At 40.8% G+C, this 288,358-nt stretch overlaps 5 protein-coding genes and 1 non-coding gene across 12 annotated transcripts; 3 read left to right on the forward strand and 3 right to left on the reverse strand.

The window, feature by feature from the left end:
• Nucleotides 1–726: 726 nt before the first annotated feature.
• On the reverse strand, nucleotides 727–29,792 carry XPOT (exportin for tRNA). Of its 3 annotated transcripts, none has more exons than XM_032999765.2 (25): nucleotides 29,581–29,792; nucleotides 25,858–25,991; nucleotides 23,988–24,070; nucleotides 22,837–22,893; nucleotides 21,245–21,314; nucleotides 19,823–20,041; nucleotides 19,046–19,230; nucleotides 18,522–18,690; nucleotides 16,964–17,200; nucleotides 16,602–16,640; nucleotides 13,479–13,541; nucleotides 12,359–12,483; nucleotides 11,386–11,530; nucleotides 11,112–11,231; nucleotides 10,847–10,941; nucleotides 9,992–10,061; nucleotides 9,313–9,551; nucleotides 8,524–8,809; nucleotides 6,562–6,751; nucleotides 5,213–5,329; nucleotides 5,012–5,127; nucleotides 4,482–4,529; nucleotides 2,963–3,034; nucleotides 1,751–1,807; nucleotides 727–1,258 (listed from the first exon to the last, which is right to left on the reverse strand). In XM_032999765.2, exons 2-25 carry the CDS (start codon nucleotides 25,915–25,917, stop codon nucleotides 1,232–1,234), a joined length of 2,889 nt encoding a protein of 962 aa, XP_032855656.1. In that variant the 5' UTR covers nucleotides 25,918–25,991; nucleotides 29,581–29,792; the 3' UTR covers nucleotides 727–1,231. The 3 variants fall into 3 exon arrangements, with proteins under 3 accessions (XP_032855656.1, XP_032855658.1, XP_032855657.1); XM_032999767.2 differs by lacking the exon at nucleotides 29,581–29,792 and adding an exon at nucleotides 29,292–29,421; XM_032999766.2 differs by lacking the exon at nucleotides 29,581–29,792 and adding an exon at nucleotides 29,249–29,300.
• Nucleotides 29,793–30,861: 1,069 nt separating this feature from the next.
• On the forward strand, nucleotides 30,862–34,506 carry RPL18A (ribosomal protein L18a). Its single transcript, XM_032999769.2, has 5 exons — nucleotides 30,862–30,968; nucleotides 31,406–31,585; nucleotides 32,184–32,313; nucleotides 33,842–33,951; nucleotides 34,357–34,506. The coding sequence occupies exons 1-5, from the start codon at nucleotides 30,951–30,953 to the stop codon at nucleotides 34,447–34,449; spliced, it is 531 nt and encodes a 176-aa protein (XP_032855660.2). The 5' UTR covers nucleotides 30,862–30,950; the 3' UTR covers nucleotides 34,450–34,506.
• Nucleotides 32,914–33,045, forward strand: LOC116963385. Its single transcript, XR_004408137.1, has one exon. It is a non-coding gene; the product is annotated as a small nucleolar RNA SNORA68 (small nucleolar RNA).
• A 2,343-nt stretch (nucleotides 34,507–36,849) lies between the features above and the next one.
• KICS2 (KICSTOR subunit 2) lies at nucleotides 36,850–46,741 on the forward strand. Of its 2 annotated transcripts, XM_042792854.1 has the most exons (4): nucleotides 36,850–37,130; nucleotides 39,247–39,320; nucleotides 39,399–39,535; nucleotides 44,070–46,741. In XM_042792854.1, the coding sequence occupies exons 1-4, from the start codon at nucleotides 36,896–36,898 to the stop codon at nucleotides 44,884–44,886; spliced, it is 1,263 nt and encodes a 420-aa protein (XP_042648788.1). In that variant the 5' UTR covers nucleotides 36,850–36,895; the 3' UTR covers nucleotides 44,887–46,741. The 2 variants fall into 2 exon arrangements, with proteins under 2 accessions (XP_042648788.1, XP_042648787.1); XM_042792853.1 differs by having other exon boundaries at nucleotides 39,247–39,535.
• Nucleotides 46,742–66,948: 20,207 nt separating this feature from the next.
• SRGAP1 (SLIT-ROBO Rho GTPase activating protein 1) lies at nucleotides 66,949–223,532 on the reverse strand. Of its 2 annotated transcripts, none has more exons than XM_042792414.1 (22): nucleotides 222,820–223,532; nucleotides 138,872–139,067; nucleotides 136,161–136,323; nucleotides 127,552–127,614; nucleotides 117,271–117,453; nucleotides 116,753–116,881; nucleotides 109,248–109,469; nucleotides 108,348–108,449; nucleotides 106,442–106,639; nucleotides 106,238–106,322; nucleotides 101,874–101,901; nucleotides 98,710–98,743; nucleotides 95,520–95,580; nucleotides 95,280–95,357; nucleotides 93,626–93,760; nucleotides 83,185–83,290; nucleotides 80,798–81,022; nucleotides 80,112–80,191; nucleotides 73,089–73,269; nucleotides 72,373–72,507; nucleotides 71,901–72,246; nucleotides 66,949–70,077 (listed from the first exon to the last, which is right to left on the reverse strand). In XM_042792414.1, the coding sequence occupies exons 1-22, from the start codon at nucleotides 222,884–222,886 to the stop codon at nucleotides 69,700–69,702; spliced, it is 3,195 nt and encodes a 1,064-aa protein (XP_042648348.1). In that variant the 5' UTR covers nucleotides 222,887–223,532; the 3' UTR covers nucleotides 66,949–69,699. The 2 variants fall into 2 exon arrangements, with proteins under 2 accessions (XP_042648348.1, XP_042648347.1); XM_042792413.1 differs by lacking the exon at nucleotides 98,710–98,743 and adding an exon at nucleotides 99,254–99,356.
• A 36,990-nt stretch (nucleotides 223,533–260,522) lies between these two features.
• RXYLT1 (ribitol xylosyltransferase 1) lies at nucleotides 260,523–272,511 on the reverse strand. 3 transcript variants are annotated; one of them, XM_042792837.1, is made up of 6 exons: nucleotides 272,224–272,511; nucleotides 271,689–271,859; nucleotides 270,573–270,675; nucleotides 264,450–264,764; nucleotides 263,289–263,459; nucleotides 260,523–262,260 (listed from the first exon to the last, which is right to left on the reverse strand). In XM_042792837.1, the coding sequence occupies exons 1-6, from the start codon at nucleotides 272,366–272,368 to the stop codon at nucleotides 261,843–261,845; spliced, it is 1,323 nt and encodes a 440-aa protein (XP_042648771.1). In that variant the 5' UTR covers nucleotides 272,369–272,511; the 3' UTR covers nucleotides 260,523–261,842. The 3 variants fall into 3 exon arrangements, with proteins under 3 accessions (XP_042648771.1, XP_042648772.1, XP_032855754.2); XM_042792838.1 differs by lacking the exon at nucleotides 272,224–272,511 and adding an exon at nucleotides 267,318–267,515 and having other exon boundaries at nucleotides 270,573–270,658; nucleotides 271,689–271,776; XM_032999863.2 differs by lacking the exons at nucleotides 271,689–271,859; nucleotides 272,224–272,511 and adding an exon at nucleotides 267,318–267,515 and having other exon boundaries at nucleotides 270,573–270,679.
• Nucleotides 272,512–288,358: the final 15,847 nt, after the last annotated feature.

The raw sequence follows: 288,358 nt of genomic DNA on the forward strand, positions 1-288,358 counted from the left end.
CCTGGAACAAAATTCTTATATAAGTGATACTGTCCTATTGAAGAGTAGTAAAGGTAGGAACCCTCTACTTTCTTCCCTCTGGAGGGAAGGGCAGTGAGCATCCTCAAAACCACCATACTCCACTCCTGGCTGCTGTTTCTCATCCACCTCCTCACGGATTTTCCATTTAAATTGGATGAAGAACCACCTAGCATCAAAGAGTCTAGAAAAACGCTCTTCTGATTATGCTGGAGGTAAGTCAGTTTTTTACTATGGACATCAATTCTTGAGCAAAGTATTAAATCCCATGCATGAGAAGACTCCTAGCTTCCCCTTGCCCCTATGAAAATAACTACAAAAACTGTAACGTCATAGAATTAAAAAAAAAAGCAAAGAAACAAATTGACCAACCATTTTGGGACAGAAGTAGCAACACTACTAAAAATCTCTGTATAGACCACTGACCCTACTAAAATATTGGGGCGAATGCAACTCTTTATTTCTGTCAGCATCTTCCACACACCAGACTGCAATACAATTTATTATCCAAGCATCAAAAAAATTGCCAGGTTTACTCAAATGTAGCAGCCAGAAGGTTAAAGAATGCTGTAGCTTCTAAAGATTCAACCCAAATAATTCTAAGAGACTTAACATTTCACTGGATAAAATTTTATTTTATTTTTTATAAAAAAGATAAAACCAGATGCTACTTTTAAATGAAATCATTTATTAAACCAATCTGTTTTATAGGAGGTATATATATATTTTATTAAGACAACTTCAATGAAATGACTATCTACAAGAATGACTTTGATTGTTTTATTTTCATGTCACCATACACGAACAAATGGATTTTATGTCTTATGAAAACATTTTACTCAGTATCAAAAATGTACACATTTTAATAACCATTGCTATGGTCTGAAGGGATTTTTACATTTAATTTCAAAAATAAGTGTCATTTCATTGCTGTATGTGTTACAGCATAAGCGTAAATCATCCTATACATAATAAAAGTTTTTTGTAGGTATACAGATAATTTTTCATGTTGTCACATACTTTATATTTCAGACAGGTGGGAGATTTGCATTTCTCTTTTTTGCGAAAGGCTAAAATATGTACGGATGTGAGCACAAAGCGACATTCCTTAAAAACAAAACCAGTTTGAATGGCACAAGAGTTAGCGTTTTTATAAATTAACAACCCGAGTTCTGGATTATGGAAACAGGTACATGAGATTCCAGTATTTTCTTTAGGGCTTCGCTCTCTGGAAGAATACCTGTTAAAAATTTATTAAAAAACACATTTTTAAGACAAAGGAAATAAGTCATGTAATGGTTGAGATGTAAGCTAATCATTTTGTCAGAGCTCATTTTCTTGTTTAACATACTAGTTAACACACTAGGTTCAAGGATGTGACTTGTGCTATTTGTTTACACTCACACCCTCGGAAAGGAAGCGTTTTGACACATTCTCTACCACCACAGCATCGCTTTTTTGCTATTTCAACTATTAAACATAATCCACAGGAATATCAAGCCACTGAGGAGATGGCAAGCTGCTGAGGATAAGTGACAACTACAGATGTAGGTTTGTTGTTGTTTGCTTCTTCTTTCCAAATAACTGCTTTCAGTACTTGGAAATTCCCTATAGCTAAAAGCTATTAAAGGATTAAATATTTCAATTTTACTTCAGGTCACTACCACAACTAAATTGTGCAACAAAGTTCAAATGGAACTGAAAGCTATGTAAAGAAAAAAAAAATATTTACCTTTAAGTAATTTTTAAAAACTTTAGCATCAGGCTGCTGAAGTGCTTGACAGAATTCCTTATAAGAGAGAATAAAGAAATACTAAATAACTAAACGAAACAACAAGATAAAGAGACTTTAAGAGCATATAGAATACCTTGTATGTAAAGCCACTAATATTCATTTGTATTTTCCCTTACATGCAACCAAAGGACAGCATGTTATGGATAAAAAATTGTAATAGGCTATGACAGGCCAAGTGCATTCTGGAGTCAAAAACCTGTATTTTCAAATACAGGATACCACATTCAGTTTTAGCTGAATAGACAGAAACAGGACCACCTATAAGGACTGCAATCAAGGAAGTTCTAAACCTTTAACTTTACCAGTAACTTTTGGTGCCTTAGAAATGAATACATCAGACAAACATTTATGCTTAAGAAATATTATGTACACACTAAGTGACTCTAGATTACAGCAGAACATGTCTGTCACTTGAAAAAGTTATAATCTTAGATCAAAAAACACTGGGACACCAACAAGAGGTAATACTTGATCCTTACATATATTTAACACCACTTAAAAAGTTCTACAGGTTAAATCTTATAATGAGTGTAATTGTCTCCTAATGCAGCAAATCTGATTACTATAGTATCCAAACTAGTTGCAATTAAAATTAAGTTGTCAGTGTTCATCTAACAATGTCTTCACAGCAATGTTTACCATATGGCTGGCAAAACTTCATGTTGAGACAATGGTCAGGTGTAAAGTTTCACTTTTGTGAACCCTTTTACACCATTCCAAAATAAGCACACAAAACCCCAACACTTAATGTTGTGCATCATTTTTCACAGTTGAAACAGTGCCGTGGCTTAAATTTCTGTAGTGTTGAATACAGCCTTTATCATCACACTTTCTATACATTCAACATTCTTCATTTTACTTTTGAGTTCTTACTCTAAGTATTCTAATACTTTTTCCTCAAGTTAAAATTTGAATTAATGTAGGAAGATCGCTTAAACAGTCACAGGCACTGTACCTTTTTTTTTTTTTTTGCAATATATTCTTGCAGTAACTTTACTCCTTATGCTAAATTAATCCTATTCTGATATGCAACATCAGAATAAGTCTTGCTGAGGGATGGTAGGAGGCTAACTTTGTCAGCATTCACTTTGTCCCCATTTAACATTTATGATTGTTAAGTTTTCCAAATGTTCTTTTGGGAATTCCTACCTGAATTATCTCAGGAGCTACTTGCAAAGAAGGCAAATACTCTTGCTGAAGATACTGAATGCACTCAGGACCCTAAAGAAAAGCAGTATACAATTTGTTCAAGTATGTTTTTGTACAAATGAGAAGTTGTAGCCCTATGCTGTATGGCACAGAAGAGTTTGAAAACAAGTGATCTACATGACTATTTCACAGAAAAGTTATGCATACCAAATGCTCTTGTTAGTCTCAGCTGTTAGCAAATAAAAAGATTTCTCAACATTGGCATTAAGGATTCTACTGCAACTTGGTATCTTTTGTTACATAGCAGAGGAATGCACTGAAAATTGCACTGAAGTAAGAATTACAGTGCAGCCAGTTTGTGACATGTCAATTGAAAGTCACTTAAGGGCCTAATTTCACTATCTGACATAGGAAAGAAAAGAAATAAATAAAAATTTGGCAATTGGTATGTGCCAACTGCTTTATCATACTACTCCCATTGCAAAATTTAGCAGCCAAGTACCCCTGAACATCGGGTTTCTCTTTTTGTAACACTATGTGATTTACAGTGGACTGAACAGTAATAAAATGAAACCTCCAAACCTTCGAGAGAAGCAGACAGGACTGTTTTGGTTAACACATCAGTTTTAGTTTTCTTTATCTGCATTTATCAGATACCTCTCATCACGAGAGGGATTACCATACACTAGCAGTATACAAACACGACCCAATACGTCTAACCAGGAGAAAGTGAATCAAGTTACCCTAGAACTAGAATATAGTATACAGTTCCCATGAGGGGAAGAGATTTCAAATTATTTTCCTGTATTTGTATTGGCAGTGTTAAAAGAAACAATATTTGTAACAAGAAGTTATTTACCAAAACTTGATTTCCTACAGATTTCTCTCTTCATTGCTTTTGGGGAAAAAGGAAAACACTCAGAAGCTCTGCTCAGTTAAAACACAATCTCTTCTCTGCCAGTTTATAACTTCTTACAGTTTTTTATGCAGTTGTGACTTTTACTTGCATTTGACATAAGTTAGCCAGCAAGTTGAAAGGTGTAAACAGTAACACAAACATATAAACTGTTTTGTTTCCTCTTAGAAATGGAAATATGATATAGTGCTTTAGCCATTAGATAATGTAAAATTCATTTTTTTTCCATAATTGTTTTTCAATCTAATTTCCCACACTTTGAAAGACACCTTTAGCTTTCACAGAAGTAATCTATAGTACATCTCCAATCTCTCTTTTATGTCACATTTACTATACTGAAAAGTGAAAGAATGTCAATTGATCAACTAAATACAGTAACAATCAAGTGAGCAGATTCTTCTCGTTCATAAAGAGTCAATATTTCACAGTAATTTATCAAGAGGTAGAACTACTGGATCCTGTATCCCTACACAGCATTATGGTCACCCTATCATTTAACATAAAGAGTAGTAATTCACCCTAGTATCTAATTTTTAGAAATTGATAAAAGCACTAGAAAGAAACCTTGAAGAGCTTTTCCCTGCAAAATGTTATGAAGCTTACCCTTTTGAGATGAATTGTTTTTAACGTCACTGCACATTCTGATAAAGCCTGCAATGGAATACATAACATTAGACTGTTTGATTAGTCTGCTGGTTAAGTATTTAAAGCCAAAGAACCTAATGAGGCCCAAAACAAGGGCTAGATCATGCTATTATTCCCTAATCTTCCCCTCACACAATGCTAACTGAGCCTCAAGCTTCCAATTTTTGTTCCACTTTAACCACAGAAACTTGTCACAGCTGATCCCAAAATGAACTGCAGAACAAGCCACTTGTGTGTGTTCCCTTTCACTGAACATTAGTTAATAAGTAATATAGGTCAACATTAAATACTCAGATCTGCAATTCTCTAGCTTCTGTAGCCCTAGTACCACAACATTCATTAATTAATCATCCAGGTACCTCAATAAAAAAAATAAGAGATTTTATTTGTGAGATGATGATCTTTGATACTACATGGCCACTGTAGGTTTTAGCCTGAATCTGCCCCACAGAATGAAAACAAAAAAAAAAAAAGTCTACAATACACACCAGCACAGTCTGGGCATCTGCTAAGTCAAACGTTTGCTTCAAAGGTGCTAAGAAACATGCAGGAACAATGTGCTTGTAGACAAAGTCTGCAAAACCTACTGGCCCATCTTTACCTCCTGAAAAGAAAAATAACATTCCATGTTCTATTATGGCTTCATGGTTAGTAGCAGCTGCAAAGGAATTATGGAAAGACAGTCTTACCCCAAAGTTCCACCAACTTAGAAAGAATAATAAAACAAGTCTTCTGTGCAATTGGATCTGGGTAATCCACTGCTCCTTGAATAACAGTGAACAACACACGCTCCACATTCTCTGCACCTTGAACACATTAAAGACATTGTCATTTCAACTTGCAGCTTAAAATGTTTCTGTACTCTTGCACTATTTTATATAAATACTGACCTGGAAGATATGCTTCAACTTCAAAATAGCTCTTTTTTGCACAAATCTCAAATATTTTTGGGAAGTTTCCCCTACGATGCAAGACAACTCTTATTTAGATTATAATTGTTTTGTTGTTGTTGCTGTTTTCTTTGTGTTTTAAGTTTGGAGATTTTAATTGCTTTTCTGGCCTTTAACACACAAAGGTGACAGGGATACTTTAACCTGCTTACAAATACAAGTTTTCTCCTCTCTACCCAACCCTGATAGAGTTAATTAAAATTCAGCAGCGCTGAACCTGTTTACTTATCTCCCAATTATATATGAAAAACTATTTTTATCACACTTAAATTTTAAGTGCGGTGTCTATGCTTATTTGTTTGTTTCCTCTAAACATTTCTTGGGCATTCACAACTACCAAGTGCCTCTTTCAAGAAAGCTCTCACTACTTCCCTAATGCCACCCCTTCCTTTCCCAGTGATGGTATAATTATCATTTTAGGATGGGGGAAGGAGTTTTGACCTCCACCTACCAGATGAGTCACTTTAAAGCTTCTCAAGTCCCTAGCCATTTTGATGGAATACAAACTGAGAGAATTACTTAAAGAATCAAGAACTGGACATTTGACTTCAAATTCCTGCTATGAAACACACTAATTTGCATTTGGCCACTAAGAGTGACAAAAACCTGGTAACTACATATATAATAAAAGTTCCATGATGCCTTCTACTATAGATAACAATATCAGGTATTAGTAATAAAAATTACAGAAATTACTGATGTGCCCTTCCAAAAATAAAGGCCACAATGAATACTGGCAGCTGTGAGTGGTCCTGCCCAACAGTTTGAGCACTGCTATATATTGTTATATACTGTATGATCTCAGATTCATCAAATACAATGATGCATGAGGATATATTACACACCATTCCTGTCCTTACAGACACAGTGATCACGTATAAGCTGAAAAGATCAACAGGAAGAGTATAATTATAGCTGGATTTCACAAAGAAATTCTTGCCCAAGAGATAAGCCGAATACTGTATTTACATTAGTCCATGCTACCTTAACATAGTAGTACTTGACAGGAACTAGGCTAATGATTTTAATAGACAAAACTTACATGAGAACAGCCATAGTAGTAACCTTTGAGAAACTGAACTACTTACCTTGATTAGCTATGACTTCACTCATTCCACTGCCGGTTACTGTCTGCAGAAAAGCAAAGTAGCTCCTCCGTAGCATTTGTTTTTCTAAAGCAGCAGACTGGTCATTTTCTTCTGCTGGAATGAGCAACACCTCAAAAATAGCATGAAGTAGCGGCATAAACATCTGTTGCAGAAAAGGTGAAACCTGTGTCTGTGGAGATCGAAAGAGGGCATCAACTCAAGCAATGACTACTTATAACAAAGTCAATAACATCAGGGTCACCATCATGAACATTACTGCATCTTGACTTACACACCACCTATTTCACATCTTTTGCACAAAAAATACCTAATCCTATCTAGTCTCATTCCAAGTAGAAACAGAAGCCTTTTCAGGATTTCTCATCCTTCTGTTCAGACAGATACTATTTTAAATTCCCTGAAATATCAAGGGGGGCTATTGTAAAGTCACTGTGGTTACCGAAAATGCATCTCTAAGACGTTAAAACCGGCAGCAGGCCACCTTTTGTAGCACTCGTCTTTAAAGACTGCTTAAAGAAAAAAGTTTTCCTGAGCTGAAATACTACTGGCATTACAGAATAAATTTGTCATTTATGTCCTACTTGCAGTGAGAAATATAAGTAAGGGCATCAAATTAGCTAAACATTTATGAAGTACTGAAAAATTGAAGGTGTGCGCTATTCAGCCACACCCTCAAGTTCCATGAAGCTGCAACTCAGGTGTTCATTTTTTAATGCTTAAGTAAGGTTTTATCTTTAATCATCTCTTTACTGTACCTTGAAAGTATTCAAGGTGAGACCACTGAAGCTAGGATCTTTATTTTAACATATTGTAATAAGAATGGTACAGTATCATACAAAGTTAAACATTACACCTGACCATGGTATTTATCCAGTCTTGCTCCTATGACCTTTTTATTTTTTTTTTACTTTCCTCACCTTACACAGACTATTTTTAATTATCTACTGTTATCTTGAATTGCTTTTAGCATAACTTGCAAAAAAGACTAGAGTAATAAGAGTCTTCCTCCCTAATCTCTAAAATACTTGATTTTTCAAAGTTCCTTCTCTCTGCTCATGGGATACTCCAGAGGCCCACATGCTCGAGTCACACAGGTATATTATGGCTCTTCTACTGCTCACAGAATGCACTTCACTTTTAGTGATTTGAATTTTCCATTCTGCTTAAAGACTTACTTAAGTCTATTTAAAGGGCTTCTTAACCTTCTCATACAGCAATGAATTTCCCATCCCATTCACAACAGCACAACATTCTTGTGGCAGCTCCAGGGAATGGACCATGAATAACAGGTTAGTGACTTCATATATTCCATTGACTTTGCATTTGAACTGTTTGAAACTGGGAAGGTCTCACCTTTGCTAGATAATTAGTTGACAGTCCTACTCCCACTTAATACATATCTTATGTCTCCATTTCAAAATCTCTGTATATTTCTCAACCTATTTTGAAGAACAATACATTGATCCTCAGCATACATTTTTATGCAACACCATTGCATCGAGATCTTGCAAATCAATATTCCTCCCTATACAAACATCAGTTGTTTCTGTATCTCCTGGAAATCTCTCTAAGAAATGAGAAAATTAATTTCAGAGCTTGCATAGTTCGTAATATTATCTTAGCACTTCAGTGGGGGGCATAAAGTTAATCGCATTAATAAAAAAACAATTCTGTGCTCCACGTAGCATTTTATTTTAAAATACTGAACCCCAAAATTTAGAAACAGCACAGAATTCTGAGGCTAATAGAAGAAAAACATTCATTTAATCACTACAAGTCCAGCAACGCATAACTATGGTTGAAGACCACATTTCCCAGTAGCCGCCTTAGAAGTACTTATTAATTGTGAGATAAGGTTCTGAAACATAGCTATTTTTCTGGAACTAGAAAAAAAGATGTCAGCAACACTTTGACCCTGAAAAAGCTTATGTAATATCATACCTTAAACTTCGCTGTTATTTGATTTATAAGAGGAATGAATTCTTGAAGATCTTTTGCTTCACAATCTTTAAGCATGTGTTCAGATGCAGAAGGAATGAATGGAAGAACTTCTTCCTCCAGGCAGATAATCATGCGATGAAGGAAAGTGCGGACACCACTTCTCAGAACCTCCTTTTGTAACGGACAACTGAGAGCTGGCAAAAATGTTTGTAAGCAGTCCAGATAAACCTCTGAGCAGCCACACTGTTTAACAGTTTGCTTATTGCTGAAAGCCTTGCTGGTTCGGCTGTAAAAGCAACACACCAAGTTTTATATAAGCTCATGTTCCAGTACAATGAAGAAGCAATAACACTGAGAACAACATATGCTTTAAAACCCATGCGCTAAACCAGAATATTACATTTCATGAAATGGGAGCCAAACTCTGGAAGTAATGAACAGAATTATTTGATACAAAGTAGCTACACTTTGGTAGTTTTTGGAGAATTAAATTCTAACAATGTACATACAACATATGATGATTAGGATAGCTCCATACAATTCTTTGAGGAAGGGAATAGATGCTGGTTCATTATAAACTTGCTCAATATTCTCCGTATCTACATCCACAGCACCCTTTTCTAAGGAGACTTAACTTATTTTCTGGGCTACCATCAGAAATTCTACAACCACTGATGATTTCAAGGTCAACAAAGCACAGGCAGAAACTCATCCCCTCCTCCCAGTAAATCCTATAGATTTCCCTTTTACTCAGACCAGAAACACACACAGTCACTGTGCTGTACCTACCTAGCAAACCCAACAGCATGATTGAGGCAGTCAGCCAGTGCCATCTGTCTGTCCTCATCTTGTGCCATCATCAGTTTTTCTAACAATACTTTGAACTTCTCCATCAGTGGAGTCAACAAATTCCTCATTAGAACCTGTTTTCTTTCTGCAGAGTATTCGCTGTTAACTATTAATACTCCAGCTGTTTCATAAATGAAAAGTTGATCATCACTGCTTAACAGAGCCTGGTAACCATTTTCCTAAAATGGAAGACAACAGGCATAATTCACTGAATGTCCTTTATCAAAGTTGTTTTCTCAAACTTTAAAGATACCACTCTTTCTTTAATCATGCTTAAGTAATCTCTATAGTACATTTACAATAGTTCTTCTCTTCTTACTTAAGTAGAAGTGTCAAGTACAAGGAAAAACATAAGTTGGAACAACTATTTTTATACACTTCAGACAGACAGCCTTCTTTATATACCCATCTCTAGCCTATACTTCCAGAAACCCACATAAGCAAAATTATTAAAATTAGGTACAAAAGTAAGTATGTGAGTGATCTCACACCAGAGAAGCAGGACAATTATTTGTGTTTAAATGTTTATGTGCTAAGCTTACAATTCAGTAAGTACTCAGGCAGACCGATGAGTAAGCGCAAGCCTTATTTATTACAAAAATCTGCTGTCAGTACTCACGGGAGGAGAAAGTTCCAGCAGGTCTTGTATTCTATTGAGAACATCTTCAATAAAGGGATTCATTTGCTTACTGAAGTAAAACACAAGTATATAACACTATTTAGAAGTATGTGCATTTTTACAGGTTTCCTGGTATTTTATTTAAGGTGTAAAGCTGGACACTAAACTACCTTCTCAATATAGAACTCCCCTTTAAGTATCAAAGCACTGTTGTAGAAAAGTCTGGGTTATGGATATGGTGCTTGTGGTAGGCCAAATAAGATACATGGCATAGTGGGAAATAAACCTTTTTTTTTTTTTAAACATGCATAAATAGCCTCATCAATCTGAGTGAAATATTTTCATTAACAGTTGAAAAATAGGATCCTTCTGAAATCAGTAACATCTTGCAGCTTCTCCTGCCTCAACATTAAATACATGCCTGTGAAATAAGACCAAGACAGGACTGTTTGAAGGGCTCTAGTACATCGAGTAAACTTTATCAGTATAAATTCTGTAAATATTCAGAATTTGGTCAGGGACAGGGAAGAGTTACTCTTGGGAGACTCCAGATCTACTCACTCTCAGCTCTGCTCACTGAAGAAAAGCAGGACAGACATTTACATTGTTGATCAGTTGTAGCATCTAATCAAAATGAGCTAAACATATATATTCCAGTTTGTTCTGATACAAGTGTTTCCACTGCTACCTTAGTATTACGCAATAGGACAACCCTGCTAGAGTACTGTTTTGCTACATTACTTCACTGCAGTCCATTTGAAGCCCAGCCTGTTTCAAAGACAACTGTGATGTACAGATGGGCCAGATATGGTAAATTCAGTGCAATTTGGTTACATTTGTAACAGCTTTACTCACTTAAGAGACTTGACAAATCTGGAAAAGAGGTAAGCTGTTCGACTCCGTACTTTGGGACTTGTATGGCGAAGACCACGGTGATCCAAAAATGCCATCTGCAATCAAAAAAAGTACCTGGCTTAAAATCTCTAAATAAGAACGGGAAAAGCTAATCATCTAACAATTTGGTAAACCCAACGTCTTTAGTGACCTTCAGAAAATAAGGAAGTTACTTAAGTCTAAAAGTAACTTATCTAGTCAAAAATATAAATGAGATGAAACTTACTAGGACAGTTGGAATGTGCTGAGGTTCAACAGCAAAGAATTTTTCGTATCTAACCACTGTTTCAAAGAATTCCAGGGTCACTGATGTATGCTGATAGGCACTAACACCAGAAGTCACCAGCTACAAATAAAAGCATTAGGAAGTTAGTACTTTAGCTGTTTATAACATGAAACTACCACTTAAGCGACATGCTGGTAATTAACATGAGCCATTTGAACTGGAGTCCTCCAGTATTTATTAGCATTTTTAAATAGCTCCCACAACACACGTTTACCGTTCTCATCATGTCTTGTAAAGCTGTAGCTTTTGTAACATCACCAGAGAAGTGAGCACCATGAGATACAGGAAGAGCCTCAGCCAACATATACAGCAGCCTTATTGCTACTTCTACTTCCATAAATCGTGTAGTCTGCCAGTTCCTAGAAAAAGAATACGAAGGTCATGCTAGTCTGTAGTAGCTTATGAGATAAACACAGTTCTACCTATTTTCTTTTGAGCCTTCTTTAGATGCACAGCATAAAAAGAGCAGATTTAAACTAAGAAAAACACTGTAAGACCTAGGCAGTATTTCAGGGTGCTTCTGGAAGATTTTATCCACAAACACAGCATCTCTCCATCAGAGCACTACCAATTTTCCTTTACCAGTTTCAACTTGAAAGCTACAGATCCCTTGAAGTGCTTATTTAGGTACAAAACCACCTGCTATGATGCATGGACAAGCCATTCAGCTTCTCTTAAAAAGATGGCTCACTAAAGAGCAAGGTACACGCAAGCCACCAATAACACTGGATTCCTATTTGTATATGCACAACCATATTCCCAGTTCAGCAACTAGTAATAATGTTTCTTTATTTACATTCATAGTTTCCTGGGTTGGTTCTGCTTTTTTCGTAAAAAATATCTAATTTTTGTTTCTTTTTCCTATCCAACCTTGGTTTTCTGATAGCAGTAATACATAAAATTATTTGCCACATCTCGAGCACTTCCTTCAGGGAAAAAAACAAACAAACAAACAAAAAACCAAACACATTAGCTGTCATTTAAGGTTACAAAAAGAAAACATTTGATTTCTAAGCAGTTGAGAAAAAGACTACGAAGTCTTATTTATCATGAAGTTGTAACAAGCTCATTCTATCATTTGGCTTTGTCTTGCTATGTGACATTTATGCTCATTACAAACTCTAGCAGTTACAAAAGGCCACAAAAGCTAAGGGCATTGTATAAACAAGTTAAAGACCCCAACTTACTGAAGTGTAGTGTTAAAAACTCTGCGGACAGATGCCAACAGTAACTCTGGTGAGACCTGAGCAAGTCTGTCCAGCAACAGTTTCAACTGTTTTCTGTACTCCACAAACATGGCTTCATCTTCACCCTACAAAACATTCACACATCAGTGAAGTCCATAGTTTTGTGTTCAAATTCACCCACAACTGTTTTAGACAATTGCACCTAAAACAAAAACGTGTACATACAAGAACACTATACCACACTCAGAGAATTCAATAATGCTCACCCTATGCTCTTGCAACATAACAGCAGGCTCCTTTTTTGGCTGGTTGTAATACGTTGAGATCCACTGCATTCAGTCCAGTAACGTATTAAAAAGGCTTTCCAAACTGAAAACTAGCCAAAGTACAAGAAATAATATGGGCTTGGCAAAGCCTTATTGACCCAATTTTTGAAAATTGACTCACTCCTCAAAGATGCTCTTTCTCAGCATCTAGCTCAGTTTTAAAACTAAACTGGCAGAAACATTTATGATGGACTGCACACAGTTCAAGTTAACCTTTTTAAGACTATAGCTCTCCAAACAGCCCGGAGCAAAAGTAAATCTGTCTAACATATTCAATCATTATTGATGGCTGACAGAGATTTAAGTATGGGAGGAAAGTGAAATCAAAGATCTTCCGCCTCCTTCAGCTTATTTTTGCAGAGGTTTGACCATCTGAAGTACGTGAAGCAGCATCTCTTAAAGAGTTTCATTACACAATGTTTCTCAAATATTTTTGCAAGACAGAAGCGATGTGCAAACCCACACAAACTCACACTGAAAAAGCCAGCTCAACAGCTATGTTTAGCTAACAGCACAGCTGTATTTGCCTAGGAATAGTTCTGTACAAATGTAGCCAGAAATATTCTGCTAACTGAATTGGCTTGGATATCCCTTTACTATGTTGTTTTGTCATATACAGACATGCCGAGAGGTTAAAAAAGCTTTTCACATAGGAAAAAAAATTCAGCCTACAGACCTTTGCTTCCTACCTTCAAATCCTTAGTCTATGAAAAATACAGATTTTAAAAGTGTGAGCAACTTTTACTACATGCAATTTAATTTGCATTTATCTGTTTATTCACACAACACAATACCTCATTTTCAAAATTATATTCTTCATCATATGTCAACTTCTTCATAACAGCCAACATGATTGCCTAAGATAAAAAAAGAACTATAAGCATAAACAGTTAAAATCCTACAGTAAAGGAAACATTAAAGCAAGTGTTAAATGTTTACAAATATTTTAAATCCCATTTGAATTATTATTTTCAGAGATTTAGCAGAAGCAACAGTCCAAATTAAAAGAGATGGATTATATCCAAACAGTACACAGATGCCATTCCAGATACACAGTGTTGATGACTTGAAGCTCTCAGTCTCTTGACAGTATTATCTGGCTTTGCTTCCTGCTTGTAATCTGTGCTATTTGGTTCACCCTGCAAACAACAATTAAGACAACTGAACTAGGCAGAGGAAGCTAAACAGATTGTCCAAGATCCTATTTTAAAGGGGCAGGTCAGCTTAGCTATAACATTAACTTCTCTAATAGCTCAACATTCTTGAAAGGTTTTTTTGGGGACAGGTTAACAAGCTGAATTGGTTCAGCAAAGAATCCAAGAGTAAGAGCCAGGAGCAGCAAACGAGTGAGAAAAGCAAAACCTTCCCTTTTCAGCAGCAGCAAGTTATTAGATCAGTTAAAACACTGATGTGCAATTTTATCTTAGTAGGGACCATTCATAAGTCCTAGAACAGCAATAAAGACTTGATCTTGTTTCTGAAGTCTCAAACTCTAAATGTATCACTTCGATCTTACAAAACATTTACTAGCTCAGGTTTTTAGAACTCTGATTTAATGTTTAAAATACATGGAGTATCCAATTCCATTCATGCTTTCCAGAATGGACAGAAATTGGACTGACACGAACAGTTAACTAAAACAAGTGTTTAAAAATCTATTGTATTTTAATTTTCACTTCAGTTTAAGTTTGCTCTGGAGAACCTACAAAAACGTGTATTAAATCTAAAATATTCCAAATGGACAGAAAGCTATTCTGAATAATTAAAACTGAATCAGAGGCAGACCATTTTTATATCTATGACAAGTGTTAGAAGTCCAAGAGAATATTAGGTAGCAACAAGTAATTGGGCAGAACATATCCACATATTTAGTACAAGGAACAGGTTCACTGAATATTGAAGAAGACTCAGTTGAATTATAACAGGTATTTGATCAGCATTACAGAGCACCTCATCCCTATACCTATTGCCAGGTGAAAAAACAAATTTGGGGCTTTTTCACCCCCCATTGGTTAAATTCAGTAGCCAACAGGTTTTATTTTAACTATAGCAAATGAAAATGCTCATCATATCAGCAATAACTTGATTAGCATTTTGCAATTCTCTTCCAGTAATTGAGTTTCTAAAGGCAGATAGCCATAGATTTCAGACAAGGGAACAAGGTAAATTAAAACAAACAAAAAAAACCACTCTCAACTTTTCACAAATTAATCACAGTTATGTATTTTTCATTTTAAGTGCAAAATCTGAAGGTTTTTTAACACTAAAAATGGACCAATTAATTAAACTTAGGTTACCAAGGTGAAATTCTTGGTGATCTTGAATAAAAACACCTGTAATACTTTTAAGGAAGAACATGGTCAAATAGCAAGAACGTGATCAGGCTTTCTATTGACACCAAATGTCAGCATCACCTGTGAGAAGTCTAGTATCACTTCTTACAGAGAATCAGAAAGAATTAAAACAACTGCAAAACATTACTGTGATATGCTTGTAGCCAGAAATGCTTAGAAATACCTGTCATTTTAAGAATTTGAAATGTGATCCTGCTGATGAGAAAAAAAACTTTAGGACTTCAAAGGCACAATAAACAAGATCCCCTTTTTTTCTTGTTCAAATAATGAACATGTTGAAAGTGAGAACTGCTTAGGTGCAAAACTTTAAAAGGAATGCTGCTAATCACACAATTTAAAGCTTAAGACAGACAACAGTAAGATTCAGACTATTTCCAAATACTTTCTTACTACGAGTTGGATGAAAGAAGAAAGATTGGTATGATTGCTTCTCAGTTTAACACAAATCCTCAAGAAGTGCTCGGTAAAACTGAGAAATAATTAAAACATGGAATTCTTCATTAAGAAAGCAAGTTTAACAAAACAACAGATTTCGGGACAGTAACACATTCAAATGTGAAGTGTACTGCAGTAGAAATTTGGTTTGATCCAGTTTTAAGAAAAAGAGAGACACAGTAACAAAAATAAAGATTCAGTGATGTTTTCAAACTTCTCTTACTGTGTTACTTCATCCAGTTTAAACAGACATTAGACAAAAACAGATCAAGACAACTTAAGACCACAGTTATCCAAATTCAACTTTTCATGTTAGAACAGGTACAGAATTCAATTTTCTTTGTAAAGGAAAAGAAATCACAGCTGTCAGCTGTATGAACTTACAAAATATCTGCACCAATTTAACCAGTTCAATAGCTAGATTAGTACATCCACATTGGTTCAGAAGTCATAGGGAAAACAAATTTAAAAAGGACTGTTCTGAAAAAAAATAAAAGTTTACTACCTCCAAAACTGGACATATACCCTATTTATTAAACCTAATGCTTTATATACATAAGCTTAAGTTTTTATAAACTCAAGCATATAAGCTTGAGCTTAATGCATAGCTTAATGTAATGCTTAACATATAACTGATCATTATAAATACAACTGTTACATTTGAACTGCAGCTTCTTTCAGAAGTTTAACTTGTGATATTATCAAGGGTTGAATTTTACAACAACCCTTCCCATACTTCTTCCAATCCTTTGGAATTAGGACAGTTTTTAATAAAAATACAAAGCTTTGGGGAAAAAACCCCCTCTTCTATCTTGATTTAAAAATATTCTATCAACAGTACAGATTGTATAGGAGTTAACCAACATATGACTAAGGGTTGGTTAGGAAGACCAGCTCTAAGATAGCTTTCATCTTCATACACAATTCAATATAGATTCACTATTTAAGTGAACAGCTGTAGTTACTTAGCAGAAAATGGAACATACCGTCCTTATGTCTTCCTTTTTATTTATTGCCACATATATATTAAGGCATATAAATAAAAGATGATTCGTTTCAGCAAAATGAAAGATTCTGACCCAATGTGTTCTTGAAAAGAAGAATCTCTAATAAAAAGAAAATACATACCTCTACATTAGCTTTCTGTTGGTCTGAAAGTGCAGAAAGCTGTAAAATAAAATTTCAAGTGTTATTTTTTTTGTATAGTATTTCTTTTATTACTAATAGGAAAAGACAAGTTTTCTTTTAACAGTCATACTATCTGCAAGCCTCCTTTCTACTTAACACAAGATTTAACCCAATTCCTTCAGATTTCTAAACAACACTAAAGAAATAGCATGACCACATCCATTAAAGACACTGAATACTAACTAGTGAAAAAAATTTTCTTGCAAGTCAGTTTGCACATAGTATGAGATTCGTATTTCCACAAAAAACGAACTAAATAATATGTCAAAAAGTGATGTTAAATTGAAGCCAGACATATTTACTTGTTTCAGGATGTGAAGGTAGTCATAACAAAAGCCAATGATATTAGATGAGATGTCATCATCTTCGTGAATTAGCAGTTGCAACATTAGGGCCACTTTTGCTTCAATAGCTTGCAGAGTGTCTTGAGCACTCTTCATATCACCATTTTTTATGAGCTTAGTCCAACTAGCTATTAATGCTTGCCCCATCCCATTGACCAGCTTAGAAAATCTGGCCAGAAAATCCACATCATCTTCCTGCAAGAAAAGACATCTGATTAGAAATACTAGCAGAACTCATGTTTAAATGACATGCGCTTACAGACTGTACTACCCATGTCCAGTATATAGAAGTAGTAAAACCAACATTTGTCTCCTACATGGAAAGTCCAATTGCCTGGTTCTTTTCCTCTGGGGAATGTGGAGAGAAAAATTAGAGCAATGCCAGATCTGGCTGTCCTTTGTGATACAATGGTAGCTTGCTTCATCCCTTCAGATTAGTTTACTGTTTCTCTTTTTACTCTACAGCAAGAAGCAGGTTCAAAGTAAAAGCAGAAGCCCACACCTACCATAAATTTTAGGCTGTATAAGAGGAAAATCTTTTTATAGGAAAACTTCAAAGAATTAACACCTGTAGCTCACTTCAGAAATACTGACAGTGAGTAACTTTCAGTACTGTCTGTAAAAGTGAGTTAATATTAAATATTTATGGCTTGCTTTTCCTGAAATACATTGATCAGAATTGAGAAATACCCCTAGACCAGTCACCCCAAACAGATATTTTGCTCCCTGCCATAACTGTACAAAAGCAGAAGTATAGAAAGCCTTCCTCAGGAAGGCTAAGGTAAGATTTTCAGAGGAACACCTCCTAAATTGATGAATGCACATTTTTGGCATTTTAGTATGAATACAAATTTGACAAAGGCTTCAAAATTAAGAGATAACTGCCTTGCAGTCTAAGGACTATAGCCTCATAAGGGCTGGTTCCTCTTTCTCTATGGCAGGTAGCAAACAGCTGTTCCTTAAACACTGTGACGTCCAGGGTACGTGTGTTTGTTTAGCAGGTATTTTTTTCCAGCTTATAGTTAAGAAATTCAAGCCTCACATCTGATTATGCAGACATGCAGAACAGCATATGTGCCCTTAAGAAAGCTCTTTCCTCTACTTCACTATGCACAGCTGATCTAATGTCTCACCCCAAAAGACCTCTACCTTGGCTACAATACCTATTACGGAATCATTTGGAAGAGAAGATTCAAGGCAACAAAACAGAAGCACCATTAACAGTAATCAGAACATGCTTTATGAGAGAAACAGGAGTTACATAATACCTTCTAAAACGAAAAACTCATGCTGAAGACAAATGAAATGCAGTGTGTTTTAAATGAATAAGGAATATTAATAACAAGCTGTTAATTTAAGTATAAGAAAACGAAAAGAAGTACTTAGCTTTGATGCAGAAGCACAACTAATTCTCCCTCATCTGTGGGCTTAGTTTTATAGTTTTCTGCTAATTTGCTTATCTAAGAACTGTCAGAAACCTATGACTCATTCCTGTTGTAAAAATCAATATACAAACCTGATCAATACTGAAGAGGCCAGCAGACTGCAATACTTGACATAAAGATTCAACCAATTTTGTTTTATCAATTGGGTCCATTCCCTTATTTACAATTTCAAACAAACAATCACAAGCTTCTTCCCGAAGAACTTCCACAGACATGTGACCTAGCAGCATATTTATAAACCTTCAGAGAAAAAAAGTTTATTTTTATATCTACACAGTAGCATCCTATAGAAGCTCTATATTATTTGTGTGCATATATACAATGGTTTCTTTTTACAAGACAGTTTTAAAGTCTATTGCACTGACTAAACCCAGCATTTCATACATTTTAAGGAGAACCCAGTAAACTGTGTAGTGTCTATTTTGTCCATGATATCAGCTTGTCTTGCAAAGTCAATCAATCTACTAAAACCCCCAAACTCCAAAGATTTATACATAATCGAAGTTCCTTTTTAAAGATGAGTTTTAATTCTGAAATACAGTCAGCATGCTATCAAGATTATTTTTGTGAATATATTCCACCAAAACCCCCTTACCTTTCATTGGCTATCAGGCTCAAATCTATCCAGGACACATAAGCTCCAACTACTTCAAGGCACTGGCATGTCAATTCTGAGTTATTATATTGATAGTTTTGTAAGATTTGGTACCATGATTCCACCAAACTTGGAATGCACTGTTCCCTCATAGTATCTTTTAATAAGGTGTTCCTACGAGCCTCCTATCAATACAGAAAAAGGATAAAGCAATCTTCTCATACATTACCATCTTGTCAAATTAGAAGCATTTTTGTATCTACTATCAGATACCACTTGTCCTAGCAAGGTAAATAACTCAAATCAGAAACCCAAAGAGAGCACCTTTTTTTCCTGCAAGAAATAAAACCAAAATACCCTAGTTTCCACTTTTTTTTTTTTTTATTATTATTTATTTTTAACCACAATGCCCAAACAGCGAAGAAAGGCAAGCAAAGGGGAAAATTCATCTATATCATTAAAGCAATTTTTGATGTTAGGAGTTCTTAAAACACTAGAAGAAATTAACATTTTAAAATGAGTCAGTCTAAAATTAAATTGGCTCAGTCCATTAGTTTTTGTTTGCTAGCTCTTCAAGCAAAAAAATATATTAACTGAAGATTATGAAATCATAAAAACATTAAATAACATAAGGCTTTTAGATCTAAACCATCTAATGTCTCTAAAACAGAGTTGCCACAGGAAAAAAACAACATCTCTACAAGTCTTCTGCTCTAATGAGAGTACGAGAACTTTTTGGAAATTTAAAACAAATGTTAATGCAAAATAATAACTTGCCTCTGATGTATGAACAACATCCCGGTCTACCAGCTCAGCATCAACAGCCATCAGGATTCTGAGGTACATATCCACGCCTCGTGGATTAAGGTCAACTACTGATAGAATATCAAAAAAAAACTTGGGCCATTTTGTGAGATATTCAGTAACAAAAAGCAGTGCAAAGACTTGTGCTGCTTTGTTGCGAATAAAAGTCTTCTCAGGCTGGGGATTCAGCATCTGGCAGAAACAAGATATTTCATTTGTACATGCTTACTAAATTGGAGAAGAATCATACATGCTTGTTGATCCCTGTACAGTCATTAATATACTACCTCTCTTCCTGGCTGAGATCAATAAAAAGCCTTACTCTTCTAAGTATTTTAAAGAAAATTTAGCTAAATTGTAACGAAACAGGGAAAACATTCTCTCTGGGTGATACAGTCCTAAGCCCTTTATTCCATACAAAGACATTAAGTGTACTATTTGAAGACTGAAAGCTAAATTGTCAGTTTGGTGAATGAAGCAAACAAGAACTTCCAGAAAACAAGTTACAGTCCTCTTGTAGCTAGCTTGTGTCTACATTAGATGTTAGCTTTAAGATTAGTAAAGGAAGTTTGTAAATCCAAGCTCATTCGGGGTGGGAAATTTAGAACAGTCTGTCACTACCAATCTCCCCCTCTCTCTTTCCTCCTCCTTTCCTATAAACTCCTCCTAAATGGAACAGCTTGCCACAAAGAAAAAATAAAAGCAATTTAATCCATTTCACAAGGATCTATTATTTTTCAAGCTGTGTTATAGTCTATTTCCTACTGTTAAGTTTTCTACAAACAAAGCAACTAAATTAGTTTCCAGTGTCGAAGAGGAGTAACAACTACATAATGGCAGGTATAGGCAAAAGCTTTTACCAGCCCACTTGACTGTTCTGCTGACTGCAAACTCCTGAGTCTAACTGATACTACATGTTCAGCTACAGTAACTAATTCCACAAGAAAGAGTAGCCAGTACTCTGCCATAGTATTAACAGAGGAGTGATGCTGTTCATTCATAAACATCTCCAGGTATTGTAAGTAGACGAGTTAGACAAGGAGGTTCTTAAAAACAGAATGACTGCTGCTCCTCCTCCACTCAAACATCAGGAATCTGGATTATATCTCTCTAAAGGGAAACTTTTAATACTCCTTATTTCACACACAACTTTTTAAACCACAATCATTATCTGGTAAGAGTTTTATATTTAGTAGTAAGTCCAAGCACAGACTTCTTTACAATATCTGATTTAAAGAATTTTTAATGAAGATTAGGACGTTAGAAGCTCTTAAACATCAGATACTGTATCTCTTCAGGAAGATATATTTAAACTCAAATGACAGATTAAACATTTAGGTTGTACTCAGTGGCTTCTGTTAGCCTACTACGTAAGACTGCTGTGAAGGGACATACCTGTGCTTGCAGCCATGTTACGAGCGTTTCCCTAATTAGCTGCTGCTGGACTTCAGTAAGTTCAGAGTACCTGAAACAAAGCATAATGTAATCAAAATACAACTGCTTCATGGCAAGCGTGATATTCAGTAAGGCAAAAACTCTTAATATTGCACGTATTACTGCACATTGATGAAGATGAAAGGTTCCTAGAAAAGGAATTTACACAGCTAATTGCACATTAAATTTTTGAATCAAAGACATAAAACCAAGGAAAAATATTTTTCCTGTATTAATGGACTACATCTTGAGGCACTACTGCCTCCTACATTGGAGCAGGAGCTTGAAATTTTGCAGGAAGGCTGCTCTATCAGGGACAGAACTTATGACCTTGATAAAAATACACATTTGACCATATGCCATGGGGAGAATGACAAGACATCTCTATTATGCTCAAACTTGTTTACTACATGTTGAAGAATGTCAATAGCACAAGGAAGTCCTTCAATGATCTGACCTATAGTACATTTATTATCAAGACATATGTCAAAATAAAAAAGCAAACAAGTAATTCTGCTTTATGTCATACATATAGTCTTGGCAAAATTTGAGATTTTACCCAGCCCACCTCAAAAACTATCCACACATGTTCCTTTCCAGGAATAGCTAAGCTGAGAAAACTCTCCTTGCAATAGATTTGGTGCAGTCCTTAACAGGAATGACTGCTGAATGTGACTCCAGTGTTCCTGTCACAAGTAACTGCTCATTAAGGAAAAGGAAAAAAGCAACCTCACTGAAAATGCTCAGAGAAAGTAAGCAGCAGGAAAACAAGAGAAAACATACTGTAGGAAGCAGGTGACAGGAGTGGAACAAGCAGAAGAAAATGGACAATGAGGTAAAATCAGGTAAATTAAAACACAGAAAGTTAAGTCTTTCATTTTTTGCTCTGATACATAACTGTGAAAATCAGTCACAAAATACATCTTATTCCTATCTAAAGCCTGACCCACATGTTCAGTATATTGTAACCAGTCACAATGATATTGCAAGAGGCAGACACCTCTGCCATGATGTTCAAGTCCAGACCAAAGGAGCCCAAAGAGTGAAAAAAATACAGTTGCAAGCAATGAAGCTTACACGATTTCAAAGTATTTTTTTCCTAAAATTATGATTCTATGAAAACACCACTTAGTAAAAAGACTACTTTCTCTTAACGTCTCTGCCATGGTTACTGAATGAATAGGGCTTTGTCTGAAGTCCAGGACTCTGTACTGAGCAAGGGTGCCGCTTGCAGGACTCTTTTCTGGAAAAATCAGTGAGAGTACAGACTAAGGCTTGACTCTCCATAAAGGAATGGCTAAGTAAATTTCAAGCAAGCCTTGGTAATTGTGTCTGTGTTGGGCCATACGCAGGTGTTAGACTAGCTATGTAGAGCATGCTGCTCAAAACCCAACTACTCCTCTCCCAGGAAAAAGTGAAGAAATACAAGAAAGTCCTCTGGACCAGATTAAAGTCACCTCATCAACCACACTGAGATAACAGATACCATTTTAATTTCTTTGCAAGCAGAGTAAAAAGGGTGTACATGGCTGGTATCAAGAAAGATTACTCACTTGAATTTAATTTGATGTTCCAGAACTTGGAAGCAAAAGAACTTGATGTGATCATCACTAGAAAATAAAAGAAAATTCTGTTACTGGTGGCAATATGGTATGCTTCTCCAGGAAGAAAAAATTCCTCAAATATTACAACCAGGTCATCGCTTTAGCAAATGAAGAATTACTGTGTGCCAGAGAAAAATGCTACTGCTATTACTTCAAAGCAAAAATGACAAATACTCAAACAGTTCATCTAGTAAAAATGAACAACTGTTAAGCTAATATTTATGTTTGATATGATAATCTTTTTTTCCATAGCCACCAATTTGTTACGCTTTGATTTCAGTACTGAACATACAAAACTACAGTAACTATTGTATCTTGCCTTTGTAAAAATCTTTCAGGCTTCAATAGTATGTTTGGGGTCCATTAGTACACATTGTGTCTTAAAGAGCAAAGCTAAAGACAAACTGAGGTATAGATTAGGAAGGGTCATTCCACATGAAATATAGTCTACACAAGTTTTTCATCTTACTATCTAAAAATTGTAACAATCAATGTATTTTAGTAAAGATTATAAAATGTTTTCAAATCTTGTGTGGTTTTGTTACTTACTCTATACTCTGTTGGAATCAGAAGATTTGATAACCCATTTACAAAGAAGCATTCATTTAAATCACATGTTATTCAGGAGATATACACCCCTCAGTTTCCTTCCAACCTGAATTGTTCTGTGATACAGCAACAACCTATTATTTTAGATCTAAATATACAACTTTGTGCAAAAATAGGGGCGACTACACACTCTTCGCATCTTGAAAAATGGGATGACCTACACCATAGAATACCGCATATAAAGCCTGTAGTCTCACAACAGGAAATTTTCAGCACTCTTCCCCTAAAGACAGCACTAGAACTCATTCTTTTTCCCTGGATTTCATAAAGCAGCAGTCTTTAAGGTACTAAATTAATATGGAGTTTTATTTATACATTGCTCTTCCTTGAAAGGCATTATACAGAAGCCACAGATCATCTATGATACTAAAAACAGTATGAAGACCATATTAACTTTCAGCAATTTACAGTTTGCCTATTATGCTGTAGAGTTAAAACCAGAACCAAACATATTACTTATTCAAAAAAGCAACGATTCTTATCTATATTACCTGTATATACTCTGGGCTAACGCTTCTGCACAGACTTGCCAAGCATCCTGAGATATCTTCAGCTGTTCAAAGTAGGCTAGTGCCTGCAAACATGCGAGTAAGTTTAATTTAAAAAAACCAAACCAACCACACCTCATTCACACTTAGACTCACTTTTAAACAGCTCTTCTTCAAAAGACCAGTATTTGGATACATCCAAGTATTTATACGGCTCCCTAATTACCATAACACAAGCGTGTTTCCTCAAAAGTTAATATCATAGGTATTCATTTCCACTTTACATTCAATACAAAGATTTTTGTTACCTGAATATAAAACTCATAGAATCAGAAATTTGGGGGTTAGAAGGGACCTCTGGACACAAGGTCAACTACAGGAGGTTGCTCAGGGTCTTTCAATCTAGGTGGAAGTTCACATCCAAGTTAAAATTCCTTCCACAAATTCTAAAGAGAAAATGACTTAGATTTTTTACTGAAAACAGCTCTTTTTGTTGCATCTCTTTGACTGTATTAGACAGCAGACTCATGAAGCATTCAAACATTGATCACCTGACAACTGTCAGTTTATGAATCTATTACAGAGATTAGAAAATTCTTCTACCAAATTTTAGATAATCAAGTTGCTTATCAGAATTTCTAAATAGCTATTGGCAACAGTTAACTTGATCTAATTGCTTTTAGATTTAGTGTGGCCTGTTACACAGAATGGAAAGGTAACTTTTGAAACAGAGATTAGATTAACAACATTATTTCAAAACTCTGAATGCATGTATTTCAAGGGGTTTTTTTATCTGTTGCTTTTTTGTTTTGTGCATTAGTTCATAATTGTTTCCATTCATCAAAGTAATTATTCGGCAAGTTAAAGTTCTTAAAACAGAAATTTACTTCCTGCAGATAGTACTGGAAATTTTCTTATATTGAACAGTTTTACTAGAAATTATTTCATACTTCCTATACATGTTACACCTTACATGATTAGTGAAAAGGTAAGTCACTTTTTTTATAAAATTAGGCCGACTGCATAGTTAAAAGGTCAATAAATTTATAAGCTTCAAATTTTATAGTGATACTCTTAACAGAACACTAAAGATTAGCTATATCCATCCTTTCAAAAAGGACAAATACCCAGAACCAACATATTTAACAGGCTGCTTAGCAATACCAGGCTGCATCAAACTACATTTTTAGCTTTCTTATACATTCCAGGATTTGTTTTATGAACACAAACCCAAGGTATTAACATCCTCATTTCTGAAAGATTTTAATCCAAGTTATCTTGTACAGAGTTGAATCAACTCGATAATCAATCAGTAAGCAGAAATAGTTACTCATTACATAAACTGTAATGACTTTTCATGGAAGCACCTCTCTTACGAAGTAAGTAACTATTACCCACATACCATGATTACTTTTCTTAACCTGCTCTATGCTAATACAAGCTTCACTACAGTTAAAAACACACATTTCATTAGAAGACACTAAAACCACGTAATCCATGCAAATAAAAACACATCTAAGAATGATAAGGGCCCTTGCAAGCAACTCATTGTTTTCAGTGGCTGCTTTTCATTCTGTGGGAACATATGAAAGGAGCTGAGCAACAAGTACAAAGAATTGAAAGTACTGAAGAAGTCAGAGCTCAGAAAAATAAAGTCTATGCATGTTAAGTGTAGTTTCACAGGACTGATGACACATGACCTTCAGCTTACACGCTTGTGACATGACTTTGTTTTGTATTTGTCACCATGAACCTTATGTATTGGTTAACCAAAAAAACCCAGCACCCCAGTCTCCCACCCAAGAAAATATGAGAATTCTGCACTGAAACAGCACCCCCAATTATTAGAGAGAAAGGCAAGTTAATTACATACTCTTTGTCTGAAGTCCGCATCAGCATTTGGGTTTAGCCCTAAAAGGGCTTGTTCATCCATCTCTATTGCTATACTCTTTGTTTCCTACTCCTAACTGGTTTGCCCACTTCTTCTAGAGGAGAAACTACGAACATCTGCAAATAGAGAAACTTTATTTGCTCAACAGAACAACAAAAATTAAAAGCAGGACAGCAACAACCACAAAATTTGCCCACAAACCTCAAACACATAGTACATACACCACCAATGTATGAAATATGAATGCACATACTTCTGATACAGATATCAGAATTCCAAGCCCTTTAATCAACTTTCTGTTGATTTTCAATTAAAGTTGATCATCTTTTAGTATAATAGTACTAAACTTCTTATTGTATAAGGAAGATTTGAAGTGTCCATCTATTTCAGGTCTCTTGAAAAGAGCTAATATCTTAATTAAGCCCTTCAACTATTCAACTGAAGGGCTTGAATTCAAATTTCAAGCACACAGAGAAGGTTTCAGCAAGATATGACATAAGCATAAATCTGCTACTTAAATACAGACCACTGTATTTTTTTCTCACCACAAACTTCACAACTGCAAAAAAAAACCCCTCTACTCATCTCTAATATCGTTAAGATGCTTCATAAACCCATTTATGAAGTATTCCCCTAAGGGAGGCAAAGCCATTAGGAGGTCTTTCTTCTAAAGCAAGCGCACACAAGAGAAGCGCTTAGAAATTAACCACAAAATACATCATACGGAGTTGTTAACAAAGTTTTGTGTTCCTACTAATGGGTGCTGATTTACTAGTAATGATTTTTATTCAGAAAAGTCAGTGTAGAATTAACAATCAAGCTAGACAAATGTTCTAAAGATGATGTGCCTCTACAGGCTGTTCTGCAATGCTCTGGTAAAACACAGAGAATTTAAAAAAAAAAAAAAATCTTTTCCAAATACTTGGATGCTGTTAAATAGCAAGAGGGGACAAAAATCCATCTATCCTTCAAACCCCTGCCCCCCCACGGTAACGTAGTTAATTAGGCCTCATTACGTAAGTATGTAGGAGGCAGGGGAAAAGAAGACAGACAAGAGGAAGAGAGGAAATACAAAGGAGCTGTGGTTTGAAGCTGCCTACATGCCTATAGGTAGAACTTCTGATTTCTTAGTATTGCGTGTCTTGTGCATGCTCTACTGTTCACCCTCCCCCACTGGAAGAAAGGTGGCACCGTGACAACTGACAGCAAGCATGCCTGATAAGGAGAGCCCAAAATTTAACGTGGTACTAGAGAGACATTTCTATAAAAGTAATTACAAAATACACTATAACAAAATGCATCATGAAAAGCAATTTAGTAAGTAAAATTGAGTTCGTACCAAAAAAAAATTGCAGGTTGCAGCAGTATAGAAACCAGAAAATCTGGAACAAAGCGATGACTCGTGGCAAAACAAGCTTCACATGCTGCCTTGCGACACAGAGCAATCCCGCTCAGGGTCAAAACCCTTAGAGATTAAAGTTGCTCTGCTGAGTCTTCTCCCTCTGCATCCCCAGCTTGTTTTCCCCATAATCAACATCCAAAACAGCCAGATTAAGATAAAGTGCTGCAGATGAAAATTGTGGGGGCTTGGGTTTTTGTGGGTTTTTTTATAGCATCTTTCGATTAGGGTCTGGTCCAGAGCCATACAAGTAAAACTATGTAATATACAGAAGCATATTTTGGCATATTTTCCTGCTGATATCACTACATTATCTGACCAAATGGCAACAACCTTCTACACCTGGGTGATAAATTTTGCTATTAAAAATAACCTGGCTCAAATACATATTCTCTTCACTTGTTTAGCTACTAGCATGCCAACCAGTTCTACTGATTTTGTATATGCTACATGAGTGTATTTAAAATTTCGTCTTCTATCATATAACCTTTTCTAAGTTTCAGCTCGACTAGCCAACTCTAGAAAACACCTAATGAGATAGCCTATTTGAATGAGCTTTTTGAGAAAGACAACAAAATAGCTTCTCATGCTGTATGGTTTTAGTTAAGCAAGTAGGTTTTCCATCACAAATCTCTTACCAGGCAGTTATACTTCAAAAAGCAAAATTGAACTGCAATTTTAACAGTACTTACAGTTTGCAAAATCCATTGCAAGATATACTCAGCTATAACATCATATCATTAAAGCAAGATTTATTAATAAAAAATAATCGATAACATTAATACTTAATACGCAGCTGCATAGAAAGTATTGTGTTATTTATGTAAAGACACTTTTCTTGTTAAGCAGTACACTATGTTCAGTGGCAAATTGATCTTTCTATAATTAGGAGGGTGCAGTTCCTTAACAGTGAAGTCATACAGGTATATGCATCTCCCATCAGGATGGCTTATTTGTTCTCATATATTAAATACTTATAAATGCATTTGACAGTAGAGACCACTTTCGTAGAGGAAAGCAGGAAGAAAATGTAGTCACACTTCAAGTGGGGAAGAACGCTCAGTTTAAAAATACTAACATGGCCAAAGGTGTGCAATTTAGGTCCAGATATGCCCTAATAATGAAAGCATTCAGAGCATTTTAACTACAGATGCTAACCAAGGGAACAACTAACAATTGAAGAATACTTAATTTACAGCTCTCATTTTAGGTATTTACAAGACTGCGATAGCACACTGGGAGCCAGGGGCACGCTTCATTTTAATTCCCTTGAGTTTTCTCTCTAATAAAACCAATACATTAAAAGATCATCTTTCACATTATTTTTTGATCTCCAATTTGCTTGCTGCAAGTCTTGATCATATTTACAGACTCTTAGGCTCTAGAGCCTTTACACTGACCTAATAGGTGGTTAAAGCCAACAGCTGTGAAACCATAGCTACCTCGAGAACTTTTCAACCCAACTAGAAAGTTTTTCTTTCTGGAAGTGACATAGCAGGTCTTCGTTTTTCGGGCCCATTCTTACCGGGCCAGGAATTCCCTGTGAGCAGTAAGGCCTTCTTACCGGGCCCCCCACCCCGCCACCTCGGCCCGGCCTCCTCTGGCCGCAGAGCCCACAGCAGCGGCGCGGCTCACCAGCGCAGCCGAGGAGGGTCGGCGGGCATTCGCACCCCCCCACCGCCCCCGGATCTGCGGCGAGGACACCGAGACTGCAACTTAACCAACCCTCCAGCCCTTTCCCGGGGCCGCCGCGGCGTGACAAAGCGCTCCTCCCCCCGGGGAGCCACCGCACGCCGACAGCGGCGCGACAGGGAGGGGCGGGGGGGAGGTCGTGGACTTCTCCCCCCCCCCCCCCCCTCCCACGTTGCAGTCCAAGAGCTTAGTTACTTCTTCCTTTCCACGCCCCCCCCCCCTCCCCCGGAGCCACAGCTCCCGCAGCACGCGAGTATAACCGCCCCACAAGCTGCGGCGTACGTTAGAAATGAAAAATCCCAATATTTTTCCAGCACGCCCCCACCGGCTCTCACAGAGGACCTTCCCCAGAGCCTCCCAGCTGCGGTAGAGACGGCGCCGGGCTGACTGGGACCGGCCGGCTGACTGGAGGGAGCCCAACGCCGCCAGCTCCGCGGCAACGCCCGCGGGCGCCCACGCCGCCCCTTCCCCGCCGCCGAGGCGCCGCGGGCCCCCCCCCCCCCCCGCTCCGCCAGCAACGACCGGGGAGGCCCAACCCCCAACAACCGCCCCCCTGCTCCGCCACCGCTGGGCTGAGTCACCCCACGCTGCGTGGCGTGTCGTGTCCCCGTTACCTTCCCGGTCACTCCTCCATCACGGCGGCGCTGCCGGCTCCCACCCCACAGCTCCGCGACCGCCACGAGCATAGGGAGCGGGCCAGGGCAGGCCGCGCCGCCTCGGTCGGCGGCGGGAGGAGGAGGAGGAAGGAGGAGAGGACGCCCAGGGGAGGCGCCGCGGCCCTCGCGCGTGCGGAACGGCCTCCGGGAAGGAAAGCTGATGCTGCTGCCACCGCCCCCCGCGCCACGGGACTACAACTCCCAGCGTGCCCCGCGGCGCCCCCGACAGCCCAGCCTGCCGCTCTCACCTCCCCGCTCCGGCCCCGCGGCAGCCTGGGAGCCGTAGTCCCGCCCCCTGCCGCGCGTGGTCGTGGCGCCCTGGTCCCCGTCCCCCCCCCCCGACGGTGCTGCTCCTCGTTATTCCCACCACCCCGCGAAACCACCGAATTAATAAACCGGAGCCGATTTAATAAACCCGTCCCGCCCCTCCAGGATCCGGCAATCGTGCTATGCGGCCAGGCTGGTGCGCGCTCCGCGGGCGACCCGCTTGGTGTCTCGCACGGACACGGGCGGGCCCCAACTCCCACGCTGCGAAAGCATCGGCGTGGGCTTGTCAGTGAGGAGGCGAGTAACGCAGCCGATGCTCTGCGGGTGTGCCGTTGCGAGTTACTCTGCGACGAAGCGATGGGGGTTTTGCGCGATTACATGCGTGCTTGTCTGTACAGACCTAAAAAGACTAAATGCAAATAACTGCAAGAGGAGGACGAAGCTATTTGCAAAGTTGTTACAGCTGTGTTGCTGTTACAGTATCTTTCAGGGCAAAACCCACGCGCGTCTCCTGGCTGTGGCAGTGCAGCTTTAGAAAGCGCGGGGTGCTCAAGCACCCCACTCGCCGTTACTGTAGAGCCGTTATCGAGTCCACGGTGCACAGGAGTGCCAGTACTCAGGGCCAGCCGCGGAAAGAGGATCCCACAAACTGAGTGCGTGTATGCGTGTGTGGGGGGAAATCCACAGGGGCAACCTCACGGTAGCCAGCAACCCCGGTCTCCCACGGGACCACGAGTGAGAAGGGTTCCTCTGGCAGCCCTCCATGCCCGGCTACCGCCCCGAAAGCCGCTCTGCAACGTCCTCCGCGGCCACGGCGACCAAGAGAGGGTCCCGCCGCTCTGCTGGCTTCGGGGCCGGGCTGCCCACGCCACACCACCGCCCCGGAACCCAGCGCCGACCGCCGCGGGAGGAGATTGACGGCTGCCTCTCCCAATCGCGCTCTACCGCCCAGCCAATGAGCGGAGAGGACGGGCGGGGGCGGGGCGGCCGGCGAGCGGGTGACGCGAGGCGGCGGCGCGCGCGGCCTTTCCTTTCCTGTGGGCCGCCGCGGAGGCAGCGCCATGAAGGCGTCGGGCACAGTGAGCGAAGGCCGGGGCGCGGGGGGCGAGGCCGGGACCCGGCACCGGGAACGGGACTGGGACTGAAGCTGAGGCGGCCGTTGGGAGGGCGGCGGCACGGGCTTTGCGGCGCTGGAGAGCGCCCCAGCGGCCCTGCCTGGCCCTCGAGGGAGGCGAGCGGCCAACATGGCGGCAGCGCCGCTCCCGCATGACGCGTGAGGAGGCCGCGCCGCCCCGGGGAGGGGGGCCGGGATCGGCAGGCGGCACAGCTGGGCCATCCGCCTCGGCCGGTGGTCTCTCTCTTTACCCCTTCCCCTGGGTTAGCCTGCTGTCGTCGCGGTGTTCACGCATGGAGGCGGCCCGTGGCGGGGTGGGGCGAGGCTGGCGCGGCGGCGGCTGGGCCGGCGGTGCGCTGAGGGGCTCACGCTGCGGGCGGCCCGTCTTTCGTTTCCCTCCAGCTGCGGGAGTACAAGGTGGTTGGGCGATGCTTGCCCACGCCGAAATGCACGACCCCTCCTCTCTACCGCATGCGGATCTTCGCTCCCAACCACGTTGTCGCCAAGTCCCGGTTCTGGTACTTCGTTTCTCAGCTGAAGAAGATGAAGAAGTCTTCTGGAGAGATTGTGTACTGTGGCCAGGTGCGGGATTAAAAACCTAAAAAAGCGGGAAATTTGTAAGGAATTCCAGGTAGTAAGTGAAGATATTTATATGAAGCACTATTATTGGGGGTGATAAATTGATTTATCTTGCAGTTGCTGTGAAGCCGAGTGACAAATTCGTTTCTTCAAAATGACAGTATATGTCCAGTAAACTAAAAGGAAATTTATCTCCCAGCACTGCAGAGTTATAAACTGTGCCACTAGTTAGCGCTGTTGACTGGTTCTGCTTGCTTCATCGTGGAATAGACTTTTTAATACTCATCTGGACATTAGTAATCCTTGGAAAGTAGATATTTGTATGCTTACAGTCCTCTATCTTGATGCTTAAAGGAAATTCTTCAGAGCTGAAATCCTGTGTATATTTTTCTTTCCACACTGAATTACTGAACTCTTTATTCTGAATTGCCAGCACTTGAATTGTAGCTGTGTTGGTGTGGGGAAAGCGCAAATAGTTGTTTTTGACAGTAAAACTTAGCGCAGTGGCTTCATTAGAGCGCTAAAATATTAATTCATAACATTTGTAAAACAGTGTTGGTGTCCTGTCTCTAACTACATTTGTGTTTTTGTGTAATTCCAGGTGTATGAGAAGTCCCCTCTGCGGGTAAAAAATTTTGGTATTTGGTTGCGCTATGATTCTCGTAGTGGAACCCACAACATGTACAGGGAGTACAGGGATTTGACCACGGCTGGTGCTGTCACTCAGTGCTGTAAGTACATGTAACTCTTTGAAGTATAAAAGCATAGGACTAGTATATAAGCACAAGATTAAATTTTAAAGCAGGCATAAAGTCTGCTGACTTGACACATGGTAACTGAAACACTGGAAAAATGAAGTGGGGAATTCCTGAAGAAGTCCATGGATGTATGTGTATGATGTATGTAGTATCTTATTCGTTACCACTCTTCATACAGTTTCTCTAGATGAAAATATTCCCACTTCATCTTAGTGTTAGTTTGTACAATTCTAGTTATGAGTTTTGCTATACAGACTGAGAGTTTCATGACCTTTTAGGTGCTGTATATCTTGCACTTTGTTGTTTTAATGTATATCATCCCAAGTCTTGTGGAGAGAATGTCAGATACATGTGGAATGTCATAGCTTCTGTCCTTTGGAGAGCAGATGAAAAGAAAAAAATCACAGGGGGAAAAAAAATAATCTGTGTTGCTCTAAGATCCCAGTGCCTTGGCTCAGGGTGAATTAAAGGTTGTTCCGATTTCAGTCTGTTATGTGAAGTACTCGAGGGAGAGACAACTTGTATAGCTGATACTGTTGATATTTCAATCCAGAACTGTTCTAAACAGTACAGAATGCACATAAAAACCCAAAGAATATTGTTCTTAATAATGATATTCTTGTCATGTGTGCAGATATTAAATGTATCTTGTCGCCTTTCAAAAGCTGAAGTGCTGTTGGAAGTGAAATTTAAGGTTCTACATTAATTTACAATAATTCCTGTTAATTAATGTACTGAAGGACTGCTTAAGAGACCTGAGAACTTAATTTGTCATGATACAATGACTTTGATACCTTTATGTTCAAGAATACTTTTGCCAGGTAAGTTTCTAATAGGTATGTTAGATCGTCATGGGAAGCATTGTAAGCACAATAGTATTTCAACAGGCATAGCTCATGGAACTGCCTATAGGCATCATGATTTGAAGGCAGTGATTTTCACTACCACAGGGAGGAATTTTCAGGTAGTCCATGTACAGATGGCTTCTTCCTGTTCTGAAAGCTTAATTATGTGGGCTAAATATCAGTTTGTGTTTCTATGACTCACCAATTTTAAGAAAAGTAAAGATAACCTCAGATCCTATCTTTACTTGCACCTTCCTTTTGGGAGATTTTTTTGAAGGTCACACGTATTTCCTGTAATTGTATTTCAGTGTTGATTCAGAATCACAGCTGTCTTGTGCAAAAAATGAAATGGTTCCATGTAGATTACTTCTGTACGTGCGTACCTTCTTGAAATCAGGCAAGGAGAATAAGATGACACTTTCTTGGAGGAGTATGGTTAGGTTATGAGTTCCAGGAAGAATTTGCTGCTGCCGGTTGGTTCTGTGGTATTTCTGACATCGCTTTAGGTACTAAAACTGGTGTGATTAAGTAGAGTTGATCAGAAATTTTAGAAGCTGTAGATGGTACTATTAACATTTTCTGAGAAGATGGTAGTAAAATTTTTGAACTGAGGTTGTCTTAAGATTTTTTTTTTTTAATGAGTTCTCTTGTTACAGACCGTGATATGGGAGCCCGTCATCGTGCCCGTGCTCACTCTATTCAGATCATGAAAGTTGAGGAAATTGCTGCTAGCAAGTGCCGTAGACCAGCAGTCAAGCAGTTCCATGTAAGTGAAGTAACACTGCAGTGGCCAGTGGGTCCCAGTCTAACACTGGAGCAGAAGCAGGGAGCTCTCTTGTCTGTGACAGGTTTGCTTTGCACACAAAAACAGGGAGGGAACCAAACTTGCATGCGTAGGTTTACAATTATGTTATATTATGATCAAGACTTCTAATGCTAGAACTGTTTGAAAGAAATTGAAACAAATCCATATGATGTTGCAGCAAACTTGTCTTTAGTGGGCATTTCTTTCAAAAAGAGATGCAAAACTAAGGCATCTGTTAACTCCTATGAAGTATATCTAATCTGTGGATACATTACTTTTCAATACGTAAGTTAGTTAAATATAGCTATTGCAAACTATTTCCTTTTCATCTAATATCTCAATTAACGTAGAAACTTTTTTTTTCAGGATTCTAAAATCAAGTTCCCTCTGCCACACAGAGTTCTGCGTCGCCAGCACAAACCACGTTTCACCACCAAGAGACCAAATACTTTCTTTTGAATAGGAAAATGTGCTGTCAACTCTGTGTTGTAATAAACATCTTATTTGAACCTTTGACCCCTTGTTGTCTTATGGAAACAGTGTCTTGGATACCTAGGAGTCTCGGCAGCCTACTATTTTCAGCTGTGATTGCCTTGAAACAGGTAAATGTTTCAGGTGCTGACTTAAATTACCAAAATAACCCATCAGTAAACCAAAATGTTAACTGGATTTCCAGGTCAGAGTAAGTCTGTTGTTGAGCAGCTATAAAATCCTACATTCATTTTGTCCCTTAAGCATGCTAAGTAAATACAGTTGAATTCAGGAACAAGGCATCTTTCTGTGCATGCAGAACTTAAACTTGCCAGCTGTAGGAATGAAGACCTTATAACTTAAGTTAAGCTACTTCAAGCTTTAAGCATTTAAAGCTAAAACCTTAGTTCTAACTTGAATCCTTCCAAGGATGTTCCACATCATTCTGAATTAATTCATGTACACATATAGAGGTACCGGCACCTAGAAATGAAAACTTACCTTTGATATTACACCAAGTGTTCTGATGAAAATAAACTTTTATATCCAAACCCAAATACATTTTTTATATCCCAAACCCTACTCTGTTTACAATATAATGCCACAGTAAAAAAAAAATATGTTGCTGATACTGTATAGTTAAGGCTTACTAAGGCTGCTTCACACCTGAAGCCATTTTTTGCATTGGGTGCCTGTTACGGAGTTTTAAGTGTTTCCTGGATGAGGTAGCAGCTAGCTAGTATGGGTCTTGCCCGGAGTGAGAGCTGGTGCTGTGTTCTGTCTGGGTGTCAGCTTAAAAACTAATGCAGGCGCAAGTAGAGCGCAGGGAAAAAGTGTCCAGAGAGAAAACGGGGAGTGTTTTTGTTTCAGAGTAGCTGGAGAGCTGTTGATTCCAAGTGAGGGAGAGCCTTGCTCACAGTAAGGGGGGGGTGGCCGTTCCAGCAAATGCTGCCACTGCAGCCCCTTTCTGTGGCCCTGTGGCTCAGCTTTGCACTCCTCTGTGTTGCCTCAGTTCAGGGAGCTCACCCATCCAACATGCAATCTGAAAAAAGGGGATTAATTTGGGTAATTTGTGATATCCCAGCCATGAGGGAGGGTGTACTATAAACACAGAATGTTCAGACAAGCTGGAGGGTCCTGTAGGAGTCCCACCAGCGAAAGGGTGGGAATAAGGCCACCTTCAAGACCTTGTATTTACACACTTTTAGTTTGGAAGAACAATTCAGCATGAAAATGGGCTTTATTTTTACTTTCATAAAAACCAATGTGGTGGGGTGGAGGAGAGCTCGTTACAGGAACCAGGGCTGGTGGCCAGCTGTCAATTCCCACTCAGACAAGGGAGAAAGATGACTTAGATTTGTAAATCCCCAATGGAGTGGACAATGGTGAGACAAGTCTTGAAGTCCATGCACAAACATTTATTAATATTCTGCAATGTACTAATTGGATATACAATAATTGGCTAAATATATAACGAATTATAGCAAGTGATACAGTATGCCTTGCGTTAGTGGGAAAAGGGGGAAAAGAAGGGAGATAGAGAATAGGGAAATACACATCACCGGTCCGGGGTTCTGCATTGGTCCTGTCAGAGTTCATCAGGAATTCCTTCATCTTCTTCACTTTCTGTTGCTTGCTTGCTTTTCCCCTGCCTGCCTCGCTCCCCCTTAATTTACACACACTTCCTTTGGGTCCGACCCCCAGGCCGACCCGCAGACCTACCTATTACACCTATGGGGATGAGTAAGCTGCTTAAACCAAGGGTGCCGACTTCAGTGTTCATTTTGTGGATGATGAAGCAAAGGCCGTTCACTGGACAGACGGCCCCGAAAACTGCACAAGGTGCACCAGAGCAGAGCCGTCCTGCCTGCCCAGGACCCCCCGGACCCGGCTGCACCCTGGGCTGCCCAGGTGGCCTCCTCACCTCCAGCCTCCACGTCACCCACCCCGTGACCACAGTTCTGTTACTGGCGGGTGTCTGAGGCATGCCACGGCTCGGAGCAACTCCACTCCCCACCATCTCTTATCTCTCTCTTTTTTTTCTTTTTTCCCACTCCGGCTGTTTTTCTCAGACCCTGCTTGACGGTCGTTGCGGGGCTGCCCGACCCACGGGCAGGCCATCGAATACCGGCCTCGGACTCACCCACCTCCCCGGCTGTGGGGCCTCGGAGCTTCCCGCTCCGAGCCGGCCGCTGGACCATCCCACGCCTCGGGGGGGCTGCTCGGCTGAAACCCCCGCGTGGCGTGGGCCGAGCCGCTCCCTCCCACAGCACCCGCCCCGCCGTTACACCCCGCCCCACCCACGTGACCCGGAACAAACTCCTCCCCCTCTCCCCCCGCCTCGCTCGTCACGTGGCAAGGGCGGGCTCGCGCAGAGGGGCGGTGACAGCTCCTTCCCCCGCGCCGGACCCGGAAGTGGCGGCGGGCGGGCGGGATGGGGGAGTCGATCCCGCTGGGCGCGCCGGTGCCGGTGGAGCAGGCCGTGCTGGAGACTTTCTTCTCCCACCTGGGCATCTTCTCCTACGACAAGGCCAAGGACAATGTGGAGAAGGAGCGGGAGGCCAACAAGAGCGCGGGGGCCAGCTGGCTGGCCCTGCTGGCCGGGCTGGCTCACCTGGCCGCCGCCGAGAAGGCCTACCACAGCATGACCTTCCTGGGCCAGAAGCTAGGTACCGCCGCGCCGCCCTCCGCGCCCCTCTCCACTCCCCGGGGACCCCTGGCTGCGCCCGGGCTGCCCCTCGCTCACCACGCCTCGGGTGGCTGCTGGGGGTGGGGGGGGGCGCGCCCGTGGCCGTGGGCCCGCTCACGGCCTGCCCCGGGGTGAGCTCCGCGGATGGGGAACGGGCAGCTGTGAGGAAAACTTGGCGGCCGGTAGTCGCACAGCGCCTGCAGGTCCCGGCCTCGGCGAGGTGCAGGTCTGAAACACGAGTGCGGGGTCCACGAGTGTCCGTGGGCCTAGTGTGAAATCGGCTGTGCCGTTTTGGGCTTCCCCTGAAGAATAAGGGAGAGGACAGGTGGCACAGGGGCTGGGCGAATCGGCACGTCCCTCTGTGGGCTGGTAGGCTGCCTACCTGCGGTTCCCAAGGTTTAACCAGAGGTGTTTCTGTGCTGGGATGCTCTGGCTGAGCTTCTGGCAAAGGTGAGCTCAGTGGGGTGACCAAAGGGTTAAAGCTGCTTCGTGTCACAGTTCCAGGGCCTCATACTAGAGCTGCATACCTGTAACTACTTGGGGCTGGAGATAGCCTCCCAAAAATTGTTATTCGTGTAGATTCTGCAGGATCTCAGGAAGTTTTGGCCGCAGTCTTGGCTGCTTCTCGTTCTCTCAGTATGAGAATAGAAAAATCCCAAGCTGGCCCAGGACGAGCTGTCATCATGCTGCCCTCTGGGCAAAGCTGCTTATTTTCTCTTTGAACTGCGGACTGGCATGGAAAATGGATCAAGGGGTATGAGTCTGATGTGTAATGCTGTAAAGCATCAAGAAAACTCTGCTTTGATGTTTAAGTGGTGACTTGGAACTATTTTATAAGAAGTTCTCTACAGACAAAATTCTGTCTATAAGGCTGACTTTTTAAGAAGTGAATTTGGTGCTTATAGAAAGGATAAAATTGACAACAGAAGGGAGAGAGTTTTGTTTCTTTATATAATTCATGAACAACAGCAATAGATGATTCTTCATCCTGCCCATGACCAGAGGGCAGCTTTTGGTTTAGGAAGGTAGCTCTTTCATCATGATAACCAGTTCTCTGCCTTTCTGCTTCAAATTGCTAAGGTCGCTCTTGAACATTATCGGTGTAAAATGGATGTGAAAAGGACTATCCTCCACCATTACAAAATCTATAAGCAGTTTCAAAGTGGAACCTAAATTTGGAATATCTTTAAAAGTTCCACAGATTCAGTCCCTATGATCCTTGCTCTGCTGCAGCTGTTGAGTACCACAGTGGCACGTAGGTCATGTGTAAATAGAAAATATGAAATAAGGTTAGTACTTTTGTACAGTCTTTTGGTAGCATCAAAATTAAGTATCTTTTACTTTGAGTATTTTTGTCTTTTTTCCTTTTTTAAATTCTTCACAGTACTGAGCAGGTAGAGGGAAGCAGAGACTTCTTTTGGATTTTTTTTTCCTCTCAGTTTTAGTTATGGATTAACCAGCACTGTGGTATCATTGAGATAAACTGATTGTTTTCCCCTTTGGATTCTGGCTTATATTAAGATTGTGTAGGGACTGGAAACATTCGGTTTGTACATGCAGATGTCCCATGGTTCCCATTTAAAGGTTGCTTTTCAAATTTGAGTATTTCACGATTGAAGAGGTATTGTTAGGGGAATTCTCTTTAAAAGATCTAGAGTTATTAGTAGAAGTGGAGTCTATTAAAATTTCTTGATGTCTTGATTCTTCTGACTTCTGGAAATACTGTTACCCATGGGTCATGTATCATAGCAAATTTAACTGAACCCTTGTTTTCTGAAAGGTTGTGCCATAACCGATGCAGATGTGAGGGAGTTGAAAGTTTTGCAGGAGTCATTGGCTGCTGAGATATGAACTGGGACAAGTGTAATTTGCATGAAATTACATAGAGTGCTTCTGAGTATATGCTAGGTGTAATTTAGTTACTTGGAAAATAATACACTGAAATGTGTTTCTTGATTACAAAAAAATTTCTGTGATCAAACAACACTTAGGAGCACCTAGGGAAAGACAAGTGTGGCTATAAACAATTTTCCAGTATTGCTGTCTATCTTTGCTGTCCCTGGATTTTGGTAATACCTCCATATTTATCTGAACAGGTGGTCAGTCATTCTTCAGCCGAAAGGACTCCATCCGAACCATCTACACATCTCTGCATAATGAGCTGAAGAAGGTGGTGGCGACGGGTCGCAATGCACTAGGAGGAACAGCTCCTCACTTGGAAGAGCTGCTTTCTCACCTGTCTGAACAGCTCTGTTTTTTTGTTCAGGCTCGGATGGAAATTGCTGACTTCTATGAAAAAATGTACACGCTCAGCACCCAAAAGTTCATTAACTCTGAGGAACTGGTAAACATTTTGGAATCCATCTTAAAGAAATACAGCTCAAGGTCAGTGCTTATTTGCTGGCAGTAAGTACTCAGACATATGATCTGTAATAAATGATGCTGAGGTTCAAAGCAAGCCTAAAGACTTTGCTGTCCTTTGACTTCTGAGCAGCATAGCCCCTAGCATAGATTCATGCATGAAGTGAATGCTGGTCAGCAGCATCAGATGTGTGATGTCTCAAAATATGACTCCTCCTCTGAAGAAGAAAAATAAAAAAGGGAGAGTGTTTCTACTCATCATGTTCTAGGAGCCATCTTTCCTATTCCTTAATTAATAGTCTGCATGTTCATATCCAGCAGAGAAGAGTAATTTTCCTTGTAAAAGATGTAAGAGTTCTTGTGGCTATTCATTGCGAGTGGAGGGGAAACAAGGCTTAATTCCATTTCGACTTCAGTAAAATTGATATGTAAATAAAACAGATTTGTGCAACAATTTTACTTTTAGACTGGATTATATGTCTGCTTAATTCTAAAAGCTACACTGTTGCTATTTGGCCTACCCAGTAGGGTTTTATAGTGTTCTGTTACCATGTTCTGTGAGAGGTACTGGAGACAGTAGAAGGAGCACCTTTGGGTCTTTGCTCCGTGCCATTATTGTTTCTTGAGTTTAAGATCTAATAGAATTACAAGAATCCTAGGATGTTTCTAAACTACTCTGGTGTGGTTATTTCCCATCTAACACATGTAAGCCTTGAAAGTGATGGCAGTTTAAAAAAAGAGAGAATTTTTGAATGCTTGTCAACAAGCTCAAATTCTAGCTCTTTATTTTAAAGCAAAACAATACAGCCATTGTAGGAAATTTGCTTTCAAATGTAGCTGCATTTTTAAAAACCTTTGTTCCTGAAATAGTGTCCAAGACATTTGGGGAGAATATTCTGAGGTCTTATTTTTTTCAGTTACAATTTTTAAAGTGTACACCTAGGAAAAATCAAAATAATTCAGTGCTGCTTTCTGACATTCCCAATGAAAGCACTACAGCCAACTCCCTTATTTTTTTAGGAATAACAGGCAAATTGCTACACAGGTTTGCTCTTTGACAATCAAAACTAGTCTATGTGATCTAACTAGTGATTTTTTTGCAATTCTTGGTTTGTGAACCCTTTCAATATCAGGGCTGTTAGTCCAGTAAAAAAATGATACTTACATATTTTTTCCTTGGTGCGATAAAAATTAAAGAGTAAAGGGAGTTAAATTTTTTTTTTGAATAGTTGATTTATGTTGTACACCAACCATCGCCATCTGTTCTGAACATGTGCTGAGTCAACAGCACTGTTAAAAATCTCAAAACCAAAACTGATACTTTGACGGAGTGACTGGAGATGTGTTATATATGAAGTGTTTTACTACGCTATTTAAATAAATTTCAGTGACACGTCTGAACTTTGAATTTGTTTATTATAAACTCTTTAAATCAGTAAGTATCTCCCTGAGAAAAACACCGATCTTGCTGTTATGTTGATGTGTGCTGGCTGGAAGGTATTTCTGTTTTACAGTCTGTTGACCCTCTCAGGTGAAAGGTCAAATAAACTTGTCCTTACCCAGTCTCTTCCTTCTGACAATACATTCCTCACTTGTGGGTGAGGATGTGTGCCACTATTTCAGCCAACTGTGCTAAGGCCAGACAAGGCATCTGTTCTGTAGATAGCTTCTGGCCTTGCTTTCTTCTCTTTAGATTTAAAAATAGCTGTTCAGATAACGTAGAGCAAATAACTTCTTGCTGGTAAAGGTACAACAGAATTAATTGACTGTCAACAATCAAGTCATATTGTCTGTATCTGAAAAATCATTAACTCTTGAGCAGGTTAAAGCTGTTCTGTTACTTCTTATTGCTGACTTGTACACAGCTGATACTAGACATTTTCCTCTCATGTTTTTCTGTAGAACACAGCTGAAGAAGTAACTTTTCCTGAATTTTTAAAATACTGGTTTGGGTCGGATCTTAACTGAAATAATTAAAACAGCATCAGAAGCAGGATCCTTTAAAAGCCTAGTATAAAATGAAAAAGTAACTAGTAAGCCATTTTGATGTAGTTATTTTTAAGTGTTAAATGTTTTTTATCTAGTCAGCATTTTGTAAATACATGCATGCATATGTGATCAATGGAAGGAAATAAAAAGTTGTAGAAAAATGAAGCTTACTCATAGTCTGCAAAACAAAACTAGCATCCCTTTGCTTTTGAGAATGATTAAAGGGGGAAGAAATAAAATCAATTTTCCAGTGTGTTTTTGAGTTCTTAACACTTTGACTATTGAAATATTGTAAAAACCTGTCTGTTTTAAGTGATGCTGAGTTCAGTCAGATGCTTCTGTGTTATGAAACTTAATTACTGCAGATATACTGAGTACACAACCTGTTAGTTTACTCTGCAACCATATCAAGCTACTCAGCTGTGGCTGAGGTGTGTGTTTTTGGATTAAAGCAGTTTAGCAAATCCTGCTGTGTAGTGAAACATGAAAATAGCTATGAGCCATGAAGCAAAGTAGAAGTGGGACGCTGTATGTAATAATGTTAATCCAGGAGACTTGGCAGTGTAGCATTAGTACGAATTTTTTAATTGCTTTTAAGACAGAAGAATAAACTTCTTCGTCTGACGGCAAGTGTGTGGAAAACACTGTGCTAAGTGTATGTTTGATAGGACTATCTGGAACAAATAATGTTTTATAATGCTTTTTTCCCCCATTCTAATGCATGGCTACAAAACTTTTTGGCTGAATACCAAGACCATTGGAAATATGTAATGTTGACTGTTAGCAAAATATTATTTTTAATTGACTCTTGTTTGTTCAAAGAAATGTAAATATGTTTTGGACTTCCAGACCCACCGAAGTAGCTAGTAATCACTGTATCTCTGCTATGGCAGGTAGATATGATGGTTGATGTACTGTCTACAGAAGGTGGCTGGTCACCCAACCTAGCCTGTTTGCAGAACATGTTGCATCAACTGATTTATGACACTGATAATTTCATTTTCTTCAAACAATTTTGGACTTACATCTTAATAGCAAATCCTTTCAAGACATGTTTTGTGGCTGTCAAAAGAAGAGACACTTAAAAATAGTGATAAAATTGTCAGACAATTTTCAAGAGCCTAGGAATTGATGTTTTGGCAAGAGCTTGATGGAAAGTCAGGAGAGAAGAAAAAAAAAAAAAAAAAAGGGAGAGCGGATGAAACCCCCAAAATCCTCATTCTCTCTTCTGGTCCACAACAAAACTAAGTGTTGTAGTTTTGAACCAAGTTATTTCCAAAATGGATTATACGTATTGTGTCCTGGAAGCTGAGGGGAGTGATGGAGTCACTTTGACTTAAAAGATGAGCTGTTAAAGGTTGGAAGAATTCAATACAAACTTCTTTGTTTTAAAGCGGTAACAAGACCCAGGATATTTTTCGGAAGTGAGGGGTTAAATCTATCTTTACTTAAATGGAAATCTCATCAAGTCTTGTCTTTGAACTGGTGGTTGTTCTGTGTCGGAGACTTCTTTGAGTCCTAAATGCCTGTTAGGGAACACATTTACTAAAAAGGCCACTTTGATGGAGACTTATTCTTTCTAAACTATTTAGCTTCTGTAACTGGAACAGTTTTGCACAGTTTGGATTAAATATGTATTTATTAATGATGTTATAAATGTACAAGTAATTTGAGTATCAAGGGAAGAGAGGTAGTCTGGATCTGTCTGTTTTTCCTTGATGTTCAGAAAAAATGAAGTGAGAAGAGAAAGCTATAGAATGGATCTATAAAATTCCATTTAATTGATATTTGTTCTAACAGTAGGATCGCTCTTGTGAATAAGATGTGCGATGGCACTTCTACCTGGTAGATGTGGTGTTAGGTTTTTGTTTTGATTTGGTTTTAAACATCTGTTAAATTGAGAGCTGATCTTGACCAGAATTTTTAGTGAGAGAAATTGGTTGTTACAGCATCTTCACTGTGATACAATGAAATCCTGCCAAATGTTTTTCCCCTTCATTGCTTCTAGTACCTCAAGGTTTGAAGTTAGAGGCCTGGTTCAATGGTAAATACAGTTACACGTGGTTCTGTTGACTAATTTTCCATCACAATTTTAGTGTGAATCAAAAAAAAAGTCAACTTTGCTTCCTTATAGCTTCCCTGTACAAACACAAGTTTAGAACATAATTCCTTTGATTTAACTTAATGTCTTCTTGCTATTCCAGAACTATCAAGATGAAGGCATTTTAAATTTGTACAAAACCACCCGAATTTAAAGAGAAACGGTGTTATAGTAGTTCATGAATCAAAATAAATAGTGATGGTTCTTGAATTGATCTAATATAACTCCCTTGCTTTGATAGAGAAATGTCTGACAGGTGTTTTGGTCAAATGCAGAGTGCTATATGTTCACTAAAATATTTGCCCTAGTTATGTTAAAAGAACTGTTCTTTAAATTAACAGGATTGTTTTTTGGTTTATACTTTGCTTTGATGTTTGGTCTTCTGTCTGTGAACTGGCAAATACTATCTAGTTATTTCACTGTTGTGTACAGCAGTTCTCATGTCTTGACTAACATTATGTTTTCTAGATTTCATCATCCAATCCTCAGTCCTCTTGAAAGCAGTTTCCAGCTGGAAGTAGATGTGCTTGCACATCTCTTAAAGGCTCAGGCTCAGATCTCAGAGTGGAAGTTCCTTCCATCCCTGGTCAACTTGCACAGTGCTCACACGAAACTACAGACTTGGGGCCAAATTTTTGAGAAACAGCGAGAGACCAAGAAACATCTGTTTGGAGGGCAGTCTCAGAAGGCTGTACAACCTCCACACCTCTTCCTCTGGCTGATGAAGCTCAAAAACATTCTCCTTGCCAAGTTTAGCTTTTACTTTCACGAGGCCCTTAGTCGACAAACAACAGCATCTGAAATGAAAACTTTGACTGCTAAAACAAATCCTGATTACTTTGGGAAAATTTGCAGTTTCATCCGGAAGTATGATGCTGTCAATGTTTCCTTAATTTTTGACAATCGTGGATCAGAGAGTTTTCAGGGACATGGTTATCATCATCCCCATTCTTACAGGGAAGCCCCCAAAGGAGTGGATCAGTACCCTGCAGTTGTGTCTCTGCCCAGTGACAGGCCCGTTATGCACTGGCCCAATGTAATCATGATTATGACTGATAGAACCTCTGACCTCAACACTTTGGAGAAGGTTGTTCACTTCTACGATGACAAAGTCCAAAGCACATACTTTCTGACTCGTCCCGAACCTCACTTTACCATTGTAGTTATTTTTGAGTCCAAGAAGTCAGAGAGGGACTATCATTTTATTTCTTTTCTCAATGAAATTTCACATTCCCTTAAGAACTCCAAAGCTTTTGCGAGCTTGAAGCCTGGATCCAAAGGGTAAAATACAGACTACGTTTACGTTGAAGTTGTCAAGGCAGTATGCCAGCCTTGAGGGAACTGGAGCTTTCAAGGTTTACATACATTCATGATTCTCAGAGTCTAATTAAAAAGGAACCATTATTTTTAATGTTATAAGTTCCTTTTTTTTTTTTTTTTTTTTTTTTTTTTTTAAGCTAACAGACACTGGAAGAAAAGTATTTTTGGGGCAGTACTCAGTGGGACAACTTAATTGTGGGGTGCTAAACAGTAGGATATTATTTTTTTTGTGGTTTTCAGTTTTCAGTATGATTTATTTTTTCAGTCCACCACTTTGTTGCCTGTATCAGAAAGGAATATATGCACTTTATCTTAGTCTGATCATTGACTGTCTTCTACAGAGTTTATTGAAAATGTGGTGAGGATGGAAGATGCTATCTTTTCAGAAAACTGCATTGCCTGACCGGAATGACTTCTGAGAACTAAACAGTGATACAAGGGAATACTAAAAAAGGCGAACTTTCAAAGATACGTTTTAAATAAAAATACAAGAATCACAAAAGGCACTATTGTTAATTGTAACTTAGTTTTCAAAGGGTTTTAAATTATATTTGAGGTCTCTGATGCTCTCTGTTATGCACCAGTCTCTCTTCTGAACACCCTGTGTCACAAAGCTTTGTCATTGCTCCAGAACACAGGCTGGGGCAGGAAAAGCTGTATCATTGGCTGGAAGTCCAGTATTCACTGGAGTGTTGTAACATTGTGTGTCCAGTACCAGGCTTGGCTCAGATTAACTGAAGGAAATACACTGAGGTTGAGCAGGTATTCTAGAAGCAGCAGCTCCATGGAAAAAGCAGCAAAGCTCTCTTCAAATTGTGATTTTGTCTGGCTGACAACAACAACAAAAATAATTTTACAATTAAGCCAAATCACTTTTGGATTTAAATATATAGCCTATGCAGTATGTTTACCTCATTCTAAAATGTCTCTTTCACCACTTCTAGGCTGCAGGTTTGGAAAAAGTATGTTTTCTGTTGTTACCCTGTAAGTGCTTTATTTTGGAAATCAGTATTTCCAAATACAATAAAAGGGTCAGTTTGGCTGTACCTGTAGCCTTATATTGCATGATTCTTCTGACTGTTAGCTATGCAGTTGTGCAAGCACTTTCATGGGAACTCAGGAGGACTGATCTGGATCTGCTGTATGATACATGTAAGTGTGGTAAAGGTCCTTAGTTGACACTGTGTAAGGCATAACATAATCAGGTTTGTTTTAAAATGGAGTTGAAGTCAGAAAGTTGCTTTCTGTTAATACTGAAATATAAAAGATACTATTGCAGACATGGCTTTTACCAATTCTCTTTTTCCCACAGAAGGGTATATGGTAACTTGTCTTGCTTTTTGCTGCAAGTACTGATTTCTTTACAATCACATAAGCATGTTCTGTTCTCAAAATGTAAACTCTGACTTTCCACTTTGTGCCAAATAGAACTTCCCGTGCTTTGCTATGATTGTATGTTAGTCTGTCGTGAATACCTCTGCTACTGCCTTTCACCTAAAGTCTTAGTCTGACTGTAGTATCACTCTCGAAAGTTTAGGAGTCTGCTCTTTGCCATTGGAAAATAACAGGAGTTGCAAATGTACCTGCAACTGGAGGGCATCTGGTTGTAACAGCGTTACACTTTGCAGCTTGAATTGCCGTTTTAGTAGGACAAAGTTGCAAATGACAGTATTGAGAGAGCTTGTGTGCTTCCCTGGTGGGACAGTGACCTTGTAATAACATTGTATTATTCACTTCCTCAGCCTGAGTAACATAAAAGAGACTGTTGCCAGAACTGATTCTCAGTCTTCAGCAGTGTAATAAAGTGTTGTACAAATTTTGTCTGTCTCTACAGTATTTCCCTGTCATACTAGCTACCTGTGGGAAAGGGGAGAGGAGATGGGGGAACAAGACTGCCTGTGGTACAGACTCCTCCCTGCTCATTTCTGAGTTGCAGGGGATATGTTGGAAGAGGTGAAAGAAATCTGCTGCCCTTGGGAGCAAACCAGCAACTTTTACCAGTTGCTGAAATGGCTGGAGGCTGCTCCCAGTGGTTTTTATGAGGAGAGGAAAAGGAGGCGACTGTTCAGCAGACCTGGTGGTTTGCTTCATGCTCCTGCTGTTTTTTGGTGAGTGGTGTCTTTGGGAACAGGGAAGGGATGCTAGGTGGTGTTTCTGTGCAGGATGAGATGAGACTTGCTTTGACTCTTATCAGTGCTGGGGTGGTTTGCTGCAGTTTTCTTTGGAGGATCTTGGGAAAGTGGCCAGAGGAGCCATCCGGTTCTTGGGGAAGACTATCTGAATATTTAAGATGATGAAGAACCAAAGGGAGGCAGAACCATTGCTCTCACCATGGGAGAGGTGTGCAGACAAACTGGGAGAGAATTGGGTGCTGGAGAGAGACACTTTTGTGGAGCTGTCTCTGGGTTTTGGAGTCCTATCGCTGAAGCTCTCCTTGTAAGATCTTGGCCTTAGTACAAGGTGGGGAGCAGAAAATCCAGGCCATAGGAAGTGGCTTGGATGAAAAGGGGTGAAGCTGAGGGGAGGTTACACTAGAATCAGTATAAAATAGTTTTGCAAGGTGTGCTGTGACCAAAAACTAAATGTGTCTGGGGTGTGAGTATGTGTGATGAATGAATATTTATAGATCTGTTAGCCCCATGCAGACTTAGGGCACAGTTTCTCACTGGTTGCTTTGACAAATTTATGTTTTAAATGATGAATGAGGTAACAGGGAGACTGAGTTATCTACAATGTAAAATTGGCTAAGCCAGTAATGAAAACCTGCATATTTAAGGGGGAGGAACATATATGTGGAATAAGTAAAGGGTACCAGAAACTCAGTAATTGGAAAAAAATATATTTATTACTAACTTCAGTAACAGAAAGATTGATCAGTCTCTTTACAGAATGAGAGAACAAATGCACTTTTGCTGAGCTGGGTGATATCCCGTCTGCCAGCTCTCCACCAAGTTAGCTAAGCAAGATTGAATGTACTAATATACTTTAAAAGTCTTGTATAAATGACTGCTTTAAATGCAAGATGTAAATATGTTTATGATAACATAATGAAAGCCAATGCTTCCAGACATATTTAAAAGTTTTTAAAACAGGTACCAAGATTTTATATTCTCGATGCCACTCAGATTGCTTAGCATAGCAATGCGGAAGCTTATCTTGTAGCAAATTTCATATACCTTGTCACTCACTTGAGTCCATGAGGATTTAGACAGAACATTTAATTTAGTTTCCTTTGCCTGGAATGTGAATTTAACAGCAAATGTATTCTCAGATCTGTTACATATTTTATATTTACGTCTTGTAAGCTATTTTTTACATGTGGTGTTCGGGCTTTTTTCTGAATAAAACGTCTTTCCTTTTCTCCTCCCTTTTGCATGAAAACGATGCAGGGAATGGAAACTATAAATACGTTTTGTATTGTGCTGCAAAGGACTGCAATATATGTGTAATGCACATAATATTCAGGTTTTAATGATTGTAAAGTAACATAAATTCCTGGTATCTGTTTGAATACTAACACTCAGTGTTTATCTAATTCACTTAAAAAAAGGTCTCTGTTATAAGTGGAAATAATCTTATGGCACTCTCCCAGTTAATTATTGCTCTGGTCCACTCTTCTTCACCTAGGAGCCTTTTGAGACACTTGTGATCATTCTGGTGGTTGCTCTTTGTTTTATATCAGCTATCTGAGGCTTCCTTGCATATGTGTCTGTGACGCCTGCTACTGCAGGTCAGCCTGCAGCCTTTTACTTCACTGGGTCCCAATCTTCTCCTAACCAAGTTTTGCTTAAGAAAATAAAAAATGTGCTATATTTCATCCCTCAAGTCCTGTTTTTTTGTCCCAATAACTGTAACCCCTCAGCTCGCAGTAAGAAGTGTCTCGCACAGCACGGCTGGTCCTGGTCTTGTGGTTAGCTCTGTGATTGCTTCCAGAAGTGCTGGCACCAAGCTAACTAGCTTGGCTGAAACTTCAGTGTTTCTGCCCTGTTTTCTCCAGAAGTCCCCTTTTCAGAGTTCCAGAGATGTCAGTCAGCCCTGCCCGGGTGGCTGCAGCCGAGGCCAAGCACTGCTTATTTGCTCGAGCTCTGCCTGAGCCTCGAGCAGTAGGGCAGCGTCCTGGTCCTGCCCGTTGGGGACTACTGCTTAGCAGGGATGGCCCTTAGGCTGCAACTGTGCAAAGACAGGAACTGTTTATGGGAAAAGCAGGAGAGGCTCTGGAAACAAGTGCTGACAAAGGACAGCAATAGCGTAATGCTTCGCCGAGTGGGCACACAAAATAAAGAAGTCAAATGCAAGATGGGACTTTGACTTCCTTTACCTGGTAGTGAAGGACTGATTTAAAGATAAAGTCTCCTTTGGAGAGGGTAAAGGTAACAGATCATTTTCCTCCAGGAACTGCCTCTTTTCTTTGCGTGCTTTCAACACACTGCCTGACTTATTTTTGTAATTGCTATGGAGCTTTTCTAGGAGAATTTGCTCCCAGGAGAGTTTGAGTTCAGTTCCCTCCTAACTTTCAACCTGGTGTTGCAGCTACTTGGTTTGTGATAGAATAACAGAGCTCTCTGGGACCTGACCGTGCCCTGTCTGTACATGGCAGCAGTAAGAATAGCAAAGTGCAGAAGGCACATTTCTGCAAGATGGGCTGGGGCAGATGACAGCTCTGGGAAGGACACGCAGGGGGAGAACGGGCGCAGAAGGACTGTGATGCAGATAGACTGTGAGCAGAAGGTTTTTGCTGGCCCCTCTGTGTTGCTGGCCTAATTTTGGAGGAATCTAAATTTTGTATCTTGCAAAAGCTGTGCTAGACCCCACCTCTAGTTGCAGCTACTGGGTTTATGTGGCTACTGTAAAATAACTACACTATTTCCAGGATGACAGCATTCAGTCTTTAGGTACTAACAATGTTGGCAAAGCAGCTGGTTTTGGACAGATGATTAAGACAGGCTTCGCTGTATCCCATGATTAACTGGGGTATGCTACCATGATGTTACAGGCTAACATCTGAAGCTTTAGAGCAGTGCAACACTGTGCTTTATTTGTGCAGCTTATTGATCAGAAAAAATAGTTAGTGGCACCAAATTTTGGTTCTGTGGTGTATACATAATTTACTACAAAAGAACTGAGAAGTTTTTTAGTGTGTGCACATCAAATTCATCAGGTTAGAGCCATAAAAGAGCCAGCATCGCCATGCTGAGTTGATACAATCCTGGACTGGGGTCAACAACCTTGAGCCAAGACCCTTAAGTTTCTGTGGGGAGAATGATGTCCTCATTCATACCGGTCAGAGGCAGAATAAGGAGGGCCAGTGGGAGATGCTAAAGGAGACGAGGGGCACCTGTGTCAAACTGAATTCCCAGTCTTTGATTTTGTCTTGGAATTAGTCCTCTCTGGCAACACAGGCAGGGGAAACATTGTCACCCACCGTGTGCAGTAGCCTGATGGTCTTTTAAGCATTTTCTTAGTGAGATGTCAGACGCAGGTTCAATGTCGTCTCTGACCAGGGGAATCAAAGTCAACGTTTCTCTTCTCCCTTCTCTGCATGTTTGTGCAGATGTTTGGCAGACCCTCCAGGTATTTCCCTGCTCTCTCAGGTGAGAGCCAGGTTTCCTCTCCCTGGGTCTGGGCCTGGGCCTTCAAAGTTTTGCTGGAGGGTGCCACAGCCTCAGCTGCCTGTCAAGGGTTTACATTAAACACCAGGATATTTATAAGGCCATTCTGTTGTCAAACAGGAGATTAAACAGCCTGAAGAGGAGAAACTCACCTGTTTTCTGGGTGGGTGCAGCCGTCACTGGGCTGCTGTGACTGCGTGGACAGTGGACCATAGTGAAAGGGCCGTGGCCTTCCACAGGATCCGTGGTGGCTGCTGCAGCCTGGGGTTACGTGTCCCGCTGCTGCACTCGCCGGGTCTGGTTCTTTGGGGGCTGGGAGTGATGCTTCTCCACGGACTGCCTGGGACTGTGGGAGACTCCGGGTCACCTGAAGGTAAGGCTCTAGGAACGTATGTGACTTGGAGTGAAAACTTAGGTTATGAGACCATGCTTTTCGTCTGTGGGCTCAACGTTACGCTTGTAGTGGGAGAGCTGAGGCTGCTTTTGTCCCCAGCAGTACAGTTGGCCTGTGTCCCCACCCTGAGAGATGCCGGCACTTGTCAGAGGGATGTGGTGAGGGGTTGGGAGCACTAACAGGTTTAGCCTTCTGCTTTTAATCTGGTGCTGAAAATCTGTCCAAACTATTTTTAGAAGTTGGCCGATTAAGTTTCATTCTAGGTGTGGAAGCCTTTTTGTAGAGCTTACCTCTGAGTAAAGTGCCTGGAGCTCTGCTGAAGGCAAGATGTGTAAGCTGAGTAAAAGCTATCTCCCCCTTCTCTTCATGCATCCTTGTCCAGAGAGAGCAAGAGTAAACTACTTTCAGTGATCGCTGGGTAATAGGTTTTGGGGAAAAGCCTGTTTCTCATTTTTTGTTACGGAAGCGGGGAATTAGTGTGATGAATCAAGTCCTGACCCCAACCTCCTAAGTGATTTACCTACACCGTTTTTGATGGCAAATTCAATACGCTTACATGTAGTTGATCAGCCATTTTCATGCTGAAATTATACTCTGCATGCAGACTAGCTTTGCTTGGAGAACTCAAATTTCATTCACTGAATTTTCTCAACACAGCAGTTGCCTCAAGCTGGCTGAACTGCTTAACTGTACCTGGCAGTGAGAAAAGTGGGAGGTAAATTTCTGAAGTTGCATGTTACTTGCTCTCTATTAGGTATAAAAATAGATGGGTCTGAATCTGGGATCAGCCTAGTGGGATTTGTGGCACTATCTGATTTTTATTGCTATCCCTGTAGTCTGATATGATATGCCAGATCCACTCATCCCTGAACACGTAAGGCTCTTATATCCAAATATGTCATGGATGCCTCAGGCACATCTCTGCTTGAGAATGATTTCTTAAAAAGATGGCTGCTAGATTAGGAAGGGCTCATTCTAGATGTTTCTTACTGAAATTGTAAGAGAACAGTAAAAAAATCCCACCACCACCTAATTGATGAGTTTGTAGTATGTCCAAGGAGTAGGTGCAAGTCCAGAGACTGAACAAGTTTTTGCCATGTCTATCTTTAAAGCTGTCAACAAAAATGTCTTAAGAGGGCTGATAAGATAATAATATATTAAAAGCATAAGGCTCATGCTTCAGAGTGTAATTTGCTCACCAAGCACTGAGGAACTTATCCATCTGGAAGGTTATTCTGCAACTGTGCATTATAGGGACTTTATTTTTTTATGCTTTTCATGGTAGCATTTTCTTGGGCACTTATTTTTATATATTAAGTTTGAAATGAGCCAGATACGTTTTTTTCCAAAGCTGCAGGGACTCAGAGACTGTGGAGTGTGGGCATTAAAGTCAGTGCAGGTAAGAAAATTGCTGTTTGCAATTTTTGTACCATTTCTTAATGCTTAAGATCAACATGTTAAACTACATTTTTGCTTCAGTAAAGCAGAAAAACTGCCACTAGAGGGTAGTGTTAATACAAAAAGAAAAAAGTAATTTTAGACTCACTGTCTTTCCAGGATAAAATAATTTATACTATCGCACACATTTTATAAACACGGCATGCATTTTACTGCTCTAGCCAGATTTGTTTGAGTCTTGTTGGCTTTTTTCCCTGTCAAGTGATTTTATGTAGTTCTATTTCAGCTGTAAACAGCAATAGCAAGTATCTGGTTTCATACCTTAATGTATATATGAATACTCAGATGATGTTGTTTCATCTTCTTTGCAAGGGACTTTTTTATTGAATTGCAAAAAAAAAAAACTGTAAAAAAAGCTTTTATGAGTTTTCTGTTGAAAATTACCCATTCACTTAAAATTGCATTCCACTTTAGAAAAGTTGGTGGATTGTTTTCGTTTTTTTTTTTTTTTTTTTTTTTTTTTTTTTTTTTTTCCTTCCTCCCTTCCTAAACAGTAGGAGAACTAAATTATTTTTTACCAAGGTAGTGCAGTATGATCAAATGACTGTTCAAGTCCATTTATGTAATGTCAGGCTAGGGTTTAAGCCTAATGCAAAGTAAGAGGGCTTTGATAGTCTAATGTGGGCAGAGCTACTGTGATATATAAATATATATGGTATAAACATATATATGGTATATATATATATGGTATAACCATATGTTATATTGGTTTTTATATGTATATGTATGTTATATATATGTGTTTTATAGATATGTATGGATTTTATATATATGTTTTATATATATTTATACCATACCAACCCTGAGGAGCGGAGGCCGAGGTGCAGGGATGGGTCGGTGCAGGGCCTGGGTGGCTCAGGTGCTGGGGCCGATGTTTCTGTGCTGTTTTGGACCATCTCGAGCCCCACAAGATGCTGCTGGGGTCCTCGGGCTGCGGGTGGGCGCCGGCGCACCCCCACCGCTGCCTTTCGGTGTCGAGATTGGGGAGTTTTGCCAGTGTTGCAGCCTGCGTCAACCCCGAGGAGAAGCTGCAGGAGGCAGAGGAGGGGGTGTGAGAAATGGAGGGAAAGTGGAGGGGACAAAAGGGATGAAGCAGTGGCAGGGACCTCGCTCTCTCCCACGCGTTCTCCAAGAGGAGAACAAGATAATTTCATGGCACGTTTAGCATGATTGATACGGGCAGGGCGGACCTGCGGCGCTTAGCAGGGCGGTGGGCTTGCTGTGCCCAGGAGCTGGGTGGGGACGGTGCCCCTGGGCTGGGGGGGGGGGGGGGGGGGAGGCAGACCCCACCAAAAACTGCTCCAAACCTGCTACAGCCTTCTCTGCTGACTGCCAAGCTCACACGTCACCCATGCTTCACACTCTAACCCCAGGATGGGTCGAAACACAGTAATAATTGTTTATTTTTCCTTCTTCCGTGTTAGAAGATAGCTCGATGAAAGACATTATCTAGCCGTGAACTTTTGGGCTTTGATGTGATCTGAAAAACATTAGTGTGTGTTTCCCCTGCTGCTGTTTTACATCACCGTACACGATGACAACTCTGCCAGGGAGGCAGCGACCCGGCCTGAGCTGGCGTGTTAAAATGATGATCGCATGGGTTTTGGTGGTGCGCAATAAACACATTCTTTCGCCATGACGATGTTGAAATCGCGGCTCTTCGGGGGACAGGATGGTGCCTTTGAACTGATATTGTGACTGCGTGCGTGGGATGCAAATGCAGCATGTAAAGACACCCCATGGTGCGCTGGTTTAATAGAGCAGATTTTCAGTGACTCATTGGAAAAATGAAAATTTTCTACTTGCATTTAATCTCATCCTGGTAAATCACTCGGGGGGGGGGGGGGGGGAAGCAACAATAAAATGCATTAAATTAGTGCTCCGGTGATGAGATGGACTTGGGTTTGGAGAGCCAGCAGTGGTGTGGAGCTTGGCTGGTGGCGTGGGGCTGGGAAACGTGGAAGGAGCTTGAATTAAACCGCAAATATGGGTTGGGGTGGGACCAGCTGCGGGGCAGAGCTGAGTGCCTGGCCACGGTGGTGGCTCCTCCTCGTTGACATGTTGGCCACCGTACGTGTGGTTAAAATCTAACGCTGTTCTTCTGGTTACTATGGAAATGATTTAGCACGAGTTGTCATGGCGATGGAGCAGAATTTTTCCTCACGTTCCTGCAGGAGGGTGATGGATGCCATTTTGGGGGACTCTGACCCTGACCGTTTGCCTCGTATTTTTTTCCTTGGTAGAAATGTTTGCACCCACTGCACTCAGTGAACCTACCTGTCCTTCCAGTACCATTACCATTACCTGGTTTTCCATGTTCCAATGCTAAATTTTTCCTTCACATTTAGAAAGTTAAGAACAGCTCTGGTAAGCCATAAGTTGCTAAGCCTAACCTGATGATGTGCACTATTTTACAAGGTATGTTAATAAAACAGCTAGTGAGGCTGTTTCCAGACCCTTCCTTAAACTTGTGCATGCTCTTCACCTCTGTATCTGCCCATAATACAATTAAATAGGATGTGGGCTGCCCATTTGAAAAAATAATTTTCAGCTAATCTGAAGTAAATTTGATTCAAATTCTCGTTTTTAGCACAGAATAATGTCTGTTCTGCCTTGGAAATGAATCTTTTGTTGCAGTTTTATTTAAACTGCCTTTGCTTTCTCTTCTCTTTCTTTAAGAGCAATGCACAGGTTTTTTCCCTTACTCATGAGCTATGCATCAGTTTCTACTTGTCAAGGGTTTTTTCATATAGGTTATCAACAGGACAAGTGCACTGTATGTAAATTATATTGCTTTCAGTGGTTCTTTTCTTCAGACAGCTGATGTAATGCCTGTATTACCCCTATAGAAACCAAGAATGTACCTATCAGCTATGTTTTTCCAGTTGTGCAAGAAAGTAAACCCCTAGAGTGTAGAGCGTATTAAACAATTTGGTTTTGTAAGCATAAGAACCTCATATTTGTCTTGACTCAAGTTGATGGCTGTTTTTAAAAAAGAAAACATTCTGTTAATAATCTACTTTTTAAAATCCCTAAACCCTTCATTACGTGTAAGTTTCTGTGCTAAACCATACACCTCAAAATGAGGCCTGAAATATAGCATTAGCGGTGTTTCACAACAGATTGTACATGATGCTTTTATAAACTGTCATTTGAAGGCACCAGAAAGTCTGGGAAGTGGAAAACCTGGATTTGGGGTGTACGGTTTAATAGCACTGATGTTTCATAAGTGTCTTCAATATTTTCTTTTGTCCTGTGCTTTTTAGCAGGTAAGTCTTGGGTGTGTCAGCAGAACTGTATTTATTGCCAGGGAGCACAGGAACAATATTGGCTAAGAAATGTATTGGGATTTGGACCTGTACAGTGCTGGGTTGGAATCTGGGTTATGCTTGAGGCTGTGTGGCTTTGGACTTAGGAAAGTAATGGCAGTGATATGTTTTAAGTTCTTTATGCTTTAAGAGCCTCTGATTGTGGTGTGCTTCACCATATGACTAATGTGAGGAGCTCCTGATGGCCACATGCACTGGAGGGCTTGTTCTGGTTCCTCTAAACAAAGTCTAGCTTTTACAGCATTGCTGAGACATCTACAAAAGATAGTTTCATTTGTTTTTTTCCTTGTTCACAGCTTTATAATTACTTCCACATATGGTGTAAAACTCATTGACTTAAGAAACAAAGGTTTCAGAAACTCACTGGGCTATGTGATTCTCATGTATTAGTTTAAGCACAAAAATGCAGCCTCTGGATGAGATAAACTCTCAGCTGCATGTTGCTGCCCCTGTTTTTCCAAACTTCCCTGGATGTATCTAGGGGTCCCTGTTAGAGATGAGGTATGGAACTACATGGACCTGTAGGCAAATCCAATGCAAGCCTTTCTTGATTGGCTTCTTAACATCGGCATCTCAGAGCCATTAGTTGCTCCATCTCATTAAAGGTCTTGCAGATGTAACACCTCTGCTGCATCATCTTGTCCTCCCACCATTTGTTGCTTTTCTTACAAAATACTCTGTGCTCTTATTTAATTGAATTTTTCAAGTGCTGGACTCAAATACAGAGCCTCATTGGGTTGTCCCATCGACATAAAAAATTATCACAAGGTGGGAGGCCTGTGCAGTGCCCATCTTGTCCTTCATGTGTTGCCTCAGACCTGGAAGCCATTCAAAACCTCCCCAGATAGTCCCTGCTCTCCGTTAAATTCTGCTCAATTTACTTTTGTTTGGGTTAATACAAGCTTGCGGTCATGAGGCATTTACAAATAAATGAAGTATGAAAGACTTCGTAGGATCTTTATTTGGATATTTATTCAGGCATAAACTGTGATGAGAATCCAGCTGGGTCCCAGATCAGGTGATGCCAGTGAATGAAGATTTGTAAACTGCATTATTGTTCTGCAGGTATATTATTGTGACTGATTTTTGTCAAGTGACCTCAACAAGTTTCATAGCACAGTGGTTTTTTTCCTACCTTATCGGTCTTTCTGATGATAAAAGGAAAGTGGCCTTTGAAATCATGAATAACTCTGGTGTTACATTGGTATAGATTAGAAGATTTATGCCCAGACTCCCTTTTCCCTCCTAAATGAAAGACAATAGCTGTCACCGTATCTTGAGAGGGGGATTTAACAGCGGTCAGCTGCTGAGAAATTTTAAAGCTCACTGAGATGAAGGATACTGTTTGAAGTCACGCTGGCAACTTCTTACAGCAGAGGCTGCTCACAGGATTAGAGGAGATGCAAGCCTGCTAATGAGTAAATTTAAGGTTTATGAGCACTGAGGGAACTTTTCAATTACGTTTGACTCTACTAGATAAAACCCTCATCTTTTGGGAAAGTGTTTATTGGCAGGGACAGCATTGGTTCAGAAACTTTTTCTCTTGCTAGAAGGAGGGTTTATAAAATTGATGCAAATATTTTAATAGGAAGCTCTGATGAGTGAATGTTTGTCCTAGATTTTTCTAAGATGTTCAACAAACTGTTACAGTTAGTAGATGAGTGGAGACAATTTTAAACAGCAGTAAAACTCCTCTGATATGTACATCACCTCTTCTTTACGTGTCAAGGAGTGTTAATGAGATGCTGCAGTATGCTGCAAAAAAGTACCAAAAGAAATTGCTGTTGTGGCCCAATCTTTTTCCTTCTGTGAACAAAGTCAAGCAACACACGACGTCCTCTTGAGGCTCTGCTGTGAATGTACTGCAGAATGCTGCTTGCTAAAATGCAAAGGAAGTCCAGGAGGGAGGAGAAGTTGGCATCCACGTGAAGGTAACTGGGATGCTCATTAACTAGTTTCAATGGTGGGAAACACATGTGCTGCATCAAAGAGGATTTCAACTTGTGACATGGCCAGCTTTAGCCTTCCTAAATATGTAAAAAAAATGTATATCCATAAAACACCTGAGGAATGGTATCCCTATTTGATGGGTCTTTTGGCTGAGGAAAGACACTAGGGAACTTTGCCAACACATTGGGAGTAGGAAACCTCCTGTCCTGTAGGTTTGGGGTAAGTGTGTGAAACCAGTTTGTGCGTGTGTGTTCATGTGCTTGTGTAATGGAGACGTGAATGAGAAAGCAAGAGCCATTGATCATATCCTTGCAGGGATCCAAAAGTAATTGGTTGCACAATAAGAGGAGAAGTGAAAAATGATGTTGTAGAAGTTTAATCAAGTGGCTGCTAAAAAAAAATAAATATGGGGATTATTTCTCTATAAAACACTCTAAGAGCTCACCAAAGGACACTTGATATTAACAGATAGATTTAAAAGAAAGTAGTGACAAAAAAAGTAATGTTTGTGGAAAGTCAGTGGCTGCAGGACGTTTATAAACCATGAATGATTAACAGCTGGAGTTTAAAAGACCATGAGTTTCCATCCCTTCGCAACCTGAAGGAAATGGGTAGGAAGGAGCTTTAGGTAGGTAAGAGCTGAGACTCTTGAGTTTGGGGTAAGACTTGCCGCTAATAAGAGTGTTATGAAAACTTCAATTTATATGACTTATATGACTTACATTTAACTTCTCCTTGGGGTCCTGCTGAGCAGAGGCGGTGTGTGCTGCTGGAGGAAGGGAGCGCAGTCGTATTTCAATGTCCTCAGACCGCAGAGCTGAACTCCCTAAATGAAACACGTGGCTGCTAAAGTTTTCATAAGTCTCCACAAAATAAAAGTTCTTAGTCTGACAGCTTTTCCTTTGCATTCTTCATTACTACTATTTTAATAGAAATATTTTCTCACCCACAGCCTGGCTTGGAATTTGGCATTTTCCCATGTGCTCGGGGGGGGTTCTGTGTACAAGGGGGCTGAGACATCCCAAGGGTGTTTGCCAAAACTGACCAGTAATTTTCCTGTAAGTCGTTGTCCCATCGGGAAATGCTGCTTTGTGAAACCCAGGATATTTACTGAAGACATACTTTGTAACAATATTTCATTCTAGAAAGAGCAGAAAGTAGTATTTTGCTTATGTTAAAGCAGAATTGTTTTATATTAGATGTTGCAATGAAATACATTTATCCTACAAAGATGAGAAAAATGGCAGCATTGAGGGACAAATTATAGAGATTTTGTCCATTTTTATTACAGAAAGTTCCCACTCAGCACTTGTCAGGCCACGCCTGGAATGCTGTGTTCAGTTTTGGTCCTGGCTATATGAAAAAGATGTGGACAGGCTGGAGAAGGTCCAGAGGAGGGCACAAAGGTGATCGAGGGACTGGGAAGCCTGTTGTATGAGAAAAGGCTGAGAGAAATGGATTTGTTCAGTCTTGAGAAGAGAAGGCTTAGTGGAGACCTTATCATCATGTGCCAGCATTTAAAGGGTGGCTACAATGACGATGGAGACTCCCTTTTTACAAGGGGTCACATGGAAAAGGCGAGGGGTAATGGGTACAAGTTACTCCTGGGGAGATTCTGATTGGACGCAAGAGGGAAATTCTTCACAGTGAGAAAAATCAGCCACGGGAATAATCTCCCCAGGGAAGTGGTGGATTCCCCAACTCTGGACACTTTTAAGATTCAGCTGGACAGGGTGCTGGGCCATTTTGTCTGGACCGTGCTTTTGCCAAGAAAGGTTGGACCAGATGATCCTTGAGGGCCCTTCCAACCTGGTACTCTATGAATCTGTGAAAACGTATTTAAGCTTGTAGCGTTTGCCATGAAAGGGAAAGTCCTGTTACAAGCCAGCTTTGTTTTCTCTCTCTGCACTGCTTCATTTTGGTTTATGTCTTATATTAACAAGGTGTTCACCTGTGCAAGAAATAACATTTTCTCAGTTTCTTGTTGACCTTGTGATTGCTTAAACATATTCACTGTATGATGCCTTTACAGTCCGGCCTTCTATAAATTATAACTTAGGTATGCAATACTTCATAAGGATTTAATGTAGAGTTAATATCTAATATACAGAATGAGAGATACAGCTGGCTCTAATTCTTGAGTCTCTTAAAGGACCGTGGAACTCACTGGCTTTGTATTTGAGTCTGGAAGAGAGGGTGTCACTTGTGAAATAATTAGTCAAATTTAAACAGAAGCTACTCAGGGGCTGTTGGACAGTTGGGTTTAGGCATTTTGGAGGGTTTTTCCTTTCTAAAAATCCAAATAGTGTATTTTGGAGCACAAGCCAATAAAGTAAGTCTTATGGTTTTATATAGGTTAACTTGCTGGTGGCCGGGCTCTTGCTTGAGGGTGCGCAACGTGCCATGGGCCAAATGCCAGCTTCTGCCACGAAATGTGCATTCAGCTCTCCTTAAAAGGTAAACTGTACAGAAAATCCATACAAATTGTGAGCAACTGTTATGAATTGAGCCATACATTTTTAATGTTCAGATACCCTGAGGTACAAACTAGAGCTTAAAAAAAATTGCTTTTTATTTCATACTCTGAGTAGTGCATGTAATGATACATGAAGGGAACTGAAGTTTCTGAAGGACTCTCTGCTTTGGGTTAAACAGAGCAGTTTTATAAATAAACATCCCAGAGACAGGTTTGTACCAGACCTGTGCGTGGGGAAATAATCTGGCAGTGCCTTTCATTGCCTGTCTATGTCTGGTGTCTCACCTCCTTCTTGGTCAAGGCTTCTTGCATGGCCTTGGTGGCCCACTGCAGCATGATCTGTCACTCCTGCCTTCAACAACAAGGTAACAGACACAAAAGAACTTTATTGCAGTGATTTCTTTTTTTTTTCCCTTCCTGATCTGCTAAGTGTTGAAACGTCAGAGAAAACAGGGCTTGAAGTGTCTTGCAACTTCCCCCAGGCTGTGGTGCTTCCTTCCCCCTGTCCTGGCAGGGAGGAGACCCTGCTGCAAAATACCTCCTGGCATGTTGGGTACACAAGAGTAAGTTGGACATGGTTCATTGCCTCTTTGGCTAAATCTTTTACTAAAAAAATTGAAAATTTCTAAATGAGTCTATTACCACAGACAAACTCAAGAGCTTTCATCAAAGATTTTGTTTCACCTTTTACAGAAACTGGAATAATTTCCTTGGAAGGAAATGCTGAGAGATCAGCAGGAAACCAGAAATGTGGACAGGAAAATTTATTTTTGCTGTCAGGGCCCCTGCAGCATCAGATGCCACAGCAGAAACAGGGAGTGGGAGTCTGGGACTCACACAAGAGCTGTCTTATGGAAATGTTTGCTGCCACTGAAAGCTGAACTGGGCATCGCTCAGCGTTGCAGCATTTGGGGGGTTTTGCCTTTCATTTTACCCCCATCAGGTAACAGGCGGACATGTGTGGGACACGGAGGAGGGTGAGGGTGGAAGTGGGCAGGAGGGGAGGGCAGGGATGGGCATCCAGCCAGGAGGCTGCCCAGGTGCCAGTCAACATGCAGTGGCTTTCCCATATTGCCGTCCCAAATGCTGTGTCTCAGGGAAAGTGAACAATTTTGAAGGCAAGATTATTGTTTTGGGCTACCATGTTAGAAAGCAGCTTCTCCCCCTCTCTCTGTCCTTTGTTTTTTCCTGAGAGGAAGCATGGAGATGAAAGGGTAAAATCCTAAATCTCGGTGGAATAAACCAGTATATAGAAAGAGATGGTTTTCATTAACATTTCCTAGAGATCAGGGCTGAATTACAAATGCCTGGGAAGAGAAGAACACCTATCTCACTTCTGCGCTATCTTGACAGAAGTTACGAACAAACCAGATTATCCCTGACTGCTACTCAGGGTACTGCAAGCAACACTGAAAAATATTCCTGCACATAAGCATAACAGCAAAGTGATTTATATTTCCTTTTACAGAATTGCAGTGCCTTGATCTGGGAGGATTTCTGCCACATCCAAATGTGTTTTTCCTGCCTGATGCATTTTTGGTTGATACTAGGATCCTTCCTTTAATCAACTGAGACACAAGACTGTTCCCAGTGCTTTGAAGTAGCGGGTGCCCCGGATGCAGGGAGGGAACCTGAGCCACACCAGGTGCTGGGGATGCTCGTGTTGGCTTTAGCAAAGAAGGCAGAAAGCCTCAGGGGTGGTCTGACACTCAGTAGCTTTGAAGGGATGGCACATTGTATTAGGGGAGATGTATAGATTTGATGGCTCGTCTGCATATTCTCATTCAGGTTAACAGAGTGGGAGAATGTCCTACTGACCTTGCTATGGCCAGAGCTGTTGGTGGGGTGAGCGCCGGAGGTCGCGGTGCGGGGACCGGGGTAGTGCTGCCACCCAGCACAGGCACCCTTGAAAAGGGCTCCTTGCTCAGCTGATGTCTGGGGTGGCCAGCAACTGCTGGAAAATTTGTAAGGCTTGAGCAGAACTCTATTTTTTCAGAAGAAAAAATATATTGGGAAAAAGTTAAATTATCTGTGGGAATTGCCTTCTCATCAATTTTATTTAACTAAAAATTAGACCCACATTAAGCATAACTGAATTGTTCTATGACTAGCATTGCTAATACATCTCTGGAAAAACTGAGTTTACTTCAGAGTAATAATAAATGTACCTGATATTTGAGGTGGAACTGTAGTGAATACAAAAATTGCATTTAAATATTTGAGCCAGCTGGTACGCCTCTAAAGTAGGAAAAAGTAAAACCAGTGAAACAGCAAACAGCAAAACTGATGACTCGTAAATAGAAAATCATGTTATTTATATAGAGGTCAAACCAGGGAGCCAGTATTACAATGGAGGTACAGAAGAAACTTAGGTTTCTACAGAAAAGCTTGTAAATCAGCTGCTGCCTCACTGAACATATAGATTTTCATGTGCATACCTCACGGATGTACACAGATACGAATGACATTTAAGCCTACAGCACGCAAGAAATTATGTTATTCCTAAACTTCTAGTATTTGGCAAAGTAAGCTCATTTTTAATACTGGGAGCATTTCGAAGGACTGAGGTGTAATGACAACATCGGGGCAAACATTGCTCTGGGTCTGGCTGGGGCACGCTGGGCAGGCCCGCAGTGCTGCCAGGCTGGGGGGGCAGGAGAGGGGTGGTCCTGTGGGCACGTGAAAATGGGGGTCCCTCCAACAGGGGCACGTCGTGTCCCCTGTGGTGCGGCCCATCACTGTGCTCCCCTCTCACTTGCTGTCGGGGCTGTGTGGGGAGGGAGGGCTTCCTCCCCCAAAAGACCGCATTACTGTATTTTCTTAACCAGTAATAAAACACACAGCGGGATTTTTTTTTTTTTTTTGCAATGTGCCTGGCTCTATGTTTTTGAGAAATTGTTTGTGCTTTTTTTTTTTTTTTTTTATAATTTGTAATTTTGGAAGGGGAAAGGACGAGAGTTCAGAATTAACTATGTGATTTGGAAGCCCCAGACTAGTCATTTTTTAATCCCCAACTGTAACCTTGTATGTGAACAGACTAACTTTAATTAAGCCATAAAATAAGCCTCGTGATGTGTGTGACAAATTAAAAAAAGGTCTTGACACTAGGTCTGAAATTAAGTTTTGACACGGTCTTGAAGTGGAGTTCAGGAAAAACCGTTTAAAGAGCTGAGAAAACTGTCCAAGTGAAATTCAGCTTAAACCTCTGAGTATTGGTGGATAACCCTGTTGTGTTCACTGTGGTGCTGGTTACCAGGGGTGCGGGTGTACTACTGTAATGGCTAGCTCTGAAAACATTGTACATAGGAAAAAACAATTAAAATACGTGTTGCACTGAGTCATTTTACAGTACTTAGCAGTCATTGGTCAAAATAATGAAGGATTTTAGGTATTTTGCACCTTTAGCACGCTTAACTCCACTGTTCATTACTCTAGTAAGGATCTCCATGTTAATGCTATCCCATTGCAGTCAAGAAGTCACTGTCAGAAAAAATAGCAGTTTCAGTGACTGTCTTATTCCCCTCCAGAGTGGCTGTCCTAGTGATTTGTCCCTCCCAGAGGGTAATGAATTCAAATAAATGTAAACCACCATTTTATGTTGTTTGGTCAGTGTTTATAGACATCAGTGTATGCTATTGAAAATGTATGTGGCGGATATTGAGGGAGGGATTGATCTGCTCTATGGAAATAAGACCAGGCAGGGTTTGGGTTTGGTTTACCCATGCTGCTGTACTGAGTGCAGCTAATATTGATTTCAATCCCACAATGTCTGACCTCCTTTGTACAGCACAACTTCCTACCTTATAGCTGAATTTTTTTTGCCTTGTACTTCGCACTCTTTTTCCATTACTATGCTACTTGAGGGGGGAAAAAAAAAAAAAATCAATGCAGTTTGTTAATTAAAAAAGGGAAAAAGCCTCAACATCCAGCCCTGGACCAGAGAGCCACTCTCGGGTGTCAGCGGTGACCAGTGTGGCCTGGCCCTGCTGGGAGGTGGCAGCAGCACAACGGGGGGTGCCCCGTCCTTGTGTGGCCGTGGGGCACAGGCTCAGCTGATTGCAGAGTTAGGCATAAAAACTGTATTCCTGCATTTTTCACTTTGCATGTATGTATTGAGAAAGGTGAGACAAAACCTGCTGACTTTTCTATTTCAGCCAGACCTAGTTTATATTATTTAACGCTATTTAATCCCTTAGTCAGAATCAAATTCTGCGTGTTGCCTTCCAGCTCGTTGGCCTGCCGGCTCTCACCGTATCAGTCATGTGAGTGAGAAGGTTAAGGGAATACATTGCTCTTTTCTCCCTTCAATCCAGTTTAGCACCATCACACAGGTTTCGTTCTCCATCTGGCTGGGACAGTGCATCAGATGACCTGGTCTTTGACCTGCCATTTTCTGTTTTCCTTTCCACCAGTTTTGGCTTTGTTGACGGGTAGGATGTCTGGATGAGACGCTGAAATACTGTGCCAGGGTTACAGTCCTGCTGGGGCCGGGGAGGGGAGGGGTGGCCAGGGGGAGGTGGGGTACCCAGCGGGGCTGTGTGCTGGGGGGAGGGTTTGGGGGGCACGGCGTGAGCCAGGCTGAGGCTGAGGCCGCTGCGGTCCGGGTGGGCTGCGGCACGGTGGCGGGGAGAACGAGGGGCACCTCCGAGTCATAAGGATCCCGGCATCGAGGGCCCCCCGGCAGGTAAAACCGGCTCACGCTGGGTCTGCCAGAGCTGTAGTGCCAGCAGAGACCGGTGCCGGCAGCCGCCTGAGCCACGAACACCCTCACCCTCGAGGAAGGCAGTAAGGCAGAAAGCAAGGGAGAAGCTGCAATTACAGCAGCATGTCTAAACTAGTGGTTGGTTTTGGTTTTTGTTTTTGTTTTTGTTTTTTTAAGGTAATTGAACTGTTTTAGCTAACTGCATTTTAAGATGTTAAATAGTTGATCTATTTGGGCTTTCATATATTAAGGTGTTATTTTTTTTTTTTTTCCCCAACAGCCAAGTTAATGAAAAAAACAATATTCCTACCTACAAGAGTAGCACTTTCATCCTGTACCATCACTCATTATTACTTAGGCTAGTTTCATTTGTTCCCAGTGTACCTGTAGCATCCAGACTAGCGTCAAAATATTTCCCAGGGAGTAGCAGTGACTGAACAGAGAGACTGTGGAACCTTCTGGGCAGGGTAAGTCCCTGTGAGCTGCGGAGTAAGCAGCAAACCATGTGTCTTTTCCAAGGAGAACTTAGAACCTGGGCTGAGCCGCTGTGGTTTCCTTACGCTGGCTGACGAGGTGTTTGTGCAGGCTGGGGCAGTGCCGCGTCCTGGAGCTGCACAGGGCTTGAAACAGCAATTTTCAGCCGTGGCCTGAGAGCTGAACACCCCGCTGCCACTGCTGCTCATTGTCTGCTGAGTTAATACACTTTTCAAAGCAAAACAACTCATCACCCTTTTGTTTTTCGGCGTGCTAGTAATGTCAGGGGTTCCCTAGTCACCTGCCAAAACCTTTGGCTGTCTGCGTGAGAGCTGGGCTTTTTTCCACTACAAAACCTGGAAGCAAGCTAAGTCAGCACTCTGCAACACCAAAACTTCACATTACACAGCAGGAGGAGACCCCTCCTCTTGTGTTTTCTTATTTATTTTAAAACAGCTTAAAAGCCACCACAGGAATCTCTCTTCTCACCAGCATATGGGCTGACTGTGCAAATTGGGTTACATGTCCTGTGGGCTGTGCAGGACCTTGACTGAGGAGTGACATTTGCTGTTCCCTCCTGAATTTCTTAGTTGGCTTTTATGCAGTAGGGGACAAGAAGAAACACCCAAAGTAGGTCACTGGACACTGTGGTACAAAGGCTGCCTCCACGGGCTGATCGATGAGCCCACTGGTGCACAGTTGTGTTACGGCAGCTTTCCCAGTGTGAAGAACAAAAGCCCTGCTCCGAGCTGGGGTGGCTGGCGTGCCTGTCCCCCCATACTGCCCCACACCGCCTGACATCCATCCCCCTTCTTCCCCTCTGGGCAGGTGGTGGTCCTCAACCACAACCAGAGATGACTTTAAAACCCTTCAGCTGTAGTGGCTTTCTGCTCCTAAATTACTATTTTTTTTTTTTTTTAAGCAAAGATTATAAATGAGTTTCCAAGTAGCTCTTCTCCCCCTAAACACATATAAGTTGGGCAGCATGGCAGGCCTGTCCAGGCAGCCACAGCCCAAGCCCAGGAATTGTTCTCAACAGCATCTGATCCGTGTTTGACAGTCCCTCACACAGCCATCAGCCCGACACAGCCAGCCCCCTGCTCCTGGAGCTGTGGGTACTGCCACCGATACTCAGACACGAGGTCACCGAAGACAACCTTTACCTGTGGCATGCTGCCTCCCCACCACCTTCTGCTGTAAGAAAGGTAGACTTATTTTTCCTCTGGAACAATGTTTTCAAAATGTCTTGTTTTGTTTGTTTATTTATTTATTTATTTTTATTTTTTCCACCTCTTTTTTCCTGCGGGGAGCAGGAGGGTTGTGGCAGGGTGGTGGGTGGCAGGGGGGTTGGCCGCCCTCGATGGGTGCTCAGGCAGAACTGCGTAAGGCTGGTGGCTCTTTGTGTGTGGGGGGTCTTCAGGGACTCGGGTGAGCTTACAGGGATGCTGCTCTTTCGTTGAGGTAGGAGCTTGTTTTGGAACAAGCACGTCTTCAAGACGTTGATGGGACCTGACGCAGGATGGGGTGTGGGTGGCCGGGGGATGCTGATTGTTTCCCCTTTATGTGGAAGGTAAAGGTAGATTGGCAATCCGTGTTAGAAGATACGGCGGTTTACCCAGGAAAACTACACACAGAGACAGAACTATTTTCTTTATTATAAAGATACACTATGAGGAACAAACCTGAATGTAGACTGAAGCTTGTAATGGTACATGCCAAAAATGTACAGTACTATACATAAAAGTGCATTGTCACAACAGATTAACAGTACATTTCTCTTCCAGAACTGTGAAATTTCCATGTTTTTATTTGTTCTTCAAGAGTGGAAGGAATGCAATGGGAATGCAGCCATACACGAACAGGGAAGGATGCAATGGAAATGCAACAGTACAAGAGCAAGGCTAAAGCTCCTCTAAAATTTAAAGGCACTTTCACATGTACATACTACAGATGTACATTGACACAATTAGGTAACAGTCAACAAGCAGGAAGCTACCAGTACTGCAATTTATCAAACTTGACAGTAAAGGACAATACTGATTGGATTAGGTGTGCAGGAGTTACCCTTTAGTACGTCTGTAGTTGTAGCGGTCTTTCCTGTTACATATCCACTTACTATACTTTTAAGTATCTATAATAACCATCAAACTACACATTTAACTGTGTGAATGCACTAAGTGGATGCATTCACTAAAGCACTGTTTCTAATATTTTCTTTTGCTAAACAATTTCTAATATAAGCATTATGGAGTCCAGTACAGTTATTTAAACATACAAAATTCCCTATGCAATTTAAAGATACAAGTATCCATCTCAGTTATGCCAGGTGGGTTAATTTAAAAATGCTAGACTAAAACTGCATGTAAATGAAAGCTGAAATTCCAGTTTGTTCCACTGATTCTAGTAAAGTGGGGAACTACTTGAAAATATCTTCTGGTCCTGACCAAGCGAACAGACCCTACCGACCGGCGCTGGGCTGCCGCCGGGGCCGGCCTGGCTTTGGCTCTCACCCTGGCGCCAGGCCTAGGCCGTACAGCCGACAGGGCTGGAGGTTCACTGGCCCATGCCCCACAGTCTGCTGCCGAGGATTAAGACTTTGCCTCTAACCTAGGCGTCCCGTGAAGGCTGGGGCTGGGTTGAGAAGTGTTTGCAAATACCGGGAGCAGTTTAGAGGCAGTTCGTGGGGTACTTCACACCTGGGGCTTTGCATTACTTATCTACAGGGTGTAAACCCCGGCAGGAATAAGTCGCTCCTAAGTGACAACAGGAACTTGCTCCCGTCACCTCAGCAATTATGCCTATCAAACTTCGTCACTACTCTTCTCCTCCCAAACTTAATTGTTTATGTATAGCGAGTGGTAAACTTCAAGCTTTCCAACCGTGAGATCTTAAAGAATATGTGGAAAGACAGATCTTACTTAAAGCCAGTTGTACTCCTGTACCACAACAGATTTCCGCCCCCCCCCCCCCCCCCGCCGTCTCCTTCACTGAAACTTATTTTATGGATTGGATGTTGGAAAATGTATTCACAGAAATAATATTATGGCTTACTGTTGCAATGTGCAAAACAGCTGGACATTTAGTTCACGCCTAACAAAGTTTAACACCACGCTAAGCAAAGCTGACAGTTGTCACTCACACAGACATACGAAAGGTACTGATTTCCGTCATTAAAAAAAAAAAAAAGGAAACGGGGGGAGGGGGGGGGAAGTGGTTATGAAAACTTTAGTCAGCTTGAATCTAGGTGGTAGAAACTCAGCTGCCTGTCCTGCGAGTGACCCTGCACGGCTGGCGGGAGGCAGCCCCTCTTCAGAGTCCCCGTCTCGCTGCCGTCGGCACAACCGAGGACGTGCGCCGTGTCTGCGCTGTGCGGGGCAGCCAGCCGAGAGAGGTCAGCTCCAAACTCCCGCTTTTACAACTCAAATCATGCCTTTAATTGGACACTGAGCAATAAAGTCAATGGGATACTTTGCTGAATTACCGTGTAGTTGATCCTTTTAGTCGCCTATCAGCCTGCCTAATGGACCAATAGGTTCATGTGCTCCCCAGAGCCTGGCTCGCTCAACTATGAACTTTAAATGAGTTTAGCTTTTGTGAAAACTGTGGTATCGGGGAACGAAGGGCTAGCTTCATGGGAAAAGGTACACTATTACAAAGGGCAGCAAAAGGAGTTTCTAGATACTATCCTGGAGATGTGCTTTAGCTGTGACTTGGAATGCTGCTTTTTATCAGTGAGAGCAATGTGATCTCCAGATCCATCCAGCACTTGTCTCTAGTGAGACTGCCAACAAGAAAGCTAAAACTTGGTGACAATTATGAGTGTTGTGAGGGTTTGGTGTTTCTTTTTTTTTTTTTTTCCTGGTGTGTCTTAAATAAGAAATGTGGACTGAGATGACTTAGACATTCCACACGGACACTTAATCCTCACATGCTAGATTTCATCTCTTACTAACCTGCTTGAGATTTGGTTTGGTGACCCAGAAATGAGAGGTCCCACCTCCCCTGACCCACCCACCCCTTAGTTTTGTGCAGGATCTGTTATTATATAGCTACAGTAAGACTGTGATGTATGGTACAACATGGCAAGCTGTGATCTGTGTTGTTTTTATTACAAATGGTGCAGCATTAAGTTTTCAAGTAAGCCTGTATTTGTTTTTTTTTAAAACGATGCACAACTGTCCAGTTTTTCTTTTAATTGAAACCATACAAAATACAAATGCCCATGTTAATGTAGCTAGTTTCAGACAATACATTCAAAAACACTGAAAACCAAAACCTCTCCAGTTACAAACATGAACAAACGATGTTATGGAGCCCTGACTTCTATCGTTAATCCATCCCTTTCCCTAGCATACCCCAGCCGGGCACTGTGGGTGGCTGAGCTGTCTACATTGTGCAAGATTTGTCGGCCGGACCCTGGGAAGAAGGGGAAGGCCCTATGCTAGGATTTGTTTTTGGAAGAACAATAGGTTTTGGCCGAAGAGCAGGAGGTTTCAGCTGCACTCCCATTCTAGGGGCCACCATGGGCTTGAAAGTACTCATGGTGTCACTGGAAGAACTAGTGCTACGGCGGATCTGAGGCTCCGAGCTCCTTAAAACGACGCTGTGGAGAGGGCTGAGCGACTCCGTGGAGGTGGCAGGGGTGGGGGTGTTTTTCATTTGTTCCAAGGTGTCCAACACGACATCGGGGGCGTGCTTCGCCGAGCTCTGCCGCTCCAGCTCACGGAGCTCGTTCAGCGCTGTGTTCATCGTCTCCTCGATGTCCTGGGTCAGAGCACAGAGAGCGGCACGTCATTCGAATTGCTGCTGAATGCAAAGCGCCGCAGCAGCAAGGAGCAAGGGGAGGGGGTGAGAAACGCATGAATTAATTTGCCAGCCGTCCTCTCTTTAATGAATATTATAGTGCCAAAACCAATTTCCACCAGATTTATTTGAAAGACACTACGATTGACGAGATAGCAGCTTTGGCTGGACATTACAAATATTTAACCTGTTTACATGAGAGAATAAATAAAAAAAAAAATCAGTTAAACCAAAACCTGCAAGCCATTTTATTAAATGACTGTCAGGACAATGTGTGTTTGCTTAGCAGTGTTTTTAACTGTGAAGATTTCTGTCATCTCTTGGGTACTGACAGCTATAAAGATTTTAGTCCATTTGCTAACTGTTAGCTAGCTGGTCCCCGCATCTACTGCCTCAGGTGTTCAGGATCTGTATCCCCTCACATGGATTATAAAACCTGGTTTTGTAAGGAAACAAAGCTTGTGTGCCTGTCAGCTCTTCTCTCCTCTTGTTTCTCTGAGTTAAATCTTAAGCAGAAAAAACTGCAAGATATTGTTTAGTGAGCTTACCTAAGAAATTGTCATTTTCATCAGGATTTCTTGCACAAATGCTAAAAGAATGCACCAAGATACTAGTTCACTACTTTTCGGTGGCACCGAAATATAACTAGGGTTAAAATATCTGGTGTTCCCTGCTTGCTCACAGTGACTTTCACGTAGTTTAAACAAAGTTTGGGTTCTCTCACTGCTGAATGATTGCTAGTCTAGCCATTAAAAAAAAAAAAAAAAATAGCTTAAGCCAAACATCACTGTATGTGGTTCCAGGAAAGTAAATAAATAACAGAGAGTGAAATAAAACAGTAACAACATTTATACTTTCTAACTGTAATACACGGTTCAGCTTTCTGACCCAAGCATGACGGTTCCTTCTATCCCTCCTTGGAAGCAGAGTTTGAAAGCAAGCACTACCAGTACATTACATTTTAAAACACGAGTGCCAGTGTTATTGTAAAATACTTTTGCAATCATACTGTACCCTCAGGGTGCCCCTAGTAATCATGTTATCCTACCTAGACAAAATGTGACTTTTGAAGACAGTGGCATCTATTTGCTCAAGAGCTGTTACCAGCTCTGTACAACAGACCAATTTGATGATCGGGCTGCTCCCTATTTCATCCTTCTCACCTCTCCACTGCCAGGAATGAGACTGGTGAGTGTTCACACAGGGATAAGATGGGCCATGATTTATGCAGGTGCAACGTCTTGCACATCGTGTTCTCAGGCACAACTACAAACATCAAATCAACATGCGGTATGAACTATATATGAACTAACATGAAAACCACATAAAATTCACAAGACCCTGGAATGTAAATATGTGCTTTGAATGGCAATGGTCGCTACTAGCCAGTCAGAGCACTTTTCTGCATACCATAATACGGAGAAAGAATTGAACACTAATTACATGCAAGCTAGAATAGGCCAGCCTTCATCAGAGCACAGTGATTTACGTAGCTGTTGTAATCATAACCTATCCTAGTGTTCCGTGTGGCAGAAGCAATTTCATTACAGTATAATGGGAAATAACTTATTTTTATTGCTTCTGCAATGTCTATTTCCCCTTGTGCTTCTTCTATCCAGGATCCCTTAATGCACCTTCTTTCACACACACTCTGTTTAGAAAGCTAAGTAGGATATTCTCCTGCACACACGCTCCTACCAGCATATGAGCTCTGTGCTGTGCTTCTCACTGAGGCTTGTTCCTCTGAAAATCAGAGTGTGACATAAAATAAAAAAGACACAAACCTGAGCTATTGACTCTGGGTCCAGTGGTTTATGGTCATTGAAACCTGTGTACTGACCAGATGACGTAGATCTTCTAATCGGAGGGCTATCAATCTTCTTTAGAGAATCATGCCTACTGATGTTAGTGAGACTGCCATGTCCAGGTCTGCGCCGCCTTTCAGGGCTGTCAGCATTGAGGTTGCGATTTTGAAGGAGGGCTCTGGGACTGCAGTGAGTTGCCAGGTTGGGGGAACCTAGCTCCATGGACGAGTTGGAGAGAGGGTGAGGTGGGTGTACTGGGCAGTGACCGTCACTGCTCCTGCCGGGGCGTCGTAGAGGAGGTGGAGGTTCTGATCTCTTTCTTTGCCTGCACCAGTGAAGAAGTGGTTATGGGACAAGTTATAGTGACCCACCACAAACACGTGGAGAAGTAATTGCTGTGTTACCCGAGCTGTGAGCAGTACTACTGAAAACATGTTATGCTTGAGCTTACCTTCCTAAATACACGTCAGAGTGACGGTCAGTGGGAGAGTTCATGTCCTTTGACGATGACTTGTCCTCAGTTACGGGTCCGCTGCTGGCCTCACTGTCTGCTTTTTGGCTCAGTGTATCTGAGAAAGTATCATCCCTGAACAGAACACACATGGTGAGATGAGAAGTCAGCCAGTTAAGTGTGACAGAGAGCATCTTGGCACTCCTAGATTTTAATCCCCTTAAGAAAAGCAGGCATGTTGTAATGCACTGCAGCCCCTCCATGTCTCCAAAAATTACTTATAATCCTTCTGTTTACCGAGCTCTTTACATTTCGAGTGTAACCTTTCTGTAAAGAAGAACTCTTGTCATCCTTGGCAAAGCATGCTTAATGCTGTAAAACAGGAGTTCAGGGCTGCATTTCTCCAGCCATTGCTGTTCTGAAGTTGAATGTCAGCAATTGCTACAAAGAGATAGTCAAATTAAAATAGGTGCAGCAGCATATGTCTCTTAATGTACTGGGAACGTAGCCATAAACAAAGTAGCTTAGCCTGGTAGTAGCTTTTGATCAGGAGCTGTCAGTTCAGGGCAACAAAGAGAGAGGCATCCTGCAGAGAAGGCAAAGGTTTAATCTATCTGAGCCTTCAACTCACTGTCCCATTTGGAAATAACTTTCTTAATTGCTTCGGCACGTTCTTACATCCCACCAAGAACCTAGTCACACCAGACACTGCTTACATATCCTGCACCACTATGTACTGGTGAGGGACAAGGCCATCAATTCCGTTGTGCCTTCCTTCCCACCAGTCTTCAGACGCTCGGTGATAAAGCAGAAGGGAAGCTCCTTTCTTGAAAGACAGTTCTCGTGTAGATCTTCCAGTGTAGTCAAACTTGGCTATAGCTTCTATGGGCTCACACTCTGGATAGGGAGGGAAGAAGAACAGGTATCAGATCTACCCTGGCTTATCTGCTCATTTTGGTTTCATAAAACCCATTTACTGTATTTTCTCACTGCTCATTCTTATTGAGCAGAGCTGACAGAGATCCGCTGAGCTAAGGCAGACTTCAGGTAGTAGTTATAATATGTCCCTTACAAAGAAACATAATTAATCTGTGCCCCAAGTGTGAAACATCTGGGTTGCTTCGCAAGCTGCAGAAAACCTAACAGCATATTCAAATGTTACAACAGCAGCTGCTGGGAGAGAGGCCTCTGCCTCCCGCTGCAAGGGCTCCTTCACGGCTGGGGAGCTGAAAATAAGATGAACAAAGTCAGATGAATAATCAGAGGCCCGAGGAACCAGTGTGATAAAGGAAAAGTAAATGGGAGTGCCTTTAACATCTGCAGTGGCAAAGGAAGGCAGGCAGGATTTCCCTATGCAGGAGCAGGCCTACTCTGCCTAACTGCACTAAGAGGTTTCTGTCTTTTACGTGGTGAGCGTGCAGATCTAGTGAAAACCTAGTGTTTTATACAACACGGAAGCCTAGTGCTTTAATCTGCTCCCTTAACACCCTCTCTGAGTGAGGCAGGCGGGCAGGCCCTCTGCGGCCTGAGGCTGCCCAAGGCAGCTCTGCCTGCTCCAGCGCCCCGAGCTCCTCTGGTTTCTGCAGGGGAGGCCGGTTGTTTCCTGAAGTCAAACACTCCTTACAGCAGCCCTGGCTTATCTTCTGTCAGTGTGCTGGTAAACTCAGCCTTACACTGGTGACAGACTCCATCCTGCAACCTGCGCTTGGGTCGGAAACCTACGGACGTCGGTGAAGGGCCCCTGCTGAATGTCTGCCTGCAGGCATCTTCAGAGCTGTGCCCGGACATCAGTGAAACAGCTGTGATTTTAACAACCTCCAGTTTCCTCTGCACAAAACCAAAAGCATCTGAGCTCAAACAGATTAACATTTGTCATCACAGTCACAAAACGTAAAGAAAAACCTGCAAAATGCAGGTTTAGAAATCACACACGTTGTTGATTCCAATAACGCAGAGTCCCCCAAATGACAAATTTCTTCACATAATTAGAGCAATATTTAGATGGAAATTAACATCTGGGCTAATGACTAGCATAGCAACTTTCTGTCTGGTGCAAATTAAAATCGCTGAGGTTGTAATTCCCCAAAGAACCAGGCTGGTAATGAAAACCACTATCCCTTTACAACAACACTTTGCACAGGAATGTCTTTAAAATTAACTTCATCCTGCAGCATGAAAACAGAATGATAGCACCTTTATTGAGGTTATAGTTTGCAGCTCATTTTTATAATAATTTGCCCAGGCTGCAGAAGGCTGCCTTGTAGTTTGCTGCTTCTGCAGAAATGCTAAGAACTCCTGTCAGCGAGGATCTGCAGGGTGTTCAGGAGGTACAAACTCAGAAGCTTTCCAAAGATGGCACACACTGGTATGGGGAATTCACTGTCACAAATGCAAAAGTAATGTACACTGGCAGAAATTACTTTGATTATATAAATACAAAAAAGAATCTAGCATTAATTTCAGTATTAATTAATTTCAGTATAAATCCCTGAAAATGCATCCTGACTGGACGGCTCACTGGCAGGTATTCCCTGGTGGGCGGGCGGGGGCAATAGGTTTCTTGGTTTTATGTTTTTAAATGAAGAAAATGTAAAGATGACAAAGAAAAAATGTTCTGGAAAACTGGGAAACCTTTAATGCTGCTGTGCATATTCTAATATACAATCTTGTTTTCTTTTCTAGGTACTCTGTCTAGAGCCCTTCTAACAGGAAGTACAGATGTGACAAAGTGACCACAGGCATGGAAAGACACTACTGCCAAATGAAAAGAAATAAAACTACACATGACTGTTTACCTTGCATCATGTTTAAGAGGGCAATATTAAATCGAATGGTGGTAACGTTAACACTGACAGAAGAACGCTGTTCTTACACATATCATACACAGTGCTTGTGGAATTTGTTATAAGGTATTACTGGGATCAGGTAGGATTGAAAAGAAGATGTTTGTATGAACACACTGTTCTCAGATTACAGATAAATTATGGATTATGGAAGACTGGGTCAAAAATTCAGTGGCAAAAGCTCCCAAGTTTCAGAGAGCCAGTCACTCACTAATGGGTAATACTTTAAAATGCAAAAAACCTCAACCAACCAAAAAAAAACCTTCACAGCAAGTACAAAAATCCCAAATTTCCTGTACATATTTTCCTTTGTCATTCTGTGAATGTAAGTGATAATGGTCACGGGTACTGGGTTAATTTATAAACTCCTACACTGAATAGCTACAGGATTTCCCATTTCCCTGCTAATTTCAACAGACCATGCGGTATCCCACATTTGAGTATACAGGTCTTTTTATTGACAAATTAATGGACTAAACTAGAAATAGTTTTATCTCCCTCAGTGGAATTACACTCATCCAAGTGTGGTGCATGATAGGAATCTGTTTTTTGTATCCTTCCATTGCCTGCAAGACTCACACACTTTCTCAGAGGTCTGAACGAAGCCGCCCCACTGGAACCAGCTGTATGAATTGGTAACGTACCCGTAATGGATGTGACTTCTGAGACATGTCCGTTAGATTGCCTGGGTAACAAATCCCAGCTCCTCAGGGAGGAGTGCCCACTAGATCTCACACAGCTTTCTTAATAGAACCAAAAATAAGTTTAGACAGGTTTTACTATTTTAAAAGGGGCATTCTCTTTGCCTGAATGTTGCTTTTACATGGAAAGAACTTTCCTATAGCAAACACTACTGAGACTGTACTTAAACAGTAATTCACCTTGTTACAGGTCAAGCCTGAATAGTTAAAAGCGAAGTACCATGACAGTTACTCCTAGAAATAAATGCATTTTGAAAAGTTAAACCATTTAATATCAAGGGTACTGAGTGACAGACAAGCATTTCCAAAAAAGCAGAGGTGATGAAAGCCGTATTTGGGATCTGTAACTCAAATTCTGTGTGGTACTGAATGTCTAACAGTAAAATTGACAGCTCAGAGGAAAACGTAATTGCATTGCTCTGTCCATACCTGGGGACATCTGCCTACAATAGCAAGAAGTATTTGATGACACATAGGAACTCACCAGCTATCATCTCTAGTGACTCAGGCAATGCTATGGAAGTGAAAAATTAGGACAAACTGAAGAACTGTGGGAAAAGCTTCCACTGCCTGGAAGAGCAGAAAGGGCAGAAGAAACGTAAGTGCTAATTTAAATTTTGGGGTTGGAGTACCAGATGTGGCACTAACTTCCCTACAGAGGCGATAGCACTGAAGTGCCATTGTGCTGCCCTCTACACCTCAGGGCACAAGGAGCTAAGGAAATGAGGGGAGACCATCCACTGCACCTTTTTTTGGGGGGTGGGGGTTACTGTTGCTTTGCTCTGCTCTTCCTCAGTTCTCCCAGATACACCCTGGCTGTCGGGAATAGAGTATGTCCTTGAACTCCCTGGGAAGACGTCATCTCCCAATGTCTTTGTCCTCTTCTGCACCCCATCAGAGAACAGCAGCTTTGCAGTTCCAAAGTCCTATCCTCAGGACAGCAGTTCTCTGACTGGGGAACAGCAAAAGCAAAGAAACATTGCAAGGTGTTGACAGAACTTGGCAAAATGTTGATCACAGCATGCACTACTGAAAAGCAGGATAATTACTATGTGTTGGGGACAGAACAATAACTTAGTCTTACATGTCCCTGTAATTTTTGTTTCCTGCAGAAACACCATCTCAGTTTCTACCCTACGTTTATGAGATATCTATGAACAGTATGATATTAATTGTATGTATGTTTTCCCAGGAGAAACCCATCTGTTTAACTTCCTCAGGAAATTCTCACTTCCTTGGAAAACAAACCTTGTCACTCTTTTCTATATGCCTCCAACAAGAATAAAAAAAAATCTCTGGCAAATTGAAGGTAAAGGAAATATGCTAAAAACTGCTTCAGCAAAACATGAACAATATCCTTTGAATCTTTACTGCAGAGGCATTTTTGAGTAAAGGTTCTTCTGCAGCAAAATTACAGACAGATTTTTTTAGTATCTCAGCTTGAGTACAAATGTTCTGAACTTCACAAATGAAATTTAATTTCCAGACTTAGGAGAAAGAAGAAACTTATGTGTTTCACTTAATAGGGATATTTTTTGCACATTTAAAAAAGATTGAAAACACTACAGTAAAATGCATCTCCTTCTCCTTCCCTCTTCTCTTTCCAGTGATCAACAGAAATATATGAATACCAGTAACATTAGGAAAAAAAAAAAAGAGGCAATTTATATGCTTACAATTTAACAGTTATGAAGTATTTGTATGTTGTCCTGGTTTCAGCTGGGATAGTACCACATGTCTGATCAGTACAGCAGCAACGCTGTGCCTCCCTTTTTCTCTCTCCACAAACAGTGAGCAGTGATGCATCCAGCTAACAATCAATGAATCAATCACATTAAACACCCAAAAGACTCCAGACCCTTTAGTAGAAGCTTTTTTTTTTGTCCACCACAGGTCAATCAGTGACTCTTACGAAGTTCAATATGCAAACTGAAAAATTCTCACCTATTCTCATATCTGGTGTTGAGAACATTTTTTTAAAAGAAATTGTTCAGAGGACAAATGCATGAATGTATGTGCAAAGAGACGGTAAATGCATTTAAATTTAAGCCTTAGAAAAATGTGCTATTATAATGGAAAGCCATATCCATGGAAAAAATGGGTTAGAGCTTGCAGGTTGGCAACCAAAGACCAACACCATTTTGTATGTGATCCAGGCTTGCTAATCTTTATCTCTGCAGCAATATTTCCCTAGATTACAAATATTGTTGTGCAAACATTTATTTTGCTGTAAACACAAATGTCTGCTTCCTTTCGGGACTGAATTAATTAAGAAGGTGGAATGGGGCAACCAGAATTAAATTGCTGGCCAATCTGGCAAATAAAAAAACATATCTTGAGCAGTTAAATCTTTTAACAGAACTTTGACCTGTTGACAGCTATCCTCTTCAGGGTTTTATCTTCACCAGTGACACAGTCGTAACACAGGTAGCACCACAACAGGAATGTAAACCTGTTATAGTAACAGCACAGTCGTGGGGTAGAGCCCATGATTATTGAGGCACAGGTGATGCACTGTGCGATGCCATGGTCCAGCTCCTCTGGATCCTGCTGATGTTTTAAACTTTCCTAGGCACGGTTTTGAAGTAATCGCTTTTGATTGCTGCTGAAAAGTTGCACTTCTTTTCCCATGACCACTCGGGCCTTTGTCTCTCAGTCTGGTCATGGGACCCCGAAGTTGGCCCTAACATATTGAACTGGTGTGTCACCAGCTTTTCACTACTTGTGCTCTAAATGAGAGATAGATAGACTTGAACTTCAGCTTCCATTCTTGCTTCATAACTCCAGTGGAAGAAGGAGGTCTTATAAAGTATAGCTATACTGTCTTGGAAAAATAAAGTGCAATTATGAGTTCCCACCATTTAGCGGAGCTGTGTTGTAGAAAGCTGGTAGATTTAGCTCTACAGAGCAGGTCAAGAGGAACCCACACACAGGCTGTTTTGTAAAACTGTCAGTATTCCCTACTGCTGGTGCAGTCATGGGTGTACACCCCAGGTAGGTTAGCACTGACTCCTCTCCTCTCCTCAGTTTTCCCCCTTTGATGCCTGCTCACCGAACTGTCCCTCCTCTCCAAACAGCTGCATGGATAGATCCTGCTCGTCCCTCCTCACCATGGCAAAGGGCAAGAGACAGGCAATCTGTCACTGACAGCTTGTCTATAGGACAAAGCAGGCCGGTACGGCTAGAGTGGAACTATTGTTTACATTGTTCTGTGTGCAATGAGACCAGTGTAGCCAAGTTTCCTATAGATATACCTTCCTGTTCCCCTTCCCTGTGGCAACTGTCCCAGATCCTAACCAGTATCCCTTATGACATCTTTTTTAAAAAAAAACAAACAAACCAGAAAATCATTCTCTGTCTTCTGGTTGCTCTATCTGGGCTGCCTGCTGGCCAGATATATAGTGAACTCACACTGCAGGTCTTCTCTAAAGCGAGTGTTATTCTGAATCCTTCACCTCTAAGTGGCTACCAATTGACAGGAAACTGGTAGTTATTTAACAGTTTTGAACACCTCTTTCCATCTGTTACATTTGCTTGAAACTGAGCAGAAGTTACTGGGAGGGACATCTGAAGGATAGTCCAATTGAAAAATTTCACAGTCAAATCCACCTTTACGAAACCTGGCTAAAAAAAAATTGATATAATAGAGATGCATCCAATTTTTCATGGATATTTATCATACCCAGAAGTGTCAGAGTAAATGTGATTAATATTTATAGCAAATTACTATTGTTCAGAAGTTTCACGGTGGGGGGTACACGCATGTTTTTCAGCCATTATAAAACCTTCAGATGGAACAGCTTTTAAATTCATATCCAATAGAGCCCACTGAACGACAAATATCCCTTAGCTGAAGTATTTAAAGACACACTTTTGATAAGTTTAGTTTTTGCAGACAAAAGATAAAGAGTCACTAAAAATGTAACATTATATCAGAAAATAATATGTGCTGACTGAAATAGTTTCTCTCTTGCCCTTCCTGTGACTGGGCAAATCAGGAGAGAACAAGGAAACAGCTGGTCAAACACAGATGAATCAGAGTGAAAAAGCACACAAACAGAGATTTGCTATGGAACACCAGGACTGAAATCCCCTTCTTTCAAATATAACACAATCAGGAAAAGAAGGTGGTCTCCTGCATGAAACACCTGTAAAACTTACTCCCATCAAAGGTACAGTAATGTAACATACATACCATCCTCACTGGTATGGGGCTCTGTACTAGCATCCTGGTCCACTTCCTCTAATGTACCATGTTCGCTGTATGGGCTGTCACTGAAAGGAAACAAAAGGTCAAGCAGAGACAGAAACCACACATATCAAAAATATATCACCCCATGTGATTATTTAAAATTATTCTTATAATGTTATAAAGTTATGTGCAACATAATTCTCATGACATGCTACAAATACACAATTATTGAAGAAGCCTACACACCTCTCCTTCAGACAACACCTTCGGTTATTAAGAAGTTCCCAGAGCCTTTGAATCCTTTCATTTATAAGAAGTGTGTGTGTGTTACTAAGAGAGGAAAGGAGCAAGGGGGGAGGCGTCATAAGCTAAAACTTGTTAAGGTGGTTCACAGCCAGAGAGCCGGTTTCCTACCTGACTATGTGCTCTGCACAGTGCACCTGGAATTCTGGCTGTGTTTGGCTGAACACAAGGGTAGCCTCCTCCACAAAATGTTGTAGGGAACCTCATCCTAATTGCCTTTGCTTCACGTTTTTTTTATAGCTAACACTTTACTATGTGAACCTAAATGCTCTTCGCATTTATCTTCATACTTCTACTGTGTGTGAAAGTAATTCTGTATCACAGGAGTTATCCAGACAATCACACTAATGATTTTAAGGAGATACAAGGGTAATATTCTGACTTACCAGTAGTCATCTCCAGCCATGCACTTTTCATACACTGGGCCATCAAGTTCTTTAGCATCTGGAAAAATAGCCTCATGATGGATGATGATAGTTTTGATTATCTCATTCACATGTGCCTGACAAGACACCTGGTCTTGTATGTCTGGAACAGGCATCAGGGTTGGCCCAAAACAAATGGCCAGGTTGTACGGATCCATCATGTTTTCATCGCTGTACTGTGAAAGGCTGTTATAACAAAAAATCAAGAAAAATTTACTTTTCCACTGTGAGTAACATTATTCTGAAAACTTGAGGAACTTTATTTTCCATCACAACTTAGAGATTTCCTGCTCTCCTTGACACTTAATCCCACATAAAGTAACAAAACAAAAAAGGGGATTTGCTCAATAGGCTATATACCTTATGAAGCGAGTTTATAGCACATATATGTATGTATATATATTGTGTTCCCTCGCTGTTGTGTTTAGTGTACACTGACCTAATGGGCTAATGTAAAATGCATCAACTGCTGCTGCTTCTATCTCATCAGTGCTTATCCTTGGAGGCCCAAGTAGACTGGAGGCAAAGTGGGTATACATGCCTAACATTTCTCATCAGACCTTGATGCATTTCTCCCAGCAACTGGCTATATAACTTGGGAAGACTGAATTGTTTTCTGGAGGCAACTAAGTTCCTGGATCTTGAAGAGGCTCTTGTGACTTCTGGTTTCTGTTTTTACCATGCAACCTAAAATCCCTGAGCACCTTCCTTTCTGTCCACAAATTTCCACAGGAAAGGGATGCGAGGCAACAGACACAAGTCACAACAAAGGATATTCCAACTGGAAGCAGGAAAAAAAATCTTCACTATAAGTGGGACCAAGCACTGGGTCTGAATGCCCAGAGAGGCTGTGGATTTTCTGCCCTTTGACGTTCTTGAGTGGACAAAGCCTTGATCTAACTTGATCTAACTTTAGAAGCCTTGAGCAGGAGGCTAGGCCAGATGAGGTCTGCCATAAGGTCTGATGACTTCATGTGGCCATGCAGGCATAACTGCATATGCAAAAAGCATAACGGGATTGCAGAAAGTCAAATTATGGGGATGTTTTTCCTGTGGGTGCACCAGGAGCAATTTGGAGGCAGTAAGGGATTTAACCTGCTTTCTAAATTGTATTCCTGTGGAGAGCACAGATGTAGCTAACACGACCATGTAACAAGTACAACCTCGTATAACTCTGGTCAATCGGTATGTCTAAGTAGAGGAGAAGCTGTGATATAAGATTTTGAGACATTTGTAGTGTCACTTTTGCAGGACGACTTCATGTTTCAAATGAATGGTTATTTTCATAAAACTTTAGATTTCTGCCCCTCTTAAATATTGCTTGAAAGTGATTCAGAAATTACTAGAAGAAAGAAAATTGGAACGACTGTGAATACAACAATGCGCACATAACCCGTCTGCAAAGACCCTGTTTCTATAGGAACAGGATGGATGAAATGGGGAAGGTCACAAAGACTGAATGAATCAGCAGAGGGCAAATTTAGCAAAAAAGGAGGAAAAAGACAATATGAAAACAGATATAACAGGAAACAGACAATATGGCAGCAGAAAGAGAAAACCTAGAACAAGGGCAAAGTGCACAAGAAGCAAAATTTGCAGTGAAAATACTGAGGTCAGCAAAACCAGAGAGTGCTGTGAAGGACTGGAAGAAGAAATGCAGTGCAATTGCCCAACCTGTCTTTTATTTTCTATCTGAGAATGAAGAAGCTTTTCTGGGATGATGAAGACACAAACACCACTTTCCCTTTCTCACAGAACCCACCTTCCAGCAACTGCCTGTGTTTTGCAATGTAAGAACCAAGCTACTTTATACCAAGGCATACATGAGGGATGTATGTTCTCTATACTGGTAGGTCTATTACCAGAAAAGAGAAGCAACACCACAAAGTCTCACCCTGGCAGCACCAAGCAACAAATAGTGCCTGTGCTGCTTGAATATACTGTTTATTTTTACCATCAGGAGACTAAAATCAGCTTGAGATAAGGAAAAAATAATTTTACTTTAAATTACTTAAACTATTTTTAATGTAGTTACAGTTTGTACTTGTTATTTTTCTTATCAGCTTATTTTGTTATTAGCTTTAATACTGTAGCCTGCACTCCCTGTTTCAGACATTTTAATCTGTTTTATTACAACTTTGCTGAGTTTTGGACAAATGGAATTTTAATTTGAATGAAAACTGTTGTTTTCTTTCTATTTTCATTAGAAAATCAGAAGATCATCTTTTGTGTTAAATGGACCTTAAATGTAAATTCTACACAGACTATGAATAAACCCAAAGAACTTCAATACCATCAGAGCAAGGCAGATTAAGATACAGTACCTCAGGGAATTATAAAGCACTTACTGGTTGAGGAAGGCGAAGAGGTATCTCATCACTATAAGGACCGACCTGGGCAAAGTAAGGAGCAGTTTGCGGATGTGAAGAGCCCTCTCATAGAGATTGTCTATTCCTGCAAACAGAAGGAAGTATTTTAAGTTGCCTTTCATATGATGGTCTAAAATAGCATTCAGTCAGTTTACTCAATTTACTTTGACTCTTTACCATCACATGTCCCCAGCCACTATCTTCTCATTTCGGTCTATTAGAAACATAAGATCTAAAAGTCCTTCTTCTTCTCATTAAAACCACACAGTTTAAAAGTAACATCTTTAAATATAAGAAGTCACAAGCCTGCCTAAGTCAAACCCTGGCCACTTGCTAAGGTAGACAGCTCACAAACCAGCAGTATCAGTACACAAATAACCTGAGGGAAACAAGGAGAGATGTTTATCATCAGCTTCAAATACAGATTCATTTGCATGTTCATATCAGATATAATATTCCAATCACTGAGCTTCTCTAATGAGTTTTCTTAATCAAATGTCCAGCTATAACTCTCTCAATGGCAAAGTAGGAGAAAGGCCTTATGTTTTATGGTGTGTAAGCAACAAACACAAAGGTCACATATATTTTCCCAAATGATTTTACAGCAGTCCACCAAAATTTTTCTGAAGTGGGCAAAACAAGGTCAGCTTAATAAAAGCATCAGTTCCTAATGTCTTATAACAAGGATGCATTATCTTCTAGGTTGGTCAGAAAGATTATGTGGCTGCAAGAGGGGTAGTGATAGGATAAAAGCATAAATTATTTTCCAAAATAAGTAGTATCTTATTTTTTACTCAATGTGCTTTCTGTGTAAATGACACTGTTAGAAACAACCTAACATTTCAGTAATGTTTTTTATGTCAGGCAACAAAGAATGCTGCTATCAACACCATCTAGGGGAAATCTTAGCAGACTACATGAGAAATACTGTCCAGTGGTACTGAAACGAATATTCAAAAATTCAGAAATGAGAAACAGGAGCTGATTTGAATGGCTAAAAAAGCCATTTGTACCACAAAACGTGACATTTAAGAGTACAAATTTAAAATAATTACATAAAAACGTGCTAACTGTAAACAGAGTTCCCGGTCTTTATTTGTGCTCTCTGGCATGGCTGTTTCTACCAATCAGCATTTATTTGTCGATGCAAAATGTGTGTTGACTTATGTTTCTTAGATAAACAACTGGTGTCTAGTAATTAGTATTTTGGTACCAAGAACTAAACATAAAGAGAGCATATGGGCAGCGAGACTTCTGTTTACCACACGGAAGTGCTACAGTTCATTAGGAAATGCCAGTGCAGTAAACTGGGGGGAAAACCTCTTCCTACGTCTGCATTTACAGGAGATTCTGCTGACTCAGCACCACTAGTGTGCTGGGGAACAGAAGATTCTGGGATAGGATGAAACTCAGCTTCTTGAGAGCTTCTGCAGGAGAACAGCCCACCACCTCTTGTGTGAAGGAAGTCCATCTGGATTGTGGTGTCTACTGTGGGAGCAGCAAAGCGAATCCCATGCAGGAGGTGAAAACCTATTCCCTACCAGGGTGGCTGAAGGCTGGGACGGTGTTCCTGGTGACCTGCCACAGAGCTGGTGGGGAAAAGGACTGCTGAAAAGTTGTATGATTTAAAACCTAATGAGTCACACTGAACCTGAACTCTAGCTGAAAATCAGTTCAAGTCATTACACTTTCTCAAGTGGAGTATGGGACCTGAAATTTATTTTTACATTTCTGTTAAATGTGGACTGTATGAATCAAGAAGTATTTCTGGTTACTAGTTAAGAACCAGAGTCTGTGACAGGGATGTGCTAAGCCTGGGAGCTGTTTGCACAGCGAGGATCTGCAGAGCAGCCACGATTCTCCTCTCCCTTTTCCAGTGCACATTACATCCTGGAGATGCCAATGCTACATATCCTTACCTCTGCACTGTAGTGCCACACTGCTGCTCTGCACAGCCCACAGACACCAGTTTTTAGTGCAAGGGCTTTCTCCACCTGCCTAAACTAAGGCGTTCTCAGTGGAAGGAGCCTGTTGTATCTTCAGTTCCTATTCTTCTAACAAAAGCAGCTGCTGTTACAGCTAGGGTGCCTTGTGAGTCTCCAGCTCAGTCGACCTTCCCCCTGGCAAGCCTGTCTGTGAGTCTTTGCACACAGAGCTGTAGGTCTGGGTGGTTTTGAAGCTTGTCTGCGTGTGCGCAGGTGGATTTCCTATGGAGTGGGGCTGAGGAAGGAAGGTCCAAAGGCGCTTTGGTTACATCTTTCATCATCCCTGACTCAGCAGCACTGCTGTGGCACAGCTCCTCTCCAGCCTTTCTGCCCTGCGGGCTGGATGTGGGAAGCTGGAGGGAAGTTGTGACACAGCACCTTCTGCATTACAGCCTTTCCTGGCTACTGCCTTGTGCTGCAGACCTGCCTCTTCCAGCCAGTTCTGGAGACTGGCCCTGGACCAGGTTCAGTCGTCGCTGAACTCAAATCAGACCTGAGAAATGCACTGGCCAGGCTCCCAGGTGGGTCCATTGGCCCCTTCCAGCAGTGTGCCGCCTATCCGGACGCAATAGCTCTGTCTAGTGAGCTAAACCAGGATGGGGCACAGTCTTGAACACCAGCAGGCAGCTACCACACAGTAGTTATCACACTCTCCAATGTGCTTATGGTCTGTGCCAACTGCAACTCTTCCAAGCAGTTCCTAGACACGGTTCACAGGATGCATGAGACAGGAACCGGTCCCAGTAGGCAACATGGACACAGCAGAGTAGGCACAGAGAGTTTGGCTGTATGGCCATATGTTGCACTGTCCCAGCTGCCCTACTAGGAGCATGATCAGTACTAAGTACTAGCAGGTCACCTCTATACTGAAGCAGTTGGAATGAACATGCTGGAATGAGGTGTGTGTATTTTCAATACCTTCCTGGTAACCCAGTCCCAGTTTCCATGAAAGCCCCTTTATTGCAAACCCAAACTACTTCCAAGTGGTAGATTCGTGTGCTTTCCACGTTGTTTCAAAAGGCTTGTTTTTCCTTCTCAGCTCGGATTCAGTTTAAAGGAGATAGGTAATAATGTTATGTATTTGAGTGCTGCTTTTAAATGAGGAGCCAAATTTCATAGTTGCTTGCGTGTATGCAGTGCATGAGTGTTTGGGTATGTAGGAAAGAAGGAATGAATAGAGAGTGATCTTTCTGCATCCAGGCAGAAAGAATTTGAAGTTCTGCTGCTACCCATGCAGAGGGAAGAGAAAACATTGCTTTGCCTCCACCAGCTTTGCTGAAGAGAGCCTTGGGGCAGAATGGCCATCCAAACTACAGGCTGGTTGCTGCAAGGAACCACTGGCAATCCCAACGCTGTAGAAAGCTGTCAACTGTCTCCTGTCTCATAGCACTTCTGTTGAAGGCCCTCTTTTCATTACACTGATTTTCAAGAACTGTGATTATCCCTATCTCAGCACCCGATGAGGTATTACCCATTTCTCAGCGAAGAAAACTGAAGTGGTGATATTACATGACTTGCCCTAATAATGCAATTAGCTGCCAAGAAAAACAGAAATCAGGGGATTTGAAAACTGGTTCATTGCTCTAATGATACGATGAGACTCACATTCCCAAACGCAAGCAACAGGACAGACCTCTGGCAAGGAAAAGCACACTGAGAACTGATGTGTGTTTTCTGACTGTGGATTGAGGGAAGGAGGAAAGATCTGTGTAAAGGACACATGAATGTCAACCACAAATCAAGACAACCAGCAGGCAAATATCATAAATAGAAATGGTTAATATTTCCTAGTTCCCAGTTCTCAGAGCAGAGCAAACCATGTGGAGCTCTGGTCTGACCCCAGACCCATCTCAGCCACAGGGGTCAAGCCCCCAAGAAGGAGAGTTTCCTGCAAGCCAGGCGAGAAGGTGTTTGGCATGGGAACGCTGTGCTCCTGTCAAAGTGGAGCTATAGGACAGCTCAGAGTACAGGAGAAATTTATGGGGTGAAACAAGAGAAGAGGAAGAGGACAGCTTCTGGGGCTTCATGACTATAGCACTCTGTGGAAGAGCTGGGCACCTGTGCCCAGAACTATTAATGTATTTTTATCAGACAATAATGGAGCGAAGCACCCTAATAATATAAGGAGCTTAGTTTTCTGTGTATCCGTAAAACTATCTAGGCATCTAAGCATCAGAGGTGTTTGGGATCTAAGGAACCTCCACCAGCTACTACAAAAAATGACAGACAGAGAGCTGAGAGGACTCTTCAGAGGTCATGTAAGCCTACAATCTCACCCTTTGACTTCGCCTTAATCATCTCTGAGAGATGTCTGTCCAACCTGTTCATAAGATCCTTCAAAGCGGCAGATCACAGCCTCCACAAGAAAATCTGTTCAGGTGTAATCTTGTTTTGCTCTTGGAAAAGATTTATTTATTGATCTCCCATGGACTTCCTCTGCAAACATTCCTGGATTAATGAATCCAAATGAAACTGATGTCATTGCATAAATTAAAGTTTATCATTAAACTTAACAGCTAGCTGCTTTTTTGTCAGCCATGGGCTAAGGATCAGTGCTCAACAGTATGAGATAGCCATAAATTCTAGCTACTCAGGCCTTAAAAGGTGTGATCTTCAGCCTCCAAGAACACTGGAATCTGTTCTGGAAAGGTGGTGTCACCTTTTTTTTTCTGCAGAGACACACAGAATCTATGAATGTCCACTTTTCTATTCCATGAGAAATAACACATTAACCACCTGGTGACTCATGATGAGGCTTTTGCAAAGGCAGACTCTAAACTGAAACAGATCAAAAGTGAACAATCTGCCAAAGAGGAGGAGAGGAAACATTAAAGCGGAGAAAACACAATTACTAACATAAGCCCCCAAATACAAATAAAGTAAAACTAAATTATAAATTAAGACAGGGATACATTAATCCTAAATAGCATTAAGAAAATGTAAATTGAAGTTTAATTAAGCAACAATACTGAAGCAGTGGAGCATGTAAAAGGCAATAAATATTCAAATATATAAACGCAACACTTTGGTGATGAAGAACAAAAGACTTTTCCAAGAGAGCAATTGCTGGTGCTTCTGTAATATTTTGGGCCAACTGGACAGTTACATGCCTTTATCACTCTGATTTAGTTAAAAATCCTACAAAACCACTGTGCTTTTCCTGGTTCTGGTTCTACACACGGCCTCTCCTGCACTGGTGGTGAGATATGGTTATCCAATGAGGAGAATATTCAACCTGGGAGCAGTCAGAGCTCAGAAACATGAGTTCTGAGTTGTGTGTGTTCTACCACCCTCTGTTACCAGACAGCCTCCATGGGCCAATCTCAGTAGTAACAAAAGAACTGCAAACATTTGGAAAAGAGAAGATGTTATTGATCAGAACATGTGGTAAGAGAAACCTGGTGTCAGCAATAAATGAACTGTGCTATGCTAACAGCCAGGGCTGTGCAAGCTAAGTGTATTTTACAGGCAAGGGTAGCACAAAGGGGGGAGAAGAAAGCAAACAACGGTAATGTAAGGTATCTGCCTCCTTTAGGACCACTGTTTTGAAGGATAAAATCCAATGTGGTATCTCTATGTGGGGGTCACTCACTGCTTCCACTTGGTGTGGCACATACTAGTAACAGAGTGAATGCCTAATGCATATTTTACACACCCACTGAACATCAAATGGGACTGAGTTACACTTGAAGATGTAATTTTTATGGTCAATTTGCAGCTGACAAGTAATCTACATGAATATGTATTAGTGCTGAAGTTAACAATTTGTGCTTCTTTCTACTTTGGTAGATGAGTGCAATCCAACTCAAAGATATGTATGTATTAACTCACCAGTGCCACTTACTGCTCTTTCAGATCTATTTAAGAAGCCATTACAGGAGGACAAACACAATGGCCTCCACTGTCACTTAGGGAAGGAAATAGTTGTCATTTTGTTGAAACTTTTTCAGGAAGACTTGAGAATTCAGAACATAGTTTTTTACTGTTTAAGTAATGGGCAATAGTCTGGAAAAGCGATAGAATAATTTCCTTTCATAACATTTATGCCGTTAGGTAAATGGGCACTGCTGGCAGGAATGGAGTGAAATGATGAAAATCAGAAGGAAAAAAGATGTAAGTTTTCATCCATCCTGGCATCTTGGTATATCAAATTTAAGGCAAGGGAGATGAAACCATCAAGAATTACAATGACCTGAGCAGAAGCTAAGCAGCCTGGGTGGCTGAGATGTGTCTGCTGCTGCATTGCACAGCTATGTGTGTAAAAGTGAACTGTGATTCATGTGTATGAGAACTCACACTGGGAGAGGAACTGCAGTCCCCCAGCAGTGAAGGTAAATTATGGCCAGCCCTAAGCACAGTTTTAGTGCCTCCATTTAACTCCTGTTACAAATATTTTGCTTGTGTTTGGCCTAGCCTTTTTTCTACAAAGGGGCAAAAAAGAAGCGCACTGCAACTCTCCTTCCTTTCCCCCACCCCCCTTATTTTACCCTCTGCATTGCAGAGTGTGGCTGGGAGCAATAGTAGACACTCCTTTTGCTGAGAATGCAGAATTATGGCCCATAATCAGACGGATTCTTTACATTCTGTCCTACCTTTCATGCCTGCTCTGGAGAAGTAATAATTTGCCACAAATTTTATCTAAACCAGTTCATAAACGCAAACAGAATAACATTGTTCTCATGAGTCTAATTAATACAAATTGTAATAAAAGTCAGTCATTTTGCACTGCTTCCACTGCATTTGCAAAAGGGAAAGCATTAAATCACAATGCTCTATTTCATTTGGAAATATATGCATAAATGCAAAGGAATTCCTCAGTGGCTGTACTGAGGAAAGGTTCATTTTGCAGCTGTAGCCTCAATTATGCTTGACATCCATAACTAAGTACTTCAGTTTCAAGGGGTTTTTCACTGGCAACATTACATTTCCATATAAAATGTGTGACATTCTGCCCTTTTACAGTTTTATGTGAACATTAACTTTATGAATTTGTTTTCTCCCTCCTCTCTTCTATAACAATTTCTGCAAATTATTAAAAAAAACACACTGACATTTATCCCGAAAAACTATTTGGAAACAACTTAATGCTTATTCTTTTCCTCACTGTTTATCAGACAGTGAATGCAATATGAATTAAGAGTATTTAAACCCTCTCAACTGAAAATGTGAAAGCTTTCTGGACTTGACATATCAATCGTGTTCTAAAGAAGTTACAGTAACGTGTGTTCTCACAGAGGAAGGAAAGTCAGGCCCTGCTGCCATTAACATGAAGACCAGCATACTTAATATGTGAGGCCACTGGAGCACAGAAAAATAAACTAACGGAACTATGACAGGTTCAAAGTCTGAATTGGAAGAAAAATCTTGCCTAGACTGACTTGCTTTTTGCAAGATACACAAAGCACTAAGGTTAACAGACAGCAATGGAAAGGGTCTTTGAGACTGCCAGTTTTTGACAAATATGTGCCACATAGGTGCTATTTAAACTAAACTGTGACAGGCATTATATTCTGATATGCTTGTTGTTTTTTATTTGTTTGTTTGTTTTTAAAAAAAGCATCTCATTCCCTGGAAGTGGTGGGCCACTTAACAAAGTACACAGACTAGGTACACAGCTGTAAAAACACTCCACCTCAGGCTTCTCAGATAATCAGAAGATGCAAACACACAGCCCACTGTTCCCAGTGTGTGGTTTTGGGGCTGGCTGTGGTTGCAAGGCACAAGAGCTGTTTCCTTCTCTCCTCACACCACATTCCCCACTGTGACAACACAAAGTAAACTCACCCCAATGTGCTCAAAGAGAAAACCCCTTTTGTTCTGCCATGTTGCAAACTCACCTCTCCTCCTTCTGCTGAAGGAACGCACTGACATGCCATTTCAGAGTGCCCCTAACAATAACTTTGTGGAAACCAAACCAAACAACAAAATCATCCTCTCCTGGCTTCCTCCAAAACCTGCCAGAAACAGATCTGGGACTCTTACAACACCTTATCAGGAAGAAAATCCTATGCTTTCTTCTGTAACAGCAACAGCAGAACTGCTCAGTCATTACACCTCGTTTTCACAAGCGGTTGTGGAGATGATAATCCAGGTTTTTGACAGCTTCAGAGAACAGCCAGTCTAAACCAGGATCAGATAGCAACATCCCCTTTTCAATAACTGTCCCATTTTAAAATGTGGCTGCTAAAAGCAGTGACTTTGTTTCAGGCTATTAGTTGTTACTGATTTCAGCTCTGCCAGATGATACTATTATATAAAAAAATGGTTGTCGACTCTTGCGCAAAAAAAAAAAAAATCTCATGCCTACCTTGAACATCCTCTAAGGAAACTAAGGCCTAATGCTAGGGATCTAGGATTCACTACTATTTTTCTTGAGGTTCTTAACAACAGGAGACCATTTTGCGATAACTGAACTGGATCCCTCTCAGACAGTGATGCTCTGAGAGGTTAGTGAATCTCTCCTGCATGCGCAGGTGCCATGCACACATGCTCAGTCCACCGAACTTCTAACCCTCCTTCCAAATATCCCATCCTGTCTTCAGAAGATTCAATGGAAAATGGAAACTCTTTGCAATCTTTCAGCTTCCTTTTCTTGGAACACATTTGAAAGGTTGTTTCGGGCAAATATTTTTGCATCTCCTAAGCACTCACTTGTATAATCTCTGTAAGCTGAATACTCATTCTTGGTATTTTACAATTCTATTTAAAACTCTTCAACACAGTGGAGTGCAATACCACCTCCACATATAAGTAACACCATTTATATTTTTCTTAATGATTAGTCAAAATAATAAAGTCATAAAGAGATCCAATGGGCAGAGTCTGACAGCAGAAATTTTGAAAAGGAAATCTGGTACAAATGTTTAACGATGAAAGTGATTAATCATTTGAACAGCTTATCCAAGAATGTGGTAGATTTTATGTCAACTGAATCCATTAAATCAATAAATTTTTCCAGTAGACATGCTTTAATTCATCCAGACATTATGGAAATCAGCGCAGGATTATTAGGCAAAATTCCATCATCCCTGTCATGCAGAAAGTTACTCAGTCAAAACGCTCTCTTTTTAGATTTCAGTTTCTATGACTAGCAGGTATTTTCTGGACTGTGGCACCACACTTAGCTAAAGCTGAACTCAGGCAGAACCAAGATTATGCTTCCTAAAGAGACAGTGTACCCCTCAGCATCAGGGATCAGACTGTTAAAACTGCAGTTCTGAGGTCCTTCAGGACTCCCCAGTACCACTGAGTCTGTAAGTAGCAACAGCTGCAGAAAACCCCGCAAAAACCAAAACACAAAATACTGCACACAGACCTGGTCACAGCGATCCAGGCATTTGTAACCTCCAGGCTGAATTCCTGCAATCCTCCCTATGTGAGAAGAAAACCCCACACGTTGGGTTCCCTCAGCAGGGAGCAGAGAAGCCCATCGATGGCTGGCCCGGGACACTGCACACATCGCTCTGCGGTCCTGCCTGCTGGACTGAGACCCCTTTTGCCAAAATAACAGACTTTAGAGAGAGCCTGACCTAATTAATATCCCAAAGGACTGGCCCTTATTACCTGTGAAACTGCCTCTTTCTCCATTCGGCTGAAGCAGGCAAGTTATAAAGGAAGGGTTGAAAGGAGGAAATTCTTCCACAAAGCTAGCACCTCTGACCACTTCTAATGGGCCCACAGGGAACAGCAAGCCTACTGATGGTTGGCTTGGCCTCACCCCTCCTCAACATCTGCAAGGATCTGTGAACTGGAAGTTGTTTTGTGCATGCCAGAGCAATTCACTCACCCACTGAGAACTTACTAAATTACTAAAACCTCTCTGTGTCTGGCTACGAACACCAGCAGTGCACAGACCCATGCAACGCTCCGCCAAGGCATCTCGCTACAACCTGTGTGTTGGAAGGCAGACTGGGCTCTTCCACAGACAACACTCAGCTGCTCCCCTCTGTTCCTGCACTGAAGGGTTTCCCCACTGGCTGGATCGGGGGTTTTAAGCTGAGCACAATAAAGGTCCAGAAACACACAATGTCAAGCAGTTAGTTACTTATTCACCAGTGCTGACTGCAAGCTGCGGGGCATGAAAACCTTCGTGTAAAGTAACATACTCTGTTTGCACAGTCATGACTTCATCCCCTTCTGTCTGCCCCAGTGCACAGAGGAAAATAATAATGTGTTTAAATTCAACTATCTCTTGTATACCAAAAGATATTCTCCCTGCCCTATTAAACAAAGAGTTGTACTGTACACTAATCTCACTGGAAAAAGGGAACCACCACAGCTGCGAGTATGACTAATAACTGACCCAGACTGTTACAGATGGCAAACAAATTGTATCAGAAAAATCTGTGAAGTTAGCTCTTTTTTCTTTTTTCAGGCTGCTACTGTACATATGAAAGTAAAATTCTATTGAGAAAGTAACAGAGATTTTTACTTACTGATACAAGAAATAAGATCATTAAATCTTTCCTTAGGAAAGACAGGATTTTCCAGCCCTCGGAAATAGAGCTTCAGTACTCCAGCAACTGAGTTAATGTCATGGTTACTTTGGTCATCTGCCAAAGGATTTTCACCTTAAAAAGTAAATAGAGTGAATGAAACATACATGCAGAAGCATTCTTGCATGCAACATTTTTACAGGTGAGTGACATTTTTGGGGTTTTTTGTTTTCAGTGTGTGGGAGGTGGCAATGCAAGCAATCAATTAAGATAATAAACAGTGATTTAGAAATCCCAGGCTATGATTAAAGTAAAACTGGCAGCCCAAATAAAGCTTCCTTTAAATTACATAACATAGTGATATCCTAGTTCCTGAATTTCCAACTAGGTATTTATGGACATGTTGTGATTTACAGTTAGTAAAATAATTAAAAAAAAAATGTTCTTAATCGAATAGGGTTCCTCAGACTATTCTTTGAGAGGTTGCATAAAGCAAACTGAGTTAGATAACTCTTTGAATTGAAAATATGTCTTAATTCTGAAAAATTAAACCATTCAGGAATATGTGCAACCATTTTGTGAAAACACTGTATAGGAACTGAGACCCTAACTGAAACCTCAGCCATGACTGAACTACATGTGATTTTAAAGACTTAATCTTCATTTTGAAACACTTTAAAACATATGCATCTTCCAGAATAACACTACCTAGGAGACAAAGTTAACAATGAGGGAGATTTGAAAGCTGGAGAATAGGAGGATGTGGCTTCACTTAGCATATAAAACCAGCTGGTTCACGTATCTTGTCAAAGACGAGATCAGGTTTAATAAGACATGTAACTAATCCTGGGGAGAAAAATCCTGTGCATATTTTTTCATGCTTTTAGTGACAAGACATTGTTTCAAGGGTTTTCTCGTTAGCAGATGATCTGTAAAAGGTTTTTCTGGAAATTAAAAGAAAAACCAGCTTCCAAGACCCAAGAAAAGAGAATGCATCATAACTAGTATTGTTTTAACACAATTAGGGGATTGCTGGATCCTGGGTCCCCTAGCAGAGCAATCCTAGGCTGGCTGTTTGTAAGCCACTTGTTTAAAAAGCTGTTTTCACTTCATGGCATCCTTCTCTGGGGCTGAAGTTTCCTTTGGGAATGAAAACAGTGGTTGAAAATGGAACAACCCCTTCACAGCCCGTATTCTCATTGATCATGATGCCATTTTGGCAGAGAGGCCAGAAAGTTGAGCACTTGTATTCCAGAAGATCAAGTAACAGGGCTCTCAAATTGCGTTAAGTAGTCTCTCGAATCTAATTAAAAACTATAATCTTTCCTTTCTGGGGATCTTTAAAACAAAATCTAGACACACTATTATTTGTGGTTTATCATTAACAAAAGACTAAATTTTACAGTTGATTCAAGAGTCCTATGCCTCATCTAAGCAAAATGAAAAACAATCTCAACCTCCTAGGACATAACCAGGGAAAAAACATGTACGTGTAATCACTATACTTCATCTTTAAGCATATGATGGTGCAATGTTTTAGATGTCGTACACAAAGTGCACACAAACTGCTTAAACACCCAAGAAGGTAATTAGAATTTAAAATATTTTAAAATGTCAGATATTAAGGTGCTTGAATAAATGAAAATGCAATTACCTCTCTCAAATGAATTTTTAATATCATTGACTTCCACCTGGGAACCAGACACTCTAAAAATTCCCTGATGCTGAAGACCTGCAGCAAAGATGGGAGACGGTGGTGAGAAATGAATCTAGTTTTTAAAATACTTTTAATCTCTATTTTAAAAACAAAGCTATGGTGGTAAATGCATTATACAGAAGACACACAAAAAAGTCAGGGCAATAATGAAATGACATAATATGTTTCAGAGCTTACCGTATAAATTGATAAATCTGATACAGCTTTCCACAATGAGAGGAATGACTTGTCCTGAATCCTGGAAAAACAAGAGTAGAAAGAGTGAACTGCAGATTGGAAAGAGGAACCCTCCCTACTCTGGCCTGAATGTGAAAATGCATTTTCTTGGTCAATCCAGATGGACATACAGTGCTGGCAAAAAAAACATGTAAGAAAAAATATCATTCCTAACAGAGTTCTCTACCAATTTAGGGAGGGAGGGAAAGGAACAGGTGAAGAGAAAGGATTATGGTTCTTCATTAAAATCACTGAATTGGGAAATTCAGAGACTTCATTCTCTACCTCTGCCACTGTATCTGGCTAACACTGTATGTGACATCTAAGTTCATGCATGTGTTTTAGATTTTTGAAGCAATATGAGTTAAAGCAGTGAATTTGCCTTTTAAAAAGTTTATTATTAAGAACAATAATTCATGATGAAGATGATCCTGCTGCATCCATTTAACTTACCTTTCTTTTTCTGGTGGAGAAAATCCTACATGGACCTAATTACATAGGACCTAACTCCTCGAGGTGTTTTTTTTCTGGTGAAAAATGCTGATCACAAAGAGTTGACAAGGCCTTTTGTGGACTGGCTGGACTATCAGAAATGTTCTTGGAGAAGAGCCACCTAATGACATTGCATGGGGTACCAGGTGTCTCCTCCTGACCTGGGAGCACTCCTACATGCTCTGCTGATTTCATGTGTCCTGAGGTAGGGCAGATGATGCCCTGACACGTTGTTTCAGGCTGCTCTAACTACCTGGTAACATACTGGGCGGTGAACTGCAGCCGCTTGGAGCTGTGCATGTGGTTCAGCTGCCTCTTCTGTAGGCACAAAAGGATTGGGAAAGGGAGGTCACAGCCTGCACCTCCCCGCCTGCAACTGGCAGAGCTCAGGAATCAAAGCCCCTGGTCTCAGCCATGATACAGCAGCAGGTCTACAGCTACATCTTCAGTTAAGTAGAGGTGTTTTAATAAAGGAGAAAAAAATGCTCGTGATGGGAGGGGGAGAAGATGACTATACACTAATTTTCAGTGAGTTGTCTTTTTCTTTTAAACAGCTGATTTTCTGAAAGAACATCACAGTTCTTTGTGTGTTTTGGCACTTTAAAAAATGGATGTTTAACCCCAAGCACATTAATGACTACAAGTCATCGAATATCTATTAAAGACACAAATCATATGATTAAAAATTATTTAGAAAAGTTGGTGCTTGTGCTGGAAAAATTACTGTTTCACAAATAATAGGTACCTTTGAAATTCTTGTCTTGGAAGCTATAATTTTTCTTTCGAAATGAATTTCAAATATGTAAGAGCTCACAGAATTGACTAATTCATTTGAAAGTTTTATATAAAACTAGTCTGTATTATAAAACCATGAATTCAAAAGCACCCTGTAACTCAGAATACACATTTCCTCTTACAAACTAGTCCTTCATTTTCATGCTAAATTACACTAATGGGAAGTTTGTGAATTAAGCCCAAGTAGGAGAAAAGTCAACTATTAAAAAAAATTTGAAAAATAACACACAGTGAAGCAATGAAACAACGGATTTCCTGAGATAACCTAACCCCTGATCTTCTGTGTACTCCGTGTTGTTTTAGTGGGGCTTACAAAAGACTGTACTGCTAATTATGCTATTTAAATTGTGATTTGTTTGTCTTTTAATTTAAAGCCTATCAAAGACTGGCTAGACAAGAACCAGTGTCTGGATGAGCATTTTCTGTTTGAGTTGTGTCATGATTCAGAAACAGCTGAATGAAACAACCTGGAACAAGTCAGTTGATAAACCCAGGAATACTGTCATCTTCACCAACACTGAGCAGCCTGGCTCTCCAAAAAAGCATAGTATTAGAAAACATGCACAACATGCACCCGTCTCTCCTGTTAGTACACTGGTTCATGCAAAGAATGTAAAGCCTCAGAAAAGATAGTGTTTGCAGTAAGAAATTACAAAAAAATAAATTACTTTCATACCTGGTTTAGGAGAATCTGTTCAGAACCATGCACAACTTTGTAGTTAAGTAATTCCCTGAAATAATCTAAACTAACAGCTTTGGATTTTCTATCTAATGACAGGAAAATAATTTGAAGTAATGATCTGTGTTGACGAAATGTCAGGAACAGTGACCCTACCGCTGCTGTGAATTTAATCTGATGTGTGTAGTCAGTGAATGTGTGTTTGGGACTAATTACTATTTCTTATGATGCAAAAATGTAACAAAGAGCAATTTGGTGTGATACTGTATTTCACCAGCTGTAATCCTTTTGTGCCTGCCAAAACGATTCATCCCTTTCAGGAATGATACAGTCTTTGGGCACGGATGCTTTCCTAGGTTAGCTCCCACACTGGTAAATGTCATGAGGCTACCAGCTTTCTTTCCCCTTTTTGTTTTGAAAGCCTAACTATGCAGGACTCGCCACTTGCAAAAGTAAGCCTTGTCACCCACACTGCCATGTAGCATAACCCTCTTCTCTGAGGGAAAAGGATGGGGTACTATTTCTCCTGATTTGTTCTGTGCTTCTCTAATCCAGGGGCTTTTATTTGTGGCAGTTCTTGCTTCTTTGCTTACTTTTGTCCTTAAGCAAGAAACTGTTCATGATATTCACCTCTTGCATTGTGTGACAATTTCCTGAAAGGCTTTGCACCTCACAGCCTGCATAATAATACTTTTCCCTATAGTTGTACTGAGGCTGGCTGAAAGTTTGATTCAAAGACAGGTAAGCTGGTATGGTGCCACTGAGCACAGAATTTGTTCTGCAAAATATTTGCCTCTAGCTATGTTGCACAGGAAGAAAAAAATAAAGTGCCTGTAACATTCAGACCCAGTTCACAGAGCTTGCAGTTAGGAATGCAGTTTACTGAATTTATAAAGATAATGTTACATATTTTCTGAAGACTTCTTTCCCTTAGCTCTGTCAGCTAGTGTTCAGAGGTACTAATTGACTGTGATGGGCAGGTGCTTGTTAATGAATAAGGAAACATCCATCATTCAAGACCACAATCACTCCAGAATTGTGCTCTGGTTTTGCTTGCTGTACTGGTACACTCATTTCTTAATGCAAACTTCTCCCTCCAGGTCTTTGAAAGAACTAATTTTGAGCCAGGCGTGAACGCAACCCGAGAGCGAGGCGGAGATGGTTCTCTTGTCACCAGAACGATACCTGATGTCTTGTGTGAGAGTTCCTTCGGCCTCGGCTAGAAGCATTATTAGAAATAAAAGTATGAGAAAGAAGAAGATAGTAAATACAGCAAAGATACAAGATCCAGAATAGCGTTGATCACAAATTCACACAATATAATAAATTCCTAAAGTCACAGGAAATCAAAGGCTGGATATCAAACCCAGGGTAATACTGCTTCTCCACAGACTTTGAATACTGAATGTAATGAAAACGGCAAGCAGGAAATAGTGCTAAGTCGTGGGATGCACCACTACATCCTATCCTCTACACAATGGTAAGTTTCCTAATAAAACCAGGCTGCCAATACTACGCCTATTTGATTAACGAAATCGTAGGGAGGTTAATGTGAGAAATTAATCCCCCTCTTTCCCTCTGACTTCAGGAAGTATTATATTGATCAACCGGGAAAGAAAAGAGCCCCAGGACAGACTTAAACATAATGATCTGCCTCAGCTCACGTGAGGTGGTGACCATTATAGTAAGAAGTGTTGAGATCAGCCACTCGGGTGGCTGGTGCCAGTACCTTGATGAATGACTCCAAATCACCATTAAACAACTTAGCACTATACTGGGATCGGGGTCTGAGCTTCCTGTGTTTCTGGGGCTTAGGGGGAAGATTTGGAGGCCTAAGGGAAGGGAATATGATTACTGAGCAAGGTATAATTAAGTCACACGAAATGTCTGTAAGCTCATGGTAAAACAACAGAACACTGTAAAGGAAGAAATAAACACAGTACTTATCAAATAAAGACTTTCCATCAAATTTAACAGTGATTAACAAGTAGAGAGCTCCCCCATTAAAAATGCATTATTTATGGGTAAATATTGACATTCTTTACGAATCCCTGCTTTGCAGTTTTATCATATACATTTATTCCAAACACTGCACAATTGGAATGGCGTTTTTTGTTGTGGTCATGCATGAAATGTGCAGCAAACACTGGAATTCATCCTGCCAGCTGCGGCAGAACACAGGCCACTCAAAGCACCTCTTATCAAGCAGAAAAGTTGCTTTGTGCTGAAGAAGCTTCAAATGCAAATTAAAGCTGCTCAACACACTCCTAAGATGCTTCAAAACCAAGCTGTCTGCATTTTCAACTAGAGCCAGGAAGGTTAAACAGCTTTAGTCTTCCACATCCAACCACCAACATCTTCACACAAGAAAATAAACACCTTGCAAATTAGCTAAAGGAAATAAAAGAATATCATCAACCTGAAACAAATAAACAAAAGCAACAAAATGCAAAAAAAAAAAAAAAATGGAAAAACACAGAAAACTTTGGTCTGCAAAATGTTTACCTAGTGTGTTACACATGTGGTGACTACAACTGAAAGAGATTACAGGAAATAAATATTGTTCTCTAGGTCACAATTTATTTTGTGAATGTCAGGGCATGCTACATGCCAACAGCTTCCCTAGTTCCTCTGCATCAGCAGTCGAATGTTTCTGTAGGTTTTTCAGGAATTAGAAAGAAATCCGATATTTTGGGGGAAACAGTAAGAAACAATAATGCATACAAAGTTAAGTGGTGAGACTTTGCTCTGTTTGGGTACTACCTGCTATTTTAAACTCATCTTTAAAGATATCTTCTTCCCTTCTACAATTTAACTCTGACCTTGAAGAACATTTCCATTTGCATGTCTTACAGCCTGGAAACTTAACTGAACCTTGGGGAAATAGGCAGGTCCCAGATGAAGTGGGGGAACTGGTGCTGAGGAACAGACAGTAGACTCCACTCCCTCACAGTTTATTTCTCTAAGTGACCAGCTGTGAGAAGATAGGAGATAAGATGGCTTCAAGTCGCTCCCCTACTTTACTAAGCTAAAATCATTGCCTAAATCCATCATCTTCTTTCAGCTGCTTACACAGGAGGGAATTTAGGATGATGTGAGCCTGATGAGTCACCTGCTTTGGAGTCAGGAAAGAACATTTTTGTCATTAGACATAAGCTTGCTGACTTCCATGCATTCCTGATAGCAACTGGGGGCAGAATTAAAGTTAAAGGCACAGGTCACAGAATTAATCTCAGCAGTTGTGAAGAATGCTCTGATTTGTTACCACTTTTCAACTGAGGTTGTGTAAGGAAAGAAGATGAATAAATCCAACTTTACAGAGGTAAAATGGACCATGGAGTGGTGGGAGAAAGGCTGGTCTGAAGTCTGTAGAGATGTCCTTCAGGAATATGGGGGCCGGGCAGAAGAATTTATACAAAACCAAGGGGTCCAGCAAAGGCAGAGCCAGAGCTGGATCCAAACTTCTTTGCTGGGAGGGTAAAACTCTTTTTTTTTTTTTTTTTTTTAAATTCAAAGATATGGAGTGGTGGCAAAGCCATTACTGTCCAGGAAGCAAAACAGAGAAAGAGAAGACATTGAGCAAGGATGTATTGCATGGAAAGGGAAGAGACCCGGAAAGCTGGGCTGGATGTTCCTGCTGTCACCAGGGTCGGAAGGGTGGTGCCTGTAGCAGTGGTACACACAAGTGGCAGCTGTAAACCCAAACAGCTGCCCTTGCTACCCACTGTCTGATACCCTGGGGGCTGCAGCGCTCCTCTGTGTTTATGTCTGGAGGCAGCAACATAGGTGTGGCATTACACAACTGGAAAAGTATGTGCTGCACAAGGCAAGGAGTTCTCACAGTGCATCCCTTCTCTTCTGTGAATATACAAACCCATTTACGTATCAAACACACGGATGCTGGGGGAGGCAGATATTACTGTCCAGAGCTAGGTTATCAGAGATGCAGCCTATCCCCTAAATTCATCTCTGTATCAGGTTCTTCTGAGCCATGAGAGGCAAGATATCTCTAGCAACTGAAAAATATTTATTTTCTAACACCAAAAAGCCCCCTGCGACTTCCAAATTTGATATGTGAATCACAAATATTTTTAAGGATCTCCCAGCTTGTTCCATCCTTGATACTGGCCCAAGCAGCTCACAAGAATGAGGAAGATCAACACTCTGGTCCTTTACCCATCAGAATGCAGAAACAGAAATGCTGAATGTTAAAACACACAGAGCCTGTACACAATTTATGTAACAACAGCAACAACAACGTTACATAATCTTATAAACTTGTTCTAAAATTTGTAATTTCTAAGATTTTATAGCATTTGTAACTCTAAAGTCAAATAAAAATATCTTACCTTGTTGTCATGTATTCAGCCCTGTGACCTAGAAAAGTTCAATAAACAGGAAACAATCATTTGTAGGTTGCAGGTAGATTTTTTTTTTTTTTAATCTAAATTATGCTTGGCAGATTATTTTTAACTCTTAATTTTATGTTGCCAGACGAAGTTATACAATTATACAACAAACAGGGCAGTGTAGTTATCTACCATCTCCACCAGTTACACTTAAAATACAAACACAACTAATATTATGGAACAACTTTTAAGAAGGCTGCTCATAGATTAAAGAGTCACTTGATACTGTAAATAATTTGAAGTAAAACTCTAAACAATGTCTATTGTTTGTGCTCATGTGTTTTAGTGGCTAAATCAGTACGGAAACAGAGCTGTGCCTAAACCTGTTCAGTGCTGAAAATACAGAGCTCTAGACACATATGACTTGCTATTGAAAGATTCTTTTCTCTCTTTTGTCTGTGTGTTGCAAGAAAAAAAATACAGTGCTACCACTGGGAAACACCACAGAGAACTGCGGTGAGTTGCAAAGAAGCAAATACTGTATTGCAGAAAGGTTCCTGGGTAACCTTTGCAGAACAACAGACCAATAAGTCAGGCACGTGCACCGTGTCAACTCATGATAATGAAAAGCAAAATAATGGAACAGTATGAAGGTCATGGTATGATAAGTTCCAACCAGCCCAGTTTTCCCAAAGGGAGATTGTGCCCTATTAATTTATTAGAATTCTTTGAACATGTCGGTAAATACTGGATAAAGGAGAATCAGTTGAATTAATTTACTTAGACTTTCAAAGGCCCCTGATAAGTTTCTTCATAAGAGGTGACTAAAGCAACAAAACAGCCATAGATTTAGTGGCAAAATGTTCTCATTGATCAAAAACTAGTGAAGGAAAGGGAAACTGAGTGGAATTAAATGGTCTTTTTTCATCATGACAGAAGTGTAACAGTCATTTACTCAAGCCTTCTCATTAGCAACATTTACATAATACATAATACATTTATTAATGTCTTGGGGAGATCACAGCAGCTAGGGAGGTGGAATATTGTGCAAATGAATGAAATACTTCTGTATAAAGTCCTGACAAAACTGTGAAGCCCTTCAGTGGGGTTTAACCATGTTAAGGAAGAAGACACACAGTGGCAAATGAAATCCAGTATTAATAGGCTCTAGTAAGATATTAGGGAAGAAAGAATTAAACACCTATGCAGCTAAGAGAACTGCAGATAATTATACTGACTCTGAAAATCACTGAGCATCACTTGGGCTAGGCCTAAGTACACTGTTCAATTCAGAAGTGACACCAAAAAAGCTTGTCAGACTGCAGAAAGAATGAAAAACAGTGATATGCAAAACATGGTATTATGTGGCAATGTCCAGCTGCATCTGAAATACGGCACAGTACTGAAAACCCCAATCTGAAAATAGACTTTGCAATACCAGAAGAGTGGGGATCCACAGAAGGTGGCACAAAGAATAAGCTGTGGGAAAAATCTCTGGCATTAAGAAGACATGTAAAGATTGTTGGTATCTGCTTTAAAGAGGTGAAAAAGAGGGATGAAAGAAAAGCATGTAAAATAACCTACGACAGAAAAAGGGTAAGCCAGGGCCTTCTCCCTACTCATGTAACAAAGTGAAGCTCATTGAGACCAAGAACCCCAACAATAAATCCTACTGAACCAAAAGATGTTACAAATCCTGAGACTGGGGGATTTTAAACACATGACTGATATTTAACAGATATGGGCAAAAACTATCTGGGACACAGGGACAATTTCTTTTGCAACTGCTTATTCTCTTTCTTGCATTTCCCTTTGCTTTGTTCATTTGTTCATTCAATAGATCAGCCTTGGGTCAGAATTAATATGCGTATCAGTGAGCTTCCTAAGTTTAATACCAATGTCATTTGAATATTTCTCATTTACTTTTCCAAATTTGTAGACGCAGACCCAGCACAGAGCACTTCACCTATCTCCCTTGTGCAGATCATGGATACGTATCTGCTGTGTCCATAATCAGCAACAGACTGCTGTAGTAGGCAGATGATGAACTGGAACAGAAGCCAAACGCTGTCAACATTGTGGACACCAGACTGGAATCTGGATTTATTCAGCCTACATCCTTACACTGTACAGGTCTGAATAAAAGCAAGAAAGGGTGCCAAAGGAAAACTTGCAGTTGAGACAATCCTCTCCCTCTTTCCCCATTCTCCTCTGCATCACTTAATACAGCACCCTGTAGTATTTGTCTGATGTGTTGCTGACATTAAAGCTGCCAGAAAAGGCAGCTTGAGTGGAGCAGGGGAGCAGTTCACTTCCTATTAATTCAAATTCCTACTAATTTCTATACTAGCTACAGCACTAAAATTCTTAATTCCACTGTAATTCTACCCTTTCAACCATCTCCATCCAAGAAATGTACAGAATCCGGGTCCTCCTTCCCATGCCTGTGCACTGTAATGCAGGACATGCCTCAACATAAGGGGGTACGTGAACTTTTACATCCTGTAAGAATGATGGCTTTTTCTCCCAAATATCAGCTTTGAATGTGGATGCATACGTTTGGGGTACTATTTGTATGTGCTATGATATGATGAAGCAACAGCTATGTGCAAAAATACAGTGGGCAACACAGATTAACTACTTGGGGTTACAGCTGCTGGGTCGAAGGGAACTTTTCAAACAGAATGGTCCAAGCATGCCTGGCCATGGCAGAACGGCCCAGAGCCTGACAGCAATTTATCACTTGGGTTACCCTGCTGAGAAGTTTTTCTTTGGTTTTCCTTTCATATCGTTCTTTCTTTATTTCCTTCCAACATGCATTAAGCAATAGACTGTTGCTTTTTATCTTTTTACCTTCAGTACATAACCATGCATTTTACTGGGCTTCCAAATAGCACCCATTTACTTTATTTTTTCAAATATATTTACTGGGAAAGTTTGGAGGAAAATTTTCCTCTTTTTTGACTAACATCAGCTGCATGTTGTTTGCACACATTCAAAAAAAAATCCTATTAAATGAGAACTTCCATGAGAAGGAACATAATGTAGTTAGTTGTCTAAAAACATCCACCATCTTCTGCAGCCCAGGCTTGCAAGAAAATGCTGTTTATTTCCTACTCACAACCTCAGCCCCTCCCTGGACAGGGGCTTTGTTTGAGTCATAGCCACTGAACTGTTAATATCTCTTTAGGCACCTCCACAACTGGATTTGTGGATCTGGGCTTTTGTACTAAAAGCAAGAAGAGATCTGATTAACAACAGATATTTGGCAGTAAGAAGAAAATAAATTGCCGCAATCTTTAGAGACACTCTTTAGAGAACAAGTTTCCTTTCTTGAGTCTGAACTTTGAATCATAGTCTTTAACCTTCAGGAGAGGATTTTTACTCATTGTGGTGTAATTCACTTCCTCTCAAGTCTGTAATACTCTGTGTAGCTAGTCCTCAGGGCTTTCAGCATGATTCTTCTTTTCCCTTTGGTCCACGAAGAAGTGCCTGTTCGGGGGGCTGTTAAGAGGCAGGCTGGAGCTATGCATAGTGCCTGATTCATTACTGCCCTAATTCAGCTTTACTTCATTTGATCATCAACATCTGCTGACTCGGTTTATAGTTTAAATTGTATTTTTTAAAATTGTGGAGAGTGTTCCGGATAATGGATAATTCTCTGCAATCTTAATTTGTAATCCAGCAATTTTATATGCAATAACAATAAGCAACAGGTATAGAGCTATTCATTAAGTTTTCATTCATTCCAGTTCACAATACACAAATACTTTGTAGAAACCCAACTAAGTCTATAAGAATCTCACTACTGACATCAGTGAGGTCAGGATTTCACCTTTTACCTTTCATGAATGCCCCACTGAGAAGTGAGGCTGCAAGAAGAACATTCATGTCCATGTATCAGAATTGGCACACTAGCAAGTCTATTGTAAGGGATGCATCCTGGATAATTTTGCGTGCTTGAAAAATATCACTCTCCCCCAGCTCTTAAAAAAACCTCAAGTCAACAGAAATCATTAGGAAGTAGAAACAGTCCATTTGTCACAGCTCTTAAATCACTCTGCACTGACTGTGTCAGCTCTCCTTTCAGACACGAGATTTTTCATTCAACAGTTCCATTTCCAAATATAGTCACTTGTCTAAATGTCTGCTCAGTGGAAATAAATATCTGTAGAAGAAATAAAATCAATTTATAGTGCATACTCCTACGACTCCACCAAAACTATGACTGGTAAAAATAAAATCTATGCTTACTGGACAACTAAGCTTTAAGTTTTGTAATTTTTTTCCTGCATACTTTTGGCATTTCAGTGAGTTCACTGTATAGTCTGGAATCACTTTTTAGTTTATTGTGTGATATTTACCTTCTCCAAGTGTCCTCTGCAGCAAGTCATGTTTTGCTTGAAGTTTTGTAATAAGATTACTACCTTCCAGATATTCTCTGAATTTCTGTAGAAATATAGATCAATCTGTTACTATGTATGGCACATAAATTCCAGGAACTTCTGCATAATGTTTACTTCAGGTGTTTGGTCTATATCATATGAATGAGGAAGCAACCAACATACCATGAAATAGAATTGCTCCGTTTCCTGCTGGTTAGCTCTTCTTTTTGCAATGCTAGGCTTACTCAGGTATGTCTCAGAGACTGTTGACTTCACAGATTCCGTTGAGCGACTGTGCTGGAAACACTCTGACACATCATAGTCTTCAATGGTGACCATATCTTGTATTGTCTGCAGGGTAGCCTCGGTTGTTTTCTTAACCTGGTGTTTAAAAGCACGATTTGCCAAATGCAAGATAAATATATATCAGAACAGCTTAGAGGGGAAGCTCATTACTCAAAATAATTTTCTGTCACACTCCCCCAAACAAACTGGTGTGTGAATGTGAAAAATTAGGTGTACTATAACAGATATCTATGTAACAGAAGGATGACATGATTAGGTTTCCTGTCTAGTTCTCTGCTTTACCATGGTCCAATCCACAAACATGGATGCACTTATTTGTTGACTGTATACCACTCTCAAGCATTTGTTTCCTGAAATTAGAATTGAAATGTGACATGTTTTGATTATGGTCCCTAATCTGGGAGGCAACAGAGATGATGATACGCTGCTCTGAAGGGTTAACTCTCCTAAGTGGGTCAATGTATTAGATTGAGTATGTCCATCCAAGGATCTGGCTGCCAGAACAATGTGTTCTTCCAAGATGAAAATCTGTGACACTGTTCTACACAGAGCTATGGTAAGGAGTACAGTGATGTTCAAATTGCAAAAGTGGAATACACAGCTGGAGGAGGGGGCTGGAGGAAGAATGATTTACACCAGCCTCACAGCACTTCCTATGAGCTATGGAGCACCGTTGCTCATAGTGGAAACCAGGGCACGAAGGGGCTGTGGAACAGGGGATGCAGTGTTTCCACAGTGCAATAGAGTAACTGGCAAGATTTGCAAGGATGTGATTTACCTCCCAGTTCTGTTTCAGAAGAGTCTCTAGTAGAGTCAACTTAACCAAATCATGAACACTCCTACACACATCTCCAGTGTAGGCAAATATCCTTTCTGTGCCTGCCAACATGATTTCTCCCCCCATGCCTTTGTGCTTCACTTTACTGAAAGAAATAATCTTTCTCCTTCCTTTTTTGTCTTTGTTACCTTGAGAAACTTCCTGAATTTAAGTGCTTTTTTTTCAAGACGACTGTACATGTCTCATGGACATTAATACTTCATCCTGGGCATTCAGCACATAACATAGAATAAGAAAAACTGGAATTGTGAAAACTTATCAGTAAAGTACACCAAGAAATTAAATTATCCCTAAGTTTTAATTTAGGAAAAGATTCTCACTTAAACTGAGGGCTTTGAACACTGCCTGAAATGGGATAAAAGTGCAATTTGTACCCCCTGGGAGGCCTCTCTCTGCTGCCAGAGCAGGGGAAAGAGAACAGCATAGCTTTTCTGTATTTTACAAAAAAATGCACTTTAGTTTACTAGGTAAGCTATTCCCATCACAGGCATTCAGTACTCACATTTATAAATAGGTGTAGCTGAAAGCATAAGAGATTTTGATTCTGCTACCAGAAAAGACAGTCCAGGTTCCTTTGTACTACAGAAGTAGCAATCTGGGGACTGGACAGAGGGTGGTTGCAGAAGACAGTAACCGTGCTCAGTGGCTTTCTGCCGCAAAACTTTAAAAATATGTGCTCTAACAACTTTACACTGAAAAACCTACAAAACACAGAACTCAGTAACGTGAACGTATGGACAAGTAAAAAATGAAGTTTCCAAACCTCTATAAATCAGACAAGGATCTACCTTATCTTATTTGCCAGTATTTGATTTTTAGAATTAAAACAGCTTATACAGATTGAAGCCATTTCAGGGTCATTTACATGCTTCTGACAAGGTAGAAAACATAGTACTTTCCTGAAAATGGTGTTCAATGCACAGCCTTTGCAGACACAGATCTTACCTCCTCATTTTCAATTTTCAGTGTGGCCAATCGTGACTGTAGTTGCTGATACCTAAGCATAAGCTCAGCTTGCACAGGTTGCTGGGCAGTGACCTGACAAACCTAATAAAGAATCAAAAAGAGCTGTAAGATGCAAGGAATTAAAAAAACAGACAATAGTCTTTGGTTGCTCTCCTTAAAACTAGGTGAATTCCTACCAAAGCTATTAAATTTTAATAAAGCGGACAATAAAATGTTCCTGTCTAAATTGAAAGTATTTATGTGTTACAAGGTGTGGCACTACATACTGCAGCTTATGACTACAGAGCACAGCCTTGTATGGCTGCTTTGCGTTGCTTCTTTATCACAGAAACACAAACCCTGGAGTTACCTTCAGATAAAAGTTGTACATGGGTGATTCTGCATTCTGCTTTGCTAGTGGACTTTGGTGTAGCAGAACAGGGCACAGCTGGGGGTATCCTGCACGCTTGAAATCTCCAGATGATAAAATGGGGGAGGAAGAAGGGGAAAAGGCTGCATTTCAGAACGTACAATTTGGTGCAGTTCTGCAGCTGCTCTCAAATAGCACCCACAAGCTCTGTTATGGATGGGGCAGGTAGTGAAGACATAAAGGCACTACTTAAACTGGTGCTGGACTGAGCACAGGTTGGCCAGAAAATTCGCAGCAATGTCATTATGAGTAATATAGAATATAATAACACACAGTGGTTTTTACTTGAGAACTCTGGAGGTACTCAGAACAGCGCTGCCAGTTTTGCAAAATGTTATTGCTGATCCACTTGCTTTTGGGTAGCAGTTAGCAGCTTTTACCAAACTCTTTGTGAAAGGGGATAAATTCTCTGTCTTGGTATATATAAGAACAGAAACAGTCACCGTGGGGATACTTGTCAGTACACCAACCTCATCACCCATATGAGACTGGAACTCAAATTTCATTGGTGGACAAAAAGCAGTGGGGTACATCTCCATGAATCTCTGCTTGTCGCTTCGTGGCTCCAAGCTGTCAACTGCATTTTCGATGATGTCTAAGCCCTCGTGCCTGGAAGTTTCAAGGTTATACTCTGCAGAAAGGTATGTTCTTAGGGCTCTGTTCAGACTAGCATGGTATCCAAGATCGCAACACTAAAAGCACAATAAAGGGAAAAGAAAATAAATTAAAAAGGAGGAACACCATTCCAATATCCCAAGCCACAAACTGTCACTAAAATTTGCCATCCTAAAATTCTTCTGTCTTTGAAGTATTTTATGAATTATCTTCAAAATTAAAATACAATACTAGGGTCAAGTTATTAAGTATTTAGTATTCTCATTCCGTTGCAAATATGAAAGGACAGTTTTAGAAAAGTGATTAGACGTACATGTATGGCAATATGTTTGCATTTGTTTATCAGATACAGATATGCAGTCACTGTATTTACACAGAAAAGGTCTGGGACTCCACACAAGTGGGCTTTACAGTATTATTGTCATATGTAAGCCTTAGATCATCTATTTAAACCCACTCTTACATACTCAACCATCTAAGTCAACGCCAGCACCAAACCAAAAATAAAGCAATTTCTGCTCAAAATTTCTGTCTGTGCCCAAACAGAAACCCCCACAACTGTCTCTAGCATTAGCAGCCCATTCAAGACACTTTTTGATGCAGTAAGAATGGTTTAATATCCTTTCCCCTGATGGTGAAAACGTATTTACTGTAAACACCTTATTTCCCATGCTCAGACAGAACCAGCAATGTGCATCACAATACTAAATGCAGAAAGTCATAATTTATGTCTTTTTTTTTCTAGGGGTGAGAATAACACTGGAATGTAATTGAAACCTAATTGGTAGAACATAAAGTTGCATTTGTTCTTGAATTTTAAACAACTTTGGTTTGCATTATTCATGATTGGTTAATATTTTAGAGGAACAGTGGAATATATTTTTTAAATGTCACAGCAGTAACGTATCAAGCAATTGTTTCCTTATTTTTTTCCTCACATTACACAGTAAATAATATCCTCAGCTTCTGCTCAGTGAGCTTCCAGGTAATGGCAGATGTATCGCAGACCTCTCTGTCACCCCAACAGCAGCACATCAGTCTGCTAACGGTTGCGGTTGCGGACAAAGCAATGTTCTTTATGCAAACAGGACAGATTTGTCCCAGTGAGAGGCCAATGCCTGGCTAGGGCCATCAGGGAGGTGCCCACTCGCAGTTTAAAACCATCCTTCCCTGCAGGACTCGCAAGTTAAGAGATGCAGTTGGGTAAAGGAGCAATTTGAATTCAGTTCATTGTGTACTATGCTTATATGCATACCTCCCTCACAGCTATTGCAAACCCTCGGGACTCATGGAATCATGTCCCCTTCCCCTTCCTCTTACTTATTTGAAAAGGGAGAGAAAGAGAGAGTGAGACAGACAGACAGATGCACGCACTGCACAAGAAAGAGTTTTCAATCTATTTACCATACGTAAACCTGTGTGTAGAAGAGAAAGAAATCCCTCACATCTTGCTTGCCTCAAGTGCACTAATGACTAGTGATCAAACTGCTCTCTGAAATCTGACAACAGAGAGCTGCTTTATTCACAACAAAACTTCCAGCAAGACTAAGTTTTCAGTCCTAGTAAGTTAACACCACATAGTTATTGCAGATGGGACGGTGACTCTCCAAAAACCAGTTGCTGAGCCATTTAAAGAAAAAGGGAAAAAAGATGTCATGTTCAGTCAAACAAACATAGGTTAGCCTCTCTCTTTTGCATTGATAGAATAGAAATTTGTTACACTTACTAAAACAGCCACTCAACTTCTATACGAAAGCACATCCATATTTCAGAGATCTCCAGCCTAAAATATTGTTTCTAAAAGGAAAAGTCTCTTGGTGTTTTTCTCTTGTTCTGTGTCAAATCAGATCTCATATTTAATTCACTATCTTGGATGGAAAAGACAGACTGGAAGTGCTGATAAGAAAGTGGATCAGGACAGCTGTTTTATTTCATGTGCATTAGTCTCAGAGAGACCTCATGGAAGATTAAACAGAGAGGAAATGAGAAATAGAGGGCAATGCCAGGTTTAGCATGGCCAACTATCCATGTGTTATAAAACTACAGGCATCTAGAGCCTGAATTTTGGCTCTAGAGGATTAATCTGAGTATTAATAGAAAGCTTATTGATTTCCAATTAGAGTTGTGTGGGTTTCTGATGCAGCTTTTTTTCAAGTTGGAACAGCCTGTATGCTGTGACAGTACCAAGGTCTTCACTTGTTTAACCCTTAATCTACTCAGTAACTATCACCATGGTTACCTCTGGCAGGTGATGGCAGCTGAACAGGGTAACAAATACAGCATCTTAGCCAAGAAGGATTCTTCAAGTGAAGCAGAATATCCTGCCAGACTAAGGCATGTACTTGCAATGCCAACGCCAGCAGAGCAAACAGGAACTAACTCCAGAACCTGAACTAATGCTTTATCACCAATGGCTCTTTGAATGGAGTTTAAAATGCCTGAATTTGGAATTTTGCTTTGCCAATTTAAGTGAAAATAGAATTTGTATAAGTAAAGTTATTATTTTAAAAGCAAAAATAACCACTCAGTAGATATCACAACATTCAATTCTGCCAGACTGTAGTTCACTTTCTCCAAAATTTGGAGACAAACATGATTTTAATTGGGGAATGGCTCTGTCACAATATCAACTCATGGCTACTCAAAAAGAAGAGTACCTTTTAAATCTGCTAGTAGCAGTGATGGTTCAGAGAGCTGTTTATAATGGAGATGGCACTTTGGGTATTTGTTCATTACTAAGACAAAAAATTTAAGGTACTGCCACTAAATTGTTGCCCCCACCACATCCTGTCTGACTAGGCTTAGAAAAAAAAAAATCACCAACCCTTCTGGTGTTGCAAAAAAGTACATATGTATGTACCTACACACACACACGCATGCATGTACACAGAATTTTCAGGAAAAACCTGTAGATTTGTAAAAAGATTTGTAAAGTTCAAACAAGCAACCACACTGTTAGCCAAAACAAATATGAATCTTTGAGGTGCACTTATCAGCACACTAAGACTATAGCCTAGATGCTATCAATCTATGGGCTGGAGAGATGAGATGACATTTGGTGCAGTAAGACATGAAGATGAGAAATGAGGGAATGAAGTCATAGACTATGAGTTTTATTGCATTTCTGCATTCATGAAGACTTTTGGTTGGGCAAACTGGAGTGGAAATGAGTGATGCATTTGGGATATGTGTGAAAAATTAATTTTGTAATTTGCATTTTATTCTTATTTGGAATTAAATCAGAAGCAGTCTCAAGAGCATTTACTGTCTTTATTGCACCCCAGAGTATATTTAGGCTTGAACAAAACAAACTGCAGTGCTTAGCATAGAGCTTCAACCAAACAACCAAGCTGCTCTTCATTTAATTTCAGGAAGAATAATAATAAAATTCTACTGACAGTGGAGAAAGAAATTAATAAAAAATGCCTTAACCTCTGAATAAGTCACCTTCTAATCATCCTGGTACACAGACATCAACATTCAAATCAAAGGGATCTGGCTGTACATATGATATTTATGAGAACTTATGTAATAAAGATTGTGAGCTGCACACACTCTACCCTAGTTTTAAGCGTGGTTCTATGAATGATTAACGAAGAATCTCTACAGAATAAATTAAGTTCATAACAGCTAAATGTTCCCTAACTTCTTAACCATCCAAATCATGCAGACTGCAATTAGAGATTCAGAAACACCACTCTAAGAAAGACCAACACATGAATATTTTATTTATTCCAGTGGCAGAACTACAGTCAAATTGTTTTGATCACTATTTCCTAGCATTTATCTTCAGATCGTATGAGTTCATGGTAAATCTGAAAAAAGGTCCCTACCTTCCTCTTATATCCAGATAAATCTAATAAACTCAATCACATGGAAATCTTCAAGAAAATGAGTAGTAAACTCAAGTAGTATGTGCCATATGGACAAACGTTGGTACTAACAGTCAGATTAGCAGGGGTGTGTACTCTGTTGCTCCTCTGAAACTCACAGTCTTAAAAAAAAAAATCTACATACTGGGTAAAGCTTATTTAATTTAGCTAAAAAGTAATCTTTACTACTTTTTACATGTTACAAATAAAGAAAAAACCTAATCCTGTCCTCCACTTGAACTAGATCCTACTATATAGTCAGCAGAGAAGAATTATTCAACAGAAAATTCAAATTCCTCTAGTACAAGATGCAGAGGACAGAAATATATTGTGTATATCAAATCCTGTTTATCTTCCTACTTCTTTGCAAATGTTGGTCCCAAGCCTCAGCTCACTAAATGCATTAAAACATCCAGCTAAAGAGTGCAGCAATATTTTTATCTTGCTTTTATCACAAGGGCTTAAGATGAACAGCAGCTCATCATTTTAAGTCAGAAGCCCTGATCTTTGTTAATGAAATGAAAGAGTTGAATAGTTCAGACTGAGTTCAGCTGAGGAATTGCAATTTAGGAGTTTCCATATGAGCCTCATAAATGGAAGATGCAGTGGAATGCAAATGAAAAAACAATTTTTTTTTTGTTGTTAAAGAAAAAAAAGTCCCACAACACTACCCAATCTTGTTACTAAAAATTTATTGAACAGTTCACTGCATTCCTTCATATATTTATCCCATTTTTATCAGACATATTTTTCAGTAATGTAGGAAAACATTCAGTTTCACTTATGGGTAACACCAACAGGGAGACCTAAACCCCTCCCATGTAAACTGGAATTCAGACGCAGAGGAGAGGTAATGCCCTGATGTACACGCAAAGAGAGAGAGTTCAGGGAAGCATGGAAAGTCATGCAGGCAGATGGGGACAAAGTACAGAGGGCAAAGAATGAAATTGCCACCACTGCTCTGAAAACTCTGAATCGTACCATGACAGTAATAGATTTACAGAATGAGATAGTCTGGACTGTTGCAACATATGGCCAGTGGGAAGCATGTCTCACATTCCAATGATATAACCCCCAAATCTTGCCAACACTCTTGCACTTACGAAAAGCATTTCCTTTGTCAAGTAGCAAACACTCTGTCTAGATACCAATGCTTTCACAGCATATTCTGATTAAATACAAATGTCTGAAAGACACTTCATTTAATCAAGCTCACAATTGGATTAAATTGGCTCTGAAGCAAATTCTGGTTGCACATGTTTACAGCCTACCCTTACAAAACACTGATGCAAAGGGCAGCTAGACTTTCCATTTAAATTCCTTAGGGAAGAGTAATTTCTAAAGCCATTTTGCCAAAAGAATGCTATTGTCTACACTGGTCCACAGCTTGGAAAAAGCCAAGCAAAGTAGGTATCATTTTCCTGTGTTATTAAATATTGTAGAATATATGTTTCTGTTAAAAACCAGCAGTTAGAAAGCTCTAGTCTACATGGTTGCGTAAATATCTTTACATACACTAACTACAAAGAGTGTTGTCTTTGTATATGTATGCACAGAGAGCTTCACTTCCCCTCCTCTCAAAATTCTTTGTGATGCTCTAGGCCTGTGGTTCCTCCCCTCAGCTTTCACTGTTACAGCAACCTCTGTGGACATCAATGAAATGGGTAAGAATCAGGTGCATTTCCCAACCTGAGAAAGTTTTGACCGAGTAGAAGCATGCACTGGAGACATTCACTGGTAAATACAAGCTCCAAGAGAGAAGGCAGGAGAGACAAAATCAGCATCTTTCCAAAGTCTGAAGGAGTGAGGGTGCTGGGAACAGAGGGAAAGGGACCTTTCCTTCCTGCCAGCAGCCAGGAAGAACTCATAAAGTTCACATCTATCAGACATGGACCAACTAGAAGCTAAAAATACATCATACTTTAAGCAGTACCAGGAAAATCATGCATTAGGTAGGGACAACTTCTCACTTGGGTGGTACCCTAGCAGGTATGCTGCTTGTCCTTAGTTTTCCTCCCTGATCATCTTATCTATCGGGATCCTGATAAGTGTTTTAATTGCCTGGGCAGGCCAGGTGGGTGGAAGAGGATGTGCAGGTACATGGGTGTACATTAGACAGGGACAATATAAAGCAGAATAAACCAGAAGAAAGAAGACATGCAACCGTGAGTAGGAAAGAGGAAGAAAAGAGATATTGAGATAGAGACAGCAAGAAATACTGAAAACACAAAAAAAGATACATCACCATCTCTTATAAGAAAGAATCAAGAAAAAAATAAAGCAAAGCCATTTGGAGAGAAAAAATTTGAAAGGAAAAGGAAATAGTTGTAACAAAATCAGGCAATATTTTATAAATTACAGGAAAACAGAAATGTCAAAGAAAACTGATTCTCAGTATTTAGAAAACATACAGTAAAACACACAAAGTGAAGATATTTCAGTCCATTCATCTCAAGAAGGCATTTTTCCCCTTCTCTATCACGCTTTGCCTCTCCAGACAGTAGAAATGAGAAATCTCTTGTTAAATTCTGCATTAAGTTGTATTACAAACCAGAGCTCAGCTGTCTTATCTTTGTGATGAACAGCCCACCAGAAATGACTGTATGTGAATGTTATATACTATTGTAAATAACAAATGCTATTGTTGCAGTAGAAAGCATATTCAAATACCTAGCATTTCATACGGGCCACAGAGGTGTACTCACTGACTTATTCAACGCTATATTGCTAGCGAATAAATATTCTTGAGCTTGTGTTTGCTGATTCCAAATTTTTTCTATCAAATAAGTGGTCAGCTTATGAAGAGAGTGGGACATGATATGAATGTGGGATCCTCCCTTCATATCATCTAAAAATGTCAGTAGTACAGGTTATGGAGACCAAATGCTAGTACAAGTCAACAGCAGTATATAACCTCATTCTCCTAGGATGCTCTCACAGGAATAACTTAGTGAAAATCAGTTACAATTCTGTTGACAGTACATAATACAGGATTGATTGTGTCTGTTCTGCAAACTACATAAAATAAGAAAAAAGGCAGTGAATATTTGATTCAATGACTAAATGGATGAAAAGAAATTATTTTGAAGACACGGAGGAAATGCCGCCTTCTGACTTAAAATACCATTATTAGATGCTCACTTAAGCAGCTTATCTTGTAAAAAATATTTGTACCTCAGAAATCCTTTTACAGTAAAAAATGGAAATGTCTGCCTTTTTTGTGTTACTCTTGTCATATTTTCTCTTGCCACATGGGGAGAAAACATAATCTAACTTTAAAGGAATGGGTTCAGCATCTTATTGGCACTTTACTTTGTGAAACATAAAGCTGAATGGAAAATCTGTTGATTATACCATACAATATTATAAATGGTAAGCGTATTGCAGGCAACCCATATGACTAATGCATTCCTTTTGAAAATGAAATAAACTGGAAAAGTATTATTCCTGAACAGAATAAACATAAAAACAAATGTGCCAATACTTACGTCAATTAAATCCGAAAGGTCATGAATGTAATACTTGAAAACAGAAGCATTGGTTGCTTCAAGGGTGAGCAGGTATTCATTACGGGCCTTAATAGATTTCAGCTTGTTTTCAGAATATTTTGCTTGACGCTAGAAAAAAGATTGTATATTAATGTATTTGAATTACTTCATTTCGGATATGTAGCAAAAATGGTAACAATTCAAGCACACATTCCTGTTAACAAGAATGAATCTCAGTTGCCAGCCTGTTATGCATATAATAAATGTAATACAAAGTGATAACTCATTATTTTGTTTCAAATGGAACAAACCATATAGTAAGAATTATACTGGGAATAAAGTATTCCCATCTCTGAACTGCAATTAAGTCAAGTTATCTATAACCCACTGCTAGTTTATTATGTTTATCTTGTTTAATTTTATTTCCCAGCTGGACTTCTCTGTCTATTACCACGTCAAAGAATGTCAGAAATGCACTGAATTTACTTCAAATGAAGTTAAATAAAAGGACTATTTACTTTTTCCTTCATTTTTTCAATCTTTTTCACAGAGCTCCGTCTCTGGTGCCTTTCTTCTAGTCGAATATGAAAAACAGGGTCTCCCGACCTCCCAATCTGTTTTTCTTCTTGCTTCTCTGCCTCCTTCAGTTTGCTTTCTGCACTGATGCTCTCTGCATGATACATGTGGTATGTTTTCATGACCTGCAGAAAACAGATTCAAAGGACAGTTAGGACAAAATAAAAATACAAATGTATCTACAGAAAAATCAGAGGGTCTTTGAGTAAAACACTATCTTACAAACATGGAGCTTGGATAAGTTTCTTCGCCAACAGGGACTGAGGATTTCTGGTTGCATTTTTATTTTATTTCAATATATCTAAAATTCTAATGTTCAGAGTGCTTTACCAAGCACTATGAATGAAGAGAAAGGTGATGGAGAACTACGTGTAATGTAAGAGTGTGAGAGCATCTCTTACCCTGCCTCACTTCTCCTTAGAAGGGCCTTGCATCACCGAAACGTTTTGATAGGCAGTGGGGCAGCATGTTATCAAGTATTTCAGTCAAAAGTTGTGTAGAAAATTTTGGGGGGGATTTTTTTTTTCATTGCTCTGATAGGAATGAGCAAAATCCTTATTAAATTTCAGGATTCCTGTCTTTGAATGGAAACATGAAATAACGAGCAATAAAATCAAATCTATGTCAGTGCCATATCTATCTGACTTCTTCAGCGCTAAGTTAACAGCTCGGCTTCTGTTTGAAAGCAGAAGGAGCCCTTCATCGCTGAGGAAAGGGGAAGGAAGCAGAGGCAACAGGAAGCTCCTGTCTGGGAGCACATCCCCAGCCAGCTGGATGTCCGTCCATGGCCTGAAAAGAAGTATCTCCCAACCGTGCAGCCAGCAGATTGGGCGTGACCTAAAAGCAGATGAGAGCTGGAGAAGGAGACACCTGATACATCAGCTGTGAAGATGCTCTCCCCATACCCCCCCAGTTAATACCATTATCTTCACCCTACACACATGCTGGCTCTGCAGCCAAGAGAGCTTGGGCTGCCAGCCTGCAAATACATGCTTGCACAGACGACAAAGAGGGAGAAGGACTGGTTCAGCCCAGTCCTCCCTTTCTTCTTCAAGCAAGAAAAGCCTCAGCTTGAATGCTGTGCAGTGGGCAGCAAGCAACCACAAACCACCCGCCTCTGCTGGGGGGGCTCTCTGCCCACCTCCAGCACAGAAAGCCTCTTTCCACCTTCCTCAGCCTTTTTTTGTTGTTTTATTTTGGGTTTTTGTTGTTGTTGTCTTAAGTTTCAAGCAAGGAACAACGCACAAAGGCATCCATGGGCAGCCAGCGGCCTCCTCTCTTCTTCACAGGGTGTCAGAGCGCTCTCCCCAGCAGATGTTATCTTTGGGCTGAGGCCACATAAGCCATTCACATCTCCTCCCAGGAAAGAATCAAACGGGAATCAGCATAGCTTTGTGTGACCCAAAGAGGAGCCAGAGTAGTTTGGGGAGCTGCCTTGCACTAAAGCTGGGTAGTGCAATTTTGCTGCAGCACAGCTGGGCGTGGATCGACACAACCCAACTACGTGCCATGTCAGGTGGTGGCTGAACTGATGCATATTTAAAGTGTTGCGCAACAGAAAGAAAGAAGGTGTTAGAGAACTGCAATTCTGCATAACCACATATGTTATGCATGTTATGCACCATAAATGTATGCCACTATTTAATACTGATGCCATGCTCTTGATACAACTGAAATAGGACTGATACTAAAAATGAAACAGGCAACTCTTCACTAACTTCCTGTAGGAAGGTAAACCAGTTAGAGACACGCATCAAAAAGAATGGCCTTGTTTTTATTTTTAAAAACATATGTTTACAGCTCTCTGTTGAAAAAAACCCAAACTGCCTGGAGCAGGGCTTAGTGTTATTGCTGCTGCTGCTATTTCACAACACAGTTGTGCTCTGAGGCCCAACCAGAGTGCAGAGCTCCCTGCCCGAGCACTGCCTACACCCACCGGGAACAGCCGCTGCCCCAGCAGCTCACAGTCCACACGGATGAGGCAAAATCCCGAAGATGAAACAAGCCAAGCTGGGAAGAGGAGGCAAGCCTGCACAGCTGAGACCTGCATGGTTCCCAGCTTAAGCAAACGGCACGTTCAGATCCCTAATATCCTGCACTGCTACCAAAGGCATTTCTAAAGTTGTCAATAATCTGTACCCGGGGAGTCTAACTCGTATAGCTACATGGAAAGAATTACTGAAATGAAAAGAAATGCAGTTCTTAAAGAAATGACTTCTAAAACAAACCTGAGAATCACAGAAAGTGATATGACTCTATTAAAAATGATGGGAAGAGGAAATTAAAAACAAGGTTGTGCCCTTCTCTTTTGTCCTTTTTATTCATTTTTTTTAGTGCTTCTTTACAGAAGTCTACAGGTGTTTGCTTCTATTTTTTATCTTTTGTTCTGTGTCAGCTCCAGAGACTTTTTAGTTGGTGGGACAACGCTAACTCATGTGTCTTACCACTTAGGAAAGTTATTTACTTTTCTACTCCCTCAGTTTCTCTGTCTGCAAAGAGGGAAATATTATTATTATTATTATTATTATTATTATTATTATTATTATTATTATTATTATTATTATTATTATTATTATTATTATTCTCAGAGTTTCCTAACATCACATCTCAAAGCATCTGACTGAAGTGGTAGAAACAAGGATTTGTTCTGCTTGACAAAACCACTAAGCACTGAGGTTTTTGAAGCATTTTTTCTCAGTGCCATGTAGCCCAGTGGACTAGGCATAAATGTCCTCCTGCACCAGCTGTGACATTTCAGCTTTCCTTCTTGTTGAGTGAAGGAGTACAAGCGTATCACTACCAGCTCTCACCGAGAGGCTCAGATGCCTCCACGCTGACTCTGCTAACCTCACATCACTGAAGAGTACTTCTTTCTCTCATTGCCTGCTTACAGCACATGCTACCAATTCCAGAGTGTCTCACCATACACCAATTGAAAGTCAAGTTTTGTGTGAGGGTGACATGGAGAACAAAGAAGTCTATTTGAAATCCATGTTTTTGCAATGAACTCTGCACAAGTTCTTGGTCCAAATGATTCCTAAGATAACTAAAATTGAAAAAGAAGCCCTCCCCTTGGCAGTATACTCAGGGCTGGACAACAGTCCTACCTAAGCCATGAAGGTTTAGAAATCAATACAGACTACGTACAGAGCAGTGATCAGCCCATGCATTTCAATCCTGTCCAGTTTGTTATGTTGACAGCGCTGCTTATCTCATGCACTAGTGACATCATTATTTTGCAGGCCTCTGGGGAAAGCTGACAGCTCCAGCCTTTTTCATGATTTGTCAATGTTTTTAAGAGCTGATATTGCAGCAGCTAAAACTTAACTTGAGAAAACATTAGACAGACAAATACGGAAAATAAATGGGAACAAGCTAGGGAGCTGGCTTCCAAGTATTTCAGTGCATACTTTCTCAATAAATTAGCTTAGAATTTGCATGCTAAGTTGCATATATGACTCTCTCCCTTAATGTTATACCCTCTTTTCTCCCTGGAGTTTTTAAGACTGTTAGATACTGTAGAGGACAGTAACAGGCTTGCCTAATTCTTGTAAATAGACTTACTGTATGAAGAGTTCTGAGATCCACATATCTCTGATCTGTGAATACATAACAGATCCATAGATCTGTTATTCAAATGACAAATAATCTGGTGAAATAAGCAATACTGCCTCTGAAATGTCCACCAAACTGTTGAATGATAGACTATCCTGTGAGAGTATCCATCACTGAACTGACTGTAATTAGTCCCCAAAGTGCTTATTGATCAGCCATCAAGTATGCACTGAAAAGAGAGAGCAAGGTCGTAATTCTGCAGATGCTGAACTGTCATCATTACCTATGCTGCACTTCTCTACCGTGGTGAAAAAGCATTGTTAAATGTATCCTAGTCCCCTTCTAAAATTAAATGGTAAGTTTATCTCCTATTAATTTAGCAGGTTTATTCCGCTGATCCAGTGATGTAAAATACAGATTTCTGTCAGATAGGTGAGACTACAAGCAGATGAAAAAGATTATACTACCCAAACTATGTACTCTCCCACTTGTAGGTGACAGACTGTTCACTCAGTGATATAAATGTCTCATTTTGTGTGCCAAATTTTCAGCATCATTCATAAGAGCTCAGCAAGTATGCTTAGGGTAGAAGATAGCACTTATCACGGGGAAGGGCACATTAGAGTAAACCCTTAGATAATTATTTTATTTAAACCCACAACTGTTATCTGGGCAAATCCATCAACAAGACAGTAATTAGTGCTGTACTTCTGTGGGCTAGCAAGATGCTGGCTTTCTTTTTCTATATGCATACTTCTTTTCCAGAAAGCTTAACCCAGCCTACTAAGACTGTATACTACAAAGTTAAAATAGGTTAGAATTACCATGTGTTATCACGTGTTTCATTTTTATAACAACACTACATAATTAAGAGCTTTTTCATTGTGTTTCTCAGGAAATAGGCATTTAATGGAACAGTAGTTCATCCCTGTTGCAATTACCGTGTCTGAATTGTTTCACAATTGTCTCTGCTAAATTGTGAGTTCTTATCAGAGGGTGGAGTTGCAAGGGATTCATTAAATCAGGTTAGCTAGTACTTTCCCCAAGATACAAGTAAAATCTTATGCTAATTTTACTATATCAGTAGCCTCTAGCAGTTAAGTAGGCTCAGTGTTAGCTCTTTTCAGCATCCGGTTCATTTCCAAAGCAACCTCTGATGTGGTTCAAGGAATTGTTACTGATATATTACTACCAATACAGAATTACTGATTTCACATTCTCAGATCTCTGGTGTGCCTACAGTAAATTGGACTTAGCTTTTCTACAGAGAATACAGATTCTGTTTTATTTCAGCAAAGAAAAAAGAAAATCTGGCAGCAACTACCTTGAGAAATTAAACGGCCAAGATTTTTAAAGAGTAAGATAAAGCAATGGAAAATGCAAGCAGCACAGCAGCCCTGTCTTATTTAATATTAAATTGTTTGCTTCAGACTGTCACTACTTTTTCATTTTTCTGAAAGCCTTACATTTGTATTGCTTGTGAAAAGTGTGATGCCAGTGAGTAATTTCGAAAGCCAAGTGGGAGACATGAAGATGTATTTTTAAGATGTGCATCACTTTTCTCCACCATTCATCCTCATCCTTATTACTAGAACAGCTCTGTATTTTTAGCAAACTGGTCACCCCATTGATCCCCCCCGACTCCTTTAGAGGTCATTTATGAATATGTCCTCACCCCTAAATAAATCCAGTGGAGATCTCCCTCCACTGCAAGAAAAGATTCTGCCTACCTTCTGTTTCCTACCATTCCTAATCACTCAGACGTTACTGTCATATTCCAGTATTTGATCTGATAACACAGGATATTTTAACTTTCCAGAGAGATGGAAGAAGGGTTTGACAGGGGAGCTTTCTCTGCTGCAAAGGTGATCCATTGTAAAATCAATAATCTGTTGCCTCTTTAAGTCAACATGTAAGGGGTCTTCTAAATTTCTCAGTTCACAAAAAACATCAACCTAAACCTCCTGCTTTTTTCAGTTTGAACAACTTTTTTTCCTGTAATTGTCAGGAAATAACCTCCATTCTGTGACCCCACATAACTAACTGGGCTCCTCCTTCCCCACTCACGTAAAATGTAGGCCTTGCTCTAGTTTCAAGAGCTTATATCCTTATGTGAAATATGGGACTAATTACTAGTCTACATTGACTGAAAGTGTAATAGGGAGAGGAGTAAGAGAGGAATGAAGCAGCTGGGATGCTGCAGACCTGAAAATACTGACTGGCTGGCACAGCCAGGAAGAAGCCATGCACAATTAAAAGTACTCACCACTCATAATTTACTGAACTTGCAAAGACACAGACTGAAGCATAGCTATTCAATTATTTTTAGCATGTTGTTTTGAGTCATAATTTAAGAACCAGTGCATAAAATACTAAGAATTGAAAATACAGACTATATAAATGCATTTTCACTAGTCATGTGAGTAACATGTAGAAAACACATGAATATGTAATGTAATGTGTAGGAAAACCTTCTCTATGTAAAAGAGACAGAAAATGAAAAAGTAGTTTCCCTTACAAAATCCTGATTATTCCATCAAAATAAGCCTGCTTTGCTCACAGGTTCTTAGAACATCTTCTGAAGCCTCAGTTCACCTGCTTCTGTTCTTATTTTTTCAACAATCCTGTACATGATGTGTAATTTCAATGAGGATGGCACAAGCCAAAGTCAACACAAAGCAAGCTAGTCCCAGGGAGTGAATGAAGACCTATGATACTAATCTCCTATTTCCATGATAATTCCTAGTGATGAAAACAGGAAAAAGAATTAATTACATAAAGTGTAAGCAATGAGAAAGGTCTCTTATTAGCTTGCATGTTTAAAGAACAGTAGGTATTTAATACACCAAACTGTCTGATTTTTTTTTTTTTGGACAATTTATTTCAGTTCTGAGCTTTTCTACATTAAATAATCAGTCAAAATGCTTTCTAGTCTCTCTCTCAAAGGCAGAGGATCAAACTTTCACAAGTTAAAGAATATCTTTGAGCAGAAAGTTTTTTTAATTTAAAATCTTTGTTACACACTCATAGTGGAAGGTTGCATGTCTCTTCAATTCCTCAGTGATTTCTTTTCTTCTCTTAAAACAGTTTCTTCTTTGCAAAACCTATGGCACTGCTTATTGACTTGTTCGATCTAAAAATCGTCAAAACCAACAGACACAACTCCCTAACTGCAGCAGGTTTTAGATCTGGCCCTATGAACAGGTTAAAAATGATATCTCTGAGGCAGAAGTGCAAGACTAGATTTTCAGAGTTGGGTCCCTAAGTAACCTTTTTTTCTGACACCTTCTACAATACAGAAGACTAAGACACCTGATACAGTGTTGTCACCTGAAGAAAAGTCAGTTGTTATTCTGATACTTAGCAGTCTGTGTTGGAACTCATCCATTAAAAATATTTGGACTAAATCAGTAGCAATTCCTTTAAACATTGCATTTATTTTGCATCATTCTAGATAAACTGGGTTCAAGATACGTGATGCTCGAGAAGTCTGAAAGCAGGCGTGATGAAGCCTCAGATCTGGCTGGTGTGCTAGAGATGGGTGGGTAAAGCCTCCCAGCATCTGGGTTTGAAACAAGCATTTAATCCAGCCCCTGACCCCATAGCATTAAAGCAATCCAGGCAAGTAGTCTTAAACCTTGTCAGTGGAGCAAACAACACATTTGATTAAAAGAGTTACAGTGGAGCTGCAGAACTACTGTGTGTGCCTGAACACGTCTGCCTAAGGAACCTACTCCTCATCTGAGAAGTATCAAGGAATATAATTAAATTATAATTTCTTTACATTGACTATGCATCTGTGCCTCAGCACAAACACTTCTTACTATTTTATCTTTTACTGATTTTAATTCTATTCTGTCATTCTCTTCAACATGTTTTTATTCACAACTGCTTTTTTTTATTTCTGGAGGGTGATCTTAATTTACAATGCTTTCTTGTAAGATAAGGAATGAGGATAAGAAGTAAACAGATTATTAAACCTTTCTTCATACACACCTGCATTTCATTAAAAGTTCCAATACCTTCCCCTCACTCAAAGGCTTTAGAAGTATTTAAATTCCAAAAAGGCTTCACATTTTAACAATTATAATTCATGCACATATCATTCCTTTAAAAAAAATCAGAACTGAGAGAGACTTCAATATTAGTATATTATTCACTGATTTGAAATTAATTTGCTTTCTTTTGGACGTAAAGATATATCTCATAATAGTAAGACTGAATTTTATTTTTTTTCTTCCCATAAATCATGGGGCAAAGAGGAAGATGACTTCTCCTTCTTGTAACCAACTGAGAAACATACCTCCTGGATTTTAAAATTGTGGATACTTGTTTTGGTAAGGCCACTGTGATCTTATTGTGTAAACGGTGAATGTCACACAGAATTAAAAACCTATGCATGAGGTTTCCATGTGTTTAGATACCTTTCTACCGTTATGTACACAAGCACATATATTAGACAGATATGCTGAGGCTCATTCTCAAGATGCAATCAGTGGAACTGATGTTATTCTGCACTATATTGTCACTTTACTAAGCATGAGTTGTATCTGGCTAAATATAGGCATTTACAGCTGACCAGTTCCTTTACAAACAATGAAAAACTAGACCATGGAGTTAACAATATAGATCACTTCACCCGAAGCAGACGCTTCTATCTGATCAAAGGGGTCTGATCTCCTCATATTAGGTTTCCAGTGACTATAACTGGAACCCAGATAGCAAGCTAAGATATTTGTACCTACATGGCAGATGCCTCAAAATTAGGTGAAGTAGATTCCATCCCAAGAAACTATCCTGCAGCAGTAACCTAATTAAAATTTTGCACATGCTCTGTATTTTACTAACTTCAAAAAATTTATTATTTTACAGAAATCTTAAATTCTGAGAAAAGAATTAGCATTCACTGGAAGCCATAATATAGAAGTTAATATCTGAATAAATCTGTAGCTATCAGTGTGAAGATATAGCACCATAGTGAAGAAAACCAATGAAAATACCAAAATCCAGTCCTGCAAGTTTTCACTGGTGATTCAGCAAAGTATTTCAGCTCATGCTTCGCTGTTTTCCTACCCAGGGAGCAGTGTCACTAATCCGGTGCCTCACCAGGCACTGGAGTTATGCAACTGTTTAATTGAGACAAGGCCATGTCTTCAGGGCTTACTCACCACTGAAGCCCCACTTGTGCAATGGCTCCTACAGTCGCTGATCCCCTGCAGCTGTGTGAATTGTCTGCGGCTATCACTACTTTGCAGAAGCTGATCTCGGCATACTTCACTGACTACAGGCCTGAGCCAAAGAGGTTTTGCAGTATCACAGCCTACAAAAATCAGTGGTGATTTCAGAGGAAAATAAAATAAAAAAAAAATTTTAAAAAAAAGAAAAAAAAAAAACCACAAAAATGAAAAAAACAAAACAAAAAAACCCAAAACAAACAAACAAAAACCCAAACTGAATAAGAACCCTCAAAAAACCAAAAAGTTTAGGTAGGTTTTAGGAATTCGTGTCCATAACTACAACCCAAAAGAACCCAGGACACTGAGATAGGTCTAAATTTCTTTGGATCTTCTTTTTGCCACCTAAGTTTTTCTTGATTTCAAATGCTCTTCAGTCCATCCACTGATGGGTACATAGTTTTACTTAGGTCAAAAGAAAAACAGACAGTATACACAAAAGTAATGTTTGACTAACTTCTCCTTGAGATGAGTGGGTCTCTGATATCTTCCTAAACTTCCTTAAAATCACAAATTGTTTCTTGATATAGATATTGTGAGGTATTTTCCTGGTCCCCCAAATCCTGAGGCTAGGGAATGGAGCAGTCTACAGGCTGTTATGCACAGTACTGGAGCATAGATGCTTCAGTTCTTCCATATAGAAGGGAGAATTTAGATGTACAACTTCCTCAAGCACCAGGAATCAACAGACTTTTGCAAGAGGTGGATGTCACCAGTACCTCTTCACTGTATAGCTATGTTTAAACAAAAAGTAATTATTGTTTTGTTCTTTCTCAGAATGTATCCCCTCAAAAATATTTTGGAAAATGTTTTTTACGTAGACAAGACATCATCCACTAGTAACAAGTTGGGTAGATGAGTTTCAAAGAGGAAAAGAAGTTTAGACATACCTTCTCTCAAATTTTCTGGTGGGTTAGCAGCAGCTTGCCAGAATGCTTAAAGTTTTTATTTCTTGACCTCTCTGAATGGTATGGAAAGTCTACACAACCCTCTATTTTTCTTCTTATTATTTACTTATCCCAGGAAGGGAGAGGGGAGGGTACATAAGTAACATTTACTGTTTTTACTGAGTGTAGTCCATGAGTCAAACCAAGCAGATGGCAGCATGGACAAAAACAAGACAGAAAAGGAAGCAGCTTTGCTCTGGGTAAGCTCTGAGTAGAAATGCTTCATTAATAATCAACAAACCTTATAATATACTGGCTTAGCATAGTCTAGGGGGAAAAAGGGTTGAAAGTAAAGAGTAATCCTGAAAGCATATGTATTGTAAATAAGTGGGTAGTCTTTCCGAAAGAGATAGTTTAGACTTGTGTAAAAAGACAAAAATAAGCATCTCTACCAGGGGGTAACTTGGGAGATAAAAGGACACTTAAAGCTTACAGAAGTCCAATATGGAATTTGTATAAGCTAAGCTAAGTAAGTAACTGTACTTACTGTGTAAAGCTCGTTAAGTACTTTCATTAAGTCTTCATGAAGCTGAAATGCAATCTCTTTGCTCTGTAATTAAAAAGAAATCATTAGAAAAAGGCACACAAAAAACTGCAGCATACATTTGCTTCTTGATATTTTTGATACTCTTGATACTCATTGTTCATCCTAAATAGTGAATGCAGTGTTGCTCACAAAGCCACTGTTCTGACAGAATTACAGTGCACTAAAAATAATGATTCAGGGATGCAGAGGTAGACAGATAACATCTGGACAGAAGACTTCTAAAAGAAAACCCAGAAGTAATTTGAGAGATTTTCCCATGAAGCATTAGGAAATTTGGTGCCAACAGAAAGAGAGAAGTTCAGGATTAATGTTATAAGTCTTTTTAATAGAACAAACTGTGTACTGTTTTATAATTCCTATGATATATACAGAAACTAAACCACATGGAATGTGATATTCTAGAGGGACATCCCGCCCAATTTTTACATCTAGAACAGTCTTTGTTTCTCAGCACATGGAACTATCTAAATATTTATGTAAGAAATAATTGTGGCTCCTCTTTGAAACAGATACCCAACTGCATAATATTCCACAGAGTGGGCTGCTGAAACAGCTTTGTTTAGCTTTTCTGGACTGTGTCTTTACTTTCATTCTGACCCAGAAAAAAATAAATGCTTTGCAGTAGTTATTAATGAAACCAAGTATGTCAAAATAAGAGTATTTAATTGGAGTCTTATTGAAATATATTCTTTTGTTAGTTGTCTATAGCACTTCCATCAGATGAAAATTGTGGCAACTGTGCAAAAGTTGAAGGCATTTGTACCACAGCCGTTGGAAAACAGCTATAGAATAGAGCTACGGGACTTGGCAAACAGCCTGGCTACATTTCTTCTGCAATGCTCAGCATTGTAGCATCCATGTTGGAAATGTCAGCTATTCTTCCTGTGAATAAATTGGTAATTAGCTCCGCTTCTAAAAACTCCAACTTCATGATAGATAAAGGCCTTAGCTATGAGAAGTACTTTATATTTGTATTGAAGCCAAAGGAAAATCCTCAGGGACAACTCATCTCCAAAGCTGCTGACACATACTTGGCCATCACTAAAACACCTGCAGGAGTAATGGTTTCTGAATGAGAATTTCCAGTGCAACGCCCACATACGAGTAGGAACCACACCACACATCCCACCCACTGTGTCTTCCATGAGGATGAAAGAGACACATACAGTAGCTGGAACAGAAAGTTTTGATTTTTTCCTCCTATTCCTACTGTCATACTCCTTACTCTGGGCAGTATTTTAAGGAACCTGCCATATCACTTAACAGTATTCACCCCAATCCTTATATGTAAGATCATTTTTAACCAACAAGAAGCTAGAAATATAAATTAAAAAACACTTCAGTGAAACACTGTATTCCCAAGGGCATTAGCTGTAGTGGGTAAGGCACAGTAAGACAGATGCTCTGAAGACAAGTTACAGAGAACTATTATGAAACTTTCCTTATTGCATATACTTTTCAAAGTCTGGTATTTTTCATGAGGTATGCTCTACTACTGAAGTACCTAGAACATAAGGCTTACTTTGCAAATAACAGATTATTTTAATCTAATATTAAAGACAAAAATTCATATGCATAACAGTGCACAGAGTGGTTGTAAAGAATTGGAAAAGGGTTGCAGATTTGCAAGCTGCTGTAGGGAAACACAGCAAAAGCTTTAGCAAAAAATTCTGAATTGCTTTTCATTGATTTACACTGGCACCCTGCCTTTAAAAGTCAGCAATGCAGCTCTGACACAGCTTGCACATCTCCTCAAAGCTCCAAGAAATGGAGGCCACCTGTTTTATCTTGCACAGCTGCTTCTATAGTGCTGAATATGACCAGTCTGTTTTTTATATTACTTTAGCAGAAAGAAGGACAAAACATACAAATAAGATGGCTGACATTAAGACTGGAAGATGAAAGGATACATTTGTGGGAAAGAACTGTAGATGAACTCCAGCTTCAAGCAATTTACCCCTTTCAACTGTTGGTCACTACAATCTCAAAGCTGGTGACAACTCAAGCCCTAAACACAGCAACACCGATTCTAAAGCAGCATGCCTTAACTTGGCAGTGCAAAAGTTTGTTTGAGAAGGTGAGACAGAAAACCCCAAACCAATTTTCTCTTTACCCTTTGCAGATTTTATTGTAAGCAAAGCACACAGCATTTTATTGAAAGACGCAGCCTCCTTTTCTGCTCTTCAGTTAAACCTTAATGCAAATAGACACCAGATGAGTTGAGGATTTGGGGAACGATCACTATTTACCAGGACCAATTTCTTCTCTTTGCACCTGTAGAACTTTGTCCAGCACTGAAGCACAAGCGGTGCAGCCCTCAAGATTTACTCGCCACCACGCATACATGATCTTTTCCAAGCAACACACTGATCAATGGTAAAAGTGAATGGAAGAGATCACAGTAGAGGAAAAAGGGAGATGTTTTTAGGAAAGGACGACAGGCTTTAAAATGGAAAGCAAAAAGAGAGGGAGGGAGGTGATCATCAAAAAGAGTAAAAGTTAGGAAGAGACAGCCTAGCAATGCCACATGATCACAGATGAATCATCCTTCCACCAGTTCATCTGGGGACTCCAAGCTGCAGAGGGTGCCTGTAGTGGTAGATAATGTGGCAGTTGCTGCCTCTTTCTGATGAAAGATTTTGTAGGAATTGTCCAATAAAAATCAGGAAATTTGGTTAACCTTAGCAGTATAAAAGGGATTTATTTTCAAGAACAAACACATTTTACATTAGCATTTAAGATCAAGAAATACTGACTCAAGTGGCAAGCAATATGGTTTTTAGTGTGTAATATATAGCACGTTAGAGCACCAGATAAGAAGTGCATTTATTTTCAGTGGTTAATGGCTCTCCTATTTCTCTTTCAGGCTACCTATTCCCTGCAGTAGTTCAGCATGTTTGAACAGTGTGCTCCTCTAGGAGCCTGTCCTCAGGGTAGAAAACAACAGAGTGTAAGATGCAGCACACATTTTCCTGGAGCTGAGTTGATAGCTCTAATCAGGCCATTAAAACCTGACAAGCAATCACTGAGGTGCTTCTTTATTCACTATATCCTAGAGACATGTATTAGCATCTATTAACCAAAAGAACAAAGAACGCAATAAAAATGTTAGAGCACATGTAAACTCTTGATAAAAATATTATATGTGTTACTAGTCTGGTTCAAAGCATTAAGAGACTGTAGTGTGTTTTTTTCCACCTAATAGTAGGATAGATCATGCCCATGCAACAGACAAGTAAATGTACCTAAGTCACCCTTTCACTATGTGCTCAACTTTCAACACATCGGTGGCACTACTGATGTTATCAAAATCTGTATTTATGGATTAATGTCCGAGCAACTTCAAATTTTATTCCACATTAATGCCCTTTCATTGAAGCCTGTAAGAATTTTTCCATCCATTTCAGTTAGCACATAATTGGGCATCCAAATTTTACTCTTCTGTGTTTTTTTTTTCTGAAATTTAAGAGTCAGTTCAGTTCTTCCTGGAACTCTTTAGTGTCTGCATTTAGCACACACAATGCTACTCTCAGTTCCATCGTTTAGGGAAAATACTCTGTTACTGTTGCTTTTAAATGAGTCTGCTGCTGGTCCCTGAGGGGAAGTGATGTGCAAACCTTTCTTTTAAGGAGCTTTCATGAGCTGCAGTGACACTGACATAACCAACTCAGTAAAATTTTGTCCCAGATTTGCCAGTCTATAGCAACAAATAGCTTTGCTATCCTTTTAAACCTTTAAATGTTTAAGAAAATGATGCAAAAAAATCTCTCTATATATGCCAAAATCTTTATAACATCAAATAGATTTGGCAGGTAGTCATATTCCTCGTTAATAGCAAGATTATGGAACTAAAATATTTATTGTGCTTGGCTTCTCCAGCATCTTTTACTGTAAACACTGGAAGATATGTTCATCTTGGCTCGTTTTTGGTTTCTGACCAAAAAAAAAAAATACATGTTTATAAATTATAAATATACAAATCTGCTTAAGATTTTGTGGGTATGTGGTTATACAGTTGATTATTAATGCTGGGGTAACCAGAATCACTGCATGAAATGTTCTGCACAATACTTTTCCCTTCTGCTTGACATTTTTCCTCATTACTTTATTCTTTAATTGTCCCCAAGAGGCCATCTACCCAATCTGCCTGAAGAAACATGCAAGCATGCAAGGTTTGAACTCTGCTACTTTGTGTTTGTAATTTTATGTGCAGCATGAAGGCCAGGCATGAACAGTGATCTGTGCTGCTTTTATATACCAGAAACTAAAAAGAAGAAGAGCTTAAGTGCCTATCTGGAAGAATGAGGCCTGACATAATATCATCAGATAAATGCCACAAAATCTCAACTACATCCTATCTTTGTCCTGCATTTAGTACATTTGAACACATGCTAGTTCCTAGCCCCTGGAAAAAAATAATGACAAAGAGCTCCTGAGAGATCAAAAATAATGAATATCTACATGTTAAATGGGCCAGCCTAGACAGGAAAGCCATGTACAATCAGGTACCTGAATACAATATATCCTGGCCCATTGGAACATGTAAGGTAGAACCAATAGGGATCATTTCACTAAGGCAAACCAAATGTTGAGACAGAAGTGTAGATGCACACAAAATGAAGAACCAGACTGAGGAAGAATAGACAGTGAGATAAGGGTGAAATACAAAGACCAAGGGGCACAGACATCCCTCATCAGTATACTTCATACAGACCAACACTGGGTACTGCATACACCTTTTACAGAAGGACTAGAGAAAAGGGTTGCTACTGACTCATGACTTTGTGCTGTATCCCACATAGGAAGAGGACAAAACAATACTCTATTAATAAGCATGGTCAGGAAATGAGGAAATTGTTTGATCTTTTATTTACTATAATTCGAACTGGAGCCAATCTTAAGATAGCATACGGTATCCCTTCTAGAAAATGCTGGGCTCACTTCATGGAAGAGTTTCACTTGAGGACCTAAGTGCTCACCAGCGAGGTAGAAAAAGACAGTAAGGGCTACCACTGAGAAGCAGAATGGGCATCCTCATCCTCTAGGGAGGAGAGAGGGGGAGAAGAAAGAGGGGCAGAAAGAGCCAAGAAGCTCAGAGTGACTTTGCTGTTGTCCCCCCATATCTTGCTTGTGAGCAATGGGGCAAGCCACTCTGAGACAGTTTCCCTTTCTGCAACAGGCAGATTGGGGGTTCAGAGCAGAACGATGGAGATCTCTGATCACGGACTTGGTGTAGTTACTCTCCAGACTTGGAAGTGGAGCTAAAGCACCTCCCAAAGATGCAGAAGCTGCTGCTGCAAGACCAAGGGAGAACTAAAACAAGATGATAATAGTGATGCATAACGCTATTAGGTTAATAAACTGGAAGATATATAATTAAATGATCTAATTATTGAACATGGAGAAGCTTGATTAGTTGGTATTTGGAAATGACTTAGAAAGACATTAAGTGCTCCTATGTGCAATGCTGTGAGAGCCAATGGAATACAGATACATTACACAGGTGTATTTCCTGCTCTTGACCATGGTCTGCAGTAAGATATTAAGGATGCACTTGTTAGCCTTTATTTTTGAAATCTTCATGTTACTACTGCTCTTATTATTTACATTTATTACTTATATGAGAGACTATGCATATTTCACAGAACAGTATGATCAGATTCCAGTGTAGAAATATCTGCAGGATATGGTTTGTTTCTACTTTAATCTGAAATCTGTGAACAGTGACCAAATCCCACATGCTTTCATAGGGATGACACCCACTGAGACTGATTATACTTTTCTCCAACAGAATTTTATTCCAAATCCAGTCTTTTTCAAAAGTAACCTACAGAAAGTGACAGAAATTGGTTACATATTCTATATGATGTTTAGAGATCTCCAACAAATTCCATGCCATTTTCTTTACGGAGAATACAGTTTTGATGGAGAAGAGTGTTGGATGCCACCTTTCTCATTCTAAGTGCACCTTCTCTTTGTTCCTGTGGCCTCTTTCCTGCAAGAGGGACTGTAAAACAGTACATGTGTGTTTTGCACCTGATCTCTTTCTGTTGCCTGATAGACATCCATTAAGCAGTTCTCAGACAGTCTGTGACATACCTTAAGTTAGATTACTCATTCACATCTGACAGAAATTATCACAGAATCATAGACTGGTTTGCGCTGGGAGGGATCTTTAAAGACCATTATGGTTGAAGCTACCCATTTGGACTAAACCTAGATGTAGACAGTTTATGTTCTTCATCAATAAAGCAAGACAATTTGCTAACAGCTTCACTTCCTGCACAGGTCTTGGTTTTCTCTCTGTCCAATGTTGTTCACTACATTTTATAACTCCCTTGTCTTTTCACAAAAGAGCAACTGGAGTTTCATCATCATTCAAGGTATAATCAGTTCTGCAGCTGGGAACTAATGGTAAATAAGCCACCAGTACTCTGCAGCAAGCACCACAGCAAGAACTGTGCACACTGGGACTCAGTGGAAATACCAACCTTCTCCAACAAGTATTGATTCCTGACAGACTGTCCTAAAAATGTGCACTCAGAATCGATACTGATGAACAACCACTGCCATGTTCAGGCCACGTGCCCATGAAGCTCACTTACACCGTGCTGAGGTGCCACGTGTCTTCCTGCCACCCTTCCCCTCGCACTGCCAGCCTGGCTCAGATCCCTTCACACAGCCTTTGGTGAGCTCACTCTGCCCATGTTCCACCTCTGCTAACAGCTGTTTGTTGTGACACTATTATGCTGAGTGTCAGCTGGCAAACCCTGCTGAAAGGTAGGATAGGACTGTCGAGGATCTGGGCTCCATCGAGGTGAGCTCCAGGTTATGCGCAGCAGGACTTCTTCAATTATCTTTCTCTTCTTTCCCCTGTAGAAGATCCAAGTTAGGAATAAAAAAAGCAAGAGCAGCTGCTTGCTCTCATTCAAGAAGCTATGTTAGAGAGAGAAAATTTGAAATGTTGCATGTTCCTGGGCACAACATAGGGGAAAGAGATGAGTGTTAGGAAGATGGGACAATATGCCTCCTGTTAATGCACTGAAAATGTGCACGTATTTTCCTCCTTCTGAGAGGCAAATGGCAGCAATCTCCATCAATAAGTTATGAGTGAATAAAGAAGGACACACACTTCTCCACTGAAAACTTCATCTAGGTATTTTTGTACAGTCCATCTCGAGAGAAGGGAAGGAAAAGCAAGATTTCCAGTGCTAAAGAACTAAACTATGCTGAAAGCAAAAAGGCTTGTCTAATAACACACACCTAGTGAAGAAGAGATTTCTGAGAAATGACATGAACAACTGAAAAACTATTCCAGCTTCAATAGCGAAAAATTTCTACTGGTCCAAACAAGTCTGATGCATCTCCACATAGACAGTATGGCAGCACACTCAAATTTCTTTTCCCATTATCTTTTCAACTTCTGTAATAATCTTCCATATTAGTAAGCTTGGTGGTTTGTGAACTACAGTTTTACACATCAGACATATTATAAGAACAGACCATTACTGATTGAGAAACTATAAATTTCAAGTCTATTACTGTTACAGGTTTTTAATGCACACCAATACATTTGATTCATGTTTTTACTTTTTTTTTACTTCCAAGTACAACCTCTGTGCTCCCTCAATGATTCTTCTCCCTACCTCATTGCTATCTGTCTTGGATTGTGGTCAGTATATGTGAAATCAGTTTCCTATTTTGGAAACATTAATCTGGTACGCTTGCCATCATTTAGTCACACACTTTACATTCTTTAACCTTTATTCTTTTTGAACTCTTCTTTTGTACGACGCTTGCCTGCCAGCATCCCACTGTGACTGACGGATATGTATTTATAATCTATTTTTATTTCAGAACATTGCAACAACAACGACTGCAAACACATTGCGTAGATCTCAAACTAAGGCTGCCTAGAGTGCTTACTTAGCACAAAAGGGATTCACACATTGTACATGTTATGAAAACACATAACGGGCACGTACAAGGACAAACATGTACAGAGACAATGCTTGAACAAATTGATAGATGTAGTTATGTTATCAAAAGTCTATGTTCATATCTAATATTGGGAAGCAAAGGATATACTTTTGGGAGAATTGCTGCATATGCTACCATCTTTATGCCAAGGCACTACAAGGCACACCCTTACTTTGGCTTGAATCCATTTCTCTCATGACAGTTACAATGAAATACTGTTTTTACAACTAATTCATTAATACAGCATTACTATTTTGGGAGTCCTAAGTGAAAACTGTTTTCTTTCTGCATGGGTAGACAAGCATGCTTTTGGGAGAAGAACAGTCTTTTTTCCCTGCTTTTTGGACATTTGCGATTCAGCTCTTAAGGTCACCAGCATATACAGCAGGTTTCCAGGCACTTTGGCACTAAGGATTTGCTCTGCGAGAACAGTCATGAAGAATTTATACGTGTGCTAAAACAGATTTTATGCTATGTGTGCTGAATCTTGTCCTGCTACCTATTAGGACACTTTTGCCTCCCTCATGCACCCTACAAGCCTGGCTGGAGGACTGCAGGAGAGGCATTACCTTCTTGAACATTCTGGTGGAGTCTTCGCTTATCTGCATGAACCGCATAATCACGTTGTTCAGGTAGATATCACTCAATGTTGCATGGTCTTTGCTTTCTCTTCTCACTTGGTTCAGGAGTAAGTACCAGCAGTTCACTGGCGACAAGAGGTTCTGGTCTTTCCTACGGAGGAGACACATACATGTATTATGTATAGAAATGAAAAAGTTACATTATTAACACAAACATCTCCCTGACATTTACAGTCATAATTTGTTATGTAAAAATGGCTGTTTCTGAACAGTCAATCCATTCTTGGAATAACTTTGGTTAGGCAAGCTTCAGATCACTTTCAAGACACATTCTACAAATCCCATGAGGCACGGATACAAAAATATAGAAAAAGCATAAGGATTCAGAACACTGCAAGCCACCTCAGAGTATAAAAAAATCCTACCACAAAGCTTACAGATGGAGTACATGTAAATAGTCAAAGTCAATAAGGGTCACTGCTGAAAGAGTAACAGTAATTAATTTTTTGACGTTAGAAATAAACATGCACTGCAAGTACATCCTAAATCCTTTATGAGGAAAACTGCAGGTATAGCTGTTTCACTGCAATGGATTTGTATAACTGCTATAAAAGTAGAAGGAAATGTCACAAGCATACATATTCTGTGATCAGCATTCATAAATTCACAGCACTCGTAAATACACTGCTGCTGTCAGTCCCAGATGGTTCAATTACAAGAGAAACAACAGGACTGGACTTTTTCCACAGTGGTCCTGTTCTGAATTTCCTCGACAGACTTTTTGCATTGTAGGCCCACTCCAAGCTTGTAATATTGCAAAAAGTGAAATCACAGATAACTGCTTGTTTCTTTTACACAAAGCAAAATAAAAATACATGTAGTTCAACATCTGTTTACAGGTAACAAAAACCTATTTATAAGATTTGCCTTATGATTTTATTGAAACTTTAATTTCAAGTTTGCTTTGCAACTAAGTGCTCTAGAAACTTGTTGCTCTTTTTTTTTTCCTTTCTCTTGTCTAGAGATTCTCCTGTAGTCAAAAGGATCAACCACGTGCAAATAAAACAACCAGAGGTGGTGATAAACTGAGGGGGAAGTTCCTTCCACTCTTAGTAAATTGTTCTAATAAATAACTATTCTCACTGTTAGAAATATGTCCTTTAATTCCTCATTTGTCTACCTTTAGCTTTCACCCTCAGAATCAAAGCAACAACAAATGATTAACAGACAAAAGCCTTTTCTTAATCATCAGAGCTTTGCTTTGCTGTGAATCGGAAGTGACTTCAGGAAACTTCCCCATTTTGCTTGAGATGAACATCTCAACAGTGTTTCTCACAGCAAGGAGCTTCATGGTTTTGTCAGCCAGGTCAGCCAACACGAGCACCCCTGAAGGGCCATGCTGGTTTACGTGGTTCTCATTGCTGCTGCGTGTTCCAAAGCCAACCTCACAGACCTTCCTGCCTCTTCTGGGGGGAATGGTGGGAAAAGCACAGGGGACCACCAGTTAAAAGTGACTTTTGCTGCAACCTCTTCTCAAAGCAGAGAATTGCAGAACAAAGCCAAAGGCAGGACTCCAGACATAACGCCTGTGCACATCTGCCAGTCTGGATTTAGCATGTTTAAGAACGAGGAAAGACGTTTGCATGCACAAGGTAAAAAGATTTTGCCACAAGCTGAATAAAAGCCAGGGCTCTCTCTGGAGTGGTGACATATGCACACATTGGTTATTTCAGAGAATCACTGAGTCACTTAACTGAATTTTAAGAAATACATATTACTGCTCTTTGAACTCTGCAAGCTGTATTTTGATTAACCTTTCCCTTGCCAGATGTGTTTGGAAAAGACTTTTGTCCTGAAACAAAAGCTCTATCTGTGTATCTCTAGAACACCACTGGCTGGACAGTCTAAAAAGGTACTTATTATTTGGTTTTAGAAACACAAAATAGTGTTTCATACCCCTAAGCATAACACAGCCAGGAAAATGCACTCATTAATCAACTCAAGTCAGGAAAATAACCAAATGAGACTATGACAGCGAGTAATGCATTTGAAACACTTTAGAAACCATGCTGTACACACATTTTTCCAGATACCACCTGCCCACTTTTGTTTTGCACACAAGTTACTGAGCCGCAAAAGGGACACATTAAATTGTAAGCAAGGCATAAAATTCACATCATCTTCATTTCCAGGCATAAGAGGGGTCAAGAGGCAGCACAAGTTCACATGCAACAAGTCAAAATAGTTTTCTTTCTTAATGCCTTTTTGGACAAAATTCTTGTCTCTTTTTTTTTTTGTAATGGTGATTGACCTTTATTTAAACACTTTCAAATCCTATCAACTCCACTGCAACAGATCAGCAAACTGCTTTCAAGCCCTTTTGGGGCTCTGCATCTCTTCTAGATACTGGCTGTATTTTGGGTGGTATAAATTCCATATGGTAGGTTAGGGATAATATCTGTGCAGCTTACATTTTAAGAAACTGAAACCACTTGTCAGAAGCTTACATGAATAACTGCAGAGGGCTAAATCAACAAAACAATGTTTAGGCACCCATCTACCTTCAACTGTAATGATAACTGCTACACTGCTAAACCTGAGCTCAACCTAGCAGTACTCAAAACCAGCAGAGGCAAAGAGCGGTGCAGCACTCCAACAATGGCTAACGTGGGGATGAGGGGGAAGGAAATCTCTCTTACTTGTACTGCTGATGATCCTTTGTACTTCTTGTTTTTGCCATGAACCTCTCTGCCAATTTTTCCAGGTTTCGGGAATACTCCATCTCTATTTCCGACTTCTTGCGGAAGAAATCCTGAAGATCCTGAAGAAGCTGCACTCTCATTTCAGTCTGCTGCTCTAGGCATTTCTGCTGCTCGATGAGTTGAGCTCGGATCTCTAATGAAAGAAACACATATCCGCTCAGGTCAGTGAAAGCAAATAAGAATTGAACGTTACCAACCAAAATGACAAGCACTCCAGCATACTTCAGCCTCACAGCTACAGCAACTGGATCTGGATTTCAGGTCCTGTGGTGGGATGCAGCAGTGGCAGCTCTCACTTCTGCCACCACATGCTTATGCCCCAGCATCCTCCCACACGCTGTCGGTCTCACAAATGGCTATGGCAAGGGCTCAGGACTCTGCTGGGCTCAGGGGAGCAGAAGATCTGCCTCCTCTTTCCTCTCTTATCCTCTTCCTGGTCTCTGGCACTAGCACAACATCTGGCTTGGAGTGATCACCTTGCCGGAGGCGGTGTGCAACCATTTGAGCAGCAACTCCTTCTGCTGCCCTGAAAAATGGCAGGATAAACAAACACCCTTTGGGCCAGGATCATCCTGCTGACTGCCAGGTGGACCATGCTGCTTGGTATCACCATGTACACCATGGAAACAACCTTGTGATAAACTCCAGAGGCATTATTCACTGTAACTGTGCACGGATGAGCCTCCGTATCTGCCCCATCTCTGCCAGGGAGGGAACTGGTGTACTATACATGCAATCATCAATATTTTACAGCAAATATAGAGGAAAAACTGTACCTATACTTAGGGATAGCTGTCTGAAAATTTGCACAAGGTTCCAGAGACCATGGTATATTTATTAACATAAAATCAGTCAATTTAGAAGAGAATACACGCTCATAGTTATCATCTAGAGTAACAGGGGAAAGCCTCCAGATTTCTCTTCCCACTGTTTGTCAAATGCACAATTGCTATGTGGTAGGATTTTTTTTCTTTTTTCTTCCCCCGCCCCCCCCCCCCCCCCCCAGCACTTCTATTTCTTAAATGCTAAGCAGTTATTCACATTTTGGGAACACTTGGTCTAAAAAACGTCCCTTCGGTTCTTTTGAGAGATCGGTTCATTAGAGTTATGTCAGCTGCCCAGGCACACTGAAATCCAGTATTGTGAAGGAAACACAGAAGTAAATGTTTTTTGACCACAATATATGCAATTTTAAAAAACAGTTTAATGGTGTAACAAGGACTTATCAATAGCAAAACAACATGCCAGAAGTGATGTCCATGTAAATGCAAAATTGTTGTGAAATTCTACTTGATTCCTAATGATGTAACCATGTTGTAGGCAAGAAGATGTCGGAAACCTTAGCTGCCTTACTAGTTTGAAATATAAAAGCATTCTAAAAACCACTGCTAATATTACAGGGAATTGCAAACCAGTAAGTAGTAATAACACTGCAAAAAATTATCTGATGCAACTAGAAACTAATGAGTCCTTACTGATCTTAAGCAGGTATGAAAGCAGAGATCCACTCTGCTGGGATTCAGATGTGTATTCTGAAATAAGGTAGTATGAGCACAGAAAACTGTTAAGCCAATATATTTACTGGAGGAGGGAGACATAGCAGTATTTTCTTCCAGATCTCCTCTGAGCTACCAGCTGCTGTGTTAATCATTAATGAGACCATCCATTTTTATAGTCTGGGAGGTGAACCAAAAAATTTATGGTATGGTTTTCATTTCATTTCAAATCAGTTTGTTGGAAAAGGACTATGCCTCCAGCAAGGATGAGCCACTGTAATACAACACTGTATCAATGACATTCATGTACATAGAGGAGAAAATCACATTGGAGCTAGAAGGTTATTAACACAAACAAAAACCCAAGACTGCTTTTTTGGGTGTCCACTACTCTTAATATTGCAATAATGGAAAATTCCTCCGTATAGGAAACCAATTGTACAGATTCACTGATCAGAAGTAGCAGTTTTGCCCATAAGCTGGAGGTTTCATAGAATCCTAGAAACATTAAACTGTTTGGGTTGGAAGAGACCTTAAAGACCATCTAGTTCCAAGCCCCCTGCCCTGGGCAGGGACCCCTTCCCCCAGCCCAGGTTGCTCAAGCCCCGTCCAGCCTGGCCTGGAACCCTCCCAGGGAGGGGGCAGCCTCAGCTGCTCTGGGCAACCTGTGCCAGGGCCTCACCGCCCTCACAGGAAAGAATTTCTGCCTTATATCTAATGTAAATTTGCCCTCCTTCATTTTAAAGCCATGACCCCTTGTCTTATCCCTACATGCTCTTGTAAAAAGTCCCTCTCTGGCTTTCTTGTAGGCCCTGTTTAGGTACTGGAAGGCCGCTATAAGGTCTCCCCAGAGCCTTCTCTTCTCCAGGCTGAACAACCCCAACTCTCTCAGCCTGTCCTCAGAAGGGAGGTGCTCCAGCACCCTGAGCATCATCATCATGGCCTCCTCTGGACCCGCTCTAGCAGGTCCATGCACTTCTTACACTCTGGGGGCCCCAGAGCTGGACACAGTACTCCCAGGGGGGTCTCATGAGAGTGGAATAGAGAGGGAGAATCACCTCCCTCGATCTGCTGGCCACACTTCTCTTAATGTGGCCCAGAATACGCTTGGCTTTCTGGGATTTTCATCCAGCAAGTCCTTCTCTGCAGGGCTGCTCTCAATCCACTCATCACTCAGCCTGTGTTTGTGCTTAGAATTGTCCCAACCCATGTGCAGGACCTTGCACTTGGCCCTGTTGAACTTCATGAGGTTTGCACAGGTCCACCTCTCCAGCCTGTCAAGGTCCCTCTGGATGCATCCCTTCCCTCCAGAGTGTCAGCTGCATCACACAGCTTGACTAAATCCAAATCCATGTACATGGTCCCTGTACTTTGGCCTTTTCCCCTTCCCACTACAGATTTTCTACCAGTTACTTTAAAAGCAGAGCTCTGTATAGAGCAACTATGTTCTGGCTATTTTGTAGGTCAGTGGATCTTGCTGCTATAATTCTTCCCTTTTAGGCAGGCTTTTACCATAGCAACAGGAAAGAGAAAGAATTTAGAAACAGGAATATATGAATAGAGATACAAGAAACAATGAACAAGGGACAACAGATACAGTATGAGACTTTGCATTAGCTTTCTGATGTTGTCTGGATTTGTAATGGACAATAGTGGCTTCCTTCAAACTTGTATATTAGACAACAAAATTGGAACATGATCTCTGAAAGTTGATGGTGGCTGGAGGTGTCCAAGCTCTGAGTAAGGTAGTAAGTTAGGGATACAGGGGGACTGCAGCTTTATGAAGGAAGTTCCACAATTTCTGGCTATTTGAATCTTGGCAAAGAGAAAGAACTTGCTGGCTCCAAAAGGCTGAGCCTCTGGCCTCCTGCTGGAGAAGAAAACGGGAAGATGCATGTCCCACTTGTGCCAGCTGACCAGTGTCTGTCCAGAAGAGACTTCAGCATAGCAGCTCTCCTTCCAGTCTTTCACATCCTTCTTCTCTTGCACTTTTAAATTCTTCTTTTACTAATAACATGTGTAATGCCATACTGGTAGGCTGAGGAGATGGCAATGAAAAAGAAATCAGATCAGCAAATGCTATGATTTTCACTTTCTGATAAGAGAAAGCTGTGCATTAAAAAAAAAAAAAAAAAAAAAACAAAAAACCAAAAACAAGAAAACAAAACAAACAAAAACCCTAACAAAAATCCCCCAATGAACATTGGCATAACAGCCTGTCAGCCTGAGCGGCTGTGCATCACAAAATCACAACTGTCCAAGTACTATTAACTAACATAGACTACCCATTACCTACTGCTATGGAAAAATGCACCAAGACAACATTGTTTTCTTTAACCAATCCACATGTGTGATTTCCCTCAGGCTACAAAGAGTGGCATGGAAAATTGTTGCACTGTATTCAAAGAAATAAATACCCAATACGCTGAGAAGGTGCCAAGTTAAAAACTAGCAGAGCCCTAACTCCATAGATACAGACACAGGTGCAGCAAGCAACAGAAGGGTGCTTGTCTTTACTCTGTTTTGCTGGCACATTAAAATTCAAAGTCGAACTGGTACCAGCTGTAATGGACAATGACATTGTCCTATTCTGCGGTGTATATCAAATGATTGTCAGGCTATTTTGTGCCAGGAACAGGCACGTTTAAACCCTGGACAAATTAACACCTTCTCCTTCTCTGTACAGCAACTTTGAGTCATACTTGCTGGTTTTCTGGCCAAAGGCTGGTTCAGAAGGAATCCCATCCATTTACACTGCAGCTTGAACAGACTGAATTCACATCAAGTGGAAAAAAAACCCCAAACACACCACCCTTTGTCCAAGCCTTGCACACATGACCAAAGAAAGGAAGCCACTTATGTGACCATAATTAAATCAATAACCTCTGAGTGAAGTTTTCATCCTAAAAATTATTTTAATTATGCTGTCATTGACACCATTCTCTAGAATTACTGCATTAAGTATAAAATCGGGTTTTCTTTGTGGCAGTCTTCAAGATATATCTCTAACCTTTCAACAAAACTTTATTTTCTTCAGATGAGAGGTTAAATCAGCGCACTATGAAAAACAAAAGGATACAAGATTATAGCTGTTTTGAGAGCTAAGCACAGAGTGGATGAAGCTGAACTACTGACATCACCGAAATCATAACCAAAAATAAACTCATCAAGGTTACCTCTTTGCGCACAGTACAGCATTACAAATAGTGACTTATCTAGAACTGCAGTAATACACTGTATTACCCTGGAGAAGATAGGTGTCACCAGTTATAGGCCAGTGCACCACCTGAATGCACCCGTGGTGAGATATACTGCAACGTGACACATAGCAGTGGCGCTGACCACATACCATCAAGGAACAAAAGTCATCATCTTTACTTCCACACACACCAAAGCACCAGGCTCAAAAGTCATCATCTTTACTTCCACACACACCAAAGCACCAGGCTCCATCAAACATCCCCCAAAAGCCATGGGAAACACCCTCCTGGCCTCAGAAGCTGGACACTTCATAAATACACAGTATTAACCAAATTAACCCGCTGCCAAACCAACACTTTGCATGCAGACTGACACCACGCCCATGCACACTGCAACGCCCGCGTCCCTGCCCTGCGATGCTGCACCAGGCTGTGTCTAGCCTTGTCAGCCCTTGGAGACCTTCCAGACCACCATGAACTCTGCTTATCCACTCTCGACCAAAGCAACTTGTTGTGGTGCTTCGTGAATGCTTTGTGTTGCTGTTACACACCTCCGAGCTGCTTCCACCTCCGAGCCACTTCAAGAGCTGTTGCAGCCTGCCACCCTTAACTTGCATTTAAGTGGAATTAACTTTTGTGCTCACAGAATGGCTCTGCCACAGTTTTTGGTGTTTGCTGAAAGATCTGGAAGGTGCCACAGAGCCAGACACATCTCCCTGGTCACCTCCTCAGCTGTACTGCAAGCCTCCCACCGGCTGCCTCACCCTGCCTGGCAAGGAGCTATATTTAAGTCATGATGGCAATACACAAACTACACAGACACATTAATCAGGTAGTATTACTGGATAATAATACAAATAGCCTCAGGGCCCCACCCGCAAATGATTACAAAAGCAAGTAGCTCATCAGAACTATTGGAGAGCAGAAACAGGCTCTCACAAGGCATGGTTATATTTGCAGATTTTATCTGACCGGGTGACTTCAGACAAAGCCGAATCACCTCCCGTATTTCTTTAAATACTTCCTTCACAAAAAATTTAAGGTTTTGGATTAGTTGTAAAACATTCAGAAATGTCTCATCAAATGCACAAAGGACTACACATGGTATCTTAGACTTTGTATTTCCAAATCATTACTACTCAGTAATTTTTTTACCCCAGTGAGCTATCAACACACATATTCTTCATTCTCCTAGTTATGATATCCAGACCATACTTCATAGGAAAAGATTCAGACCTTAAATTCAGCCTAAATATCACCTGGTGACCAACATGCACTTGTAATTAAGCAGGTATTGGAGCATTAATCATCTTGCAGTTCCTCCTTGAAGACATTTGAGTCTTACATGACTCTCACTGCACCTCAGTTATTTAGCATAAGAATGGCTCATGCCTGCTGCTAGAAGCTGGGGTGCCACATCAGGGGACTGATCTTTCCAGTTTCATCCCAGCCTTCTGCCTTTGTAAGGACCTGCTTTTGGCTTCTCTGTTGAGATGGGCAGAGTTTTGGCCCAGCTGAATGCAGCTGGCCAACATCTGCAGCTTAGGTTTTGTTTCAGAAAAGCGCTTAGCTCCAGCCCACCGAGGAATCGCTGACAACAGAGAAACCCCAGGAGGAATCGCTGAGAGGGGCCTGGAGGTGCCCCTGTGCACAATTAGTAGATCTTAATGCCATGTCACCCCTAGGATCTGAGCTCCCACACCTCCTAAGGGACATTATCCTGCCTCTCAACGGACAAGAAGATAAAAGATGATGAGAGGTATCAGCCCTGTGGTGGGTGCTCTGGCCCAGCTGCTGATACTCCTCTCCAAGATACACAGACTAGTTACTAGTGCTGGACAAGCTTTTATTTCTGAGAGCCATGGCTAGAAAGCTATTTAAGTACTTCTGTGACAAATGGTGAGGGAAGCTCTGTGGTCAGCAGGGAGTCTGGCTCACACTCTCTTCCAGGTCCTCGCTGCCATTTTCCTGGACCACAAGCAGGAAATTCCACTTCAAAAGCCAGGAAATTCCACCAGCCTGACAGCTGAGGAGAGATGGGGAGAGGATCTTGCAGGCTGCTGCAGAAGTGCCTTTAAATAGATCATGAACCTGTCCCACAACATTAACTTTCTATGACACACTAATGGAAACCACTTCCCTGTGTTCTACATGTAAGGAAGAAGTGGGGCTGCATAGACAGCTTCTCAAGGCAGGACTTTTGTGGACTTTGTTCTACCTCCTCAGCCGATTTAACTTAGGACATTGAGCATACAGCTTTATGCATGTTCCCACTTAAAGTGAAACCTCTGCAGTGCACACCCCAGCTCTAAATTTGCTGTTTGGCTTCATATTTCCCAGAAAATTAATTTCAGACTTTTTGTTTGTTTGGGGGATCGAGATTGCCTTTGACAGAACACATCTCCAGGCTGTAGCAGCCTGTAGAAATGGATGGGGAGTGAGAATCGTGCCTGGTATCTGAAGGACTGTACAAAGGGTCGGGAATCTGAAGCCTCTGTTGACATCTGTCAACCCCTTTAAAAACTGTAAACCTCGTTCATTCAAGCACTTTGGTGTGCTTAAAATAAAAGCAGTCCCTCGTGCAGCCATTAGCAGGAAAGCTGGAGGAAAAGCCATCTGCAGGATGAAGACAATTGTTTACAGGTCGCTTCAGTTGTCCTGCTGAAACAAAGACAGCAGAGAAAGAATGAATTCTCTCCTGCTGCAAACTTTGTTCTACACATTCAAGCAAACACACTCCTACCTACTGCAGCCACAGACTGAGCAACAACATGCCTCCAACCAGAACCGTGTTACTGGGAGATCCCAGTGGACAGGATCCAAAAGGGGTGACTGCATTAGGACACCTTCCACCTTCCAGTTCCCCTTGAAATGGGAAGACATGTCAGGAAGAGCCAAGAAAACCTCTATACATAGCTGAAGAAGCTTTTCTTCTTGTTGTTCTTGGACTAACGCCCTCCTGCTATTCACAGCCACAGCTGCTGGTCACTTGGCTGCCTGGAGTCTGAGCCTGAATGGAGGGCAGCGTGCCAGTTCACAACTTGGCAGGACACTCCTTGCCACAGCACTACTGCCAAGCGACCGTGGATTTAAGCAGGCAGTCTGCCTGCACCACATTTTGAGTGCCAGCACTTTTGTGGCAACTGCTCCTTTGCACCCATAACTAAGTGCTGGCACTACGTCCTACCAAACCTTGAGCACTGCATACTTTGTCCTTCTGGTCACAGGAGCTGGGACTCTGAGGACAAAAACTTCTATCCCTCAGAGGAGAGGGAACTTTGTTTTGCTTGACAGTAAAATCCCAGCTCCTCCCAAAACACCACCATCCAGAAGAGAAGAGGGCAAAGCACAAGATGCTTCCCCTGCCTCAATGGTCTGGTGCAAGGCCTTTCACCAGTATGACCCAGCTCTCATCTCCCGCTGTGGGAGCAGATGCTCTCCTGCAATCCAACTGTCCCACCTCTAGACGAGCAAATCAGCTCTGCAAACCACCAGCACACAAAAGAGCAGCAAAGAATCCACATCAAATAAGCCCCAAAACACAGTTAAGAACAAAACAAAGTAGAAACTACCCCAGCCATGGCATTCATGGCAAAGGTCTGTAGAGGGGAGGGGGGAGAGGGGAGAGGGGAGGAGACAATGAGTCTGTGCACATCTTTGTCTGCCAAGCAGACAGGCGATCATGCAGTAGGTGTCTAAAAACCCATTTAGGCCATCTAAACTGTCAAGATCTACGTGACAACTTACTCTGAAGCTTCTGAAGGGCTTCAACCATCCAGGGCTCTTTTATGCTTGTTAAAGATACCATGAGGTTTTCCTTGCAGACTTAAATTTTGGGCACATGAGAAAACTAAAAGGAAACTCAGCATGCTCAAATCTTTCTCCTCACCAATGAGGTATCTGCCAGCAGTACAGAAAACTGACTCATGGCTCTTCTCTGAATAATTCTTTGCAGTAATGCCTGGAATGCTGGACTGACATGAGCACTCTACAAGAAAAAAAAAAACAACCAAACTATACCCCTTCCTGGCCAGATTTCTATAAGTCTATTATTTAATTTGGTTATTATAGACTGCTATGATTGCTCTAATTGGCAGATGAAATGCATCCTTCCTTATGGTTATTTTCTCTGTGTAGAAAAATCTTTCTTTACAGAACACAGACTGTCTTCTAACTATCTAACAGAATTCACCCAGTACATGCTCTATGCTATATTGTTACATACTTGCTCTCCTGAGTTTAGATTGTAAATTCTACATTTTAACTAGCACCTAAAGAAATGTTATTTCAGCTATGTTGCTTCATAAAATGGAACAAAAGAACCCCTTCATTTCTACAGCAATAAAAGCAGTTTTAATATCAACCAATGGTCAAGCTCACATTTCCCAGAAAATTCATGTCAGCAAAAGATCAAGGCCTGTAAGCTAAATACTGACCTCCCTGAAATATAGATTTGTCACTAATGTTACTCCTGCTGGGATTACTGTATTTATTTAAACTTACAAGAAGCTTACACTCATTCAAGGGACATACTGCTATCAAAGCAGACAGTCTTTTTCCCTCTTGCATCCAGGTTACACAGCTCTCCTGGGTCACCATGTCTCAGTACCGGAACATCTACAGACAGAAGGTCTAACCCACAGAGGGAAAAGTGTCTCCTCTTGGTTACGCTCCATGGGTATTGTCAGAGGAGGGGAAAGAACGTCAGGGCGTAGCTCAGACCACTCATGTCAGTGCCATGACAGATCAGCCTCAGTCTCCTTTGAAACCCTCCCAAAAGCTGTAGCTATAGCCAAGATCATTTCTCAGCAGCAGCTTACACCAGTGACTGAAATACTACGCTCTCACCAGGCTCGGCAGGAACACGCGTGAGCTCCTTGGAGAGGCGGCCGGTTCCGCACTGATGGCAGCGTGCGGGCGCGCGGGGCTGGGGACCCGCACAGCTTGGGACACACGTGCCATCGCCACAGGGCTGGGACCGCGAGAGAAACTCGGCCCTACGAACAGGCTGATCTTTGGGGGATCAGCAGAGAAACCGCTCTGAAATGAACAGACCACCGCTGGTCAGGTGGGGTGGTTTGACTGCTCCTGAAGTGCTCTATCTGTTCTGCAAGTGAAATCAAACTACAAGGGATCGTTTTTCTGGGTGACAGTCAATTCTTTTGCTCTTCACAGACAACCTGCTGGCAGGTTTTATCTTTCCATATGTATAACACTTACCTGTTTTGCTTTTATTTCATGTCACCTGGAACTTAAAAAAAAAAAAAAAATCTTATTTTTGTAGAAATTCTCTACCAGTGAATTCGCTATTTTAATGAAGAACTCACAATGTTTGCTTTTTAAGTATTCTATTTTCTCCTTGGTTTGTGTTTTGTTACTTTCTTTTAAAGCCAGAAGAGACTTGAGGACAATAGTTACAAAGTTTCCTACAGCTCAGAGCACTGTTTACTGAGCTAATTCCACGTGCAATTAAGTAAGCAGTATCACATGAACCATCACCAAGCCTCTGCCCATGGAAAATGACCATGGGAGTGCGAAGTCATCAAGAAATGTATCTTAATAAGCATTCCCCCAAACAGTCTGATTTCAATTAAACTTCCAGGCCCACTTCTGGGGGTATTTCTGGGCCCACAGCCCTGAGCTTCTCAGCTACGAGATGCAGTGGCCAACTGGCCATAGAGTCTCCTTTCGAGGTGGTGTGGACTGCTGCCCTCCTCTGAGACAAGTGATGTACCCATCAGTCTACATCAACAAATGGCAAGAAATGGAGAAGAAAAGGAACAGCAGCAGTAGTCTTAAAGTTGATAGTAAAATCAATGCTGGATGTACACAAGTTTACAGACCCTGAGATCACCATCGTTGACTTCGTACTAAAACGCAGGCAAGCTTGTTAAACAAACAAACCCATTCTTGCCATGGAGGAGTTTGGGATAATCTTCGGTTTCCCACATGCAACTGTATTTAGTCACTGCTATATCAGTTTTCACAATTTCCTCTGTAAGCAGCAGCAAGAAGGAGGAAATTATAAGGCAGACGGAAGATGCTGTAGTCCTTTCCTTTCCCATTTTAATTTGAAGTTTAGAGATAGCATTCTGAGTGTGCAAGAGCTGCTGAAGCACTAGGGAGCCTTGAGCTTATTTATCTCAATATGGCAGATTTAGGTCCACTTTTTTCACTCCTCCCTAACACTCAGAAATGATTGTAATGTTTTTATTAATTCATTACTCCTCTAGTTAAATTTAGATGGTAAAAAATATCTAAAACTGACTTCAGACTTCCATAAGCACTATGATTTCTCAGAATAATATCCAAGTGCCAGCTAGAAAATAAGATCTCTAGTAAAAGCAAGTTCCCAGTTACCGTGGAAATAACTGAAGGCAACTCCACTCCTTCAGCACCCTTACTTTAGATGCTCTTCTGCTCTGGGTTTCCCCAAACTCTGTAAGTTTATTTTCTTGAAAGATGTAACATGACAATTCAAAGAACATTTCACATCATTCTGCCCTAGGCGAGATTAAGTAGAAACAAGAAGTCAACTACTAGGTGCTGCTCCAGTACTTCAGCAAGCAGTGTATATATGTTCTCGCTATAGAGTCTCTGCACTAAGCACAAAATATTTGGTAGCTGCAGCACCTGCTTTCAGAAGGTTCTTCTAAAGTTTCTTCAAAGTGCAGAACACCATATAAAGGCAAGTATGCAGCAGCAAAAAAAAATCAGTTTGTCAGGAGCTGAACAGTAATGAAAACCTAATGAAGTCAATCAGCTTCTTTACTTGTAAGCTGGGTGAAGCCAGGTTAAATCCGTGCCCTGGCTGCTGCATGGCTGAGGACGGGGCTGACTCTGGGCAGTGCAGCAGACACTGCATCACCCATCTGCTGATGCCTCCCTGAAATGACCCCAGGCTTGGTGCTGGCACATATTCTTTACCTCCGGAGAAGCAGAAACCTCCCTACCACAGACGTGAGCACCATTTCATTTTACTAAGCTCTGCCACAATAAAACCCTTCCGTCTTAATATCTCAGGTGGACAGCTGACGAGTGAAAATGTCTGAAGGCTTTTTGTACAAATTAAATGTTGAGAGATGTGTCTTTTCTTGACAAAAAATAAATTATTCTGAACCTTCGGCAGGTGACATAGCTGTTAAAATGAGAGTTATGCTGGTAGCAGTGCAGGGCAGGAACTCCTGAGCAGCAGGACAAGTGGGGAAGCCATGAAATCTGCACATCAATCAGATACAGCCTCTCCTGAATGTTGATGACTATCACTCCGATAAGACTCAGGAATTAATAACTAGAGAAAATTCCCTCCCTACATCCTGTGAAAATGATTCTCCGTTCATAGCACATCTTAAAGAGGTCAGTAAAACATTTTTAGTACGACGCACACTCCACTGCATGCCATAAATAAGAGCACGCATTTGACCCAGCCATGACTTTCAGTCACAGCTTTTTAAGTCCCAAGGTGAAGTCAGAGTCCAGTTAAGAACAAAAAGGAAACTGCAATTTGTGCTTTGTGTGCCAGGATTTTACCCACATCCCTTTTCAGCCCAACCTCCCTAGCATGCAGCAAGATAATTTCACTATTGCTCATTTATCTTTGACACATTTAACTCCTAAAAAATGCAGATCTAACATATTGAGCACTTCTGTGTTTTTCTTCTAAAACAACTTTGTATTTTTTCACTGCGACAGATCCACGATGCTCCTTTTCTTCACCGAGACAAGCAACTATGCCACTGTGCTGACTTCAACTATGACACTGTGCTGACTTTAAAACTTTATGTCCACATCCCATGCTAATTACTCACCTGAGTACATCCCTGTAGCTGCATAAGGTCCTGTCTGCTCTAGTCAATCAAGTGGGGCAAAGACGCTGTCGTGGGCAACAGGCCAGAGCTGCACAGTCTGGTTTAGCTGCTGGCTCACTTCTGGGCACAGCGTGAGCCCCTGCCCGTGAGCACCCTCCTCACCGGCACCGGCTGCGCAGGACTCGGGGGACAGCACAGGCCGGGAACTGTCCCCGTCACCCTGCATCGGGGAGGTGTCCCCGTGGCAGTGGGCGACTGGAGCTCCTCCCTCACCCACTCAGTGCTGAGTGAAGGATGGTATCTACCACCCAATAAATCTTTGAGCTAAATCGTATCACCATGCTTCATACTCTGTGTACAGATTTATCTGTACAAATGCAAGCCTTGCTGAGGATTATGTCTGCCAGACCAGACAGACCTTGATCTCCATCACTTTTCAGAAGAGATGTGGCCTGAGTCTGCAAAAGGAAAGTCTGTGTGTGATTACTGGTCCTCTGAGCATGACTGTATTATCCAAAAATACCTTCCAGTGTCTTGCCTCAATTTCACATAGCAAGTAATACTGAATTTGACTCAACAGATGATTTAAGAAACATTACAACATCGCATTCTGGCAGTGAAAAAAAAAGTTTTGTATGATAAATTTTGAGCAGAAAAAGTTAGTATTTTTAGTAATTAAACAAAACTATAACCACTTTCATGATGGGAGAACTACTTCTGTCTGTGGGAATCTTAAAAAAATGTAAAATAATAACCACCATATTGGTTGACTATAACCATCAAACAAATAGTAGGAACAGACAGGTATTTTTATATGTCACTGAACTAGTAAGGTGATATAAATTCTGCCAAGCTTTAAATACATTTATCTATGTACTGCTCTGATTTGGTAAAAGATATAATTTCTAAGTGAGAAAATACAATGCCTACCTCAAAGGTTTTTTGAAAAGTTTGAACTCAATTTCTCAGAGTCCCAAATTCCACTAACAGCAGCTAGGAAAAAACAAATCCTTCAGTGTCACAGAGCAGATTCTTTCTTCCATCTTCCTGCTATGGGGAAGTATAAATTGGATTGTGGAATACATTTAATTAAATTTATCCTCAGTTGTTACAATAGGAGGAGAAGAAGCTTCCCCTGAGGTTCCTGCTAATGGGAATAGGAAAAAAAAAAATACCCACTGTGACACTTTTTGTAGGTAACCATTGCTCACTCTCTCAACAGATGAAGAATTCTATCTGCTAGTAAGTGAACTTTGGGCTAAAAACATCTGCATATTTCCAGCTCCCCTGGAAACAATCTTCAATCTGTTAGAAGTTTAAAAAAAATGGAAAAAAAAAAATCACTCACTTTTTTTTAATGAGATGAAATATCAGAACAAGCAAAATTTAAAGTTGATTTGTAGAACCCACTATCTGCATCATCTTCCTGCATTAATTCACTGGTTTGTCTATTCTGCAAATGTCTCTCTCTGAGAGACATATGGGTGGTTAGGGTTTCCAGCAGGGCTCTGATGACTGCTTTGTGGAAGACACCAAGAACAGCTGTAGGAAACAGATGTGACACTTAAGGCACTTTCAGTGAAAGGCCAAGGGATGAATCCTTCATGTGCTATTTAGTTCAGGATCCCTTTATCAAAAAAAAAAACCCCAAAAAAAAACCCCACAAAAAAAACCAACACAAGAAACAACAACAAAAAAAAACAACAACCAAAAAAAAAACCCAAACCCAACAAAAAGGCTGTAACAAACTTGGAAGTAGACATTCTTGTAGGAAAAGCCCTGCTGGAGTGAGTAAAGGAAAAGGGTTGCAACGGGCAGTGCAAGAGCAGTAACTTTGAGACCCTTTCTGGTGTTAAACTGAAATTGAACCTGAGCCACTTAATTTTTATATGTATAAGTGCCAGGTCTGAGAAGCACATCAACAGCCACAGCAGCTGGATGGCAAAGTGGTAACCTGAAGAAATAGCTATTCATTATTCTGAAAAAAACCCCATAGTTTGGCAATTCACAGAAAGTGGTCCACAACTTGGTGAAGAAATCCAAGGTATGACACCTATGATGAATAAACCTCCATTTTGTAAGAGGCCCATCCTCCAGACATGAGCAAAACCAGGGGAACTTCTGGAAAGAATAAATGCAGTAAACATGGATACCAACTGGGGGAAAAAGCAAGGGTACTCAGAAGGACAAACCAGACATGCCAGCAAGTGATACAAGTCTCACAGGCTTCTGACAATTTGCCAAAGGAGCTTTTATCCTCAGTAAATTATGACAGGAATACTCTAAATATTTCTGATACTGGTTTTACAACAGTGCTAAATTTCCAAATGCTTACCTTAGTCCTGCTCTCTTTTTTTTTTTTTTTTTTAAAAAAAAAAAAAACAAATATGAGCTAGAATCAGTCAGGAGTACTGGGAAAAGAGATGAAACAAGAGGATTAACTAAGGACCAAAAAGTCAGGAGGTGTGGGCAGTACATACCCACTCAGTGTGGATGAACCCAAGGATGCAGTGGCCAAACTGCTGACAAAAACATGTCCCCCCCTTCCTGAAAGGGGCTGCTGTGACCAAAAGGCTGGAGAGGATCTCCTGGAAAGGGGCGGGGGGAGCAGAAAGGCCAGGCACATGTCCTAGGCAAGCAAATCACTTCTGCATCAAGTAAGTTTCTGAAGCTCTCATCAGAAAGACTTATAAAAAGAAAAGTAAGTAGAGAGATAAGGAGAAACCACAGCAGTTCCTGGAAAAGAAAACTGTACAGTGGCAAGCTACTAGAGTTACCCGAGCCTATCAACAGATAATAGATAACTTAAACCCAGCTGACCTTCAGCTTCAAGTTACCTGAAGCCCTTAGCCTCAAATTATTCTATTCCCGTTCCATTTAAAAATCTATCAACAAACCTTAGAGGGCAACAACAAAAAAAAAAAATAGATAACCCGGATAAAAAGAAGTTAATCTTTTCAGTTTCTGCAAAACCTGCATTTTGGCTGCAGCTTCCTTCTTGCACCTAGTCTGTCATAGTACAGTGAGAGTGTTTACTAAAGGATCAGTCCTGTCCTCTCTACCTGGATATACATTTTCACCTTAGTGTTAATCTATTGCTTTACCACATTGCTGGTAATTTGTCATAATCCAGCCATGTAGAAATCACAAAGAAATAAAGACTACATTTGCATGAAGTTCAAGTCGTCCTAGTCAACGCCATACATGCACCACAGACATCTGCCAAGTCTAAAACTATAGATCCAAACTGGGCATTACCTGGAAGACCTCCTCTGCGGCTTCTCTATCGAAAAACCATCACTTCGCAACTACCTGCACCTTCCTCAGGACAGTCATCTATAACCCAGCTTCTACTTCCAAATTACCGTATGCTCACACAGTGCTGAACAAAGTGCCAAACCCAGATGTGACTGCAGGCAGCAACACAATGCACATCAAACACTAATGGTAAAGCCATGGTGGTCTGTAGTTGACTCACCACTATACACGTGGCATAACCTGTTTGTGAGCATGTGCACAAACACAGTTCAGAAAGGTACAAGACTATTACTGTAAATTTTGTTCCACCTTTGCACAGGGCTAGAAACTGTATGATCATGGTGTTCTACACTGTATTTCTAAAAAACACTCTCATACTACAAATAGCAAGGTCCAAATGTCTAAAGTCCAAAGACAAGTTACAAATTCTAAACCAAGTAGTCTTATCAAAAAGTTTGGAGATATATTTTTACTTGTTTACACATACTTTCAGGTTATGAGGAACAAGAGTAAGATAGCCAGAAGATGCTGAGGAAGGTTTTGAATATAATTTGCTTTTATCTACTTTGAAGGAACAAACTGCCGATAGAAGGAAAAAAATGAACTCTTTATCTAGAATGGAAAGCAAAGACATTAAGTTCCTAGATAGTAATTAAGCGTCCTTCAAGTCAAGTCTTTTGACATGCTGTTGCAGGTAACGGTTCTTTCCTCGTCTGTAAAACCCAGTTTCATCCCAAATTATCATTGGTTTCAACCCATGAGAAAACAAATTAACTTCATGCATGAAGAAAGGGTGGTCACAAAACTCAACAGAACTGTAACACCCAGATCCTGTTGCAGATGAGCGCAGCCAAGCTTACCAGGAATGTCCTCTCCCTACCTCTAAACAACAGTAAATTTGATTGGAGAACAATCACCCTGAAACTGTTTGCAAATATAACTGAAATCTTCTGAGAAGTAACAACTAGACTTTTTTTTTTTTTTCCTCTAGAGCCAGATTTACAAAATTGAGACAGGAGCTGGCAAAAGCCTCTCTTGCTCTAGGAGGTCACAGCTCATGGCACCCAGCCAGGCTGCTGAGCTCAGCCTCCCCCCTCCCACCCAGCTGAGCAAGCTTTTCCCACTTGCCATAGAAAGAGTCCTCTAACCACACAGGTATACGGCACCCTTGAAGGAGAGATTCAGACCAGAAAAGCCAGTAGCTCAAACAGAAAAAGCTGGTTGTAAGCCAGCTCGCTGGGAAAAAGTTTTCCAGCAGACCTACAAGCAGTTCACACTTGAGCCAAGCAAGCTGCTTAAGTTCCTCAGAGTGGGTGGAAAAGCCACCCAGAACTAAGGTAGTCCCTGACTGAGGCAATGTGGGGAGACCTATCTCATGTCCTTTGAGTGAGAAGCACATCTGCAACAGTTTAACTCTTTGGAATATTTCTTTCCTGAATCACCATTACATATAGATGTAAAAACTGCATTTTGTTAGAAACGTACCAGATTTCAGTTCCAGGGTAGGACACATACAACTTTGAAAAAGGATCCTTCCCCTCAGAAAACCTCGCCATTGCCATCCTATCAAGGGTGCTGTTCACCTCGACCTGCCTCCATCTTTCAGGTGTTTTTCTGGGAACGCTGAACCTGACAGCCAGTCTCCTCCCAGGCGCTGACTGCACGGGGCTCACTCCCACCGACAGTACCATTGCCAGTGCTGCAGATCCACAGGGTTTGTGGAAAAAAGGAAAGACACTTTCAAAGCATATCTCAACCCATGAGGATGCAGTGACAATGTAGGCAGAGGTGTTTAAAAAAAAAAAAAAATCTAAACAAATCAAGAAAGCCCTTAAATATTCCTATCCAACAGAGGAGAACAAATATATTCCAGTTCTAAAGCACCTAATGATTTAAATTATAACTTCCCTCCTCTGCAAAATTTCAGTCTTTTGATTTATTAAGAGCTTGCAATTACGATGCAAACAAAAGTTAAAAACATTCAAATTTCCTGAAGGAGGGGAAATTCTGATTATCTTTTTTTTAATTTGTTATTAGTCAGTAAGTTTTAGACAGAAATGTTATAATTTAAGCCTCCAAGTAAAAAGACCTAAACAACTGCTGTCAAATGAAATTTAAAGGAAGAAATAAAAGCTTTCAGTGACATAACAACAGCAGATCCAGGAGAAGCAGCAACTTTGCAGAGGCTGCATCTGGCAGGGGGATACCTGACAAACCTGTCAGCATTCTCACAAGTCCCAGACTTTTTCTAATTTGCACCTTCAGATCTATGCATTTTTCCACTGAAATATAATAAGAAAAAGTGCTGTCCTTGTTCCTTGTGCTGTCACTCAGCATATACTCCATCAGCTCAGTGCTGTGGCGTGTCTCAGATACTCGGTGTTACTAGAAACCTGCACTCGTTCACATCTTAGCTATGCAAGAGAACACACCGTCTGACCGGCCGCTGCGTGTATAACGCTAAATGTATCTGCCTCTGCTGTGGGCTGGATTCACCACCACCTACGTTCTCCCTCTGAACTCCTCTGTGCACGGATGACTTCAGGATGGTGGTCCCAAGCAAATGAATCTAAAACTGCCTTGGTATCAGTTTCAGGTCTCCTTTCAGAAATGGGGTTTTGGATGCCTTCCTTGTATTCCCCTTGCCCTAGACAGACATCCCAACATCTGCTGCCATTGCTCAAGAGCCTCTGTCGATGCTCTCTGAATGGGGAGAGAGGGATAGCAAGAACCTTAAGTGCTTGGGGGTAAAAGGAAATCCTTTCATTATCTTTTACACAGGCACTACACAGATATGTAAAACACACTGATTTGCAGGATGTTCCTCTCATTTTACCACGATGTTTTACTTAGCAAGCATATGCTCCCTCTGTATTCCCCATATGTTTCGTTTTTTTTTAAAAATAAATTTGGAGGAGCAGAATCATTTGCTCCATTGCAGGCTGCTTATATGCGAAACATTTGGAGAGCAGAAGAGGGTAGAGGAATCTGCTTGATGAATACATGAGATTTTTAATATTTTAGTTCAAAAACTCTTCTGCAAAAATACAGAACAAGGTTTTGTGACGTTAAGGACATTCCTTATTAAAGCCTGTAGACATAAACATCTGAATAGGGGCGTACAACTTAACAAAAACTATAGTAAAGGTCAGGTCAACTGACAAAGCTGCACCTTTCCTGCATAAAAAGACATAATATCGCACCCTCTTCAATACGAGACATCTTTTGTTACAATCTGGTCAAGGAAGCCATTTACAGCTCACAGCAGCAGCTGTATTGATCAAATGAATGGATGTGCAGTTGTGCTCGTTCTTGTGCGGTACATAATGGTGACCTTTCTATCAACCATGTCCATCTAAGTCTCAAACCACTGTTTGACAAATGCTGCACATACAGGAAAAATGTGTTTTTCATGCGGCATTAAGTATCCCATGCCAGAACCCATGCAGGCAAGACAGAAGATGCCTGGCTGACTGTGAAGACAGCACAAACATAACACCTGGGAAATAGGGATTTTATTCTCAGCCTTCACTAAATTCTCATGTAATCTAGGGACTAGGTGGTTTACTTTCCTTTCTTCTGTGACTGAATTTGCAGTGGTCATATAACTTATTAATCCTTTTCAAGATTTTTTTTTTGTGCTCTCAATTTTTAAAATTAAAAAAAAAAAAAAGAAAAAAAAAAGAAAAAAAGAAGAAATTGGTTGTTTGGTGTTTTTTAATAAGGGGAAGGGCACTTCAATACGAAGTTGGATTCTTATAAAGAACCTAAACCAGGCAACCATGTACTTTCATGTTGCTGTTTTTTTTTTTTTTAAAAAAAAGCACTTTTAAATGAAGGAGTATTATCTCAAGACGAAGCTGTCTACGAGTGGTCATTGTGAATAAAAGCAAAAAACTTCAGTTTGACGGGACTGTATTTGGCCATGCTTTCTCTACCATGGGCCACTTATCACTGCCTAAAATCCAGCTGACCTCAGACAACAGCCGGGAGGGTAAACTCAAGCTCTGACATTCAGACAAAGCAACGGAGAGGGAGGATGAATCCACCTGTGTTCTGAAAGCAAGACCTAAGCAATTCTTTGAGGAAAAAGGAAATCCAGCAGAACAAAAACCCAGCAGGCATCTTACCTACCACATATACTAACAAAAACAGAATGGTTAGTAACATTCTATCAAATTTGGTGTTATGAGAGACAGGAAACCTTATTGCCTATATTTGCACTCGCTGTCAAACAACAATCTCCATCTGACTCTGCCCTTTGCACGCTGCAGAGGTACAACTTAAGCTGACCTAAACTGGACCTAGAGCAGTGCATCTGCACTAACATGTGTTATGCCTATTCAGGGTGTTGATCTCACTAAAAATTAACAAGGTAAAAGAGATTATCCTTCATATCAGCTCTCACTGCAACCACACCTTTGCCAGTGTGAGAGGAAGAAGGCAATAAATAACACGTCACAGGGGCTGAGGCAGCTACTGAAACCCAGACTGGCCATGGGATCTAAAGTACAGATGGACTGAAGCTTCAATTGATCTCTGTTAGCTGATTAGCTGTGGGCCGCTGAGGAAATATATGGTTCCACCTTTCTGCCTCTCCCTGGTTGTTCACCCCACCTCTTTCCTTCTAGCCCCTTCAGAGACAAGATGCATGTGGCCCCATGATCTGTCAGATCAAGGCCTCAATCCAACCCCAAAAAACAAAGTGCATGAGGGAACTGAGGGTAAGGTTTGTTTTCCATCCACAGTAGTTCCCTTATAATAGGGTTACATTATCACTCTGGCCTAGAAGAGCTCATCTTCCAGCCTGCTTCTATTTCAGCCACCGATTCAGAGCAGTAGCCAAATGCCATGTGCTAGTCTGCTCCCTGCGAGAACTGCTCCTCTCTCCACTGCTGACAGAGGGAACCCAGAGAAGCCAGACACTTTCCAAAAAGACTTGATGACTATAAACCACTAGTCTCCTTATAATCCATTTTTGCATCAGCGAACAGATCTGTAGCATCTGAAATGGCCAGCAGCAGCCCCCCATGCCAGTCAGTCACAGAGAGGCAGAAAGAGCAACTGCACACTGGTGCGGCAGCACACAGACCAAAAAAAAAAAAAAAAAATCACTGAAATTATTCAGATGTGCACATTTCAGAAAAAAAGGCTCGAGAAAAGCCCTGTTTGCCCTGCACAATACATTGTCATCTAATCGCGTGCTCTACCATTTCTCACTGTGCCTGGCACAGGCACTGTCTTATCTGTCAGCTGTGCGTTAGGCACCCCGGTGAAGTACTTGCAAGGATACATTTCCCTAAAAATGATGCTCCAATGCCCTGGCAAGAGTAATGGCACTAATGTCAAGGGCTCACTGTCTTTCAGTCCAAATCCTACAGCATGGGGGCGATTTCTATTACTGTCAGCTATGAAGTACAATAGATATTGTCAAGCACTTGAGTAAAAATGCATGCGTAAAGCATTAACAAGAAGGATGATCTATCTTCCTCCTTGATAAATGACTCTCTTGCCCAAAGCCTGCAGCAGACACAACCACATATTTCACCTCGTTTCCTGTGGAAGCATTTCCTTTTGGTTTTGCGGATCAGACCATGATTTAACGTGTCCACCTCACTACTGGGTTTGCAGTGGTACAGAGCAGCAATACACACGGTGCTGTGCCTCAGGAAGGCAAGCACCCCTGTTAGATATCTAAGATAGATATAGTGGTACCCTGTGTTCGGGAACCTAATTAGCCCTCATTTAGTCAACTATGAAAGTAGTCCTCTTGCAGGGAATTCAGAGCAGGTACAAGGCCCAGAGTAAATACCCCCTCCACCACCTTTGTGCAGGTCATCGGTCCCAAGGGTCCTGGACACCTGTGATGAGGGACAAGTCAACCAGTGATGAGAGTACATGGGAACGTAAAGCAACTGAATCATGGAGGAAACCGAGGAGGAAACGATCTGTCAAATAATTGCTTCTCCATGTGTGCATTAAGCCTGTGGAGTGGAGGTGTCAGGATGTTATTTTCTTGTGAGGAAAAGGAAATACCTTATCCTGTAGGTTTGGTTATTTTTATTGGGGAGGGAGAAAACACCCCCATGACAGGAGCTGGCTCTCTGAAATAGTCAGTCTCAGAGAGGTAGGACAGCAATCTGTGGCATTGCCCAGGAATTCTCCCTTTTGTGAAGGGCTGGATACAACATTAGCCCATGCAACAGTGCATGAAAGGGACAGATTTGCCAAGCAGGAGCTTGGCCAGGTCACCAGCTGGCTAATACACATATGCTAGACAGGGACACATACTGCTCTTTTCTGAAGGAGCAGAAACATGCCTCCTTGCTGTGTGCCACAGCAGACTGTCTTGAGTCAATCTCTCCTGCACCAGGGGATGCCTTTTGTAACTACAGCAGCATTTCCCTTATTGCTACTGGTCTTTCCAACTCATTTTTTTCCTGTTAGGAACATAGGATGAAATATATTTGATGTCCCAAGGCAACTGCTTAAGTAAGAGCTCCACAAAGATGATATCCAGTGCTTATCATGGATCAGAGGCACTTAGTAAGGATCCTTAAGTCCAGGTGTTGGAATGCTAACATGAAAGAAGTTATGAATGCCTACAAACAGTAGTCAGGAAAGACTGTAGTTATGGCAATTAAATAAGAAACAAAACCAAATATCTCTTTGTTCAAAGGGACTTAAAACTATAAAGCAAATAGAAAGGAAATACTATGGCAAAAAAAAAAAAATTACAAGAACAAAACCAGGATTTGTCTCAGGAGGAAGGAATTATAATTGTTATAAATGTCATATCAAATGCAACAGATAACTTACCTTCCACAAACAAATGCATTTGAGAGAATTCTACAAGGAACTGAATCCTATGTTAATGCTTTCCAGGTGTAAGACGATAGCTAGAAAACCACAGTAATGACAAGCCCATAACTATATCAGAATGAGAAGCTCTGATGGGCAATAATCTTCCCAGAATTGCCTCTCTTAATTGCTCAGCTGGCCTAGCTTGATTTCTCTTATAATTTTCAATCTTAAAAGCATACCATCAACTTCAACTCAGCTGATGTCTAAGACATCACAAGGAGTCACCCAGGTTAAGATCTGTGACTTTAAGGTTTTTTTTTTTTTCTGACATGTTAAAAACATCCTCCCCAACAAAAAATTAAAAAGCTCCTGGGGAATCAATGCTGTAGGAGAAAAACCACTCGGTGCAAAATGCACAGGGATCCAATGCCAAAAGAATGAAAAGCATTTCCCCCCTCTAACCTTTTGAGCTAAGTGATTCCCTCAAGGATTCACTGCTGTTGTTTCCACATATCTGCCATGATCTTGCACTGGCTGGTGGTCCTCAGAGCAGAGTGTGTGATGGACCCCCAGCTCAGAGCAGCCCTATTCCACACAGCCAAGTGCCCAGGGGTGCTACACTACTGTTCCCATCTCAGTGTTATTCTTCCTATCCCTCATGTCCTCTTCATTTTGTGCTCCAAAGACATGGTTGTCTATCTTGAAAGCTCATTTTCAGCACCCTACGCCTCATTCCCCTTCAATTTTCCTACTCATCTTCCTTGGGCTAATGGGGATGGAGAGAGTGTGAGAGAAGGCTTATACATGTAATTTCTTTCTGCCTGCCTGCTGCCAGCGAGTAAAGAAAGATGATAGGGCGTCTCTACTCTTGCTGCCATCATATGTTGAGGAGGAGAGTGCTTTTGCTATTCTGTTCACACTGCAGAAGGGGGAGGAAAGGTGTTGAGATGATCACAGAATATCTTCTTTCCTTCTGACCTTAACGAAGTCAGGCACAAGGGACCTAAGATCTACAGAGATTATCATACATCTCATTGTCAGAGCTCACAATCAATTCTCCTTCCTCAGCTGCTCCTCCCCATCATGACTCTATTCAAGTTTCCTGCAGTTAATGTGCCTCCAAGCTACAGGTGCTCATCCGTCATGACTCACAAAGGCAGCCCTTATTAAAACAACATACAATTAATACCACAGTGAACTTCTACATTGTCTTTATCAAAGTACTGTATAAGTGAGACAGCTACTGGTACACTGGTGCAGTGCCTGGGGAACTAAGACAGGCATGGGCAGGAGAACTTGTCTCAGGTGCCACTGGAGGAAACAAGGGCACAGCATTGAAGAAATGGCTGAGTAGCAGGACAAGGAGCTGTGAGTGAGAGCAGATTTCTGACACCAAAACCACCTCCTTCTGCCAGCTATAGGCTTGACCCCATAGCACACCGACAGACACAACGCCTGGTATTGATGGTAAAGGAAATCCAGGAGGAGTGAACAACGCGGGTATAGAGAGAACGCAAGACGCATTTACCCGCATACTAGTACTTTTGAAATAGCTCATTTAAAAGCTCTGCTGAGGGTCTGAATACTAATAACTTCCTCCTGCTTCCTAAGGAAAACGTTTTGTTCTAGGTGTCAAGAAGCCCATTTCTACAATACAAATATGCAGACATCTGTAGAATGAAGAGAGGAAATTGTGTGCAACACTGCCTTCAGCGTGCAAAACAAACATCTGCATAGTCACAAGCAGTTTATTGTTCAAGTTCAAAAGCAGGAGAGCCTTACAGCTGTCTACATCAACTTCCAGCAGCTGGGGCCATAAGAGGAAATAAGTGCTACTGTTGAGGAGAGTGCAAAAGGTTCCATCACAGAAGGCAAAGTCCCTAAAAACAAGAAAGAAAGAAAAATGTATATATTAAAAAAAAAAAAAAATGACACAACTAGACCATAGTAATGTAAAAATATCAGAAGTATGAAAAGCTGCTGTAAATTGTCTAGCAGCATTTCAACCAATCTACATTTACAGTATGATTTGCTTGTAATTTGTAACTTTTCTCATCTTTGAAGGCTACAAAATGAAGCCGTAGCTATTCTGCTGTATTATCTTGGCTGCAAGTCTAAAATTCTAACTCCAGAAATTTAAATGGTGCTTTTGAATAGTAAGAAGTTGCTTTATCATTTTCTGCTTCCTGTCTGAAAAACGCTATCTGATCTGGAAAGTAGTTGATGCATATATTGGTGAGATGAAAAGCAGCAGTTAAAGGCAATTCTGGTTTATAAATAAAATTTATTATTAAACTGCCCCCCTGAAACTTTTCAACTTGTTTGAAGAAACTCAGCACAGTGACTGCATTTTATAGAATGGAAAAAGTATTGTGGAAAATCCCTAAGTTAAAGTTCAAATCCTCAGACTCAAAGAAATCAAGCCTTTTGTGACTCTTGATTAAAAAGTGCCTCTAAAATGCAGGGCAACACTCTCATTGCCTCACAAAAAGGAAAAACATATTTGCTTTAAAAGTAGATGGACATTTTTCTGATTGCAAGCCTACCTGGTGACTTGCACTATAGCGGGCAGCAGACTTGCAAGGTTAAGCTCCTAGGTCATTGTGCCTCTTTACTAAGCGTGTTGTTGGACAAATAAACTTCCTGTTCACTTACTTCCAAATCCATTGCATCTTTACCTCATAAAACTCTTACGTATTTTTTCAGTCATCAGGGTATGTAATAAGAGATATTACTATATAACTTTAGAAACTGTGACTTTTTGTAGAGATCTACAACTTAAGACTAGTCAAGGCTCAGGAGTGTTGGAACAACAGACAAAAAACAAGGTGGTTGAAAAGACATCAGAATACATTTTTTCTTAGAAAATCTTGACCTCACTATACATAACACAGGAGAAGGCTGATTCATTCAGAGCTTTTAAAATTACATTATCAAAATACTCTGTTCTGATTTCTTTCAAATTTTATGTTGAAATTTGACCAGCTGTACAAGGATCTTGTTCAATACAATACAAGGCAGAATTGCCTGATCTTACTGCAGTGTGGATATTTATTTCCACAGATGCTGATATGATGAATAAGAAAGAGAAAACATCCAGGATTCTGGACTACTTTACAGTAAAACTAGGATAAAGCCCTGATCTCGATTTTCACAGTCATCAAGCTGAATAAGTTCAATGTCTCTTAAGAGTTACATCATTTACAGCTGCATATATGACATCCAAATCTATCAGTCTTGCACATCATTATGGAGACAGTTGCCTTAACTTGTACCTGTGCAGAGCAAGGCAGCACCACTCTAAATCTTAGTAATTACAAAAGAAGAGTCATGTTCACTACAACTTCTCTTGAAGGAAGGTGCCCTGGATTTCCAGAATGAGAATCAATCAGATAAGTATCTTTCACCACATAGCCTAGGCACATGGACATGAAGCTTTATCTATGAATTCCCCCTTCCAAAACTAATAATGTTGTTCATCGTTTGACCAAGACACTTCCCACCCTCTTCTCCCTCGACAGAAAAAGTAAAAGCTTTTCCATAGATTTTTTTTGCACATAAGTGTTGTGAAGCATCTGTGAATTCTCTATGGTGAAAGCTATTATATAGTGCTCTGACAGATGCCTTCAGGAAAGGTAAATCCAGAAAGCATTATCAACAGTTCAGAAGCATAGGAGTGTTATGGATTTACAGTGTGTACAAACTAGATGCTTTAATATCTTTAGCCAACATACTTCCACATATCTAATATACAGGGTGTTGAAAGCAACAGTGGCAGAAGTAAAACTGTTAACATGGAGTAAGGATTCTAATTCAGCTCATTATCAGCACACAGCACTTCCTAGGAGGCTGGCTAGGAGAAAGCATGACTGGAAACATATCTAATTAAGAGGCTGAAGAACACCTATTTAACTATCAGTCAGCTGTGAAGAATTAAATGGCTAACCCTATCAGAAAAGAGGAGATAATGGACAGTACAAGTGGTTTTCAGATAGGCTTGAGAGCAGTGGTCTGGTGCTTAAGTTTCTGTCAGGTTCCCAGTGTATGGCAGGTCTGGCTGGAAACCCTAAGGTGCAAAAGAAGCTCATTCTCTTCTATGACTTCTGTCTCTGGTTTTGCAATACTCGAATCATACAGATGAAGTTCCAGAAGCTTTTCACTTCTGAAATGCAAACTGCAACTATCTAAACTTAAAATGCCGCCTCTGGATTTCTTTTTTAACTGTAGCAGAAATTTTGGGACCACCCACACTGACTGCTACAGCTGACCCAAATATCCTGGGCGCTCAGTCACCTGCCCGCATGTGTACAGTTCCAGGGAAGTGCTGTGGGCTAGGCTGCAGTGGAACAAGCCACTTTTAGGTCTTTTTCCAGGAAGTAAATGCTATGGAAGACATCTGACAACCCTCAGAAGCAGAGCCAGGTTTTTAATCAAAAACCTTTGGGTCTTTCACCCCCGAAGAGTCCAAACTCTGCATCATCAGCATTTTACTAATAGCATTTCTGCTGGTGGATGAGTAAATCCTCTTGGTAGAACAATACAACTAACCTGAGTGTGAAAGCATAAAAACTACTTTTCAGATCAAGAAAAGCAGGAATCGGTAAATGCAAACTTGCTGAAAGCCGCCCATCTGGAGTGTGATATTTGCTGGTGTGTAACTTATGTTTTACAATAATACACTTAGAAAAATTGAGATCTATTTTTATGCCGCTACTCTTGCAGTGAGACTGTACCAGCTACATCAGAAACACAGGGTTCGGCACAGAGAACTAGCTTTTCAATGAACTAACATAGCCAAAACTACACCACCACATTTCCTAGCAACCATTCAATATTCATATGCACTGTTAATATACTGCACCTGGAAGCAACAATCTCTGAAGTAAAATTGCATTTTTTCCAGTCAAGTGAAAATAATGTACAGTCACTGCTATGATAACAGGTCTAATCATTTCCTTAGGCTGTCTCCATTCTCCATATGTTGGCTGTGCATAATTCATAGGATGTGCCATATGCTGTCTGAAGCAAGTGTCCCTATAAGTGTTTGTGGTTCTACTCGAAGGCATGTCTTCATAAATTACATTGTGATATATTTGACATTTTAAAAAACAAACAGGGAAAACAACTCAGTGAAACATAATCTGCTTAAAGTTTACCACTTAGCCATTTGTTGAACATTCAAGTGATTAGCTCACCAAAGTACATTGTTTTTTCAGTGCACACAGACTGCTTCTGCTGGCATCAATTTCAAAGGCAAGAAACAATTTAGCTGGCTCTCAAAATAAGGACTTGGTCCGGCAACTCCTTACAGACACAGATAGCCTCTACTGACTTCCCAGAGCCTAAGCACACAAACTAGCATTAGTCACTTGAGCAAAGGGTGGCAGAATTAGACTTTCCACTAGTCACAGCCTTGCAGTAGACAACCTCCCTGTACAACTCAGGTTTCCTGTTTCCTGACAGTCCTTGAAGCTCCAATGACTTTTCTGACTCCCAGCTGGCCTCCCTGCAGCATCTCCAATAATTTTTAGGGAAGCAAAGTTCAAAAGATAAGCAGCTGTGGAGCAAAGACAAGAGTATTGGTCAAAATAACAGGATGACAAACAACAGGATCTCTCAAGAGAGCGTCATTGTTTGGAGAGGGGAAGCAAATGGTGAAAAGTATAGGCAAGGGCAGAGGAAAGGAAAAAATAAAAGTGGAAGTGATGAAACCTGTTTGCTTCTGTCTCCTGATAGTTAATGAAAGATGAGCTAATTAGCACATCCCTCAGTTAGAGCGGGAATAAAACCTCCCTTCTACAGACAGCTATGTATATTGTGAAAGCTTACAGGAGCATCCCGTCTTTCAGACTGCTGACCATCTGATCCATGTGGCTGAGATCTGCCTGCCAGTCCAAAAGGTGCTGGAGAGAGGAGAGCAGGCAGCTGGGCGGACAGACACAGCGAGATATCGTGGTACATGTTTCCCTGGGAAAACAGGCTGAAAATCTGAAGGATAAGGGAACGCAAACAAGCATGTTCCTCTTATACTGAGTTTAAGCAAATTACCTTCTGATGCTTTTAAGAGGGAAATGGGAACTGCCTAGAAAAGAGAGGCAAACTGGAATGTTGATGGGTAGCTTTGTGTATTTAAGAACTCAAAATTTTAAGATACCTTCTCAAAATGCCAGCATAACTGTGTTGGTAAAATCCCAATATATTGAGGAAGTCAGAAAAGCAAGCATGAACTTAAACTCTGAAGTGATGCACATTTTCTAAGCCATAATTTATTTCTGATGCTCACAGCAGTAGTGTCATCAAAACCCACTGGCAGTCACCACAACAAACTTTCATGCATAATATAAAAATTTCTTACATAGCTATGACCCTGTGAAGAGTCATACATTTCCAGCATGAATAACACGAACAGTCATATTGGCACCAGCAGGACTACAGGCACTTACAGTGAAACATAAGCTCACTTTTCAGATAGTCAATGACTCAGAAAAGCCTGACCCCCACAAAAATGAGAAGGGCATGACCCCTAAGTCCAGTGCAAGAAGAGTGTGCTCCAGACCATAAACAGGAATATTTGAGTTTTAACAGAACCATGTGTCAATATGAAGCAATGAGAGTAAAAAGGACCATATGCCCAAGTGCCCCAGGCAGCACTATGTTTACATTTTTATATAAAAAGTCAAGTAAATAAAACAAGAATAATTAAAATAGTAATGGTTTCTTTTGTTGAAAGTTTACCTTTAAGAAGAGGAAACTTTTCCATGCATTTGGATTTAGTTAACCTTAGATAGATCACCTAAGCCTCTCAGTTTTCATGTATGCAGAAACACTTGTAAAATCCAAGACAAGCAAATCAGAGACACAACAGTCTTGCAAAAGGCACTACTGACAGTTCAGTATAAATCCAGTGCATTATTTCTTCAATATTTCAAAGGTAGTTTCAGCTCTTGCTGTGTTTTGATGTTTTTTTTTTTATTTAAGCAGAGCTATGAATTATTATTAGATTAAAATTATTAAATTCAGAAAACAATGAAAACCAAAGCCAAGACAGACCTACAAGAATGGAGAGACCACTGTTCACTTAAGATCCAATTTTGTTTCAACGAAACTAAAGCAAGTTTTACTGCTGACTCTGCTGAAGGAAGCATCAGGTCCTCACTTGTGGTTCTTCACCTTCAAGCCTTGTACAGACACAAGTTTAACTTCATAAAGTCTAGTAACACCCAGAACTAGGTCTTGTCTCTGGCCATCAAGACTACAATTGTCATTACTTTTCTTTTTCCTAGTCAAAAAGTAATAAGAAAGGAGATTCAGGATCATAGATGTGAACACAACAGTTACTATCAACCAACAGTATGCTCTTTGAAACTGTATTTTGTCTTCCTAAAAGACAAAATACACTTACACTTGAACATTTGCTTTCTAATAAAGGCAAGTTGAACTGTTTAAATTTGTCATCTGGCATCAGCAACTGGAAAAAAATTCATATAAACAACAGCCCTGCTCCTGTGGTTACCATCTCAGGTATGAGGAAGCAGCACAGCCACAGTCACCTTAGGGACTGCTGTTGAATACAATCAGAGATATTAAAACTGGAAAAGGAAACAGTCTCAAATAGCTTCTAGAAGTCACTGATTTTTACCAGGTAGGAGCTGATACTGCACAGGAAATGACTAACACACTTCAAAGAGTTCAGCTATAACTGGAGAATCATGAAGCCCATCACAGAAGCTCTAAGTATGGTGTTACGCGTCAGCATAGAAGTTCCTAATTCTACTGTTGTGGTGGGCCATACAGCCTTTAGCAGGATAAAGAGGTGAAACATGGTGGGCTCCATCTTACAGCAAGCTCAGTCATTCATGTGTCTGCAGAACATGTTACCTTAATCCTTGCTGCAGGTCATTCCCTGTGAGTACCGGAGTTAAAAGGCATACTTGACTCTGGCCACAAGTACATGCTTCTGCCATTAAATCCATACCTCCTCCCTGCTCAGGGCCAGAGAGCTCCAGGAGGGAGCTTGGAAATGAACAGCCTGTTGCCATCAGAGTAACCTGTGTAGCTGCCTCCCAGCTGCTGTTTTTCCTGAGTATCCTGCAGTTATTGTCAGTTTTCATGGAAATGTGCTCCTCATCACCTTCTTTCCCGAGGCACCTAGGCTGCCTTTCCCTTTCGTATCATCAGGACACCAGGGGAATTTCAGGCTGGATATTAGGAATAAGTTCTTCACTGAAAGGGTGGTCAAGCACTGTAACAAGCTCCCCAAGAAAGTGGTTATGGTCCCAAGCTTGTCGGTGGTCAAGAAGTGTTTGGACAATGTGCTTAGATATATGGTTTTACTTTTAGGTTGATCTGTGTGGAGTCAGGAGTTAGACTTGGTGATCCTCATGGGTCCCTTCCAACTCAGGATATTCTGTGATTCTATAAATGGCAATGACTCAAAAGGACTGTCTTAATTTCTGTTATGTGACAGAGTCAGGGCTGGGTGCTTTTATCAGAACAGCTAATCCAACCTGCACTATGCTCCTGGCTTGACTCTGAGAAAGTGAGTAGAAAAGAATATACCACAGCAGCCTCATGAAGAAAATATGGGACTTCTGTTGTACTGTACAACAGGCCAGCTTGATATCTCATTTATTAAACTGCAGACAAGAATAATTAAGTTTTCTTGATGCAAATCAGTGAGAGACTTTTCTAGAGGACGCTAATACTTATACAAGAAGCCTGATTTCACTGAAACCCCCTGGAAGATTTCTACTACATTTTGTAATGAGACAGAAGTTTTTGCCTAGTTCTGTCAATTGGAAAAAAATGATAGCTCACCTGAATTGCCAGTGCCCCCTGCGAAGAGCACCTTTGATAGGTGCCCCAATACTGACAGCATCTTGACTTTATTTTTTTTAATGAGATTTGTGAATATCATTCAATAGCCTAACTCTTTTCACTTGAGAGGACTACAAACTCTTTTTCTTTCAAAGTAGGTTTTGAGTGTAAAAGATTTGGTGCGATATTTCTATTCCAGGGTAATGTTCTTCAGTATCAAGTGTATACTTAAATAAGAAAGCTAAGTGTATAAAGTTTATTTCCATAGCACAAAAGAAGCTAGCTGTCATCCTCTTTTTTTTTTTTTTTTGAAGATGTGCATGATTTAATAATTGAAGTAGATAAAATTATTTTATTCCTTAAGCATAAAAGCTCCCAGAAACCCCAGCTGAGAAGGAACCCCACTGTGCTAAACCATGTGCAAATACAGAATAACACACAACATTCCCCTCAAGTATACCATAACCAGGATGACAAAGGAAGTACCATCCCTGCTTTACATTGTTCAAGCCATACATGAAAGCTGAGAAAGCAATACAGATCTGCAGAGATACTTAACCACAACATGGTATCTGCCTTCAGCCAAGGTCAGGATCAAAATGAGGTCTTCCCTCAGTGCTCTAGTAACTCTCACAAAGTATGAGCTCCTTCACACCTTTTCCCCTTGTACTTCCAGCCCACTTTCCCCTCCTCCCCCCCCTTTTTTTTTTTTTTTAATTGTAGCCCGCTAATGAGTTATTTGTCATTTTGGGGTCACCAGCAGTTCAACTCAAAGTGGCCAAGTGCCTCATTAAATTATTCCCTACTTACCACTGACATATCATACATTTCATTGTGATTTTGTCACACTCTGTTCTAGCTGCAAGTGTTTAAATTTTTGTTCTGAGTGGCTTATTTTAATGGTTATTAATGTCCATTTTATTGGAGATGATGGAAGTAGTTTACCTGTAGAGGTACGTCTTAAAAAAATTCCAGTAGGTGCACAGAGACCACTCGTTGCTTTTTCGAAAACAGAAGTATCACATATTTTGCAAAGTAGCTACAAAGAAAACCACATTTTGTTGTCTGAGTTCAGCACACTTATTAGATACGCCATGATAGGACCATATTCTGCCCCTGGAGTAACAAATATATCAATATATCAGCCATGATTCAAAAGACGGATAATACAAGCTGTGAAATAAGTGATACACAATAAAGCTATGAATAGTAAGAAAGCTGCTATTCAGAAAAATAGTAAAGGCGTTGCAGCATAAGCCAGTTGAGACCCCATAACTCAGCATTGTCTAATAGAGCAGTTATTGTATATCTTAACGCTGAAATTCAATAGGGCTGTGGGAAGAGCAAACACGGAAGCAACACAATGGGTTCCCAGATAAGGATACTTAAGTGTACTCCTGAAATACAATGGGCCAAGCTGTTAGCTTCAAGGAATTGATTTCCTCTGTCTCCAACTGGTGCAAATCTTGCTTTGCAAGAGCTACACAACCAGGCCAAAGACTTACCGACAGGATAAACAGCACCTTTGCAGCAAAGGCTGGATGAGTTACCAGGGATTTCCCAGAGTCTCAGCTCTCCCAGAAACAAGGTAGCAAAGAGGGAAGCTCCAAAGAAGGATCTGAGCTCATCCAGGGTTGGCGAAACATTTAGTAAACATGCACCGCATTTAAACCAATTTACTGTTTTCAAAGCTAAAGTTTATTTTGTACAGGTTTTGTTCTAAATCCAGCATGTCCTCGCTCCAAAAAAGAACAAAATTATACAGTTTAGGGAATAAATTAGGCTTGGTAAGGAAACCACAACCTATAATTGGTGGACTGAAACTCGGGGTACCACCTAAGAGTGGGAGAGTTGCAGGCTTCCTCCCTAAAAAGTGAGGGTTTGAGGTCTCCTGCTCAGACAGGACATAACTGCAGATGCCAGGAAGGCACTGGCAGGCTGCTGCCCACCCGGCAATCAAGGCACTAGCTACAGAAAGGTTTTTTGGGATGTGCATTCTGTGGTAGTCACTGCACTGTACAGCATCATCTCGGGCAAGCAAAATGAGCGTATGACCTGAATGATGTCTGCTGTAAATAGGTGCGGAGGTAAACTCACTAGTGAGATTTCAGTGGAAGCCCACGTGGTGAAAAGTGCTTGAGATACATCTTGTAAGTTCAAACAAAAGCAATTTTGCAAAGTCAAAACCTTCCCTGCTGTCATCAGAACAGGGAACATACAAATTATCTATGTAATTAATTCAGTTAAGTAGCTTATAATGTTTATAAATGATCCACTAAGGTGACATGACAGTCCAGTCCTTTTTAAATGCAGAATTACCATGTTTTCCCCATTAAGAATTGAGGCAGTAAAGAATCAAATACTTAAAAGATGAAGTTCACGAACCAACCCAATTCTTTTCATCTTGAGATTCCCTGAATCTTATAACCCTGACAAACAAATTGATGGCTTATGAATGAATTAGTGAAATGAAAGATTTATCTTCCTATGTTCTACGAGAAGACCATCATTTTGCAGAACATACTTCCAACCATCACCATCGGTAAAAATAAAAAAAATGTCTCTTAAGGAACAAGCATTTCCTCCTATTCTTGAGAGCAAACAGCATACTCTTACCCAATTCTGCATTCTTTTCATGAGCATTTTGTTATGAAGCTAAAATATTAAATGGTACATGATGTATTTCTCAGCAAATGCCATGATATTTATTTGCTTGGAATGGGCAGGGATACCATTATTAAATGCATATTATAGGCATTTATAGAAGTCTCATAAAAAGTTATTTCCTACTCTTGTGTTTTGCAATTCTACTATGAATACCCAAGGGGAACCAAACAATCCATCCCTCTTCGTCCAAACCTCAAAGCTCTGTAAATTACATAAAAGGTACTGAAAACTCAGATTATTTTTTTTCTCTTTTATAAATCAAAATTTAAGGTCAAATCAATTTCTTTCATTTGGTACAAAAGTTCAATATTAGAAACATTTTAATTTCCATAACAAAATCGATTCTTTCCTTGAAAACTTTCCAGTCATTCATTAAACTTGATTTAAGGTGGTGCATAAGAGCCTCATTAACTTGTTCTAAGCTGAAACTAAGATCAGCACAAAGCTAGCTAAGGATATCATATAATACAACTAAGATGGTGCTAGCAGAATCTGAAAGCCACAGAATTATGAGTTTTAAGGCAAAACTTAAAATAATAGGGTAGTTTGCTAATTTAAAACTAAGACATCCCTTGTAAACATTGACAGCTTTGAACTATACTGATTTTATTTTATTTTTTTTTAATGTATACCAAATATGAATAATTTAGGAATATAAGCATGAAATCCAGTGGAAAATGCCATAAATCCTTCAGTATTTTTCCTGCAACTGAAGGCATCATCAGGCATAGTTCTTAAAATGGGTACTTCTTTCTCTCTAGTGTTACACATCATCTTGACACGGGGCAAGTGATACAACACTAAGACATTTGATCTAGTGCATACTATAAGAATGCATTCTGCTTTCCTTTGTTGTTTTTCTCCTCTTACAACCTCCATCCCAAAGAAAGCAGATCTATTCCAGCCCTCCAGGAACGCAGCATGGGCAGTCACTTGTTCCTACACAGACCTTCAATCCCTCTACCATCCTCTTGGCAACCTCGTCACTGCTCCTGGATGGGCTGGCCTCACCCAGACAGGTCACCCCTGCACAAAGCACTATGTGCCCACTGGAGCCGTGGGGACACGCGACTGCCATGGGTTCAGCCAGGCTGCAGCCAGCGGGGCCGCTCGGCGATGGCTCCCCAGAACTGCAAAACCCTGTCAGCTCATCGGGGCGTGTAAGCGGGGATCATGGAGGCAGAAGCAGAAGTGCCTCGGCATTCAAATAGCGTGGTGCCACCTCCCACCCTGTTTGCTAACAGCAGCACAGGTCACCTCAAAGACCCTCTTAGTAAAATCTTAAATCTAGCAGCCACCACAGTGAGATCTCATTTATTCGAGAATTTAAAGGATGCCCCCACCACAGAACAAACCCCAATGACTTTTCTACCCATTTGTTTTCCACAGAGTTCATCAGGTCACAGACCAGTAGTGATATCAGTTCCAACACTAACAGCTGCTGCGTCCTTCCATTACTGCTAAATTTCATCAATACGAGCCAGGCCGACCAATCCAGGCTGCAGCCCAAAGAGGCTCATTTGGAAATGTTGCGTAAGAAATGAGCTGCTGGCCCCGCTGCTTCATTTCTGTTTATCCGCACAAATTAAAAAGTGTGGTCATGCATAAGTTAATCAATAGCAGAAAGCAGCTATCCTCACTTCTTACGCCGGTTGGCCTATTTATTGCTCTCAGTTTAAAAAGCAGCAATAAAAAGGTCACAAAACAGAAGATGTGTCTGATGAGTGGAGGACGCGACTGGCTGGAGAGCGAGTCAGGGCGTGACGTCCATTGGTGTGCATTTCCCAGAACCCAAATATAAAATTGGCAAAAGTTACAGATAAACCTCAAGCCAGCAATATACATTAAGACTTATTATAAGGCAATAGAGTGAAGCCCTGGACACAGCAAAATAAACTTGAAAAAAAGGAGGCAACTAGGAGGTATGAAGATGTAGATGTAAAGGTACTCTCTTTCAACAAAGCACTGTAGGAAAATAAAAAACAATGGAAAATCTCTGACAGTGCCACCAAGGATATCATACCCACTATTTAAGTGCTTCTAGAGAAACAGGGCATTTGGATCCAGCAGTCACTCTTTCAAAAATCATGGAAAAATTGTCCCAGGATTTGCCAATTACACGTTTTGGATTTCTAGTATACTTTTTTTACTTAATATTTATAAGAGTATTGTGAAATACTTCCAATTTACAAGCTAAGAATAAAACAAATACAAACAACAGATCCTTCAGCATATCTCCAAGCTTTGCATTTAACATCTCCGTGTCATGGTAGCTAAAACATAAATTTGTCAATGATAGCTAAATAACAGCATCTGCAGGAGGTGGCCATTTATACATTGAAAAAGTAAAGAAGCTGCAAGCTGTCAGACTGTCTAATATGCATTAAGTGTGTCCATCACAACTACTTTTCACAGCCATTTGGTATCCTGACAGCTTACTCTGAGGTTTGAGATCATTACAATGTGAGCCCCATGCTAGCCTTATGTAATACTGTCTCTGTCTGTGTAACTTTTTTCAGCAATGAAGAATTACTTTATTCTAAAGCACGGTGTTCTTCATCCATTTAAAAAACATTGAAATGGGGGGGGGGGGGGGAAGGAATTGCTCTGTCCAAAGTCCAGTTAATCGAGATGGAATGTCTCTTGGTGCTCACATCTGACCTTAGGATTTTTCAGGATTTCACTGGTCTCCCTGGTGATAGTTGCTACGAGCACTTTCAGTGTGTGTCATGAGAAATACTTGAAAAGAAATTTTCAGTGCTTTCACACAGTCATTCTAACCTTAGTTGTATTAACTTTTATCAGTGTTGCTACCCATAAAAAATAAGTGGTAAAATTTTTCTCATTTTTCTTTTAATTCCCTTGGGAATCCAAGCCCAAGTACTGGATGGGGTTTGCCTCTGCTTGCCACAATGACCCATTTTAAAACCTTCAAGATAAAAAGATTTTTTTCAAAACTTGCCCTCCAAGGACTGCGCTTGAGAAGGTGAAGATGTCTTGTCCTTTTAAAAGGCTCAAACCAGGCCAAACACATCAAGGTGTGATGCAAACTAAAGAAAAGCCATGGGGCTGTGTCTATCAGCTTCAAACTTTGGGCCCTAAGAATCTCATTGCATTTTATACATCTCAACAAGTTGAGCTACACTGTTTGAGACGCCACGATAAATCATATTCAATTCTCTTTCCTTCTTACTAAATTGAAAATAACAGCATTTTGTATGTTTTAAATCATATAAGCCTCCAACCAACAAAATGCTTCTCTATAAACTTTAGAAGATAAAATGATCTCATTTAATGTTTGTTCCATAATACCAAGGCAGTAAGGTCCTGTTGCCAGAGTACTGCAGTGTGCCTACTTATGCATGACATGTTTTGAGCAGTTAACCCTGTTTGAATTGATATGTTGGAATGAGACACCACAGTTCAATACAGCAACTTCTCCCACCTTTTTGTTTTGTTTTCTGGAACAAGCTCAAATTTAACATCCAAAAAGCTCACAAAAACTATATTCATTTTATGCTTCTTGGTGTAGTAGTAAAGAAAAATTAGTTAGTTACTGAAAAGAGTCAACAATTCCAACCAAATCAAAATTGGTTAGAACATCAAAAACTGCCACAAATTAGAATACAACAAAGTTGAACTTTCAGAGGGCTTGGAAAACACAATGAAAGCCATCATTTTCAAAAAACACTAGGGTACAATTCCTCTGGCAGCCACAGAAATGCATCCAGATGTATCAGATGTATTAAACATCTGCTTAAAAGCTTTCTGGCAAAATTAAGTCAAAATGAAATTTTACTGAATGGCAAAGCTCAAGTTTTTCTTATAAAAGATTGCTTTACACAAGATTTTGATATTTTGTTGGAAGAGAGCCTGAAAGAACAAACACTTCAAGCTGAAAATATCTGGATTCAAAATGGAATTGTAATTCTCAGAGATGTAATTCAAGTGCTTTATACTTTCCACTACCATCTAATGGACAACTTCAACTGGACTACACTCCCTTAAAAAGGGAGGGAAAAAATTCTTAAAAATAGAAAATTCAGCCTACAGAGGACTTCCATATTATAATTCCCACAGGAAAACAAAATGGCAAGTTGAATGTTTTTCCACTTTTAATGATTGACTGCAATACAAAGGAAGATATTAGTGCTGTTCTCAACTACCTAATGGTAGTAAAGGCATACAGAAGACAGACTGTGCTTTTCTCGGAGGTGTAGACTGACAGGGGGAGACCTAGTAGATACAAACTGCATGACAGGAAATTCTGATATACTGTAAGGAAGAAGTTTTCTCTGGGATGATGGTCAAACAATGGAACAGGTTGCCTAGAGAGGTCAAATATCCATCTTTGGACATACACAAATCTCAAGTGGAAATGGCCCTGGGCGACCTCATCTAAAGGGGCTGCTTGGAGCAGGCTGGGCTAGATGGCCTCCAGACATGCCTCCCAACCTAAATTACACCACAGTTCTATACAGGCACTGAAAAGATAATCTATGTGCTCACCAGCAAAGTGAACATGGATATTCTTCTTCATGTACACCTACTTCTCAATAAATAATTTTGCTACACAATTATGGTTAAAGAAAACTTGACTGAACTCTTCCTTGCATTGTAGACAGTCCCCTAGACAAGCAAGATTTTTCGTTCAAATGAACAAAATCTTATGCTAAACTCATTCAGAAACAAGAAAAATAATTATCAAAATAAAAACACTCGGTATTGTTGTGCACAAAATCTGCCTGGACCAGGAAGAAGACATCTAGACCTCCCTGAGAGAATACAGAGAGTTCCGTAAAGGCAGTTAAGTACGCTTATTTGACATGCACTAGGGTAGATTAAAAGCTCTTTTGAATATTTTTATTGTGACAAGGTCAATATCTTGACAGATGCTGCTATATGCATTATCATTTGGAAGCAGTGTCATCCAAAAATGTATGCAAGACCAGATCAGCCTAACAAAACTCAGGGAAAAAAAATCTTTGCCTCTCTTCATATAACTTAATATCAGTGCAGGAGCATAGCACAGTTTCAGGATACAGGAAGAAAACGTCAATTTATTCATGTTTTAAGTGATATGTATTCTAAGTTTTACTATTCCAGTATGTAATCGACATAATGGAAATACCAGCAAAATTACTTAATGGAGGCCAATTTGAAAAAAAAAAAAAAAAATAAAAAAAATAAAAAGAAAGCCCAACACTCCTTGAAGATCTATCCTAAGAGGTCCAGAACCAGTTCTTCCACATTTCTATTATAAAGCAAGATTTTCAAACAATTTGGTGAAGTGCGAACAACTACCAAAGAAAGTTAATTCTAAGCAACATGTCAAGCAAAGGGCTTTCCCAAAATACAGAAAGACAGAGAAAAACTGATCTCTTAGAAAAAAAATAAAGACATAAATTTAGACTTTGAATTGGTGACATTTCTCATAGTACAAAGCTTTCCAGCATTCCAAATATCTGTTTTCATCCTTGAACAGATTATTCTCTTCTTAGTAAGGAATTAAACACAGCAAGACAGAACTATATCCTATTCATAAGGCATAGAGGCATTTTTTTCAGTTGTCAGTTCAGAAGATATTCCTACCTACTTAACGCTAAATTAAGAGTTTCTTGAGAAAGAAACTTCCATCAGTCAGTCATTTTTACCTGTAAATGGAAATGCTTCATGTCCACAGGCTGCAGGAACCAAGTTTATCTGTATGAAACTCAATGTTATAAATGCTACATAGGAATAGAACAGCCTTAAGAACTCAGTCTGAAAGTCCGTGCAGCCCTGTACATTAATCTCTGACAAAAGCCAGGGTGAGCAGAGAAACAGTAAATACAGAGTGGCTCCTATACGTGATTTCAATCTCTGACCACTGGTGGCTGAAGAACTTGCAAGTTGTCAGTTGCTTCCCAGGTTAGAGATCTGCACCCTTCACACTGGACACTTCTAACAAGGGCTAATAATTGTCTAATTCCTTCCCAATCCTATGCATGCTCTGCACTCACATTCTCCAGTAAGAATGTGTTCCAGAACATCACCACTTCAGTCATTCCTAGTCATCTTCTCCAGGACCTTCAATATTTTGCTGACTTCTGATACAAACAACTTCCCCTTTCCCTCCCCAGCCATTTCTTCACAGGCGATCTGGAACCATCTTCGCACCAAACTGGCTCCATACTTCTGACTGTCTTCTATACTTTTTTAGTTATGCTACCTTCTTTCTGAGATGGAGTGACTACAAGCATATACAGCATTTGAGAATTTCTGGACCATGGATTTATATAGCACTCTTGCTGATACGTAACATACTATTAACTTGGAAAACTTGAGGACAACACTTAATCCATATTTTAATCCACATCCTATTACGTATTTTACCCTTTTAGCTGCTCCTTTTAATATGCCTTTGATTGTTTCCTCATTTTTATCTACTTCCTTTTTCTGAACATTATAGTGGGAAGTGGGGTGTTTTTTTGGAGGCCTTCTAATTTTTAATGAGAAAACTAAATTAAAATAGATTACATTGTCTATTACAACTCTTCAGCACATAAACTGTGAATGAAGCCCCTGGACAAAAATCGGAAATTTTTTTGGTGGGTTCTCCAAGAAAGTCACTTATATTTGACCATTATTTCCACATCATACCTTTTGTGACTTCTCCCTTGTGTATATAAAAGTAACTGAAGCCTCTGGACATTATTGCTTTCCAGCACCACACCAATCCTCATCTCCCTATGTATTCTGCATCATTAACACCTCTCTGTTTTATAACTAGCAATATATTTCCAGGATCATTTCTATAGATTCACTGAATTTCTATTCACATGGACTAAGACACTTGTTGATACATTTGGCTTATTAATGCTATCCAGTTTCACTTTCCTTAAAGCACAAAGCTGTTATCCTAACAAGGTAACCTACTCTAATTCTGACACATAAACCAGTATTACAACTTCTGAGATACTATGAAAGTATCCTAACTGAAATCCAGACACTCCAATTCATCTGTATCAGTTTGTAAGGGTTTAATATTTATCTAGAAGCACTTGTAGACTGAGTCTTGGCTTAATTAACTGGTTATATGTGCTGTGTTTAAATGGGACTGTCAGTTAGAAGGAATCTTTGCAGTATTTTCTTGATACAACCTGATAACACTTGTACCTGTTCTACCCAGAGAATTTTTTATACTTTCTACCACAGAAGAGACATCATGCCAAAGTTCACATCCATTTGCATGCATTTATTTTTCTAACTCTTTAGAGTTTTTTGGGAAAGGACTGGGTAGAGAAGCAAGAGTTACTTGCTCCAACACAGCATCATTCAAATGTAGTTCTACTGCTTCCAGACCCCAGGATGAAGATTTCTGCCTTCCACTGAGATACAGAAGGGACTTCACAGATTATATGTGAGGCTTAGAAATAGCTCCCTGTATTGAGATACATACACTTCAGGCACTCACTTCAAGAGAGGATTCAAACTTCTAACTCTTCCCTGAAAGGCAGACAAAAAAAGATGATATTCAAAAGCCTGTAGGGAAGACTGGTCACCAAATATGACACAGTTTAGGTTAAAGTCCTTCTTCTGTCTTAAATAAATGAGAGCCAGGCTGTCCCAAAAACTGAGATGTGGACTATAATGAGAAGCCTCACTTCACACTGATTGAGTTCAGACATTCATTGTCTCAAGAGATCAGGAGAAAAACTCCATCCATGACCGTAGTCTAGTTGTCACACCTAGTCTTTGACAAACAAAAATAAATAGGTAAGGTCCCTCTTTATCAGTAAGAGGCTTGTAAGAAAATTGTCACTGAAAAGTGAGGGTTTCAAAAAGGAGTTGCTCTTTCTCCCTTTTGCTCAGGCTCTTTAATGATTATGCAGGACTCCATGGAAAGCTAAATGCTGCCAGAGGGAAGGCAAGAGGAGGTTCTCACCTCAAAACAGGCTTTTGTCTGATGATGAGGGCATTCTAGTCAGAGAAGGGAACCATGAGACTGAGTCACTTCAGCTGGAGGCAACAATAACCATGCCCAGCTCTGCTACGTCTTCCATTAGACACTAATTGCACTTCTGAACTAAAACACCCAGAAAACTTGGAGAACTTTCATGAATTCCTGTAATGTGTAGAACGAATAAAATAGTTTACCAAAGACCAGATCCTTCTCAAGTGCCAAGAACATGCATTTATCTTCTATGATTTGATTCACAAAGCAAATCCAGGTTTTTTGAAGAATGTCACCATGGTTTCACAGTCCTCATCAAAAATAGAGAATACACTTTCTGCCCTATCTTTAACACGTTAAAAATAATAGTGTGCAATAGCATTTTAATATCAAGAGTTCAGGTAAAATTCAAAGTTCAGTAGGTCCTCTTCACCTCTCTGATCCATTCAAGTTCCTACCACAAGGTTAGTTCTCTTTTGTTCAGGCTTCCTCCCTCTCTCCTTAATCCTGATTTTGTTTGTCCCAGAGACTGCAATAGGTACCTTTATAATTTTAAAGGTGAGAAACTAAACAAGAGTCTAAAAGCCAGATAAAAAGAATTCAAGGCTAGAAGACATTAAAAGCCTGCTATAAGTCAATATATGAAAAGTAATTCAATGTGATATTGGAATAGTTTCTGTCACTTTTGTTCCTAAAAGTTTCTTAAAATTTGCTGTAGCTGTTTAACTGATGTAGCAACAAATAACAGATAATGAAAGTAAATGAACACTTGTGTAACAATAGCTTGCTTACTTTTTCCAGGATACATCCAACTTTCTGTCTGGAGTAATAGTGCTATAGCTATCACAACACTAGGGAAAATTTTCTAGAGGAACAAGTGTTAAGTTCTATAGCTTGCAGGCATTCCTGTACCCAGATCCGCAGCAGCCATGGCAGGAGGTGCAGCTGGGCATACTACTGGAAGTTGCTTGTAATTACCACATGCCCAAATGCAGGTGCCTTGCACAGCTATCTAGTCCTACAATAAGATGTGTGTCCAGCACACTATGGGAGAACCTTAGCATTTTGGTGGCAGCAGAAGGGAAATGGGTCCCTTGGGACAGAAGGAACCACAGCGTGATATGTGATGACTTACTGTGGTCTGCAGCCTACCCTCCACCCAGCCCAAAAGAGAATGTGGAAGATGCAGGCTGTGGACTCTGGGAATTACTTTGGTAAAATGACTACTCCTGAACCAGGGCATTTCTAGAATAAAGTTTTGCATCTCTTAAATAAGCAATCTACCAGAAGATGCAGTCCTCCCTGAATGACTTTCTCTTCTACAGGGAGGCCACGTGTACTTTGTGGCTCCAGCATGCCAAATCGTTCCGGCACCTGACAGGCAACAGCTCTCTAAAGAGACACAGGAAACACTTCACTCCATGTCATGGCCTCAAAATATCATCATCAGTCTGACCAGACAGCCAAATCTGGTAATGTCTGTGACCAGTTGCACCTGCTGTTTGTGTGTGTGTGTGGAGGACCTTGCAGAATTTACCGGGGCACCCAATAATAAAATTGGTTTAAGGAGATGATCCTGGTCTACTTAAACAAAAACTAGTGACTCTCTAGGCAGATTAGCAATTGTTTTCATTGGCAGTAGCAATAAAGACTTAGTATAAATGCAAAGAAAATACAAAGTCTTAACCCAAAGAAGTCCTGAAATCCTTATCAGGTGCTTCCACATCACAGATGCCCTGTTCAGTAGTATAACTTCCTATTCTGCATGTGCACAACACACACATTATGGTGAATACACGAAAAGATTCCTCTTTCCTCACTTCATCTATTACTCTACAAAATATTCTCCAGTTTTAATGCTGGTAATATGTCCTTACTAATCCCTATACACCAATTCGGGGATATTTTCCTGTCTTCTAATAATCATATGTAAGTACCTGCAACAAAACACAAATGCAGTTGCTAGTAGACTGACATGTTTATTGATGAATCTTTCAGTTTACAGGCAACATGAAACAATTATTGCCACTACAAAGTAAAAGCAATGTTTTTCTATTTTCAAACTGAAAAGGCTGAAAATGAAATTTAAAATATTTACTGTGTATTTCCACTGTGTCTATTCTACTGATAAGCGTTTCTTTCTTTTGCAGATAACTGTGCTAGTGTACATTTCCCAGATGGGCATGAGTGATAAACCTTTCAACAAGCAAGCAGACAAGTCACTGTCAGACTGGCTTCTTGGGCTTACACCAGAATTTCTTTTGTCTTCAACCAAGTGAAAGAAAAATATAAAGAAAGGTGAGTTGGAATAATCTTCAGTATCTGCCCTTCAGCATCTTCACAGCAAGCAGTAAACATTATCACCCAGTAACTGTCTGATAGCCAGAAAGGTCAGCACAGGACCCATCTTCCCCTTCACAGCCTTTGGACATGCAGCCTTCAGCAGGCACCCACCCAAATAGTGTCAGGCAAGTGCTGATGCAGCAGGCTTACAGTATGAGTCTCAAGTACATTAAATTTAAAAAAAACCCCTGGTTTTCTGGGTTACCACCATCATAGTATAGTAAAAGACCACCATACGTTTAATATCATCCTTATACTATATATCTACAAACATAAAAGTATATATATATTTAAATTAGGTATCAAAAGGAAGCGTGGTTAGTGTCTTTGAGCAACCAAAATGCCACACAGGAAGGCCAACACGTTAATATGCAATTCAGTGTTTCATTCATAACCTGCAGATGCAAAGCTGTTCTTCACAACTCATTCATAAAGCAGCACTGAAAGAAAGGCCTACGGCCAGGGTTATAAACACCGATGTCTTTCTTACATAAATTTAGTGGATGTGGCAAGCAATATATAGCAGAGTTTCCCTCTAAGCCAGTGGGACACACACACGCTTGTACACCCCATGTAGTTTCAGATATCACCCTTTTGGTTTTTTTCAACTCTGAGACCTTACCTGACTCTTGCTAACAGAAAATTGTCACTTTAAAACTACTTTTACTTCCTTAAAGGCAGGTGCAGAGCATAATTACCACACTATCTTACTTAGTATATTGCTGCAAAACTACACTAAAGTAAAACTGTAATTCAGATAAGAGTATGCCAAGCAGTGCCTGCCATGGCTTGTGGAATTTCAAAAGAATTGTCAGGCAGAAGCCCAGGAGTCAAAAATTGAAATGTGGGCTGCTTGTATCCTCTTAGCACAACTAATTTTTAGTTAAACATAAAGGTTCAGAAAATACAGCATAAATGTATTAGGTGCTTTCCTCCAGATCAGGTAAAACCTGTTACTGGAATTTAGCTACATTATTATAAGTGACCGGCAAATAAAAGAAATTGTAGGCTGAAATAAGCAGTGCATGGCAGATCCATGAATACTGGATTTTAGTTTTGGTTGTGCTGTGCAAATCCATAAATACTGTTCAGATGAGGAAATTCACCTGAATAATAGAAGTTTGGTTCCTTTGGGGACCAAAGAAACAGGAAGCATGGAAATGGTGCCAAAACTAATAAGACCCTTGGAAGAGTTGAGAAAACTTTATTCTGCTCAATGAAGTACTTCTAGGACTTACCCTGAGTTGCCAAACTATTCCTGTGGGACCAACACATCCTCAGTCTTGCTCAGACTGAACAGTGTATACTACTATCTTCACCCAGAGTACAACATACAGTATGATATGAAAATCAAAGGTGAACAATACTTTCTTTTAGGTAAAAAGATAAAAGACATTATTATTTCAATTGTCAGATGTGCTGCAAGGTATACAGTATTTTAAAGTTGTTGTCACTTTAAAAACCTGCAATACCTTGTGTTCCAAGTAAAATATATTTTTAAAAGCTATGCTACTTTTTCCCTGTGCAACTCAAAATGTTTCATACTGAACTCAAAAAAGAAGATCAAATTCCCTCTTTAACTATCCAGTTCCAGCAATAAGTAGAATGCTTGTTCAAACAATTATCCACAAAGGAGCTGGGGGTTGTGGTAAGAGAGAGAGAGGAAAAACCCCACTGTGTTTTGTTTAGAAGTGCCTTTAAATTCTGCCTTATTTAACAGATCATCCAATTGAGTGGAAACGTTCTGATCTACAAGTTCTATTTGTTTCTGCAAACTGTTTACATACCCATCTGTCTGTAGTGGCTCCAGGGTACTGTTCTGTTCTTTCAAGATAAATACACAACCAAAATATATGTAAAGTGGCACAGAAGGAAGCCCTCATGTAAAACATACACAAAAATTCCTTAATAGCTTGCCTCTTATGATTTTGCTTTGAGATTAAACTACTTAATCAATTAAATGAGACATACAGGATCCAAGTATCCCCTCAGTAACATACAAATGGAAACCCTAATTTAAGTAAAAATTGAACTGCAGAGACACTGTATAGAAACAACTGGTGTGCTAGGTTGGTATGTGCAACATGAAAACATGTTAAGTGGGACTGGGCTAAAAAGCAGGTTGAGTCCATCCATATATGCATTTTGTATGTACCATTCATTGGCACTTATGGCATTGAGGGACTACAGAACCAGTCTATGAATACTTTGGAAGAAAATGAAGAATTACAGAGCCTCTACCAGGCAGAAGTGCTGGAGGTGTGCCATGAGATGACTTTTTACCCCTTTGAAAAAAAGCTCTTTAAGATAGATGTCTCAGAATTGTTACAGAGGACATTAAAGTAACACAAATCAGACCACTTGAGTAAAAGTGAAAACTGTAGATGAATTAATCACTCTCCACTGTGAAAGCTGTAGCTGGAACTTAGACTTACACAGAGTACACACAAGCAACTTCAGTCAGTAAACACACTCTTACCTGTATTCCAGAATAACACTAGACCACAATTTGGACTAAGAAAGAATAAAAGTGTGCTAGCGACTTAAAAGCACTGAACCCAAGTTGAGAAGCACCAAGGAGGCTCTGGGTTCACCATCAAAACAGCATAGTCAGGAGGCAGTCTGGTCAGCTTGGCTCTGGAGCAAAGTGAGCTTGCATGGTCCCACTACACAGTGTGAGCATGTCTAGATGACTTGCCCTTAAGCACAGGTAGGATGTGAGAAAAAGGCATGGGCTGTTAGCTCACTCTCTGAGGATCTACTGCAAACAGGATGATTATTTTTTAAACACGATTAAAAATATATGCACTCTACCCTATCAAGATCAGTTGCGTAACTCCAAACTTCACTGGGGTTATGGCAGGAAGCTCTGATTTTACCAAAGCCAGTGAAACGCTACCAAGAAGATACTGTTGCAAATCAGCAGCAGACAGAAAAAACACTGGGAATTTTATTTAACTGAAGTATTATAAAATGAAGTTTAATTTAAGGAAAAATAAACATTTTTAACCCCCTTCAGCTTCAGCAACATTCTTAGAACCAAAATCCAAGTGCCAATCTGTGTCTTTCGCAAGTTCATCAATAGCTTAATTCATCATGATTAGAGGAAAAAAAAGTGTACTAGCAAAAGACACTGAAGTCTAATGCAACTTATGTATTATTTTTCTCACCTTCGGGGAGATGGAATTTCTAATTTCACAATTCTCCTCCTATGAGAGTTTAAAACTAATCAGGAGCACGTGTAGGCTGTATTGTGTTAAAGGGAAACAATTTTGCCTTGCAGTCCTCTTGGCATCACAATGTATCCATTAGCAATTGCTGATTTCAGCTTTTAACAGAGACTACAGCCATATCAATTCATGATGCTGACCTCTATTTTTCTGAATGAATTAAGAGGAAGAGAAAACGTGGCTTCCACTAAGCTTCCATTCCAGCACAGGAAATCCTGTGTGGTTAGATACAGTATGTGTCGTGCTCAGAGATTTCATTCTACTCCCCTTTAAAAGCCAACACGAGCAGCATGTCACAGGAAATTCTTCCTTATTTTCAGTAGTTCATAGGACAAGGCTTCTTTGGAAACAAGGTCAGCATGAATAGAGCATTGCTTCCTTATCACTGCTAAGCAGCTGTGTCAAGGATGCAAGACACAACACTGCACCCTGTCCCTGAATACCTCTTTTCATAAACTTTAAGCATATGCAGCTCAAGCAGTTAGAAGCTCCTTTGTACTTTCTTATTTTGAGATTTTTATATCACACGCTTTCCAAAAATATTTCTTTAAAAATATTCTAAGTAGCTTTAAGGTTAACCTCTGTCTAAAAAAAATAATTAAAAAATCAGACTTCAGCTACTTTCAAACAGACAACACCACACAGCAAGGTGGAGAAAGAAATTAGCTCTTTCTTGAATCAAGGTGACAAGAGATGAACTTAAAGCACAGAGGTTTGGTCACTCTTTGGGAAGTACGGGGCTCAATTCCAGCCCCATTGCAAGTACTGCTCTCAAGATATTACTGGAAGTCTCTTATTCTCTGCCATTCCTCAGTTTTATGTAAAGCTCCAGCTGCAATTAGTCTTTAACTTAATAAGCAACTTATGAAGGAATTATATGTTTAAAGAATGAAAGCAAATTCCAGTTCTTCCTGATATAAACCACTCATAAATCATGCAAATGGTTTTCGCCATGCTTTGTACCAGAATACAAAGTAACCAAATGACAACAGCAACCCAACACAGTGAGACTACTGTCAAGTACGCTGATTAATAAGGTGTTGCTAATTTCCCTCAGGAGAATGCCTTGAAAGGTTTTCATTTAAAATAATAGCAGTACCTGAAATATTTGCTGCTTTTTTTTTTTTTTTTTAATGTTTTTGAAAGGAAATCAAGGGGTGGAGGGAAAAGGAGCTTTAAAAGTAGCAGCATGTCATGCTGAACTATCTGACTGGTAACCAACAGCAAAAAACCTAAAATCATAGGAAGACCTTTAAAATTAAGACACTTAACTCCTCTACAGCCAGACAGACACAGAGTGGGCAAGGTCCAGCCACCATAGAAAGACAAACACATCAGTTCTGTGCTCTTGGCAGGCAAGACCCACAAGAGCAAGGGTGCTGCCTTCGCCACAGACTGATAAAGAATTTAGGTGGAAGAGCTCAGAGGTGAGACTCTGTCAGCATTCCTGAGGTGAAAGGGTAGCAACAGCCACCTTTGAGACATGGGATGCAAAAGGAGGAGTGAACACAAAAGAAATGAAGTATCACACAGCAGTGCAAAATGGCTCTAAGCAGTTACAATAAATTCTAGGCTGAGGCATACAGCAATATGTAGCATCCTGGCTGCACTGGATTTTAATCCCATTTGAGTTGAGCAGCTCCACAAGTATTTTTTAGAAGAGGTACATAAACAGCAAATATAAGCCTATTATCAACAGGTTTGTCTTCCTGGTTTTCTGGCTGCAGACCTGCTTAGAAGTAGTTCACACACTCCCAAGTGTTCTCACACTGAAAGCTCTCATGTAGCGACAGCCTCAAGTTGATGAATTCTAGGATCTTGTATCCTCCTGCCAGGCTGGAATGCTAAAATGTCCCCCAGGCTCCTACACAGTCTGAAAATGGTCTGGGTGAATGCAATTACCTGGGGTAGAATCTCTCCTTTTCTTCCGAAGAAAAGCTGTAATGCAGGATAGGTCATTGGAAATAGGTGTCTTGAAGGAAATGATGGTGGTAATAATCAGCATACAGAACACTTGCCAGACATTTTAATTCTGTCACAGAACGTGTTATCTCTCTAAAGGTGATGGAGATGCTTTCAGCTATATTATCAGGTAAGGTGAAAAATCCTGTACTGTTCTGGGTTTTGTGAACATCCAGAAGCCATTTTACAACCTACAAAAAAGTTACAGCAGTCTGCTGTGTGTGGAATTGCAACCTTGATTTTACAAATATCTCTAAAAGAAGTGTCATAGGATAAGAAAGTATTATTTTAAAACACTAGAATAGTAAGGAAATTCATATAGAATTACTTTGGACATTTAAGTAGATAATCAGTAGAATACTCCTACAATGCTGGGAAAATGTAAATGAGGTTAATTTTGCAGTGTGAACAGCAACACACTGGCTTTGCTCTGAAGTGCATAGTAACAACTCGTCACAAAGGAGGAAGGTTTCTCTGGAGGCATCTAGATCTTAAGCCTACACATTTTTTTCAGGATGCTGCTGTTACCTTAAACTTCAAAGCTCAATAAAATTTAAGCTATTAAATAAAATGTGCTGGCTGTGTAAGTCCTGTGGGATAACTAAAAGGCTTGATTTTCCTTTAATTGTAATATAAGGATAAAAAGGAAAAAAAAGAAAAAAAAAAGAGAAAACACACACAAACCACACCTGGCCCCTTAGATATTTTAACAGTGGTTTTGGATTTGCTGTTCCATCCAACTTACAGCCATAGCTGAAACCAGACAAAGAAGGTACAACCAGTCTAAATATACCAGGAACTACTCCCTCAGCAGAGCATTTTGTACTCCAAAGTTTCTCCTTAGAAATTTGACTACATGTGCAAAGCCAGAAAACATCTTAAAATGAAACTCAGCAAATACTTGTGTTGGTACAACTCATGCACATGTTGATAAGATCCTCTGATTCTAGTGCATTTGACAGGGCAAGACCTTGATTTCTTTCTGGACATGAAGTTAAACTGAAGCTGAAAAGGCAGGCTGAAAGGGTATTTTTGTTCAGACAGCAACTATGGAAAATCTGAAGCAGTTATTTTTCAGTATTACTCAAACTAGGAATTAAAACTGACCAGTGCCTGACCAGTTCACTGACGGGTTGTTTATCTGTAGGTGGTAGGATCCCAGAGCAGAGAACCTATGGAGTCAGAAGAGCCTTTCCTCATACCAGGCAAGTGCAGGGGGTGCCAGGACTGCCTGGCACAGAGGCTGCTATGGCTGTTCCCAGTGCTTGCCCAGGCTGGTTCCACCTTGCAGTAGAGAGACCAGGCTCTGGCTCATGTCACCCAAGTGTCACCCCCAGCACTCCCCACTCACAAACCTCAGAGCTCTGCAGTCTAGAGGCCAACTGGTTTTGCACAAGGCTTTGAATTTGTGCAATCTGTACTGCTTGGGCTCAACTACATTTATTGCTTAGTCTACCAGCACCTGTTACATCAGAAACAATAGGGAAAAGCTTCTGCCTGAAACATATACAGCATAAGCTATGCTGACATCATGATAAACGCAGGTGAGCGATGAGAAAGGAAGCCACCAGCCTAGAAACTACCCCCCAAACAGGACGCAGCTTCCAGGAAGTCACTATTGACAAATTCTAATAATTTACATGTTCATTTAGGGAGTATGTGCATGAAGTATACTGTAAGGCAGAAATGGAAAAATAATACCAGAGCTGAGCCCAAGCACGGCAGCAGAAAGCATGACCACAGAAGCAAGGGGACACTGACTTAAGTCATTAAGAAGGACTAGTTCCACAAGTGATGCGGTGTTAGGTCAGTGTCAAATTCCTTTCAGTTCTTTCAGAATCATGAAAATCATCAATATTCATCTTTCCTGGCAAGAAGTCTCATTCTTTAGATTCCCTTGTTAACAGAATAATCCAGGCAGAATAAAGTTGGACTTTTCTTTCTGGAACAGTCAGACCCATCCCTCTGCAAATGATATGCATCTTATGGGAAAAATATTCTTCTTTTTCAGTTCCATCTCTGGCACAGAAGTATTTAATTCTAGTGACTGCAAGCCAAAGTACATTACCAGGTTCATTACCTCTCACATGTAGAAATATACTCTTCTGCAACTTATAACTGCCTGGCTAAGACATTCCATGTAGCAACAGACTCCTAGGCCAGAGGAAGGGACAAAACAAACAAACAAACATTCATGTTCTCGGAGAGCTATGAAATTCCTGGGGCAACAGGCCACTCAGAAATTACTGAGGCCTTGGGGGGATGAAAAATTCTACTATAGTACAAGAGGCTAACCAACAGACAGCTTCAGTGGGATAAGGGTAGCATAAAACCCAAACAAAAACAAAGCACCCCAAAAAACAACCACAAAACTGTACACCCTAATTATTAAAGTACAAATTCTAAACATTATGGGGTAAATCGTTCAACTGATCTCCATAGAGGCTTGGTATTTCCCACCCAGGAACAAGCATCCATTTCATCACTGTGGTCACCTGAATTTTAAGGCTTCCCTTGCCAGCAGTAAACTGATTTGTCAGAGGCCACAAAAGATCCCATACAACAGGAATCAGCTTTATTGTTTTTTATTGTTCTTTTAGGTAAGAACTATTTTAATCTCACCAGAACCTTCATCAGGCTGCTAACAAACAGGCAGGTCATTTGTGTGGGGCTTTCATCCCACCATACTAGGAAAGGAGGAAAACTATAATTAACACTTGGTAAAACCAGTTCTGTTTAAAGACAAAACAAAATGAACATTTACATTGTCAATAAGGAGGTTTTGGAAGATTTACTTATTAGCTCTAAAACCTTACATTTTTATAGCATGAAGAGTAAGATATTTGGTAGTTGGTTAACTAAGTTACATAACTCAGGGAGACAACTGACCAAGCTCCTTCAGCCTATTTAAGGATACTTTAACATTTGAGGATTAAACACAGAAATGTATCAATTAATGCCCCTGATGTTTTTAGCAGTGTACAGCCAAAGAGATTTTCCTCTAATGGAATTACAAAACAGAAGCATGCCTTGTTTAGCATGTTAACAAGCTTGCATTTACTGCTGTCAGCATTAGACCTCCCAGTACAGCCATCATCCACATAATCAATGAAAATAGTTTGCAAAATGCCACTCTGATATTAGTCAGACAGAGTTATTCACCCAAGGAAATATCTCTACGTTTAGGAATAAGAGTAGCATTTTTCAGCATGGAAACTGGTTTGTCAACAGCCATTCTTCTCCTGCACAAAACATCCAACAATGCCAGCGCAGAGCAACAGTAGCCTCATTTATTGTCGGGAAAAAAGGCGTCCCTTTGTACCATCAGTTTTGTGCCTTTTCAATAGCTGCTCTGGTGGTAGACTGGTGTGGACAATCACAGTGACCATCTGTGACTATGAGACAGTTCGATAGCTGCAAGACTAACTTAGGTTCAACATCACCACATCTTGCCCTGCTGAGTCTTTCATATGGCTTTGAAAAACTTAATGAAAATGGATACATTCAAAGATGAATAAAAAGAGGTCTCAACAGGCTTGACCCTAAACCTAAACAATGGAACTGTAATGCCAGCACCATTGTAGCTACACGACAGATGTAGGTCGTGCTAGCTTTCATCTGTAGCTGTGACTGATAGCTTGCAATTTGCTGACAACACATATCAAGTTTCCATTTTCATTTGGTTTGTAGGCATGAATTTCAAGGGTTCAAACTAAGATGGAAGATGCACCTTTTTTTTTTTGTTGTTGTTCATAGAGAAAATTCTTGCAAAGACTATAGTCAGCATGTGTTACTGACCTAGGGTCATTCTTGTCATAAATCCACCCTGCAGAACTTATTCTAGAATTATTCAGTATAAGATTGGTTTTAAAAGTTTACAGAATAATATCACTGCTTAACCAAAAGGTTAATTCACAAAATCTTTAGTATCTGTCCAGATTTTAATAGCTATATACTAGTATTTTCCTGATTGCTTTAATTATATAATCTAAACTGTATTAAATTTAGTTAATTAGCTCCATAAATCCATCCACCATAAGCACATTTGCTGCTGGTACAACTTCACCACTTGTTCCATCTTATTTGGATCAAGGTAAGGAGCTGATTTTAAATTGGAGGTAGGGAAAAATAAACAAACAAAATCTCCTAATCTACACAGGTCACTTGAAAAGCAGTCATGGGGAGTTTTACAAGCAACACATTCTTCTCCATTCTTTCTGGGCAGAGCAGTTTCAGGACTTGCCCAATGGCAGCAGAGCCAGCTCATGTTAGAGCTGCCCTGGTATGACAAAATGTCTCCAGAAGAGCAACACAGAAAGCCACCAAGACATGTCAGCAAATGATTTCTAAATTTCCCTGTATTTGTAAGCCACCCCCTTGTGTGTCTGTGTGGGTAAGCAGGGGGGAAGTTGGCAGACCTTAAACCAGTAGATACAGAAGGACATCAGGAAAGCTTCCTGGGTCTTCCTCTTTCTCCTGCAGGTAGAATAAGTGGTGCCATTTTGCACAGAAACCTCTTCCAGGTTTCAAGACAGCTGTTACGAGACTAAGGCAATCTTTCACTAGTTGGGACTATGGAAACATTTGCATTTCATTTACAAAGAAAATGCTTCTTAGAAACAAAAACTTTCAAGCAAAAACCATCCCATTTTTTTTTCCCACTGCTTGTCCAGAAGGCAAGGGGGTAGAGGAAGTAGAAATCTGAAGAAGATAGATAGGAAAGTTTTAGTAACTAAGGTAAAATAATATACCAGTCATTTTACAGTAGATTCCTTGAATGTGCTCATGCAGTGTATTTCCACTTAATTAAGCACATAATGCCACCATCACATAAGAAACCCTGTATCCCAATCCTACATAAGCTGAGTGACAAAAGGATTTCTGGCCAACCTGGCGAGGAGGGCTTTCGAATTGGAATGACAGGGGAGGAAGAACACAACTGCAATCCAGTAAGGAAGTAGTAAACCAGGATGACAAGCAAAGGGGCCAGCATAATGTGGACAAGAGACCTTATAATCAACAAAACAGGGTTGAACGTGGACCACCTCAAGTATATGCACAGAAGTAAGAAAGTACCTACAAGAACAGTATCATGAGGGAAGCTCACACCTACTCTGTGAAATCAGCATGAATGGGATACCTCTTCAATATGCCTGTACGCTAACTTTTGTATTGTGGAGAACAAACAGGAGGAATTTGAAGTTTGCAGTTGCTGGGCTACAACCTCATCAGGATCACAGATGCAGCAGGATGGCTCACACAACTGGAGTACCACAATGGACAGATAGAGAGGTTCTTTGAGGAAGGACAGGACAGGACAGGGAGGAGAGAGAGTTGCCTTTTATGTAAGAAAGCAGTGGGAATGCATGGAGCTCTGCCTTGGGATGGACAATGAGCCAGCTGGTAGCTAACAGGTCAGTATTAGTGCACAGACCAACATGGGCAGTACTGTGGTAAGCATCCGCTACAGACCACCCTATCAGGAGGAAGTAGAATATGAGGTCTTCTTCAGGCATCTGGAAGAAGCCTCATGCTCGAAGGCTGTAGTCTTCATGGGAGACTTTAACCATCCCAGTAACTGCCGAAAGGGCAGCACAACACAGAACAAGCAATCCAGGAGGTCTTTAGAGCACCCTGATAATAGTTTCCTGACATGGGTGATCACGGAGCCAATGAGGGGAGATGATGGGTTGGATTTCATACTTACAAATAAGGAAGAACTGGCTGGGAATGTGAAGGCTGAAGCTGTCATGGCTGCAGTGACCATGAGATGATGGAGTTCACGATTGCATGAGGAGGGAACAAGACAAATAGTAGGATCACAGCCCTGGACCTCAGGAGAGCAGACTGGTCTGTTCAGGGACCTGTTAGCAGCCCATGGGATACTGTCCTGGATAGAAGAGGGTCTAGAACAGCTGGTCAACTTTCAAGGATCCCCTCCTCCAAGCTCAAGAATGGTCTGCCCTGATGAGTAGAAAGTCATGCAAGAGTGGCAGGAGGCCTGTATGGATGAACAAGGAGCTCTTGATAAAACGCAAACATAAGGAGATGGCATATGAGAGGTGGCAACAAGAACAGGCAACCCAGTATGAATACAGAGACGCTATCCAAGTGTGCAGGGTCAAACTTAAGAAAACCAAAGCCTGCCTGGTGTTACACCTGGCTAAGGACATGAAGGGTGACAAGAAGGGCTTCTGCAAGTGTATCAGCAACAAAAGGAAGACTAGAGAAAAATGTGGGGCCACTGCTGAATGGAGCAGAGAACATGGTGACAAAGGACAGAAGAAAATGCAGAGGTAATTTGATGTCAACTTCACTTTGGACTTTAGTGTCAAGACTTGCCTTCAACAATACCAGGTTTCTGAGACCAGTGGGAAAGTCAGGAGCAAGCAAGACTTACCCTTGGCACAAGAGGATTAGTCTAGGGAACATGTATGTCCGGTTTGCATAAATAATTCCACTGGATTTGATGGAACACACCCATGAATGCTAAGAGAGCTAGATAATGCCATTACAACGCCATTCCTGTGTATCTTCAGAAGGTCACAGCTATTATGAGAGGTTCCTGAGGACTAGAAAAAAGGAAATGCAACTACTATTCTCAAGAAGGAAGATCCAAGAACTACAGCTCAGGCAATTTCACCTTAATCCCAGAGAAGGTGAAAGAACAAGTACTTCTGGAAATAACTTTCCAAACTTATCAAGGACAAGAAGGTGGTTTCAAATAGTATGTATTTATGAAAGAATAAAATCAGGCTTCACTAACCTGATAGCCTTCTACAATGAGAGGATTCGCTTGGCAGCTAAGGAAAGAACAGTGGATATTGTCTATCTTGACTTCAGTAAGGCTCTCAGCACAGTACCCTACAATATAGTCATGGGAAAACTGATAGAGGTATGGGCCAGATGAATGGACACTGAGGTGGACTGAAAACTGGTTGATCTGTTAGTTTCACAGGCTTCTGGTCAGCCCTGTAAAGTCTATCTGGAGGCCAGTCATTAGTGGTGTACCCTTGATGCTGATACTGGGGCCAAGACTGTTTAACATCCTCATTAATGACCTGGATGACTGGTCACAGTGCATCCTTACCAAGCCTATAGATAATACAAAAATTGAGAAGAGCAGTTGATACACCATACAGTTGTGCTGCCATTCAAAGGGACCTCAACAGGCTGGAGAAATGGACAGATAGGAGCCTCATGAGATTTATCAATGGCAAATACAACTCCTGCACCTACAAAGGAATAACCTCAGGCACCAGTACATGGTACTGGCTAGAAAGCAGCTTGGCAAAAAATGTCTTGAGGGACACCAAGTTGAACATGAGTATGCAATGTGTCCTTGTGGCAAAGAATGAAAACAGGCTCCTAGGTTGCACTAGGAAGGCATTGCCAGATGGTTGAGGGAAGTGATTTTTTCTCTCTACTCATCTGTGGTGCTGTGTCCAGTTCTGGGCTCCCCAGTACAGTGAGCATACTAGAGTGAGTCCAGCAAAGAGTCAAAGATGATTAAAGCACTGGAGCATCTGATATACAGGGAGAAGCTGAGAGAGCTAGGATTGCTCATCCTGAAGAAGAGGCTCAAGGAGGATCTCAATAATGCATAAAAATATCTGATGGGGAACAAGGGAGAGGAAGAGAGAAGATGGAGCCAGGCTCATCTCAGTGATGTCCAGGGAAAGGAAAGAGGCACCTAATTAATATTCAGGAAAAAAAAGACCTTTTTGAATTTCCACTCTCAAGTACTAGTATCTCCTCCCATACGTGAGGTTACCATACTGATCCTGTGACAAACAAGAACCAGTCATGATCAAGTCAGGCAACAGGAAGAGTCATTTAGTAGCACATTCTATAAATGCAACACAATGTCCCTGTCTCTCCTTCCTGGTAAAGGATCCCACATGCCAGCTGAGGTTGTTCCAAGGGGTGGGAGGACAATTGCTTTATTCTTCAAATTAATTACTCATATGGGATGCAGCAAAGGGGATGCAAGATGTGGGTCAGGGCAGGAGACTTAAATGAGTTCCAAGTATATTGTTACTGTGAAGTATCCTTTGCACCTCCACAAGTAAGATGCACTGTGTTCTGCACTTAAAATTGAGTTTACTGTTCACCCAATAAAACTGGAATGTTGTATTTCTACAACAGCCCACAAAATAAAATTTTGACCAATGACAATCACATCAGTTATTTAACACAAAGGGCTATGCCCTTCCTCTCCAAAAGTCTGACCAAAAGTTCACTGAAGTCAATAGCAGCCTTCTTCTGAATTTAGTGAGTTTTGATTAGGTCCTTTAAAGACACATTGTGGATTTTGCTCTGGAAAGCACTCTCTTGATAGGATAGAGCAGGAGGCTGTAAAATACCCAACAAGGTAGGTAATAAGGGAAATAGACTATCTTGAGCCATGTTCAAGGGCTCTTCTACCCAAACAAGGAGCAGAATCAATTGTTTCCCAGACAACAGCAGTCTTTTGCCATTGTTGGATATGGTGTTTAAACTGCAGATGACAGGCATAGGACAGATGGCCAAAGCTTCATCACAACCATCTTGTTAAGGTGCTCCTTTAAAAAACTCATTTAAGACAGGAGATTATTCCATTGTCTCATTGCACGTAATAAACCAGTAAACATTAGATAAGCCAGTGCAAAATTAAAAAGCTTCAGATTTGCTAGGCTTCCTCTTACCAGTATCTGTTGGGAAGAGGAGACCATAGTTCGTATTTTTGCCAAAGGTAATTTCAGAGACAAATTAAGAAGCCCTTGAAGCTACTACATATTATTCCTTAAAGGTCCCAGTTTTATAATTTACTGCACACTGGCAATTGCAATTTACTGAGGCTGTGCAGGAGGTTATTGACTTCAAGACCTCAGCACCACGGAGCAATGTACATCCCAGAACAGACCAGAAAAAAATACTTATTATCATTTTTCATGTTTAAAGGAAATACCATATTGTATTTAGATCATACAAATGAAGTGCAAAGATGGGTAAGGGAAGAATGTAATTACAATGCATGTACAGACCTAAAACCAAAATATGATAACAGTATAAACATTGCTATGGGTTTTACATTGCAATCAAGGTACTTCCTGTATGAAAAATTAAAGTGAGAAAGAAAACCCAAAACCAAACCACTGAATAAGCTGAAAAATATTTCATTAAACTATCTTGACTCAGATGCTCAACAATGTGGAAAAAGGGAATCTTATTTTAAGAGCTCCCCATGTAAAAGTTATTGAATTATTGTAAACTCAGCACTTAACTTTGTAAACAGATGTGCTTCTTCCAAAATCCTCCACCTCATCCATTGTTCTATTTATTTATCTGATTTAATGCAAGTTTCTCTTACACAAAGCAAAAAAGAATTCAACTGAAACTCCTGTCCTAATTAAAGGTTTCTTTGTTCTATTATGAACCTAACTCCACTGCTCAACACTATTGCCCAGAAGAACAATACATATTTAAATCTCTAATTCCCAAAAGGGAAGAGAGTACATTTGGAGCTCTGCAGTAACTATAACAAACTGGTTTGGGGACGAAATACTATTAAAAAATATGTATTAATCTAAACTTTCTTCCTGTCCCTAACACTCCACACCCTGTACCCACTGATCTTTACGTTGCTAACATTTTGTACACTGACAGTCATGGGCAGCTGCCTCCTGTACCAGCTCATGAGGTTTGAACTGTGTAGGGTGGAAGTAGAGACCCTTAAAGGACAGAGCTATTCAGAATTAGGTACAGTGTCAAAACACACCAGAGGATTTGCGCTACCACCCATGAGACATGCAAACAAAAGAGACCTCCATAAACAGCTGCGTTTCTCAGAAACTCTAGCCCTGGTAATCAGTGGCAACGCACAGAGAACGGCAGCTTTTAGACAGGCAGATTTTGCACTCAAAGATAAAAACTGACCAACAACCTCATCCCACTCAAAATAAATGCAAAACTTACTTTTCCAGCTCAGTTTTTTGTAGGCAATCTGCAGACACAAGCCTGTAGCTAACTGATCTATTTACGCTGCAGAATGATAAAGAAGCACGATACCAACATCATTCATAAATTCCAAAGGTGGTAGGCACCGAACACAGCAGCCTCAAGCCTCTGAACATCTTGTTAGAAACTTGCAGATGTCTATTGAAACGGTGGTGTTCAGTTGTTTGGGGGCATATTATAATCCAAGAGGCTCCCAAGGAAAATGTCTTACTGCTCCTTATTCATCTCTTGGCCCAGCATATTATCTTCCCACACATTCCAAGTACGATCATGATACAGGCAAGTGTGCATTCCGTAGTGGGACAGCATCTGCAACCAGTCCCCAGCTGTATAATGTGGTGCCCACATACACTAATTATGTGACATGCATTTCAGGTCACAAGACAACAGTATATCTAGTCACAACAGAAGGAGGGTGTGTAGGGTTGTGAGGAAGTGGGGCAGAAAGTAAGATCTTGGCCACAAAAAAAAAAAAAAAATAATAAAAAAAAAATCATTGTAATAACAACTTGGCCCACAACTCGTCCCAAAATCCTACCTGGAACAGCTCTCTGGATGGAGGCAATTCTGATAAACTGGGTCCACAGGTTGGCTATGTTTGATCAAGGCTACAAAGTATCATCATTATGGATTCAGAGACTTGCATTAAAAGTGAAAAAAAAAAATATCACCACCTTCTGGTTAGTGTTCTCTATTTTATACACACACAGACACACACTATGTTCGACAACACTATCCTGTCACCAAAGTACTTTTTCTATGACAGTGTTCAAGGAAATAGCATGCCACATCTGTAAAGCAATACAGCAAACTTTGAAATATGAACTCAAATCTCTATAATATTAACACAACTTTTGCTCATGAGGCAAAAATCATTCTCCTCGCTCAATCTTCCATGGAACCTTCATTCCATCAATACTGCAATTTCACAGCTAAACATATTAATAGGGTCATAAATATTCAGATTATGTAATAAAGACAGTGAAAGCAGACGATAAAATGCTGTTAACATTCATTTACAGCAGCTGGGAAGGCCCTGCCAAATGTTGCTTTACATAACAGGTCATGACGTTCTGACTGCATTAAGCTTTCTGATCACTCTTCCTTTATCTGCTATGATTTTGAACACAATACGAGACAGCGCAGACTAACCAATGGATTTAGAAGCCCTTCCAAGCACATCAACATTTCAAAGGTTTAAAAGATTAAAATATCAAAAAAGGTCTTGTGGTTACTACGTTTGTGCTTTTGCATTTTATAGTGCAGACATGAAAGTGACATTCACATCATTTATCTGCAATAGCTCCACAATTCAGTGCCTTCAATACATTCTAAAAGTGAGTTTATTTTATTGTACCATACTCCAGTTAAGCTGTATGCAAAAAATGAAAACAACATTCAGTAAATTGAAAACATCTCCACTACAATTTTCACAAGGCATGTTGAATACTACTGAAACATTCTGTAATGTGTGCATAATCCTGTCCACAACCTACATTAGTTTTATTTTGAGAGCTGCATCTGAATCAAGTGACAGTTCTTGCTTTACTTCAGTATATTCTGCATTACACTTCCTTTATTTCAGAACAGTCTCTGCCACACTTACAAAGTCAGGATTCCCAAAGCATGGGTCAGATCCTACAAGCTCTCAGGCAAGCATCAGCCGGGCATGTGGACTGTGGGACTAGGTCAGAATGTTTTACTGTTAAAAACAATGACTCAGTTTGATTCATTAGTTTTGCATATTTCCATGCCAAAATTAAGCCAAATCCTGCAGACATTTATGGAGATTAGTAGCCCTAGGAAGGTTAAGAGCGCTGGTGAGGTCAACAAATTCATGTGTGTAAAGTAAACAAGGCTGTGCATAACAGGACACACACGGCACTGCTTGTAAAAGCAATACCACTTCATTCATCCTTCCAGCCCTGCATTCGTTAGCAACTATTCAGAGCACTGAATGAATACATTACAAAGCCTAATGCTTTAACTGACTGAAATTTTACAGCAGTGGGTCTCAAGCTTTTCCTGTATCCAAGGCTCATTAGAGAGCATTGACATGTCTCTACACAAGCAAGGAGTTTCAACAGTGCTCCAGCTTCACCCCATCCATGTGGGGCATTGCTTCAGCAAGGCTGTGATAAATAATAGAAGAATTTTGCTTTCGCTAAAAGTAATTAAACAATTACTTTTATTGAATTAGGCTGAAGCTGTTATTAGTACAATGATACAAATTTTAAGAAAAGTAAAATAATTTACTAGTGGGAAGAGAAGAGAGGGGGGATTGATCAGAGGAAACACCAACCCAACAGCCCCCCCTTTTCCTTTGAAATGCTCACCAGATGGTCCATATCAAAGGATGGTAACTCCTTTGCAATGGAATGGGAAAGAACATGATGGGCCCTCTCTGTTATCTCCTGTTCTTGAGATAAGAGAGGAACTGGAGCCACTGAGCCATAAAGACAAAGGAGCTACAAATTAGCCCAGACTTGAAGGACAAGGTGTACGTGACCACAAGACTGAGTTTGCGCAGAAATCAGGGTCAACGAGCGAACACAGTGAAGAAGACTACGAGCCTTCATCTGAAGACCCCTGCCCACGACCACCAGGGAGCACTGCGCAAGCGCGACGGGAGGAATTTGGGTTGGGGGGATATGTTAATGATTTCTCGGAACTAATTGTAATATTCCCTCCCTATCCTTAGAAGTAGTGATGCATATGTATTAGAGTAGATGAATATGTAACCATTTATACAATAAAAGGGAGCCCCTTTTGGCTCCAGGGCGCGCCATTGCGCCCAGCGCTGTATTCTTTGCTCCACTGACTTTGTCCCCAATAAAACTTTTTTTTTATATATACGTGGGCTTGTTTCTCACAATTGGGGGCTCGTCCGGGATGACAGAAGCCTCACCGCCATGGAGCCAGAGGGCCCTGAACGGAAGGCGCGCCCCGCTGAGTTCAGCGGTCTCTTCGGTTCCCTCCGGCGCCATCGGAGGTTGACGGTGACGATCCCGGCGGGGGACTCGTGGACCAAAGAGGGGGTTAGGGCTCCCTGGAGACCACGGCAGCCATTAAACCTTGTGCACAAGATCCGGGCAACGAAAAGGGGACTGTAAGTAGTGTCCGGATGGCGGGATAGGGGGAGGACTGAAAGGTGTGTGTGTGAGACGCGAGGCGCCAGGTCGCACTTGCGAAGCGATTGTGGAGTCTTTCTAACCGCGGTTCCGTGCTCCCGCGAGGGGGACGGCCGGTGAAGAGACGAAGCGAGTGAAAAGGAGTGAACGGCTCCCCCGGGAGGAAAGGGGAAACAAGATACTTCAGTTAGTCTGGTTGAGTGAACAAGAAACTGGGAGCTAGGCAGTTGAGTTTCCCGGTATTGGGAAACAAAATACTCCAGTTAGTCTGGTTGAGTGAACAAGAAACTGGGAGCTAGATAGTTGAGTTCCCCGGGATTGGGAAACAAGATACTCCAGTTAGTCTGGTTGAGTGAACAAGAAACTAGGAGCTAGGCAGTTGAGTTTCCCCGGGATTGGGAAACAAGATACTCCAGTTAGTCTGGTTGAGTGAACAAGAAACTGGGAGCTAGGCAGTTGAGTTCCCCGGGATTGGGAAACAAGATACTCCAGTTAGTCTGGTTGAGTGAACAAGAAACTAGGAGCTAGATAGTTGAGTTCCCCGGGATTGGGAAACAAGATACTTCAGTTAGTCTAGTTGAGTGAACAAGAAACTAGGAGCTAGGCAGTTGAGTTTCCAGGGTAATAGGGAGCCAAAGATTGCCATTTCCCATACAGTCCATTAGGGAAAGGCTGGGAAAAAAAAAAAAAAAAAAAAAAATATATATATATATTTTTTTATATATATATATATATATATGTGTGTGTGTGTATATATATATAAATTGGGATTATAGCCCATGTACCAGAGGGAAGAGTAAGATCAAGATGGCAAATTATTGTATGTTCGAATGGACTAAAGGACCTATCAGGGAAGATTCGGTGAATTGGCCAAAATATGGATCAGAAGAGGATTGGATTTGTCAAGCTCTTAATATTTATGTTAATTCAAAGGAACCATTTAATCAAGAAGAAAGTGAATATGCCTCATGTTGGAGGGGGTCGCAGAGATTTGGGATTTTTTTAATTGAAGCAGGAGGAGCAGGTTGAAGAAGGTGAAAGGGAAAGGAAGGAAAAGAGATGGGACCCTTTGGATAATTTACCCCCCCCATATAACCTGGCACACCTAGGAAATCAAGGGGTGCAGCAGGAAGATGCGGGTGAGGAGGCCCCTGTTGTTAATATCAGACCTGAAACCGGGCAGCAACGAAGGGGGGGGGGAAATCGTTTAAGGGAGCACGGGTCGGCTAGGGTTAATCCCTTGCGGGGAAGTCCCAGCGGCAGGAATTCAAGGGGGGATGGGATTTGTGGATGTGCCGCTCACTAATGTAGAAGTGAGGGCGTATAAGAATGAATTTAGGAGGTTTTTAGAGGACCCTGTGGGGCTGTCAGAGAAGATTGATCAATTTTTGGGACCCAGTATATATATACATGGGAGGAGATGCAGTCGATTACGGGAATTTTTTTTTCTCTCCTGAGGAAAGACAGATGATCAGAACGGTTGGAATGTGGATATGGGAGAGAGAAAATCAGCAGGGGATACCCGGGGAAAGGAAACTCCCTGTAACCCCTCTGCAGTGGAATCAGAATGAACAAGAGCGGAGGAGAGATATGAGTGACTCTAGGTCATTATAATAAGTGTCTGGAGGAACTCCTGAGAGAAGCACAGAAAGTAGATATTAGGAAGGATGAAGAAAAGGCTAAAACTAAAGCTAAAATTATGATAACTGCACAAGAAGCTGTTAGAAATAAACACAAGAAATCTCAGACGGGAAATCACAATTTGAAACAGGCAAGGGAATGAAAGGGAAGGTGGAACCAAGAGGCACCACTGGCTAGGGAAATCACAAGGGAATGTTTTTATTGTGGGGAGGGGGGGGCATTATAAACAAGAATGCCCCCAGAGAATACGGGACCTGTTGGTGTTTGAAGTAACCCAACAGGATGAGGGTGGTAATCACTAGGGGTGTCAGGGGCTCTACCTCCTGGGGGATATACCAACAGAAGAGCCCTTGATAAATTTGAAATTAAGACCCCAGGAGGAAGATTATGTAAAAGATACAACTTGGGCTGTAGGGGTTAAAGGTGAAGGGGTTTTCGGTCCCAGTTATAACGAATGTGTTAATACAGGGGGAGGATCAATATGCTGTTAATGATCTGTTAATGCCAGGGGTAGGATGTAATTTGCTGGGTAGAGATTTACAAGTGCAATTAGGAATAGGTGTGGTACTGGATGAAGGAAAACTAGTGGTTAAATTACTAGAATTATGGGAGGAGAATCGGGGAGGATATTTAGGAACCAGAGCGTAACTGTTTGGATTTTATAAATTATCAAACGAAAATAAGAAAAGATCTGTTAAAAAAACCTTTGCCCTATAGAGAAAAACTATTTATTGGTGGGTCCTCTCGATGCCTAGAAGGAAAAATATTGGGTTATGTAATTATCGAGAGGCAGAAGATGGAAGTGTTTGAAAAGGGGAAATTACCTGCTGGGTGGTTAGCACAAGTCTGTGAACTCTATGCCCTAAAACAGACATTGGTATATTTGAGAGATAAGGAAGGGACAGTGTACACAGACTCAAAGTATGCATTTGGAGTGGTCCACACATTTGGAAAAATATGGGAAGAAAGAGGGCTTATAAATACAAAAGGGAAGGAGCTAGTACATGAGCGGCTGATCAGAGAAGTTTTAGAAGCCCTGAAGCTCCCCACAGAAATTGCAATTGTGCATGTGAAAGGACATCAGAGGGGAGCATCAATGGAAATAAGGGGGAATAATTTAGCAGATTAAGTAGCCAGAGAAGCAGCTACAGAATCATCATTGGTAGTTTTATTGGTAATAATACCAGGGGATTATGAGAATTTAGCCCCAAATTTCACAGAACAAGAAAAGGATATACTTAAAAAAAAGGGGGGAAAAGATTCAGAAGGAAAATGGACTTTAGCAGATGGAAGGCAGATGTTAAATAAAACGAGATCATGAGAAATTCTGTCATTAATACATCAGAAAATACATTGGGGAACGCAATCACTTTGTGATCATTTCCTTAGACAATATGGGTGTATAGGAATATATATATGGTGGCTAAATAACTAGTTGATCGATGTTTGATTTGTTAAAAAGTGAACAAAAAGGTAATGAGATAAAAAAAAAAAAAAAAAAAAAGGGGTGGCTGGGGAACAGGAGCTAGCCATACAAAGCCTCCAGGTAGACTTAACAGAGCTACCTTAAATACAAAGGTGGAAGTATTTGTTGGTATTAGTGGCTCACTTAACTCATTGGGTGGAAGCAATCCCCCACACCAAGGGCAATGGCAAGCATGGTATCCAAGGTGTTACTGGAAAACATTATCCCCAGATATGGATTAATAGAAAGAATAGACTTGGGCGGAGGAACACATTTCATTTTAAAAACTATATACAACAGCTATCTGAAGCCTTAGGGATCGAATGGGCATGGCACACCCCATGGCATCCTCGGAGTTCTGGAAGAGGAGAAAGAATGAATCAAACTTCAAAACAAACCTTGACTAAGTTAATGATTGAGACTCAGATGTCTTGGATTAAATGCCTGCCATTGGCCTTATTAAGGATCAATACTCAGCCACGAACAGATCTGGGTATTTCTCCCTATGAAATGATGCTTGGATTACCATGTATGAGTAATGACAGGGATATTGTCATCCCTGAAGTAGGAGATCAATATGTAAGAAAGTATGTAATAAGAATTGGTAACACTTTAATGAAATTAAGAAAGAAAGGACTTCTGCCTCAAAAGCACTATTGGCTTTTAATATCCACAATGTAAAACCACGTGATTGGGTATTGATAAAAGTGTGGAAAGATTAATCATTAACTCCCGAGTGGGAAGGTCCATTTCAGGTGCTGCTGACCACCGAGACAGCGATCCGAACAAAAGAAAAGGGGTGGACTCTTGCCTCCTGAGGAAAAGGACCGGTGGAAAAGCCTCAGGAGTGGACTGTGGTACCATCAACTGACCAACTACAAGTCACCCTCAAAGGACTAAGTAAATTCATCAGGAGGGGATTGAATGACTCTTAACCAGTGGTTTGACTGGGTTTTTAACTGGGTTCAGAGGTAACACTGCGAAAATTTACTTATTCATTTGCTTACTTGCTGTATAAGGAAACAAAAACAAAAAACAAACAAACAAACAAAAAAAAAACTGTCAGGGAAAAGCTGGCGTTTACCAAGCATTAACTGACAGACATGTTACAGAGTGGCTTTTGGTAACAGATTATGAGCATTTTGGATTCAATTAGGCATTGCTAGAAAATCAACCTAATAGGGTAATACCTTGTCTCGAGTGTATGTATGGATGTCATGAAGCGTGGGTTTTGTGTGAATGTGAAATGTGTTACCGGATGTGGTATTTCTTGCAGATGGAGAAAATTGTCTTATAACTGTATAGGGAAGGGGCATGAACTGTAACCTTGATTTACGGGGAAAAAGAGGTTAGTCCCCAGAATTTGTGATGTCCCTGAGAGTTGATGGGAGGACACTATCAGGAAGTGCCAAAAATTTTGCTTTGCTTAGAAACAAAGGAAGTGGCTACAAAGGAGCTGCACTTGAATTGACTAACTCTTAACACATGGATTCGTTAAATAGTAGAGGGCAAGACCGGGTTAACCTCTGTGCTCGCCACCAGGAAGACTTGTATCTCAGCTGTGGGCTGCAACCCCATAGGCATGAGAGGTGGGAGCATATGTTATACCGGACCTCTGCTAATCATCCTGGTATGGTTTGCTTTAATAGTGGCAAATTTGTGCAGCAAGTGCTTTACTGTTATGTCCAACATCAGAGTGGCTTTGCTTTCCCAAAGACAGAAGGGTGGATGGAGATATTTTTAGTGGGAAGAAGAGAATCCAAGTAAAAGATGTGACAGAAGTAAAACAGCCAGTACCAAAACCGCCGAAAAGACCTATAACAGAATTTTCGACATGGTTAACCAAAGGAGATGGTGGTTTACATAAGCAGATACAACTACATGGGCACTTGAAAGAGGAACATTTACAAGGGCAAAAGATATGTAGTAAAAAGGCAAACAAAGTGAGGGCTACCAACATCAAGGCTGCACAATAAATTGCTGCCCATGCATAAGCACGCTCCATTGTTTTCGTGGTATCGGAGGTACAAGAGTGAGAGCGCAAGTGGTGAACCTGCCTGGTCTGTAGGGATCAGGAGTCAGGGTCCACATACGCAGCAGGAAAATGGATTTCCACGCCCCCAGTCCAAAGCGCATGTGTTGTTGGAGGGTCTCGAAAGTTCGGCTATACCCGGATGGCAAAAACAACTGCCAGGCCCGCCCAGATCTAGGCAGCACAGGCATTCTGGGTGGAAGAGAAACTTCCGCTCATTGCGCACTTGGACCTTCCTCGGTCAAGCCGCTAGCCTGGGGCTGGACTATCCCACTAATCTTACTGATCCCGCTGGATTGCAATCTTGGGAAGATGGGAGTAGGGGACGATCCCGTGTGCGCCGGCCTGCTGTTGGGATTTTTCATTATATTGGTGGTGACTGTCGTTGCCATCGTGGTATGCGAGGGAATGTCTCGTGGCTGGTGTCGGAGAAGATCACCTCCTCCCCCCAATCCTCCAAGATCACGAAGACAACTAAGACGCCCTCGAAACCTTGATGAGGTGATGGAAACAGACTTATAGTTCAAAGAAGAAAATGTTATTGATCAGAGGAGTTACCACGCGGCGCGTGACAGTTGTTCTTGGACTTTTTCTATCTTTCTATCGCTATCGCCCCCGTGAGTAAGGGTAACAAGACATCGAAGGACAACATCCAAAGGACAGTGCTGATATCTTTGGTTCTTACTTTTTCTCTTTCTGATTGTGTCGCGTGGGACTTTGCTGGATTGTTATACAGTTAATTATTTCAGGTTCTTGTTTGCTAATAAATTGTTGATTATTGTTTACAGAGTGTCTGATAGTACGGTTGACTGTGCAGTTCGGCACACAGCTCGAATTTGCTTAATGCCAAGAGGTGAAACAGTAGTAGCAAATTGCATGTTGGTCACAACATGTTGGATTAACTGAACAAAGCAAGGAATAAATAACACACGGCAAAAACATTAAGGCGACAACTGCACATAGCAGATAGAATAAGAGCTGTCTTACCTATGGTGCTCTGAAAACACCCTCAATGTTAGACTCAGAATGGTGGGATGATCTATTAGTAACTTCCTGGTGGAAAAGATTGAATTTTTCTTCCTTTTGTGCCGTCGCGGGCTTACTATTTTTACCATGTTTAATACCTTGCTTTATACAGCTAATATCTCATGTTATTGAGGGGATGCAAATAACAGCAATGCCAGTAAACCCTGAGATGGCAGCAGTGGCTGGTGCCCACAAAGTTATGATATTAAGAAAAGAATGAGACTAAGTGTTAGTAAGCTCAAGCAAAATATGGTATTAAAAAAAAAAAAAAAAGGGTGGATTGTGATAAATAATAGAAGAATTTTGCTTTCGCTAAAAGTAATTAAACAATTACTTTTATTGAATTAGGCTGAAGCTGTTATTAGTACAATGATACAAATTTTAAGAAAAGTAAAATAATTTACTAGTGGGAAGAGAAGAGAGGGGGGATTGATCAGAGGAAACACCAACCCAACAGCCCCCCCTTTTCCTTTGAAATGCTCACCAGATGGTCCATATCAAAGGATGGTAACTCCTTTGCAATGGAATGGGAAAGAACATGATGGGCCCTCTCTGTTATCTCCTGTTCTTGAGATAAGAGAGGAACTGGAGCCACTGAGCCATAAAGACAAAGGAGCTACAAATTAGCCCAGACTTGAAGGACAAGGTGTACGTGACCACAAGACTGAGTTTGCGCAGAAATCAGGGTCAACGAGCGAACACAGTGAAGAAGACTACGAGCCTTCATCTGAAGACCCCTGCCCACGACCACCAGGGAGCACTGCGCAAGCGCGACGGGAGGAATTTGGGTTGGGGGGATATGTTAATGATTTCTCGGAACTAATTGTAATATTCCCTCCCTATCCTTAGAAGTAGTGATGCATATGTATTAGAGTAGATGAATATGTAACCATTTATACAATAAAAGGGAGCCCCTTTTGGCTCCAGGGCGCGCCATTGCGCCCAGCGCTGTATTCTTTGCTCCACTGACTTTGTCCCCAATAAAACTTTTTTTTTATATATACGTGGGCTTGTTTCTCACAAGGCCCACTTCACTGCTTGGGAAACCACATGCTAAAGTATAGGAGACCTGACTAATTACCAGATGTTGGCAAAAACCTTAGCCATTACAGGAAAAATAAAATTCACAAAGGGAAACACCAGTTTCATCAGTAGTCATTCAGTGTTGTGAAGTCTGCATTAAGTTACAAGAAACTCAGTACTTGATTTTTGATTTGAGTAAAGGCTACCTTCAGTCACTTCTGGAGACTCCTGTCAGTGCATTCAGTCACCTGAAATTAAGATCTCTCTTCAGTTTAAATTAAGTGCTCCTGCCCAAGTTAGAACAGAATCTTGTCCCAGACCTGGAGAAGGAGACCAAAAGTGTTTTTTAACTGTCAGGTCTATTTGCACAAGAACTACAGAAGAGGTATCTCTTCCTAAAATCACAGACCCTTAAGATGAGATTCAAAGGGGTAATGCCAAGGTTATAAACACACTGTAATAGGAATAATTACCCATATGTTCCTAATAACAGCTCTGAATCCCCATTGCACTATACAATGTCCAAGTTGTAACTTAAAAATCTCTTTCAGAGCATCCTGCAAATAGGCCTACAGGAAAGACGGAGGCTTCTCAACTAGAGGTAGTTATCATAGCTAATCCCATGATCTCACATACTACTGATATCTTATGAACTGTGAAAAAAGCGATCACAGAGATTTTATCTAAAAAAATAAGTATTTGCAATTAAATTTACTTTCACACATCCTAACACAAGCAACGCTAAGGAAAAACAAAGCCACATAATGTAAACAGCATGTACTCTGCAAGTCAGATGTTACAACTAAGAAGCCAAGAATTACATATAAATATTTAGTTAGGGAACTGAAATTTCTATTAAGTCTTCACATATATTCTATCTCCTTAGTTACAGTATCTTTAACAAGCTTAAAAGCATCCTCTTATCCAGTATGAACTGCTGCTGATTCAGGATGCATTAGCTATTCATTTAATACAACAGTCAATTACAATCTTTAAAAAAAAAAAAAAGTAATCAAATGAATAGCTAGAGAAATTATCAGGTAACTGAGTGGAGTACAGAACTAAGAACAATTTGTTCTTCCCAACACAAAATATGCCAGTACATGAATTCCAGAACATACTTGAAAGGTCGTCTTAAATCCCCTTTTTAAATTAAGTTGAAAAGAATTTGGACATTTCCATAATCTCCATCTTCTTGCCTGATTCTGAGCTACGATACTTTGCATACAGCTGTTCAAACAACCTGTCTTCACCACATGCAGCTGAAGAAGTACAAGTAAAGAATAAGCATGTTAATACATCCAAATAAAGCCCATTAGCTACAAGTACCTTGGCTTTTTGAAGTATTGTCTGCTGCCTTCCAAAACGGTTCTGCAAAGGAAATAACCTGATCAACTGCCATGATAGAGTTCTTCAGGTTTCTTTCTTCTTACAGCTATATTAATGCACTGTAGGCATTCACCTCTAGTCACTAAACCCCAAAACATTCACTGTTATTTGACTAACAACTGCAGGTTTGCTTCAGTAATATTTGCAGACGCACTCCCCCTCTTTCCTCCTTAAACAGCAGTTGAGGTAATTTTTCCACCTTCAAAAAAAAAAAAAAAAACCCCTCCTCTTCACAGATATGAAATAAGTCAGGAATATTTGCAGAGTAAGTTTCTGGTGGCTGCAGTGAAAGCTGTTTGTGAATCTGCAAACTCAAGCAACTGGGAAGTAGAATTGCCATGGGACAGAGGACTGAAAATACTGTATGAAGGGAGTGCTGCAGGAAGAGTTGTTGGAGCAAAGGCTCATGCAAACGAACATTAATTCACGAACCTTTCAAATAACTGAACAAACATTTTTTTGTAGATTGTCTGCAAAACTAGAGACAATCTGCCAAAAATTGCCTCAAATGCTGGCGGGCGTTAAGATTAAAAATCAATAGAAAGGAAAGGGTTGGTGTTTTTTCTGTGTACTGTATGACCACATGCAATGAATAAATAAGGTATCCTCTGAATACTTCCCCCTCCAGATTAATAAAGTATTCTTATTTTAGAATGGTCACATAAATACCTCAATCTTACAGCCCTCCCCCTTTCCTATTTCTTTAAAAAAAACAAGTTGAGCAGGAACACACACTTGCTGGATGGAATACATAGTGAGACCTGTATCTCTCAAGTGACTGCTCTAACTACCAGGCAATGGATTCATAATCACTCTGTAAATAATTAAATATTAATTAAGTCTGGGAAAAAGCAGGAGAGCTTCAACAAACAAGCAAAGAGGGAGACTGTTCCCTAGTTCTCAGAGCAATCACTTGCAAGGTGGGAGAGCTGGATTCAAGACTCAATTTTCAGTAAGATAAAAGGTAGCAAGGTGTGAAACCAGACTCCTCATGCAAACGCTTGGATGACTAGGAAGGATGCACTGATCAGATTTCTAATGCTGCAATTTCATACGTATTTCCACATGGCTCAGCAAAAGAAGCTAACATTTTTAGGTCTTCTCTGGTGGCAACGCAGATGACATCAGCATGGATGGGGCCAGCACTTATCTCCTGCCCCTGCCAGCTGGAAGCAAGGCAGTTTCTGGTCTATAAATAAGGGAACTATGTTAGTGAGATGCTGTGTTTCAAATTATAACTCCTGCAAACAGTCTGCAGAACAAACATGTAGGCCAGTATATGCAGTCACATAAACATACCCACAGACACCTCTGAAATGAGACAGCAGCCAAAGGGGAACTAAACATGGAATCTGAAAGGCAAACACAGCAGCTAGAGTTCTTTTATGGATTTAATACCGTAGGATATTTTTCACCCTAAGCCTCTTTGAGCCCAAAACTGCTGTTGTAGCCTGAAAGCCTCTTCTCTCAGGTCTGAGCAGAGACCTCCCTCTCCCCTTACACAGAGGCCATCCTGCAATCAACAGGGAAAAGCACAGAGCTACACCAAACTGGCTGGTGGGCCACCAGCAAGGCATATGCTTGGTGTCTTCTTGAACAGTCCCTCTGGCAAGCCATCCCCTCCCACCAGTAACCCACTGCTTTGCTAGTCAGGGTGGTATGTATTGGAGGAATTACACTTTGGCTCTTATTTTCACTGATTTTCCCTTTTGATATGAAAATGAGGGGTTTCTTGCTCAGCATTATCAAACCAGTCATCAGGGACTGTCCAGAAAGGTTTCCCAGAGATGTTCTGAAAGACAGGCAACAGCTGCTAAGCAAATTTTATGCACATTAGCTACGTGGTCTTTGCTGGTCAGTTATCTTTGCTTTTTCACCAGCCTCCCAGTATTCTGTGCCTCATTTCAGTCTAGTGCAACATACATATATTTCACCAGATTTTTTTTTTTTAGACATAAAAGCAGTCTCATAAGGAAAAGGTGCTCCAGTTTTCTGTATGTAGGTACAGTCAGCCAAAGCCACATATAATTCACTATTTACTTCCCCTTGTTCTGCTGTGTTAGCAGGGAGAAGCAGTGCTGGACCCCTGCTCAAATACAGGCTAATTTTCTTGTCCAGTTTTTCCATTAACATTTTCATACTTTTCTTTACTTAAAGTACCAGAGACATCTCCACAAGACCAGATATCATGTCTGCATAAGGTGTCTTTATTCAGAATGCTTATCATCATAATGCATTAAAACCTTGGCAGAAGACATCTGAAGAAGTCTCAAAGGAAGGCTGCAGGAGAAGACCCCTACCTCTCACACCCCAATACCTATCAGAAACCAATACCTTTTCAGAAACCTGAAAAAGTAATATTTTATTCCATGTTCCCAATGTATAGGTTCTGGCTTAAACAAGTTTGTTGACCAAGAGCTGTCCAGACTTCAGTGAAGGTCAGTAACTTCAGTCAGGTACAAGGAACAGATGGTTCAAGATGCTCCTGGCTGCTCGTTTCTCGATAAGGCCGTATGATGAGGTTTGCGAGGGGTAGTGAATTCTACCATCCCACAGATAAAGTTAAAGACAGCAGTGGGAGTACTGCTTCAGAAGCATGGGATTTGACCCACAACTACATTATCATGGCATCAGAAGTGGCTGGCAATTACAGGATTACAATACAGCCAATGATAATCCTATGAGCTCATCAGCAGAGGCACACAGACTGCTCGCAGCAGGCTGCTGGGGAAGAAGCAGTGCCGGGCGTGCTCGACAGCACTCGCTGCCTCCAGGCTCCTCCACGCACCCAGGGAGGAGAGGAGCCCTTGGCAGGTGGGGACCTGTTACCTGCGCTGGGCTCCCTCACCTCTTCTGCACAGGGCACCTTCTCCCACTCCGCACATGGTTGAGACTTCAGTGCAAGGATACCTGAGGAGATTAACGTTTTTGTTCTATTTTCTGCCATGGCATTAAGAATCTCACTCATTTTATGCACTGTTACTTGAAAATTAGGAAGGCACAAATACACGAAGGCAGCCTTAACAAAAGGCACATAATGCACACAACCCTATTACATTGGGTCTTAACCTCAATTAGTCTGTTGGGCAGCAAAGACAGCACAGTTAAGTTCTTAAACTTAAATCAAGTTCTTAAACATACCAGTTATCCCTTTGCAACACAAAACAAACAAACTAGCTTTCCATTACACAGCCAGTTCTTCATGGAGCTGATATTATTTATGCCAAGAATGCAGAGACACCAATTTGCCACATACACAAGGCACCTATAAACAAATGTTTATATACTTTCATTTCTACTAATCATCAAATTAGTGATTTGCAAGAGGATGAGCATGCTGTGCCATCTAAACACTTATAACAACCTTGGTCTGTTAAGTATCCTATAATAAGGGTGAGAACATTTTTTCTTTTTAGTATACCTTTTGAATGCCTGCAGAAATACTGTCAATGGAATAAGAGTAACTTTATGCCTCTCGACTTACTCACAGCGTGTTTTGGTACAAAGGCTTGTATTGCAGTATTCCTAGCAAGCAAGGAGAACAATGACTAGAAGCACTAGACAGCTGTCTGACACAGTGCCCTGAACTATCAGAAATATAAAACTTTAAGGAACAGAATTGTATGGATCATTAAGTCCAGTGTGTTGCTACCACAGTCAACCTTATCTTACAATCTTTCCTAAAAGATTATTTACTAGACAGTTGGCATCTTAAAAAAAGAAAAAGTTAATGATGAAAGGCCAAAGTGGTTTTTTTTTTGGTTTTTTTTTGTTTTTTTTCCAGTAGAAAAAGCAGAATAATAGAAGTTCTTGTTCTATAAAATAAAAAATATAGTGACTTGTAATCCTTTCAATTTCTCTACTACTTTCTAAAACAGTAACTTAATTGTTGAGTTAAAAAGTTTTGGTTCAGATGCCTGTTCCTCTTGGTACTAAATGAACGCTTATTTTATCTTGCCTCTGACCTAACGCTTTAGATTGTTTATCCTCTCTTCTCTTTAAGAGTCAAAGGGGAAAAAGCAGAGAACAGCAAGGCTTGGAAGAAGACAGGTTGTTGAAAGAACAGAGCCATACAAGAGCTATCACTGAATCTTATTAGACTTCTGCTGTACTCTGTACTTTGTAAACATGAGCAGATTCCTCTGATTTTCAGGAAGCAGACACTCTGGAATCAGCTAGAACAGTAGAGACTGGTTTCTTTTACCATATGAAAGAATGTGCACTGGAAAGTGAAAGGGGATCAGCACATCTCCTTATTTAGTTTAGCACACACATAGTGCAAAGCCAAAAGCGTGTACCACTCCACTTCCGTTATCTTCTAAGAAACAAGTCAAAGCAGCATCTTGAAGACTCCCTACCCAAGAGAGCACCAACAAACTGCTAGCAGATCCCACACACGGAGTAACTCAGATGAGTAAGCACTGAGTCAGTTAAGGAGTCTGGACAGTCCATTTCCATGAATTTGCAGTAGTCAGCTACATTTCCCACAACAGCTAATTATGTGAAGGGTTACAATCATTACTTCCTGGAAGTCATCATCCGGTAAGCCAGCTGCATTTGCTTTTTATCCCCAATATAGCTAACAAGAAATACTACATCATAAGTGTTCTAATTATATTTTTTGTAACTTCTATTTCACAATTAAAAAATAATTTTATGTCCAGTGTATTTTGAGAATGTTTTGGTTAATATGCTAATACAGCTCTCTTGCTTGCTGGTCAGCACATTTACATCTGTAATGGGAAGTCTCAGGAGGTTGTAACTGAAACGCAAACAAGTTTTATTGGTCAATAATAGATAATATAAAGTTAATAGGAATATTCCAATTGATGAATCCATGATCAAACTTCTAAGCAAGTTCTAACCAGATCAATAGCACTGCCCTGCACTGGATAGTTAGAAGTTAATGACACAGATCATCCTTAACTCATTTCACAGATATGATTATTACAGAGTCAAATCATAAAGCATACACTTTCTCCATAGCATTTTCTGAGAGCATTTTGTGATTTTGCTGATGTTTGTTTCCCAGAGATTTTTCTGACATAGGAGGCTGGGTCCTTTTATTGCCCAAATGTTTCAAGTGAAAGACTATGAAGAGCACCTTTTCTTCCTATCTGTGGCACCTATTTCATTAACATGCACTTAGAGCTGGGATAGTTCATGGTTGGCACAATAAAACAGAAACAAGCATTTTCTTCTTCCAGGGAACACAAACAGTTCATTATAATGTTTGTACTCACTGACTAGTAGAGTAACACAAAGTCATGGCCATGACCACACACAAGCCAATTCTTGGAAACAGAACATTAGATTTGCTTGGGGTTATTTCAAAAACATTCTTCATTTTCTGTAAAGAGATTGTATCTCAATCTCAGGATTTATCAAATAGTCACCTCCACATAAAATTCAGATTTCCAGTGAGTTGTATAATGCAAGACTGAACACTGCATCTTGAAATTTATACAGGCATATGCGTGAGAAATAGTGACATGAACAGAGGAGAGGGAAGGGGCTAGCGAAGATATATTCCTCATTCAGTTACTAAGTGTAGCTAACAGAAAATGGCTTGAGTGTTTTGCCTGGACAAGACAGATTATCATGCAGAACATAGGTAAAATGTAATGGACACCACCTTAAACCTACAAGGTGGCTATAACCGACTTGTGACACACTTCTGTGTCTACCAGAAGATAAATTCCACCAGCTACAGAAAACAGTAGATTCCTGAGGAAGTGGTGCCTCAGGATTACTGCTCCCATTACAACAGATCAAAGTGAACTGTTTGTCTTAGAGCACTCCCACAGGACCAAGCCACCAAACAAAGTGCCTGAACAGCCTGCAGTAGTTTCAGTCTTGGAAACAAAGGACAAAGAGCAGTGATAACCAACTCTTTTGGTTTTGGTGCCAGATATAGTCTTGGTAATGTAAAACACAGGCAGCAAGCAGTCTTCCTGTGCAGCTCTGCCTCTTACCCAGGAGATGGTCCCATGCTCTCAGCAACGGCCCTCTTCTTCATCCCAAGTATCTGCTACGGCACAGCCCACCAGCCCCATCCCTGTTAGTGGTACACAAGGGACCGCACAAGCAGCAACGCCAGCCATCGCACCTTCGACCACTGCCTCCAGTTTTCAGCTGCTGCTCTTCCTCCGCACGCATGCATACATACATACCCCCACAATCTCTTCAACCTCAGGGTATTTGGCATGGTGCCCACAAGACAAGGCGTGGGGAAGGAGAAGATGTAAAGTAACTTCAGGCAGAACAGGCTACTCATGACTCGCAGCTCCCAGACTGAGCAGCACAGAGCCAGGTCAGCCGGCCTTGCCTCGGAAATGGCCAGCACTTGATCGAATCAGCCCACGTAGCTCAGAGCAGAGAGCACAGGGGGGTCTCGGGAAGGTTGGGTCAGTAACTGGCAAGGTGGAAGAAGCCAGTCAGAGGAAACGCTGCCATGAGACTAAAACCTGCAGGAAGCAGAGCGAGCAGCTCGCAGGGTGCAAGGAGCCCTGGTCAACATTTAGACTCATCACTCACACAAAAACAAACCCCCACACTCCAAAGCCTGTTTTGCTCTGTGAAAGCCGAGCAGTAAGAGTAGATTAGACTCTAACAGGGATTAATACAAGTTAAGGTAGCACTAATTTCCACCAGGGAGACTAGATATGTTAGACGTGGGACAGCATGACAGCTAAGATGTAGCAGGGACCTGAAAAAAAGAGGGAAGAACAAGCACCACAGGAGCTTCCATTGACACCTGCCTGGCTCCATTTGTGCTTTCCCGCACGTCCAGCCCTGTCCAAAACAAAGATTAGATGTGCTGCACTGTCAAGTCATGGTCAGTGATTTCTAGCAGGCTGTGTAATAGTCAGCAGGGGATTTCTTATCCAGTCTCAACAGCACTGACCCACTTTTTTTCCAGTGCTACCATCCATCACCTCTGACTGACAAGGAGACCAATTTTCACAAAAAGCAAAACGTAACCCAAGCAAAGTTTGAGGCAAAAAATGAGATGAAATTCGGATCCCATTCTGTCTAACCGCAGTGATTTCAAAGCTATAAGTTTAATTTTATTAGCAACTAGGACTTCAGTTCATAAAAGAGTGACCAATAAAAGATAATAGCAGGAAATTAAATGAACCTTAGAATGATTTAGAGCATTGCTCTGAAACAGCGAAACTGCACAGAAAGTACACTTGGAAAGGAAAAAAGCCCCAAGAAGTGATCACAAAAGGATTCAAACTGATTCAGAGTCAGAAGCGAGCTAAAGCTTTCTTAGAGACTACCAAAAAAAGCATAGGTATACACAAAACATACACATTAGGTATGCGTTATGATTCCCATATTGCCAGAAAGAAACACTGGTCAGACAATCCATTCACTGCTCACCCTTTCATGTGTGTTATAGCAATTAAGGCTTTATTCACCTTTAAATTCAAGTGAAACAATATACTTTCACTGCAGCGCTAGGAGACACCAGCTGCAGTGTATGGCCAAACCAGGAAAAAAGTCTACTTCCCTGATTATTGGTCGTATTTTCAAAAAGGTATCAAGAAAAGGCATTTTCTTCTTTAATTCTATAGAAAGACTAAGAGGTCAAAACCTCTGAAGTTCCTCAGTCATGACCTTTGGGAAGCAGGCTTTTTGCAGGGCTCCCCCCACTTTGCAAATAATTTGGTGCACAGTACTGAACTAAAACGAGCTCCTTCATTTCCAATCAAAGAAATCTGTGAGAGAGAAAGAAAGATTGTCCAGTTTATGACTGAACTATCTAAACCTGCAGATACTCCTTCCAGATGCATAGCCAACTAAACTCATTAACATTCACCTGGACAACTGAAGTTTGCAGCCTAAAGGGAAGGATCAGATAGCAGGAAGAAACTAGTGGGGGGAAAAAAAGGTAAGGAACTATCCTTCATTAGCCTGTCTCTCGAACAGCATGTAACTCCAATTGAAAAACAGCACCAAGAACAATATCCTTTCTGTATAAGACAGAATTCATTGCGGTCATGTTTTCTCATCAGAAAAATTTCTACTGAACCACACTTGATGAACTTTGGAAACCGGCATCTATTCACTAGAATTTTTTGAAATAAAACTCAAGATTTCTGGCACCATCCAAGGCACCAGATTTTTCATTACGAAGATTTTTTTTTCAAAATAGTTATCAGATAAGTTTACTAAAACATCAACCCAATTTGTGTTTCAGAACTCAGCCTTTCTTCAGAGAGGCTTCTGTTGATGTTGTTTTAATTCTAGATTGTTTGAAGTAAATTGAAATTCTGTTTCACAAATTAGAATTTTAATTTTCCATAAAAATTGATTAGGCAGTGTAATACAGCATGCTAACAAGTTGTTTCTGGTGAAAAATAGGAGTATTTTGTTCTGAGGAAAACCACACACATATTGATCTTCGCGAAGTGTCTCCCTTCACAAAGCTGCTTTTGGGCTTATATTTCCACTCAGTCACTTCCAACTGGAAAATGAAAGTGGAAAAAGGAAGCATCTAAGTAGCTCTTCCTTACATCCTTCTCAGTTGGAGATGCAGTTGAGTAGGAAGGCCAAGAGACTGTTAAACTCCAAAGATCTTCAACAGTTCAACCACACAGAGGTTCTCTGTGAACAGACAGGCCCAGATAATCAGTCAGCACAATGCTTACCTATTCAAAGTACATTTCTCCCCTGACTGGAAGGCCAGTTACAAGTCTTAAGAAGGTAAACGTGTGAGTTTAACACTTGAATGATCTGAAAGCTATTGAGCACCATCCCTGATCCTCTGCTACTACACATTTCTTCTCCAGTGATAAACTTCTGAAGTGAGCCATGTATTCAAGATTTCACTAGCTCACCATTCACCAAAGCTGATACCTACACCGACATCAGAGGATGCCCTAGTATTTCTTTGTTACTGTGGATTTCCCAGTAACTTTATCAACAGACACTACCTGACGTTATCAGCAGTACCAAGGAGCAGCTGGTCCTCAGAATACAAAAGACGGGATAACAATAGGCTACTATAGCCAATTGAGCTTTGAGTTAAGGAATGCTGTGTATAAATCTAAGTAGAGTCATGTATCAGAAAGTTAATACTGAACTCCTAACTATATCACCAGTCTGTTGTTCATTTAAACAGAATTCCCTCCACTTCTTAGCTTTAGTTGTATCCCCCCCATCCAAGCTGCAAGGTTGGTAGGAAACCTACTTCTAATGACTTCAGAGGGCCTATAAAATTATCACATTCTTCAGAAAAAAACATATATAATTGATAGTCTGGATGATCAGGGATATTTTAAGAAGCAATTTTACTCAGTAATCCAATACAGTTTGCAGAAAATCTACAAGGCACATTGCTCAAGCCATTTTAACAATAATATAAATTGTTCCTCAGACCTATCAAAATGTTCTCTACTAAACAAGCTCTCAATGCCTTTCTGAAAGCTTTTGAATTAGAAAGTGAAACATTGCTAAGAAGTAGGTGCTTCAGCAAAATTATCAAGTAACAAGGTCATACTGGAACTCAAGTGTATCAAGATAGCTCACTTCCAGCAAGTTACAGAACAAAGCAATACTTCCTTTATGCACCTTTATGCCTACAAATTAAAGCAGCTATGTCATCACAATATCCTTGTATCTCCCAAAACAATGGGTACAGGTATCCATCTAGAGAGATCTAGATACTTCAGTATTAAGACATTCTTAAGAAGTATCCTTCTGCTTTCTATATGATGTTCATGGAAGCGAACTCAATTCCCTTACCGCTACAATTGGGATAGTCCTTGACAAAAGTTAGCCTGAAGAACAGGGATGCTGCAAAAAAATGTGCAAGATGTTCTGTTCAACAAGCCAGAAGTACCTTGTCCACTTCTGCTTGACAAACAAGTAACATTTGCAGTCTTTCTACTGCTCCTGTATGACTTCCACTAAAGAAACAGCCAATCTACAAACAGCCAATCTACTGATACTGCTAGAAGTCCAAGGAGAAGATGTCAGTTTATACGACCCAGGAACAAGGCAGAACAATTAACATCTGTTACTGCTTCCTATTTGAGGAGTTAAGAGCAGAAAAGCTATGTTAAGAATGGCACTGTTAAATCCTCATTTCCAAATATGGCACCCCACAAGCCATGGCCATTAGAGGCCCCTCTTTCTTCAGTACCAATATTCAGACATCTTACAACAGGACTTACAAATGCACACATCAGTGGTATGGTTTCTGAACCGCTAACATGGGCGTTCCACTGTGCTCCATGCAATCTCATAACGAGGTAGGGGATATATGTGGCATTACACTTCTTTGCACCCACCTGTCCAGAGGACCTCAAATGGCCAGTTTGCTGCCAAATTGTCCACATCCTGCAGGCAACTAAACATGTCAGCAGTGAGAAATCAGCTAGCCATTGCAAACACCAGAAATCATAAGCAGCAAAAGCTTTTTGGCCACACCCTTTCTCCTGTCCTAATATATGAAATTCCAGGTAGTGCCTTTCCTGAATTTACATTCCCTTAAAGTTACCTTGATGGCTAATTAGGACTGATTCCTTAGCCCTTGAACTCCACAATATCAATAAGATTTTCAAGGTATCACACAATGGTGTCACTACTTTGTTATAGTATCACTGAGCTAGCATCAAGCTGAATTATGTCTTAGTACAGACAGTTCTTTCCATCTGAAATACAACTGTAGTGATGATGCTTAAAGAAAAAGCATTTCTGGATACAATTTCTAGTCCAGCATACTTTTTCACACAACTGCTAATCAACAATTCAGGCGAGACAGTTGGGAACCAGACTGTACACACCCCAGACCACCACAAAGGCAGAAAGCAAGTCAAAATTCCTACTAAGCTGTGTTTGCAAATGCCACCCCCCTCTGCAATTACGATGGGGGACCATGATACCAAAGCAGAGCCAAGTTATCAGAGGTGCTCTCTGCCTTAACCTTTGTTGTTTATGAAATGATCTGATATATGCAGCTGAAGGGCATGGCATTTTTTCGTCATTATTCAAAAGAAAAGAACAGCTTATATAGCAACTGGCTGTAGTTAATAAAGGCTGAGCCTGTAACAATCGTGCTAGGAGGAGGCAAAGAACAGCCTGCACACTCTGCAAAGAGCTTAACATCTTGAACATTTTTTCTGCTCAGTGATCAAGACAAAACTGCACCATCTCCACTGAGAGGCAGAAGCACTGATCCTCCAAGGGCTCAAAGGCAGTGAATCCGCCAGCTATGTGAGAGCTGTCTCAGCCCTGCCCATGTCAAACACACACTTGAAGCGTGGCCTACCTGACACCTCAGAGAAGACCTCTCACTGCCCACCTATCTGGCACGGTTTCTTATTTTAAGCCTAAATCCCTTCCTGGACCCCAAAAGACTTCCATTGGTGACAGGTATTTTTCACAAAGAGTTAAGCCGAGGAGGAAGAAAACTCAAAAACTACCTCGTTCATTTTAAGAGAAAAAACACCCATCAAAACTCCAAGAATTGTCTTGAAAATTTGATCTTGCAGGATCAAGTACAAGGAAAAAATACTGTGCAATTACAGAAAGTCAAATCTCTGAATAGCTGTGGAGTGGTTCCTCCCACCCTGTTTAAGACACCTCAGTTTGAAGGTCCCCAGCCCTTGCCTGAGTGGGGCAGGAGGGCTCCTGAAGCCCATGGACCTGCGTGGGGACACACTGTCTCAGCACACTGCAGACCACAGGCAGCATCAAGGAGGGTCCACCCCAAGTATATAAAGAACACACCCACATCATTTTAATAAACAGAGTTCAGGTGTTGCATATCTTTTTAAACGCTGCGTTTCAGGTTCGCATCCATACCTGAAGCTTGCATTTACTGCCATTTGTGTATTATGCAATATATTCCCCGACAGCGCCCAGAAGAAAAGGAGGTGCCCCAAGAGACCCACACCCTATCGCCCATGCCGCTACTTTCCCATCCTCCGTTCCATCCAAGACACTAGCAGAGGGGAAAACGCTAGGCGAGGAGCAGAAACTTGAGGGTCTGAAAGCGCTGGTGGCTCGAGCCAGGGTCTGTCGGTGCTGTCCTTGGCACAATAGTTGGATGCGATACAGCCGGGCGATGAGAGGCTGAAATACTTCCTGGGATGGCTGAAAGGGCTCATTCAATAGTCAAGGATAATTCTTTTATTAGCCATCTTCTATAACCCAACACAGAAACTACAACCCTGAGGGAGGGTGGGGGGACACCAGCCATGTGCCTTAAGAAAGGGGCACGGCTTACTATTGTTTCTAGCCTCAGTTTAACTGCCAAGCCTTTGCTTTTTTTTATCCAACCCCCCCCCCTTCCAGCGTTACCGAAGTCGGTGGAGGAAGGGAAGGTGCTCCGCCGGGGCCGGGCAGCGGACAACCGCGGCAGCTGCCGCCCGGCCCCAGCCCCCGCCGACTCCTCACGCAAACCGGCGCCGCTCGGAGTTGCGGGGGGGGGGGGGACACGGGGACGGGGACAACGGCCGCCGCCCCCAAGTTCAGGCAACAGGGTCCGCCCGCCCGGACGGACGGACGGACGGACGGCGGTGGCGGCGGGTCCGGTCTCGGCCCGCAGCCCGGGAAAGGGGCAGGCAGGGCGGCCGGCCCGCCGCGGCCCCCCCCAAGGCCGGGGAGGCGCCCACCCACCCCCCGCCCGCCCTGCGCTTACCTTTCACTTGACTTTCATACTCCGCTATAATCTCTTTGTCCTTTTTGAATCTGCTCGGCGTTGACATTATCCACTTGCTTCTTCCGCTTCTCCCCCTTCTTCTCCTTGTTTTAAATTATTATTATTAATTGCTTGCTTCTTTTTTTTTTTTTTTTTTTTTTTTTCTTCTGGTGCGGCTCCCAAGTTGTACCGGGTGGCCACAAGCCCGAGGGAGCGCGGCGGCGGTCGGCTGGCCCCCGCGGGAGCGCCGCCGGGCACCGGAGGCGGAGGAGGCGGCGATCAGACTAACCCCGGCGCGGGCACCATCGCCTCCCGGCACCGCCGCCGGCAGCAACGCGGACCACGGCCCGGGGCCGCCGCAGGGCGGGGCGGCGGCGAAGCAGCCGCGGGGGCTCCCGCTTCCCTAAGCGAGGGCGGGGGCCCGGCGGCTGCGCCCCACCATTGTTATCTACTCCTCACGCACCCGGGAGAGGGGAAGGGAAGGCGGGAGGGATTCGGGAAGGCAGGCGGCAGGGCTCCCGCGCTCGGTCCGTACGCCGGAGGCACCAGTTACTCCTGCCGCCGCGCTCAGCCTGGGTGGGGACTCGGGGCCGGCGCCCCGCCGTGACTAACCCCGGGCGGCAGCGCCGAGGCGAACGTCCCAGCCCCGCAGCCCCAGCAGCGGCCGGCGCGGGGCGGCACCTCCGCCGCGCCCTGGAGAGGTGTCTCCGGGAATAAACTTCTCCCCGCCCCTCCCGCCGTTCTCTCCTCCCTTCCTGCCTCCCCGCCCGCCTACCGCTCCCCGCTCGCCTCGTCCCCCGCTGGCTCCCGCGCCGCCTTCCCTCCTCTCCGTTGCCGGCAGCCGCGGCGGGAGGGGCGGCCGCCGCCCACCGCCGCGCCGCGGGGCCGGCCCGCAGGCCCCGCCACCCACCGCCCCCGGTTGCCCCGCGGCGGGAGGCCTAGCAGGCCCGGCGGGCCCGGCCCGGGCGGGGAGGGAAGGGGCCGCCTCCCGCGGCCCGCAGCGAGCAGGCGGGAGCTGGGTGCCGTGAGGGGACGGGGGGGTGAGGCGGCGGTAGGGTGACCGAAAGCCCTTGGTCCCGCGGGGAGGGTTGAAGTCCCGTGCTGCCGCCACTGCCGAGGCGCACGGGGAGGGGATGCGCTCTTCGGGGGACCCCGTTTTCCTCCCGATTCTGCGGAGGCAGGGTACGGCTGTGCTGAGGGGGGGCCGTGGCTGCACCGGTGCCCAGGGGCCGGGACCCATGGTGGCCCTCAGTGCAGCGGGTCTTGCTGCCACCGCGATGCTCCCCTTGAGATGCAGCTCGCTCTTGAGGGCGGGACTGCCAGCACCCCTATGCGGGGCACTCCCTCCAGCTCATGGGGAAAACAAAACGGGGTGGGACGCCATCTCCAAAATGCTGCTCCCTTGAACTTCCAGGCATGGCACGTGCGGCGGGGCTGGCCCTGTCAGGCAGCCACGGTCAACGTTGGCGTTAGAAGCGTGGACTCCAACCCTGCAAGTGATGGTGCACAGCCCACCCTGCAAAGCTGTGGCTGTGAGAAGAAGAAGGTGGTCCGGAAGGGCAGGAAAAGCTGAAGTCAGGAGCATGGGGCAGGTTAGAGGGGTGGTCCAGGTGTGCCCTTGCTCCTGGGTGCTTCCAGCAGCACTGGGCACAGCCTCCTTCTCTGCCTGCAGAGCTGGCACCTGGCTCAGCCTTTCGGGGCTGCAGAGGATGAGCTGGCTGCCAGCCCTGCAGGCAGAGGTGGGGCTGTGCCTGCCAGGAGTCGAGCAGGGAGGTTTGCAGGCCCGGTAGCCACACTTCTAGGTCCCAGGCTCTAACCTTGGGAGTCACCTGCAAAAGGAGTCAGGCTTGACTCAGGTTGCACAACCCCTTTTCCTTATCCCTGGTTGCCCTGAAACTCTGCCTTTGCCCAAGGAGAAGTAGCTACAAAAACACATGAAAAAAGCCAAGAGTGATGGGCACTGCTGCCTTGTGATGGGCAAAGAATGTGGCTGTCGTTCGTGGATCAAAGCCAAAAGGCAAACCCCAAGGCTGCAGCTGTAGACTCTCTGCTGCAGGGAGGTCAGCTCTGAGGAGATTAAAGGCAGGCAGTGGACTTTCTGGAGACACAGAGGGCTCTACTGATGTCAGGTATGTCCAGGAGTTAGGTAAAGTTGCGAACTACTTACAAGGAGTTTCCAAAGGCGGCTGCTGTATGATTCATGTAGTAAAAGTGCCTGGAGATCCTATCCTGGACAGCTAGTCCAGACACTGTCAAGACCTGACCCTTCAGGACAAACAGGAGTCAACGGTGGGATCATCTGCTGCTGGGAAAATTCAGGCTGGCTACCCAGTAATTTGGCTGGGTTTGAGCTTTAGTGCTATGGGGACCTGGCCCTCAGAGGGCAATGGCACAGTTAACTGTACTCATGCAGATGTTCTTGCCTGTGTTTATATTTAATTCTTACAAACACCTTGCCTTGGTGTTGCAATTGCTCACTTCCACACCTCTGAGTTTCAACTGTAAGTGTATATCTGCCCTTCGCAGTTCGCCTTTCAGTTTCATTAGGGCCCATGCTCTCCCCTGCTACAGGGTCAGGGTAACAGGATTCCTCTTCCCCTTTTTCTCTTCATATGTTGTTTTCTGTAATTTTATTACATTTCTTCCTCTTGCCCTCCCAGCACAATCTCTTTCCAGCGCTGATCCCAATTCAGATCACCTAAAGCAATATTAGAACAGGATGTTATTGTCTGAAGCCAATTTAACTCCAAGCTGGACAGTCAAATTACATCCCTTGAATAAGAAGCCCAGCCTCAAATGAGCAGTCATCTCTGTAATCCCACCCAATTCTGATTTTCATCTCAGCCTTTGATGCTCATGTCTTGCTGCCTAGCTGTTCCAGTCCATCTGTTAGGCTGGCAACAGGCTGATTTACAAGACAGTGGGCCACGTTCCCTGGGGACACTGGGCACTAGCTGGAGATAAGTTGTGTGTCTTGCCCAGTCTTGCAGAGCGCAGTGGTTTTGCAAACAGTGAGGACAGAGAACAGTGGTCAAGTCCCCTCGTGCCCTGCGTGAGGCTATGCAGGCTGGCACCTCTGGCTAGGCCAGTCCCCATCTCCTTTGCCCAGGAGCTGGGCATGCGAACCATGCCTGAGATGTATTTGGAGGGTATTTGGAGGTGTAGACATTAAGTTATCTGCCGCCTCCTCTCCTGGGGGCTGAAGGACACAGCCCCCTCTTGCCACTGAGCCTACACTGGGAAATACTGCCCAAATCTTTGTCCCCAGGAGAAGGGTGCAGAGTGGGGCTGAATGCTCATGCCTATAGCATCCCTTCCCTCTGCTCTAGGTGCTGCAGCCAGAGGTTGGGCCTGGTTTCGCGGAGCCAAACTAACAGACAGAGCACTTCTGTTACTCTGCAAAAGCAATTGCCTGTGAAGATGCAGAAACCATCTTCTGGCTCTGGAGACTGATCTCCCTGCATTCAGCTGCTCGGCTCAGGGCTGCGTGTCCGTGGCAAGGCCACCAACCAAGGATGAACCCGTGTCCCAGCAGGCTTGCGCATGCCACGCTCAGCGCTGCACAGATTTTAGATCCCTGAGTTAGGGTTGACCTCCAGAACAACCAGGATTGAGCTGACTGAGAAATCTGATTTCCGCCCCCAGCCCTGCCCTCATCCTTCTTTAGGGATTGGCAAGGGATTGTGCATTATTACATGGGCATAATCTTAAGATGTTTATGACAGCTCAAGTCTCCAGACTCAATTCCACACTGATTTACACAGCCTGCAGTCCCATTGTGAGGATGGTGATTGGACAGAAACAGACCCTGCCTGGTCTCTGCAAGGCCAGGTTTGAGGTGACTTACAGGACACAGAAGATTATTACAGAAGTGCCTGTCTTTTGAGACCTGTTCCCAAAGAGGTCCCTACAGACTTCCCATCAATTTCAAGAGCAGCAAGCACTGGAGCTGTGGAACAGTCTTGTCATATGAACCCCTGTGCACCTGTGGATGATGCTTGAAAACTCTTGTTTATCCACAGTGTCATTCGACGAACTCTAAATTATTTCATGTAGTACATATCCAGGTCTTGGCAGGGAGGACACTATAGACATTTTAAAAGTATTACAGTAAGGCTGATTGAGAGCACATATGTTGTTGCAAGAGGTGGAGTTGTATCAATAATGTAGTGTAGTAGGGTACTGCAACAGTACAATGTTGGTGCAGGGTTTGTAGACCATACCTCTGTGTATGGAGTTAGATAATCTGCTCCATCGCGGAACTGGAAATCCTGAATTATGTATGATAAAAGAGAGATGTGTTTATACAGAGGGCAGTTCCTGCAATACTTCATGCACTCAGTGCAAAAAGGGAATAACACAAGCATGCTGGATTCTGCTTGCTCGAGAACTTCATTATTGCATTTCATTAACACAGCCTGATGAGCTGTGCAGTATTTGCTTTCTTGTGCTGCTAATAAAAATAGACCATATAACTGATTGCTGGAGTATCACCGAGCTGTTCTCTGAGAGCACATAATGAAACGCATTGACCTCCTTAAACAACAAAAAGCTACGCTAGTTTTCTTTAGGCTGAGAAGAAGACAGAAATAATTCATCTTGCTTTATAATTGCAGTTAATCAGTCATTTTACAGTTGGACACTAAGTCTCTAAATGGAAATGGAAGACCAAGATTTAATTGAAACAATGAAACATTTGATTGTTATTGAAAAATCAGTAAGAAGTACCAGTCAAAGAGCTTGTTCAAATGTTTGTCACTGGTGTCTACAGGTGGAGTGTATAGAATTGGTAATGTGCATTAAATTCAAGCTATAGCTGAGTCCATAACCATTTTCAAGCCCTAGGGCATGTACTATGTACTTCTGTTACTGTTGTTGTCTGTTGAGCAATTGATGGGTTTCTTTTGGATATAATGATCTGAGTGCCCATCTTGTGAGCTTCACACACCTAAATTTAGGCAACTAAAGCCATATGCCTAATCTAAATGAATCATTTAACCAAGTCATTTAGCCTCCTTCAGAAGTCAATCAAGAGAGGTGGGCATGACCTTGGTGGGGATCACTGCAGTTCACTTATTCTGGACACTTTGCTTAGTATGGATTTTGTTCCAGTTTTCCCTGCTACCATAACCAGGGGTCATATAACACAGGAATGACATCCTCTTCATAAAACCTGAATGTAATACGCTGAATATTAACAATAGTCTATTAGGAATATGGTTATTTATAGTCCCTTGCTCCTGAATAAAATGCACAGTTAAACATATGCAGACTGCATTTGTTCATTTACTATTTGCAGTCACGTTGGAAAGTAATCCCTTGGCCTGTCATCTGAAGGAGAATTCAGGAAAAATACCATTAAGTAACCTTATATGTGTGTGTGTGTGTGTGTGTGTGTATACAGCCAATTTGCCATGTTCAAATGCATGCAATAGCTCTCTCAGCATGACATGCATCTGAATCCAGTGGAGAATTGTTCACATCACAGGAAAAAAAAAAATCTTCCAGGTGGAATCACTGACTTGAAAGAGATCCTTCTGTTTCAATAAGGTAAGATTTCAGCCCTGGAGGACTGGTACAGTCTGGGACATGAGCAAGCATTGTATTTCTACTAAATCAAAAGGAAAAGCACCAAACCCAAACCTCCCCACGTTAGTTTCATTGCTATTTTGTTTGAAGAAATTAATGAGACTTAAAGCAGTAATTGGTATGTCAATATTTAGTCCTTTGGTTTTGCAGTCATGAAGTGCATTTTAATGTTCCCTTGTTAACTTGTTCATTTTGAACAGTGCTAATAAGACTAATGATTTAACTAATATATAGAAAGTGATGAGGCTACTTTATGCCTTTTACTGTTGTTAAGAATATTATCCTTTTTTTTATATGATGTTGCTATTCACTTCCCAATTAGTAATTACAAGGAGGAATGAATTTCGAGTAATAACTTTCTCACTTAATGAGAAGAGACTGAGGCAGTCTTGCCATTTTGAAGGAGAAATACAGAAGTAATTGTATCCTTGTGGCAGGGTTTGTGCTCTCTCTGGGGCTACTTTTGGCCTGCTGGTAGCCTTCGAGACTCTGGTATTTCACTTCTCAACACAATGAGCTGAATATCCAATCTGTAACCTTTACACACCTAAATTTAAGCAACAGCATGTGCCTTACACCTGCCAGCATACATGCACTAGCATTATTCTGGATCTTATCTTACTTCTTAATTTTAACAGTTATATTGTCCAGAGAAGCACTAGGATGTTTTTTTGGTTTAGCTTTTCTTTCCAAGCCTGGTGAGGGAATGCCAGTGTGTTTGAGAGAACTCTTCCAGGTGATCCTAAGGGGCTATGTTAGTGGTAATTCAAGTCTTTGATGAACAGATAATGGCAATTCTGATAATTAGCTTTTGGCTTTAAATTTTCTGTTTGCATTGTTTATGTTTATTCCATCAGTTCTCAGCTAAAAATGAAATACTTCTGCTACTTCATTACTCATGACCTTCTCACGCTAATGGTATTGAGTGGAGAACATTGGAAGTTGGGTTAAGTTTAAAAAGAAGAAACTGCTTGAAGCAGAATCAGAGAATTAAGAACATTGCCTTTTTAAAAACCAGTCCTATGTAGTTGATCATGCTGCTATTATCTGACTTTAAGTATAATGCTGATATGAATAAGGCTGCTGGATTGTACCCTCAGATAGGGGAACGCAACTCCTGGTCTTACTATCCTTATATGGCCTTCATGGGCCATCCAGATTTTGCTGAATCTCAGCTTTCTGGGCTGCTCCAGTCCATGCCAGTAGTTTAAAGGTTGCATATTGCCCTCATTTATCTCAAAAGAGCATTACTTTTGAAGCCCAGCAATGACACTTCAAATGTCAGCCTTGTTCATTTTTGCAGAAACATCTAGCTTGTCTGCTTATTCATTAGTGTGGGCTAGAGGGGTGGGAACAGCTGCAGCCTATCAGGCTAAAAAAGTGTCTTTGCTATTAATGGCCTACCCAACATGCTGTTATTTCTCTGATTCAGCCCCTTGGCCCACTGTCTGGCTGAGCCCTTGCCCAAGAGAAAGGCATACATGGAGAGAAACAAGAGTAGAAACAGGAAGGCTGTTTCTGTAGCATTTTATCTTTTGATTATTGATAACAGCAATGTGCTGATCTTCTGAGTTCTTTATTTCTTCAGCTACTTTTGCTTTCACTGTTGCAAAAAGACAAAACAGAATCATGCAGGAGAGGTGTTAGACAGCTAAAGGTAGTGATACCTGGGCACAAAGGTAAGAAGGGATACAGGCACCAAGCTAGGCCTGGAGAGACCGGTATTCCTACATTTTGCCTAATACCAGTTTAACATCACTCAAAATCCCAGCTGCTAGTGTGGCCTGAGAGCACTCCAGTGTGAGCTGGGTGGTGGCAGCTGGAATGGTTTCAGGCTGCAGAAAGCATTGAATCCAGACCTTCTGCTTCTGGCGCTGCTACTCCCCTGTATTAGAAGGTATCACAACATCCTTCTCTTGCCACTGGGCTTTAGAAGATGGGGGTTAAGATGAACGCTGTATTTTAAAGACCTAATACTTGTGTGACTCTCTAAAGGGAAGGTGGTCTTTTCTGCAGCCTCCCTCTCAAAACTCTGTGCTAAACACCTAGCCCTGGGCAGGAAGGAAGGAGACTTCAGACATTTCTCTGTCCTTGGCTTTTCTTATTGCCTGGTTGTGAGAATCTCCTCATGTCATGTGAAGGGCTTTGGGTGAGTTTTGAAGTGCCTGTGATTCCTCAGGCAGTGTCCAAGTGCCTGCTGCAGAGGCGTGGACTCGCTGGGGGCTGGGAGGCAGGAGATGCTGTGGGTACCCCTGTCCTTTATTGGAGCTGGCTTTCTGTCACATCCTCAGGTTGCAGCTGACTCTCTGCACGCTTGGGCTGCTGGCTCTCATCAACAGGAGACATACAATAGTTCAAAGGTAAAATATAATGATCTTACTCTCACAACTGTGGCTTCAAAGTAAAGCTTTTAAGCTTTTGTTCCAGTGTCCAAGAAGACGTGTCCCACATGGAAGAAAATCAGTAAGGAGTTCAAGAGCAATTTTTCCTTTCATTTTTGGCATTTGCACTTTTCTTCACGTTAGCTTCCTTTTTTTATGTCTGTTCAGCAGCCCAATGTCACAATAATTGGGTGTGCAAATATTGCAAACTACACACAAAGACTTGTCTCCAAGTGAATAATGTTTTTGGGAGAGTCATCTTTCTGTTTCTCATACACACGCATATAACAAAAAGCTTTCTGTTAATGCGAACTGCTTCAAAAATTTATTTTGACCAAAGACTTAATGTAACTGACAATATCAGTTTAAGATGATCCATAGTTTTCAGAAGTGCAGAAGACAAGAGATGTGTAGAAAAATCCTTCCTGGGAACCTCTGGGGCAGTTTCTAGCCGAGGCTGTTGATGTATTTCAGATGTCACAGCTCCCTCCAGTGGGAAAATGCTGGCAGCGGACTGCTGCCAGGAGGAGGTTTCTGCAGACACCAACGCAAAGCTTCCAAACCTCAAAAAGAAAATATTCAAACCACCTTTGTTTTTCTCCCCCTGAATACAGTAGCTGATTCTCCCTTCTCTCCTCACAACATAATAATACTTGAACAAAAACTCTGTATAAAATCTGAGAAAATTAACCTGCATGGACCAGATTTTCATACAGACTCAGACCAGTTATTTCTCATTGACTACCACGTAAATACATTTGCTCATGTTGAGTAGGGTGGCATGGCTTATGAAACATCTGAGATGTGCGAGGATAAGCAAGGTTTCCTATATTAACATCCTACAAGTATCATTCTCCAACATCAAATAGCTGTGACAAATACAACACAAAATATATGTCATTCATTTGAACATATGTGAGTTGGTGTAGGTTTGCTTTCATAACACAGTTACTGGTATTTCTGAACCTCTACAGGATCTGATGCCTCCTTTTATGGCTTTTCAAGTGTGACAGTGGATGAAGCCACATCCATGTGAACGACAAAGTTTAGCCCAGGCTAAGTAACAGATCAAGAATAGGAATGGATTCTTTCTTTCCAAGAACCTGAAAACACACAGTTATTTTGAGAGATCTCCAATATTTCTAATTCTGGGTGTAATTTTTTGTGTGACTTTCATATCCCAGAAATCTTTGTGGCTTCTGGGGAGATGATGTCTTGTGACATATGCATTTTATAAATACCTTAATTTTCCCAAATACAGTAAAAAACACCACCTATATTAATAATTTTTAGATAGTTTAATATTATTAAGTTGATAATTTGATATGACAAGAAAAATAATTAATGGTATTTAATGAATTTCACTACTGCTCTTTTCCAACCAGCTTCTGCTTACATTGCTGACTATATTGAGTAGTGATTCAAGCTGTAGGTTTAAAAATGGACTTGCAGCTGATGGATGGTGCTGGCAAATCAAGGAATAGACTCAGCATGATGGTTACAGCTAGGAGGTGGCTCAGCCTATGAGGCTCTGCATTAGATACTATGGTATCAGCATCTGGAGACACAATGGCAGCACCACATAAATCATGTGCGCTGTTATATGTTCTCAAGGTACATAAGATGTTGCCTGGCAACTGCATGTCTTCCAGCTCGGCAAAGTAAGTGTTTTTAATTATGTCCCTGTGGTACTGCATGACCACAGAATTAGGAACAGTGACTCCGCCTGATTGCTTTAAAAATGACATTTATTAAAAAATAGAGCTCCTTTTCCCAATCATCAATATGCCTTGCCTTAATCAGGCATTCTGTGCTTCTGGTGTCGTTCCTAAGCACACATTACAGTATTGCAGTTCAAGGATAATTATGCGGAAGCTGTTTTCTGTTCCTTGAACATTTCAGGATTTATAGGATTTATAAAACATCCTTCATATAATCAGGGGCTACTGCTCCTTCTTTTTTCCCTGTCTGTGCTTGCATGTCTGTATGCGCAGAGATAAGAAACTGGGGCTCTTTTGCTCTCCTATGGCTTGGACCCCATAAGAAAAGTCACTAATATTCAGACCAGCTTGTCACATATCAGTAGTTTACAACATAATTCATCTGTATTTAGGTAAGATAAATACACCTGAAAAATTAGATCCAATATATGCAATATTCCCAGGTTTCTGTAAACTGTAGCTACTGCATTGTATCTTAAAAAGCCTGAGAGTGGAACATATTAGTAAAACACTTCTAAAAATCACAGCTCTGATGCATGCTCTAAACCATGATCTTCAGTGCACTAGCCTCTGTGAAGAACATATATAGAGAAGAAATTGTAAATCTCCCGAATCTTTGCAGGCTCAGCTTCAGCAGGAAAGGTGCCAACAATTCCCTGAAGCACACTGTGACACCCTGCAGTGTGGGAGTCACCCCTCTATTCAAGCCTACTTTGATGGAGTGAATTAAGATTAGCTCTCCTGTTTTAGGGGTGAATACTCTAACCAGAAAGTGAGTGATAGAAAGAATGTCACAATTTCACAGCTTTGTTTTGTGGACTTCTGCCTATTTGAGGGTCTTAAATAAAGTCTGAGACAGCCTTTTGGACTGGACCTCTTAAGAGACTTAAGGAGATGCTTAGTTGCGCACAGGTAGGAAATCCCAGATACATATGGGAATTCAGCTACACCAAACAAGAATTTCTAAATTTCATGGGCAAATTTCTAGTGAGGCAAGGTGCCTCCAGAATTACTAACCACCTGCTACAGAGTTCTTTGAACTGAATTATTGGATGTAGATATTCAGTTCTACCTTATTTCTATATTTTATCAAATCCCTAGTCTATTAATTGATTTTATTTTATTTTATTTATTTGTTTTTATATATGCACTCAAGTCGCTATTGAGATTGTGCTCTTTTGGTGTTTTTATACCTAATTGCCTATTGAAGAACTTTCAAGAAATAACTGAGTGCTAGATCACTCATTCTAAGAAAATAGCCCTGGAAGATCATCTAAGAGAGAACAGCATGAATGGTGCTCTCTCAAATCACACTCAGCTCTGTACAGCTCTTTCACTGTATGGTTACATGAGAACAAAGGCCTTATTTTTTCAGGCACTATTGCTTCATACTCAGAATTTTGAACACTACTTTCATATTACACTTTTTTTTTTTTTTTCTCCTCTATGTGTATGGAGTCCTCACCTAATTTTACAAAATGTAAGAAATACACTAAACTTACTATGAATATGAACATATACATTGTTAAGCTCAGCACTGGAACGGGTTGCCCAGGCAGGCTGTGGAATCTCCATCCTTGAAGATATTCAAAAGCCATTTGGACATGGTCCTTGGAAACCAGCTGTAGGTGACTCTGCTTGAGCAGGGCAGGGGGTTGGACCAGAATACCTTCAGAGTTGCCTTCCAACCTCAACTGTTCTGTGATTCTGTGAAACATACAGTGAAGGGAATCTAATCAGAAGACCCAATTACTACCTGTCTCTCCCTCCTCCCTTCCCCCAAACCTTCTCAGCTAACTTGAAAGTACCTACAGAGAAAAATCAATCTCAAAACCCAAACACATGGCAATAGGACATGACTCAGAAATTGGTGAGTTCAGCCTGTGGAGCAGAGCTAAGAGCCATTTCTTAAATCTAGAGACTTATGGGCAGCTCCCACGCAGCCACAGTGAGCTGGGGGATCAGCAGCTGATGGATCCCATCTGAGCAGCCAGGACTGAGCAGGACAGAACCATCTAGCACGAGAGGTTTTTTTGCTGGAGAGTTTCTGGCTTTGGTTTGAAATTGTGTTAGACTGGGAGGACTTTATTTCTCTTTTCATAAAGAGAACTGTGAAGGATTGATACAGGGTTATTGGCGCACTTCAGGGGTTGTCTTATAGATACATCAAATTAGCCCACTATAAGATTTTAGTCCCTACAAATCAATCACTGCAGTGCCTAATACCAAATGCAGTCTTAGATGTTCATTTCCCTTTTATACTGTGTGGGGAGAAGTGACTGCCCAGAAAATCCTGTGTGCTGTATGGAAGCTGCCTTGTGTGGGCCAGGAGACATGGGCAGGGGACTAAGCCAGGAATTTCTCCTCAGCTCTCCAGCATGGGAGCAGCTGTCTTGGTCATACAGGGCAGATAGCATCTGTTACCTACAGTTGTTCTTTTAAAGAATGGGGCATGGTCCAGCCTTTTCCACCGTGTAGCTGTCTACAGGTTAGAGTAGTCCCTCAGAAAGCATACCTGCCATAGCCAGGAGGATTCACAGCCACATCTTTTACCATCCAAGAAGGTGTCTGGCCCACTAGACTATAGGCAATGATGTCCAGGGAAGTCTCTGCTCCAGCTGTTAAACTGTGTAGCTGTTCGGATGGGATAGGATTCACTGAAGAACAAGCAGGCAGGACCACAAGAGAAAGAAAATGAGAGGAAGTCTTACTCTGCAGTCTAGTGAGGCATTGGGGTGGGGGAGTCACATCTGCTCTGTATAGATACGGAGTAATGTGGAGATGAAATAGAGAAGAGATTCTCCAATTAAAAACATCTGCAGTGCTGAGGACTTGAAGGCCTTGATGGACTTTCAAGGTTTAACCTTGAAAATAAGTGGCCAGTTTTGTACCTATAACCTTTTTGCAGCAGCTATAGGGGAATTTTAGGTTACAGATGAGCTTTTTGTTATTTTGTAGAAGTAAAAGTGCAGACTCTTATCAGCCAAACCTGACAGAACTACTCAGTTCCTGAAAACAGGTCATGGAGAGAATCTGCACTAATTAGGAAAAGTTGGCAAAGACAATCATTGCAAGTTAAAAATGTGTGCCAGTTCCATTTTACTTGCATCGTTGATCTGGAGGTGATGTAATGAACAAGTTTTCTACCAAAGCTGGACATACTGAACAGTATGACTCAATTCTGGGAGCCGCAGGGAGCAAGTCAAATCAGGTTCACTTTGCTGAGCTGCAGCTTTTGCTGACTCCTCAGGAACATCAGCAACTGCAGCTGCACCTTCCCAAAATGCCCCACAGCATATTGACATTTGTCCATGCAGTTAAAATTTTCCTCTTTTTCTCAGGTCCAATTTTGTGTTTGATGGATTTAAACTGTTACTTCCTTTGGCTAAATTCAACAGCAGACTTCCGTTGAGTGCTGGTGAGTCAGATGATGTACTGGCCTTTAGGTATTTGGCATGCAAAACAGAGTCCCAAGGCATGTGTGAGGCATCTCCCAGTCTTGTACAAAGTCAGGTATGAAGCTATGCAGTGCGTGGGGAGAAAGAATTATATCAGGATGAAGAGCTATAAAACTGATACATAAGCAGGCCAACATAACAGTAGCCAGTAGAAAATGGGATGTGTGACTACCTCTGTGCATTCTATATGAAACTGTAGCACAGGCTTCTGGATTCTGTTTTGGGGCCCAGACATCCAACACTAAGCCCTGCAGTGCTTATGTTTGAGCTCATTGTATTTATTGTAGACATTAAACCTTTTGTTGCCTTTTCTTCTTTCTCTAGCTAAGCAGCTTCTGTTTTCTGAATCTGTTTAGTTACAGGTCCAGGACAGTTGTTTTGCTGCTCATATGAGTCTGATCCTTTCAGTGCCCAAAAGCAGGAATGGAGGGGATGGTTAGGTCAAGCAGACAAGTGTGTATGCAGAAAGGTTAGGTGTCTGGCCAACTGTTTAATCCTCTTCTAGGATGGGACTGTGCCCAGATTGGTATTTAGAACTAGACTGTCTCTTTTCCCAGATTTTCATTATTTTGCTAATAAAATACAGGACTGATTCTTCTATCTTTAGTGTTAAGCAGGTATTTTACCTTCTGTTAGAACAATGCTCTGGTTAAGTCACCATGCAAAGCAGGTACCGACATGGAAGGAAAATTTGAATTGGTCTTTATGTGTATGTTCCAAAGCTGCTGAAATCATTTGTCATCATTTTACTGACTTCAAGAAGCTGTAGGATTCTATATCTTGGTGAGTATCTGGATGATGGGAGAAGTTGTGTTTCTTTCAATAACTACCAGCATTATTTCATTACATGAATCATTCAAGTATGCAAAGCTGTCATGAAAATTTACAAGCCTAGGCACAAAGTCCTTCTTGTCCAATGTTTACTATGATGAAAAAAACCCTAATAATACCTTATTCACACATCAGAAAAACTGTTTGCCTCAGGCAAATGGAATTTCAACCAGCTTATCTTCCATTAGCTCTTCAAAAAAGCCAGGGATAGTGAAAAAGCCCTCTGTCACTTCTTTTTAACAGTTCATATGTTAACTTGAGATGAGTCAACCCATAAACTCTCTGAAAGAGTGGCTACAACATACCTTGAACTGGGAAGAAAAGGCAGGTATTCTGATATTCCTTTCTAGAAAGGAATACAACAAGTATATATCTCATGTTTAGAAAGCATTTTATCTCTCATTAACCTTTTTTTTTTTAGCATGGCAACTGGAATTTTAATGTGAGCTTGGAATAACTATTCTGAAAATGAACATTTCAAAGTTTGTATATTGCACAGCTCAAACGGTGGATGTCTGTTGTAGTTGGTTTTGCCAAGGCAGTATGAAGTTAATGACTTTTATAGAAAGCAAGGTCAAAGGTGAAGAGAAAATTATATTCTGGTCAGAACAGTTCTCTACTTGTCAATATCCTGTATTATTTTTGCTGGGTAAAACATACTTTCCCCCTTCAACTATGCTGTCAGTAGCTCATTCACTAAGATATTAAACCAGACATTAAACGGTAATCATAACTTCCCAGCTGAACCTCATTGCCAGAATAGAACATGGGGACTGCAGTGTCCATGTGAGGTGGCTTTGGTGGATCAGGGCTCTCATTCCATTTAGCTTCAACTCAGTTATCTGAGACCTCATCCTATTCTCAGTTGCTGTGTTTTGCCACAACACTACAATTTTCATGTTGCTCTTTAGAATTATTCAAATGTTATCAAAGTCCAACTCTTTGGACTCAAAGTTCAAACGCTTATATGCCAGCCAAAAAATATCTTTTCTTTCATCTTATATCAGACTAAGAAGTAAGTCTTTTTAATTCTTGTTTTTCCAGATGGATTCCTGGTGGGTGAGGTGAGACCAAATGGGAAGTGGGGCACAGGCTCCTGTCTTCCCAGCACCGCACTTCCTCACTGCTGTATGGAGGTAAAGCTGTGTAGCTCCTGGGGTGACCGGGAGGAGGAGGCAGGAGGTAGCTCTTGTAGCTCTGATCCGTATTCCTTCTTTTCCCCTAAGACCACTCTGTTGAAGAGCAGAGCCCATGAATGGGATTTCCACTGTTCTTGGCACCAGCACTCTGCCCCATAGACAGAGAGAGTTCAATCCCCATTTTGCTGCACCTCTAGGGCTTTTGCAACTGTCCTGTTCCCCTTAAACTTTCCTGACACACTGTGCCCACAACAAATTACTTTGTGACCAAGCCAGAGTCCATCTGTCTATCCCTTTGAATTCTTGCTTGTAGCCTGACCTGTTGCTCAGACACACAGTATCTGCAGGCCCCTGCTCCCCAAAACGCTGGGAACCTGGGGGCAGTGGTGGTGGCCCTGTCACCATCAGCCAGGGACAGGGATCTTACATGTTTGGGAGCTGGAAGAGCAAAGGGCTGGATGCCAAACAGCTGGATTCCAGCTAGGGATATCAGGAGGCTCCACTGCCTGAGCAGCTACTTCATGCGTTAAGGATGGGAGCAACGATGGTTAGATTAGACATCTCATGGAGGCCCAGGTCAAAATACTGCTCTGTGCAATTTTGCAGCATCTCAAAGGCCTTTTCCAACCTAAATGGTTCTGTGATTCTATGATTCTATGAAAAGTGGCTTACATGATGAAAATTGGAAGACCTTAATTACTGAAAGTTATAAGAAAAAGTTTAAAATACCAGAACCTATACTATTGTTCCATTTAGTCCTCAAAAAGAGTAAACTAGAGGTGGCTTTGGGAAGAAAGCAAAAAATGAGTAGATGGTTGTACTGCTTAGGCACCTGGACTGAACCCAGGCAGGTGAAGTATCAAACAGGAGGTAAAGTCACATTATAAAAAAAATCTATTGTGGATAATATATGACTAGAAAAAGAAATGTGATTCAGTATGGTTATTGACTTTAATGAAGAAGACAACACATATACTTTAAAGAAGGAATTCCTCAAGGTATAAAAATAATTAAAAAGAGGCAGCTTTACCCATAGTCCTACTACGTTAAGGATTATTGCATGTCATATTTAGTCCACTATACCATGTAATTTTCTCAAGATGAAGGGTTAATTAAAGCTGTCTTATGATAAAAAGATGAAGTAGAGGAGTAATACGGTCTTGCAGTACAACGTAGAGAAAGAGACAGCCATGACTGTTTCTGAGTGGTTGATATTCTGAAGTTTAGGTACAGAAACACAGCAAAGTCTCCAATGTGCTTTTGCATAAACTCCCTGAAAGTCTTCATACACAAGTGTTAACTAAACTTTTTGATTTAATATTTATTATTTTTCTTGCTTCTCTATGATCCTTGAGGAACTTGTAATGAAGAAGCATATAGGAGAGAAAGGTAACTTTATTCTCTGCTGCTGCAAGACCCTCATAAACAGCTTCAAAGCAAGATGAAAATGCTTTGTGCTCAGCCACTGATAAGTTTAGCGCCACTGTGTTCAAAAGGATCCTTCTGCAAGTTAAGCTTTAGCTCACTGGGGGGACAAAAGTCTCATTTTATGTGGGTGTCATTAATTGTGGCAAATACATGCAATAAGCTCCTTTTTTGTAGATGACTCATACTGTGAGGACAAATAAGATAATTTTCCTTCACAGTACCAGGTAAGAAGAAGAGACTGCTGTGCTTTAGCTAAAAGTTCATTAGGATATTGGTGCAGATTTTTTAAACTGAGCCCATGGTGATGCATGTGCATTATCCCAGCATCTTTTCACATTTTAATAACTTCCCTCTATAGTGGGAGGAATTAAGGTAAAAAAAAAACTTTGAGGAGAGGCTCCAGAGTTAGATGAAGAACAGTTCCTCTTTGTCCCAAGAGCAGGCTTCACTTTTCTCCTGCACTGCCCTCCCCACTGTGTATTTTCCCTTTAAATGGGTATTTTCAGCTCCACAGGCATATACCTGCCATTTCTGCTCTCCAGGTATCTGATAAGCCCAAGTCACCAGGTCTGGAAAGTCAGTTCAGTCTCTCTTCTGACCCTTTCTGGCCCGTATCTCTCCCACCACCCACCTACCTTGCCCTCTCCACTCACTGGGTGTTACAAAGGACCATCCTCCCCTGGCAGGGAAGGAAGCGTGTCCCACTTTCTAGGGGCAAATGAGGTCTCCTGCTACTTGCACTAAGTTGCATCCATCACTGCAGCAGCCACTGTTCCTGCTCCAACCGTGCAGGAACAGTGAGTAGGACAACGTGTCCGTGTTGTTTTACCAGCCTGGATAGTCTGGCGGGCAGAGTCTAAGCCCACTCTACCAGGTACAAACCTGCAGAACCAGGTGCATCCATCCTGCCAGGAGGGTTAAATACACCTATGGGCCAGTGCCACTCTCTGCTGGGCTACCTGAGTTGCACAGAGGGTAGCAGCAGTTGGCTCTCTCCGGACTAGGGCACAGTGAGGCTAGGGAGCAGGGAGCTTTGGCTGACTGCAAGCTGATGCTCTGAGATAAGATGACAATGCAGTTGTACCCAAAGTGTCCTCCAAGTGTCTAGTTACAAATTACAAGCCTTGGGGCACAGCAGCACAGGCTTTGCTCATCAGAGGGCAGGGAGCACATGGCTGTCTGTATTTACCAAGAAATGGTGGCACTAACCAACCAGGTGACTAAAGCGAACTCCGCATTTGAGGAACAGTTCAGAGGAAGCACCAAACCCTTGAACATAAGGAGCAGTGCAGGCACTTTGTATCTGTGCTACTTACATGGCCCCTACCATGACTCCTCCTGAGCATCTGAAGCTTTTTCTGTGTGGCAGTCCTCGCCAAGGCCTGGCGACGAGGCAAGTTCTGCAATGTCCCATTTAAGAACAGTGATCAGAGACACAGAAGTCATGTCTTCAGTTTTAGTTAGTGCTTTGGCCTCAGGAGGACACCAAGCCATCGTTGTGGGCTTCCTGTCTGGATTGAGGAACCGTCAGCCTGGCTGTAATGTCTTTGCTATACTTAAAGCTGAGTGTGGGTCAAATGATTTACTGGCCTGTACCTGGCACAGCTGGGGCTGGCTGCATTCGCACTGCACGAGGATACCTGGGGCCTGTGCTAGTGTTGGGCTTTCCCTTCATGAAGAGCTTGAGACAAGCTGTATCAGTCACTGTTGCATGCTTGCATGTGGATTAATGGCTTTGTCTCCATGCAAGCAGACTAACCTGCACTTCTGTTTCAAAATATGCCATAACATGTCTTGTGTCTGCATGTAGCCATTTCTAGCTCGCTTTCTGGAACCTGAGCTCCTGGCAAGAAAATTAAGCTATTGCTCCTGATGAGCAGCCTGCACCGGGTTGTTATGGGTATGAATACGAGGAGTATCTCCTAACTATGCACTGGTCGTTTAAAAGTCAGTGCTGGAAGCCAGGATTTGGTAAACAAACTATTCCACCACTTCTCTTTTCCCAACTTCTAAATGATGCAGACTCACGACCTTGCTTCCAGTGGTTTTCCAGAGCTCAACTGATTCAGCCAACATCTATTGCCACCTACAGTCTTCTGGTTTCCATTGCCCAAAAGGGATCATGAACTTGAAAAGGTTATCCTCTTTCAAGATATTCTCATGGATGAACTTGTGAATTCTCTGATGACACATGACAGCTCAACATTAATTTTCATTATACAAGAATGAAAATTCACTGAGGAAGAAGAGCAAGAACAGGGAGGCTTCCTCCCCTTTTAGATGACGCAGAGCATCTTGCTCTCCAGTGGTCTCACCTTGTTCATGATCTTGCAGAAGGCAATATAATCATAATCTAACAGACATAAGAGGAACAGGAAGGAAGGCTTCATATCTAATTGTCTGCAACAGTTAGGAAAGCTGGCCCACTGTTCAATCTGTGAATGCTTTTTTCCTTTCTTCTTGGCAGGGCTTGTTTTGATCACCTAGCCTGAGCAAAGAACTGCATACGTTAATTAGGAACAAAATGTCATCTCTCTAGAACAAAATGTCATCTTACTAGAAAACCACCTGCCATGTGGAAAGTTGTGCCATGAAACAACATCTATAGTGTGAATTCAAATTTAGCTGTCTTGAAAATAGAAGCTGAGAGAGAGCTGGCACAGTTGAACAGCTACATCAAGCCAGCCCAGGCTTAGCGGTGTAGCCATATTCGGTAAATCTAAGTTATGGAAAGCCCATGGCAGAACTGCAAACTGTCATCAGATCTCCCAGTTTCTAGGCTGGTGTCTCCACACATTGGCAAACAGCTACTGGACTCTTCCTTGTGTTTAATTTGACCCTGTGCTTGTGAAACAAAAATGCCTCCATAGCTAAAAGCCTTAAACTTTTGCAAACACTGATTAAGGCTGGAATTTTGCCCTCCGCTTCAGTGGGGGCAGGTTTGGGCCCTCAAGCAATGAGCTGTGAGGGAGTGAACAGGATGATCTAAGAGCAACGTACTCAGTCCTTGATATGCCCAAGGCTGGAGACCAAAAGCTTTTAAGCACCGAGGTGTGTCACTGTTAGATTACACATATCCTGTCATAATTTGCAGTGGGTTTAGAGTATTAATCTCTAAATAATATGTAACATGAGGAATATTTCTAAGATGAGAAAATCTACTGGATTTCTCAGTTTAAATCAGATAAATATAATATTTAAAAATATAGCCCCACACAGCTGAAAAACAGTAACGATAAACTGACTGTTTTTCAGCCAGCCTTTTTCTCTATAGAGATATAACAGCAAGGTACTGCAGTGGTTCCTCAGCAGCCCAGAGCGACATGCTCTTTCTTACAAGCACCGCTGCTGGGCTGGAGATGCTAAGGGAAGCATTCCTTTCCTCCAGCTGCCTATGCACAGTCTGCTGTCGTCCACTAAGTCCACCCTCAGGAGGGCTTGCTTTTCATCACTGCAACTGAAATAATAAGCCTTTCTTGGGGGGAATAGGGTAAATTTTGCTGGTGGAAAGAAAATGTTTCATTTGAGCACTAAGCAGCAGTGTTGGTGCATGCAGGTAGGACTAGGCTTATTAACCGAATGCATACAGAAACTGCAAGTAGCACAGAGGCCTACAGTAATCAGTCAGAGAACATAAGTTAAAAAAAGAGAAGATCAGTGTATTGTTAAATATACTATCAGTAAGATACAAGAAAAGCTTCTGAACAACGTTTCTACCAGAAAGCACATAATCCTTTTTCTTCCACTTCATGGTGACTTGACTTTTCCTCCCACAAATGTCATTTAAGAGACCCTTCTGAGCAAGAATTGAGCCTGAATGCACCTCAGTGCTAGTTTAAGGCTTAGTTTCTTTATACTGTTATCAAGATACTCGTAGTTGTTTCAAACTGGCTCAACCTGGGTGTTTCATAGAAAACTTTGTTTTAATCTTTTCTTGTGACTGGATTAAAATAAAAATACCTCAGGAAGTACAGTTGATGAGAAATATAGAACACAGTGGTTTTACAAGGGTCAAGGCAATATTTCTCCTGTCACTAGACTGACTAGTATAATAGTATCTTCTCAAAGAATGGTTCAAAAGCTACAGACAAATAAAGACCATTTGGAGTTTTGACTAGCTGATCTGGTCAATAGATAGATACAGGATCCTCTTTTGTCAGCAGGATAGAAACACCAATTCTACTTTGATAGTCATGTTGATTTAATGACAGTCTATAAAATCTAGGCGTCTCAGTGCCAAGACAGAATGATAACTAGTTCATCCTCAGAATGCTGAACCTACAAGGTCAGGCTATGGCAATTCTTTTCCTAGGAAAAATATGTAATTTCCAGTATCTAATTTTAGCTCAATTAATGTTATTATTGTCAAAATCATCATTATTATTAATTACATATTATTATTCAGCTACGTTAACAGAGCACAGTTTCTAAATATTTGGTTACAGCTCTGAGGACCTGACATTCTGTCTTGACCAGGAATGAAAAAATAAAGTTGTTGAAAGAAGGCGATTGAAAGCAAGTGACAAACGAGTGTAGGTTCTAGAGTGGCTTGACACTGTGCCATTTCCTCCCTTATTTTTGTAAACACACTGGCTCCTGGGCCCAGGGGGATAATTGTTGATAGAGTATTACTCTCTGGATGATAATTCTCTTCTTCAGTCTTACATGAAAACAATTCTCATTATGTTTGCCATGATATTCCACATCATCTGAACGTTAGAAAAGTCTGCTGATCTCTGCCTAAATAACATACAGCATACGCAGAAAAATGTAAACTGAATGCCTCCTACTAAAGGCAAAAGTGTATAAAGAAACTCAAACATTACAATTCAGTCTTTTCTAAAGTTTAGCTTATAGTGTTTACACTGAGAATACCAAGTGCTTGGGTATATGGCATCACCAGTAAATTATGACACTAGCTTACATTAATGGTCCTAGTTATCAGGGCTGAGTTATTAAGAAAAAAGCCACTATGATCTTCTAGGCTTATCTGTTGCATTATACAGTGCATGAGATTTCAGGAATTAATGGCTGCTTCAGGTCCAGTAGTTCAGATTGAAACAGAAAATGGTTTTCAGAAAAAGGTCCAATCTTGGTTTAAATACTTCCAGTGCTGGAACTGCCCCAAACCCAGACAGAGTTTTTTCTGGGGGCAATCACCAGAGCCTTCAGTGCTGGCTGAGATTCTGCTCCACAGCAAATGGGCTGTTTATGACCAAAACACTGTTAGCGCAACCTAAACAACTATTGCTTTTTTGTTGTACAGTCCTTTCTCTCTTTTGCAAGATGAAGTTTTTGCAAGGCTAGAATCCCTTGATACTGGATGCAATATTTTGCTAGTTAGAAAGTCATCATTTATAATATTGAAGAGTTTCAAGGATATTTCATTCTGACTTTATGAATTTTCTGTTTAAATCACTCATACTGAAATACCTCACAGTAATGCTGTTTTTCCTCCCTGTATGTTACAGACAGCTATTTATGTGCTGGAGGTTGTGTTTACCAAAGTGATGTGATGGTCTGTGGCAAATACCAACCTGCAAGGCTCTTTCTGCCTTCATAGAGCACCGATCCAGGTGTAACCATGGCAATTTATTTTCAAGCTGCTAGTGACTCATAGAGAAATGGTGACATGTTTGACACAGAGACTTACTCCATTTTCCTTTTGCCCTCTCTGTATTTTTTCAGCAGGCTGTAAGCCGTCCTTTTGATAGTCTAATCATCTGAATCATCCTACAGGTTTGAAAAACAGCAAGTAGTCAGAATTCATGTTCTTAAAGGAACAGCTTTAATTCCTCTTGCAATTAATTTATTTTTTCCTTTATATTCCTTGGCATCTAGACCAGTTCTTGTTCTCGACATTCTGAGTTCAGGTGAAATGAGTGCTCATTTTTATCTTCTTTTTGCCAGGGTGCAACGGGGACCGGGGCAGAGGAGGCAGGGGTGACCCTGGCGCTGGCTGTGACTGCACCAACAGTTTCCATCCTGTGGGAGCTGACTATGGACGAATTTATCTTTCTCTAATTACAGAGGCACAGAGGAAGCTTCAAGGTGGGCTCAATATTCCTCTGCTTTCTACAGTCCTCTGAGGGTGTGGGCTGTGCAGAGGGACCATGGCACATGGCCACCAGTGCAGCCTCACTTACTCAGCTCGAAATGCATCTGGCCCTGCCCCGGCTGGCCCCGGGAACCCCTCAGCATCCTCCTGCTACCTGCTCATCCCGCATGGGGTGATTTTCTTTGCTCTTTCTAGCAGAACACATGCCGCAGGAGAGCTCTCCTGCTTGACCAGCAGCTGCCCTCGGTCATGCCCCGCACAGGGTGTCCAACTCCAAAGTTACTACCTGCGGTTTCCATGCTGGGCATCCTGCGTGCATCTGGCAACATGGATCCTCTGCTCTCCTCTCACCATGGCTCGTTGTGTCCCATCTCATGAGCTTGCCTGGTGAACACTACAGCCAGCTTTCAGCCTTGCTGTTGTTTGGTTTAATCTAACTGCTTAGTTTTCAGATGTGGAGGTTAACCTCAGGCCTTATCAGGACACCCATCAGATCCGCTTCATTTGAGCTGCTCAGGTCTTTTTATTCCACTGTATGGATGAGTCGTTATCTACAAGAGCTTTCCAAAATAAACAGCTTGAATTTATTGTGTAAATATGTATTAGATAAATGAGGTTTACACCAAAATGTACATTGAAAGAGGATTTCCAGAAAAATACACATACGTTTTCCTTTGAAAGGCATCATACCATAAAGCAATTTTCCTCTGGTGAAAAAATGTCATATGAAAACTGTCCTGGCTACACATCATTTTTCTAAATAGTCACCATGGAAATACTCTATTTGCAAATTTGGAGGTAAAAAGAAATCCAGAGCAACTGTACTTCAATATTCCTGATTGATACCAGCCTGTAACCACTGAAAAATGTCTTTTTTCTACTCATATCACCTGGAAAAATCTGTAGTCCAGTATTCTAGCAGTTATGGGAATTCCAAAAAAGAAAAGGATAGTACAAAAAATCCTCTCCTGCAATGATTTTCATGATCTTTATAAATCCTATTCATAAAACAGTTCTGAAAATACTCTTCATGTGCTAGAGTGGTTCCAACAACAAGCCCCTTGTCTGAGCTGAGACTGGCAGGGTCATCTTGCATTTCTGCTCCTTAGAAACACAAAGACAGGGAACATCTCTCCCAGTGTTTTGCAGGGTGCTCTTGATACCATGGGCACATGTGTCATTAGCTTCCCAAAGGTTAAACGTTAGGAAATGCGATCATCAGAAGAAAATTACTGGAACAAACATGACTAAATGGTTCCAGCCACCTGCTGCTTTGAGGAACGTATTGTGCTTATCAAAAAGTAAGACCCAAATTCAATTCTCTTAAGGGAGCATAATACTGTTCTGTGTAGTCATAGCTGCTCAGGGCATTGTAGGGGGAAATCTCCAGGTAAAGTGGGGTACAAGTGCTTTTTTACATGTCCCTTCCCATTCCCTTCACAGGCAAGTTGCTGTCAATGAAAGATCATGGATCTGTGGTAGAGAATATGTTACCAGTGTGGAGACAGAGGACACCTTGCTATGTAGAAGCAGATTGTACATATATGACCTGGGGGATTAGGACTGAAGAGAGCTAAGCAAAGGAGAGTTTGAGAAATAATTCTGTAAATACACAGATTAGTGGTCCAGAATTGCCAAGTGCTCTTTGCCATACTCGCTTACAGAGCTGCAATTTACTATCTGTCATGGCTAAAATACAGGGATGAAGTGACAAATAAGAATAGATGCTACCAAACAGGCGATGCCAGCTCCATGTCTTCTGAGGGTACTCCTGTATAAATACCCACTCACACACACACATGTACTCAGTGGCACAAAGAGGGGACTGGGAAGGTAACTCTAAATGCACTTCCTAAAATGGACAACTCTTTGGTATTTTCAGGAGGTGATACTGGTTCTGGTGTGAGATAAACTAGATATATTTCCCTGATTGATCTTTTCTTGGGACAAAAGTAGCTCCTCCTAGAATAAAAAAAAGGTTCCACCAGATCATTAAACCACATAACTGTCTCAAACTTCTTGTAATTAAGGATTGCAGTATTGCTTTTTTATTGCTTAAATAAAAACTAGCTACAGCTCTGCTCTCTGCAGTTTGTATTTATTCAGATTCTCCAGAAAATCAGTACTTTCTGTGAAAACTCTGCGGGGGGAAAAAAAAAAAAAAAAGGTGAGCAAGAGCTCATCTACTTCCAATGAAAGGAATTGTGACTGTAAAAAAGCAACCTCTGAGGACTTTTTCCCTCATTCCTGAGACAGCTTTCATCAGGAGAAGCACAAACCAGAATTACCAGCCAGAAGTACAATGGGAATGACAAGCTTGGATGATAAAGAAGCAATGTATGCAGGAGAACAGCTGGTGTCTTCTTTGAGTCCATATTGCTCCCTCAGGTACTTGAAGTGAAGGACATACAAGCATGTGGTGTCTACAGGGCTGTCCATGTGACAAACTGACCATCTGTTCAATGCACCTACTGATAATCTGGTCTGATTAGTCTAAACCAGTCCACAAAGATCTAAAGCTGTATAATGTCTGTTATAATTCTTCCTTTGTTGCTCCAGGTGGTGTTTGTCCTTCCTGTGGCTGCCTGGGATGTTTAAACTGTAATAGACTTACTACTGGACCTGTGGTGCAGAAGCACTTCTTCATGAGTTGGGCCAAAAGCAATTGCACATGGGGTATTATGATAAGCTAGTAATGCCTTGCCTGGATCACCGGCCTTCTCTAAATGCCATCATGTTCACTGCAGCCTCAGTGGACTCATTCCCCAGTGAACAGCAAGGAATGAGTTGGTAAGACTAGTCTTTTGCTATTGCCATGAAGAAAAACACTTCTGAAATGATTCTGACACAGCTTCTCACCAGAGTCTCTTGGAAATCACATCTGGCAGAGCTGAAATTCACGTGATATCTGCATTGAAGCAAAAAGTTCTTTGACTTTCTCTGCCTGAAATAACATGAGTAGCAGTCAGACATGAAAAGCCACCACTGACCATTCAAGGGAAGAAGGATGATCGGGGAAGGTAGACCGCGGAAGCTGTTGTACTGGCTCTGGCTGGGATAGAGTTAACTTTCTGCATAGCAGCTGCTGTGAGGCCATGGTCTGGATTTGTGACTAAACCAGTGCTGATACCACCAACATTTTGGCTATTGCTGAGCAGTGCTTGCACAGTGTTGATGCCTTGTCTCTTTTTCTCACCCTGCCCCCTCCCCTGCAGTGAGTATGCTGGGGGTGGGTAAAAATTGGGAGGGGACACAGTGGGGGACACCTGATCCAAACTGGCTATAGAGATATTCTCTGTGATATGATGTCATGCTCAGCACTAAAAAGTGGGGATTTTGTCTTCCAAAACAGCCACTGCTCGGAGGCTGGCTGGACATTGGTCTGCTTGTAGGAGGCAGTGAATAATTGCTGTTGCGTTACTTGGTTTTTTTCTCTTTCCTACACTTATTAAACTATTCTTATATTGACCTATGAGTATTCTCACTTTTTCTTCTCCTGTTCTCTCCCCTGTCCTGCTGAGAGGCTGTGTGAGTGCTTAGCTGCTGGCCATGGTCAACCCACAATTGTCCAAGTCTGTGGTTCTCTTTATGCAGACGTATCAGGCAGTGCTGATGATTACTTACCTAAGATATGGTTTGGCCTTTAGGTGGTTTGCAGAGCTCAGCATTATGTGATACCTTGATGCTGTGCATCATGTAACCTCTGGAGAATTATAGTTAGCAGGATTGCAGGGGTGATCAGAATTACCCTGTTCATCAGTGGTCCATCTTGTACCAAGGTCTACTGTCCATGCCCCCATTACAATCTGTAATAAGAAATCATTTTACATGTGAGAGGCCAAATCACTTGCCACCTGGCCAGTCGATGATATTTTTTTTTGATTTGCTGAGCTGATTAGATTTCAGCTATGGTTCACATCCAGATGGATTTCAGATAACTTCTGATCTGTGGCTGGTAAAGTAGTGAGGATTACCTGCCACAATTTAATCCGTCTCCTCTTGGTTACCACTGTCAAGGGTTATTCACAGGGCATCTGCTGCAAATAGGTATAGAGGATCATAAATGAGTACAGAGTTGTTTATGGGAATTGATCACAAAATTAATAATCAGCCATAAAATATTGATGAATTTTTATTTATTGTGATCCAAGATATTTCCAAAAGAGGGTGATTTGCTGATATTTTTTTGCTGATTACACCAGTCTACAACAGAGTGGCAAAAATATCCACATGCTGAGGCAGTTGCCAGATCTTTTTTCCTCATCTAGGAATTTATTTTCCCTGTATGAAAAGTTCTACATATGGTAGAGGGGTCACCTTATCATTTTGCTGTATCTAGTGTTGGACAACTCATCAGTCAAAGTGATGATTGCTTTGCACAGATTGAATGGATATAAAAATCTCACTAATCTAATAAAATGTTTTTTTCCTAAAATGGTGTCAATAACCACTGTTGCAGCGTAAAGCTCATACAAAATTTGTAGACATCAGAAGTTCCAGGTCCTGCTTTGCCTTAAAAATTAGCATAAATAGACAACATTTCATGTCACTGCCTTGAGTTGGTTCAGGTAACATTTTGAAAATGGCTTCATTCTTATCCTTACTTTAATAATCAACATCACCAGTGATTATAAGGCCCAGAAAGCAACGTGTTTTCTCTTTGAAGCTTACATTTTCTGTGTGTCAGATGATACACAGTTTCCTGAAGTATTTGCAATATTTTGCATAGGTAATTGTTATTAGTCTTTACAAGAGAATTATGAACCATAGTATTGTAAAAATGACAGATCATCCCTTCCAGGCTTTCCAACTACTGTTCCTTCTTTCTCAGAAAGATCTCAGGTGATGAGGAAAATCCAAATAGCAGGCAACTGAATTTCTCAGAGAGAATAATTATCACCAGAAATATCTGTCAAAACCCAAAGTTTGGCACTGAGTTTGCTGGGAATTTTGCCATTTCCCAGCCAGTTCAGCTGAATCTTTTTTTGGCATAATACATTTATTTCATATTTTTCTTGAGCGCTAAGTCACCAGTATAGATGACATTCACCATTCAGAATGTCCTCTGCTTGAATTGGTAACTCCCTTGTGGACCGTTACTTGGAGTTGTTTGTGGACAGCCCTCCCCAAGGGAAACAAAATTACAGGGTGCTGCGAATGTGAAAGGTGGTCCAGAACTTCAATGTGTGACCCAGCCTTCTCCTTCACTTCCACTGCAGCTCAGCAGGGATGATGTGAGGTCTTTGCGCACATAGCATCTTTTATTACATCTATTTGTTCAACATCTTGATGATCTGCAAAAGCATCTTCTCATATGCAGAAAGATGTACTGAAATTTTGCAGAGATTCCTCCTCTAATCCTTCTGAAGTGGAGGTGAAAGATATTTCAGGAGGAGATAAAATATTTATTCAGATTTGTTAATTAAAATACTATAAAAGTTTGCTTCTTTAATCACTGGAATCAAAGACAGGATTACAGTTTAGCCTGTAATCTTGTCAGATGCATTGTTCCTCTTCTGTTTTGCTCTTTAGGGGCTGGTCCTCATCTAAAATGCTCAGATTTTGTTTTCCAGTTCATCCAGGCATCAACAGCCATGAAAATGAGTGATCCCAGATCTTGTTTCTACAAAACTGGAGTAGCAGGACTTGTTACCACTGCCAGAACCCCTATGTCTCTGTGGTTGTATTTAGTGCTTTGGATTTCACTTCACTTCTGTCACTATGCTATGCGTTTATTGTTTAAATAAACCCCAGTTGCTCAGAGATTGCTGCTGCTTTCAGAACCTGTGTATCTAGATTTCAACAAGCCCAATACAGGAGGCCAAGTGTGCCTGGAATAAACCCAGGGAAAATCTCCACTGTATTATTCAGCCACTTCACTGGTGACTACAGAAACAGTGGCCCCCAGGATGTATATTTAATGTGGGTGGTAAAAGTATCACACTGCCAAGTTTCTTAGGGTGGGAAGTGAAGCTACTGTCCTGGACAGTGATCAAGGATATTCAAGGCAGACCTTGCTACTGACGTCCCCAGTCCTCATTTCTCCCATGCTGTTGGAGCCTCTGGTTTCTCCTGCCGCTCCTTCAGTCTCATCCCCTAGTCTCATCCATGCGAAATGCAAGCTACAAAACAGTACCAATAAGGTCACTAAAACTCAGTGTTATTTGATAAATGACATAACATGAAGGTGAAAACTTCATATTCATTTTTGTGCAGTTCTATTCATTTCTTAGCAGTTTGAATATTTCTTCATCAAGTGCTGCTGCAAGTTCATAAAATATACAGTGAGAGCACCTCTCTCTTTTCTGCCTTGTGAACTGTTGCAAGTCAGCCGTTTGCAATTTGCAGTCTAACACACCCTTCACATGAACATTACGTTATGCTTGCTACATTAAGCATCTGAGAAATCATTTAAGAAGTTTTTGAAAGATTTATACTTCTCACACTGAGATTAGGTATATTGAAGTGATGTACGGTCATCCCAAGACTCTGGATCACAACAAAATAATGGCTCCCTTCACTATCATGTTAACCTCTATTTGTAGCAGAAGGCAGCAGAAGGATAGCCATGATCATGAGTAGTCTTTGGAGGGGTGACTACAACATATGACTCTGCAGTCTGAGCAACCAAAATTAGCCAAAGCCCTGAAGGAGAAGAGCTGCCTCTAACGAAAGATCAGAGCACTCAAGATGCTGGAGAATAGGGTGTTACTGGTGGGTTGTGAATTCAACAGGGGAAAGCTATGATCCTTTGATAAAACAATTTAATGTTGCATGAAGGAGGCTCAGTCAGTAACTGAAATATTCTAATTAAAGTCAACAGAGAAAAAGGAGGAGATCGGTAGTTGCTATAAGCAGCAGAAATGTCTTATTGATTATAACCCCAGAAGCAGGCTAAGTGCTTGATTTAAGTACTCAACACAAAAGTACTATGTCCAGTTGTCAGCTTTGTTCAAAAAAAATTACTTTTAATGCATTTGTGAACCATATATAAAATCACAATCAGAAAATACAAACCAAGTGTAGAAGTCGCTGGGATACTGGTAGCAAGACATGCCCAGTTTAAAAATGTTTAAAAACCTATAGTTGTCCAACACAAAGATTGCATGTACAGATTTGTACAACAATCTGAATCACCAGCCTACTGACCAAACACCAGCAGATCGGTATAGCTTCACAACAGCTGCATCCATGGGAAGTGGGAGAGAATCACTGTTCCACAAATAGAGGAGCTGGCAAAGTTGGGGAGGCAGAGCTAAACTCAGGAGCTCTTGAGTTGCTATTTAGGTACAGTACTGCTGCTGCTCTGTTTCTTTCTAAAGTATTTATAAGTTAATTTTTATTAACATTATTTAGGTCGATTCCACATTTATGTTGCCATTGCAAGCATGTAACAAGACCAGGAGCCAGTGGCAACCATGCTAGCTGGGGGACTGCTGTGCACATCGTGCTGCTGCGCCTCGTGAGCCCCTCTGCGAGGCTTATGGTCATACCATCACATCTGGATACCTGAGGGATGTAGCATTACAGCTTTGAGATCTAAGAATATAGCCCCGCACTGGTTTATTCTACATAGGTGTAGCCTCTCTCATTCATACTGGACCAGAGGCACAGAGGTGTGCTGGGCTGGGTTTGGCCACAACACTGAAGTGGCACTATGCTCAGCGTTGCAGTGTTCAACTAGGTGTGCAATCTCCGGAGTGGAGTCCCTCATGTGGAGTTACTCATCAAAATCTCTGCAGAAGTGAGTTGCCTTACAAGAAAGGGGAGTTGCAACAAGTGATGGAAAACTGGTGTTTATCTAATGATTAACCTATGTGAAATACATGAACATCTGGAACAGAGACAGGCACTCAGGATGCTTGTCCTCTGGGTGGATGCCATAACTAATACATGCACATTTGCTACCCCAGTGGATACTGGAAGGTTTTGTGAAGAGTTGAATGACTTTAGATGGAGAAAGGCCAACTCCAGTCTGTGATGACACTTAGCGCATTTTTCATTCTGGGAGCTGAAACATGTGGGTTCAAGTTTTCACAGGTGGAGAAGGGAACTGAGCCCAATTCTCACATGTCTTGGGGAAGTGCTCTCATGCTCGAACAGTGACATGAAAGAACAGGCATAATCCCCTCCTTCTGAGGTGCTGCTTTCTGAACAAAACCGGTTGCCTTTCCTTTTTGAAGAATGAAACCCAAGAGGTGTGCATTAGGCATGCTGTGGGCATATGTAATGGGCCCCGAGGGAAATGAACATGAGAATACATAGTCTGAGGAGCAACATTTGGCTGGAGATAAAGTGTGGAGTTGTTCAGCCCTGACCAGACTGGGGAACTCAGGGGCATGTAAAGGTGCAGAAGCGGAGGAGTTTCCACTGGTGAGAGTGTGGGAGCTGTGGAGTAACCAGTAGGTTTTAAACCAAGGGAGCGCACAACAGCTGGGGAGCGTAGGGAGAGCCTAGCCCCCATCTTACATCATACTACTCCTTGATGATGGAGGAAGTAACAATAAAATACTTACTACATCAATAATTTTTTATCAAAGTTTGAATTTTTTTCATCTTTGTAAATGCTCTACTGAAAATCAGTAGCACACAAAGTGATCTTGTTACACCACAAACACGGGCAGCAGGGAGAACTTCTTTATCTGCACGTAGGGAATGTGGATCTGCAATTGAGAAACAAACAAAGCAACAGTTTTATGCACCACTTTGGGGTGTTTCACAGCTCACCAGCAGGCCAAGCACCACAGGCTGTCTAGCAGTTCAAAGGATTGGTCCTTTGGACAATCAATCTAAGCAGCGCTGACCTGCCCTAGGTTTTACACTGGCTGTCAGTATCCTCTGGTGGATTTGGCCCTTGGTAACGTATGTTGTGGGGAACGGAGTTCAGATCTCGGAAGTCATGGGCCAGTGCCCAAGACCTTGGTATCAAACACCATAAGCTCTGTTCAGGTATCTATAGTTGCATGTGAAGTTTCATACAGGGAATGAAGAGCAGTTCTTGCTGTAAAAGGGAAAGCAAAGAGGTGCTTGAAGTTACTCCTCTTTTCTGCTCCTACAAACATAATACTTTTCACTGAACTTTTAATACAGATGGTCAAAAATCTTAAGCAACAGACTATAAATATTTAAGAAACAAGCACTCAGATGACACAATATCCTACAGAGAGATATTCTGGCAGTATGCTGCGTAACAGCAAGAGCTTTGCTAAGGCAGAAATTCAGCAAAAGCCTAATTACATCTACACTGAGATTGGGTACCTGGTAGAAATTCTCCATGGGGACAAGGAAATTCTATCCCTACCAGATAGAAACCAATTTGCTATAATCTGAAAATAACAAAGTGAAAAGGAGGGTCAGCTGGGTAAAATCAGTTCACAGGGAGAAAAAGGCAAAGAAAAGAGACATACAAGAGGAAACAATCAGAGTCTGATTAGACAGGGGAAGGAAGGAAAATTGCTACAACATGGCATAACTTGTAGATTCCTACTTGTATATTCATCACATGGTATATTGTCTTCAGTTTTAGCATTAGTAAGACTACTTAGTGTTCACTGTAAAACAATCATGATACTCTACAATCATCAGCAAAGGGTTGCATTGACAGAGATTGATAAATCACTATTAAATGAATAAACTGAACCCTCCAGCAATAAGGAATATGCAATTAAAGACTGCATACCAGAGAGCGCACATCACTGGCTGTCTTAAATCTATGCTAGCATTTGAAGGAAGTGTGAAGCACTGTTTAAGTTCCTACAGCAATTAATCAGTACATTCCATTTCCCCTTGGGGAAAACAGAGCTGTCCTTAATTCTCCATTTCCATTTCCATATTCAGAGAGAATGAATATGGAGATCCATACTCAAAAAGAGAACCCATGAGCTAAAGTTCACTGGGCTGCATTAGTGGAAATTAAGAGTAACTCTCCTGAAATCAAACTATCTACTTTCTGCATACCCAGTGGTAGCAGACAACAGAATATTGTTAAAAAACAATTATATAGTTTCTGATACAAATCTTTTTGTCAAGGATATAAAGAAACCTTTGTGCTACACCCAAAGTAGCAGTTGCCTAATTTATGTTATTAGCAAGCAAAGTAATAAGGCTATCAAAATCTACTAAGTATTTTCTCTTGAAGTTTAGTTCAGTTACTAAATTTGCTCAGGACTATTATAATAGCCTAATTCCAGTGACATGGCACCTCTCCTATTATATGCATGGTTTTACACATTTTGATGGATAAAAGGTTGTTAAATAGCGATACAATCCTGTCCTGAATGTGGGACATCTCCTAATTAATACTGCAGAATTGCTTCTCCTGTAAAACTCCTTAACATCAAGCAAGGTCCAAACATTGCTGCTATGTTCCACTGTTACCGGATAGATCTTACTGTTCAAATAGCTTAATTGATTCTAGCATAGTTTCATTTTGATGATTTTCAACATAAAACATGATTAGTATGAGAAAAACAGTAATGAAGGAGAAGAGAAAAATAATGGGTTTGTGCCTGTCAGGTTATTTCTTTCGATCTTTCAAGTTTCTTCAGACAGACATGGTTCACTCCGTCTTCTGTAGCATAGGGCTCTCATACAAAATTTCAAGATTTATTATTCCCAGCTTTCCACCATGACAGAGGAAACCTTTTTCTGCTCTCCCAGTCAAATGTCGGAGCAAAGACCTTCCACACAGACCTTCCATGTGGTTGTTTCTGAAATGGCAGCTGGGCAGTGGCAGTGTCCCTGCTTTGCCCAAGCTGGACCAAAGGTTTGAACCCGTGTATCTCACATTCTGGAGTATTTTGTGTGTTAATATCTAGTACCGTGGTAGCCTCATTGCTGACAAGGGCTGTCACAAATACTGAAACGTAGTAAATAAGCAGCCACAGAGGAAGATGTTTCAGCATCTCCTATGTAAATACTACTTACGGTGGATCTCTGCTCATGGCCAGGTACTACCCTTGTTATTCAGAAAAGAACTCCATTGCAGAGAGAAAAACATGAAAAGAAATAAATCACTCGTGCAGCAACCTTGCATTCTGGACCTTGAACAGAACTCCTTTAATATAGCAAACTTCAAAATATTTAACAGATTTATGCTGTTTGAATAACTTCATCTGAAAGAATCAGACTAATTTCAATCAGTCAGAGATTCATTTTTCTTTCTTTGTGGCCACCTGCATAACTTGCTGTCTTTCAATGGGCTGTGTCTTCATCTGGATCTTAGTGAGTGACTCATTTCTGTTTGATGCATTTATTTTGCATCTCATATCTTCTGAAAACACGCATTTACTGGAAACTGTGTATAATACTTCAGTTCTATTTGTTTTAAAAATACAGCCCAAGCTACAAATGATACATTCCTGAAGATGAAAAAAAAGACCATAGGAATGGCAAATGCTGTCACCTGAAAACCAGAAATTTGCACTGTCAGATGGGACTGTGCAGAGTATCAACTTCGAAACAATCTGAGGATACTTACCTAAAGCTATCCTCCTATGGCTAAGGTGGTGTAAGACTGGCTGAGAGAATGAGTCATGTTATCTCATGGCATGCTTGACAGAACACATCTGTGTTGTGGGACTATGGATCAGAAACATCTTGTATTCTGGTAGAGCAGCATTCACTGAGTTGCACTCAGGTCCCAGGGGCATTCAGGGAAGAAAACATACATAGCAAAGCACGTGCTGCCAGGGCACTCAACACAATTAGGAGGTAAGAGATGTTACTGAACAAATACCTGGCCGCGTGGCCAGCCTCTCAAAAATGGACAGTGGCTTTTGGGTACTGAACTAGGGAAATCTTAAAAGGTTCTTGATTTTCAAAATGTGTAAAGGTTTTGTCTAAAGACTGAGGTCTCTTTATGGGATCTTGAATCAGAGACACTTAAAATACTACCCACACACAAACTACAGACCCTAATGGGCTTAAATTACAGAAATTGTTTTGAAGCTCTTTGCCTGCCCATTTTACTGCCATATAGTTCCAGTTCGCAAATGCATTTTCTCTTCAGTACTTTGAATTAAATACATCAGAAATGTACATAGGCATTCATCTTTTTCTCATTAGCATTCCTCTTGGCCCTCAGATTTCACCCCTAGTGCCTTTTCAGCTTTTACGTTCTTTAAAACTAGAGTCACACAGGGAGATTTTAACACTCCAAGCAGTCCTCCATGATCAGATTAGTAGTAAAGATGTGAAAAGAATTTATACTTACAAGACAAAAATACATAGCCATTTATCAGTTTTTCTTGTTCAGGAGACACTGAAGAAATCCTGAAATTTGACCCACTCAAAGAGTTTAAGTATCAGTTGGCAACGTGACCCTTTACAAGCCGCTTCTTTATCAACGTTATCAGTCACGATTTATGAACGGGTGATTAGTGAGAAATCTATGCAATTCTTTGTAACTGTGTAAGTTGCTGGGATGAGAAGAGTTTAGAACCACTGCCACTTTTGCAGCACAGCATGGGTTTCATAGCATCACTTTGGACTGATCCCAAAAGGCCTATTGTACAAACTATTTAACTTATCTTTGTGGACTCACAAAGCAAAAAAAACATCCAACACAAAGTCCTGGGATCCAATATAAACAGTGCGTCATCCTTTCAGGCACATTTTCATCAGGTCAGCTTTTTTTTTTTTTTTTTTTTTGGCTGATTCATCAAACCCTTTGTATAGGATTCACAGCACTACATAAACACCGAACTCCTTCTTAGCTACCGGAAAATGACAGTCCCAACATGCCTTATGGTAGCAATTTTTGTGGAAGGAACAGTTTCTTAGGGCACGGTTAGAACTGCATTTGAAATACTTTTGCCTCTCTCAACATCAGTCTTTATGAACACACCAAAAAAAGCATCATCTTGTATAACTATCATTCATTTCTTCCATCCAAATAGGAAGAATTCCTGGAAATCTTTTAGGAGTCTACAGCATGGAAGCTGATTCTGAGCTTGTCCATCTCTTAGAGGTTATTACTAACATGCAAGGTTTGCCAAGAAGTAACAAGATTTTATTTCTGTGGTTGCAAGTGTCTGGCGAGGGCAATAAACCAAGAGAGAAATTGGTGATTCCAGCACACAGCAATCTTAATTCATACTTAGTAACTGCTGTGAGAAAGGCTTCTACAAAACTCTTAGTTGTATCACTCCTTGCATAAATTTCAGTCACTGAAACACAATATCTAAACATACTGGAAAATCTAACTATTGAAATACACTATCACAACTTAAAATGCCCAAGAATGGTAAGCAATTGCCAGCCGGACCCTTTGCAATCCACTTCCTTATCTCCAGGATCACCAACAGTTATAAAGGCTGGTTACATCTCTTTGGAAACATACTGCTCTCTAGAGCTGATCGTTTAAACGGCTTACACCACGTATTCACAGCCACTCTTAATGGGTTCCAAATTATGTAGGAGAGACAGTTACACTAAACTGTGAGAAGCTAGGTCTGTTTCTTCTTATAGCAAGGTAATCCAGGTTAATTTGTGAAGCCTTCATCAGCAGGAAATACCTCTAATAATGAAACTCGTAGAGTTATGTATCTTGCATACAAATCTAAGTATGATGCAAAATACTGCATTATTAGCAATCTGTGTAACATTTGATATTACAGTTGGCATTCTGGACTCAAGACAGCCTTGGTTCTGTGCAGAACTCCCTCTCCCATGGAGACAGCATGTGCAGTTAAAAGAGGTCTCAAGTCCTTGTTTTGTGCTCTGGAAAGCCGTACTTCACCATCGCAGTCTTGAACCAGAGGGCTAACTGCAAAAACAGAGCGTGCATTCTCCTCTCAGTATTAAACAACTGAATTGATTCTTCATCTCCTCACTGACAGTAGATACTATCTACTCCTGCCTGGACATGACATGCAGGGATAAACTATCTTTGCTGCCAGTGGTTTAATTGCTTCCCTCTTTTAAGCCAGTTCCTTCTACTACTAAGACCTGCTGACTTCTTGCACCGCTCACTCCCTTTCTTCCCCCAGTCTCATCCTTTTTTTGCCAACGTCCCTTTTGTCGTCTTGCTCATCTCTGGATCCAAATAGGAGTTGTCAATTTTTCCACGAGAAAAAGATTAGGAAGTAAAAACAGAACTAAAATCTCTCCCACAAATTGGACAGTGGAATAAGGAAATAATTAAAGTACTAGCAACCTGCCTACTGTGTTAGGAACCCTCCCCTGGCTTCAAGATGTTTTGCTCTTTGCTCCATTAGCACTGGAAATAGAAAATAAGAAAAAACTTCTAGCACTAATTCCTCTTGGACTGAAGCAGTTGAAGTGTCAAGAATTGCTTAAATATAGATAAAATGCAACCTCCCTTTGAATTCCAAGAGCAGGCAAGTAGCTACGATGTCAAATTCTGATAAAACTTTGGTGGCATGTCTTGACCTCCTGTAAGATATAATTACCATGTGTCTGGAAATAAACTCACACACTTACTTAGTAATGAACACATGAATAGCTGCACGTTTCTTCTACTCATGACCACCTAACACACTGAACTGTTTTTCAGATTTCAACTTGGGTACCATTGCAAGTTTTTAGGAGCTGCAGCCTTCTTTGTAAGAATCCAGGCTGACTGGTAAAGACTTGTGTCTCAGCTGTTTTTTGCAGTTCCCTGAAATCCTACAGGAATGCCAAGGGATCTGCTGACTACAGGTTGAAAAACACTGCTCTAGACCATTGCTCTGCAGTTTTGTAGCTTGTGTAGAAAGAGATTCTACTAGAGTGGAATTAGAGCAATGACATTACACTATTGCAGATACTCGAGCTTCCTCCAACCATGTAAGTGAAGTGTGTACTACTGTGCAGTTGGCTACTGCAGATCCTCAGTATGGAAATTTAATGTAAATTTGTCTCACAAGGTCCACTCTAAGCAGGGCTCATCAACTCAGTGCTGGTATGACAGCCGTACTTCCAGTCTCAGCTGAACAGAGTATGTCTGCACTGTACTGCAACGGTATGATGCTTGAGATAAAAGGCGGGGATGATATTCACAGGAAATGCATGTTAGACCTATGATTCAGATTATTTGGATTTAGATTGTTTTCTGAGAGCATCTTCTATGCATATAGAATGCAACCTCCTAAAAATCCAGGTGTTCTGAAACATACTTTATTCCAGATCTAGGTCATCCATTGTGAAATATCCACTGTTAGCAAACCAAACCCCAGTGTTTTTACAGGGTTTTTTTTTGGTTGTGGTTTTTTTTGGTTTTTTTTTTTTTTTTACACAGGAAGGATGCAAGAAAACTGAAGAAAGGCACCACAGCAGTGGTCTTGTATGATACATATTCCAGAACTAGATAGTGAATATTACTTAGCAGTACAGTTGCACTGGCTTTTGAATTCCTGCATGAGAATGAACCCACATGGAATGCTGATCTTCAAAGACAGAAATCTGGCTCTTACACCACCTTTGGTATGCCAGTGTCGTGCATGCAGTAACCCTGCTCAGCTGAACACACTGAAGATAATAGTACACACTCATTTCTAATGTACAAGCACAGTAACAGATCCCTTTGGCTACATTTAACAAAAACTGTTGAAACTGCTCGTTGTACATGCAGTATCACAAACATGCAATACTATACTTCTGCCACCTTTTGGAGCTGACAAGTTTCAGCAGATTTTGAGAAATCAGGTAAGCTACAAGCAGATTCATGTTTAAGGCCCTGTGTTCAGGATGTGCAGCTGTAACTGCAGGTAATGAATGCTCCTGCAGCAGAACTTCAGAAAGTTAATGTCCCAAGACTAAAAGGAAATGGAAGAAAGAAATGTTGCTATCTGACATTAAAAGGGAAATACATTGCTATGAAACATTCTAAGAGTTATCCATTTTTACCCTGAAATGCACATTGTTATTCCACAGTGTTTAATTAGCTTTATGGCCACTTCCTTGGACATGAAATGTCAGTCAAGTAAACAGTTCACATTTTCAAAACAAGCATTTACCAGGATATATCTCAACGACTGTGCTAAACCTGGCAATTTCACTATTATCATACTTGTCTTCTTTAATCTACATAATAAATTACTCTGTACCATACAGCTTTCATTCTTCTCTTTTCTTCAAACACAAATGTTGTACTCATGTTGGATTTTAATGAGTTCATATGCTCAAAGATATTGTCCTAAAAAAAAATTTATCAGGTCATACAACAACATGGAAATTGTACGAACAGTAATAAAATTGTTGTTCTCCTTGCAGACTACCATCCTGCGAAGTCAACAACCTCTCTGAAAATTGCTAAGGATAGAGGACCAAAAGTAGCTCTTGGCCAAGCTAGCACAATTCTGTTGACTTCAAAAGGAATGTATCTGCCCAGTGAGACTTCTTTTGTATAAAAGCTTCCTTGGAAGGTTAATGGAAATTAAGCCTTCAATCTGTCATAGATTTTCAAAAGGGACAATTTATCCTTTATCACTGGGTAAAAATGAATTTTCCAAAGTACTAATGAATTTCTGTCTCATCCATGCTTTGAAGTTTCGATACCATTCTATAAGCTTTTTTCTCCTTTGAATCTTTTCTTGTAAGCTCATTTTTTTTTCTTTCTCTAGAAGAGCAGGAAGCTCTTTCCAGTTTTTAATAAAGATAAATGGAGCCCCCATGGTTTTTAATAATTCTAATGGAGCACTGTGGTACACTGATGAATTTCCGCAATCACCTGGTGTCATTACATCTTCTATAACAGGCAGAGATCCATATGAACAAGCTTCATAAATTCTATAGCATTCTGTATTTATTCCCACTGGGCACAATGTCAAATCACTCTGCAGCAAGGCATCTTGATAGTTTCTGAAACTTTCATTTGTCTCTTGAGGCTGCCACCTAGGAAAGTAAAGGGGTTGAAAATTAACATTTTTCCCACAGGCACTGCAATGAAAAAATAGAGATATGATTTAATTTCAATTATTTATAAAACTGAAAATGCTGTCAATGTAAGAATTTTATATTACACACACAATCAACAGGCTTTTACTTTTAGTCCTAACTATTCTTAAAGTGTCTTTTAAAAATAGATTGTAACACTCTTTAGATATGGTCCCTTTAGGAAATTATTAATACTTAGAAGTGCAAGAGGCAAACTGAAACACCATTTTAAATATGCACAGCACAGTTCAGAAATAGACATGCAAGGAGACACTTGACAGACTTAATTTTTTGGGGGGCTTCTAATATTCCAATTCAGTAGAGGTTTGCTTTTTAAAAGTTAGGATGTAAAGCAATCTGTTAATCTGAGTTCATTTGTGTGAAGAGCCTCAGAATGCCTGTGACATTAGAGTTTATGTCACAGATACCATCCACCTCCTGAGATTTTTTTTATCAGGGTAGTTGAGGTCTTCCTAAGAACTGCTGTGCCTGCTATCAAGCATTTTACTGGTGTTGCTTGGTAAAATTAAGAAAAACAATCAGAATCCTATTCCTGTTAGTCAAAGGATCTGTTCTACCTACTTTAAATAAAAAAGAGCCATACTGTACAGATTAAATCCACTCTCTTATATGTAACACAACAAAACACAGCTGTCTTTTTCTTCTACTAAAATATTAATACACATAAGGTGCAAGACAGGTATTTCTTTTCCCACCATAATCAAATATATAGAAGAAAAAAAAAAAGATGGTCTTTATATTTAGTATATGTAGTAAATTTTTCTATGTATTTAAAAATTTGCTTTATGTAAAACATAGTAACAGAAAGGCTGCTACATTATGAAGACCTATAGAAAGAGGCTCAGCAATGTTCTCTGTTTTAATTATGACTGGTTACCTTTATTTGTAGCATTTTTTAATACACAAGAAAGGATTGGTAGTAATGAACCAGGCAAAAAAGTCTGAATATTTTCACAAAGTCTTACTGTTCTCTGGCTGATATCCAGCAAAGTTTGTCAAGCCCATCCTGCTTCAGAATTTCCATCAGAGTTTCCCTAGAAGAGTTCTTATAAACTGTTCCTAAGAAATTACATAGGTATGATCTTGGATCATGTAGCATTGACCAGCTGGGTTCTACAACTGGAAAATTTCTGTACCTGTAAAAACAACGTATACATTAGACAACTATGTTTTATGTCAATGAAAAACATTTTGCACCATTCCATTATTACTTCAGCACATTCTAAGACTAAACCCACCTATTTGTTGCTAATGAAACACATCTATAAACACAGTGACCCACAAACAAACCAGTGCAAGTCCTGTCCTAAAAGCTGGTCTTTATTGCCTTTTCCCCTACCACTCTCTAGAGAGACTTTCTAGAACACTTATGTCTTCCTTTGACATCAGAGATATTATGTGCGCACGGCACAAAATGTCCTTCAGAAACATGCTTTTTCAAAGCAGCTTTCTTGATTCAACCACTAGTTTTGACTGAAACGGCCAGGTTAATGGTAACTATGGAGTTTAAGTCTCAGCTACCTTAATCTCTGGACACACTTTCCAACTGAAAATACCACTGGTAACCGCTCATAGAAAAATCTCACTTTTTTCTGGGTGGATTTAATTAATCTAACTTTTTGGCTACTAAATAGCTTGCCATACAAACTATTTAGCTTGCCTTTTTGGACTCAACAAAACCAATGTGAAGCCCTGGGATCCAATGTAAACTGTATGCCATCCTTTTAGACATGCTTTCACCACAACAAGCATTTTTCTTTTTTTGACTGATTCCTCAAATCTCATATCACTTATTTTGCTCACCAGTGAAACACTGCTTTGGCTGAAGGCCTGGCACTAACTTTTTCATTACATAAAGTTAGTATTTTTTCTGGAACAGATTAATATTAAAAAATATTTTCATTCTCAAATTAAGAGAGATATTCCTTCTAATGTTACTATTTTTGATGGATCACTGTTAGATTTCCCTGTTGTTTCTTTTCTGTAAGAAAAGCTACACCCTGATCCCAGTTCTTTACTGGTTTCAAAGGTAGTCTCTGCCTTATTTCACAGTGATTACTTCATTGCTATTAATGGTTCTGAAGATATATTCAAATTCAACTGTAATTTGTGTTTATAGCACTTACGTAGCTACTCCTAAAGGCCACTGGAAAATATCTTCTTCATTTACCAATGCATAGTCATATGTAACAAAGAGTAGGTTTACAAATCCTCCATTTCTTTTCAGGTATGGTTGAATCCATTCATTGTTGCACTGCTCATTTCCAAGCAGCACAACCGCTACACGCTGGATTTTGTGAGTTTGAATTAATGTTTGCGTGTAATGCAACCACTGAGTGGCGTAAGTGATCTTTGCTTTTTCTCTTCCATTCAGAACTAGCACAACATTTTCAGCTTCAACTGAGAAGTAGCCAGGAACTACAGATGGACCAGTGATGAAGCTGTGAAAACCAAAATACAAAACAGTAAACACTCTTAAGACAAATTATTGACCATAACCCTCTAAACATCCTTACTTCACAGTCTGTATTCCAGACATTTTTTTTTCTTCAATAAAGTAAATGCAATATATTGCAAAGTAACTGTGCAACTGTAACCATTTCTGCTGTATCTACAGCCTAAGACGGGAATAAAGCTGTCTTTATTCAAGAAAAATGAGATTTAGACTTAAATGAAAATAAGGTATTTTGTCAATAAATCAGAACTAGTACCATATTCAAACATCAAAATGTGGGTAAATCAACTTTTAAAAAAGGATGTACTTTGATGTTCACTAAAAATCAAAATTTTTCTTAGTTCCAGTAATAACCAATGAATACTCTATTAGAACAAGAGAGAGGCCTTCCCAAAAATCCGTAATAGTGTATTAAAACAGGTACCATTAGGAGGCACAGTTAGCTGGTCTGGCATACTACTTTTCTCTAATTTTGGTTAAGTTAAGGCTAGACCAAAAAAACATCTGACACTGAGTAGAATCTATAACAGAAGAGGTACAGATCTAAATGTAAACTCATGTTGCTCTGTGACTGAGGTCAAACTTGAGGCTCTGACAGAAGCTAGTAAGCACTAACATTTTAGGTAGAAAACTGCATTTCTAGATCTTTCACAATGTATTTAACAGAGGAATTTCAATCATGTAGAAAAATCATTAAATCACTAATAATGTACAAGTATCTCACAACAGTCATTTGTGAACTGCAATGAAACAAACCAATGTTTGCCAGCTCCTGCTCATAGCTAACTGCTGTGTTAACAGACTTCTGACTGAACTCAAACAGTTAGTGATTACACAGTTTGGGAAAGGGTGGAGGGGAAAAAAGCTATCCATTTTTATTTTTTTTTTTTCCAAGAGTCAATTAAGTGTTAGTTTTCTAGGTCTACTGCATTACTACAGTTTTTTGGCTACCAGCAAAACTTAATTTTGATTGAGCATGAATTTTACCTAATTTAGAATAACCATGAGTTTTAACTCACAAAGTGCTGAGAGCTAGTTTCAGTTCAAGTGTGCTTAGTGAGGAAAAGGAAATTCACAGCAAAAGCTGTAAAAACTACTCCAGTGAGGTTATCTGAAGCAGAGTGACTTTAGGCAAGCATATTCTAAGCCTGAGTTAAGCCAACATGATGCTTGCTTGGTGGGAGTGCCATATTTTGAAGCCAAGATTCATGAGAATCATGATTTGGCATCAAGACTTCCATTAGATTAAATGTAAATCAGGTCAGGACTTAAAACCAGAGTTTAACAGACAATGATAAAAGATTCCACCCATCTTAAGAGACAATGAGAAAAGAATCACTGGGATTCGTAAGAGAGCATCAGAATGCCTAAAATAGTGAATGAGATACATAGTCGATCCAGTGACCACCTTGTAAAAGAGACCCGAGGGTAAAGAGTTTTATCTATGGACACAGTGTTGTGAGGCTATCAACTTTACAGGAATAACAGGATGTACAGGTGGGGAAGCAATGACCCGTGTGTAGGAAAATATAAAGTTTAACAGCATAAAATTACAGTGGGGAAAAAAAGAAACACTATGGAAAACCCATACTTGATTAATAAAAACACATTGCTAAATTTTACTATTTTTTCCCAGTCAGAATGCAGTCGGGATTGGGAAACGTAAGGGAGATTAGAGAAACTGTAAAATTAAGGCAGTAGTACTAAGAGATTTTCACTACTCACATGAAGGCTAGATCAAGGATGGTATAGGAAGATTATATTTTTTTGGACTCAATAAATGACTTGCTTCCTATAAATTCCTTGTTTTATCTTACTAGCCTTAAAAACCATATGAAAAGACACTATTCCAGACTGGGTCTTCCAGACTTAATTCCAAAGGTGTTAGTTGGACAGCCATTCTTAACAGCAATATGATTAAGCTTAACATGGCAGTAGGAGAGAACATACCAAATACATCCAGCTTCTACTCCATATAGAATAATTACTTAAAAATGAGAAAATCAAGGAAAGAACTCTGAAAGGAATAGCCCAAATAACAAGAAGCTTGCAAAGAGCTTGTAGGCTGTTCAAAAACACTGTATAAGCAGCCCAGGCACGCTGCGTGCCTCAGTCCAAAAAGGAAACAACAGTCTCCCCAAAACCCGTATGGCTTAATAGAATAGTTAGGGAGGTTGCCCAAGTGCAAAGGTCAGCACTGAAAATAATGAAAAACTTGCCCAAACAAGTCAGACACTAAAGCTCATAAAATACTGCTTATGAAATGCAAACAGAAAATTAAGGCTAAAAGCAATTTTAAAAGCACCTTGTAAAAGGATGTTCTGGCTGACAGGTAAAGGTTTTTTAAATATATGAAAAGCAAAAGATAAAAAATATACCAAAAAGACAACTACAGAACTGGAGGGGCAACAGTTTAAAAAGGGTTTAAAATGGATGACTAAGCCATAGCAGGTTAAGTTGCCCACACCTAACTCGTTCTCTTCAGCAAGAAATAGAAGGTAAAACATCACAAGTATTATATGACATGGAGGATTTGGACCTGGATGACATTCACTTGAGACTTCTGAAGGAACACAAACACGAAATTGCAGAACTGCTGGCAAGAGGTGCAACTGTCATTATGAAGAGCCACTGTGCCTGATGAGAAGGGCTTCACCAGTGTCACTCCCATCTTCAAAAACAACTTGAGAGGACTCTGGAGCAGACCATGCAGTACGAATTCCCTCCCTGGAAGAGTCTGTAATAAACAGTAAGATCACTGGATCTTATCGAAAGGTAAGGTCACTGATCACATATGTGGATAAACACTGCTGAAAATGAGTAATTCTGTCTCACTAATCTGATGGAGATCTAGGAGTGTGTCAATGAGAATATAAATAAAGGGGATCCAGTAGACGTAGCATACTTGGATTTTCAAAAAGCTTCACCAAAGGCTATTAAAGAAACTAAATTGCCACATATTATCCTTATCAGGATCCTTTGGCAGGTAAAGAAATCTCCATGGGTTAATTTTGTTGACCAATATAGTTTCACTCTGGCATGAAACAAGATGGTTGCAATCTGCTTAAGGAGGACAGGAGAACGGCATTGAAGAACTAACTGCTGAACAACTGGGGGTAACAGGGACTGGGGGAAGGCAGCACTGAATGTTAAAACAGAGAGGGTGTGACTCAGTGGAACAGAAATTTAGGAATGATGTAATTTAGCGATAAGAGATATGAATTTTGGCATGCTCTGCTCTACAACATCCTCCTAGATGACAGGAGAGAAGGATGTGAATTGCTTCAGGCCAGGGAAAGTGCTAAACCCTGCTCTCCTACTTGTATGAATGTGCCAACACCTCACTAAAATCCACAGCTATGCAGTTCCTACTCCACCCATGTTTTTAAATAAATGCCCCTGCATTTCATGTAGAAGTTTATACTTTTAGTATTCTTTATGCAACTTATTTGGTAAAAACCTGAAGCCATCAAAATCTATACTAAATATGTGTATTCTCCATCATAAATATACAATACGGGCTTATTCATGCAACTGTGTTCAAGTTATATTTTGGCATTTTTGTGTCTTTAGATTTGATATTCTTTAAAAGTATTCATGAGAGTTCTGTGTTTTAACAATTATCAGACTTATCACAAAAAAATGCACAGCAGCACATATTCTCTAAATATGTCACCTGAGCTAGTCCCCTCTAGCCTCATCTAGTAATCAAATGGAGATAATTTACCTCAGCTAGGCAATAAAATTAGCAATTCTAGAAAATCTTATAACCAGTGAGCAGCCAAAATCATGTACTAATTCTTTCTCACAAAAAAATGTAAAATAACATTTCCAATTCGAGTAAAAGGTAGAACTTCAGCTATTTAATTTCAGAATACTAATCATTAAAATAAGTTATATTTGCATATTTTCTATACTTTGCACAAGTTCCTACCAGCCTGTCAAATTTTAACCTGTTATGTTGGTACCAAACTTAAACTTTGTATTTTTATAGGATCTAGCATCCAAGTTGAAGTTAAAACAAAGTCACTATTTTCCCTGTTTTTCTAAACATAACAAGGAGATATTTAAATGTTAGTACAGAAGTCTCTGAGAGATGCATACCCTAAGCAAACATGTAAGGTTATTATTCATCTGAAACAGGCACACCAAAGAGAAAATAACCACAATCAGTCAAGTGACAGACTCATTAAGTGCAGCAAATTATTTTCATATTATAAATGTGAAAAGCAAGGGCTTGAAATAAATCCTCCTGTCCATACCAGGAAGATGATCTGGTAGAGTGTCATTAATTTCTATAGCTTCTGAGATTTTAATTCTGTAAACAAGAAAGTCTCTTCCCACCAAGAAAACACTAGAGGCACTGCTCCCTATTCAAAGAAAGTATTGTATCCTTTCTCCAAACGCGTGAATGGAAAGCTCTATTGCTCTGTCAAGGAGACTACCAGGATGCAGTAGCATCATTCATAGCTGATTCCTCGATCTTGTAGGATCAGGTTCTATTTGCAGACAAGGAATACAGGTTTTTTTTTTTTTAAAAAAAGACTATGTAATTTTGCCTATTTCCTTAGATGTAAGACAAACTTTTTAAGTCTATGTGTCTTTCTAGAACACATTTTTTTTAATCACTTATGATGTAGGCATCACTGAAAAGATTCTATGGCCTGTACCACGTCAGATACATTGATAAAAAATTCAAAGTGATGAACAACTTCTGTGAGCACTTAAAAAACCCCTTTTAATTCACAATCACATATTTACTTCAAACACTCTCTGCAAATTTCAACTAGAACAGCCTGCCTTATTGTGAGAGGAAAAAACACCTTCCTCAAGTAACATATTTTTCAGAATTTAAATTCACTTAAGTGTGTCATTTATGCTTTAAAAGGAAACTTTTTTAACAGATGGGTCCTGGTGCAAGTGACTAAATGTTGTAGGAGAGCTACCACTGCAGACTGGCAAACTGGCCAAATAGATGACAAATCCTTCAGCTTTCACTGTATTTTTACAGAAAGCCTTAAAAACGGTATTAAATAGGACATTAGGGAAAAGTGCTGTATCATTCACTAAATAATGTAAAATGTTTGACAATAGTTTTAAAACATGTGTGATCACAGATCAAATTATATTCTTAGAGCAAACAAGGCTTCAAGTGTAATCTTCCTCTACATACAAAATTTTGCTTTGCAAATCAAGTAGTTAACTAGATGCTAGGTCTCACAAATTGTTTTTGTTATAAATAGAAACAAATTATGAATAAATGAGTGAAGTCATTCTTCCCTGAATACAACAGAATAGCAGTTCTTGCCTCAAAACCCCAAGCTTCTTTCAGTCAACTGTCAGTCCCAAGCCCCAGTTCTTAGACTCTTCTCAGGGTTGTATTCCCTCCATTCCAGAGTTCTCTTGGCTGCCCCTCCTCTCAGCATTGGTAAGCCTTTCCACATTTCTTTCAAATACACAAATCTGCATAAAACAGCAGATGAAATTGCTCCCTAGTTTTCTATTTTTTTTAATAGCGAGATGTTTGAGCTAGAATTTGCTGGTTTTATCAAGTATGTGTTTTCATGAATAAACGTAACTGTTCTTTGTGATTATGTTGAATGAAAAGTTGTGTGCTTATTCCCTAGTTACCAACACATGACAAAATTAAAGTATTTGCAACTGATACTAAAATAACTGCAACTTTGAGATACGACAAAATAATGCACCTGTGCATCTTATCATGCTCTTTAACTTTCCAATGTATCATTTGTTAAAGTCAACACAACTGAAGTCAACAACATGCAGCTAGTACCTGAAATATGTATTTCCTGCTTTTTGGCTTCCTTCTCTCCACTGTGCAGTCACATCTTCTGGCTCAAGGTGCCCTTCAAAAATATGCTGCCAGAGGTAAAGACCTACATAAATGAAGGTATGATGGAGAATTTGAATGCACCAATCTTGCCTACTCTATACTCTTAGCAAATAAGTGTATTTCTGGAAGATGAAAAAGCGTAACAATGTAAGAACTTGGGAAAGAAATGTCAGGGCTTCTTATACAATATGGACATTGCTTCCCAAATTCCATTAAGTAAATTAGTTAAGATGAATTTTTTACACATCAGGACATTTTAAAAGATTCTTTGGCTGTCAAAATGTCAGCAGATGAAGATATAACACACTACTACTTCAGTTAGCATCTCTTTTCAGCACGCACACCCCTTAAAAATAATCAAATATTAATCATCATTTTAAGGACAAACACACTTCTCTTAAGCTTTTGTGAAACACCGTGAATTTTTGTGATGGAATGCATGTAATATACCAAACTACTCTACAATGCTACATGGAAGTTCAACTGCAGCTGGAAATTTTACATTTTCAAAAAAGCTAAAATAAGAACAATGAGATGTCTCAGCAGTAGCTAAAGAGCTTGGGAGGACCCTGGCCTCCAGCTTTTGCAGAAATGAAACTCAGTGTCTTCTAGAACAGAATTTCCGAGTTCACCAGTGGCAGTAATACTGCAGTAGAGAAAATGCCTTATTTCTCACTGTGAGTTGCTTTGTTTCACAAACTGCAAATGTAACAAAACTAAATATTCTGGTTTAGCCCAATAAGAGGTCTGTCCTTGTGTTGCATCATAAACTAAACTGGATTCAAAAAGTGTTTCTCTGCCATGTGAGCCATTTTTTGACAGATGTGAAAAACATCCTTGGAAAGAACGGATACAAAGAAGCTGTAGTCTAGCTACTCTTATACTGGTATTAACACAAATTTGAGTAAAAGCTACCACTTCCTTAATGCTCTTCATGTACAAATATCCATATTACTCAATCATATACATAAATTTTATGCATTAAAAAAAACGGCAGAGAAAAGTGCTGTATCAGAAAAGCTAAGTGATTAATAGGCATTGATTACATCTGCTTACCAACTGCTGCTTTGCCCCAAATCTGTACTCTAAGCCTGGTTTGTTCTAGGTGAGATCTTGCATGTTTTATCATTTTAAGATTAGCTTCATATCTCTGCTGAGAAGCAACCAGTTCACTCCTGTCGTCCGCTTCCCATGGATTCCATTCTTCATTTCCCAAGGCAACGTGATCTAAGAAACCCAGAAGCGTAATTTACATGAAAAGAGCGGACTCACAGGCTGAGAAAACTCACGAGTATTTCTTGAGTTCGGAATTTCAAGGAGCACCCCACAACCCTCCCGCGGGCCGGTGCCTCCCGGGGAAATGGCCGCCGACAGCGCAGGCGCAGGCCCCGGCCCCGGCCCCGCTCTCCCTCAGGGGCAGCGGCCGCGCCGCGGCCGCGACCAGGCGCTGCCCTCGGCCTGGCCCGGGCTTCCCGGGCCGGCAACAAGGCGGCGCCGCTCCGCCAAACCGGGGGCGCCGAGGCCGTTCTGGCGCAGGCGGGAGCTGACAAACCGCGCCGGCTCCGCGTCTAAAACCCGCCGCCGCTCTCACCTCGCGGGCCGCGGCGGTCCCGGTGCGGCGGGCGGGGGGCGGCCGGGCGGCGGGGCCGGAGGAAGACGGTGTAGGCCGCGTACAGGGAGAAGAGGCCGTAAGCGACGAGCAAGGCGGAGCACAGCCGCTTGCGAGCGCCCCGCATCCCGCCCGGCGCGGGCGGAGGCGCCGGCGGGGGGAGCCGTGAGGCGGCGGGAGGAGCCTCCGCCCGCGGCCCTGCGCTTCGCCCCCCGCTGCAGAGGCGGAGAGCCCCCGTCCCGCGGCCGGCCTCAGCCCCGGCAGCTCCCCCCCCCCCCCCCCAGCACCGCCGTTGCAGCCTCAGGTACGCGGCGAACCCATGAGGACGCTTGTCCCGTGGCGGCTCGGCGCCGGGAGCCGAGCGCTCCTGCGGGCTGCCGAACCTACGGGAGTTACACGCCGCCTTTAGCGTGGGATAGAGGCGGTCGCGGTGTGGGCTGAGGCTCCTGGTACCTGCGCCCGGTGGTTTGGTGCCTCGGGGGGACGCGCGGGGAAAAGTGGTCCTGAAGAAGCAGCCGCCTTCTGCAGGGAGCTGCGTGGCGGTGCGGTGTGAGGGGGGTTGTAAAGGGGTAGGTGGACAGCACTCTCGAGCCGTGGGAATTTTACATAATGGGGAGAGCTGTGGGCCGACTGAACCGAGTCGTGTCACCTAGTAAGAGAACGCTGAAGCTCTTTTTAGGCTATCATCCATGAGTCCTTTTTAAGGCTAGGTGTTACAACTTTTGTTAAAGCCTCGGCCAGCCTGTTTTCAAACACCATGAGCCTAATGGCAGCCAAAAGCACAGTGACCTTCACCTACCTGAAGCAGCGAGAGAGTCTAGAACACTGGAGATTATAACACAACACACAATCGTGCAGTCTGCTCTGGAGCTGAGCGTTTTTTTCCATGATCAATTTTTTTCCCTTATGAACACTAAACTTTGCCCTAACTTTGACCTAAAATTTATTCGATGAACTTCTGCTTGCTCCAAACCAGAATATAACTAGTTGCCTTAGTAGCTCTTCTGAAATAGGCTTACAGTCAGTGCACTGCCAGACCTAAATCTAATGATTTACACACTCAGTGAACTAGAAGTCTAGCCTGATGAGCCACAGTGACAGCAGTGAGTCCTTTATTTTGACATCCCTTTCTGATTGCCTGCATTAGCCTGAGTCATTGCATTCTTCTAGCCCAGCTCTTAATCTTGAATTTAACCCTGATTTCACAGAACCATATAATTATAAAGTGGTTTGGATTGGAAGAGTTGGAATGGACCTTTAAAGATCACCTAGTCCCAACCCCCCTGCCCTGGGCAGGGACCCCTTCCACCAGACCAGGTTGCTCAAAGCCCCGTCCAGCCTGGCCTGGAACCCTCCCAGGGAGGGGGCAGCCACAGCTGCTCTGGGCACCCTGTGCCAGGGCCTCACCACCCTCACAGGAAAGAATTTCTTCCTATGTCTAGTCTCTCAGTTTAAAAATGTTGCCTTTTGTCCTGTCACTACAGGCCCTGGTAAAAAGTTTTTTGCCATCTTTCTCATAAGCATCCTACCCATTTAAGCCTGTACATAATGCACATGACTCTTGTCAGTACTAGCAGTAATCTGTTGCAGAATTGCAGGTCAGTACACTTGTTCCTGTTAGGCATCACGGCCACTTGCTTTGGTTATAGTGATTTATAATTTTATGGAAAAAGTGCACCAGATAAATGCTTTCAAGATGAAGACTGAGCTTCTCTCTTGACTTTTTTAGCTTAGTGCGTCTCTGAATGCACAGTGAAATGGTACAGTCACAAACTTCAGGAAGATCAGAGACATGATGTCTATAGTCACTGATATTAAACTATTTTCAGCTGTAACTGCAGTCTGTTTTCTAGGCTGTATCAGTAACTTGATTTGTGTGCTGAGTTGAAAAAGTTCATAGAAAACCTTTGTACAAACACTTTAATTTAAAACAGTATGATAATGGAAGTATGATAAACATAGAGCCAAATGGAAAGAAGGTAATAAAAATTAATTAAGAAGGGCAAAGAGAAAAAAAATGTTAAATCATTTGGGAACATGGGTTTCTTATTGCACAGTTCCACTGCTTTGAATGATGATTAGAAAATTCTCTTTTATTTCCACACAGTTGCAGTTAATTTCTTACAAAAATGACAGAAGAGGCTTGAAAATAAAAAGTCAATAAGGGTTAATTTAAGAAGAGTTTGGATTATAGTCTATTTCATAAATAGAGTGTCTTGAAAGTCTGCAGCTGAGTGTGTGCATTTCAATAAAAAATACAGAAAGTGAATGTGATTTGGAACAGTAGTGACCATTGCTCAGTGGGTCTTTCACAATAGCGATGATACAGTCATGTTATTTACAGCAGAGGAGAAAGCCATACCAACCGAAGTGAGGTAGACAGGCAATATCAATCAAAGTCTCAGAACAACTGTAGTAGATGTCAGTTTTTGATAATTTGGAAAGAAATTCAAATGCAGAAGTGAAAACGTGTGAGAAGGAACAGCATATACTTCCTGAGCATAACATCTTAATTTTACGTTTCCTACCATTATTAATTCCTCATTTCATGGGCAAAACAGGATGGAGAAAACTATACGTAATGCAAAAAAGCATATTTAGTTTATAAAAAGGAGCTTTGGCTCCTGTTCAAGATAACCAGCCAGTTCTGGACAGACTCAAGTAAACGGTTTTCCTATAATGCAAACTCATATCATGTAGAAGCTTGTGAGACTTAAGAATATATTTAATATTAAGAATGTACTAAGGGGGAGTGAGAGGACCTAACTGAATGCCTGCCTGAATTAAGATCTTGGCGTAGGAGCTTTGTCTAGGGACTATAGAGGTGAAACTGATAGGAACATAAAACTGGAAGGAACCGTCTTAACCATGGAGTTCCCTGAAATCATGGGAAACCATGCAGCAGATACCAAATTTAGGAAATGCCTGTACTTCATACACAGTGTCTGGGGTGGGGTGGGGAGCTACAAAGGCCTAGCAAGCACTACTTCCTAGAACACTATAATAAATTTCCAGTATGTTGTAGAAGACCAAAAGCCAAGTGATAGGTCACAGGAAGGGAGGAGAGATCAAGAGCATCAGTGATGTCTTAAACCTCTGTGCAAACAAGGTAATTATATCTCCTAGATGATATTAAGAAGCAAATGTGTCCCACAGTGTAGAAAAGGGTGAAAAGCCCAGCAGCAGCAGCAGCTGCTGAGACTTGGAAACATCCTGAACCCAGATCTGGTAAATCAGGAGGCTTAGATTCTTTCTTAGCTCTGAGGCAGCTTGCTGTATGAGCTTGTGGCAAATTGTCTTGTCTTATGGTGCTCCCACTGACCTCTTGTAAAATGTTCATAACTGAATGAACTTCTGGGAATGTTATGAATCCTAGCTGATATAAAATAGTTGAAGTTTTCTTTGAATGACAGGTACTCAATAAAGACAGGAAGAGTTGTAACAAAAACGAGACTCTAATAGCAAGGACTTTGAGCAGTAAACAAACATTACAAATTCTTTATGTTATAAGGCATCATAACTTGGGAGATGCAGGGGAAACATAGGTTCAATAACTATGTTTAGAGATAGGGAAAAGAACAAAAAAAGAACAAAGAAGTGTCAAATACATTCAACAAATGCCTATTCTGTTCAATATTTCATTACAACAAATGAAAATTAACCTGGAGTTTCAAAATTAAGATTATGAATGTGGCTGGAAGCCTAAATCAAAATACATTATGCTGTATATTAAGTAATTTGAATAAATAGCTGTAAAAGTAAGCTTTTTTCCTCTGTGAAAAGTATTTTTTTCTGTACATATTATGATGAAAACACCACTGATACTTTTTTTTTTTTTTTTTACTACTCATGACTGCCTAAAATAAATTATTCTTTGGTCTCTGTTACAGCCTTCCAACCAAACCTTTGTTAAGATCTGTGGCATTACTTGTCATATCTTAGTCTCTGCTCATTGGCTGTTGGGTTGGAATTGATTGACACATGTCACTGGGAAGTTCTAAAAAGCTGTATTGACCAACACCTGACATATGCACATCTGAGCAAGGTTTTAGAGCACAGCTAAGAACAAAAGAAAGAATCATTTAGACATCTAACCAGAACATGGAATGATGACAGTTGTTTCCAGAATCTCTGCAGAAAGGTTTTGAGGTGTAATTACTGCTCTGTGAGTCCTGTTTTCATTAATTAAGAAGTTTTCAGGGTTTTCTACTGCCACCTGCAGAATGTAGTAGGCAGCTGCTGTTACAATTTTTCTTCTACGAAAGCCTGAGTCTCCTGTTAGGCTGCACTGTAGGAGGCTGAAAGAAAGGGAGAAGTCTGCAGGAGGCAATTAAAGCTATGTAGCCAGAGAGAGGCCTCTGCTGAGCTGCAGATCACGGTGTCCTTCCCTGGGCTATGGCTGCATTTCTCCTCTGGATAGGTCTCTTGTGACGAGAGGTAACGGCCCCTGGTGCTTGTTACTGCTTGATTCAATAGAAATACTTCTTCATTCTGCTGGCTGTGGTTCATACAAGTACACCCTGACATCGTCCCTCAGGCAGAATCAGGCTCAGGTTAACTTCACTTTTACCTGAAACTAATTACAGTGGCTGAACTGTCACCTCAGTGGGGTGATTGCCTGACGCAGAGAGGTGATGGTAGGGAACCACTGATAGTGGTAAAAAAATTAAAGGCAGTGACCTCTTTTCTTGGTACAGCTGGATCAAATAAGAGGGTGTCCACCTGTGGTCTTGCAGCTTCTGAGTTTAAATGAGAACAGTCTCTTCCTGAGAAACTAAGGCATTGCAGGAACATCCAAATAAAGTGATTTTTTTTCAGCCTAATGAAATGACAAAACCAACTGCTGTGTCTAGTTCTGTTTCTCTGAGATATAAGACATATTTATCTGAAGACAGTTTTAGATATCAAATGGTTCTCCTCCCATAAAGCATGTGTTACAGTATCTCCAGGCTGTTGTCTGTATAGACAAATATTCTATTCTATTCTATTCTATTCTATTCTATTCTATTCTATTCTATTCTATTCTATTCTATTCTATTCTAGTCAAGCATAAAGCCATTCAAAACACTGTGGCTCCTCCTGTAACACAAAGAAAGGACTCACAGCTGCTGTTTCCAAGACTGTTTCATGTCTTACACATTTTTTAATGTCTGTGTCAGGACTAGGTTAGACCTTTCCAACAACCCAAATGGGTTTGATGTTAGCCATGCCTATCTTCAACCATGCTTCCCATTGTTCCCATAACTGTCACATCTCCAGTATTTTAAGTTGGTATATAATGAAGGAATGCAATAAAGTCAGTTTCCTGCTTCTTTAAGATTTCTTTGGATGTTCTCACCCAGATAAAAGTTTTATGGCTCATTTGCTATTGCAGTAGGCTAAAGACACCCTCTTAAAACCCACTGTTTTTACAATCTTAAATTAAAATCTAAGACAGATAAATGTGTTAAATATATTTATAAAACCAACATCGTTACATTGGCCTTTTGCAGAAATCTTCAAAATTTTTCATCAGTATAAATGATCACTTTGTGGATAGGTGGGATTATAATCTCCCCCCATTCTTGCTTTGAGTAGCATCAAGACACGTATTTGTATATCATATTCATCTAACAGATTCCAAGGGAAAGAATTTATAGGAAGAACTATAGTAGGTATTATACTAGCAGGGATTTTGGCCATATTTAAAAATAAATCTATATTAGCATATCACACTGGTGTGAGTCAGTCTGAGTTTCTGTATCACATGGCTTACATGGGAGGGAAGGGATCATTTAAAGTCTACAGTGTTAGTTGAGGTGGTTGAACTGCCATTTAAAAATCACTTGAAACTGCAATTTCTTTAAAAATTGATTTCTGGAAGGCAAGCAATGTAATCTCTCATGGAAGAATTCTAGAGCTGTAGCTTGTAGTTCCCTCTGGCGCACAAACAGTTGTGCTTCTGGCACTTGATCAGACTGCCTCCTGTGATATTCATGTACGGGCCTCATTTACATGGCAGTTACATGGGTGATAAGAGAAGGATCATAGAGCACTTGGCAAAGAGCAGCAGTGTGTGACCTGTCTGAACAATTCAGATGAGTTGCAGTTTATTCGCTGCCTGTATCTGGGGATTTATCAGGAGACAGGGCAGGTCTGTGTGAAAGTTGTTCTGGCTCAAAGGCTTATCAGCTGGGTATCATGGATTTGCAGTAGGTTTCATTCAGTGTAGGTTTGGAAATTTCAGTTACCTGTAAGTGGAGAAATATTTAATGAAATAGATGAATTTGTGAAATTGCATCCGTATCTGGCTTGGAACTTGGTCAAAGTTTCTGAATTTTGGGACCCAATACTTCTTTGGCTGATGTCTTCAATACTGAGGAATTTAGCCCATTTTTAAGCCCAAGTTATTTTAAAAATTACTCTAAAAATCATTTAAAGCAATGAATTATTTAAAATCTGGAGGAAGGCTAGAATGGTAAGCGGTAGAATTTGGACTCTGGTCTTCAGGAGAGCACGCTTCTGTTTGTGTATTGCAAGACAGAATCACCAGGGAAGCTGCCATAATTTGGAAAGGTGCCTCACTGTGGCAGGCTGATTTTTAAGGAAAACACACTATGCACCTGGAAACAAACTATCCTCCTGTTCAGGAAGACTGTAAAATTCAGCAGAGGGCCTTCTTGCCTAAAAAATAAATTAATAATGAACTAAAAATCAAAGAAGGAGCATTCAAGAAGTAGTAATCAATGATTCTGTGCCCACTTAGTGTTTGATAATAAGCAAAATTACCCAGGCATCTATACCAAGGACTATACTGTTCCATTTCTTCATTAATGACCTGAATGATGATCTAGAAAATTTGCAGATTCCACTAATCTGGGCAGGAGGGCAGGTGGTGTGCTGAACTTTCAGTCTGGAGAGATTTCAAGAAAATTGAGAATTGGGCCAATAGAAATCTTGTGAAGTTTAATAAAGAGAAGTTCACACCTGGGATTGAGTAGTCCCATGTGTCATTATGGGGTGGTAGCCAGGAACCCCACCAAAAGAACCTGGGTTTTACGGTAGATGCCAAATTAACTATCACTCAACCGAATGTTTTCCTTACAAATAAGGTGAACTGCATACTGGGCAGCTCTAGGGGGAGTGTGACCAGCAGATCTAGGGAAGTCATACATTTTCTTGACATTGATGAAGCCACAGCTGTACCTGGTTTTGAGACCCTGAGCTCAAGAAAGCTGTTGAGAAACTGGAGGGTCTGGTGGAGGGCTACGGAGAGGTCAGCACATGAGCCCACAAGAAAATGAGGAGAGGTTAGGCAGCTGAAATTGTTCAGTCTGTCAAAAAGGAGGTTAAAGGGAGATTTAATAGCAGCCTACAACTACTTGAAGAGCAGTTACAAAGATGGTGGAGCCAGAACATTCTTGGTACTGGCAGATTACTCAAAGAAGGTGAGAGCCAAAGACTGCAGCATAGGAGGTCCAAGCTGGATGTTAAGAGAAACCATTTCATTAGAAGGGTAGTGCAACACTGGAACAGTTTACCCAGAGAAGTTATGAATCTTCATCCTTGGGAATTTTCCAGACACAACTGGGCAAAGCCCTGACTGATCTTGTGTTGGTGATAGTCCTGCTGTAAGCTGGAGATAGGACTAAAGAACTCCAGAGGTACTTACCTACCAAGATTTCTACGATTCTTGCCACCAGCATTTCTAATTATTTTGAGGTGAAGCATGTAGGGAATGCCCAAGATTCAGGTTTTGTTATCTTAAAATCCAGACCTCTTAAAGATACATTGGATAGAGGACACAGATATTTGGAGGAGATCTCTGAGATAGTGAGTCATATTAAATTCTTATTAAAGTATTAAATACAGCTTAAATTTTAGATAGAATCCCCTTGTCCCTGTAGTAGCTGGTCATCCTTACATGGTGGCTTCTGATCTAACATTTCTTTAATGGCATCAGTAATGACAGTTTTGCAGTTTGGGGAAAGCGAAAGAATTAGCTGTTGCCAACTGGTCAGAATCTGTTGTTGCTAGAACCTGTTTTCACTGCCGTGTATGTGGGAGTTGCATATATGGCACTGTGTCTTACCCAAAACTTCCTTGCCAGAAGTTGCATGAATTAAAGTCTATTGGGACCAGAAGACAGGCTAACAGAAGTCGTGGTTTTGCTAGTCTCAGCCCCGAGCACAAGGCTCTGTGGTAGGGATTTCATTTCGCTCATCCTGATTTCAGTATGCCTGGTCTGGAAAAAAAGTACAGTGGAAAAATGTAGGTATTCAGGGGCTCCCTGCCTCCTTATTTTAAACATTTTCTTTAAGTTGCTGTCTTTACAGTTAAATCAAAATCTTCTGAACCAGATCTGATCTGAGCCTTCCTTAGGCTTCTTCAAGTCTTACTTACTGGTCTAGGAACTCAGATTACTGCTTGACTCATCTGGGTTTTTTCCAAAGGACAGCACTAGCAGAGGCTGGAGACCTTTCCTGGGATGTGAGCAGTCCTGTGAATGCCAATCCATTTTGTTATTTCTGCTCCATCTTTCCTCATGTGCATTCAAAGATCAGAGCTATTATTTTGGGTTCTTCATGCTGGACATTTTATGAGTAATGCTTTATGTGGTTGCATATAAATCCAAACCCACTATGTATAATCTTTTCAGGAGATAATCCTTTATCAGCAGATGTAGAAGTGCTCAGACAACCATCACATCTCTAAAACATGACAAAGAGCACAACATCAAGGAGTGCTATCATGCTGCTATAGTTTGAGGGATGATGTGCTATAACAAATGCATATTTTTCCCTATTGATATGAAAGATATAAAAGAAATCTTCTTTTAAAGACCATGTTGGTGAATTAATCTCAGGAAGAAATATTATCCTTTAAATGACCTTTCCTGTTTCTGAAAGAATATCATTTCAGATGTAACTATAGATGTGTTTGAATGCAACCGCATTCTCAGAATGAAGTGTGATTATTCCCCAACACTGATGTTCTCACCAGTGCCTGTTCACTGTGCAATGAACCTTTCAACAGATGCAATTAGAATAAAGGCTTTTTGGAGTACTGGGCATTTAGAGACCTTGGACTAGATCTGCAGCAGAGGTCAAACTTCACTTCCTTCATCAGGAAGGATGAGAAAGTGATTATTTGGTTCATGTTTGAACAAGGAACAGAAAAGATATCCAAGCATCAGCTTGTCCCCATATGATTTACAGCAACTTTAAGTTACGGCAGTCACCATAGATCTTAAGGGATATTCTGGTACCCAGTGCTGGTAGATCAGTTCTGCCACTCCCAACCAGTAATTCTTTACAGAGCCAGCTCTGGGTGTAGGCAGAACTGAGTTTTGCTGACCCGAGGAAGAGAACAAATTAACAAAACAGTTTGATTTTGCATTGGCGTCAGTATGGCTCCTATACTGGTCTCCCAAAACAGACCTAGGTACCAACTCAAATGTACTCTTTGTCCCCCAGTAATGGTGCTGCTTTTTGTATGCCTTGCCCTTGCCAATGCTGAGTATTTTGCAAAAGGGTTCCATCCTGCCAGCTGGTGGGAGGGGAAATAATAAAGAGAATGATCGGGCACCTTATTCCTTCTTCAGCTTGGGTGCAGGTTACTCTCCGCACAGCCTCTCCCTGGGCTGGAGCTCAGCCTGATGCAGTCAGATAGCTGCCTATGCTTCATCTCATCAGCTGATTAGAAACGATGGTATCAGAAGAAGCTGCTCCTTCACTAAGTTAATGTTAGGCAGGCACATAGCAATTACATTACATTGCACATCAGCGTTGCTGACATATTGAAACTTGTTGCGGCTGTGAGACTAGACTTGGCAGTACACTTAAGAATGCACCTTCACCACCTGGGTGTTGGCTTTGGCTGTGGCTGATGCCTGGCTTGGTCCTCTGCTCCCATCCTGTCAAATGGATGGGGATGTAACATGCAGCTGTGATGTCATCAGTATTTTAGCTGAAGTGTGGAAGTTCTCATGGACAAGGTCTATCACCTATCCAGCCTATTTACACTACTGTGGTATCATGAAGTACATGGAAACCATTTTATGCTTGCTTTCTTAGAAGGTTGCAAAAAAGTTTGTTGTAATGCCCATATACAATAAGCGATATAAGGTACTTCTTTTTGGGTGAAAGCAGTCATAATCTTATCATTTTAAAAATATGATACTAAACTGTGATGCAATCAGTAGATCTGTAACTTCCATGACAAGCAGCAAGGAGTCTTTATACAGAGGACTATCCCAAAGAAAATAATAATACATCATATAGTTAGAAACAGAATGGAAGAAGACCAAACAATGAGATCAGAACATAAAGGTAATGACTTATAACCTGTAGATCAATGAAGGGGGATGTTTATGTGCTTAATAAGGAGCACATGAAAGGAGTGTAAAGGATAGATCTAGATATTATGATTCAACAGGATGAAACTTCACCTATTACAATCTGTCAAAGGCTCAGGGAGCGTAGTGCCTCCATGGCTGTCTGTGATCGTAACGCTCCTGCTGTTCCCCTTGGCCTTCTCTGCTGGCGTGGTTCACAGTCTTTCTCTTCTCAGGGTACAAAGGCTCACGTTCCTCTTTAAAGTCCAGGAAGCTGTGGTTCTCGCATGTGAATGTCTCTTTAGTGTGTGACCTCTTTCTCAGAATTATTTCCCCTCCAAGAAGGAGACAGGAGCTATATTCTTTTCAATCTGATAGACTTTTGTATTGAACAGGAAGGACTGGGCTTTGCTATCATTTATGACTTCTCTGAGTGCTTCCATACAATGGCTGTTTATCAGGTTTCATCCCCTCTTTCAGCTTCTGCTGCCTACTATAGCATGAGTTATTGTTGTGCACACTCTGTTCCAACCCTCTTTCATGCCATTTGAACAATCGAGAAGATATTGTACATGGATGATCTTTCACTCAAATATTTTATTAATTGAGAATGGCACATGTCAATTAGCTAAAACTGTTCATGAATCTGAGACTGTCTACGAGTACTTTAATAACTTTTAAAAAGGTGGAACTTTTAAAAAGTGTGGACATATTGACATGTTTGAAATTAACAGATTGGTTTATAATTTCATAATAACAGTGCAAAGAAATAAATTACCTTCTGGAATGAGATTGCTTCATTCTGGGCTCAATAAAAATTCATTTTGAAGAGAAGCTATTTATTTGTGATTTGTTTGTTTGGTTGGTTGGTTGGTTGTTTTTTTTTAATCTGTAGTGATAAAACAGAAGGAAATGCTCAGAGATGAACCAAAATAAACTTCTCTACTGGCTTAAGCATGGCGGTTTCACTTCTCCATGCGCTAGTTGGGCTAGCTACTAAGAAGAATTACAGTTATGGCTCTGTTTGTGTTTCATGTTAGTGTTCAGCCTGAAGGTGGTTTGAGTGAATCTTGTTTATTTCCCACTGTGTAAGTCTTAAGAAGACACACAAAAACAGTTAGTTACTGCTTCTTAGCTGAGAAGCAGCATCTTTCAGCGGAAGAAGGATCATTTTTTGAAACACTAACTCATCTTTTTTGTGATTGTGAGCATTGCTGTCAGTTATTTATACCAGAATTACCTAAGGAAATGCAGCTGTGCTCTTCTTATGTATGTAGTCTAAATCAAATCCTTTGTATCAAATCCTTTGTGTCTATTCTGTCTTCCTAATTTTTATATTTTTTTTCTTACTAGACATGGAAATAATGGAAGCCCTAGGCTTTCTGAATATATCCCAGTCGGAAGTGAGTTAAAAGAACTAAAAAAGAAGCTAATTATGAAAGCTGTAACAAGTAGTATGATTTTATATTTAGAAGCCACCTTTTTATTTTTGAGCATCTGATTTTTCCTGTTGAGCTCTTTCATCCCACTGAAAGGTTTTAATTATATAGCAAATTCTTTTAGAGTCCTTAGACAGATAGTAAACAGAAGACTGTTAAAACTGCTTTTTAGCTTCAGAACTCCTACTCTTCTGAAACTTTGGATATGAATCTGTAATGAAATTAATTTGCTCCTATTTTCAGAGGTTCATGTGATTCTCATATTATTGGCCATTTACATGACCTGCTATCTACTAAAGTGACTTACTTGGCCTCAAGTCATCAGGCTATATGCTGGGCTGAGAGATTGTGTGAATTGTACTTTGAAAGCCTGCTTTCAACAGGGTAATTCATTGTTAGGATGGAATTTCAAGATTTGTTATCTTTGCTTATCATCCTTTCAGGTGTACTCTGCCACAAGGGAACAAATCTAAGTGACTCCAGTGTTTATATTCTGAACGGCATCTATTTATGCAATCTCACAGTTCCCTAATGATTAAGTAAGTTATGGGGGAAGTGAAACTATTTAAATCAGAACAGAATGTTTCTCTTTTAATATGGGGGCTCTGCCTGTCTTCTCTGTCCATCAGGTGGGGCACACTCGAACAGTAGGCCAAATCTGTTCTCCTGTTGAAGCTGCTTAGGCATCCTGGCATGATGAAGGCACTGATTTTTTAACACTGCATCTTTGGTAATGGGATCTCTTCTTTGCAAGGACCTCATGAGTGCTGCTGCAAGACTTGTCACTCAGGCTTCATTGACGAGAAGATCTGATTGAATGAAGTAATCTACCACATTTCTAGCAGTTTAAGGAGAAGTTTTAGCTGCATCTCTGTGACAGCCTCCTTACAGACTTCAGAATGTTGTTAAATTGCATGTGTCTACACATGAATGCTTTTAGTTTTCCTAGATCTGAAGTCCAGTTCTAGTCCTCTGTGAATAGCATGTCTCTGCTCCAGAGTGAGATCCTAACCCACCACCTACTGTCATGAGAAGGTTAAATCCAGCCCAGCACATCAGACCTGAGGAAGGGCAGTCTCTGATTATACCATTATAGGTGAAGAGAGCTCAGACAAGTCAATAGTGCCATTTTACTTTTTACATGCAATGTATTACACAACCAGTACCTAACACCCTCAAACCCAGGAATAGGATGAGGGAGTGTTTGTGCACTGATTTCTAATCTATTGGAATGAGTTTATGCATCAATGTTGCAGACTTCAGCATATATTTGATCTACTCATTTTTTATTTTTGATTGTACATATTTGATCCACCTGTATATATTTACTCCATTTTAAAAAAGCCTTCAGATGGATATGTCCACAGTTCACTGTGCAGGAGAGTAGATTGTTAACGAAAGGATATTGTTTGTTGACTTAATGGACCTAATGCATATTGAAATATCCACATTTGAATACAGATTGATAATTATTGGTTGCAGAGTTTGATTTCAATTGTGTATGGGGGTCGCCATGTCAATATGACTGACATTGGGGGTGCTTGCACTAATTCAGAAAGCACATTTGCCATTTTCTGAGAGATTAATTCAGCCAGAGACTGTGTAACTCCTGGTGGGAATATCCATATTTAAGGAGAATTAGAATACGTTTTGTCAGGTTACTGATGTTAGTGCCTCTAGTCTGGGACCTCTACAGAGAAGTGGTCCAGAGAGGAGACACAAGACCAGCACTGCTGTCAAGGGAGAAGAAGATGAATCTGATACAATATTTAGGGAAATTTTCTAGTGCTTCCTGGTTTGGATGTCCTTGGGACTTCTGAGAATGATATGGTTGCAAATTTGGTAAAAGATTAGCTCAGTGGTTGTCATAAGAAATTAAATTAACAAAAATGAAGATAATTGGATAGCAAATATACAAGCTAAGCAGCCAAGATAGAAAGCAGAGGGAAAGACATTGTGTTAACACTGGGTCCTCTAGCACATCATGTTGAGGGTGACCAGAAATCTGTTGTAACCTATTTAACACCTTATTTTTATTTCATATTCAAACACTGTTCAATAAAAGAAGAGGGAAAACCCCATGGATTGATCCCCAAGACTGCATATCTGCTCTGCCTGTTAGGGTACCATGACCTACATAAGAGAAATCAACAGTGTTAAGCATTGCTGCAACAGGAATAGCATCTGATGTTTTCTTAGGATATCCTAGAAGGTAATACCTGGCATATTTTTTTCTCTTTTTATTTTGCATGGTAGCAGGAAGTCATATGCTACATACTCATTAACTAGGATTGAAAACATTGTGGCCCTGTGAACATCAAAAATTTCATCCTGAAGCTGACAGAGAAGTGACAATATGGGGTCAGGGGACAGTGTCCTTTAGTCATTGCTGGAACTGATTGTTTTAAATGCTTGTTCCCTTATTTTCCAGTTAATTTTAGAGCAAATTCTGTTTTTTAAGATAGCATTCCCTTACAAAAACTCATGCAAACAATAAAATAACATTTTGAACATTTCCATTATGATTAACACTTTATTTTTAGCAGTATTCAGTAAGATACGGTTTTATGAGAATACTACAGAGTTGTTCATTAACAATACAGTATAGCATGAACACCATTTATGTATGTTCTAACAGTAAAATGAATAGAGAGGATTTTATTTCTCATTTTCCTTCATAAGAAGTAACTGAAGGGAAATAGCTCATTAAATTTGACAAGTTTGGTGATACTGAGTACAACTCTATGATGATTTTAAATATCAGATGCTCTTCTGGAATATTCTGTGAAAAATCCACCAGGTAGTAAAAGAGAGAGAAAGAGAGAGAAAAAGAGAGAGATACACATATTTATTTGGGTTACATCATGTTCAGTCTTTTGAATGACTATAATGTGAGTTAGGGCTGCAAATTCTGACCTTTGGTTCTGCAGTGCTTTACATGATGTCTGTACAATGATGTTATGTAGTATTGGCTTGTTTGCTATATGTGTTACAATATGCTTCATTTAAGGTAGAGAAGACCTCATCTGAATAACTGCACAGCAATATGGCAGATGAATTTCAGTGCCAATAAGGGCAATTAATGCTTTTGGTTTGAAAAAAAGAAAGAACCTCTCTAACTAGGCAGGCATTGTGATTGTCTCTGATAAGTTGTTAGGATTCATGGAGAAATGGTCTGGAGTTATTTCAGCTAGTGCTCTAAAAACGTCAATGTAATGCTGAGAGAATGTCAAAAAGGCCTCACATTAGAAATCATTAGGGAAGAAGTAGAAAACAAAACACTACTATCATTATGCTACTGAATAAATAAATGGTACATTCACAGGAATGAATCTGTGCAATTGAACTGTTAATGGTAAAAAATAACGGACTAGGAATTTACCATGATTCCTCTCTGCGCATCCACTAGCCTTTTTATCAATATAATTTTCAGACTCTTGTTTAGTGGCAACCCCCTGCAAGAATCATAATATGACAGGGATAATGTGCATGTACTTGGAGTGTTGCATGAAGCTTCACAGTTTCACAAGAGAGAAACCATTCTGTAGAGACACAGAAGCCAAATAGATACTGGCTACCTCTGACTACTACAGGAGCCTGGCTCACTAATTTCAGAGTATCAAGTCGTCTTATTTGGCTGTTGGTGGCAGTCTGAAATGTAACTTTTGAAGTGGATTATGAACCTCTAAAATGCATTGATATTGATCCTGTAGTGCTCATAAGTAGTCAAACTAGGGTGTTTGCAGAAAACTTTTGCAGACAATTTTTTTGTGATTAATGCTGAGACCACTTTCACAGACCAACATGATTGTAGCTAAAGATCTGCTTGTTGATGTTTCTATTAAAGGAAATTTCTGTTTGCTAAAAAGCATTTGTAAATACTGCCTGTGACAAGAGTAGCTTTGTGACTGCAGCCTGCCTAATTTGTTCATTCCCCCGCAAAAAAGGGCAGACTGACTTGAGGCGGTGTGTTTTGTAAGAGACCCTAGAATCACAGCGAAGCATCGAGGTTTCCGTCAAACACTCCTATCTGGGGGCTGGCCTGTGTTTTCAGACTTTCTTCTTCCAAGAAGGGCTGAGGACAGAGTCCACAGCAGCAGGAGCTGCTAGTCTAGGGAGGAAAGACAGAGACTTAATGACTGTTGGTAGGTTTCTTAATCAGATACTGAAGCCCCACCGCAGGCATTCACTTCCCTTTTATAATAGTCCTACCGCAAACTCCCCAGAATAGTTATCTTACTACTCATTTATTTATTCTACTTAAAATTAGTTTTTATTATGTCTTGATGCTATTCTAAGCAGATTGCAGAAGTAATTTTAATGTAGTGAACAGGATTTAAAACTTAACTTCCCAATATCTCCC

The sequence above is a fragment of the Tyto alba genome, unplaced genomic scaffold (genome assembly GCF_018691265.1).
Source record: "Tyto alba isolate M040663 unplaced genomic scaffold, T.alba_DEE_v4.0 Super-Scaffold_2, whole genome shotgun sequence".
Taxonomy (NCBI): Eukaryota; Metazoa; Chordata; class Aves; order Strigiformes; family Tytonidae; genus Tyto; species Tyto alba.

What these genes read in the sequence shown, in the direction of transcription:
- KICS2 (XM_042792853.1), top strand. Translation starts at nt 36,896, where the DNA reads ATGGGGGAGTCGATCCCGCTGGGCGCGCCGGTGCCGGTGGAGCAGGCC. An exon ending in CTTCCTGGGCCAGAAGCTAG is followed by an intron (nt 37,131 to 39,246) that starts GTACCGCCGCGC and finishes TTATCTGAACAG; the next exon opens with GTGGTCAGTCATTCTTCAGC. An exon ending in TTAAAGAAATACAGCTCAAG is followed by an intron (nt 39,536 to 44,069) that starts GTCAGTGCTTAT and finishes TATGTTTTCTAG; the next exon opens with ATTTCATCATCCAATCCTCA.
- RPL18A (XM_032999769.2), top strand. An exon ending in AGATTGTGTACTGTGGCCAG is followed by an intron (nt 31,586 to 32,183) that starts GTGCGGGATTAA and finishes GTGTAATTCCAG; the next exon opens with GTGTATGAGAAGTCCCCTCT. An exon ending in TGGTGCTGTCACTCAGTGCT is followed by an intron (nt 32,314 to 33,841) that starts GTAAGTACATGT and finishes CTCTTGTTACAG; the next exon opens with ACCGTGATATGGGAGCCCGT.
- SRGAP1 (XM_042792413.1), bottom strand. Translation starts at nt 222,886, where the DNA reads ATGTCAACGCCGAGCAGATTCAAAAAGGACAAAGAGATTATAGCGGAG. An exon ending in TACTTAACGAGCTTTACACA is followed by an intron (nt 117,454 to 127,551) that starts GTAAGTACAGTT and finishes TGTTTTCTGCAG; the next exon opens with GTCATGAAAACATACCACAT. An exon ending in TTGAAAAAATGAAGGAAAAA is followed by an intron (nt 116,882 to 117,270) that starts GTAAATAGTCCT and finishes TCTTTTTTCTAG; the next exon opens with CGTCAAGCAAAATATTCTGA.
- RXYLT1 (XM_042792837.1), bottom strand. Translation starts at nt 272,368, where the DNA reads ATGCGGGGCGCTCGCAAGCGGCTGTGCTCCGCCTTGCTCGTCGCTTAC. An exon ending in GGACCGCCGCGGCCCGCGAG is followed by an intron (nt 271,860 to 272,223) that starts GTGAGAGCGGCG and finishes TGGGTTTCTTAG; the next exon opens with ATCACGTTGCCTTGGGAAAT. An exon ending in TGGATATCAGCCAGAGAACA is followed by an intron (nt 262,261 to 263,288) that starts GTAAGACTTTGT and finishes TTACTTTCCTAG; the next exon opens with GTGGCAGCCTCAAGAGACAA.
- XPOT (XM_032999765.2), bottom strand. Translation starts at nt 25,917, where the DNA reads ATGGATGAACAAGCCCTTTTAGGGCTAAACCCAAATGCTGATGCGGAC. An exon ending in GCCTCTTCAGTATTGATCAG is followed by an intron (nt 17,201 to 18,521) that starts GTTTGTATATTG and finishes CTTTTCTTGCAG; the next exon opens with GAAGATGATGTGGATTTTCT. An exon ending in TAGCTCCTGAGATAATTCAG is followed by an intron (nt 1,808 to 2,962) that starts GTAGGAATTCCC and finishes CTCTCTTATAAG; the next exon opens with GAATTCTGTCAAGCACTTCA.